At 34.1% G+C, this 288,358-nt stretch overlaps 1 long non-coding RNA gene across 9 annotated transcripts; it reads left to right on the top strand.

Moving 5' to 3' along the window:
• The first annotated feature begins 73,340 nt into the window (after positions 1–73,340).
• Positions 73,341–263,464, top strand: LOC145661996 (uncharacterized). Of its 9 annotated transcripts, none has more exons than XR_014126935.1 (3): positions 73,348–73,456; positions 206,584–206,779; positions 235,226–235,417. It is a non-coding gene; the product is annotated as an uncharacterized LOC145661996 (long non-coding RNA). The 9 variants fall into 9 exon arrangements; XR_014126934.1 differs by lacking the exon at positions 235,226–235,417 and adding an exon at positions 213,480–213,615; XR_014126931.1 differs by lacking the exons at positions 206,584–206,779; positions 235,226–235,417 and adding an exon at positions 263,233–263,464 and having other exon boundaries at positions 73,341–73,456.
• The last annotated feature ends 24,894 nt before the right edge of the window (positions 263,465–288,358 follow it).

Raw genomic sequence — 288,358 nt, 5'->3', positions numbered from 1 at the left:
ACCGAAGCGAAAGAAAGATATTGGATATGTAAAATATGGCCTTTCGTGTTTGACAAGTGTCGTGCCTCCATCCGATTTCTTCAAATTTGACAGATCAAGTAACAGCAAACACAAAGAGTGTAGCTTCCTCTATGGTATTTCAGGAGGCATCTTTAACCCTTGGAATGTTTTTTTTCGCATAAAGAAAAACACGTGTCGATTTATATCCAGTTTGCTATTGAAATGCCAAATTTGAAGGAAAACCGATAGGAACACTTGAGAAACACGAGAGTCCTTATTTTACATATAATATCTACACACAATTTGATTTGCTTGGGTCCACTCCTTCCTGAGCTATATTTCCTTTCTTTCGGATGGCTCCAACACTGTTTTTCCGCAAAAATTAAAACATTTTTCATATATTGTTTTGCAAATAGTCCCTTTACGAAATTTTGTTGCAATTCTCCATATTCTTTAAGAACTTTTGCGTATTCTTATTTGAACTTTTGATATTCCGTAATGAACAGTTTAGAAGGTCCGTGTCTCACTCAACCGCTTTTTCCAGGGAAATACGAAACCCAATTATCTCATTTTTCGTCTACAATATCTGCGCACAATTTCTTTCAATTCGGTGCACTTCTTCTTGCATTTTGGGCCACAAATTTCAAAATTTGGGATGAGGGTTTCGCCCCCTAAAATCGTATTTTCACAGAAAACTAAAGAAAAACCGTATTCGTTTCTTTTATGCGTATTGTCCCTACACAATGCGTCGTTCCAATTCTTCATGTCCTTCAAGCACTTCCGTTATTAGCAGTTTTGATATTTCACGATCAAAGTTCTGGATGGGGTGTCTGTCCCACCTAAAGGGTGTTCTTTTTATAAGGGAAAAAAGAAAAGGTATTCCGTCATTTTATGCCGACAATATCTACGCACAATTTCATTCACTTCGATTTACTTCCTCTGGCCATCCGGGCCTTAACTTTCAAAATTTTGGGTGATAGCTTTTGCCTTCTGAAACCGTTTTTCAGCACAAAATAAAAAACCCGTGTCCTTTTTTTTTTTTTTTGGTATATTGTTCATACACAAAGTTTCCTTGCAATTCTTTGTGTCCTTTACACATATTTGTCATATTGTTACTATCACTTTCAATATTTCGTGATGAAAGTTTTAGAGGGGTCCGTTCCCCTCCTAGCCGTTTTTCCAGGAAAACACGAAACACGTGTTCCCTCATTTTATGTCTGCAATATGTGTGTAAAATTTCGTTTACTTCGGTTTACTTGGTTTTACGAATAAGTAAATAAGCCGAATCGTTTAATTCGGTTTACTTACGAATAAGAAACACGTATACGTTTATTTCATATATAGTATCTACCTCCCAAATTTTATCAAAATCGGAGTGTTACACTTCAGAAGTGTTGCTTGCTAATAATAACATTTCTTTAAAATTTTATGAACAAATAGAGGGAATTAAAGCGAAAAATTGGGATCAATTGGAACTTCGGCTCCTACCAACATTGAAAGAAATGACAGCACAAGTATTTAGATGCAAGCTAGACATAAAATTTAGAACTGAGATTTAACTATATTTCTGTCATGATTTTAATGCACACTGCGAAGTTCTTAAATGCTAATTAAGTCAGGATTTTACATCTATATTAAGTTGCAACATAATAATTCTTCCAATGCGAATTTAAGATTAGCCTATACTATAGATAGCATGGGAGAAAGGTGAAGAGTCTAACCTAAATGTGTGGCCTAGTGGTTTCGAGGCGATATAATAAATTGCTTATCTTGTACTCGGCAGAGTCCACCTCAACCGTTTCATTTTGTTTTAAAACAAAACATTTTTGTCATGAGTTACATTTAGGGATGCGCACGAGACGAATCGAGACAGGGTTTTCCTGACAAAATTCGAGTCATCACGGCACTTCCAATAGAGAAATATACATTTTTCGAGTCGAGGCATCGCTTTTTAGCACATTTTTGAGACGAGACAGCCACAAATTTTTTCTTGTGCGCATCCCAAGTTACAGTAGCACACACTACATGAGTGACAACTTATATTATTATGAATATATTATAAGCTTTAATAGAAAAAGTGTAGACATTCGATAATTATTACGTAGTAAGATTTCAATAGATTCAGTGCTTGATCGTCCCGTGTATGAATTAATGAAATATGAATTGGTTTCAAAACGAACGATCCAAGGGGAATTTTATAGGGACTACAGCCCCCCCATGACGCTCAGGTATACAGTGGATAGAGTGTGTTTCAACCCTACTTTAATTACACTGGGTAAAGTTGGAAACTATGGTTAAGTCCATCCCTTCATCATATCCTGGTTCTGCGGTGTTAATATGTGGTCAGAACCTGCTGTTCTAGAAGCCTCAAGTTCATACGCGATAAAATAGTATTTCTGCATTGTGCACCTTTTTAAACTATTTTCAATATTTGTATGTATCTTCAGACAAAACCTCCTCGAAAAGTTTGATTTATTGGATACTGTATTTCTAACGATACTTCCATTATCAAATAATATATGTAGTTTTATTTAACATAGAATTGCATACGCCAAAACAGTACAAAGCATTCTCATCGTTTTAACTTTTATTGTGTTGATTTTGAGCTTAACGTCCCTTTCAGCAGCGAAGCTATATGAGACGAGAACCTACTAATTAACGTCGATTCCGAATCACATGATCTCCCACAGGGAATCGAACCTGGGTCTTCCATGCGTTAACTTTACTTAAATTTGGACTCGAACGCTCTCAAGCGGATTTAAGACGGTGGACTTGCCACCCGTAAGTTTTTCAATGAATGTATTTCTTAGTAATTATTTTAATTTAGTTTTGAAAAGGTGTAAGCATTTCGCTTTTTCTTTAAAAAAATCCTAGAATTATACGTAGTCAGTGTTGAATACAGGTTTCATTTTTGTACGTGGCAATAGTAACTTCCATGGTCCCCTCTCTTCTACCTCTAGACACAGAAATGTTTTTAATAACTGCCAAATTACGATTTTTATCAATAAAGAGTATCTGTCCTACTAATTCTTGTATCGATTTGTATCGATTTCCTGCTAAGGAAAGATAAAGTGAATCGGAAAAGGTAGGGAAACGGTAGGTAGCGGCATGACGTCACGCCGTCCCCCATGCCTATCTTTGATCATTGTAATTTCTTAGCACTTGGGGTGACGCCGTACACACTACTACTACTACTACTACTACTACTACTACTAATAATAATAATAATAATAATAATAATAATAATAATAATAATAATTATTATTATTATTATTATTATTATTATTATTATTATTATTATTATTATTATTATTTTATTATTATTATTATAAAGGATCTGAGTGATGAAGATTTTTTTTTAACTTTCTATTGCACTCCCTGTGAACTTCCGTGAATCTGGATATATTGTTTTTATAAGAGGCTTCAAACAACAACGATTTGTATAAAATTCTTATTAGCTGTTTTAGGAAGAACTAAGCAACTGACAACTGACTTAGTGTTTGTTTTTCTTTTTAACACAATGTTACGAGGCAAAGAAGCCTGCGGGCATTTTACTTTTTTTGCCTGAGTGTAGCTTCAGTACTAAAATCAAGACTTTCATTCTGTCGTTGGCACGTGTCGAATCAGCTTGTTTGTTGTGCAATGTTTTGCCTTCCGGCGATCCACTAGATAGATAGATAGAAGAGTCAAGAGAGAAAGAAACAAACAAAACGATATGCTTATTTCGTGAAGATAGACTTGCTTCTTGGCATTAAATGTTTGAGAACCAAAACTATTCTGAATATCCATTTTGTTATTTCCATAATAAGTATAAAAGGAAATGTTAATTCTCATATACAGTAGGGGTAAAACTGAGAGGGAACGCGAGGGGAACGTTATATATATATATATATATATATATATATATATATATATATATATATATATATATATAATAACATAGCATATTTCTTTCTAAATTTTTATAAAAAAATATTTATTTTATAGAGTTCTAAATTCGGCCAAATGTTTATTAGTATTAATATTGCATGTTCACTATTACTTTTTCCTGCTAGGGTAATATTATAGCGCGCTAATTAAAAATTAATTTTCTTTCATTTAACCCTTTGGGGATCTTACGTACATTTTGTACGATACGCATTTTTCATCGTACATTGCGTTATTTCTATTCTATTTGAGCTTTTTCGTCCGGGTTTTTTGTTTTTCAAGTACAGATACATTGTAGAAGACATTACGTATGGTTTCAGACCGTCCTGCGTCCAGACATGGGAGGTGATGACGTCAAATTTTGAAATAGAAATGTTCCCTTACGAACCCTATGTTCATTATTTTTTGGCGGGCTTCTTTTTTCACGTAGAAGATTGAAATTTTGCACAAACATTCACTCCACAGAGTAGTATTTACCAGATTTTTTTCCGATGTCAGTTCTAAAACAGGGGGGAACCAGAGGGGCAAAGGGTTGAAAAAAGGGATATCTTTAACCAAAAAATCCCGTTTTTCAGGATTTTCCCGCCTCACATACATGATGGGGACACGTGAGACATATCGTCTGAAAGGCAGTTCCATTCTGAAGAGAATGACGATCGAATCATTATCTTAGGGTAATTAGGGGCGTCTCAGGGAGTTTTTGAAAAATATACTTCTATATAGGGAAAAATGGGGCATTGTCGGTATATATATTTTTGGCGGGCTTATTTTTGAACGTAGAAGATTGAAATTTTGCATAAACATTCAGTTCACCGATTAGTATTTACCACATTTTTTGTTCCGATGTCAGTGTTAAAACAGGGGGAACCAGATGGGCAAAGTGTTAGAAAAGGGATATTTTTACCCAAAAAATCCCGTTTTTCGTCATTTTCCTGCCTCGCATACATGATAGGACCACATGAGTCATACCGTCTGAAAGGCAGTTCCATTCTGAAGAGAATGACGGTCGAATTATTATTCTAGGATAATTAGGGCCATCTCAGTGAATTTTTATCCAAATATACTTCTGTATAGGGTAAAAGTGGGGCATGGTAGGGATTTTTTTTCTGGCGGGCCTATTTTTTCACGTAGAACATTAAAATTTTGCACAAACATTCAGTCCACCGAGTAGTATTTACCAGAAGTTTTTTTTATTTCTGCGTAAAAACAAGAGGGGTCCAGAGGGGCAAAATTTGCAAAAAGGGATTTTTAGATCCAAAAATGCCTTTCTTCCGGATTTTCCTTTTTTACATACATGATAGAGGCACATGAGTCATACCGTCTGAAAGGCAGTTCTGTTCTGAAAGGAATGATGGGCGAAACATGACCCTAGGATAATTAGGGATGTCTCAGGAATTTTTTCCCTGAGATCATAGTGTTTTGTGGTAATTTGGGGCATTGTGCGAATTTTTGATAAAATTTCTCCCGCCCTTAGTATTCAAGATAGAAACTTCAAATTTGGAACCCACATTTGTTTTACCAAATACTATTTATCAGATCTTTTGGAGGTCTCTACGTTCATACAGGAAGGGGGCAGGGGGGCCCAAAGTTGGGCAAAAAAATTTCCCCTCAAAATTTTTTCTTCGACATCAACTTTCCCTCTTCTGGTATATAGTATGGGTATGCAAGTAGTACCATAAAGCCAGCTCTATTCTGAAGAGAATGAGGTATGAACCATGATCCTAGGATAAATAGTGACGATGCAGTAGCTGCTTGACTGAAAGTCTAAAAAATAGCCCAAAATGCCAGGATCCCCAAAGGGTTAAAAGCTGTGTAAGATATTGGCTGCATTTTGCAACAGTGCAGAACAGCAGATAGGAATCTAACCAGGTAGATTTATTTCTCTTTCTGCCTTCGCTAGGTCAAGTGCGTCAATTTAGGGTTGTCCGCGGAGAAAAAGAAACCGATGGAATGCAGATTGACAGCAAATAAGAGCAAAGTCTCTTTTCTCTTACTTCATAGATCGTAAAGATTTCCTTGATTCTGTGTAAGCATCTCCCCGAATAATTACCTGTAAAGGAATATTGCAGCTAACAACGTACGTAGAACAAACTCACTTAATTTTTTGCATCAACTGACAAAAGTTTACATACAGATCAAAGAAAAGTCTTAGTGCGTTTCCACACGGCAACGTTAATATCGGTGGAAGCATCGATAATGCCGGAGGTGAAATCGACTTCAATGTACTCAAATCGTAGCTTACACACGCCACCGATATTATTGGCCGATCCTCCGACACGTAGATGCTGTCGGCCAAGCCCCCGATAATGTCGGTGGCAATGTTTTCTTATGATTGGATGCACATCTGGCCGATAATGTCGGCCGGCCATAGGGTTAGATGAAGAGAGTGAGTGACAAGGCGCTGTTTATTTTTGTTTTGTTTCTTGTCTGGAATTGTGTTGTTTTCATTGTTTTTCTATTATAATTGTATAATAATATTATTATTATCTTGTCCTATAAACAACTTCGGAATAGCTTATTATTGTTTTTACAGTCTCTGTTTTGGAGTAGCTAATTCCCTTTATTAAATAAGTATAAAATGTGGGAAATTTGAAGAGTACTGGTTTCCCTCTAAATAGCTATTACCAAATGGAGTATAGGAAATTTAGATAACCAATTTCTTGATTATTTTCCACTAATTTTTAATTTTTGTTCTTTCTCTCTCTGTCTCTCTCTCTCTCTCACACACACACACACTCCTTGATGGTATATTTTTTTAATCTATTAATGCATTTAAATTTCAATACCTTTTAGAAATTAATTTAAGCGTAATTTTCAAATTTTGATACACTGTGAATATAAGCATATGGAAAAAATCCTGATTATTATTACTTCCTTTTATTTTCATTAGAATTTTGTGCAGATCACTTTTCCCGGTTCCACTCAATAAGCAATGATTGAATACAATATTTTTTGACAAGTCAAAGTAGAATTATTATTTTGAAACGAAACCAACACAATCAAACACTTTTTCCCAAGCTCCAAGGACAAGTTACTCACTTCGCGTTTTCTTGATTGTGATCTCAACAATAGGGATGTGACTTCATGCTTCACTTGTTAGAGATTTTTTCCAAAACTATCCCAAATCTCCCATTTAAAAAAATCATGTGTAGAATGGCAATTGAAAACAAAGGCCAAAGCTATGTATCCAAGTTTTCCCTCTCCCTTTGTACCGGGATCAACCCACTGATAGAGTTCTGCAGTTTAGCTACAGTGACTGGATGAAAAGGTTGTGTATTATTGCATTCTTATTTTTCTAGCTTTCCTTAGATTTTCAGAGATGGCAGGAATTTTTCCATTCGATATTTTAACCATTATTGAACTTGTGGAATGTAGACTTTGCATATGGGATAAGATAACAGACTCTTTCAAGGACAGAATTGAAAAGCAAAAAGCATGGCGAGAAATTTATGCAAGCCTTGTCCAGGATTTTGAGTTCATGGACAAAAAGAAACGAGAAACGACAGGTATGTATGCAACAGCGCAAATCTGTCTTCAACTTTGGGGGCGGGCGGGTACGATCGTTCCCATATTATATATATACAAATATAGCGATGTTCAAAATATTTCTGTAGCCGAGAAACAATGCTGTAGAGGATCAGGGGAGCAGAATTGTCTTCAACATTGGGAGGCGGGCAGATTTGAGGCTTATTCTGAATGGGCGTTAATTTCATCTCACTTTCCTTTCTAGCGATCGGACACAAATAATCAAATTTCTCTCCCAAAAACACATTTCAAATCGGATTATTGGGGAGGACAATCTTCCCAGTTCCAAGATTGGAGGGGACATGTCCCCTTCATCCCTCCGGGATTTGCTACAGTGTATGTATGGAGCAATGTAAAACAGAATTACTAATTTGAATTTTATCATTTAATCTACTATGACATTGTTAACTACATGGAAAACAAAATAATATATATACATGTGTTTTCATTGGGAAGGCCGATGGGGGTTGAATTTGAACGTAAACACTATCGGGTTTGTCAATGTGCATCTGAGCAATCCCGATAATAATGGATTCGACACAAATATTGGTCATTTTCTACTACTTTTACATGTCCCGGTAAACGCTCCCTGAGACCCCCTTGGTTCGAATTGTGAAAAAATCGTTTCTGGCCTCCAGCCGATACCGCGAAAACTATGAATGTAACACTAAAATCTGCCATTTTCTACTACTTTTACATATTCCGATAAAACCCCTATGATCCCCTGGTTCCAATTTTGAAAAAATAACACGCCTCTGGCCAGCAGTCGATGGGGGCAGTATTTGGAAGTCAACGTCTGTGTGAGTATCACCATTCATCCCAGCGACAGTGAAAACTATTGATTTGAGACTAATATCGGTCATTTTCCATTATTTTTACATGGCTCGCAATTCTCCACCGCGGTGACTCTCGGCCCGCATACAATGGTGGCTGAATTAGAAAATCATCGCTAATAAAAGTATCACCATTGATCTCAGCGGCCGCGAAAACTATGAAATCGACACTAATATCGGTCATTTTCTCGGTTAACGCCCTCCTGAGACCCCCTGGTTCGAATTTAGTCAAAAACGCTTCGCCTTGGTCTGGTACCTGAACCAAGGTATCCGTGTCCAAAATGTGATAACTCTCGGCCAACTGGTCTGGTTCCCAGGCCGCTCCAGGTTGAAAAAAAAAAACTCTTCGTATTGATCTGTGTCCTAGACCAAGCTATCCGCGACCAAATTTTGAAAACTTTCTTCCACTCGTCTGGTCCACGGGCCGCACACAGATAGAGAGACAGACAATCAAGCAAACTCTATTTTATTTATATTAGAAAAGTCAGATCCACCGTTATTGTAATAGAAGGGTGGTTGAGTGATTGATCGAAGAAATTGAAAATCCAATGAGTGATAATTTCATAGCCTTGTTTTATTACAAGTTTAAACTCTTTAGTCAGTAGAGAAGAGGGCATGATTCATGGGTCAGAGTTGATGACAATGGATTTCGGTGGGTCTTGGTTCACAGTGTGTGACAGTGGTTCATGGTGGGTGGTGGGACGGAGTGGGTCACGGTGGGTCATGGGTCACGATGGGTGGTGGGTCAGTTGGTCGTGGTTAAAGTTTTCATTGTCCCACACTCTCTCTGAACTACAGTGTTGAAAATTAATCAGTGAAAATCAATTGCAATTGATCAATCAATTGAAAGTAATTGCTGTGGAAATCAAAAATTGCAATTGAATTAATTGCTAATTAATTTCAATTGCAATTGAATGACTGAATTCAATTCGATGATTGAGAGCCAAAGGGGCGTAATTGATGAATTTTGATATTTTGAGTTAACGCTATTGAGGACAGGTATCATGGATTGAATTTTGTTCTGACAGGACTAAACTTGAATTATAACTTAAATATCTTTTTTCAGAGGATAACACATTGAGAAGATATTGTGAAAATCTCCACATTTTAAAACTGGATTTTCTCGAAAGTAATAAAAGAGCAATTACGCCCTATTGGCGCTCAACCATCGAATTGCAATTACTTTCCACTGCAATTACTTTCAATCGATTGATTAATTGCAATTGATTCTCCTTTATTAATGGCCAACTGCAATTAACAATTAACCATTACTTACTTCCGTTGTCAATTGCAATTAACAATTAAATTTACAGATTAATTGTTAATTGTCAATTCAATTGAAACTTGCCGAACACTGCCACTCTTCTCTTCACTTTCCCGATCCGGCCCCTCAAACTTTTTTTTCTATCGAAGTCAGTTCTGCCTATTTGGGAAAAGTCTCAATGTAGAGGATTGCTAGTGGTAAAAACGATCCATTCGCCGATCTGTTGGAAGGGGGCTGGTGGAATGTGCCGTAAAATTTTACGTTGCCCCCATAGGAAGGAATATTCGACACTACTGATATATATATATATATATATATATATATATATATATATATATATATATATATATATATATATATATATATATATATATATATATAAATAATTGAGAAACAATATGTTTGTGACTCTAAATCTCCCAAACCGCCCCACTGATCTTAATCAAATTTGAAATATGGATGAAGTTTACGGCTGGGCTGGTTTTAGGCTATTCACTTTGATGGTAGAACTTAGGGGGGTGTAAAAATAAATAAAATTTAATAATTTCTGAACCACTAGACCGATCTTGATCAAATTTTCAACATAGATGAGGCTTAGGCCTGGGATCATGTTATTTAAATTTGACGAAGCAACGTGGGGGCGGAGAAGGAGGAGAGATATATGAGGCGTATAGTTTCTAAATCCGCCATCCCCAATTTTCAAAAAAAATGAGGTAACTAGATTTACTGGTATTTCTTTCCATGCCCTACATGATGGTGAAAAGAGTTGTTTGAAATGTCGCCACCTCCACCCTCAATTACTGCTTTAAAGTTCAGGGTATTCTTCAAAAGCCGCCATCTCCACTCAGCAGTGTGTTTGTAAACCCCATCATCTCGATTCTATTCTATTCTATGCTATGAAATGAAGACCGACGTTAATGAAAAAAAGTTGCAAGATGTTGTTCAACTCCTAACGAAACATTTCGAAGAGAATTGGCGTGCTAATTCAAACTTAGCCATTTATGTTGATCCTGAAAAGAGACTGACTGCGTCAACAGAAGAAAGTGTAGATGAGGATTAGGCTGAATGCCAGTGTTTCGAACATGATTCTGATGAGAACTATATCTGAAAACAGTGTAAAGATCACTTTCAATTTTTTTCTTGTTGGTAAAGGTGGAATTTATTCCGAAGTTCCCATCCTATGATGTCAGGCTATGTTAGGTTAGGTTAGGTCCCAATGGGTTAGATTAGGTTAGCGAGGTGAGGTTAAGTTAGCTTATGTTATGTTAGGAGACGATATTTCTAAACGGGCTGGGAACTTCGGAACTTGACCCGTAAATGTAGCTAACGTGCTATGATTAGATTTCATTTTTTTTCTTGATTGTGCACATTATAATGTCACCCAATAAGTTAATATCGTTGTTTAGATTCAGTTTACCTCCATCTACTGTTCTGTTCTGAAATAGTTATCAGAAATTATAATAGTAATGACTTGGAAGCAAATAAACCCGAAAAAACTTAAGTACCGGTACGTTTGTTTCAAAGTCCTCCATCTCCAAAAGTTGTTTTCAAAATCCGCCATCTCCAAACTGATTTCTGCAATAACCGAGAAATGGAATGAGAGTGATTTTTATCATTTGGTAGTTATAATGAATGTCCAGAAAGCAATAAAGTATTTATAAAAAGAAAATTTTATCTCACATAATCTCTGAGTTATCAGTTTTTCCTGTTTATCTCGAAACCGTTTATGAAGGAGATGGCGGATTTAGAAGCTATACGCCTCATATATAAAAATCAATTAATATAAGACTGAAAGCCACTATTTTTGTAACTTAATAACTCTTGAACTATATCTTGGAAATCCGACCGATCGCAATCAAATTTTCAACATAGATGAGGTTTGGGTCTGGAAACATTTCTCTAATATCACTTTAACGGTACATCCTAGGGTTGAGGGGAGGGGGACGTATAAATAGAAACTAATAAAACCTAATAACTTTTGAACCACCCAACCAATCTCGATCTAATTTTCAACAAATATGAGGGTCGGGCCTTGGGTGTTTTTTTATCGTTTCACTTTGACGAGCCAACGTAGGGGAGGGAGAGGGCGCAGATATATGTAAAAAAAAATAAAAATAAAAATATCTGGCTCTGTGACTTCATCATTCTTGAACCATCCGACCGATCTAAATCAAATTTTCAATATACATGAGTTTAGGGGCAGGGATTACTTTAGGCTATTCACTTTGACGAAGCAACGTAGGGGAGGGCGAGAGGGAGAGAAATTTAAAAATGATCAAAAATGACCGATATTAATGTTGAATCCATAGTTTTCGGGAACGATGAGACAAACAGTGACACTTCTGATGCTGTTTCAATCCAAGTTCAGACCTAATAGTTGGGATGGGGGAGGGTACAATAGAGGAGAGGGGGATAAACGTTTAAAAATAATCGAAACTTGAGTAATATTAGTGTCGAATCAATAGTTTTAGGTGTAGCAGAGATTAACAGTGACAATTCTGATTTCGTGTGCCGCAGCACGGGGGAGGGGGAGCTATATATAATAATAATAATAATCGAAAATCACCAATATTAGTGCCTAGTCCATAGTTTTCGGGATCATTCTGATGAACTGTGACATTTTCGATTCGGTTTAAATGCAAAATCAGCTCCGCCACTTGCGGAAAGGGGAGAAAGTGATATATAAAATGATCAATAATGGCCACTATCAGTGTCAAATTTATAGTTTTCTGGGTCGCTTAGATGAACATTGGTACTTTTGATCATGTTTAAATTCAAATGCAACCCCACAACTTGGGGGAAAGGGAGGAAGAGACATTTAAAGATAGTGGAAAATGACCGTTAATTGTGGGGGTCGCTGAGATGAATAGTGACACTTTCGTTGCCATGGCCCGCAACATAGGGGAGGAGGAAATATATATATATATATATATACCGAAAATGACCATTATTGGTGTCGAATCCATGAATTCTGGGGTCGCAGAGATGATCAATGATCATTCCGATGCTGTTTAAATCGATGCCATTAAAAACGAAAACAGCATACTTCACTGGTACTAAACACATGAAATACGGAGTTGTGCTTTTAAAATTTCATTTTAACTTAGCAAAGCGGGTAATATATGCTAGTAATACTAATAAAGCTCAGGTACTGTCCTTTCTCTATTTCAAAACCACCTATTTTTTAAATCTCTTTGCTATAATATCTATTACTGGAGTTATCAGTATATTTTTGTTTTTCGTCCTTATACAACACCAAGGTTATAAAGGAAGGTCTTTTTATTGTGAGTTCCAAACTTGAATCTGATAGGTCGTTCCCAACCATACTATCTCGCCTCCAGAAAAACTGGATTACAGGGCAGAGTCTAAAGCAAGAAATTTCTCTCTCTTTTGCTAAAAAAAAAATTAGTTCGCATACTAGTCACAGGACATGTTTAAAGGTTTTTCAACGAATCTGTATGAGACGAGACCTGCAAATGATACAGGACTGAAAGTTGAGGTTACACCAGGAGTCGAATCTGGTATCATCCTAAAACAAAAAAAATATCCTAATGGCTGACTACTTTAATGCTCATAAATCATTCTAATGTAAAAATTTTGGATGAGCCCGGCCCCCTAGACTGCCCGTGAATACGAGCCTGTGTGACCCCCACCCCGAACACAATTTTTTGAAAGCCTCTATTCTTCCTTTTGTCTGTCTAGTTTACTGAAAACATGAAAAGCAAACTAGGACACAGAGCATAGAGTTGGAAATGATGGACATGTTGCATTACAGACATATTTCGTACCGTTGATGATTTTGGGAGGTTTTCCAGGGACAAAATTCACGTCGGAGTTATATCTCCTATGGTGCTCAATATGAGTTGAGTTGAATTTGCCATCCCTTTCAGCAGCGAGGCTATATAAGATGGGACGTACTGATTAATCGAGAAACCCGAACTACATGAGCTCTCACCGGAATCGAACTCGGGTCTCTCACGCCAAAGGAACGTACGCTATCCACTTAGCCACGAAGAAGCTCGGAGCTCATATTAGAAAAGAAGAATGCACATTATGGGAATTTCAGAGAATACAACTAAGTACGACGACTGTTAAAAACTATTTTTCATCTTGAATATATTGTAATAATGGTCAATCTTATTCGATAATGTCATTTTTTTTAAAATAGCATTCTCTTTTCTGTAACTTACTACAGTATACAAGTTAAATTTCACACAGGTTGCAAAAGAGGGGATGGGATTACAGCGTACGATGGGCTTCGTTCGCTTCTTATCCGATGGACAAAACCTTCCTTGTAAAATTCAGCGTTTCAAAGAACCTGTGTGGTTGACTGATAGCTACACATAAATTGACAGAATTTTAGTACTGCCTGCCTGAAGCAAAGACTGAAGCTGCCTGAGACAAAAGAGCAAGCACGCCGCAGGCGTGGTGGCTTCTGTGCCTCGTAACACTGTGTTTAAAAAAACGACATAAGGTCACTTGTCAGTGCTTAGTTCTTTCTAAAGCAACTAATAAGGCTTTTTTTTTCTTTTATACAATCATATTGTTGTTTGAAGCCTCTTTATTCCTTACAAAAACAATATAACCAGATTCATGGGAACCCACAGCAATTGTAATAAAAGTTCAAAAAATATTTGTATCATTCAGATACTTTATTATTATTATTATTATTATTATTATTATTATCACATAATATTTTTCGTTAGTCCTCACAGCAATTAATACTTAGCAACAGGGGATAAAAAGCGTGGGAACGCGGGGTACCCTATTACCACCTCCAAAAAACTGTGTGCGGCGTCCTCCCACTTCCTAAGCAATTACAATGGGCAAAGATAGGCATGGGGGACGGCGTGACGTCATGCCACTACCTACCGCACCCCTAGCTTTTCAGATGATTCCATCCCATCTAGCCTAATCCCACCTCGCCTAACGATTTATCAGCCACTTATATCTCCAAAATAAGAATGTCTACCATTTTAGGCAAGATGGGAATTCCCATCTTACTTAATCCCATCTCGCCTAAAATGGTGGTAGGATGCAAAGAGGGAATTTCTGTACTGAAGAGGGAATTCCTTTAATAAAATTTTAACCAGATATTTCAATAAATATTGGCAATCTCTGTCAATTACAATATAAATATATAATAAGTACTATACAAGAAGAAAGCATAGGGGGAAGGCGATTTAGTGAATTTAGTTCAGTTTTGGTTTGTTTTGGGGATACTGGAAATTGATTGGCAAAGAGAAGCTAATCAGAAACAGGATAGAAATATAGAGGGTGTTTCAAAACAACACTTACAACGTTTGAGAGCTCATTCCTGGCACCATGATAAGAGAACCTGGGTGCACAATGCTTCCTTTTGGCGCTATGACCAGCCAAAAACCAGTCGGAAAAATGCCCAAAACAGCCGTAACTCGAGAACAAAATGTCGTATCGAAGTCGGGGGAAAGGAAATGTATATTATTTTTAGCCATGGCTTTTATTAATGCACAACCCGATATGGTTCAGAGGCAGCACAAAGGTCACCTCAAATAAATTGAAGAATTAAGGGGATATTTTATGAAACGTAGACCGAGGCAAGTTAACTACAATTAAATACGATATTTCAACCAACAGGAATCTTAGAACACGGTCAAAGTTACAAGAACATCATTAAGATTATAAAAAAAACTAAGATGGACACATTTGATTGATCTACTTTGTCTCAGTATAGAATTGGCTATCGAGGAAGAACTGAAATTATTTGAAATCCATAAAGTTTAAATATTATGCCTTATAGGGTAATGAAGACAGGGAGATCACGCATGGCTATGGGGTAGCGTCTGCGACTTTCACATAGGAGACCCGGCTCCGATTCGCGGCGAGAGCGCAAGCAGTTCGTATCTCACGTTAATCCCTAGCTCCATATCTCATGTAATTTTGGTACCGAAGGTATGCTAAACTGAAGTCCGATCCAATAATAGAGGTAATAGATGGAAGCTAATTGTTGGGAAATAATTTGTGAAATGAGAATGTAGGAGAAAACAGGATAATTCCAAGAAACCTCACGGGTACGATGGTATCCACTACAAAATTTTATAGTCTGGGATCGAACGAGGTCCATCCCACACCAGAAGTAAGCGCTCTATCACTAAGTCACCCTGGCCCTACTTTGGAGGAAACACTATGATTCTGACAGATGTATCGATATACTAAATAATGTGTGTGATAAACCAACATACAAGAAGTACAAACGGTCAGAATGTGGGATTCGTGGAGTTTCCTTTGTGCGAAAATGGTAAGTACGTTTTTCTATGTCAGTTATTATTAACTTAATGCCCGCGTCTCTTAGGGATTGGGGGAAGACAAGGTGACTCAGTGGTAAACACTTGCCTCTGGTACGTGGGGCCTCTGGTTCGATCCTCAGCCAAGAAACTTTGTGGTGGACACCATCGTATCATGTGTGGATTTTCTTAGGAAGTTCAATTTCCTTCCACATTCTCATTCCATCATATCCTCCATCAACATTCACTTGCCTTAATCATTGTCTCCCTTAGCCTAAAGAGGATAATCATGGTTCGTTAAAATGTAATACTTCATTTCATTTTACAGGGGTTGCTTACAGTTTGTCGGTGGGTTACCGTTAAGATAATTTTTAATTGGTTGTATTATTGATATTAATATTTGTAAGAAAGAAGGAATATATAAGGCTCATAATTTTCGAAAGGCTAAAACTACAAGTGTACGTTGATTGTAAGAAATGCTAAAGGTACGAACTAAATTTGATTTGTGAGTCTTTTAGCATTATTAGTCGTATTATAGACAAGAAATAACTCACATATCTACAAACCAAGAAACCTAACAGTGAAACTTGATATTCGACAGTGAAATATAATAATATACAACTTGGATATCAAAGTTCGAGGTTAGTTTTCTTGGCTTTGGACATGTTAAACTTACATGTGTTTTCGTGATAGTCCAAACTTTCAACATACGATTATCAGTCTCCTAGATTTTCGTAAATAACTATGAAGATTATCCTAAATCTAACAAATAAGTACAGATAACGATCACTAAAGTTCATAATTGACTTTTGAGAGCATGCTAGCCCTAATTGATATATCACGTCACTACCTTTCCATTTCCAAAATTATCACAGATTTCAAAATGACGGATTTCAAGGTGCCGCCAGAGGTTCGTGAACGTCTATGCTCATTCTTCTTTGTCAATATGTGAAACTATCACCGTTTGAATTGTCTATCTCTCACTATTTACGTGATTCAACAGTTTATTTGATGTATTTCAGTAACATAGCATAGCTTTCCTACCCATCAATTTTGACCCCCTCCGTTTCTTATGAAGTTCAGCCCTTATAATTTTGCAAATATACATATTTCCATATCCTCTATCAGTCGCACTACGTCTCATCCCGCAACTCGATTCATCCATTTAGACCCTTTATTTGTCAGACAATTTTTATTAATGGAGAAACAATGAAACTAGCTCTACAATGACTGACAAGTAACAGTTCCCCAGTGTAAAACTCCGATTTTGATAAAATTTGGTAGGTCGATACTACACATAAAATAAACGAATACGTGTAATTTTATTTTCTGCGGTAAAGCTGTTTTAGGGAGCGAAAACCCAGACCCAAAATTTTGAAAGTTGACGCCCGAAAGGTAATAACAAGTGGACCGAAGTGAAATTGTGCACAGATATTGTAGACATAAAATGAGGGAATACGGGTTTCGTACTTTCCTGGAAAAAACGGTTAGTTGGGCCACGGACTCCTCCAAATCTTTTGTCACGAAATATCAAGTGCTAATAACAGTATACCAGAAGTGCCTAAAGAACATGAAGAATTGCAACGAAATTTTGTGTAGTGAAAATATGCAAAAAAAATCTAATGCGTTTTCTATTTTCTATGGAAAACGGTAAAGGGCAAAAGGCCTCCACCCAAAATTTTGAAAATTAATGCCCAAAAGGCAAAAACAAGTGAACCGAAGTGAATGCAATTGTGCACAAATATTGTAGAGGCAAGGTGAACGAATACGTGTTTCGTATTTTCCTGCAAAGAAGAAACTTTTGGGTGGACCGAGGCGTCTGGTGGCGGTAGAAGTGGACAGAAGCGAAAGATTTGAGTGCAGATATTGGATAAGTAAAATAAGACCTTCCGTGTTTCACAAGTGTATCCATCCGATTTTTCAAATTTGGAAGATCAACAGTAAGCACAAACAATATATGTACTATTTTATAATATTTCAGGAGGCAGCTTTAACGCTTACAATGTTTTCGTGATCAAATGTTTGGAGGGCTCCGTGCCCCACCCAACCGTATTTTTCCAGGAAAATACGAAATCCATATTCCCTTATTTTGTGTGTAAAAAATCTGTGCACAATTTCATTCTCCTCGGTTCACTTCTTGTCTTTCGGGCGTAATCTTTCAAAATTTTGGATGATAGCTTTTGCCCTCGAAAACCGCTTTTAACAGAAAATAAAAACCCGCATTCATTTATTTTTGCGTATTATCAGCACGTAAAGTTTAGCAGCAATTCTCCATGTCCTTTACACACATTTGACCTAGTGTTACTAACACTTTTCATATTTCGTGATCAAAGGTCCGGAGAGGTCCCTGCACCACCCAATCGTTTTTTCCATGAAAATACGAAACCCGTACCCTCATTTTACGTCTGCGATATCTGTTCACAATTCCATTCAGTTCGGTTAACTTCTATTTGCATTTCGGGCTTCAACTTTCAAAATTTCCGATGCGAGCTTTTGAACCCTAAAACCGCTTTTCGCAGAAAATTAAAACTCGTATTCGTCTATTTTTCGCGTATTGTCCATACACAAACTTTCGCTGCAATTCGTCATGTCATTTACACACATCTGACATACTGATACTAGCACTTTTGATATTTCTTGTTCAAAGGTTTGGAGGGGTCCGTGCACCACCTAACCGTCTTTCCCAGGTAAATACGAAACCCGCATAAGCACATTTTATGTCTACAATATGTGCAAAATTTCATTAACTTTGGTTCACTTCTTATCTTTCTGGAGTAAATTTTCAAAAGTTTGGGTTGGGTACATTTGCCTCCTGAAACCGCTTTTCCGTAGAAAGCTAAAAAACGATATTCCTTTGTTTTTGCGTATGGTCCATACACGAAGTTATGTTGCAATTCTTGATGTCGTTACACACATCTGACATACTGTTACTAGAAGTTTTGGTATTCGGTGATCAAATGTTTGGGGGGTCCGTGCCCCACCTAACCGTGTTTTTCAGGTAAATACGAAACCCGTATACTCTCATTTTATGCCTAGAATATCTGTGGAAAATTTCATTCATTTTGATTCACTTTTTCTTATCTTTCGGGCGTCAACTTTCAAAAGTTCGGGGTGGGTACATTTGCCCCCTGATACCGCTTTCCCGTAGAAAATAAAAACAAAACGGTATTCCTTTCTTTTGTGTGTATTGTCTATACCTGAAGTTTCGTTGCAATTTTTTATGTCCTTTACACACATTTGACATAGTGTTACTAGCACCTTTCATATTTTGTGATCAAAGGTTTGGAGGGGTCCGTATCCCACAGAACCTTTTTTTTTTCAGGTAAATACGAAACACGCATGAGCACATTTTATGTCTACAATATGTGCAAAATTTCATTCACTTTGGTTCACTTCTTATCTTTCGGGCATAAATTTTCAAAAGTTTGGCGTGGGTACTTTTGCCTCCTGAAACCGCTTTTTCGTATTAAGTTAAAAAACAATATTCCTTTGATTTTTGCGTATGGTCCATACACGAAGTTATGTTGCAATTCTTATATCGTTACACACATCTGACATACTGTTACTACAACTTTCGATATTTCGTGATCAAATGTTTATGGGCTCCGTGCTCCACCTAATCGTCTTTTCAGGTAAATACGAAACCCGTATACCAATATTTTATGTCTACAATATGTGTGCAAAATTTCTTTCACTTCGGTTCACTTCTTTTTATCTTTCAGGCGTGAACATTCAAAAGTTTGGGGTGGGTACTTTTGCCTCCTGAAACCGCTTTTCCGTAGAAAGTAAAAAAACAATATTCCTTTGTTTTTTGCGTATAATCCATACACGAAGTTATGTTGCAATTCTTGATGTCGTTACACACATCTGAAATACTGTTACTAGAACTTTTGATATTTCGTGATTAAATATTTGGAGTCCCTGCCCCACCTAACCCTGTTTTCCAGATAAATACGAAGCCCGCAATATCTGTGCAAAATTTCATTCATTTTGATTCACTTCTTCTTATCTTTCGAGCCTAAGCTTTCAAAAGTTTGGGCTGGGTTCTTTTGCCCCTGAAACCATTTTTACGCAGAAAATAACAAAAAACGTATTCTTTGCTTTTGCGCACTGAAGTTTCGTTGCAATTCTTCATGTCTTTTACACACATTTGACATAGAGTTACTAGCAATTTTCATATTCCGTGATCAACTTGGAGGGGTCCATGCCCCACCCAACATTTTTTTTTCAAGAAAATACGAAACCCAATCCTCATTTTACGTCTGCAATCTTTGTTCACAATTTCATTTTTGGTATTTCATGATCAAATGATTGGAGGGGCCGTGCCCCACCTAACCGTCTTTTCCAGGTAAATACGGAACCCGTATATCCACATTTTATGTATACAATATGTGTTCAAAATTTCATTCACTTCGGTTCACTTTTTATCTTTCGGGCGTTAAGTTTGAACAGATTGGGGTGGGTTCTTTAGCCCCCTGAAAACGTTTTTCCGCAGAAAATCAGAAACCGTATTCCTATCTTTTTTGCGTATTGTCTATACCTAAAGTTTCGTTGCTATTCTTCATGTCCTTTACACACATTTGACATAGTATTACTAGCACTTTTCGTATTTCGTGATCAAAGGTTTGGAGGAGGCCAAGCCCCTACCCAACTCTTTTTTTTAGAAAAATACGAAAATCGTATCCTCATTTTACGTCTGCAATATCTGTGCACAATTCATTCACATGCACTTCGGTTCAGTTGTTGTTGCCTTTCCGTCGTCAACTTTCAAAATATTTGGTGAAGCTTTTACATTAAACCTTCACATTATGTAACTATTTTCCTTTTTATGAGATTACTTTTTGCTGCGGGGGGAGGAGATAAATGCTTTTTTGTGACATGTGTTTCTTGCCATTCATCTTGTTTGAACTGCTTAAGTAAGATCATGTTGTAACTTTTGATGTCATCCAACTCCGCCACGGTAATAAAATTGTCATTTTTAATAATTCGTTTTATTCTGTTATTTGCAGTTTGCCACACTGACATATTTGTTACAAAATTGAGGTTTGGTCCAACGCCTTTCGAATTCTCAACCAACCCAATCGCCGAGATTTTTGGGTTGCCTGCCATTGCAGGAAAAGTAGAATCGCAGGTGGTAATGCACTTTTGGAGTAGTGTATACATCAGTTTTAGGTAAAGGATTATCGTTTTGTCAACTAACTACTCAAACTAATAGATATGGTATAAAAATCATTTTATTATGTTTACCTTGAAATTTTACTACTTCTATCCCTAGTTGCAACCTACAAAATACAGTGAAACTATCATATACTTTGTACACACAGCCTCAAAAGTAATTCCCCCTAAGAGTTCTAATTCCATTACTTGGTGTCCAGGTAATTTACAGTTGTGAGAACGCCTAGACAGATGCAACCCAGCTTACACGTAATGGAGTAAGAACTTACACGCTTGGGCACTGACAGCAGTTGGTAGCCCTGATCCAGGTGTTTATGCGAGTAAAAGTGTAAAGTAGCTAACTAACGAAAATGTTCTCCATTCTAAGATCAATCTCTCTGGTTCAGAGCGTGTTGTCTAATGAACATCATATGTTAATCTCAATATAGATGTGTATGTAAACTAATTTTCATTATATACTGTATAATCAAAGAAATAAAAATACTGATCACATATGAATCAGAAAATGCATGAAAGTAGTTGAAAATATCAAATTTTGAAGAACTGGTGAAACAACTTTGTAAATGATTACTTCCATTGAAAGACCTTCTACAATTCTCCTCACTCCAACGTCTTTTTCTTTCTGGAGGGAAAAGTTCTTGCATATCACAGAGAGTATGCATTGAAATTGAAACAAAAAAAAATTGAAAAATCTTCAGCCGTTTGTATAATAATAATAATAATAATAATAATAATAATAATAATAATAATAATAATAATAATAATAATAATAATAATAATAATAATAATAATAATAATAACTTTATAAGAATATAATATAGTATTTGGTATATGTTAAACAGAATTTGCTAACTTCTCTATGGCATCCAATAAATGCGAATTAAAGCAAAATTTCTGTAATCTAAGTATGGTAAGAACAGGTTTTACTTCTGTCCTTATATTTACAGAGAAAAGACTGAAAACTATATAACTTCTCTCTATGTCATCCGGTGAATGCGAATTAAAGCAAAATTTATGTAGACTAAGTATAGTAAGAACAGGTTCTCCTTCTGTCCTTATATTTACAAAGAAAAGACTGAAAACTATATAACTTCTCATTTCAAATTTTTTTTCTTGAATGGAAAATTGATATAGATAGAGAAAATTTTTTCGTGTGGGTTCAGCGTTAGAAGAAGGGTTCCATCTTATCCCTCTGTTGCAACCGGATACTTCAATCCCTGGATTTTCTGTTTTAATATTCAAACCCAAAGAGTTCAAATCTGACTTTTTTCACACTACTAAGGGTAGTCAACTTTTTTATTAAAAGGGAAAATATGTAACAAAACAGTAAATATGTTGTCAGTTAACATTACTAATAGCACTTGAAAATAGTTTATTTTATACCTATAACGAACAAAGAGAACTTGAAAAGGCCGATCGCTTCAAGTGTTTTGGAACTATTTTGTCTAGAGGCCCTTACTGTACCAAAAAGTCAGGTTAAAAATTGCCACAGCCAAAGGAGTATTAAACAAGAAATAGTTACTCTTAACTAATAGGTTTAGTATTGTACAGTCAGCGAAAGTAGAAAATGGAGGTTGGATACATAAGAAATGATAGCTTTTTCCAGTAGCAGAATAGTTTCACTCGATGTCTGATAGTTGGACAACTAACATGACAGCAAATACATGCCCGAAAACATAACATGCCAGGATATTCCTCCATTTGGAGGAAAAGGTATTACTATCTGAGAGCATCATTTAGAGTTAGAAAAACAACCACGAGATAAATCTGCAGAAATTCCATTCACATTAAATTCAAAGAGATAGGAATTAATGCAAAGAAAACGAAAAGAATAAAATTTTCTTTTATTTTATTTACCTCACTTAGCCATCTATGGGTAGCAGTCCCCTTGCTTTCATAAAAAGCATTTGTTCTGTAGACTAAAATCAAGAATGAATTAATCTGTATTCTTGGGAGCATACTGGTGCACCAACATATCTATCTATCTATCTATCTATCTATCTATCTATCTATCTATCTATATATATATATATATATATATATATATATATATATATGTGTGTGTGTGTGTGTGTGTGTGTGTGTGTGTGTGTCGAAAAGACGACTTCGTAAATTTACGGAACGCGTGTAAACACAACAGTAAGGACATCTCGTAACGTTGTTACGTAACACACGCTGTGTAAATAAATTTGCAAAACCAGAAGTCGGAAGGTATGCCGTGGGTAAGTCGGTAAGACATCTGCTTGCTGAGTGGAGAAATCCGGGCTCAAATCTGGGCTGTTACGTTTTTTTCTGTTCCGTTGAAAATGCATTTCTATATTTTTGTGTTTGAAATTGCTTTCTTTCATTTTTTGTAGATTATCTTAAATTAGTGAAGGCCAAGTAAGGTCAGATTACCTATATATATCTGGTTTATCTGTGTGTACAGTCCAGACATGGAGTGGGTCAATTGGGTCAAGATTTGTGAGTAGGTCAGTGGATCGTGGGTCAACAGGACGTGACTCACTGTGACACACGACCCACCGTGACCTCTCTGACTCACACTGACTCTACGTTTTAAATTTTAAGGTCTCCCTCTTTATTCGGCCTCCCTCCTTCAAGGTCTCCCTCCTTATTATTAAATTCAATATATAGATAATTATTGAGTTGAGTTGGTTTTGAGTTTAGGGCCCTTTTCAGCAGCGAGGCTATATGAGACGGGACCTACTGATTAACTTGGAATCCGAAACACATGAGCTCCCGTTGGAATCAAACAAGCGTCTCCCACGTCACAGGTATATAATTGTGTCTAGTTAGCAGTTAATATTCTTGCTATAAAGTTTAAAGTTAAAGAGAACTTGTAGTTTCACGAAAGGCATTTGTTGGTCCTTCAAGGTCAACGCAAGAACAAAAAAACTAATACTAGGTGTGCCTTTACAAGTGACTACTATGATAACAACAGACTGCTGCCTACGTTTAACATATTATGCCTCCGTGGGTTAGTAAAACGCTTAACTGTGTGGAAATCGTTACACACAACAGGTCTTAGGAACACTCACAAATACGTAAAATTGAAAGAACAGAAAATAGTGCATTTTTGAAATGAGCATACAATTCACACTTCACGCAAAGTTCCAATATAGGAAATCAGTCAATTTCTTCAGTTGGAATTACTGAAAAAGAGAGAAACTGGCTATTTAAAACTCCAAGTGTAAACCTGAGCTTGGAGCGATTCTATTAGCTATATCACAACGCATTTTCGTGAGTTATCTCTGTGGTCAAGCGTGCTTATTAGCGCTGTTAGAGTTCTAGAACCGGAGGGCGGCGGTTCGAGCCTGAGTACAGTAAAGTTCTTTCTTCAAAATAGGGATGGCTTTTTAAAAGTATATATAAAGTTGTATTTTGAAGTGATTGTAAAACAAATTCAGATGAACTTTCACATTTCCAAGCTCACTCGTATTTATTCGCCATGTCCCAAATTTCACAGAAATAAATCCCTACGTTAAGCAGGTTTACATATCCAGACTCCTAACAAGGAATGGTCACGCAGTGGCTCCGCTGAGATCCGAACGAGACAAATGTGTTTTCATTTGATATGTTATAACTAGATGGATCCCAAAGTTATACGTGCCACCGAGCGGAATATCGTGAGTTACAACATATTTTGTAATGTAAGAACTACAAAGCTGGCAGAATATTTTGACTGAATCAATTGTTCGGAAACGGTTGGGTAAATGGAAAACTCGGACAATATGTATCCCGTCACTTTCAAGAACACACTTTTCGGATAAAAAACTTCCAGGATCCTCGCAGGGTCCCGCATGGGGTCCAACTCAAAATTTTCAAATGACAAGAGGGATTAAGTAGCACATCGTTTGAAAGCTGTTGCAAAATGAAAGAAGATGCAGCAAGTCTCGACTCTCTACGACAAACCTGTGCAAAATGGCGGAGGGTCAAAATGTAAACAAAAACTTAATTGAAAAGTCAATGGTCACCCCTATAAATCGGAAACGGTGAGAAATGTGAAAATAGGAAAGGAAGTGTGGCATTATTTTCAAAGTACAACAATTTAAGGTAAAACGTCTTGTCCCATTGTCCCCACATGGTCCCAGGTGGGGTCCACCTAAAAAGTTTCAAATGGCAAGAGGGGTTAAGTAGATCATCGTTTGCAAGATCTTGTTAAATGAAAGTAGATGGATCAAGTCTCTACTCTCTACGACAACTCTGTCCAAAATTGCGGCGGGTCAAAAAGTAATCAAAAGCTTATTTGATAAACTATGGCCACTTCGAATCCAAGATGGCCGGTTAAAACTTATGTCGTTCATAACAGTAGAAATTTAAATCTCTATGTTTCTCTATTATATATTTAGAAACAATAGGAAGATTAAAGAACAATTGAATTTCGATTCACCTCAACTATAATTTCATTCGGTAACAACACATATATGTTTTGTTTGGTTCCCTCCCCATCATTTACTTTAATATAACGAATATGCGATGAACACACAACTCTGACTTCCTCTAATTTTGTCATACGTAGTTGATCCATAAAGGACTTGCTGCACCAGTAGGTGGGTCACTCTATTGTAATTCGTAACTGCGTATTCGTGGCGGTTACATTTGTATGTCATTCATTGGTTTGATCGCAATACTCCAAGCAATACCAAATATACAAAAAAAATCATTTGCAAGATTGGCGAGTAGTACCAAACCATGTGTAAGTCATTTCAGTACTTCGAGTTGCGCCAAACTTTGTTGGTTTAATTACAGTGTCCCAAGAAATAACATATTTATATACAAACTCATTTTTCACGCTGGCAGCTATATTGGATTACCTCCAACACCAGTGGTTTGAGCTGGACATGCGTTCGATACATACTACGGCATTTTGAACTCAAGACATTTTGTTTCTGAACATTTCGCATCTTTTCGTCATCCACTGATCAACATTCATGCCAAATTTGGTTTTCCTAGCTTCAGCAGTTTGGTATGCCTATCCTTTCGATATAGGTTTTAAGCTGTCTCTTGGATTCAAGGTGGCCATAGATTTTCAATTAAGCTTTTGCTTATATTTTGACCCGCCACAATTTTGGACAGGGTTGTCGTTGAAAGTCGAGACGTGCTCCATCTTTTTTCACTTAACAAGAGCTTTCAAACGATGTCCTACCTCTCTTGCCATTTGAAACTTCTTAGTTGGACTCCAGCTGGGACCATGTGGAGACTCTGGAACAAGACATTTTCACGTTGTGCTTTGAAAATAATGCCACGCTTTCTTTCCTGTTTCCGCATTTGTGTTACCGTTTCCGATTTATAAAGGTAGTCATGGACTTTCCAATTAAGTTTTTGTTTACACTTTGACCCGTCGCCTTTTTGCACACGGTTGTTGTATAGAGTCGAGACTTGCTGCATTTTTTTTATTTTACAACAGATTTCAAATGATGTGCCACTTAACCCCCTTACAATTTGAAAATTTTGAGTTGGACCCCATCTGGGACCCCGCGGGGGACCCTGGGGCATTTTTTCTTACCACAAAAAGTTTCTCGTTGAAAATGATGGGATAATTGTTGGCAGAGTTTTTCACTTACTCAACCATCTCCGAACAAATGACGGTTCAAACTATTCTGCATGGTAATTTTTTGTAGTTCTTACATTACAAAATATGTTGTAACTCACGATATTCCGCCCGGTGGCACGTATAACTTTGGGATCCATCTAGATATAACATATAAAATGCAAACACAATGGTCTCGTTCCGATCTCAGCGGAGCCACTGCGTGACCCTTCCTTGTAATTATGAAAACATGTACGCTCACTCCAACCTCAATCATTTCATGAATTCAACCTGATTTAGTATGTTATTAGGACGTACAATTGAATGTGATTTATTCTACAAACACTTTTATACATTGCAAGAGCTGTGATGTCTAAATATTCACTGAGAACTCATAGTCGTATCGCAATAAACAAAAGCGAGTATGGAACAGTAAACTGCTTTCACAAAAGTTAAAAGAAAGCCTGCAAAAGCATGCAAAATGGTCGAGTGGTTTAGGTCGATACTCTGTCAATCATATGTTTGTGTGTTAAAACCCGATAATAAGTTTTTCTAAGTGTCATCCTATTTTCATTTGGAGGCGGAAAACATTTCTTTGTGTAACTTATTGGAAACGTCTTTTGTTTCAAATTCGGCTAAGACGGAACAATATATCAATTGCAAATCTAAAATCCATAGACGAAAACAAAAAAATAAAGTATGTTTTGCCATTATTATCCTCCGATTTCTAACGAGACCCGGGTTCGATTCCCGGAGGGAGTTCACGTGGTTCGGATTCCACGTGGTCCACATCTCATATAGCCTCGCTGCTGAATGGGACGTAAAATCAATCAATCAATCTCCAAGAGAGAGAAATAAAAAGACTTTGTTATGGTAAATTCTACTTCAAAGTTCGAAGCACTTGCTTTTGCATGTTATTTTTTGTTTCTTTTTTCAGGGAACAGAAAAGTTCTGGCGCCTAAGGAATTATACCATATAATATTGCAAATTTGCAAGTTTATGTATTTACATTGCAATTTGTGGTAATAAAGATATTATGATTAGAAAACAATCTTGTAATAAGTAAGTTTAATTTCTTCATCCATCGCAAGTCTTAGGGGCCCCTTATACCTCGCCGCCCCCCGAATATCGATATAGAAAATTTCGAATGATATATTCATGTCAATATATTCGCGATATCGAATGTTGATATATGATAAGATATATATCGACGATAGCGATCCATCGACATATCAGAGGCCCAGGTCCAAGAAATGGTGCTTGAAATATACTGGAATCAACAATCAAATTCTAAATAAGTTCTCCATTTCCGTATTCAATGTTGAGGGGGAAGGGTGTGAACCCGAAGAGAAAATTTAAGAAAAACAAATGTTAAGATAAAAGTAGGTTTTCCGTCTCCCCGTCTCCCCTTGAATATAAAAATTAACAGAAAACTATTACTGCAATTTACCTTTTACTTCTGTTTCTGATTGTTATCACAAATCAACGACAGTACACATACTTTACATAGTACACCAATACACTCTATAACTTTTCACAACCAAGCAAGCCGGAAGATGAATTTCCTGTGATATTAAAGTGGAATGTTCTACAAAATAGTCATAATTCATTGGACATATTTCTATCAGTATTTTTTTTACGGACTAAGAGCTACAAGACTAACAGAACTAGAAATTAGAGATTTAATTTCTTTTTTCTCTCAGACTAAAAGACTTCTGCATTTTCCTGAGATTTTCATTTTCTTAATATACGTCCCCTATCCTTGACTAATTCTGGCTACCGCGGTTTCGAGGTAATCGGTAAACGAAAGAGCAAAGTTTGTCGACTGTCAACTCTCGACAGTTTGTGAGAAGATATTTCACAGTTCATGTTGTTATTTCTTCGTTACAAAAACACTTCTAGTTGGCTCTATTCATGGTGAATTACTGAACTTATAAACATTGCAATTATTGAAAAATAATTAATTATTTTTAAACATAAAAGGCATTACAGTTCAGTAGAATGCAGTAGTAGAATGCAGAAGTGAAAGAAAATATTGTTTATTTGTTGAGATGCGCAAACTGAATGTGAATAATAAGTGTTTCCCATTCTCTTGTCCAGAGGTGGATCTACGATGGACTTCTGGGAGCACGGTGGTTGGTAATACTCCTATTTGGAGCTACTTTGAAGAACTCCAAACTCTGGAATGGGTTTTATTTATATATAAAATAACAAATATTAAATTTCTGGGAGGCAATCGCCATGATCGCCCACTGGATCCGCCCCCGCTGTTCTGTGGCAAACTTTGAAGATATTTAGCTCGTATACGTTACTGTGATGGTGATTAAGGATTGTAACATCTGGATAATTTTTATACTGATACCGGATATAAACTTATCTGGATTTGCAATATCCGGTTGACGGACAACAAAACGGATGACGGATAACGGATAATATCAGGATAATGAATGACGGGTAATATCCGGATAGCGAATGGCGGATAATATAGAGATAACGGATACTATCCGCATGATGGATAACGGATGACGGATAAGATCCGGATAACGGATGTTATCCGGATGTCGGGTGATGTCCGGATAATGGATTTATCCGGATAATTTATAAAATTAAGATAACGGATAATATCTGGATAATAGAACATTCGGATAACTGATTACATCCGGATGACGAATAAAGGATTGTATCCTGATAAAGTATGTGGTTTGAAAAAGACAATATAGGAGAGGGACTTATCAATGCTTTCTCCTCATGAAGTTATTAAAAGACGATCATCGGGCAGTGGTCTTTACCATTGAAAGATATTTCTTCTTAAAATATTTCCAAGTAACTTCCGATTTTCTCGTTCTTGTTGTTTGGCTCAATGGTAAACCGCTTACTCTGGTGCGTGTGGTCTCTATTGTTTCGATCCCCGGCCAGGTAAGTTTGGGTTGGACAAGATCGTATCCGTAACTTCTCTCAGGGTACTCCCGCTTCTTGTCACTTTTCACTGCATCAATTCTTCTATATTCATTGACTTGCTTGAATCATTCGGCACGGCAGCTCAGTGGTAGAGCGCTTCCTCTTTTGCGTGGGGTCCTCATTGTTTCGATCACCACCCAAGGAAATTTGTAGTGGACTATATCATATCCGTGGTTTTTCTCAGGGTACTCCTACTACTTCCCACTTTTCATTCCATAAATTCCTCTATTATTATTGACTGGCTTTAATCATTGGGCACAGTGGCTCAGTGGTAGAGTGCTTCCTCTGGTGGGCCAATTAACTTTGTAGTGGACAAGATCATTTCCATGGGTTTTTCAGGGTACTCCCGCTTCCTGCCACATTTCATTCCACCAATTCTTCTATTATCATTGACTTGCTTCAATCATTGGGCGCAGTGGCTCAGTGGCAGAGAGCTTCGTGTGGTGTGCCAAGTAAGTTTGTGGTGTACAAGATCGTATCCGTGGGTTTACTCAGGGTACTCCAGTTCCTTCCCACTTTTCATTCCACCAATTTTTCTACCATCATTGATTTGATTTAATCATTGGGCGCGATTTCTCAGTGGTAGAGCGCTTCCTCTTGTGGTGAAGGTAAGTTTGTGGTTTACAAGATTGCATTCGTGGGTTTCTCGAGGGTACTCTCGCTTCCTCCTATATTTAATTCCATCAATTATTTTATTATCATTGATTTACTTTAATCATTGGACGCTGTGGCTCAGTGGTTGAGCGCCTCGTGTGGTGTGCCAAGTAAGTTTGTAATGCACAAGATCGTATCCGTCGGCTTTGTGAGGTTACTCCCGATAATGCCCACTTTTCAATTCACCAATCCCTCTATCATATCCGTGGTTTTTCTCAGGGTACTCCTACTACTTCCCACTTTTCATTCCATAAATTCCTCTATTATTATTGACTGGCTTTAATCATTGGACACGGTGGCTTAGTGGTAGAACGCTTCCTCTGGTGGGCCAATTAAGTTTGTAGTAGACAAGATCATATCCATGGGATCTTAAGGGTACTCCCGCCTCCTTCCACATTTCATTCCACCAATTCTTCTATTATCAGTTACTTGCTTCAATCATTGAGCGCAGTTGCTCAGTGACAGAGCGCTTCCTCTGGTTGGCAAAGTAAGTTTGTGGTGGAGAAGATCGTATCCGTGGGTTTTCTCAGGGTACTCCAGCTTCTTCCCACGTTTCATTCAAACAGTTTTCTATCATCATTCACTGGCTGGAATCATTGGGCACGGTGGCTCAGTGGTAGAGCGCTACCTCTTGTGCGTGGGGTCCTTATTGTTTGGATCCCCGTCTAAGAAGTTTGTGGTGGACGAGATCGTATCTGTGGGTTTTGTCAGAGTACTCCCGCTTCCTCCTACATTTCATTCCACTAATTCTTCTATTATCATAGACTTGGTTCAATCATTGAGCGCAGTGGCTCAGTGGTAGAGCGCTTCCTCTGGTGGGCCAAGTAAGTTTGTAATGGACAAGATCGTATCCGTGGGTTTTCTCAGGGTACTCCCGATTCTTCCTACTCTTCATTCCACCAATTCCTCTATTATCATTTATTTTCTTTAATCATTTGGAGCGGTGGCTCAGTGGTAGCGCGCTTCCTCTGGTGGGTCAAGTAAATTTGTGGTGGACAAGATCGAATCCGTGGGTTTTCTCAGTGTTCTCGTGCTTCTTCCCACTTTTCATTCCACTAATTCCTGTTTTATCATTTACTTGCTTTAATCACTGGGAGCAGTGGCTAAGCGGTAGAGCGCTTCCTCTGGTGCGTGGGGTCCCTTATTGTTTCGATCCCCAGTCAAGTAAGTTTGTCTTGGACAAGATCGTCTTCGTGGTCTTTCTCAAGGTACTCCCGCTTCTTCACACTTTCCGTTCCACCAATTTCTCTATTATCATTGACGCTTTAATCGTTGGGCGCGATAGCTCAGTGGTAGAGCCCTATCTCTGGTGCATGGGGTCCTTATTGTTTCGATTCCCGCCTAGTAAGTTTGTGGTGGACAAGGTCGTATTCCTGGGTTTTCCCAGGTACTCTCGCTTCCTCCCACATTTCATTCAACAAATTCTTCTATCATCATTGACTTGCTTTAGACATTGGATATGCCTTGGTCCCTTGAGGATTGCGGTGATGTCAGAAATCAGATTCTATCCCAAGCATTTGGGTTGTGATGTAAACCTTTGCTCTGGCTCAGTCTCAGTATTTTATTACGCGAGGTAAAACCATCCATACAGCTATAAATGTTGTTCTATCTTACGCAAGCAGGTATTGATTTTGAGCCAATTCGGAACCACATTTTTGGCGCTTTGAGGCCAGAAACCGATTTCGGACATTACGCTGTCGTCAAACGACTAGGATCTTTCCAATGTTACCATCCGCGTCCAACAACCCCATGTTTAAAAGGAAAATAGACAGGACTCGTGTCTAAAACTTCCGGACCCAGTTTCTTGAGGTTTAAGAGTAGGGATCGATTTCTGATATCACCATTGTGCTCAACGGATCAAAACCTTTGAAATGTCGCCACCGCCGTCCAATAACTTCATCTTTAATAGGTGAATAGAAGGGACCTGAGCCCATAACGTCAGGACCCCATTCCTTGAGCTTCGTGGCCTGAGCCTGATTTCTGACATTTCTACTGCACTCAGCCGCAGTGGTTAGGGATGGGCACGAGCGCGTTCGAGCGAGTTTTTTAAACTTGATTCGACTCGAAACAGACATCTTTTAGCTCGACTCGGGAACTCGACTCGAAAAATTTCTTCCGACTCGACTCGAAACTCGACTCGAATTTGGATCGAGTTTCTAGTCGAGTCGAGCCAAATCGAGCCAAATCTTGTGTGTAGTTTCAAGTTCCTTTTTCACTTATTCTGCATAAACAATATAATTATTATCAATGTTGCTACTTCCATTACAACTTATTATTATTATTATTATTATTATTATTATTATTATTATTATTATTATTATTATTATTATTATTATTAAATTCTGTAATTAAGCTTGAAAGATAGGCGGTTTGCATCTAAATACTAAAAACTAGTTGACTGCCGATTTCGGTAGTCGTGAAATCTAGGACACAAGGACATCGTTCACGAGGTTCTGTTTTGGAGTTCCGGAGGATCAAGTATTCGTGCTTGGGACAAAATTTGTTAAAAGTTATAGCGTCCCAGGCAAACGTGTTTAAAACTGTTCTGCCTGGGTCTACGGTTGTCAACGACTTGTGCGGCTTGGCTCACAGCTTATTCAATATCGAACCGAACCGAGAAGTAGGGATGCGCACGAGTCGAGACGCAATTTGTAAAATTCGAGTCGAATCGAGTCTGCTCGTTAAAATCTTGATTCTACAGAAATGTCTCAAAACTCTTCACATATTTTTAAAAATAGTTTTGAAGAAACTAATCACTCAGAAACAGTTTTATATATATATATATATATATATATATATATATATATATATATATATATATATATATATATATATATATATATATATATTATACATGTGCGGATCCAAGGGGAGCTACAGCTCTCGTGACACTCAGGTATACACTGGATAAAATAGGCTTCAATCCTGCTTTACACTGGATAAAGCGACAAACTGGGATTTAGTCTCTCCCTTGATCATATCCTGCATCATTGGCTTTAAGGGTTCATAGCTGTAAAACTATGGGACGTATTGTTAGGGATGCACACGAGACGAGTCGAGACAGAATTTTCCTGACAAATTTCGAGTCGAGACACAGCTCTTGCAATAAAAAAGAATACAGTTTTCGAGTCGAGACATCACTTTTACAGCAAATTTTCGAGACGAGAAAGCCTCAAATCTTGTCTCGTGCGCATCCCTACCTATCATAGTCGGGTTAACACTTCACTTAGAAACTAATATGTGCGCTATCCAAAAATACAATGTTTCAGAATCTAGAGTACACATGCGACATTTTTTGGAGAGGAACTTTGGCTATGTGCATATAATTTGAAGTACTCACCAAATACCTGTATAAAAATTGTTGCAGAAGTATGGCAGAATTCTGAAACATGGATATTTGGATAGCGCACTTACTAGTTTCTAAATAAGGTCTTGACCCTACTACGGTAGGTCGCCTAGTTTTGGAGCTATGGATCTTTAAATTTCATTTCTTCATGTTTTTGGCACCCTATAACTCCAAAATTAAGCATTTGTGTGCCCAGGTTTGTTATTACCTTTTGTCTTATCTTGGTGTCAGGAACAGTATTTCTTCCAGATATGTTTTTGGGGCACTGCCCCCTCCCGGATGTCTGAGAGTGCCCCCTGGAGGAGACCAAAATATTACGTCTATAATACAATAATAAATAGAATAGTACCAGCAGTACCCCCCTCACCCTGAACATTTTTTTTTCTGAAAGAACAACTGGTAAGGAATCTCCTTGCATCGCAGTTTGCACTGCAAATTGAAAAATGTATTGCAAATTGCGATACATCTTTGTGTCTTAAATTACTAAGTAAGCTAAAATAAGGAGCAAGTTAAAAATATATTACTATTATTTCAAGAAACTTCCCCCGACTTAAAGGGTCGGTTATTGCAAGAGAAAAATGCCTCGACTTTGGATTACAATTATTTCCACTTTTGTATTTCCTTCCCTTTGTCAGTTTATTGTTACTGGGTCATTCTCCAGATCTTCTCAGGTTTCGGGTGATTATCCTTGTTTCTGAGCGTGTAATAATAAAAAAATGTTCCTTGAAGAAAAGGCGCATTGCCAGCAGATTGGACCTAGCCGATATATGGTATATATAGCAAGATTGTGGCTTGGTTAGTAAAACGCAGAAGTGCGTACAGTAGATCAATAAAACAGTAACGGTATTCTTCAATGCCAAAAATACAGTATAGGAAATTACACTCATCTTTGTCTCGCTTTTCTTTTTGCTTTTCATTTGAAGTACTGATATACCTGATACCCATTTACATTCCTTGTTAAAAGCAACATATGTTTTAGCAAGATTTCTTCTTGGGAGACGCCGTAAACCTCAGAAAACATCCCGAACAAATGGACTCTCTCTTTCTGTGTGTGTTTGAACCAATGAGTTGTTTTTCCTAAACATAATTGTTGAATTTGCAGCTGTGGTAAAACTATTTCGCTCAATTTGACAAATAATATAATGAAATATCATACTTATCCAGCAATAAGCGTGGATTGCAAGGAAAAGCAGTGAACCCTAAAGTACCCCTGTAGCAGGGGCGGATCCAGAACGGACTTCTGGGGGGTGGATGGTAATACTGCTACTTAGCTAGTTTTAAGAGCTCCAAATTTTGGGATGGGTTTTATTTATATATAAAATAAGAAAGCTTCCTCTTCCGTGGGAGGGGGAGATTGCTCCGATTGCTCCCTGGATCCGTGTCTGCCCTATAGCTTCTCCCCGAAATTAAAGGCACTGATCTATTATTTCCAATTGGAAGTCATTTTCGCTTCCATATTAATGGTGACGGAGTTCTTGTTCTTTGTATCTCTGTACTCAAGAAAATAATAATAATAATAATAATAATAATAATAATAATAATAATAATAATAATAATAATAATAATAATAATAATAATAATAATAATAATAATAATAATAATAAAGCCTCTGAATAATAAAGATATTTTTAACACTTCTTTAAACTTTCTGTGTATTTCTCTGAATCTGGATATGTTGTTTTATAGTGTATAATGCAAAAAGGCTACAAACAGCAATCTGGCAAAAATTATTTGTGTAAAAGACACAAACGCCTTTTCAGTTGCTCTGTAAAGAACTACTAAACAACTAACGTTGTTTCTGTTTGCCTTTAAACACAATGTTACGATTTACAAGGCACAGACAAAAGTAGAGAGCAACGTGAAATTTCGCCTAAGGGCACCTTCGTTGCTAAACTGAAGACTAGCACTCTGTCAACATATTGCATAGCTATCAATAAGTCACACTCAAAGGTTCTTTCCAAACGTTTTGGTATAACAGGTTAATCATACTACGCTGTTGTAGGTAAGGGATGAGACTCTGAATGACCGATAAGTGTTGGAGCTCAGAGCCGTAGCTAGAAATTTCGTTGCCCGGGGCGAAGTAGAATTCGGCGTCCCCCGACACTCACCTTACCAAACTTTGACTTTTCTTTCTGTGCTTTTATTTTTAACATATAAGAGAAACACCTTTTTGTTGTTATGCTACGCTGATTTTTTTTTTACCAAGCCGCTTAGACAGACCATTTCAACAGCCAAAAGCGATCGTTATGTATTCTTTAACAAATAAGAGCCACTCTCAAGAGGCTTATTTTAGACCTGCTGCTAAACTTGCCAAACTACCTTGTATACAAATCCATTTGGAGAATAATTATGAAAAAAGCATGGAGTCGATTCTCCTACGTCAGGACGACAATGTTAGACATGCAGTTGCTGGATGCGAGTGGTAGCGTTGAAAAGGTCCGGGTCCCCTGAGTGCAGCAGTAATGTCAGAAGTCTGGCCCAGGCCACGCAACTCAAGGAATGGGGTCCTGACGTTATGTATTCGGGTCCCTTCTATTCACCTATTAAAAATGAAGTTGTTGGACGGCGTTTGCGGCATTTGAAGGGTTTTGATCCGTTGAGCACAATTGTGATGTCAGAAATCGATCCCTAAACTTAAACGTCAAGAAACTGGGTCCGGAAGCTTTAGACACGGGTTCTTTCTATTCCCCTTTTAAACATGGGGTCGTTGGACGCGGATGGTAACATTTTAAAGATCCTAGTCGTTTGAAAACAACGTAATGTCCGAAGTCAGTTCCTGGCCTCAAAGCGCCAAATATGAGGTTCCGCATTGGCTCAATATCAATATCTGGTTGCGTAAGATAGAACAACATTTATAGCTGTATGGATGGTTTTACCTCGCGTAATAAAATACTGAGATTGAACCACAGCAAAGGTTTACATCACAACCCAAATTCTTGGGACCGAATCTGATTTCTTACATCAGCGCAATGCTCAAGGGACTAAGACCTCTCCTATGTTTAAAGCAAGTCAATGATGATAGAAGAATTGGTTGAATGAAATGTGAGAGGAAGCGGGAGTACCCTGAGAAAAATCATGAATACCATCTTGTCCACAACAAAATTTCTTGATTGACCGGGGATCGAAACAGTAAGGACCCCATGCACGAGAGGAAGCGCTCTACCACTGAGTAACCTAGTCCAATGATTAAAGTAAGTGAATGATAATATAGGAATTGGTGGAATGAGAAGTGGGAAGAAGCGGGAGTACCCTCAGAAAATCCACTAATACGATCTTGTCCACCACAAACTTACTTGACCAGGAATCAAAACAATAAGGACTTCACGCATAAGAGGAAGAAATTTATCACTGTGCCACCATGCTCATTAAATAAAGTAAGTCAGTGATTAATAGAGGGACTGGTGGAATGAAAAGTGGGAAGAAGCGGGAGTACCGTGCGGAAACAAACGGATACGATCCTGTCCACTACACAAATTACTTGGCTGGGGTTCGAAAAAAGTAGGACCCCACACGAGAGGAAGCGCTCTGCCACTGAACCACCGTGCCCAATGATTACAAGTCAAAGATAATAGAAGAATTGTTGGAATGAAAAGTGGCAAAAAGCGGGAGTACCCTGAGAAAACCTAGGAATACGATCTTGTCCAACGCAAACTTACTTGGCCGGGGATCGAAACAATAAAGACCACACTCACCAGAGTAAGCGGTTTACCATTGAGCCCCACAACAAGAACGAGAAAATTGGAAGTTACTTGGAAATATTTTAAGAAGCAATATCTGTCAATGGTAAAGACCACTGCCCGATGATCGTGTTTTAATAACTCCATGAGCAGAAAGGACTGATATGTCCCTCTCCTATATGGTATTTTTCAAACCATATACTTTATCGGGAATATTATCCTTTATTCGTCACTTCATGAAATGTTTGAGGTTGGAGTGAGCGTAAATGTTTTTATACTTAGGAGTCTGGATATGCAAACCTGCTTACCGTGGGGATTTACTTCTGTGAAATTTGGTCCATGAAGTTATACAAAAACGGTAAAATAAGGAACATTAACATTCTTACAATGAAAACAGATTTCAATTCCCGGTGGGAGTTAGCGTACGCGCGACTTTATCGTGGGAGACCCGGGTTCGATTACCGGTGGGAACTCATGTGTTTCGTATTCCATGTTAATCATTAGGTCCACGTCTCCTATAGCCACGCTACTGACCGGGCAGTTAAACTCAAAATCACAATCACCACCACACGGCGGGAGTTTACATGGTTCGGGTTTTACGTTAATCAGTAGGTTCACGTCATATATGGTCTTGCTGTTGAAAGAGACGTTAAACTCCAAATCAACTCAACTCATTAAGATCAGAGTTCTGAGTTTAATACCAACTTGAAACCATGCGTTCAAAATAAGAATTGAAATAAAATGAAATGTTTAAGTTTAAAGTCCCAATGGTTATGTCGGTTAGGCTAAAAGAGACGGTGATAATGAGAAAGGAGTGAAATGGTGGAATCAAGAAAGTGGGAGGAAACGGGAGAACCTCGAGAAGACCCACCAGCACGGCGTTTGTCCACCACAAGTCCAAACAGCGCGAGCTGCTATCGAATTAGGGACACAAAGCACCGGAGGCGAACGCTCTACCACCGAGCCACCGCGTCCCCCAAAAATGAAAATTATTCATGCTTCTGATAACTATTTATATGGAGAGAGAGAGAGAGAGAGCGAGAGAAAGAGAGAGAGAGAATAAATATGGTTGTATTTTTATTAGGGCCGAAGTGGCCTAGTGGCAGTGCATTCACCTCTGGTGCATGGGGTTCTTGGTTCGATACCAACATGCACAAAATCAGATTTGTGGTGAAGAAACACCGTCTGCGTTCGTTTCTTCATGATTCTACCGTTTCCTCCTACCTACATCGTTGCACATTTTTTGTTCACTTCTCATCATCACCGTCTCCTTTACCTAGCCGACATAACCATGAGACGTCATATTTAATTTAAGTTAATTTTATTGAAAAAATACTATAATTCATAATCTGCATCTTTATAAAGCAACTTTAACAATCCTATGGATGTATAATGCTTAAAATTGAATTAAATCGCAATTGCAGTTATCTGCAATATTTTAGGTTTCTCATTTATTTACATCAAATGTTTAGTTATTTGATACTTTAAAGCAAGAATATTAACTGCTATATAAGACACAATAATATACCTGTGGCGTGAAAGACCCTGGTTTGATTCCCAACGGGAGCTCATGTTTTTCGGTTTCTATGTTAATCAGTATGTTAATCTTATAGCCTCGCTGCTGAAAAGGACGATAAACTCAAAATCAACTCAACAAAATAATTATCAATACATTGAATTTTATAATAACGAGGGGGCCGAAAAAAGAGGGAGACCTTAAAATTTAAAACGTAGGGTCAGTGTGAGTCAGAGAGGTCACGGTGGGTCGTGTGTCACAGTGAGTCACGTCCTGTTGACCCACGACCCACTGACCTACTTACAAATCTTGACCCAATTGACTCCTTTAATCTCTGGACTGTACACACAGATAAAGCAGACATATATGTAATCTGACCTTACTTGGCCTTCACTAATTTAAGATAATCTACAAAAAATGAAAGAAAGCAATTTCAAACACAAAAATATAGAAATGTATTTTCAACGGAACAGAAAAAAACGTAATAGACCAGATTTGAACCCGGATTTCTCCACTCAGCAAGCAGACGTCTTACCGACCTACCCACGGCATATCTTCCGACTTCTGGTTTTGAAACTTTATTTACATTGCATGTGTTACGTACCAACGTTACGAGATGTCCTTACTGTTGTGTTAACACGCGTTCCGTAAATTTACGAAGTCGCTCTTTTAATCCTCAATCAATCCGACACACACACACACACATATATACATACATACATATATATATATATATATATATATATATATATATATATATATATATATATAGATAGATAGATAGATAGATAGATAGATAGGTAGCTGCAATGGGTCTATTCCGGACGTTTTCGTTCAGTTTAGACCCATTTTGGAATGCACGAAAATACACAAGGGGTCTATACGGGACGAATGGGTCTATTGAGGACCAAAAATGGGTCTAAGCCGGACGATAAGGGTTTAAATGGGACGGAGGGGTCTAAGCAGGACGATCAGTGCTACCAACATACTTTTCTTAAAGTGTTTACTGAAACTTAAATTATGCTCATCTGATAGTGATTTGAAGTTTAGTGTTTCTTTTCAGCAGTAAGGCTATTAGACACTTGAATCTAAAGTTCGAGGTGGAATCCGAACTACATTTGTGCGTTCCAATTTCTGTTCTTTTTCAACCGGGAATCAAACTCGGGACCCCACGTACCAAAGTCGTGAGTGCTAGTCACTATAGCAACGAGAATAGCAATAATCATGACATAAGAGCTTGTGGTAGCATTATAGTATCAAACTACATATACCCATTATATTTCTTCCATCTCATTTGGGATTTTTTTAAAATGAGGAATATTATACTAGTTTCCAACTCTACCATTATACCAAGATCACTAAAAGTACAGTCATCCAAGTAAACAAAACACATCTTAATTCCAAGTAATTCGGAATACTTAATAAATAAAAAGATAAATACACAAAAACATTAAAATAGAAACGTAAAACATTAAACACTTGATGTAGCACTTACAATTTGGGACATCTTTTCGGTATAGTTTATAAATATCTTATTGATAAAGTGGTAGACCGTTTATGGTGGCGTTTCCTGGTTCGATGGTTGGCTACTGTCAAGTCAGATTTGGAATAGAAAAACACCGTGTGCATCGGTTTTCTCTGGGTTCTCCCATTTCAACCATTATCAAGTGTGGGAGGATTCAGTAGCCTCCGTAGAAAAAATCATTTTGGAAGCTCCACTATTTTCACGAAATATGGTCAAAGTCCTTTTTCAAGAATGATGTTGCAAACTAAATGTGTTTCAACTTTCATAAGACTCAAACCGGTTACAAGTATGTGGGGAAAGACTATGATGATTATTGAAGTTTAGCATCTCTTTTATGCACCAAGGCTATATAAGACGTAGATCTACAGTGAAATATGGAATGTGAACGACCATAATACTTTAAAATTTAGGTACTCTTTCATCACGAATCGAACCCATGATCTAATGAACCAAGGACTCGTGTTAATTACTAGACCAGTGAAAAGTTTGGGGGAAAACTGAAAGTGTATATATTACATCTTGAAAATTGATCTATCAGCTTTCACAAGAACTAAAAAAAAAAGGAAAAAATAAAAAGTCGGGATACACGGAAACGAATTAGATTAGTCTTGACTTATGAAACAGTAAAGAGATACCTGTAGTACGCATTCAAAGTTCACTACTCTTACGCTTTTGGTAAGGAAAATATTTAACTTGGGAAAACGTATTTTAAATCCATCTAGTGGCAAACAGTTTCTAGTCACCGCGCTCCAATCACCGCAGGCTTCTTAGAGGTACGCATAATGATTTATTTATACTTTGTCATTTACCCCACACTTCCCTGGCTACAACCCAATTAAGAATTAGATATTTGGAAGCTTCCAGTTGGATGGATGGTAAGTTAGGCATAAAGCCTAAATGTATATCAAATAACGAAGGGGCACTAGTATGTTTGGTTTAAGTTAAACATGAAAGATAGATCTATATGTCATCTCATTGAACCCGTGCCCTTACATGTGGAAGCCATACCATGAATGCGCACTTACAAAATGGGCCAACCTGTTCCAAAATGAGTGTTTCTTTAATTGACAATTTTGTAATACGAATTTTGATTACTCCCTCAGTAATCACCATAGCTAATAGGATCGTTAATAACAACTAGCTTTTTATTTGTGTTAACATTCTCGGATTTACAGATTCTATAATTCAAAGAGAGAAGGATTACAATCATTAGATTGAATGAGTGGAGAATTGCAATATGTGTTATCAGTGGCAAATTTAAGATTTCGTTTCGGGAGGGGCTTTGCTAACTTTCGGGGGGGATTTGCCTCTAAATGTGAAAATTTTGCAAGATATTTCATTTACTTTACTATAGTAAGTAAGATTTCCGAGGGCTTAAGCCCGGAAGACCCTCCTAAATACGCCACTGTGTGTTATTGTTTATATTATTTAAAAAATATGATCATTCTAGAGACCTGCACGGACCAGGCCTGGCCCGAGGCCCGCGGGCCGGGCTTGGGCAGGCCGACTCTGTTATTTCTTTGGGCCGGGCCGGGCTTGGGCGGGCCGACACTGTTATTTCTTTGGGCCGGGCCGGGCTTGGGCTGGCCGACACTGATTTCTCTTCAGGTCGGGCCGGGCTGGGGCCGATCAATTGCAATTCTTTAATAATTATTGACTCTCGTTAAACGATAATTGGAATAAAACCAAACGTTGAAGAAGTGTGTCCGTGAAAAATGTTACAAAGAATGCAATAGCTATTTACAGTTTGTGTTGCTCCACATTCACTATAGAGGATTGCAGGCATTATGCGGTAAATTGAGCTCTGACCTTGACCTTCACTGAACTCAAAATATAACAAGAAGGGGTGGGAATGTTTTGCCTGTCGCTAAACAATATTGCCATCTTCACTTTATGCTAAAAATCAATTAAGTTAGATTTTTGTTACAGGGAGTGGAGTTTTTGTTCTCTCGATGACAGGCAAAGTTCTAGGAGGCAATGGTACCAGGTTGCAAGCGTCAGGTTGTAAACCAGAGTTTAGTAAATGTTTCTGAGGTTAGGTCAAATTTAGTATTACTACAAGTAGGAATGGGTACGAGTCGAGTTTTCAGCCGAGACAGAGAAATTTTCTGTATTCTAGTCACAGTTTTTAGGTCGATTTTCGAGTCGAATCAAGTTTGATACTTCGTTTACACGTGCGGCTCCTTTTAGCTCATTTAGAGATCATAGATTTCTTTGTTTCGAAAACGAAAGCTATGAAAAGTAAGTAGTAATGTGGAATAATTTTAGTGTTGCTCCCGAGAAAGGGCAATTCTCACATCTCGTCACATCCCGAAAACGAGACAAGATTACATTACCCTGAGACAATCTCAAATATCGTCTCATGAACATCGCTGCGTGTAGCAAAATCAAGCTAAAATTTTGTAAATAGGATTCTTTCCCAGTAATTCGAGAAAAAGCTAGCACAGTGCTTACTAACTTGCGGATGAACTCGGAAGAATACTGTGAAAATCTATTACCGTAGAACCCTGATAATCCGCCGCAAGGAGCCCTGACCAGGACACCGAAGAACCAAGCGTAGGTATAGGCCCTCATATTCCATGTTTCTACGCATGTGGGTTTCGTCCCCAAAGCTCCTCTCGAGGCTTCTCCCTCAGACTCCGAAGTAACTTTTTTAACTTCGAGAATTAGAAAACACTACTTTTTGTAACAGTTATCACTTAAAATGTTCAAGTTGACCTCAGAAACACTATGACAGGGTTCTTTGGAGCATTTTTACAGAATTGAAACTTTTGAAACTGTTACACTTTATTCTCATCCATTTCCCTCACATGCATATAGTTATTTTTTTAGGCTGGTCTTTTGATTCAGGGGTTACTAATACGAGTACCTTGAGAGCACTTCTTATATAGAATTTAAAACTAAGTTTGAAATTATATAAAACTTATTTTCATTCATTTTAAACCTAATAGCACCAATTGAATGCATGTGCGCCCCAACTACAATTTTTCATTTACTGTTCCCGTTTGTTTGGTGGAGAAATTTACTTATTCAAAGCATTGTTTTCTGAACACTACGTTTCTTGAAGAAAATATTCAGATCATTTCAACAAAATGGACAAGGAATAAGTATTTTTTTCTGTTGCAGTGTAGCTGCACCCAACATTCTGCAACGATTCAATTTCTCAGGGATTTCTATCAATGTGTTACAGGTTTTGTGAAAGATTTGTTTTCAATATTATTAAAAACATCTGAAGTATGATTACTTTCATGAACAACAAACGTCCATCTGCACACATTATCCCCGTATATACAGTATATTATATAGGATGTGAGTGTACTGTATAAATAAACTGTGTCCCATAAGTCTGGTTGCATAGGCCATCTAGATAGCGATTAAAGATATGAAAAAAAGATTAGACATAAGAAAGCAATGTTACTGGAAAGTATAGGCTTTCGGTCTAAAATGTTTCTATATTTCAAATTGGACCAAGCACGAAAGATGAAAGATGGAAGAGACGGGCATATGAAGGATGAAGGATCATATCCCACTTCAATGTTTACGGCACTGGCGCCACCACCAACCTTAGTAATACATACGTTGATTCAACGTTAAAATTTCATTTATTGTGAAACGAATAAACCGTTTAATAGGCAGACATTTTCCCTTTATTCAACGCTGGAAAACACTACGAGTTAACAATTAACTACCAGTTGTTGTTTTGAAGACAAATTCTTTAATCTATTAGGTCACCTCTATTTAGATAGTAATGCTCATTGCTCAGTAGACAGATATTTCTTTTTCTATATTTTCTGTTATTAATCATAACTAACTATCAACGTTTTAATAAACATATGTATAGTAAAATTCACCCTGTTTTAATTTAATTTTGTTTTGTATTTGCCCCTTCCTCTTGTTTGTGAGTAGTAACGGTACTGCTATGAATATTGAAGTCGTGTGTAATCACTCAGCCAGTGGAGTAGAGATCACTATGCCTGCCACGCGTTATTTAGTAGGTCGAGGTTGGCAAGAACCCATGCTCCGGTAGGACATCCTGACTGAGGGGTTTCCTGATTTATTCAGTCCCTCCAGGTGAATGCTGGGATGATAGTTACTCTTTTAGACTAGAGCCGCTTTCTTTCTTAATCCTAGCCCAACCTAAAGGGCAAATGTGACCTCGGTGTTGAAGGTCCGAACTCCTCCTTGTATCCTTCCCTTGAACAAAGAAAATGCTGGCATATGATCCTTTCCCCTTCATATATCCGCCCATTCAGTGTACTTCAAACTACACTGGATTTGATTCGAGTCGAGTTGGATAAAATTTCCAAGCCGAGCTCCCGAGTGGAATTGAAAGAAAACTCGCTTCGGACTCGTCATGTCCATCCCTAACTACAAGCCATCATGGCAGTAGATTCTGTCTTTTGGGAGAGTTTTGTTCCGATTCTTTGATTTCCATATTACTTTGTTTTTGCCACTTCCAAATTTAATAATCGATTAAAAAGATAGAATTATGACGTCGTTCTATTAACATCTAGCACTCCAGAATTTTCCGTTCCTTCGCAGTAGAGACTGAGATGAAATGTTTTGAATCTGTGGAAGTTTATTTTCCGCGATTTCCAATTACACAGAAGTATTATTAGCGAGGAAAAGGGGGATTAGAAGGTCAATAGCCAGCCGGAAAAATGAAATGAAATCTTACGTCCCAAGGTTATTTCGGCTAGGCTAAAGAGAGGGTGATGCTGAGAAATAAATGAAATGGCAGAATGAGGAAAGTGGGAGGAAACGGGAGATTCACGAGGAAACCCACGCACACGGTGTTTGTCCACCACGAAGTTCACTTGGTGGGAGCAGGGCTTGAACCCGGGTCCGCATACACCAGAAGTGAACACTCTAGCACTGAGCCACCGCGGCCTCGAATAGCCAGACGGATTTCTTACGTGAGGGAGATATGAATACCGAGGGTGCAATGGCAAAGTCACCAAAGATTACAAGAAAGAGTTTATTTATTGCATACGGAATCTAGGAAGAATTGAAGCTCCTTTTAGAAAACTTATGATTTAAAATCACTTGGCTCATGAATATTTATGCTATAACAGACATGCCATTTGTGTACTGTAATAGAAATGCATATTACAGCACACAAATCCAAGATTAGAATGTTTTATCAGCAATACAAGAAAACTAGAAAATACAACGGTACATAATTTAATTCAGTTACATACTTTATGTTTACAGAAAAATACAAAGTATTGATTTTAGAAATTCTTGAAATAGCAATATCCCTGAGGAACATATTTGCTATATCTACTAAGAAGCATATCAAGTATCACGCTTTATGCAAAAATAAGTAAAATGTGCTTTATTGTTCAAGATCAGTAATAAAGACATTAAAAGATACATTAAACGAATGTATTAATTACATGGTCTCATCAACTACAGAATTATAATCCCAGTTTTCCAGCTCTGTGATATATGAATGCTACGTCGTGAAAAAAGAATGACATAAAATAATAATATTAATAATAATATACAGTGAAACCTCATAATGACACCGATAAGATAAAAGGTTGATTCAAAATTGTGTATACACCTTTGTAAGTTGGAAAGTATTGTACTGATTGCAATGGAATTTGCGCTATAGCTATTCTGGTTGATGCTTTTATCGGTAATATATTTTAAAACCTATAAAATATACCCATATTTTTAGAACGTAGTAGGGAGAGAGAAGCTGTTGAATATTCGACACACCAAGGAATTTGCTACATGCATCTAAATATTGCCTTTAGGAGTGTTAATAAGAATAATATCATAATTCATGTTATACAGACATTAATAATGACTTATACCAAACATACACACATCATGCCCCAGAAGAGTTAATAAAAAGATGAAAATAACGGAATGTAACACTCATAGGCGCCGACTTGGAGAAAATATTGGGGGGACCACTGGCACAAATCCCGGGAGGATGAGAGGGGCATGTCCCCCAATCTTGTACCTGGGGAACAGTCCCCCCAATAATCTGACGTGAAAAGTGCTTTTTGGGATAAGTGTTATGATTTGTGTCCGTCTGCCATAAAGGAATGTATGATGGAATTTATTTCTCTTAGCTTTTACCAGTATATATATATATATATATATATATATATATATATATATATATATATTTGGTCTAGGAATTAATTCGTGCGGGTGGACAAGAGATGGCGCAACGAACGGAGCGTCCCACAGTTCCGTGTATCCACACATGTGTTGCAAACCCCTGTCATCGCGTATCGTTCGTAGTATAGGGCAGTGGATTAAAGCGTCAACAACACCAGTTTGTAGTTAAGTGAACATGCCGCAATTTGTGCCTGATAAAGTGTTTTTGCGGGGTGTCCTGCTGCATTACTTTAACATGCAGAAAAGTGCGACTGAAAGTCATCGTATTTTGGTGGAAGTGTATGGTGACCATGCTCTAGCTGAGCGAACGTGTCAGAAGTGGTTTGCACGGTTTAGAAGTGGTGATTTCGGCTTGGCAGACCAAGAGCGAGCTGGACAGCCAAAAAAATTTCAAGACGAAGAATTGACAGCATTGCTCGAGCAGGATTCTGTCAAACGCAGGAACAACTTCCAGCAGCATTAGGCGTTGATCAAACAACAGTCTCCAAACGCTTGAAAGCCATGGGAATGATTCAAAAGATGTCACATTGGGTTCCACATGAATTGAAAGACAGAGACGTTGAAAGACGAAAAACCATTTGCGAATTGCTGCTTCAACGACAAGCAGAAAGGGGTTTCTGCATCGAATTATTACGGATGATGAGAAGTGGATCCATTACGAGAACCCTAAACGAAAAAAGGCCTGGGTGAAACCAGGTGAACCAGGTCCATTACAACCAAAACGAGATATTCACTGTGCAAAGGTTATGCTGTGCATATGGTGGGATATGAAAGGTGTGGTGTACTATGAGCTGCTGCAACCGGATGAAACTATGAATGGAGAACGTTATCGACGACAATTAATGCGTTTGAAGCAAGCTCTGGCCAGAACACGACCAGAATGGGAGAACAGACATGATAAACTTATTGTTCAACATGATAACGCTCGCCCACATGTCGCAAAACCGGTCAAAACCTATTTAGAAAATGTCGGATGGGAAGTTTTACCCCACCCGCCGTATTCACCAGACGTTGCTCCTTCGGACTACTACTTGTTCGATTGCATGAACAACGATTTGATTGGACAGCGGTTTACTTCTTCAGAAGATATCGAAACATGGGTCTCTGACTGGATTGCTTCCAAGGATGAGGACTTCTTTCGCCACGGAATCCGTACATTGCCTGACAGATGGGCGAAAGTGGTGGCTAGCGATGGACAATATTTTTCTTAAGGTATTTATGTATTTTGTGTTTGTACTACAGCTTCAATGTGTGCGTACCAACGGCACGAATTAATTCCTAGACCAAATATATATATATATATATATATATATATATATTATTATTATTATTATTATTATTATTATTATTATTATTATTATTATTATTATTATTATTATTATTATTATTATTATTATTATATATTAGAAAGAATCGTGTTCTGTAGTAGTTCAAACTGAACTTCGTGCTGTAGTGCGTTTAGTAGTTTCATCAATATGTATTAATTCCACATCCGCTACTTGGGCACAAATTGCAATAAATGCCAGAGGAGAATATGTTCCTCTCCTCATCCTGGAAAATTGTCTCAGCTGTAGGTACGGGCAAAATTCCGGGGAAATTGGGAGACATGTCCCCCAACATTGGAACTGGAGGCTGAGGCTCTTCCAATAATCCGATTTGAAAAGTGCTTTTTGCAGATAAGTGTGATGATTTGTGTCCGAGGAAAGTGAGATGAAATTGATTTCTTTTGGCTTTTCTATTTTTAATGAAAATGAAGGTGTGCGACTGTGCGTGACGTAACCTGATGTGAAATCTTATCTCCTCCTCTCCCATAGGCCCTAGCATACGAAGAGTATATAGACTACCCTACGTCAGTACAACCCATCTTTTCAGTAAACGCGCATTTCATCTATTTGTAGTATCAGACTAGGCATCTACTCATGCTTCGTAAGTAAAGAAAAGAATTTAATTGCTGGAATATTTTTCTCCGTAATCTTAAGGTTACATCTGTTAACTGCAGTGTCAAATTTCTGTAACGATTCCTGTAATGCTATTGAGATTATCATAATTTTGCTCAAATAAGAGTATTGTTGCGTCATACATAATTTTCTTTCTTCATAGTTTTGGAGAAGTCATTATTTATATTATTATAAAACAAGTGTCCGAAATTTTAACGTGGATCATTGTTGATGCCTAATTGGAAACATACCAATTATAAATATTCATGTATTAAGATTTCAGAATGCGTTCACGGCAGTGATTTGTAATATGGTTATGTACTACTACTACTTCATCTACATCGCCTAATATATAATATACTCTACAACATGTTTACCTCAGAAATCAGATTCATCTACCGTAATATGAAAATCTTTGAGTTTTATGTCCCATGGTTATGCTGGCTGTGCTAAAGGAGACTGTGATAATGAGAAATGAATGAAATGGTGGAACGAAGAAAGTGGGAGGAAACGGGAGAACCCCGAATAAACCCACGCACATGGTGTTTGTCCACTACAAAGTGCACGTCGCGGGAGCAGGGTTTGAACCCGGGACCCGATGCACCAGATGTGAACGGTCTACCACTGAGCCACTGCGACCCTTTACCGTAATATGGATTTCATCTCCCTTTCCTAGAATAAGTCTCAAGTCTGCTCACCTCGCAATGTTGCAGACAACCAGTGGGGCCTTTAGGATTGTGTTTCGAGGGGCTACGCCCAACACAGGAAAGGAAGTGGCAATTGCCCACCTGAGTTTGAGAATTAAATGTATTTTAATTTATGCATGAATTGAAATTTCAATGGCAAGAATTGCAGACCGATAAATCCTATATGGTATAATACAAAAACTTAGGAGTGAATCTCAACTTTTATTATATCCATAGAAGAAAAAGGAAGTATACTCTTGGCCTACCTAATTTTCCAGGTTAATTATTCCCCCCTTTTGATTTTCTTTAATTCAAACATTTCCTTCCTTTTAAAATAACAAAACGATATAATTTTTCCTTTGTTATAATAACTAAAGTTCCGTCATGTTGATATCCGCTCAAGTTGGTGTGGAACACCAGTTTCGCTTATCGACTCCTGTTAGATTAGGTGTTACTGATGACGGCCGACTTGAATCACAACTAACAACGGTCGATAAAGTATGATAGGCGAAACCAAAGATAGTAACATCAAGAAAAAGAAACAGAAAATTAGAAAGGACAAAAGAAAGAAAAAGAGGACGCAATTCTTACATTATATGAAATTTGGCAAATACAGTATTATTTCTGAACAAAGAGCATAAGAAAATGAAAAGTCAATGAAATTCTTAGAAATGCTAAGAAGGATCATTGATTATTGTTCTAAGTGGAATGCGAAAAACTAACAGATTTATTACGAGGCGATCTTGAGCTCGATAGCACCCTATACGCCACTGAAGACAACTCTGCTCCCCTGATCCTCCACAACATTGTTTTTGAATTTCATAAATATTTTGAACATTGCTTATATATATATATATATATATATAAATATATATATATATATATATATATATATATATATATATATATATATATATATATATATATATATATATATATATATATACCCCTCTCGCTCAATATTGAAGACGGATTTGCGCCGATCGGGGGGGGGGCAAACAATGAATAAATATATCACCATATTCAGACGTTTTCTATCAGGTGCTGGATGAAAGCCCCTTCCCCACAGGATCTCGGTCCGCTCCATCCGTTCCGCTGCGAATTTCAAGACCTAAATCAAATTCGCCTAAAACAAATTCAAGTTCAAAATTTGGGAACTTCACTGCAAGTTTGCGCACCACATTGATCGTCCCTTGTCATATCAGTGCTGCGATAGTGTTGGTTGAAGCTTCAGTGCTCTATTAAACATAACTTTAAAAGTGGCGTTTTGTATCGAATAAGAAGGCTGTTCCTAATATTGAATTGAAGGTACGACAAAGTTTACGACAGAAATTCTTTCTCCTCTTTGTTACTTTTTCCTAAACTGGATTATATTCGGGGAGCAAGGACACCACCTTTAAATATTGGGGGGCCAAAAGTGTCCTGCCTCCCCCCCCCCCCGAAGTCGGCACCTATGATGCCCGCTATTCCAACAGGTAGAATAAGTTTTATGGAAAATATTTCAAAACATTGCAACAATGAAAAACTCGATCGACGGATTTTAGACATAGAACTTACTCGTTGCTCGTAAATTGTGTTTAAAACTACGGGTTTAGTACACTACTTTTAAAAATAAAACTCATAATTGAAGAAAACTCGACATGAAATGAAAGCTTAACCTATTTTGGTTTTTGCTTTGTTTGAGTTTAACGTCCCACTCTTACGCCGTGGTGGCTGAAGGAGACGTGAACCTACTTATTATTGTGGAATCAGAACCACTTTTTTCGTATCACAGTGGGAATCGAACCTAGGGCTACGCACGCCGAAGGCAAGCGTTCTAACCTCTAAATCAAGCATGAGTCCTCAACATCTTCGTTTTACTCCCATTGAGATGAAGAACAACAATGATGTACAGTGAATTATAATGGAGGAACCCATGTAACGCCAAAGAAAGGTAGAATAAAGCTCAAACACCGCTTTGTACACTATAAAATTCACATGAAACTTCCTGCCATTGAGCAAAGAACGAATATCACCAGATGTTATACCTTTAGCACTTAGTCACTGCACTACCCTTTAGGGATCATTAACCCGATGACCCTTTCCCACTTTTTCACAGGTGTCTCTTTCGAAAGTGCTTGTGATCCATGTGACCTCTGTAAACTGCATCTCAAGTATCCAGTTGTGTAAAGAAATCGGTAGTGGATAGTCGGGAAACGGAAAAAGCTAAATCACAGCAAAAGGTTTCATAATGCGGAAGGGGGGGAACTCCTTCCATGTGGCAAATTGTTGGTTCAATAATGAAAATAGAACAAAAATTTTACACGCCTGCATTTTTGTTACTGACGGGAGTGAAATAGATGTACTATCATCAAGTTAAATTTTTTCCTTTGTGTTCTAAAATCCTTTGAATTTCCCTTTACAATGAATGTTTCAAGAAAACTGTCAGTTGTTTTTTCATTCTTTTTCTTTTCTTTTTTCTTATTATAAAAAAGCAACGCTCTCTTGTCACTTGCTCAAGTGTAACGACTGAGCTAGTGCATTTAGAGTAGATAATATTTGCTTTGTTTGTAGGCGCTACTGTCTGGTACCCTAAAAAAACTTCAAAGACATGGTTGTCTTTCCTTTTTATCTGGCACATAGAGATAAGCTTAATAAAATATGGTACCATTCTTATCATTCATGGCATCAGCCATTCAAATTTTACATATAGTTGTATCTGACACCGCCTGTGTGAACAACAGTCCTGGTGATGATTTAAGGTGATTTATTGATTACTCTCAATACCTATATGAATGATTCGCTAATAATGATCGCAAATTGATATAAAATTGATCATAAAAAACATTAAAACTTTCTAAATTAAATTATAGATTTTTTTTGAGACTGAAGCTCTTTTAAAGAATCGTCAAATTTGAAGGAGTTCGGGTAGGGATGGTATATAAACGAGGCTGCAGTTCCGGTTTCGTCTCGTTTGACAAAAGTGGTCTCAGTCCCGATCTCGTCTCAAAGTAAATAGTATAAAATAAAAATAAAATGTGTAAGTAGTATATTTTTTTTGTTTTTATTATTCAATTTGAATTGTTGTGTGGCATATCCATTCGTAGGTAGGTGGCCAACACTCGTGCTTTTTATGCGTGTTCGCGGGTTCAATCATTAGGGTGTATATCAAGCATTGGATAAAACTCGAATAGTGATCCACATTTCACTTTACACAACATATCTTATCATATAACCTCAGTACTTGCTATGCAGAGAAACTCTTCACAGTCAACTTCAATACTATAGTTAATTTCCTTCCTGCTGAATCAGAGTTATTCAATATCCTACCAGATAACACAGTAGCTAGCAGCAAGAATGTATTTGAATGATAGGAAATTTAAATTTTACAATTTCTCATTTATTGTTCGCTACCAGAATGCCCGTTTTTTGCACGGGGAGAATAAGTTTCATTTTGGACATGGCAAAAATACTGTCACCCATCAACTATGAATTCGACACTAATATCGATCATTTTCAATTATTTTTAAGTCACCATCCCCTTTAAGAGCACTAATGGGAGCTGGACTTAGAAGATTTAAACAGCATCGGAAGTGTCACTGTTCGTCTCAGCGACCCCGAAAATTATGGATTCGACACTACTATCGGTTATTTATATATATATATATATATATATATATATATATATATATATATATATATATATATATATATATATATATATATATCGGGTGTCCTAAAAATAGCGCCCACAAACTACAGAACACTATTCTGCAGGTCAAAATAAAGGGAAAATCTTACATGATGGAATGCTTCCCAGGGCCTCTCTCAGCTGGCATGGGGAATTAAAATTTCACTATGTGACAGAATCGCATATTAATTTTGAGCATTAGCATCGCTCTACAAATCCATCAAACAGTTATATCGATTGTTAAGATAATAATTGGTGCTAGTGTCAACTCTATTGACTTCACGGGCGTCTCTGGCGGTCTAAAGGGGGACGCGTCCCCCAAATATTCTGAATACGAGGTAAATGGATCAATGCTGAAAGTATTTAGATCTATGTGGAAGAAGTAAAAATATAGGCAGAACAAATTAAAATTATGCCTGTTCTTAAACATTAGGTTAGCGTGAATAGAATGTCTGCCTGACGTATGTCACTTTGAAAGAAGGATTTTGTTTATTTATTTATTTTTAAAGTTACGCTTTTTAGTTAGTCAAAGTAGTATCTGCTACAGGCACATAAGTTTTTCATTGCCTAACCAGCAACAATTGGTTTCCATGACGAAGGGAGACTGGATAAGGGGAGGAAAGGAAGTGGCAATTGCCCACCTGAGTTTGAGAATTAAGAAGGGAAATCGACAAGGACGGAAATATACAATAGAAGTGAAGGTGACCAAAAAGAATTTAAAAAGATAGAGAAATTTGAATATTATATATGAGAGTAAATTTCATGCGAATACTGTAGAAGGGCAGCAAGGGACAACTACTATGACAATATAGAAATTAAAGATAGAAATGAGTGTTTAATGAGTGAATTGAGCTTGAAGAAGATGGAAAGAATACATTGAGGAGTCGGATGACAGCAAGAATAAACAATATATTTTATACATTAAAACGGAAAATGAAGTAAACGAGGATAGTTCATTGAACAAATTCAAAAACATACAGCGAAATTAAGAACAAAAAGGTAGATAATATACATTTTGAGTTCATTAAGAATGCAGAAGAAAATTTTTTTAAAAAAAATCGAAATTCACAATCAAATCAAGCATCAGCGTATGACTTCTTTCAGAGAGTTAAGATTTTGTTAGCTAAAGAATCGAAATATATGAGGACTATGAAACTATACTGCTTCAAATGCGTTTAAGAAAACTGAGCAGGGATTCAACGGTAGGAATATCAAGGTGAAGAAATTATCTAATAATCATATTATACAAACATAGTTTTTTTCGGTAAGTAGTCTAAAAGTGATGGAAGAAAATTATGAAGAACTGTGTTGCTAAGGCTAGAAAGAGCGGATGTCATTAGTAAAGTAGATTTCAGTTTACTCATAATTTTCACATAACTTTAGTTGAGGTTTACTAGCATTCTAGTCGTCTCCGCCCTCCCAATTTTAACATGCTAGAGACGCAAATGATTGAATTTAACTGCCATCAGGCAAGAATCGATGTAATTATTTGATGCATTGGTAGATGTAATCGATGGTTCTTCATCTGCGACGTTGCCACAAAGTGCAATTCGCTTTTGAAGACAAGGTCCCGAAAGGTATACGTACCCATTCCTTCCTCCAATTTGCAGAGCTGAATTTGGGTTTAAACGGCGTCGGAAGTGTCACTGTTCATTTCAACGACACTAAAACTATGGATTCGACATTAATATCGGTAATTTTCGATCATTTTTAAACGAATCCCCCTCCCCCTTCCTTACATTGTACCGTTAAAATGAAATAATAAAAACCATCCCAGGCTGGAACTCATCTATGTTGAAAATTTGATTGTGATCGATTGGGTGGTTCAAGAGTTATTAAGTCACAAAAGTAATTACTTTTATTTTGTATATAGCCTATAGATTACATTCTGCTTTGACTGCCATATTAAACAAAGAAAATCACGTTCATTATCTAAACAAATAGATATTTTACTACTACAATAATTGTTTCAAATATATGAAATGCTTTAATACCTTTCACAAGACCAACTTTAATTGACACTTTATAACACGGCCTTCTTACAATCTCATGATGAGCTTATTCTCCATAATACTATAGCTGCACATTAAGTTGTAGGACCACTTCTCAAATACTCTCGGTGCAGAAGGGAATGCTAAACTTAAATCAAACAATCACCTTTCATTATCTATAATCTCGGTTGCATCTTCAATCGAGTTAGGTTTAGGTTTGAACTCAGGTGTCTCTCCTAGTTCGAATTGCACTTTCTGTTTCTTATACAAGCTCATAAGATCCTGATGCATTATATAGGCATGTTTTTTTTTTCTGTTGTAAAGAATGAAAATTACAAATTGTTGTATACTTTCGTGTTTATAGTGGAGCAAAACGAAACTGCTAGAATTTTTGATATAATTACGAAAAAAGTACAGTTGCGTAACGATAACAGAAAATTTAAATCTCAATATGCTGAATACTATTAGTGATGAGCGCAAGAGTCTTGGTCTTGCAGTTTTTGCAAGAGTCTTGCATGCAAGACCAAGACCAGGAATCCCGATGCAAGGCCAAGACCAAGACCAAGGTGTGCAAGACCATACCTGCAAGACCAAGACCAATACCAAGACTCTTGCGCAAGAGTCTTGCAAAAGTACCGGCACTACTTGATTTTTTTATATAATGTAAAAAAGGAGGAGATGAATTTCTTGGCTTCAGTAAAAATGCTGCTGAAGTGAATGTATTCCAGTAGTTTATGCAATCCGTGTGAGTCAATCTGCCCCTGTAGCTTATAGCAACAGTATGTCGTTTTCTGAATTGCTTGTTCACGTGTTCTGTAGATACTACTCGTTTTCAAGCGACACAGGTGTTATTTCGCACCATGTGAACTTTTTTGGTGGACAAACACCGTGTGCGTGGTTTTTCTCGTTATTTTTTCGTTTCCTCCTACTTTCTTCATTCCACCTCTTCAGCCATTTCTCATCATTACCGTCTACCTTAGCCTTGGTGCACAATCATGGGACGGTAAACTAGATACTTCATTTCATTTCAAAGCATATTAGTGGTGTTCTTCCAAAACTAAAGAGAAATGTAGATCGAACATCAGTAATACCGTACACCATAGGTGTCGACTACATGGGTATGACCTTGGCTTCGAGACTCAAGCATCCGTTGGAAATTTTCAATGCGTACTTTTAAAACTAATATCGAAATAACATTTTCATGACATTGACAAACACTTAGTGCATGTGATCGCAAGTTTGATTTCATGAGCGGATGCTAATACATTGAATAATTGTTTATTAATATTTAGCCTTGTTAGGTATACGACACATCGAGGATTAAACAATATAACATTATACAACAACAATAAATTTATATTATAAAATTGAAAATGACTATTTTTGGGACTCCTAATCTCTTGAACCAACAGACCGATCTCAATCAAATTTTCAACATAGATGAGGTTTGGGCTGGGAGTGTTTTCATCATTTCACTTTAACAGTAAAACTTAGGGGAGGGGAAGGGGGAGTTATAAAATAATAAATAAAACTTAAACCAAACGACCAATCTCGATCAAATTTTTAACATAGATGAGGTTCTGATTTGGGGTGTTTTTTCAAGGGGGTGTTGGGGTGTTCTGACTTGGGGAATGATATCTGTCAGTTCACTTTGACGGAGCAATGTAGGGGAGCAGGAAGAGGGGAATATGTACAAAAATCAATATAAATAAAAATAAAAATGACTAAGTTTGTGACTCAATAACTCTTGAACCGATCTCAATCAAATTTTTAACATGTATGAGGTTCGGTCCTGAAAAGGTTTTTAGAGTTTGTTTCACTTTCATGGTAAAACCTAAGGGAGGAGGAAAGGAGGTGTATATATACATATATAATAAAACTTAATAACTTCTGAAACACCCGACCGATCTTGGTCAAATTTTCAACATAGATGAGGATCGGACCTGAGATGGTTTCTTTCTATCACTTTGACGGTGCAGTTTAGGGGAGGGGAATGAAAGATATTTTAAAATGATCGAAGATGACTCATATTAAAATGGAGTCTATAGTTTTTGCGGTTCCTAAGATAAACAGTGACACTTCCGATGCTATTTAAATCCAAGTTCAGCCCCGTAACTTGGCGGAGGGAAGAGAACATATATAAAAATGATCGAAAATGACAAATATTATTGTCGAATCCATAGTTTTCCAGTTCGCTGGGTTGATTACTTTCACTTCCGATACCGTTTACGAGCAAATTCAGCATCGTAACTTGGGGAGAGGGAGATACATAATAATGATCAAAAATGACCAAATATTAGTGTCGAATCCATAGTTTTCGGCGTCGCTAAGATGAACAGTGATACTTCCGATCCCGTTTAAATGCAAATTCAGCACCGCAACTTGAGGGAGGTACAAGATATATAAAATTATCAAAAATTACCATTATCAATGTCGAACTCATGGTTTTCGAAGTCATTGAGATGAACAATGACACTTCCGATGCCGTACCTCGCAACATGGGGGTGAAGGAGATATATAAGTTTACTGAAAATGACCTATATTAGTGCCGAATCCTTAGTTTTGGGGGTCTCTGAGACGAACAGCGACACTTTGATGCCAGTTAAATTCAAATTCAGCTCCGGAACTTGGGGAGAAGGAGAGAGAAATATAAAAAATAATCAAAAATGATCTATGTCAGAGAGCGCTTTACTAATAGTAAAAAGTGACTAACGAAATATATTATTATTATTATTATTATTATTATTATTATTATTATTATTATTATTATTATTATTATTATTATTATTATTATTTAAGTTTAACCCAACGAAGTGGGTAATTGATGTTAGTAATCCATATTCACAAGTGAGACTTCAAATAACTTGGCGTTTGATGCCGTTATTTTGTATTTCCAATACAGGTCAAAAGTATTTATATAGATTGAATTTACACAAAAGGCATAGACAGTTGAATCGTTTTCAGTTTTCACTCAAATTATTCTACAATATTAAGAGGTTTGATTTATCTTTTTTAGTCAATATTGCTAAATATATCATGATCTTCATAATAGCTATTCTGCCATTATTGGCAGGTTACTTGTTTGCAACTGAGAAGCTTCGATGTTCGGTGGTCCTCAGCTAGTCTCTTCGTCTTGATGTAGCAATTTTCTGTTTTAATACCTTCCTTCAACTAGTCTCCTTCGCTCCGTCCCTCTCTTTCCTTCCACACTACCTTACAGCACGTCCCTCATAATACAGTTCCTCCTCAGCCAATATCCTAACCAGTTCCTCTTCCTTCTCTTAACAATATCTAAAGTTCTTCTTTTTTCCCTACTGCTAATTTTTTAACACCTTCTCATTCGTTGTCCGTTCAACACAGCTAATTCTCTGCTTTTTTCTCCATGCCCATGTATCGAAATCCTGCATTTTTTCACCACTTTTGCGTAATGTCAATGTTTCTGACCCATAGAGTACATATTGGAATCAGTAAAACAAAATCTCAATATTTAATTGGAAGTTTGATTAATACAAGGATTAGCTAATCGTGGTTGAAAAAAAATCTGGCGCCTTTAGAGTGTAAAAATAATTTTGCAATTGGTATTTCAATAATCTGTGCCGTCTTGATTTATCTTTCATGCGTTTCAGGGGTAGCCTCTCCAGTTTGGGAATCAGTGGAGTGTTGGATCTGTTAAAAATATAAACAGATTACGAAACGTTGTGATTTAGGCATATCTTACAGGTAGTGAAGCGTGGGCACCCATCAAAAAGGAAAGGTCATCACCTATGTTGTACACTACCATGATACTTACACAAAGTTAAAACTATATTACATTTAGAAACATGCATTGCATTTCCGTTACTATTGGCGCATTGTAGAGTTTATTATCCCTTATATCCTTAAAATTTACCTATGAAAAGCTTGAGATATCTTAAATGCAAGACTTGAAGGCTCTTGCATGCAAGACCAAGACCAAGACTGGGTGTGCAAGACCAAGACCAAGACCAAGACCAAGACCAAGGGCTGCAGTACAAGACCAAGACCAAGACCACCGCGGTCTTTATCTTGGTCTTGCATTTACTCATCACTAAATACTATGATTGAATTACAGTTGACCGAAAAATCCCCTTTCGGGTATCATGGCTTAAAATTCTGTTTGTGGCACTCATGCCTGTGGGGGTGACGAGTGCTCAGTACTCGACTCCCCTCGCCGTTAATGCTGGCTTTCTCAACCGGAGTTCGCTATTACTTTCTTTTAAGTAGCTTCCTAAATATCCTTATGACGCTGGGTGCATGCCATAATGCCAATACTATCTAGTGAGTATGCATGGTCGACAATCGTTCCTCGAGCCAGACCTGACACTCCTTAACTTCGCTGATCTCACTAGGGCATTGCCGAGTTATATAAACATTTACAACTTCGCTTTCCACTACATTAATTAGTTTTACATCGTTATCTACGTAAAATAGAAATTTATTTTTATTCCATACATACAAGCTGTTGTAATAAAATAACAGGGAATTTTAAACGTATATTTCTGTGGATAATTCCTTAACTGTGTAACCAGGGACGGATCCAGGCTGAGTATTGCCAGGCGAGCAATCGTTCGAGCTCAGAACAAGTAATAATATATTACCAAAAAAAAAAAAAAAAAAAAAAAAAAGTCAAACAATTTATAAAAGGGAATGGACTCTTCTGTACAATTAACTTGTTTAAACGTTGATACTGATAGATTACTACTACTACTTCTGCTACTGCTACTACTACTACTACTACTACTACTACTACTACTACTACTAATAATAATAATAATAATAATAATAATAATAATAATAATAATAAGTAAAAAAAATCCTCTGGATCTACCGCTATGTGTAACAAAATAATATTGGAAGGTAGAAATCTTATGTGCTTGTTTTACAAAATTAGGTTTCGGAATTTGTTGGAAACATGCTCTTTGACTAAAAATGACTTCAAAGGGAATAGATCTACAGTATATTGAAAACAAAAATGAAATCTTTGAGTTTTACGTCCCACGGTTATGCCGGTTAGGCTAAAGGAGACGGTGATAATGAGAAATGAGTGAAATGGTGGAATGAAGAAAGTGGGAGGAAACGGGAGTACCCCGAGAAAACCCACGAGCACGGTGTTTGTCCACCACAAAGTTCACTTGGCGGGGGCTGGGTACAGTATATTGAGTCACAACTCAAAATTTGAGTTGTTTTAAACACTTTCGATATACCTTGTGATCAGAGGTGGAATTCCTCTTTCTCCCGTGTATACCCCTCTGAACACGGTCACCCAAGGGTAATTGTTTACTATCAGAAATGTAACTTAACAATGCGTGCATTTTGAGTAAAGACAATGGTATATATATGTATTTTTTTGTCGATATTCGAAACGAGAGACCGAGACTTTCGAGAGTGAGCTTGATTTTTTTTTTTTTTTTTTTTTTTTTGTGACGAGCTAGTTTCAGGAAGTTACTCCCTCACGAAGTTAATCCCCAGTATTTTCAGGTAGCGTGTTGTTTGCCACGACTTGATTTTCATGTTGATTGCCACCATTTTGCCACGATTTGCATTCCAATCTTACCATATCACATTATCGCGAAAATTCACACACACCTGGAGTAAAAGGAAGGATTGCAAAGCACGTCTCTTTTTGATTCTCTGGAACAAGTGGTAAATGTTCTCGCCTTTGAACACAAAACATAATTAATTTCACAATAGCTTAGTAAATTGATATAATTGCATTTTCTCTTTTACCTGAGTTTTTAATATGGGCTGTTACAAAATGTTACTTTTTCCGTTATGCTACGCGACTAAAGAACTGGGTTTTATATACTTTAGAAAAATGAAATGAAATATTTCAGTTTTACTTCCCATGGTTATGACGTGTAAGCTAAAGGATATGGTAATGATCAGAATGAATGAAAAATAGTGTAATGAAGAAAGTGGTAGGAAACAGAAGAACCCACTGCATCGCTGTCATCTAAAGTGTTTACTCTGAGACTTGCTTGAAAAATTAAGCAAATTTTTCTCATTTCTGCACCCCTAGAATCCATCTGAGATACGATCTTGTGTACGATTACACCACAAAAACAATATTTTAAATTGTTCTTTTTTTTCTGGGGGTGGTTCAGTATCGAATGATTTATCTTTCAATTGCGGAATTCAACTTCTTACATTTATATGGTCTAAATTTTACCTTCAAACGTCCGAGAGAATTAATGGTTCAAACTTAGAGAAATGTAATCTGCTAGTTTACTTCTGCCATAGGTTTCATTGTATCAAATCGTACACAGTGCTCCCTTGTGGTTATGTGGATAGCCACGCGCCTTTGGGTTAGGAGACCTGGGTTAGATTACCGGCGAAAACTTATTTGGATCGGATTCCATGTTAAGATGTAGGTTCATGTCTCAGTCTGCTGCTGAATGGGATTTTTAACTCAAATCTACTCCAATTCATGTACATTCCATCTTGTTTCAAAAAAGCTATGAAGGGATTGCCGACCTATGTATTTTAATAATCTCTGTTGAATTGATTTGATTTAATTTTTAGTGGCCCGCTCAGCATCGAGGCTATGAGATGTGGACCTACAGTTTAACGTGGAATCCGATCCACATGAGCTCCCGCTGGAATCGAACCCGGGTCTTCCACGTCAAAGGCGCGTACACTGACCGCTTAGCCACAAAGGAGCTCTCTGAGTGGGCTTGAAATTAGCCAACTAACAATACAAAATTCACTAAATTTTTGTATTACCAAGAGAAGTTTCCTTCCTCTCACCAAAGATGTTTAAAAGATTGCTAAATCCATATATTTAAATCTAATTTTGTTTAATTTAATCTCTAGGAAAGCTATGAAAGATTAAAAGAAAAAAAACATGCCCCTCCTGAAGGTCCGGGTTCTCATTTTTCGAGATGGTTACCTCCTACTTATGGGTGGTCCTGATGAAATACCTACATTCAACATTGGCTACACATTCGAACACACACAAATTGTACGTCATATAAATTTTGAAACTGCATTTGGGGAGATTTTAAGCACACAAATGATTGCATCGAGTGCTTGAACTCAACTTGAATAAATTTAACAACGGCGTTAGCAGCTGATAGCGTAGTAACCCAATAACGTGCTTCGGACAGTTTGTATTGTATGTATTATGTTTATAAATATAATAGATTTGATTTTTATGATATGGTCATCTGGCAACACTCAGCTTATGAGTCGATTATGTATAAATCTTCACGATTGTGATATAAGATAAGCCAGAGATAATACCGTGGCAAACAACACCAAAATGAGGTCGTGGCAAACAACACGTAAACTATTTCCAGCCGTTTATCTTAAAAAAAAAAAAGAAAAAGAAAAAGAAAAGATAACTCCTGAAGTTTGGGACTTCACTCCTAAGTTTTCGCAAACAACTCCTAAACTATTGATATTCACGAAGAGTTTGACTAATGGGAGACCCCACTATTTTGTTGCACTGTATATCCAGAACTTTTAACTCATAAACTTAACAATTTCACCCATAAATCATTCGAAACAAATCCAAAACAATTAAGGTAGTTTTAATTATTCGTGACAAATGGGGGCCCTCCTTTATTTTACTGGCTGTATCTTGAGAAGTGTAAACTTCTAAACTTTAGGATTTCAGCCTTAAATCCTCTCAAAAATTTTTAAAGCAATTGATGTAGGTTTTAAAATTATATGTGACGTATGGGATGCTAACTTCACGAAGTTGGCCCCCAATTTTGCGGTAATGTATCTTAGCATAGAAAACACTTCCTATTTCTAAAGTGGGTTGTTGCATGTCTCCAGCCGCGGCCTCAAATTTATTGTTGCTTTAACTTGAGAAATGTGAGCACGGAACTGGGGATATAACCTGACATAGAAAAGACTTTCAATTTCTAAAGTGAGAGGTTCATCCCGCACCTCCAAATTTATTATTGTTATAACTTGAGAACGACAAGAGCACAAAACTTGGGGTTTTCAGAGTAAAAGGGTTAAAAACAACTTTGGTATAGAAAAGATTTTCAATTTATAAAATAGTGGCTGGAGAGATGGGTACCCCATATTTAATAGAGAGAGAACTCGAAAATGGCAAGAGAACAAAACTAGGAGTTTTCAGCACAAAACTAGTACAAAACTTTTGCACAGAATGAACTTTCAATTTCCGAAGTCTCCAGTCCTCCCAAATTATTCTTGCTATAACTTCAGAACTGCAGAGCACAAAAGTTGGGGTTTTCGGTACAAAAAGTAAAAACATACCACAAGACTTTGCCGTACAAAAGACTTTGAATTTCAAAATTGTGTGTTTGTAGGGGGAGGGAGGCTTGACACATGGACTCCTAACTACGGGACCGCGGTGGATCAGTGGTATAGTATTCACCTCTGGTACTGAATCCCTGATTCAATCCATCTCATGCTTATTGCACTTTTGTGCTGCGCAAAAACAATGTGTGTAGGTTTCCTTGTGGTTCTGCCCTTTCCTCCTATTTTCTTAATTCCACTTATTTCTTTAATATCATTCGTTTTTCTCATCCCTTACCATCCCCTTTGCTTGTTGTTTATTGAAGTTAACGTCTCTTTTTAACAGTTAGACCATATGACACATGGGTATACAGTTTAAGGGCTTCACTCACATCCTCCTCGTTTAAATCTATTCATGTTTATTATAATACTGACAACCCGAAATATTTCATCGTGAGTTTGAAATGAAAACTAAAAAGAAACGGAACGCTGTGGTAGGTTCCAAGCCAACTGGTATCGAAAATAACTTTCAGATTAATTATTTAACTTGCACTTATGAGAAATACATCAGGGAAGCAGTGACTGGGATAACAGGTCCGCAGTCGCTGCAGTGCAAGACGGCCGTGACATTTAGTACCCCTTCCTCAAAGTTGTAAAACCAGATTCGTACAGGGTTAACTTTTTTTTTCCTCTCGGGGTTATACTGACACTGCATAGAAAAACTTAATATCAAACTAAAGTGAAAAAAATACATTTCATAGTCGTTGTTAAATTTATTCAAGTTGAGTTCAAGCACTCGATGCAATCATTTGTGTGCTTAAAATCTCCCCAAATGCAGTTTCAAAATTTATATGACGTACAATTTGTGTGTGTTCGAATGTGTAGCCAATGTTGAATGTAGGTATTTCATCAGGACCACCCATAAGTAGGAGGTAACCATCTCGAAAAATGAGAACCCGGACCTTCAGGAGGGGCATGTTTTTTTTCTTTTAATCTTTCATAGCTTTCCTAGAGATTAAATTAAACAAAATTAGATTTAAATATATGGATTTAGCAATCTTTTAAACATCTTTGGTGAGAGGAAGGAAACTTCTCTTGGTAATACAAAAATTTAGTGAATTTTGTATTGTTAGTTGGCTAATTTCAAGCCCACTCAGAGAGCTCCTTTTTCTAGGACACAATAACACATTTTTAGTTCAAAGAGTGATTCGTCTTACCACCTTCCTACAGTTGTTCGTCCAACGTCCAATGAATCATATTCACGCTCCTCTGGAGCTTATGGTGACCGTCCAAAAGAACTAGGGAGAGAAGTATTCACAATTAAAATATATCTGTATTAAGTACAATTAAGTACCACACATTTTGATTAGAATCTGCTAGGCTTGTCACACAGATTGGATCGGTCGGGAAAAGACCATATTAGTATTTCCCAATAATAAATGCTGAAAGTTCAAAAAACTCTTTGGAGGGGGCAGTCGCCCCCTCCGCCCTCCCCGTGGATCAACCAGTGTGCATACTGCACTAAAACAGTTTGCATTTAATTAAAAATTTACACTTTTAATGGTGATGCTTGATGTCAAGCGTATACTATCTATACCGTAATTGTGCTTATACTGATCTTTGGTGCTTTGTTTAATTTTATTTTATGAATTATGTAAACTCTCGTTGAATTTGTGACTTCATTTTATATTTTCTGTAATGCTTGTAACTTCACGTAATATTTTCATATCTTGGTGTCAAACATATAATATCTAGTCATATAGTGTAATTGCGCTTATACTGTTTTGATGTGTACTTTTTATTTTTATTTTTATTTTAATTTAGAAACTACAAATTTCTTAAATTTTGTCATTTCTTGTCAGTACTACCAACATAATTTCACATTAGGCAATCTTGAATTCAAGATTCGCTTACACTTTTTCTTGAGGTAACATCTGCAAATTTCATTGCCTGAGGTTATTAGACGAATCTTGAATAGCCGAAAGTTGAAGTCACCGAGTTCAATACTTTCTTTCAAGTAGTTCCCCAATTGTCCTCACGACGCTGGGTGGATACCGAAATGCCGATACCATGTAATGAGTACGCATGGTCACTCGGGCCAGATCCGGTACTATTTAACTTCGCTGATCTCACTAGAACATTCCGACTAAATTAAACATTAACAACTTTGCTTTCCAGTTAACATTAATTAGCTTTACATTGGTATCTACGTAAAATAGAAATTTCGTTTTATTCCACGCATGCAAGCGCTTGTAATAAACAACAAAAAATTTTAAATGAATCTTTCTGTGAATAATTCCTTAATTGTGTAACTAGAGGCGGATCCAAGTTGAATATTGGGGAGGGCAGTCTTTCGAGCTCAAAACAAGGTAATAATATATTGCAAAAAAGAAAGAAGAAAGAAAAAAACGAAAAGCAAAAACAATTTTAGAAAAGGGAATGGACTCTTCTGTAGAATTAATATGAACAAAAACACCAGAGGTACAAAAAGTGCAGCCAAGTTCGTCAGCCTCAAAAAGTGTTGAGATGAGGATGGATGAGCCAAGCTCCTTACCACTGCATCTGCGAGATGTCTAACATATATTCGAATACATTAAGATGTCTGTTCCTAGTTTCACGGCGGGACATTTTAGCCATAAGGCTAATGGTGACCCCCAAATCCACCACCCTCACAAACACCATCCCTAAGGCTCGTTAACATCATTTACCTTGACACTTCGTGAAGGAATATAAGTTTTCCCTGTCTGGGTTTCGAACCACCAATCTTACTGCAGTATACTGTATATGTGCCTTAGCGCCTTAGCGAAGTTGATATTCCTAAGGTTGATGGTGGTCCCAAACCCACCACGCCCACCACCATTATCCCTAAGGTTCCTTAACATCATTTTCCTTGACACCTCGCGCCAAGTTCCAGTGTTCGTTTCAGATGCAGGGCCAAGGAACTTGGTTCATCCATCCTCATCTCAACACTTTTTGAGGCTGATGAACTTGGCTGCACTTTTTGTACCTCTGGTATTTTTGCTCATATTTCACTTCTTTTTGTAGTTCACCATGTCAATATCGTATATCTTAATTGTAGCATATTGGATCATTGGGAAGTACCATATCAATTTGATGAGTGAGTGAGTGAAACGATTTCTTGCTTAGCTAAGGACAGTTTTTTGCCCATGAAAAATTTCCCATAGCACATTCATCAGATTTTGGACTTTTTCTATACTCAAGTCATTATAAGGTACCTTTGTGCTAAGTTTCACGACTCTGTCTCATTGGGAAGTACCTAATCAATTTGATGAGTGAGTCAGTGAGTCAGTGAGCCTGAAAACTACATATTTTAGGGGTCCAGTACTCAAATATGGTTGAAGGTAGGAATGTGAGATTTGGTATATGAGCACATCTCTCGGATATCTCCTTAAATTCTAAATTTCATGTTTCTTCCCGTCACTAGAATCGGTTTTACAGAGCCTTGAAATCGGTGATTTTACCCAAAACTCTTGTTCGTGTATAATATGCTTACGGCAGTGCAGGCCAGTTTTCATTTTCTTCGCGGAACTTGGCTGCCATGCAGTGCCGTACATGTTGACTTGTTTAAACGTTGATACTGATGGATTATAAATAATAATAATAATAATAATAATAATAATAATAATAATAATAATAATAATAATAATAATAATAATAATAATAAATAACAGTAGTAGCAGTAGAATAATTATAATAATAAGAATACGAATTCTTCTTGAATCATTAACTTTAATTTCTATTCATACGCTAGTTATATTACTTCCTTCTTTGTATTTTCAATTGCACTTGCATCTAAAATGCCAGAACCATTACGTTTATTGACTTTCTGTACTGTCAAACTGGACTTTCTAAAACGGGAATATTGGCAAACACTTGTGGACAAATGGGTTTATAGCTTACTGTTTACCAATTGTTAACAAGAAGCAGAAATCAGTTTTGAGAAGGAGCGGATAGCTCAAAATATTGCATCTTGAAAAGAAAGAGGAGAAGCAGCCACCTACATTTTCGGAAGTGGGCATTTTCTGAGCAAGAACTCCAATGCAAGTAATTTATTGAGATGTATTGATTCAACTCCTGCAATTGAAGACTTACTTATTTTAGTTTTTATTCTACAATTATAATACAAAGTTTTAAAAAAAATCAAGAGCTACAACTTTGTAATGGGTTTTATTTGTTTTTAATCCTATTCCTGGGGTTGCGATCGCCCCCGATCGCTATCCTGGATTCAGCTCCTGTGTTTGTTTTACAAAATTAGATTTCGAGATTTTTAGGGAACATGCTGTTTGAGTACTAAAAATGACTTAAAAGGAATAAAGTATAATATTTGTAATACATATTTGTGATGAGAGGGGAGCTAACTTCAGGAAGTTACAATTAATAGGGATCAGGTCCCTGTATTTCACCCCCTACAGTCCCCGCTCTGTTCTAGTGGTTAGCGAGCATGATGTAAGAGGCTTCGAGTTCGATTCTTGATCAGCTTTAAAATTTGAACTCATTAGCGTAGATCTGATTCGATCTTAAGGTATGGATTCACTTATACGAAAACCTCGGTGGCTCAGTGATAGAGCACCAACCTACTTCTTAGGATATGTGGCTCCAGCTTCGGTCCTGGTTCTCGCCAAGCCGGTTTCATTGAGAATGAAAACTATGTGCACGGGTTTTCTCGAAGATCTTCCATTACCTCCCGCTTTTTATATCGCCAAGATTTTACCATCATTTGTTTGTTTCATTCGCTACCATATCCTTCAGCCTTGGAGCATAATTTTGTGGCACTAAACTCAGAGATTTCATTTTCAAGCAGTGATTAATTCAGAGAGAGACAGGGAGCCCCTTGGAGCTATTGAATTCCTCCTGAGCATGTTAAATGTGGATTTCCTACCATTTCAACAATATTACTTTTCACACATAGTGTATTAAAATCCTCACCCCTGAGGGAAAATCTAAAACCATTACTGTTTTCAAGCAACGTATAGCTTCGGTACTAGAAAGAGGTTATAAATAAACTCATTTATTCATTGGTAAATCCTTTAGTAAAGATGATGCTGAAATTATAACAAAGCAAAGTTTTTATAAAATGCATTACAAAGAAGAAACTATTTTTGAGAAGGTAAAACGAAGAAATTAAAAACATTGAGTGCGGTTTTCTCGAATATCAGGGAAGTAGTTTAGTTTATAAAAACATTTAATCTCGCAAATGCTTTTAGTGTTAATTTCATTTCTTCAATTTACCACCACAAAAACTATTTTCTCCCAAAATTATTGTTTTCAAAATTTCTTGATGTTATTAACTATATTATTTGAATACCACTCATTCTAGCATTGTAGCTTCTTGTATAAATTAAAACACAAATTCTGACCAAAGCATATATATACTAATAAATAATAGCGTTACAGTTTCGGCAAATTAATTTGCCGAAACTGTAATGCTATTATTTATTAGTTAATATATGCTTTGGTCAGAGTTGAGTTGATTTTTGTTTAGCGTCCCTTTCAGCAGCGTGGCTATATGAGACGTGGACCTACTGATTAACGTGGAATCCGAACCACATGAGCTCCCGCCGGGAATCGAACCCGGGTCTCCCACGCCAAAGGCGCGTACGCTAACCGCTTAACCACGGAGGAGCTCATGCTTTGTTCAGAATTTGTCTTTTAATTTAAACTTTATTATTATTATTATTATTATTATTATTATTATTATTATTATTATTATTATTATTATTATTATTATTATTATGAGTATCTACATAGATAAGCGATTAGCGTACGCGTCTTTGATGTAGGGTACCTGGGTTCGATTCCCAGTAGGAGCTCATGTGTTTCGGATTCCACGTTAATCAGTACGTCCACTTCTCATACAGCGTAGCTGCTGAAACGGACGTTAAACTCAAAATCAACTCAACTCACTAATAATGTAATAATAATAATAATAATAATAATAATAATAATAATAATAATAATAATAATAATAATAATAATAATAATAATAATAATAATAATAATAAACGACACAATGTAAGGAGTGAAAGGCAAGAAACCATATAAAAAACTGCATGAGATCAGATGAAGTCGGAACCTCTCTTTTCAGTGTAATTACCAGTGAGACACTAAACCATAAATAAAACAATATAACGGTCTTATTGATGGTGTTCCTGAAAATATGGGATATATTGTAGAGTGGTGTTACATTGGATTATTTAATTATCATTGAGTAACATGTATTTCTTATTCTATATACATGTATTGTAGTTATATATTATAATATTTCAAATGGTGTGTGTCTTTTAGTCTAGGGCTTCTACATATTTTCTCAGCTTTAAATATGTTTGTGTAGAGCACAGCCTATACAATTGTTATTGAAATCTGTAACCACTCTTTCTTGTTCGCTTTACTGCTTTATAACCAGCGGAAGAAAACAGCTATAAAGGAACTTCAGGTGTCAATCAACTATTCAGCTGCTGCGTGACGCACGTGGGTAGGGCTCCTCCTCTACATATTTCTCCCCTTCTCAATACTGTTTGTTATGAGCGAACGGTGATGCGACTTTCTCCGAAGCAATTGTGTATGGCGAGATGTTCCATCTGAAATGTTGGTAGACACTGTTTTTGTCAATTTTCCATCCTAATTTCTGTGAACTGTTTAAACAGAATAGTTTATGAAATGAAAAATGCTTGAGAAGAGACGTTTTAAAGAATACGCTCACAGTTGCCGACATTTTCTTACACATTCTGTTGAGAGTTGGATACCTGGAAATAACCAAAAATCGTCCCGAAAAGACCCCTTGACCATAAAAAATATCGTCATATCAATCAACGTTATTTCTATCTAATTACTGACACATCTCGGGAAAACGTTTCTTATGCTACTTAGATTGAATTATGTCAGATTCATTGCAATAAGATGTAAAATATTGTTGTTATTTTTAAAAAATCCAAATTATTGGAAACATTTCGTCCCGTTTAAACCCCTCAAAGTTATAGATATGTATAAATATGTTATTTATTAAAATTAATTAACAAAACTTTCTATAACGATGTTTCTCACAGTCCTTTACCACTCTCGACAAAATTTATTGGAAAATATAAACTTTTTTGTCCTTCGACTTTTTCGCCTCACAGAAAGATGCCTTGGTGGTATGTAACGAACAAAATATATTTTGTTTCTTAAAAAACAACAAAATATTTATTTGTGAATAGATAATAGGGTCGATAAAGCTTTTTATACTTATTTCTTTGTAAAACGGTGACATCAAAAGTCATTTCTACAAAAATAGTGATATTTTAGGAAAAATATCATGACATTCCGAAAACTAAATTAGAACAAAATGTGTTGATGGCAATAGCATATTCATAGTTTTATTGCTTCACGCATTTCTTCAGATCAAGATTTAGTCAATATAGTATAGAGAGGAGCAAATAAATCAAAGTTAGAAAATTTAGAATATATCTATTGTTTCGTCCTTTTTAGACCCCTAGCAGCTAAAGATAGATAGATAGATAGATAGATAGATAGATAGATAGATAGATATGTTGGTGCACCAGTATGCTCCCAAAAGTACAGATTAATTCATTCCTGATTTTAGTCTACAGAACAAATGCTTTTTATGAAAGCAAAGAGACTGCTACCCCTTGATGGCTAAGTGAGGTAAATAAAATTTAAACTTCAAATGGAACTGGGGTGGCTCACCGACAATGGCTGATTTAACACGTTTGGTAATAGCTTATTTATAGATAGAGCCTGTGTAGGTAAGTGGATACCGCGCGAGGCTGTCATTCTAAGGGTCTGGGGTTCGAGTCTCGGCCTAGACTGAGTTAAAAATTTTTCAAGGAATTCAACACTATAAATGATGTTCGCGTTTGACACTGAAAGAGATTTATCCTATGAAGGGAGAAAAACCAAGACGGGGGCAGGGGGAAAGACGGACACTGTTTATTTTTAAGTGTTAATATTTAATTTATTCACATGTCTTTTGCTTTTTCCTTTCCTTCTTTTCTCATTTTGTTTAGCTTTCGGTACTTTTTCGGTTTCTGCATGAAACGTATTATTCTTTTCGTTTTCTTTGCATTAATTCCTATCTCTTTGAATTTAATGTGAATGGAATTTCTGCAGATTTATCTCGTGGTTGTTTTTCTAACTCTAAATGATGCTCTCAGATAGTAATACGTTTTTCCTCCAAATGGAGGAATATCCTGGCATGTTATGTTTTCGGGCACGTATTTGTTGTCATGTTGGTTGTCCAACTATCAGACATCGAGTGAAACTATTCTGCTACTGGAAAAAGCTATCATTTCTTATGTATCCAACCTCCATTTTCTACTGTCGCTGACTGTACAAAGGAATAAGTTTGTCAAGTGCTATATATGGAGCATTGGACAGTATGGTTCAGAGACCTCTACACTAAGGAGGTTAGAGAAGAAATAGATTGCTTTCAAATGTAGTGTTGTAGAAAGGTGGAGAAGACAAAATGAACGGAGAGAGTAACAAATGACTATCATTCGAAACAGATAGGACAGAACACGACGCTTCTAGCCAGCATCCTTCGTAGGTATTCCAATTGGATTAAATAGATTTGCGAGCAAATAGTCTTCTTTATAGAACCATAAAGGGAAAAATGGAAGGAAAGCAAGGGATGGGAAGAAGAACACAACTGATTGATGGTTTGAGCACTGGAAGAAGATATCGGGAGCTAAAAGATGAAGCTGAAGATCAGGTAATGTACAAGAAACATTTCCACACACAAACCTAAAAATCAAACAAAAAAGAAAATCCGTTTTACTTCCAAGACCTGAAGAAAAGCCGAATACTTAATAATATTAATAATAATAATAATAATAATAATAATAATAATAATAATAATAATAATAATAATAATAATAATAATAACAATAATAATAATAATAATAATAATAATAATAATAATAATAATAATAATAGATTGATTCTATTTTGATTATCTATGCTGTATTAGCCGTGCTGATGTAGTTTAAAATGCACTCAAATTTTAATTGTCTATTGCCTTGAATTGCACCAGTAATTTTGACTTCAAAGTGACTAATGCTTCTGCTAATTTCATAATTTATATGAGAATTTCTGACTCTAAAGCATTCCAAAGTGTAAATTTTAAATCATATTTTCATATTCTTATAGATATTTTTAGAACATAGTGAAAGAAGGACACATTCCGTTATATGGAACGATTTGGGAACTGGTTACTCAAACTCATCTTAAACTGAATTAGGAAAAGTAAAGTGTATATCAGTAAAACTGAAGACAGCTAACGAATGGGTTTGCTTTGTTTGTTTAAAGTTTGTTTGGTGACCTTCTTCATTAACTTGTATTATTCGCAGTGATAAGGTACAAACCTTAATTGAATTACATTCGTTTTACAGCTATTTGTAGTGAGTCTATTGTTTTTGTAAGGACATTTGCAACAAGTAACTAAATATCTGCCTTACGGAGCCTAAATGCTTTACGCATGAAGAACCACACATAATTGTTAATATACATTTTAAATTATCAGCCACAGTTTCTCATTCAATTCGAAGAAATATTAAAAATGTAATTATTTAAATACCAGAATCATGAATAATTTATAATGACTGTTCAATAATTAGATACCAATAAATCATTGAAAGTCGTAATTGTTATTCCTATTCCAGTAATTAGGAAAATTTCCATGCACTCCGATTTTTTTTTTACATGAATTGCTTGGTTCTAATCCTTGATTCACCTTTCGTTCCAAATGAAGTGGAAAGGACGTGGCTCTTGAAAAGACATCATGAACTGCTCAAATAGAACGAATTGATGTGATTCACCTGAATAAGTTATAATAAAGACAATAGTAGTACTAATTCCGTTAATCTTACATTTGCTATAGTTCTATGTTATTAGTTTACCAAATTAGTTTTTCAGTCTAATAGTTTGTTACTGGACACATTTTGATAGAATAACATTCATGGACATTACGATTTTCCAAATCCTAAAACAATGATCTGTAATAACCCGAAACCTGTTTAAGCATGTCACTTCGTAACCTGTAAGTTGGAATGAAGACATAGAGAAAATCAGTAACTTGTTTTAGAAAGATTTTTTTTTAAAGTGCTTAGATTTATATTTTTGTCTATTACACCTCTCATAAAAATTGAACGAACCTGATGTCATATGCGGTGTTTCTGTTATAGGCATTAGGAATAATTATTCACGGCGACGAAGGAAAACAGAATATCATACATTTAACAATATAATCCATAAATAAACCGTGAAGATCTAAAAATCTAAAGATTTTACTCTCGTTTACGAAACGAAAGTGGTTCACATTAAATCAGAAAACAAAAGAACAATGCATACTTGATACAATGTTATGACAAAGCAAATTAAGGAAAAATATAGCAATGATAATAGCAGCTACGATTAAATTAGAAATTTTCTCCCTTTAAGATATAAAAACGTTGTACCAGCACAATACATTTTACTTTGTTTCGAATAGCCGTTAAGGAAACATAAGTGCGACTTTTAGTAGCACCTTCCCAGCATCGAAATGGTTGCCAAAGTTCTTCTAATGTTCCTTCTTTTTGCTGTGTGCTTCGAGGTAAGTTGTTTTATATTTCATAAATAGGAACAAATTACTTATCATTCTCAGAAATAACATTCCCATATAAAGTGAAGCCAATTTCCTAAATTCATTAGTAAAATTAATATGAAAATGCTATGATGAAATCACAGTACTGAAATAAGGCAATATTTCTCTTTTTGAAGAGATATATTACTAAAAATAACATAAAATATAATTTGAATAACAACCATATTCAGTATATTTATTCAATCTTGTCAGTGTACTCGACTAAGTTATAAATTATTTAGTAAATGTTTTGTTCCGCACATAAACTAGTTTGCAAGTATCACACTCCAAATGTACATAAGAAATGTCCACCTAATACGAATTTTCTTTTACAGTAATGAGATGCAACTTCCTCCATTTCTATGGATATATTGACTGTAAATACACATTAAATCTGCTGTACTTTTACCGCTTCTTCGTTCCATTACGCTTTTAAAGCTTACTTTCGAACTTGCTAGACACTGCATAAACAAGTTTTTTGATTGGAATTTCTAAGTAGAATAAAGTTCACACATACGTACACACACACACACACACACACACACACATATATATATATATATATATATATATATATATATATATGTGTGTGTGTGTGTGTGTGTGTGTGTGCCATTTTCTTCTGGATACCTTATTCTTTTTAAATGATTAAACTATTTGGAATGATAAACTATGTAAAATGGAATTAATCTTAACTGTATGATCTAATAATTTTCCATACAAGTATCATATAACTCGTATGAATATTTCGATAACAAATAAATGCACTTATTTTTAAAGTGAGATCTAAATCAATGCGAAACCTAAATATAGTTTTACAATCATACTTTCTAAAGGTGAACTTGGATGTTAAGAACGTTGCCATGTATATTAAAACTCTTTATTTATCTGTGTACAGTGAACATAAAAAATAGTACAATAAGAATGTGTTTTATGGAAAGAGGTTCAAAATTATCAATTATCATCCTTTAAACACAGTATTCTATTTCCAATATTCTCAATGTCCGAGAGACATTATATCCAGATCGGTATATTCATAAAAAAGCGATTGATATTTATAGAAATATTAATGATAACATTAGTGTTTAAAAAGTAAAGCTTGGATTCAAATACCTTTAAAACTTATTACCGAATTAATGAGATAAATAATTAGTTTTTAACAATATTTAGTACATCAAATAATTTGTATGGAATCTGAAATTAAATTTGTAAGAAAAATAACAAGTTATTTCAAAATTATATTGTGTCCACCACAAAATTCATTTTGAATATTTCTTCCCAAATTATGTGAATTATCATAACAAAAAATTGAAGTCAGTACTACTTAAAGTACCAAGGGTAGGCAGCAATTCTAGTTTAAATTTACAAAATCACAAGTACCGTCGTAAATGTGCAATATCTGTATTTAAGAATGTTCAATATTTATACTGCCATATCTTCGTTCTACTAATGTTTTAGGTTTAACGTTTTTTACAATATTTGTAAATTCGTACATTTGAATTAAGTCACAGAAATTACCTGAAATTATTACATTTGTACTGAATGAAGTGAAGCGTTTGTGTAATATATCGACTGTGTATGTACTTTAAGTAAGACAAAAGCCTTTGACTACAATGTATAATTACAATTACCAGTACTATCCATAAATATATCTTTAATTACGTGAATAATATTCGTATTTTAGTTACACTCACCAGAATGTGTAACATTGTGAAAACCGACTATCCTCTGGCACGAGTAATTTACATTAATTTAATTCTCGTCCTATCTAATGTTGCATTATTGTCATAATGATGACAAGTTTTTAATGCTTGTACATTAAATGCTTTTAATGATCGAATGCTTTTAATGTTGCTTTACGGGGATAGTGCGTTCTTCTACTACTCACATTTCCAAACACTGTTTTCGTTCATTACATTACGTAAATCTAACTTAATATTGTTGACTGATTCATGGAATTACGCAAGTAGATAAAGCAGTAGCAAAACATTTCAGAATTTTTAATACCTTTTCGAAATTTTGTGAGATAAATCATTTTTCCACTAAGCTCTTCAATTTCATAATAGTCATCTATTAAATGAGAACTCAATACAAACTTAATAATTTCAAATTAAATCTTATCTATGAAAATTTTCAAATTAATGTTTTTCTTCTAGTAATTGCAACTAAATAATGTGGTGCGGAATTCTAGCTTTGACTTTGGTAATATAATAAGATGTTGAGTTTTCAAGATTCTACAAAGAGTTAAATATTCCTTCCATAAGATTCTTACTACAGAGTTGATCATTTTTCATATTTACTGTTACATACAAAATTCAATTTATGCATATTATTACGTGCACCTTGAAAAGTGGAATTTGCTGTTCTATTTTTTACAATAGTAAATATTACGTTTAAAGGTTTAAAATTAATTTAGCTGAAAGTAAAGAGACATTGGTTTCTATCATTTATTTCTTTAGGTCCCTTATTTTATTTTAATATTAAATTATATCAAATGATTGGGTCGTAATGTTTGGTTTAAGTGATATTTCAAATTAATATTGTAGCAACGTTTGAAATAATTAACTATGCTGCTTACTAATAATAAATTTTCTTTAATCCTTAGTAAATTATATATAACATGATATGAAGGTAGATGTTTGAGTGAAATGGAGATATATTAATCTAATATTTAACTTGCGTTTATTTAGTCATCATAAAATTTTAAATAACTTATATACTTTCATCTAAGTTTCAAATAAAACTACATCCAGTAATTTATTTCTTTTTAAAAGTAGATCTTCTTATCAATAACTAGTTAATATTATTTAAATGGTGAATATCATTTACTCTTTTAACGTAAAACTAAGATTAATCTTTCTCTTAAACAAGTGATCCTAAAAACATTAAATATAATAATATACCGTATTCTGATTAAGATTTAAAATAAATTTGCAGAAAATTGTAGTGCGTTACACGGATCCCGTGTGCGCCAGAATACACACTACTAATACTAAAGTATCTTTAACACTGATGTGGTTTCGCAAATATTGTAGCAACAATTGTCTCCAAATAAAAGGAACAAATTTTGTCTAAAGTTAATTATTAGTATAAAATTAGTATATCATAATTAATTTAATAATAAAAGGTTCGACAATAGGAAACCTTCTACTCCTATTTTTGACTATATTTATCTACTCCTGTAACATAATTTGAAAGTTTATTATTTATTTGCTTCCATGTTACAAATGTTTATATAAAAATTACTGATGCATCAGTTGAAGTACTTTTAGAAGCAAAGGTGGAATTAAATGTCCCATAAGTAAAATGCTTCATAAAACTATTTTTTGTAAAGGATAAACGATTTGAGATGACTTTAATGGCATACAAAATTCAATATAAGTTAGGTTAGATAAAATATTTTGTTGCTATAATAAAGATATGTAACAGAAAATATTTAATAAAAATAAACAAAATTAAAATTTGTGATAAACCTATTAATAAAGCTAACATTTTTAATTTCAAAAAATGTTAATTTCAAGACCATTGAAAAGTCATTACACATTGAATGGAGAGAATAATTAAAAATAAGATAAAACACTCATTAAGTAATCATCTTAAAGGCCTTGTGATATGTCCTGCATATTGTCGTTTTGCAAAAGTACAACCATAAACATCCTTTCAGATCCGGTATACGGACAAAATCTCGCGGCCGAAACATCGCCGCCCAAAATCTCGCCGGCCAAAACCTCGCAGGACAAAATCTCGCCGGGCCAAAACCTCGCGTGGCCAAAACCTCGCCGCCCAAAACCTCGCGGGACAAAATCTCGCCAGGCCAAAACCTCGCGTGGCCAAAACCTCGCCGCCCAAAACCTCGCGGGACAAAATCTCGCCGGGCCAAAACCTCGCGTGGCCAAAACCTCGCCGCCCAAAACCTCGCGTGGCCAAAACCTCGCCGCCCAAAACCTTGCGGGACAAAATCTCGCCGTGCCAAAACCTCGCCGCCCAAAATCTCGCCGTGCCAAAACCTCGCCGCGAATGAAACTTTTCTTTAAAATTTACCCAATGTGTTTCCTAATATGCAATTCCACATTACAAATAATAATAATAATAATAATAATAATAATAATAATAATAATAATAATAATAATAATAATAATAATAATAAAAATAATATACAAAACATCGTGTACGTGGGCTTTCTCGGGTTATTCCCGTTTCCTCCCACTTTCTTTATTCGATCATTTCCTTCATCCTGGTCATCTACGTCTCCTTTAACCTATAGGACATAATCAAGGGACGTCGTAAAAACTCATATATTGTTTCATATTTTCATAAATATTATTAGATTTTTGTTAAAATTTTAAGTTTTTGGATGTTCCAAAGTTCACGAAACTAACCTCGTTAGTTGTCATTACTTTCCTTATGCAGACTTTCTTTCCCTATAACCAGTTTAAAAACATCCTGTCGCCCTACCTTCTCATTGAAATCCTCTAATACAGAAATATAATTTTCATATGGTATCGCGGGACTTGGTCAAATACCCGTGATACTTCTTCTGAAACAACGTCTTTTATACCGTCATCCTTATCATCTGTTGGAACATTTACATTTTGGTCACGCGAGATTTTGGGTATGGCGATATTTTGGGGCGCGAGGTTTTGGCCCGGCGAGATTTTGGCCCGCGAGGTTTTGGGTGGCGAGGTTTTGGCCAGGCGAGGTTTTGGCCCCGCGAGATTTTGGCCCGCGACGTTTTGGGAGGCGAGGTTTTGGCCAGGCGGGGTTTTGGCCCGGCGAGATTTTGGCCCGCGAGGTTTTGGGCGGCGAGGTTTTGGCCAGGCGAGGTTTCGGTCTGGCGAGATTTTGGGCCGCGAGGTTTTGGGAGGCGAGGTTTTGGCCAGGCGAGGTTTTGGTCCGCGAGGTTGTCGCCGCGAGGTTCTGGCCGCGAGGTTTTGTACCCAAACCTTCAGATCCAGTACGGTCGTTGTTTGATCACATTATGCAGAACACCAACAGCACTCATACTACTTCTGGCAAACTGTTTCACTATGCCATTGTACACCGATTTTTATTTTTGAGACATATTTCCCAGGAATGATATCTGATTCATATGACTCCTTATGTGAATCAACAAGAAATTCTTTATTAATGTTTCGTTTCTTTTACATAAAGCTTTCTCAGTACCCTGTTGACCTTTTTCTCACTTTCGTTGACACACTTCTTTTTCCTTGTTTTATAACAAAAGTTTAAGGGCTCATATCTCAAGCTATTATTAGGCCTTAAATATTATAACTCTGGCTATATTCAAACCGGAGCACTCGGAATTAATATTTGTAACCTGTTTAATTAGATAAGCGTATTATCTACTCAAAACAATGTCTCGAGCATGCATTATTCATTCCAATAACTTACTTAAACGGATTTAATAGGTTTAACGTTGTAAATAAATACAAATCTCCAACCTTACAAAGTTTATCATTTCGGAAAACGAAAACTAATGTCTTCATTTTCAAACTACATACAGCAATTCATAAAATAATGTTCTAGCTTCAATAGTAATTAGTTAAGTAACACTTCAAGTCGTCATTGCTAATTTCAGAGGGTTGTATGAAAATATGCATTTTCGATTTTCCTGTGTAATGAATAAATCATATTATCTCTTTTGCCTCTCTGTAAATCATAAACGGTAGAAAATGGAAAAGGAGGAAAACAAGGTGGCAAAATATCAGGGGAGGCATGGAATTGACCTGTTTGTTTGAACCTATGGTCTTTATCACGGCATTCTGGGGCTACGCTAAATACTGAAAGATCAACATGTATAATTTTGTTTTCATAATTGCACATAAAACAAAAGAAGCCCAAGTTTCATATAGAGTCAGTTTTGTTGTATGGCACCTTACCACGTAATAATGATTTACTACAGTGTTTTTAGAAAATCCCACACAAAGGCAATGCTTAAGGATTATATACAACTGTAGGCAAATGAGTGAGATAAGGAAATCATAAAATGCTCAACAAGTTGAGTCTTCTTTTAGCCGTACAGGAAACAGAATTACGTGAATGCAGGGTGTTAATCGAATATTTTACTTACAATACTATATGTATTAATAGCTTTCATCATTTGAGCACGCAACTGCATGACACGCATGTCGTGAATCAGCAAAGTAATATAATAAATAAAAATTTTCGTATGACTTAATTTTACAATTTATTTACGTTTTATTTGTGAGTTCCTACTTGATCAGATAACACCGACAGCTACATATTAGCTATAGGTTAGTGAGAAACTACGTCATACACGATAATGTTTTACATTAAAATCATGTTTTAATATCCTTTTATTTGTTAAATGCCTTGAAGGAACATATAAAATTTTCGGTTTCTCCGATCATGATCCTTCAATAGATGGCTTTACGAAAAAACTTTTCACTCCATTAGATGAACTTATGAACATTTTTCTGTGAAATTTAGTTTCATATTATATTTCTATCTACTGGTGTGTATACTGTTTGGGTATTGTATCACACTGCGTAAAATGTTCATAATTAAATTGTCGCCTTTTAGTAAATAATATGCTACAAAGAATTGGTTTTACTACACGAAATGTTGCTTTTGATTCCTTTACAACTAGGTAATATTACGTTGATAATTATAATTATCACCTGAGCTTCGAGAATACGTAATAGGTGCCTCAAAATCAACCCATTTGATAATATTCCTTGTTAAGTTTCTCTCCTCCGTCTTTACTTTCGTCCCTTTGTCTCAAGAGCTTTCTCATTTATAGAGACTCAATCTTCACTAATATGTCTCGTATATTTAGGTTTCTTTCAACTTTCGTATAAGTGGTTATAACATAAATATTTATTAAAATGAATTATAAATTTAGTAATAAATATTATAATGAACTTTTTTAAACGTATATCCCCTTAGTAACAAAACATTCTAAACTGTATAATAGCTACTTCGTTTAAATGTGGAGTTTTTCGTAGTTTCGAAATGCAGAAAAGTCTTCAATACTAAATAAAAATTATAATAATATTATTACTATCTTTTTACATGGAGCACTTTTATGTCTAAGTCGTCCCTGTACGTGCCTTTGGGGTTCTAATAGTGACAGGAGATCATGTGGATCGGATTTTACGTTAAGTGTTAACTCAAAATTTAAAAAGCAATCACTGCTGGAAGAGCGCTCAACTAAAAGTCAAATCAAATCACTGCTTTCAAGAAAGTGTAATAGTATGGACTTGTATATGAAATTACAGAGACTTGTATATGAACGAGCACCTAAAATTTTATACCATAACTTCGACAATATCACTATTAGTATGGTTTCCTTTTCTCTTTAATTTTTTATCAGGGATTACCTTAATATGAAAGTTCTGACTGAGGAATCTATTTACTCATAGCTTAAAACCTTTAAGCAAAATATATTTCATCGATTCTTAACCCTTTTACGTAATAGTTATACATTTAATTGCCAATCGAATCTTGTAACGTAAATTGATGTATACCGTATATTTGTAATTCATATGCAAACTATATATAACCGTACGTAAATAATTTCGTTGACAGGATTATTAAACCGTTATTGGTGGGTATGATCTTCAGGAAGCATGTTCTGTTTCAGAGGACTAAAATTAATTGTAAAATAATCAAACATGAAGTTAATTCTTATCTATTAAGTACCGGGTTGGGATGGAATAAAGTTCTTTCGAAACACTGGTAATTAAAATTTCAATACAAGTTAACGCAAAACAAATGTTCACATTTTATGCAATGACAACGACTATAGTCATATATTTTCATTGCTCTTTACTACAAGCAAACAAACTGTCCTTTTTTGTCTATCTGCAGTAAAATAAACGAGGAATGAATGACAATTAAATTACTACCAGCATTATTTCGTTCACCCAATAAAATTACGATGTATATATGAAGCACCTAAATGCTAATAAATAAATATTTTCTTGAATTTAAGTGCATAAACTAGAAATACTAATCTCTACTAATGTTATAATATGGTAATTAATTCTTATAAATTTATAGCAAACATGTACAGTGTAAACGACATTTTATATTTGATGGTACGATTATCACCACTACATACAAATGCATGAGCTTGCTTAAATACATTATTATATTTTAACGTTTTATAGACTTGTAAACCTATTAAATATTCTGGGTTTCAATTATATCGGTTAAAGTCCTCCTTAAAATGATCGTCATTAACTGATTCAAGGTACAAAGATTGGAGTACATGTTTTATCAACAAACTTAACTATTTAATCTTCAAAGTTGTTTAAAAATCTTATAATGTCTTATTAATACATAGGGATAAATTTAAATATTTACGGTGTATACATATTTCGCGCATTTATACTAAACATTATAAACGAGAAAATTTCCTTGAACAAAATGAATTTTTGTTTTACCATCTCAAGAAAATTAACATATTTCCCATTACCATAATGGCTGAATTGAATTCTTTAAACAATTTCTTTTCACTCTACTGAAGAGCATTCCCTTGTCTCAGTAAACTAACAATAGAATGCTACTATAACAATTATGAGATTATTTTATATATATTAACTATAGGCACGCAGAGGCATGCAACACATACGTATTTACACACATTTCGTATTTGATGCACGTGTGCAATTACATACGTACTTGATGCACACTATTTACACACATTTCACATTATTATATATACGCATTACATTGTACTAATTTTTAGGAAATTGACTTCATCAAATATCTAATGTTTATTATATACTAAACATTTACATTTCTCAATTATTACCTTGAACACACACACAGAGATGAGTGTATTTTCACATATATACTATTTATACATTCACTTAGAAAATATTATATATCGTTAATAAAATTGTCATTATAAAGTGGAAATCGTAATCCATATCTACAGTGTACAATAAAAATAATTTACTTTTCGAGCTCATAGAAGGAAATTGCAATCTTGGTAAAAAATTTCTTGGAGTTCGTAAAATTTATTGATAGTTGGTTTGGCATCTTTTCCCATGAAATTAGTTTATTTGGAAAGACCTTAATACTTTCGTAATAAATTGAGTACATTATTTTTATTAAAATTGAATCAATTTGTTTTGAATCACCAGATACATTAAGAAACAGGTACTGCAATGTAATAACGAACTTGCGACTATCAACTATTTTGCGAATATCCTTCCTCTTATGTAAGCTATGTTACTAAGTATTCTACTACAATTTTACTCATTCTATCCTAGTCCCAATCAATTGTTCACAATGAAATCACCCCAACTAATCATTTTTCAAAGATAATAACATACAAGGTGCTTATCTGATGTGCTATGTTTTAGATTTTTCTAATTATGTCAATTAACCATATATCAATGGTTCATTTCGAAAATAATTTCTATCCATTTAGCTGATATTATCACGTTATGATGTATACAAAGTTTCTAGATCTATATATGTACACAGATTTATGCTTATTGGTGGTGGCACTTTGAAGACGTTCTTCGCGACGTTACGTAAGAAATTTTGCATATTATCTGAGGTAGTTAAACCAATATCACAATTACGTTTAATTACTACAATTTGTTTTGGGTTATATGATTCTATATGCTATCCGAGTGTAGGAGTCAAATATAGGAGACTAAACTAGTAAAATTGGAATTACAAAACAGAACTGATGTTTTAAGTTCTTTCCTTGATAATGTATTTTTCAACAATAAAAGAAAAGAATATATTTCACTGCCAGTCAAGACAATCTAGGAATATGTATACTTTTCAGAGTGACTTTTTCCTTTTTGCAATTTGAAATAAAATGTAGCTCTTAATTACATAATGCAGGGAAATAAGTCTTGATATATGTTGAATTAGAAATAGGGTAACATGTACCTGTGTCGGCAATGAAACCCGAAACTATAACGAAAAACACTAACAAATTAAAACAGTTGGTCTTAATGTAATGCACTGCTATAGCACTTAACAAGTGAGGGAGAACAGACGTAAATCAAAATGGAAATAAATATGTAGGAAAGCAAAAGAAGAAATACTGATAGAGTAGCAAATGCAAAGAAAAATTTGAAATTAAAATCATACAAGAGAGAAGCACTTTGCACTTCAGCATGATTTTACAAATATGATACATTTCAGAGCTGATTCATTGGAATAGCAAGTGTAAGATAAGCAGTCAGGCTGAAAGTTCGATTCAAATTTCCATAATTATTATGCTTAATAGAATACTGATAAATTCCATTATATTTCATCGTTCAAAACTTAGGGTAAAAATTTAAAGTTATATTAAGTATTGTTTATGATATCTAATCATTGTTCTAATAACAATAGTTATTATATATGTGGTAGTAAAATAATATTAACTCACATTTGAAATTGAAGATAATATTGCTATTTAAAATATTTTAAATATTAAATTCCAACAAATTTTGAAGACATCACGATTAGTATTTTGATCATCTTAAGTGTCTAGTTGGACATGTAATACCCCATTTAGATAATAAACGCTTTTGGAAATTAATTTATTTGCGCACAACATCAATCAGAAAAACAACGTAACAAAAAGTGTAATATTGAGTTGAGTTGAGATGATTTGGAGTTTAGCGTGCCTTCAGCACCTAGGCTTTTTGAGACAGGACTTACAAATTAACGTGGAATCCCTTCCATATGACATCCCGCCGGGAATCGAACCAAGAATACTGTAATTATAAATTTGTTTTCAAACATTAATCTGATAAGAATTATATCCGCTATCAAAACTTTCTTATTCATAGATTTTTAAATAATGTCATTTATGAAGAAGTACATAATATATCATATGGGATTCTCTAACGAGGTTTCGAAGTTGGCTTAATAGTAATCTGTAATTGGAGAAGCGAACAATGTGTTTCAGATAAAATGTGTTGTACAGAGATAACATAGAAACGACATTTTTATACAATATTTAGTAACAAGTATACAAAAAATAGAATATATTTGTAACCAATGTTTAGTCACATATCGACACCTTTGACGTATCGACATTCTTTAGATATAGTGAGCATTAAAGTCTTTACTTACGATAGAGCTAGTGTATTTAAGTGTTATGTATATATAGACAAAAATACATATTCAAGTATATAGACACAAATATTTAGTAATAATAGGAGTACAGTTCTGTATTGCACTGTCTCCTTAATTGAATTAACGTAATACCCGCAGATAATAGAAGTTTGTGTATATTGTTTTTAAATACTATGGTGAACGAACTCAGGACAATTAGAAGAACTAAGAAACTTTACCTACGTAAGAGATCTCGGAGCAATGCTTCTTTTATTTTTGTTATGTGCTGTTTGAAACCAACCGATTGGGGTCAGCTATTCAAGAAGCAAAAAGGAAAACGCACGAAGATGTGTAGGTAAGTGTACTTTCTTCATGTAAGTTTAAAGATCATCGTGGTAAGTAAAACACTTCGTAAACTCTTGAGATCTGTGGTTAGCAGTAAAATCGCGAATAAATAGATATAATAGCGAATATCAAAAAATATTAGCCCTAAGGGTCATATCGGATTCCTTCCTATAGTGTATAAATTTACGCGAACATAATGAAGTGATGATTTCAGAATATCGGATGGTAACATTGACTGATATTTCGTGTAATTCGCGAATAATGCATTGAGATATAATCCAAACAATGTCTACGATTATAGCTACGTTACTTGCAATAGCCTTTTAGCCTTTTTACACATATTTCTTGAACAAGTGAAGCTTCAATTAGTGTGTGGAAGATATTTCTATAACTCTAAACACTGAGAAACATATCTTAAAATTTAGAGTATCTTTTATGAAGCTCGATTAAATCCCAATATCCATAATGAGATATAAGGTACTATAAAATCGATAAACTTATCTGATTATATAATATGAAGATATTTAAAATTTAGACTTATAAAACTTCATTCTGTTTTATGTAGCTTTATAAAGTCGGACACATATTGAAAATATTTCTCAAGGCAGCAAATCCAGCATTTAGGCACTACAATCCCATAGGACAGTATTATGAAACAACTTCGTTTTACCTTAGTGGCTAGCCCCAACCAACATACCCCGCTAATGCAAAAATTAGAGAAAATGAAAGCATAAGATAAATAAGCATATTTTCAAGACCAAAAACAAATACCAAATGTATAATTTTAGGTATTTGGCACTATCTAATTCCTACGGTTAGTAATGCAAACTATTTTCTTGTGATTTATGATGATTTTTTCTTTTACTGAAATTTGTTTTTGCAAAGAACGATGAAAAATCTAAAACACGATAGATATGACACGAGTTAACCTATCACCTCCTTTCGTAGGTATATAATATTCCCTAGAGCATGGTTATTTCTATTTCTAGGTTATTTGGCCTACACATATAGCTTCTGCTTCAATTTCTTGGAGTTCGAGTATAGGCCTACACCAAATGCTTTTTTCTAAGATATACATATGACATATATTTTCATCGTGTAATCTCCCATAAGTCGTTAAGAGTACAATAATGTTATAATCCCCTGGGGTCATAGTTTCCAATTTAATACTCTTATCTCCGTGTTTAGACTCAAAATATATTTGCGAATTATTATTTGTCTCCAAGCAAAAAAATCACAGAGAATTGCTCATTTAACAAATATTGTAGATATGTCCTCTGAGAAATATGTGAATAACATTTAGGACCTGCAATCCAGGGATCCTGAGTAAAATGGAACAAGAGGAATAATAAAAGAAAGATTACGCTACATGTCTCTCCTGGCAGTAAATTGGAATAAGAATATCTGTAATACCCAATCTGGAGTTGGTTGCTATTAGTAATGTCTCCTTAGTTTCTGAACTCCACCCTTGGTACAAGTATGAATCCGCCTATCAATACAGAAAGGTTCGTTAAATGAAGAAATTTGTTGTCTCGTGTGATCCAAAATATGTAGCTAGATTTGAGAGAATACATCCTGATTCATAAAATCTCATTAATTTATTAATACAAATCATAGGATAACAAACTGATGAACAAAAGCTGAAAAAAATCTTAAAAGTAAAAAGAAGTGGCGTGAGATATTTCAATTGAACGTCCCACGATTATAACATTTAGGCTAACGGAGACGTTAACTAAGGTAAATGAATGAGAATGGTAGCATTGGTGGGAGGAGAAAGGTTGTGGAAACGGTAGTATCACGAGGAAACTTGCAAACATGATGTTGTCCAGTACTAACTTACGTGCCCGGGGGCCAAACCAGAGACATCTCACAACAGAGGTAAGCGCTCTACCACTGAGTCGCCGTACCTCTCAAATAAGGAAAGATTTATTATAGAACACTGCAAGAATGTTTTTATAAGAGTCGTGTAATACACCAACAAGAGACATATTCCCAAACACCAAATACATAAAGGATAATTATGTTTGCGTTTCTACAAGAAAACGAACCCAAAACAACGTGCTTTTGTTTACCACTCACTGGAGAAAAAGAAATGTTTCACAATTAGTATCTAGTTCTTAAGTAAATAAAATATTTTGTATGCGCCTAAATAAATAATACTGTTAACGAAGATGTATGTGGGTTAATTGAGTAAACTATGTTGAGTTTAATATGTTATAAGAGTTTCAAAATTATTAGATAAGAAAATATTGAAAACGGATTTTGTGTTTTTGCAATTTGTAAAATGAAACATTGTGAACTACTTCTCAGCTGAAACTAGAAGAAAATTTTGGTAAGTACAATTCATGTTTTAGTATTAGCAGACAATCAATTTTCCATTCTAATTTATTTATAATAATTTAAACCTTAAAGAAATTACATTTTCATATAAACTAGGATTACAAAAATTGCAATTTTAAATACTGCATATGAGTTCTGGGCATTAATTATTGATCAGTTTAAGAATTACACTTTATTATAAGTGTTATAGATTATCTGAAGAGCTTACTGAGAAATTGATTTGCCGCTCTTGCTTACTTCTTGAAAAAAGAATTTTTTTTTCTTATGGCCACATTTTCAAGACAATAAATCAAAATTATTTTTCAGCTTGAAAAATCACTCATCACTCATAAAATCATCGAAGACAAACACGATACGCAAATTTTGAACATCGGTAATATGAACTGCATTGAATCTCTGGATGTGTTTTAATAACAGAACAGAACATAATCAAAAATAATGTATCTTAGAATATATTAAAAACGAATAACTCATTCGCAAGACCCATTCACATTTTTATATATCAATACTGTATAACATTCAGGTTATTTTAATGATCTTTAATCTCACAATCAACTTATTTCCTTAAATTCTCTCATGATTATTATCGATCCTTATTATTATATATACCTTTAGATGTATATCCTAGACTTCAACATGTTTTACTTTGATCTTACATGAAGTGTCATGTGTACCGAAATCTGATTTCACTACACATGAACTTCGAGAATACAGTCAATCAGGTTCTTGTGAGAAAATATTAGAATCTGATATCCTCAACTCTGAAAATTGAAACTGATGCAATGAGTAGGTAAGCTGAAGAATGATATTTATTTAATGCATGTTTAATTTTGTTATTCAAAACAATATGTAAATAGATATTTTCGGATTTGGTATTCTACTTGAAATAGTATTGAAAATCACCTAAAAAGATAAAAGCGACGCTGGTTAATTTCAGTTTCATCAAACTGTCCTTGTTAGAGATTTTATAGCATCAACATTGAAACGCAGAGCATTTCTACTTGATATTAATTCAACAATTTTCAGAAAATACTTTTACGCAACTAATAGTGTGCCATTACGTTATAGATATTATAATGTTCTACGACTAAAGTAGATAAAGCTTTGTTCTATCTGAGAAATAGTGCAACTATTTTGACTTTCCCAAAAGTTTTTGTGATCTCCTACGTATTTTAAATTTGTAACATTGTACCTGAAAATATTTATATTATATGGTTTTAAAAATTGTAATTATAGCTTCTAAACCTAAACATAATATTTTGCATCTTCTTATCTTGTCAGTTATGTATAACATCCAAATAACTTGATGATATTTTAAAGCTCAACAACATATCTTCAGACCAACCATCAATACAATTTCGTTTAATTTAGATTTACGTGAAAATACAAAAATAGCAATGTCAAATACTAACAAAGAATAAAATAGAATATCGTGTAACTAATATACTACTAAAATGTTTCATACTTTTATGATCGCTGTTACATAAGTTAATGACAAATTAAATAATAACATTTTAATATATTTCAGAACACAGTAAAATTCCATTTGTAATACTTACTTAAGCTTAAGTCAACAAAAAATACATTAGCAAAAAATATATTTAGACAAAGATATTTAGACAAAGAATATATTTAGATATAGGAACCATAAAAATTGACATGAAAATACTAATTGAGTATGAATTTACCAGATATTATTTGAAGTATCTAGGATGTTGTGTTGTATATACTTAAAAAATAATTTTAAGTAAAGTGCATAATTTGCACCCGTGTTATACAGTAAATAGGGCGCTTGTGTTTTTCATTAATTTGTATTAATATGTTAAAATAAAAAGGATAAAAATATCTATATTACTTAAAATATATTAAATATAATATAAATAACGTACGTAAAATTCATTATTGTAATTTAACATTAAAGGTACAAACCTAAAACAAGGAGTAATACAAACGTCTAAAATATAATAATGTGTTAACTAAATTGTTCACATTAGTTATTATTAGAAATAAGGTTATCGTTTCGTTAGCATTGTAATATTATCAGGCATAGTGAACTTGATAAACGTTTCAAAACGAAATCTTGATATGAAATTAGCCAAAGACTATAGAAAGGTTACAAAAAAATTACAATAAATATGACCCAATCATTTGAAATAGACGATCATTGCGATACCATTTATACACCTGATAATCAATAAGCATACTAATCATTTATTTTTATTCACCTAGTTATGAAGAATTAAAAACGAAAATTATTGTCTTATGTTAAGGATTTAAACAAACTATTCCAAAACTGAGCACAGAATCAAATAAGAAGTTTAATTTACACAAATCCAATCTATGTAATCTATCTAATACTTACTTTGTTATGAATTTTAAACAAACTACTAAGTAAGAAATAGCAAAGAATAATGATTGAACTAATACCTTATGAAATTATCATTTTAATTGTCATAGTTAACAGAATAATAATTTGAATTAATATTGTGGTAAATAAAATCAAATTAAAAGCTTAAAATAAAATAAGTATTTTGATGCAGAAGAATATTTTACTCACATATTTTATAATGAGAAAATCTGATTAATAATAAAACACACGACACAAAAAATTACATCAGTGGAAAAGATACAACTCTGTTTGATCTTTCTTTATGAATTCAAACTAGGACATTATACAAAGCAAGGCAGAAAATGTATTGAGAGTGTGTTTTTTGAATTTTTAAGTTGTTGGTCTCAATTTGTTCCAAAAAATACATTGAAATTTATCTCTGTAGGCACTGCTAAACAACCTGTTCAATTATCTCCCAAATAATATATCGTAATTGATTCTTAGGAAAGGTGGTTCATTTCATTGTAATTGTGGTAGACTGATATATCATTGTCGATAGGCAAATCCATACACTTACAAAGTGAAATTTTGATATTAACAGTCCTACATGAGTTGACGTCCGGCAACACGAACCACATATAGAGTTCCCTAGTTGTGTATATGAAACGGGTAATATAGGATTTTTATATTGATTTCAATTTATAATGAAATGCAGCTTTACTAAGACATTTGTTTCTGCACAAGACAGTATGATGGTTGTTGAAGGAAGCTGTGTGGCAATCATTCATAGGGTTGAGCTACTCTTCTATATGATCTTCTGTATAGAAGTAATCATTACTACACGTAGTTTAAGTACTGAAATTATGAAATAGCCCACAACTTTTCCAAAAAGCGCCTAAACTATTTTAGAATATACGGTGTCTTCGTGTTACATTTCAATGCAAATTTAATTCTCGTTCAATCGACGTGGCAGGATATTTCGTACTTACAGCATGAAACAATTTCTCATTCAGAGTGGGTTAGTTGCATTCCTCCCTCTTCTTCTGGTATTCGAAACACTATTGTGATGGCTTTCTTCCATGTTCGGATGGTTTAGGATGATGGTTCGAGGTTTATTTTCATCAGATACTGGAAACATTTTTCTCCATGGAATTTAATCGGTTGCTCAGTGACTATAAATTCATGTGGTGTCAGATGGCGACACTTTTAATTAATCACTTAATGTAGTATCCCTCATTTTTTTGTCTTTACATATGACTCACTTGAGCTAGACACTTAATTGGCACCAACTTATGAGACGTGCTACTTTTTTATTTGAACTTTATCAAAAGAAATCATTTAACATTACGGATAATTAAGAACTGCTGCAGAGAACATGAGTTTAGGATTGTAAGTACTTTGTCAACACATAATAAGAGAAGTCTTATTTTATGTGTGGTTTATTTTCAAAGTTTAACTTTCGTTTCCACATCCTTGAAGTGAACACAAAATTTTCAATAGAAAACGAAATGTGCTGCTCTTATTTTAATTTTTACAATTTTCACTTTCACTCTTAACTATGGTTTTCTACTGCAAACCAGCAAACTAAATATATATTGGCAACAAAACGGTTGACAAAAAAATTAACACTTAGGATTAAAGTTGACTCTTGATTAACTCTCAATTTCTTTAAATCTCTTGATTAACACTCAGTTAGATGTTAATTCATTTGTATTAAAATATATATAAACATTTACATGAAATCTTACCTACAACGAATTCTTATCCTTTAGTAATAAAATATCTGAAATATGGCAGAAAGTGATATATTTTCTACAGTAAAAAAAAAAAAAACAGGAAGCGCTATATTCCATACATTATTCACACCCGCCCGCTTCTTCATTAACAATATATATTTAGGGATTACCTAGATAGTTTATTAGAGTTGTCAGAAATGGACATAAAGAGTTTGGCTTGTTTAGATATTTCATTTGACATATCTCGAGATCTTTACAACATACAAAAGAAAGTTTGGAGAGTAAGTTCCATACTTCCAAAAGGGAGAACACAATTCCGTAAAAAAATCACGTGTGTGTCCTCTTGAAAGGAAGGTGGAAAGTAACGTTTAACTACAGTAAGAACACTTTCTATTGAATACAAATTCGCTTTCCTTGCAACAAAATACTGTTGTTTGTCTAAAACATTTTGGAGTACAATACATACATTTGGCTCTAATGAATAGACGCAAGTACCCATTCATTTTTACCAGTAACATCTATATATATTTCTGAATATGATTTGATTCGAAAAAGAAGCAAGTTTTATGTGAAGTCTTCTGATAATGCAGTTTCTGCAAGTTAGAAACGCTTGAATTTAACAGTGGTTGTCTGCACGGTGCGTTTTCTATGTGAGACTCTCGTATCTTGCATAGCAACAAAATAGGCAAAATATGTCGCACATTTTTATTAAAAGGCATATTCATTTCCCTGAATATATCCTCTTGCAGTTTTCTATACAATTCCGTGGAATTTGTGCCGAAGCCTGTCAAATTTGCTCTTTCAGATATTCTCTAGTTATTGGCTCGCGCTTTTATAAAACATTTCATCAAATATACCAATATATATTTGAGGTTTAATGTGACAGCTGTACAAGTCACAATAGAAGTCTCTTTCTTCCACACCATTCCCCATTGTAATGCACGTTCAAATACTGAAATACGGTTAACACAATGTGTGTTCCGCTGTATCTAACTTATCTCAGTTTTATTTGGTAAGAAACTCTACACTTTCAAGCAGAAATACAATTTGTGTCTGAGGAATTTTAGAACGTTTCCCGTAATCATATTTACATCAAAAAGTGTGTACTAACTATAAATATAAATAAATTTCCACATTACACATTAATAATCCAACAATGTTGAGCGTGTACTGTCAAATTCTAACAAGAAATGCCATCTGACCAGCAGTGACAATTATGCCTCTCGAGCTTGATAAATATCGAAATGTAGCTTCTACAGGAAATATAAAAAGTTTAAAACTAGAAATATGTGTACAACTTACCTAGCTCCCCCAACATATTTCCAAGCATCCTAACATGTCGTTTGCAGTAAGAGGTTTAGTTAGAGGTATGAAGCCTTATTTCACTATATTTTTCATGAATAATATGTTCTACATATTTTCGTTACCTCTCTATCAGTCTGTTCCTAACATTAAAAAAAAATCGAAGTACTACAAAACATATTATCAGATGAACATTTACGTAATTGGCTATTTACTTCCCAATCTTCGGGTGACCCCACGGTCTCTGAATTTAATATTTCGAATGAATGAATAGCTCAGCGGCCATTGATATCGAGCTTGACACAAAATAGCAGATTGACGAGAAGTATTTCGATATTCGTCCAAAATAAACAGAACACCAAGAAATGTTTTTTTCGGAATAAATTGAGCAATAATTATACATATTAAAGACAATATTAGAACGATGCAATTAAAGTAAGTATAACATTAATAATAGCAGGTAGCAGTTAATAAAGCAAAAGTAAGTTTAAACTCTCTTCAGAAATTTACATTTCTACATAATGCAAACATGTATCTTTGTTTTACATATACATTATATTAATGCCATCATTTAAGTTAATGTATACAATTAGTCTGTAGCATTTCTGCTTGAAGAGTGGAAGCATCATGTATTTGTGTGCCTGTCTTGCTTCACAAATATGTGCTGAAACCTTCGGAATGAATGAACGAAAGTTCGTTTGTTACTTTGTGGTTTCCTCATTGCGAATTGCGAGTAACACTAATTGCAACAGCTACAACGAACATTTTTATAATATACCATTAGTACATGTTATTGAATAATTCATAGAATACCATTTTTTAACTCAATGTAAGTATTCAAATACTGGCAAGTGTGAAATACTTCCTTGCAGATTATTGTTCGTGCACAAAGAACAGAAAATCTATTTGAGTTGAACGACAGTTTTTTATTACATTTATGTAATTAATACTCAGACCAGGGTATTTACATGTGGAATAGAAAATATGTAGAATATCAGCGGTTCTTCTCTAACCGAGAACACCAACACGACTTTCGTTCGTCTAGGTGATACAGGGAAGCTATGACCAGGGTTCATTACAACCTTTGCAATATCCAGTTCAGCTTGGCAGGCAGATGCGATAATGGAAGGGATAAAGGATCTTCATTGCATTAACCCAAACATTGTTCCTATAAATATTCAAATTATCTTTAAGAAGCCATTTCAGTTAAAAGCTTCAGCGAGAAATAGCATTGCCAAAGACGTCTACCGAACATCTATCAAGCATTGTTTTAACTGCTTCTCAATAAGCTAGGATATTCACACTTTTGAAACTTTCAAGAACTTCATTCTTCCCTAACTTCTCATAACACTTATTTTTTCCTCACTAGCAGGTGGAAATAAATATGGGTGTTATTACAAATTGTCTTATATATTTATTCATTACAGGTCATCCAGTAGTTGCACAACATAATATTTAACACAAACCGTATATTTTCTTACGTAGAATCCGATTTTGCAATAAAAGTAGTCGTTCTTGTTTGAAATTTCAAGCACCTTCACTCTACTCCATTAATTGGGACCGACAGGGGTATTTTTGTGGAACTAAATTTTCCTCATCGACATGTGACACAATTTTGCTGAACAATCTTTATAGTTTGCATCGTTCTCGAAATATTTCAATGGAACAATTAAAATGGACCCCTATGTAAATTCTACTGATTTAATCCTACTAAATCCATGTAAATACTACTAATAAATCGGAATCCTACAGATTTAATAAACCATAATTTGTAACGGTTAATTTTTACAAGGTTTTGAATAACATAAATGCTTTCAGGAATGCCTTCAAGCATTGTGCTTCTTCAACGTATGTCCGCCAGACAATAACGATCGCTCTGATTCAAGTCTGAACGCAGAACTTGCAGGTCCAGATGTAATTGAAGTAGGAAGAAGAGAATTCGAAGGAAAGCAATACAAAGGCACAGTAACTGCGGTATTGAGAGCCCCTGAGAATAGGAATAATACTAGCAAATAAAGTTACCTATTAACTTAAAATGAAATAAATGTGTAAGTTGCTTCTTTAAATCAACTAAAATTCTAAAATATACATATATTAAAATAATTAATAATTGATGCTTAAGTAACGTATGATCATGTTAAAAATAACAAAATTATAATTTCATATTAACCTAACCATCTTCATATAAATACGAAAGTTTAATACTGATTTTATAATACTTATATAAAAATATAATTTATTACCAAGCAATAACCCTTATTAATAAGAAAAGCAGAAAGTAGCATTAAATTACAGTTATAAAATAAATATTTAATAGGTTTCGTATCCCATAATACGTATCATCTCATGATTAACATTCCTTGATTAATAAAGGTAGGAAGTAAAATTAAATTTCATTTAGAAAATAAATATTCAATAGTTCCATAACGTTTAATTAAATTATCTGAAGTATCACTTCGTAAATAACATTCGGTAATTCATTCTAAAATTTCCCGATCAAGTGTAAGCTAAAGATAACAAATTCATTAAATATGTTAATTATATTCTAAAAATATATATTAAAAAATGACTAAATTATACTAAATAACACAAAATAGTGCTAAACTAAAACAAAATTAATACTTTAATATTAACCTAACCATCTTCAAATAAATTCGATAGTTTAATACTATATTTACCATCATTATCTCAATATAACACTACCAAATTTTAGCCCTTGTTAAATTCATGAATGCAGGAAGTAACATTACCTTATATTTATAAAATAAATATGCAATCGGTTTCACAACTAGTAATTAAATTGTCTTAACTATCATCTCATTATTAACATTAACTAAGTAGTTCTAAGATCCCTTGAACAAATGCAAGCTGAAAATTAAATAGTAAATATTTCATATTTTAATAACAGTAACCTAACTTATATATCGAAAAATCAATTCGAATTTGCAAAATAACGTACATTGTTTTCTTCGCTGAATGATCAGAATGGACATATTGACTAATATTCTTATAGTTCTAATTCACGTTATATCCATAATTTTGTTAATAGTGTTACACCTCTAAATGTCCTCTGGTAAAAGTAAGATATTTGGGACTTAGATATATTCACTAAACAACAGTTAAGTAATCATACGATTTAATTACAAAACGTTAAAAAAATACCTGTTTAATTTTTCAAACGAGTGTCCGTATCAGGTCAGGGAACATAAGTTTCACTAAATATTCGGCTTTAATATTTCTCGAATGCAATGCAACATCCAGGGAGCAGCCTAATATTAGACTAGCAATCCTTAGAAGGCCTTTTCTCCCATCACGTTTAAATTGTTGTCGTGTGAATTTACCATATGTATAGCAGGAAAATATTAGAATTCTTATCAAGATCTTCCAGTTCTTATCTCAGTGTGTCCAGTTGTTTTATCTCCTATATACGTATATATTCATTATGCCTAGATATACAAAGAAAACGAAATTCATATCAAGCATTCATTCATTAAGCTTTTGTTCTTTTACTCTAATTGTTTTCACACACACATATTCACAGTGATTTGCTTTAGGATGAAATGAGCAACTAATCATTTTCCCTCCTACGTTCTTGTTTGGAGGCTAAGTTAAAAATATAAAGCCAGCAAGGGCGTGACTATGTACTGAAGGTGAAGTAGTTTTTGACAAGATGAAAAGATAAAAGAAGTTTTTTGCCGAGAGCGAAGTACGAATGACAAAACACGAACAGGGTCACCAGGATCGGTAAGACGAAGATCTGCAACAGTCTTTGAAAATGATATACATTGAGTTTTCATGGGGATTTTAATCTCACTTTGTATTGCAGGAATGCCTACTTTTTCTCTACTCGTATATTATTGTCACAAGTATGATCGTTACAAGTTAGCATCATTTATAAGCGTAGGGTGACTGCAAGGGTTCACTGAAGCCCCGAAATTCTACATTATTATTTAATATTTTAGAACTTTTACTTCTTCTTTTTTCCTCCAGAAACAAGACTGGAATTTCAGAAATGTTACCTCATTTCAACCTGTATTTCATAGGAATTCAAAACGATATATAAGTATGGTTTTGCAAAAATTAGAAGGGTCACCAAGGCTGTCAACGCGACTGTCTGCAACAGCCTTTACAAAATGATATACAGGGCGTTTTCTAGGTTCTTTTCCTATTTTTTAACTCGCTTTGTATTGCAGCAATGGCTAACATTTCTGTATATTATTCTCATTATTCTCATAAGTATGTTCCCTACACATTAGCATCAGGAAATCATCGATATCAAGATTATTAAAACAAAACACATTCCATAATCATACATAGTATATATTAATGTGGAAACTACAATAATAGAAAATTTCATGGTTTTATTTACACGTTTCTGTTTCAAAATTTTTATTGCTTCACAGGAATCTTAAGACACAGTTTTAGAATTAAATATTCCCTAATATCGCAACAAAGATTATATTTAAATATATTGTGCTTTAAAAAAAGAACCTAATAAATTTAAAGTCTGAATCTTAGATGATTGCATATCGTGCATCGTGCATCCCTTATATCCCTGTTGCCAATTTCTAAGAACTCACCCCACGGAAACTATTCTATATGGAGTTGAGAATCATGGTGGTAATGATATTGTTTTTAGTAAGACCAGAATGAATCTCATCTATAGAATGAACGGAAGTCTTTGACAAATACATACAAATGGAGGGAAATCCATACAAAGAATTTTAATGTTATTTTTACATCTTGTGTTTCATCTTCTACAATGAAATTATTATTATTATTATTATTATTATTATTATTATTATTATTATTATTATTATTATTATTAATGTTGGTAGTAGTACTATTTAGTATGCAAATTATTCATTACAGTTTTAAACCTTTTAGCTATAATCATTAACTTCACATCACAAATGTAGCAGTATTAGCTTAAATCCGGAATGAAATGTAGCTACTTCTGTTATTACAGCTACTTTGATAGATAGACTTCGGGTTTCTAACCTTGGTGGAAGACCACTGAGTGCGTTAGAGTTTTCTTTCTTTAACTATAATTTCATTAGTATGCGGAGGTAGAAATAGGCCTAATTTGTTTTTAAATAAAAGAATCTGAAAGTTCAGACAACGACACGAAAAGTGTGAAAAATAATCCACGTAATTCCACGAAAGGAGTGAAAAGTAGTCCACGAAACTCCACGAAACTCATGATCCGGAAAACAGTCAACACTGAATTTGCTAAGAACTTGTTGCATGGACAAGGGGTAGTACAGAAGAAGTGTTGGAAGAGATGCGTTTTTAAATTGAAGTGAGTATATTACTTTCTTTCATATTTTTAGGGATGATAAATGTGTTAGAAATCGTTGGTTAGTGTGCTCATTGAAGCTAAGAGTGATGTAATCCATTATCGTTCAATATAGATATTTCTTTATTAATATTAATAAGTATCGAAAGGACGCAAAACTTAATTACTTTTTCCAAAATTATGATTATGATCTTAAAGGAAACTTATGACCTACCTTTTTCTATTGTGAATTCAATTTTTACCAACGTTTCGCTCAGAATTCCAGTTCACTATAACCTTGTTAGAAAGGAAATTATCAAATTAATTGAGGAAATATATACATTAAATTTCTTGTGTAGAGAAGATCAAAGATGTTACCTATTTACATTCAAAACATATAACCATATCCACAAGCATTTATTTTTTTTATAATTCGCCTTGATTGATAGAACCATACAAATATATATATATATATATATATATATATATATATATATATATATATATATATATATATATATATATATACACATTGAATATAAGACTATTTATGAGATTTTAAAATCTTGATATTTAAGGAAACGATATCCAAGGAAATTTTTATTCGTTTGTGAAATCAATAATTCTTTACAATAAAAGAATCTAACACTTTTAGCAACGTAACCAAGTAACTAATAAAGACACTAACATTTCCAAAAGAATTGCAAGACACCTTAGAATAAAACTTAAAAATAATATATAAATACCGATTTTAAAGATACCGATATTATATTTAAATACTTGATTCTATTATACTAACTCATGTTTCTCTGTTTTTATCGTAGGTATCCTGATCATTATATCCATACATTTAACAACATGTCACATTGTTAAAGAGACATGGAAGAAGATATTTGCTCAGTAAAGAAATTATAAATGAAAGAAAAAATATATAACACGGATTTACCAAATTTACCATCATCATTATAATATTGTTACTGGAATTCTGCCAGTTGAAAATTTTGAACCTTTTATACATTTCTTAAACGTTATACAAGAATTGTCCTATTCCATGCATTATGCCAATTGCAAATTTCATTTCTATTCCTGTACCATATCCTTCTTTAAGCATTTTTCTTTATTAGTAATGTCCTAAACACTTTCCTACTTCTTAACGACGTAAATTATTGATATCGTTTTATCATTACCAATCAATTTTATAAAGGTGACCAACAAAGCTTTTTCGCTTTTTCAACCACCCCCTAAGAGCAGATATGTCACTTAAGACGCACCTAAAAGATCGAAAATATTCCCCATCAGCATCGACAACCGTATGTCAACGTTCGGGAATGAAATGGATTTCATCACGGTAGAACTTTGTGGGCAGTGAAGTTAAGAAGGTATGAAGAGCAGTTTTCACCTCTACTAGGGATTTGAACTGGCTTCTACTAAGCTGATTGCTCAAGGAATTGCGCAAGTGATACTCGGACGCTACAATGTCCGGTGAATATGGCGGATGCAATACTGGTTCTCATCCAAGATGTAGAATGGTGTTCGGGGTCATCCTGGCCACATGGGGGCTTAGCGTTTCCTGTAACAGTATTGTCCCTTTGCGATACGGAAATGCTGGCTCCAAAGCTTTCAGTTTTCTCTTGAACACGGGTCCACTCCTGACAGTACACAGTTGAAGCGTTGCTCTGACCAGCCGGTAAAAGTTCCCGATGCTCTATGCCACGAGCATTACACCAAACACTCCAGCTGTTTCGGAACCGGTTCATGGGTTGTTAAGCAATGGAGTCTAGGATCTTCGTACAAAACCCACTTATCATCACATGTCAACACCCTGTCCAAAAATTGCTCCTTTCTCAGACGGGACAAAAAGAAACGCAGCTGTCTGCTTGCGTTGCTTTTTGCTCGGAATCAAATGATGTGCAACCCATCGACCCAACTTGTAGCCCGTCCGAAATTGATGGAGGTGATGCTAAATGATTTCCCTACTCACACTGAACTCCAAGTTCATCACATGTCTGGCCACTGTTGGCCTTAATTGCTGGCTATAGATCTTCATTTTGCACATGTGTTAGCCTTGCGGTACGTGGTGCAGCTTCGAGTGTTTCGTTACCGTCTTTAAACTTGTTAAACCATCGCTTCACTCTCAGTGTATTCACGTCAGCCTCACCAAAGGTCCGGCATATCTTCTTCCTCGCTGCAGCGGCCTTTGATCCCAGTTTTAATTCGTACAGCATACACTCTCTTATGGAGGGTCTGTGGAGGTCTCATGTTCACTGCGTCCTTCCCCAAGTTTACGGTGTAACTGAACTAACACAAAGAGGTAGTATGTTGGATACACCCATACGAGAAACTGAAATTCGCCTTATTTCCATTCGCATTCAACTCACGGTGTGTGGGCAGTGTAAGACAGACCTTCACAAATAGCGCCATAAATTTTTTGGTTACCTTTATAATAAGTTAATTATTCAATACAGCTTTTCTTTGTTTCCCGTACATTGATATCGAATATCTAGTTTATAAACTCTTCATAAATTTGTTTGTATATTTCTCTCTCGAACAGTATTACACATCACTCGATACGTACTTCTGAGATCTAATATTTAACATGAACATATTAAAATATATGTAGCGCTTTTGAAGATAAGAAAAAAATAAAAGAGAATATATTTGGATTTGAAATGTTTGTATGTCTTGTATAGTTTTACCCATTTGTGTCACATTTACCAGTGAAACAACAGTCATGAATTTGATTTGATAATATGAGCGATAATAATATTGGATTGTGGAGAAGGAGAATAAATATAATGTGTAAGATTGAAGAGATCCTTCTATACGAGAACAACTCAGTAATTTAAATACTATTGTTTAAACATAACAATGGATATTACTTTAGGCAATGGGTATATTTCATTAAAGACTTATTGCATTATGTTGTTGAGCACTTTTCTTATGTTTTACGTACACCACCGTGTAACAAATTTAGCCTTGTTGAGAAATTTAGTTTTTCCTATATTATTTTCACTGTGAATGAGAAAAGCTATTATATTACTATTATTATTATTATTATTATTATTATTATTATTATTATTATTATTATTATTATTATTATTATTATTATTATTATTAGAGAGTGGAACTAAAAGTCTTTTTTTCTTGCTTTTTTTTATTTATATGAAAGTATTAACTCGATCCAAGTACAGCATTCCTTATTCAAAGAAACATCCACTTATGCCAGCGGTACAGTGCTCCAATGATTTCTATACAAGGATGCAATGGTGCTTTCCTGTTTGTTTACTTGCTTATTGAGAAGTGTGCGTACCTTTAATAAACAGCGTTACAGGTTCAATTTCAAGTGGGGTATAGTCAAACCATTACGATAATGCTAGTTCTGTTTTTGTGTGCGATTCACCTTCCATATAGCCTTAGTGCTTGAAAGGTATTTAGAACTTCAAACAATAAGAATTTGATGTAATTTAAGACTTTTCATCAGAATACTAGTGTAAGCATTACTGGGCCACAAATACGGAAACATGTATGTTAAATTATTCAGATTCTGTGTTAGCATTTTGAATAAGATATAAGAGAGATCGAGTAGCAAGATATAGCCGTAAACAGTAGAGAGTACATAACATTGTCTTTGATTAGTTGTGATGATTCTGGGCTGTTGAATTCGTATAACGGAAAATGTAGTTATTACACGTAAATTTCAATTGTTGTAGTGCGATGTTTCCATTTATCAAGAGAATGAGACAAACAATAATTTACTTCAACATTCTCATTAAAATTTCAATAATAAATTATGTGTATATTTTTCAGATGTGCGACAATTTTGAGAAAGGACCAAAAATTGATCACTTTCTTGTTTCAAAAATAATTATCAACATTAAAATGTGCCAAGATATTTCACACGTTACCACTGTTTCACGTATACATGAAATAATAAAAGCTTTTTGTATATCACAGAAAAAGGTTTATTATGTAAAGGCCAGTACCGAAAAATATTACCAACTATAAAATCAACAATATCGTGGTCTGTGTTTGTGTGTTTAAAATATTTATTGCGTGGAGTAGAATTCTATGAATCATTCCATTAAGATCAAAACCTTAAACACAGTCAAGATAAAAGTAATTGACATTATGACTTTCATAAACTAAGCATTTATACTTTATGAAAAAAAAAAAACAGTTACTTATTCCTGCACGAATTCTCATTTTCAAGTAGCAATCTACCAAAATAATTTTCACTTTCAGTTTTCTTCATTTCTAATGCTACATAAACCACACACTACTGTCGAAACTTTTAGAAATAAAATTTCGTTGCAAAAACAATATTTGGATTGTGAAAACTAGACGTGTCAAAAGTTAAACAAAAACTTAATTGAAAAGTGAATGGTCATCCCTATAACTAAATCGGAAACGGTGAGACAAATCTGAAAACAGGAAAGGAAGTGTGGCATTAGTTTCAAAGTACAACGATTTAAGTGAAAACGTCTTGTCCCGGGGTCCCCACATGGTCCCAGGTGGGGTCCAACTAAAAAGTTTCAAATGGTAAGATAGGTAGGACATCGTTTGAAAGCTCTTGTTAAGTGAAAGAAGATGGAACACGCCTCGACTTTCTACGACAACACTGTCCAAAATTTTGGTGGGTCAAAATGTAAGCAAAAGCTAAATTGTCGTGATTCAATTTTGAACACGATTGTCGTAGAAAGTCAAGATTTGCTCTATATACTTTCATTTAACAAGATCTTGCAAATGATGCGCTTCTTAACCTCTCTTGCCATTTGAAACTTTTTAGTTGGACCTCACCTGGAAACCTGTGGGCACCCTGGGACAAAACCCTTTAACTTAAATTGTTGTACTTTGAAAATAATGCCACACTCCATTTTTCATTTTTCATATTTGTCTCACCGTTTCCGATTTATAGTAGTGACCATGGAGTTTTCAATTAAGTTTTTGTTTACATTTTGACCCGTCGCCATTTTGCATAGGGTTGCACTAGAGAGTCGAGATTTGCTGCATGTTCTTTCATTTTACTACAGCTTTCAAACGATGTGCTATTTAACCCCCTTGCCATTTAAAAAAATAAGTTGGACCCCTTCTGGGACCCTGCGTGGACCCTGGGGCAAACTTTTTTATCCGAATAAGTGTGTCCTTTAAAGTGATGGGATACGTATTGTCCGAGTTTTCCATTTACCCAACCGTTTCCGAACATATGATTCGGTTCAAACTATTCTGTCAGTTTTGTATCTTTTATATTACAAAATGTTTCGTAACTCAAGACATTCCGCCTGGTGACAAGCATAACTTTCGGATTCGTCTACTTATATCAAATGCAAACACAATTGTCTCATTCGGGTCTCAAATGAGGCACTGCGTGACCCTTTCTTGTCAGTATTTTTTCGCACAAAGAAATGTTCAGTATCAAACAACATACACTGTATTTCCTTTGAGTATTGCCTAAATTGTAAACCTTTAAAATTAGCTCAAAACAAGTGGCTTTTATAGTATTTTTCCTCATTTCCGTCATCGCTTTCAATCAGAAAAAAGACGTATTTCTTTCTGAGATTTTCTATCATGACAAATTTCCTTATGATAATAAAATCAAGATCAACGACTTAATTTGTACCAACATCACATATTCCAAAATCGTACGTTACTAACTCGCATATACGATTGTAATTTAATTATCGTGGAACATCTCGTCATTCTTACACATTTGAAATGAAATTCTACAATTGACTGAATTTTAAATCTCAACTACAAAAAACATTTTGTGAAATTTCTCATCTTTTCATCTTTTACATTACATTACGTGGGTAATATTTTTGAGTTTATAGACGTACATTCTGTGTACTCTTACCCTTGAGATTTGTGATCTTTGCAAATCCTAAAATTGCTAGAACAATGAATGTACTATTCTTTTCCGATTACACCATATTGTAATCCAATTCAGTTCATTATTACATTGTGTACATGTCTACTCTATCCACTCTACTCAATCACGTTTACTATGTTCACCGCCTTTGAATCTTGCGAACCATTTATTTTGCCACACTTGTTTGTTAGAATATGTTGTTAGAGTCAACGTACAGAATAATCAACAGTAACACAATAACCTATCGTACTCAGCGGCTTCACACAAAGTTATAGAGTAGTGTGTGTGGAATGTCTGCCCACATCTTGACTATTTGATGTTTCTGACACTTATGTATGAATATCTCGCGTCCGATAGCATTTTTCTGGTAATCTCATGTCAAACGAATTTCAATGACAATAACCTTTTGTGCAACATGATCATGCTTCTTTAGTATGGCTTTCAACTCTACCAGTATACGGTGACATGTTTACGTTGGACACCAAGCAGCAATAAACGACAAGCTCGCTACTTGATAGACCAATTCTCACATTTTAATGTGCCACATGGCTGTTTAAAATATGCGGGTTTTGTCTGTAGCTTGATCGTGTCACAAAGACGAGAACAACTAAAATCTTCCCACGACATGCCTTCTATCTCTATCGAAATGGCATCGATCTCGAATATGATGTGTGGTCTCACTGGTTAGAAGCTGGAAGTAAGCAAAGAGAATAAGATCCACTGTTAAGAACTTTTATGGTAGTAAAAGAGATATTCCACATTGGAAAATTTTATCTCACCCATTTTTAATAATGTACCATAAAATTTGTATTGAAGTTTGTGTGATTCTGATCGGTGTTACGCATATTTTATTAGATTGTGCGTAATTCGTAATCTTAAGAAACCTGCCAGCCTGTCGTGCATTATTACCCCTGTTTCGAAGGATACTTCTCTTTTTGTGTAGTTATGCTGATTCTTTTGTTCCTCAGATAGGAAATTTTAACGTATTCTAAAGAAATGTTTTAGCGTTTATCTATTTTTATTTAACATTAATATTAAAGTCTCTACTTATATTTCCGTAGTCTATGTATCCTTTTTGTTTATATATTCATTGACGCATTTATTTTTATTGAAAGTTTTGTTCTATCGTTACATTATTCTTATAATTCCTTTCATAGAAATTATGTTTTTGAGGTTATTTCATTTTGTAAGTAAATTTGTAAGAAGTACGCTGTCTAGCTGTTGTATTTGTTACAGGGATGATCTTCCTCGAAAATGGCATTTCCAACATAAACCTCAATAAATTAACTTTCTCAATATCTTATTTCATTTTCTATAAAAATAATTTCAGGTATCGTGGGTGTGCTTCGAGCATAAAGTAGACTGTGATGACAAGAATTTAAAAATTCAATAAAATAGTTGAAGAAAATGAGAAAACCCAAAATAAATATTCTCACAAGTTTTGGTTCACTACAAAATGAGTTCCCATGTTCCAAATCAGAGATCCTCTACAGCAGAAGTTAACTCTATATAACTGAAACAACGCAGACTGGAAATATTCAACTCATGTGAACTTACTGTGAACTATCTATAAATTATACGTATTTATACAAGTGTGACAAGAATGATTATATGTGTCGCTAAAAGGACAAATGATTTAAGTTCAATTACCAATGTTTCTGAGAACAAAATCGTATTCTCCGTAAATATATGGAAAATTTAACCATGCTTCTACTTATCCCAAAAGTTAGAAATTATATATATATATATATATATATATATATATATATATATATATATATATATATATATATATATATATATATATATATATATATAATCCCAATAACACATAGCAATCTAATTTCTAATTTATTTAGCAAAAACTAACAAGTCTTGATTTGCAAGCAAAAATAAAATACATGCATTTTCAAACTCAGCCCTGCATAGAGTAAAAACTTTGGTCCAGAAATATATATTACCAAATAATAGTAAAAACAGTTATATTACGATAGTCCGGAGTTCTAAATGTGATTTCTTCGAATTTAATGCTTTTTAAAAATACAGTTGCACACATCTCGTCTCCATGCTAAATATAATTTTATTCTTGTTATAGATGTTAGTATACTTTAAATACCAAGTTCTATAATAATTATTGTGTTTATTAAAATATTTACAGTTATTTAAAATTAATTTAATGGTTATATGAAATGTAACCCGATTAATCCCGAATTCAATTAGGGTACTACACACGGTTCAGCGCCAAAACACAAATTATCGAAAAGTCAAATTGACATATTCTAAATCTAGTGCAATATTTTAAACTATTAGAAAAAAATAAGCAAAAATCACTAAGTTTCTTGCAATATACTATTCCACAAGCGTGATCAAAGAGAATACGATTTACAAAAATACTACTACTTAGTTGATTCGACACATGAAAAGCAATTCACTCAAGGAATATCAAGAAAACAACCAGACAACGAATAATCCACAAGGACAAATAGTTTAGATTATAAAGGAGACTACATTTTCTGGTGCCATTTGTTTTGGAACTGGAATTTCAACTGGAATGCTCAATAATTGCTTTAACTCTAAACTTTGGTTTAACAATCAAGGAAATTAGTGGAATTTGTATATTACCAGAAGCACAATTCACTAAATCAAAGAAGAAAATTGATCCAAATTAAGCTCAATATCATTCGTGTTTACCTTCTCCTTCTGCTTATTGTCCTCCTTGTTCCATGAGTTTTTCTTCCAGACATTTTTGATCAGCATTGACGGATGGTACAAATAATAGCATAACTTAGGATGAAGTGAATTTTAGATCCTACCTGTTTCGAAACACTTCTCAATTTCAGACAGAAGAGAGCGATTGAAGGATTATTGCCTTGTTTTCTCATCTGACACCAATATCGTATTTGGAGTTAAAACCCTCTTTAATACGAATGCATCGAATTGATTGCTCGAGGACTTAATTATTTTATCCACAAGTGAAGGCTTGACATGAGCTTTTACAAAAATCAATACTTATTTTAAAGAGTCTCTGTCTCGCAAAAGTTACCTCCCTCGCTCCGGACCAGGATTTCTTCATATTTTCTATAACAATTTTCCATATTTCATAAACCTTAGAGTATTCAATTCTTAACTATTAATCATCCAGCGTAACTCCACTGGAACTGATTTCAGCCATGAAGTACGAAAATATTTGGAAGTATGAAAAAGTAGTATCTTACAGTTAGGAGTAATTTCAGATGAATAAAATGTCCGTAAAATACACTATTTTAATTAACAAAATTAGATGAATTGTGCGAGAAAATAGAAATGTTTTAATAATACTATTTTTCTTATTGATCGAACAGGGATTTAGCTCTGGCAATTCCCGGATCTGATATCAATTGTCGAAACTGACTGTTTAGTCGAGAAGTTTCAGAAATGGGAAATGTTGTCTAAAGTTGTATTTTCGCATCCCCACACACACACTGTTATTCATAATTAATCGGAACTCTCCCGAATTACATGATATAGTTTGAAGTCATAATTTTCCTGCGATCAGCAAATACGAACTTTAGATACATAAATATTAATACCTGTTAGCTAAACATCGTAAAGAAAGAGGAAAAGGATAATGTATCAACATGTAGGATAAAGGGAATTGTTGATCAGTGAAGAAAGAAAGTATAAAAAGCATGATATAATGAACTATAAAATGATCTTGCTTATTATTATTTTTAAGGATGAAACCCAATTCGATTATTAAAGATGCAACAAACATTTAAAAATAAAGTGACAGGTCTTTGATCCTCCAATTTCGATTTAGATTTTAAAATGCAGTCACTGCTTTGGGAAAATGCACCTCGCACATAACTGATTTCCATCAAACAGTCATTGAAACGACAGAAAGCAACAGTTTAGTGTACTTGAGTGATATATGTGTTGTACATATACGGGATTTAAGATTATATGTGTTGGATTTTAAAAATATTATAGGGTTAAAAAAGAAGATACGGTTCAATGTCCAAATAAACTATTTTTCAGAATGAAATTCAATTGTAAAAGAAGAGTTAGCCAGAGGGAAAGTGACTATAAGAAACACACACAAACACACACGCAAATACATATATATATATATATATATATATATATATATATATATATATATATATATATATATATTAAAAATTAAGCACACTTTTTTCAATAGTGTGTATATTTTTAAGAAGAAGAGGCGAAACTGGTACGTTACACCCTTAGCAGTAAATATTGTCGAAAAATTTGTATTATACGTTAACTGCATGCAATGGATTTACGAATTTTACATATTTTACTCTTGTCAGATTTTTATCGCAGTTAGTAAATATAGACTATCTTCGATCATTCTTACCTAGCATCAATATACAACTATATCTCATCGTTCCAATATTTCAATTCCTAAATGGCATTTCTTTATAATAGATTTAAAATATTTCATTTGAATATCATTATACTGTATTTTGTATTGGTCCTCCGTATGCTTGCACTCTGTACGAATATTTACATTATTTATATTTTAGTTTTTAATTCATAATATAATGTACATAGTTACGGCAGTCCGCTTGAACTCATTCTTTACAAATCTTTGGATAATTTCAATCTTTTTCCAAACACATTCTTGTTTATATGAAAGTATGTTTATCATTTAAATATGTTTTATAACTCAGAACCTTATTGGAGATTTACGTGTTGTTTATAATCAAGAAAATCTTCGAAAATTGTATGATGTGAAAATACACCTCATCTTTTTTAAACATTCATACTTTAACGTGGCAAGTTAAGAATTTATTCTAATAAAAATACTTACAACAACTTCTCCAATCTGTACATAAATAAATAAATCAAGTATGTAAAAATTAATACATTACTTTATCAGTCATCACATGATATGTTTTAATGTATTATTTTCAAATTTGGTTTGATGAATCAATAATAACACCTGAAATTACTTTACAAGGAAACCTCCATTTTATACAATTCGAAAATGCATGAAGCTTCGGGAAAATCAGTAAAATCATTATCCAAATAATAATAGTTTCCCAAACCAAATTGTTTTTATCTACTTCCTTCATAATTTAATTTTATATATAATTATAGTTATTAAAAACAAGTATCTCCTACTCTTTACTGTATTACTTAGTTCATATGTTGCATCTTACTAAAAGAACTGACCAATATTTTATAAATAGTTGCTCAGAAGTATATTCAATAGAAGTAATATTTATCATTTTATATCTACTAACTTCTACTGAACAACTTTAGTTCAAACATTTCCTTTAAAACATAGTAAATTACAATGCATTTTATTCAACCATTACATCCTTTCAGTTGAAATCACGAGTTAAAATCACGAACATAAAGCTGTAAGTCCCGAATGCTAATCCTTGTAGTGTGCAACTAATAAACTTGACAACGTTATATATATATATATATATATATATATATATATAGAGAGAGAGAGAGAGAGAGTTTTGCATGATTGCTCATCACAGACTGGGCTCATTAAATACATATTTGTATTCTCGTTCTCCTTAGTGTATCTAAAAGTACAGTCTAATGTATATTTACTTTATTCTAAACAATAATTTCACAAATATTCTCCTAACATAAACGTTGAAGAAATACGTTTTCTCGTACCTAAGAATTACATTTACAGCTTAGTATTTTTTATAAACGAACACTGCTTGATACAACAGCAGATTCATTCTGAACTTAATAATTAGGTTACTACTAACATCTTATTTGAACCAATACATTGATGGTTTCTCCAAGTATTTGCAGTCCTTCAAATATTTCTCTGTCTTACATTATATATTTGATCTATCTTAGATTACATATAAACATTTTCCTGTAGATTCACCTTTAATGTTTGTCAGTACCAAAAGACGCGTTTATTTTAGTGTAGTGCATATATGCACTACACTTCCAATAATGTTTAAGAATAAAAACGTATAGTAGTGTTGTCAATGCTCACACATACTTAAGACAATTATTATCTCATGTACGCCACATATAAGAATAACTGAATATGTCGTTATTGTAGAAAAATTTCAAATGGTGCTGTCTTCCAAAAATTATACTGATGCTAATAGATCTTAAACATTTTTCGACTTTTAGATTTCGCTCAACTCGGTGATTTGGTCATTTTTTAGTCAACCGAAGGTAAACTTCAAGTCTGGAGTTTTTGTTGATTAGGGTATCCTTTTCTTTACATACGTGACAATGAACCACACATGCTTTGATTATAGCAACATTAATCATAACCCAAGAAATAATTGGATAGTATGTCGTTTGGTTTTTATGGTTCACACTAATACAGACCTGCTGATTAACTTTTGTGGTATTAAGACAAAGTAAAAATTTCTGAAAATAAATTATTTCTATACAGCAGCTATGAAAGCAGACGTCATGTACTATATATACGAATATCGAAAAATATTGGCACAAAGTACTTGTCAAATAAGCGAACAAGAATTTAGTATAACTATACTGATCGTCAGTTTGACTATTGTATTAAATCAACCCTACAGTAGTAGAAGCGCTAGGTGTGAAAGAAGCACTTTGGCACCTAGGCTCTATTAATGAGAGATCAATATAAATTAAGGGAATAAGAAGCAGAACTAAAATATGATATTTTACGTGAAATTTTGAACGCTATCCTTCTAGAGTTAGAGTGATAACTTCTAAATGACTCATCATAAACGTTCCTCTCTTATTAAGTCGGGAACTGAAAGTTCTCTGATTATTATTATTATTATTATTATTATTATTATTATTATTATTATTATTATTATTATTATTATTATTATTATTATTATTATTATTATTATTATTAGCGATGATAATAGTAACAGTAATGCTGGTAGAAGTAGTAGTAGTCATTAGTAATTGTTTACTAAGTAATTGAGTAAGTAAAGTATTTGTTTCGGGCTAACACATCTTTATGAAATACAAAGTCCATTGCTATGGTGCCTTGTCTGCATTTACCAACTTCCACCCCCGTATATTTTAATACACACACAATACTGCACTGTAAATCTCCAAGGATATATGTAGTTTGTATGCAAATACTCGCAATTCCATTTTAAAAAATAACAATTTCATTTATTCCAAATTTCAATTAACCTTGAGCACCATCGGTGAAACAAACATAGTTAAATTGAATTTGAATATTATAAACTATTTTTTTAGAATTTACTAACCTAAAACACCTGCATACCAGTTTACGGTGGAATGGAAGTTTTACGGGTAATACAGTTTATTACCACTTTTGTGATTATATGTAACTTTTATTATCCTAGTCAGCATAAGTATTCTATTTTTTAACTTCAACTCTCAATAAAACATTTTAAGTACTAACGAAACTTCAAAACAATTCAAGTACATTACAATGGATTCAGGTCAACTGCTACATCTGTATCTCCTACACAGATTTCATTTCCATTCATGTGTATTCTAAGCAAACGAATTTATAAGCGTGTCTAAGATGTTTAACGATAATATCTTTGATAGAAACATGGAAGGCATATTTTAGCGACATTGAACCAAATTCATGCAATTTAATCACTAATCAATTGAATAAACATTCACTTCTTAACAGGCACTACTCCAAAATCTTGTAGAAACACGACTTATTATTGTTACATTATCATTATATTAACAGTAATAATAGTACCACTAGTAGTCAATGCTCATCTACATTAGGATTTAATGTTCAACATTCAAACTAAAATACATTAATTTTTCCTTGGCTGTTTAAATATTAGGTGGTTCATTATACTTACACTGAAATAAAATACACTTCATAAAACATTTACGTAGTATAACATTTACAATACACAAAACATAACACACCATTTTTGAATTTCAGATGAATGCAACTTCACCACTTTGTCTTGATCTATTAAACGGTTGCAGACCCAATGTAACCGCAGGCAATAAATTAGCTCAGACTGGAAACAACAAAGCAAGTCAAGAAATAAAAGCATAGCCATTTCATATTTGAGACTAATTCTTTATGTACAGCCATATTAAAAACTTAATTCTGACTTGTATTATATAATACATATCAAATAAATATAGTTTATCCTAATATTGTAATAATTAGAAATATCCTTATTTCATAGCGTCCAATGTATTTTCAAAATATACTTATCTTTTTGGTTTCTTGATATGTCTCATACACATCTTTATATATTATAACTTTTCACACAAAAAATTAAAACTGCAGAGTTAACTTGGTTTTTCCCTTTCATGATTTCGAAAAATATGTTCTATTAGTTTTCCTACTGTTCAAGTTTTGGTCTTTTCTTCATTTAAACATAACATTCATTCTATCTGCATAATTCATTATATCACCCGTTCTGAAGACATTCTCTTATATAATATATAACATGCCTTTAAATGAAGCATTAATGCTTTCTTACCTACTACCAAATTGTTCATTTATCATTGATTGTGAAACGAAAGACTGCTGTACTTTTAAATTTTCACTGATTTAACCTGAGACATTTAAAACTATTGGTTTACTTCTAAAACTCTGGTGCTGGATAATAATAAGATATGTCGTGATTTCGATCCCTTCTATAGTGTCGATTATACCCTACGTAAGTTAGATACATAATTAAATACAAAGTATAATGATTTTGCTCACAGTTTTGACCTAGAAAATCATTACTGCATTGAAAGCATCTAACGGTTCATGTAATTATAAACAATATGTATGTATGATGATATTGCACAATTTAAATTTCCTTTCTCCCCTTCTTACTGATTGAGCATTTGTGATAAGAACCAGGTGCAATTTACGAAGATGAGAATTATTCATTTCGTTCTCACAATGTGAAGGTATTTCCGAATGGAACAGCCTCAAAAAGGGCACCCTAATTGCTTCAAAGTGAAAGTAAGTGAATGCTTTTTATTAGAGTATTTCGAAGATAAATGTCTAAAGAAAAATAAAAGAGGTTTGGAAGGCACGTTCCGAAGGTTCATTCTGAATACTTAATTCCGCAGGTTTGAAACCCCTTGATTTCTTGACATTTTCTACCAACGTCTGATGCTGGCGGGTCCTGTGCACTTGATTTTCTTCCATATGGAGCTGTAAATTCTGTATTCTTTCTTCCGTGTTCTGTTGGCATGACTAAAACTCGGCTACAACACTGCGGAGGATCATAATCAGAAAACAGATCCAAGTTACGTTCATTGGAGCTACGGGTAGTTTGGTCTCCTTTCCCTTCCCCAGACAATTCACGTTCATTGTTTCTTTAGGCACTGAACTAAATAGCAAAACTTCCTCAATGTAATTTCGACATGAAGCACATCGTTTTCTGTATACTTGAGTAGTAATACTAGACTCCGGCAACTTTGAAATACAAATAAAATTGAACATTTTCCTCGCAAATATTATACAGGAAGTACACTTTCAGTTTAAGAGAATTCATTTCTTTCAAAAATATGTGTATGGAAACATCCAGTGAGTTATCCAAATTGAAATAGAATAACAATGCAAAGATAGTGCTGCCATCTTCTGACAATTTTTAAAACAACACAACTTACTTGTCACAAGAATAAATATTTGCTTTTATTTAGGTTGTCATTGTTAGGAACTACCAATTAGCAAGCTTTATTTATCTGTCTGCGCATATGGAAGCTAGGAAACCCATGGCGTCCGTACGGACCCCAGTTGTGCTAAATACGTTTCGGTTCTTAAATAGAATTATAATTTCTAAATACATATGTATGCAACAAGTAAATTGTTATAAGTGAATTGTAAACACTTTAAAAAGAGATGTCCTGAGTCATGGATAAGAATACGAAACAAACGGAGAAAATATATGAATAGAAAGAAGCCTGGGGTCCGCACAGACCCCAGGTTGGCGTCATAAGGGTAAATAAAGATAGCATTGTGGGCATCAGAGGCCCCCTTCGTAGTACTAAGGAGCTATTTCCCCCATACATTAACTTTTACATTCCATTATTTTGCCTATATATTTTATCATCCTTTGAAACAATTTTGGTATGACAATATCCAGGAAGAATAAGAACTATTATTGTAATGCAGTTTTGCCAACTACACATTATACATATTTAATTCATATATATTGAATTCTTTCCCTGGTACCTGAGTATTTTCTACGTCTTGAAACCTGTTAGCACCTAAATATGTCACTTTATATTATAATCGCACACATATTATATATATATATATAGATAGATAGATAGATAGGTAGATAGATAGATAGATAAAAGGAATTAAGATTTCAATAGTGATGGGAAAAACTGCTGCTGCAACTCTGGTGTTACCAAGTATCTTTAATCGTATTATCATTTACAAGCAGCAGCCGGCAACACTGACTGAAGACGCATATTTGATAGGAAATTGTGAGTTTGTTATTCCGTGACTGTATGTTGGAATCTGTAGCAGTATTGCCACAACGGCAAATCATGCTATTCGCCAAAATTCAATTGAGAAAGCACTTAAAGAAGTTTTAAAAGAATTTGATATATACTGTAATGAGCTTAGAGATAGCGAAGTTGAAAGAAGCTGTCCAATTTTGATGCAGAAGACAGTGATTTGAACTTTGTATTTGATATACAAACGGAAAAAATTGAATCAGTGGCACGTTCTTTCCAGTAAATACCTTGTAATATTCATGGTCCAGTAGTGGTGTTAGTTTGCTCAACTGATAGCAAGTGGTAGCTTGTTTGCTTATGTTTCACTAGTGGATTTACAGGTGAAAATCTTGAGGTTGCTCTAATAGAAAATTGTAACTTTATATGTTCTTGTAACACTGCTTCACTGGTGGCATCCCGTATAATGTTCAATGAAGGTCCATCACACTGCCAATCTTTTCGCGGAAACAAAATTCAAAAGAATTTCGCCATTCTAAGGATAAGTGAGAGGGAAATTATAAAATGTTAACTTTTAATTCACTGGAATACTGAAGTATACCCCACTCTTCCCCATTCCACACCATTCCACACCACTCTTCCCATCATATCATCACCGGAATGCGATTAGAATTAGCCTTTGCAGATGTACTACATTGTGGTAGCTTGCAATTGATCTGTATGATAGTTTCTGTATAGAAACAAATAAAATAAATAGGTCATAGTTACTTATATAAATGAAATTGGTAACTTAAATAATTACACACACACAGTTGGTATCACAGTACTTAGAAACCTAGTAATAATAAATAAAAATGTATGATAACTTAGATATCCCGAATTATATCAGATAATATAAATTATTTTCCGTGAAAAATAATGATCATAAATTATGGCCCTGAGAGTTTCCGTTGATGTTTCAGTAACTTAGGGTTAACATTGAAGTGCGTAAATTATTTCTTTTGGGCTAATAGTTACTTATCGAATGCTAAGTTCAATGATATGAGTCGCTTACTGCATCTGCCAGATTTCCATCCACGTCTATTATTAACACATGCCATATACTATACTATAAAAATGAAAGGACATCTGTAGTTTAGTTTTGTATGTAAACACTAAGTACACCATTTCAATAATAATAATAATAATAATAATAATAATAATAATAATAATAATTCCAATGTAACCTAGTCTTCTTTGAACCTAAACTTACCATCGGTGAGCCTAAATTAGTTACATTGGACTTTAATGTTACATACAACTTTTCGAATTCACAAACCCAAAATATCTGCATACCAGCTTTGTGTGGGATGGAAGTATTATGACTGATAACATTTTATTAGCATTTTGTGATTATTTATGTGATAGTGATTATAACCCTTACTAGTCAGTGCAAGTATCCTATTATCACTTCAACTCCCTATACACTTTGAAATAATGAAACATTAAACAATACAAACAATTTCAATAATATCGGTTCATCTGTTACATTATTACCCTCGGCAATAATGCTATGGAAATATCTAACTTCCATTGATGTGTACTTTTCAAACAAAATAATTTATAAGTGTGTGGAAGTTGTTCAAGAATAACATATTTGATAGAAATATGAAAGACACATCTTAACGACGTCGAATAAGAGTGATTCAATTTAATCACTATTCAATTGAATAAACATTCAACTTCTGCGAGTCACCCTTCCATTGCCTTGTAGAAACATAACATATTAAAAATATTTAAAGTAGCACTACTAGTGATCAATGCATATCTACATTGTGGACATGTAATATTCAACCCCGAGCCAAAGTATATTATTTTTTCCTTGCCTATTCATACATTAGCTAGTTCATTTTACTTACACTAAAAGAAATACACTTCACATAACATTTACATTACACAAAACATAACACAAATCATCTTTGAATTTCAGATGAATGCAACTTCACCACTTTGCGTTGATCTATTACACGGATGCAAGTCAAATGTAAAGGCAGAAAATGAATTAAATCAGATTGGAAGCAACCAAGCTAATCAAGCAATAGCAGCAAATGGATAGTCATTTCATAGTTGGAAAAATTATGTATGTATCCTCAGAAACACGGCATAATTCTGCTGTGTATTATATAATGGATATTAAATATATAATTTTATCATAATATTGTAATAATTCTTAATAACCTTACCTGTTAGCGCCAGTGTTCATTCAAATGTACAATTATGTTGTTGTTTTGTTGAGAATGTATCATACAAGTCTATATATTATAATTTTGCACACAAGAATTTTAAAACTTCATAGTTAACTTGGCATTTCCTTTCTTTGATTTTGAAAATCATCTTTTATTGATTTCTTCTTTAAACTAAGTTTAGGTCTTTTCTTCATTAATCATAACGTCTTTGTATTAAACTAATTGATTCTAACACCCGTTCGGAAGATTTTCTCTTATATAATGTATAGCATGCCTTTGAATTAAACATTGATGGTTTTTTACCTATTACCAAATGGTTGATTTCTAATTGATTGTGAAAAGAAAGAATACTGCAGTACCTCTAAATTTACACTGTTTACTAAGCTGAGACTTTTAAAAATATTGGCGTACCTCTAAAGATCAGCTGTTTGATAGAAAGACGAGATTTTGTGATTTACATCCCTTTTCTCCTATAATGTTGTGTATATACAATAGATAAGCTAGGCGCATAGTTTAATCCGTCATAATTATTTTGCTCATTGTTTTAAGCTAGAATACCTGTAATGCAATCATTATAGTTATTAATCTTGACAAGATTAATACTGCATATTTTCAGAAAAAATCTATTTTTGCTAATAATTTCTATGCGTCTTTAACTGTTTGGTTCTATGCGTCTTTAACTGTTTGGACCGCGTTTAATTGAAGGACATTAGATAGTCCGAACAGAAAAAAAAACATCTGTTTACCATTTCAAAAGTCAAAGAAGTAGCTGGACACTTTAACTTGAGTTAGCTGTATAATATACAACTAGTAACATAAATTACATAACGCAAAGTACTGGATATATTCACATCTTAATGTATCATCTGATGGTAATGTAGGAGAGGGCCGCATTCAGAATGTAGTAAAGATTGTCTTTGTTTTCAAACTTACATTAGATTCTGATCATATTACATTTTCTTTAAAAAGAAGTAAATTTAGAATTTTCTGATAAAATTGTGCCTTTCTTGATACATGAAAATTTGAGTTTTGTGACATAATATGAAACAATATTACAGACACTGTGGAAATAAATTCAATTTAATGTTTGTGAGTATAATGCAGTAGCGTATTAGTACATTCAGGTCCTAATTTTGGATAGCATTTGAAATTGTATGGTGAAGAGATCAATTACACCTCTGTAAGTATATATATATCCAGGGTGTTTCAAAACAATATCTACAAGGTTTGATAAGTGATTCCTAACATCAAGAGAGGACAGAAAGTATAGACCAACTTGTGTGCACAAATGCTCCCTTTCAGAGTTATAAAATACCGATATCTTAAGAAAAGTAACCTTAAAAATCCATAGCTCCAAAACTATTGGATCTACCGTAGTATATTCAAGGCTTTATTTAGGAAATAATATGTTCTCTATCCAAAAATCTATGTTTCAGAATCCTAATGTACTCACGCAAGAATTCTTAAAGAGGTAATTTGCTACAGGCATATATTATCAACTGCTATGTCCATACACACACACACACACACACACATATATATATATATATATATATATATATATATATATATATATATATATATATATATATATATATATATATATATATATATATATATATATATATATATATATATATATATATACAGATGGTGATCAGAAAAATGGAAACACCTGTAGTTGGCATCACGTCAGATGTATGGGTTGGCAGTGGTGTCGTAGCGCCCGCAGCGCCGGACCGCTGGTGGTGGTGTGTTAGATCGGTCTCCATACTACGTCAGGCACAGCGGAACAGCAGTGTCCAGTGGCTGCAGCAGACAGAGGTAGTGTGAAATGGGAGTCCTTTCAGATTTTCAAAGAGGGTAAATTGTTGGTGCGCGGTTATGTGGAGTGAATGTGACGGCAGTGGCTATTATGTTAGGCGTGTCGCGTGGGGCAGTGTCGGAGGTGATGAGGGCCTACACAACACACAGGAAAACCACATCGGGGAAGCGGAACAGTGGGCGGAAGAAAACCATGAGTGACAGGTCACGCCGGGTATTAAAGCTGATATTCACGCAGAACCGTCCTGCCGCTGCGGAGCAATTGACGGAGGAACTCAATCAGAATCTCCCTCACCCTGTTTCGACAATCACAGTTCGCCGCGGCGGAATAGCGGAAACATGGAAAATATGGGGGATTTAAATTTGCTTAAGACGTCTTTGAGTATAGGTTTGCAGACGCAGATAGCTCTGCAGGATATAGTAGAAGTGATAAGAAACCGCAAATCAAGGAGGTAGCAATCAACGAAGTTGCAACTGCAGATTGTTAGACGAAGTTAAATTAACGCTTTCTACATTTTCCGCTGAAGAATCATAGAACACCTTTGATTTCCTTGAAAATGTAATGGACTATGAGAAAAGTAAAAATATTTAATTAGAGGAAAAGTTAGAGGTCATTCCTACGCGATTGCAGGCAGACGCAAATAAATAGTTTAATTTCAAGAAGAAGTCCTCTAGGTTTGTAGAATTTAGAACCAGTCCTCTACAAGAATATTTCAGTTTCAATTTTGAGAGTAAGATTGGAACTCAATTAGCGGATAAAATCCAGCAACCAGACGAATACCTATCGAGATTTTAAGCGAATGGTGTTAGTTTTTCCTATCTAAGAAGGTTAAATTTCCGGACGCTGAACAAATTCAAAAGATAGTAAATAAAGAAGTTCCGAAATTAAAGCAGTACTTGCATGAAAATGTATTTAGAAACCTCAGAGAACTTGTAGAATACGCTCTGAAGATGCAAGCATTTTTCCTAGAAATTACAATTACACCACACAGCAGCATGCTGGAAACAGAGATAGGATTCAGATTGCCACCATTAATAGATGTTCTTTAGAAGTAGAAACCGAACCTGAGATTAAAGCCCAGGCATTAAATCCAACGTATTTTAGTAGGGCAATTGAACGGAGTGAAATTAAACAGGAAAAGAAAGAGAAACCACTAATTAAATGTCATGCCTGTGCAAAGTTAGGTTCCAAACTTTTTGAGTGCCCAAGCAGGACAAGAGTTGAAAATCACGAAAATAAGCACCACATCATAACGTCATTAATGAAATTTCCTAGCAAAATTGCGAAGGGAAGGAACTTTCCGCCTTAATCTTTTTGCGTTTCTATGGGCAGTTAAAGGGCTGTTTTCTTAACAATGGCTTGTTTATATCGCTTGTGAACCAACAGACTTGTAAACTGGGAATTCAGAAAGGAACGAAATCAAAGCGAGTAAATGACACTGTATTATTAGCGTCGAGACAGGCAAGATTAGGCAGATAATGTATCCTACATTTTGTTATCAAACTAATGAAGTTTTCCCATACGTTCTACGTTTTGGAACACCAATCTATTGAATATGTATTAGGTTAAGATTTTATTGCTAAGGCTGGAATTGATATTTTCCTCTCAAGGAATTCTTGGTGTTTTCAAAACAATTCTAGTCTGATTAGGTTTATAGAACCAGAAACAGAAGCAGTGGATGCTCAAGTTGAGAAATTTTAAGGACACGTTGTCCCAAAAATTCTAACGGTGTTGGCTGTAAACGGAAGGACAATGCAGCTGCTGTTGCAAAATAGAAAAATGGAAGGAAACACAAAGATAGAAATCCTTTTCTAGCGCTACGAAAAAAGGCATTTCATGGAAGGGACACCGAAACCCTCATAAAAGCCTCAATTCTTGGGAGGGCCATTCTTCTCTATTGTGACACTAGCAGTCAGTTCTCTCTTATTGACGAGACAGAGACGAAAATATGGAAAAATAAAGGTGCCAAATTAAGAAAGAAACTTTTATCGCTTTGTTTAGCAAAAGGTACTACAAAGGCGAAAGAAAGTGTGATTGTAAATATAAAATATTATGGACATATATTCAGTCAGAAGTTTTACGTTTTTGAGAGGTCTACCAAAAAAAATTCTGGTTGGTAGGGATTTCCTATTTTAAAAAAATTGCATTGTTCATTTTCCTGAACTGCTGATGTATTGATGACGGGAAGATGTCCATTTGTGAGTGCGAAAACCCAAACAAGCGGAGAGGGGAATACTCCGGTTATGCAGTTGTTGAGAACTCCTCAAAACAGATTTTTGATTTAATGTTAAGTAACTTATCTTGGAACGGGTAAAGGAAAAGTAGGGCAGAGAGTATGGTTAAGAATAACACGGTTATCTTCATCTACCAACAATGTTAGTGCTTTATTATTTCCAAAGTACGGAGGTCCTTGGATAATTCAGAAGCAGATTGCTGGTAATACATTTTTAGTAAATAATCAGAAAAGCGGGAGAATAGTAAAGACTAATGCAGTTATGCTCAAGCTTATTTTTATGGCACCCAAAATTTTGTAAGCATGTAAAGCAATTACAACCTGAGTTTACGAGGACACTTTTTTTCAGATGAAAAATGCAAGGACAGGGGGAAAATAAAGAATCCTACAAATGAAGTTGTTTAAAGTAACGTCATCGATGTTTTGTTATATATACATTTTTCTTTTCTTATTTTTCTTTGAAATTAGTTACATGTTAGGGATTTAGCCTGGTAGTCCACCAGTTGATCAGTCGCTTTTTTGGAGTCGAAACCGAAAGATTCTTTTCTGTGAAAAAAACTGGCTGAAGTATTCAAAAAACTTAGATCTTCGAGAAATGTTTATGTGGCAGCTCGCCATAAAGCTGGTTAAAGTTTTGAGTTAGAACTTTTGTGTGACGTTGATGCACCAAAGAACAGTAAACGACGATTACCTTTAAGTAATAAAACTGGTGAAGTGCCAGACAAAAGAATTAGGAAAAACGATCACGAATATATCTTAAAGGAAATAAGAGCTGTTCAGTTTCAAAAATCGGTTCGGATATACTACTAAAACTTCTTGCGAGGAAAGGATAACAAGGCTGCAGATAGAGAAACGTCTAGACGTAGCAAGTGACGAGGAGGAGTACGTTATAGATGTCCTTACTGGTGGGGAAGTATTAGACTGCAAGTCAATCCCCGACACCCCGGGTAAGAATCTGTTTCTTCCAATCCCCGTGAACGTGTGGAAAAGTTATGAAGAAGTTGAACTTCTAAAACATCGAGTGATACTTATGGTGATGCTTATGTGAAATTCAAGAGAACAGTGAAGTGTAACGTGCGTCAATATTTCAAAATTATATAAATTGTTTTTAATTTATAAAATTTGGCTTTTAATCCTGAAGCGTAAAATATGAAAACTTTTAAGAAATGTACGAGGAAACAAACAGTGAAGGTATATTATCAATCAAGTGAATTAAAGTAGTTTTTAAAAGTTTAAGTAAGTTTTAATTGATTTGATTTTTCAGTGTAATTGTATTTTTTCGATTAGTGAGAATATCATAATGACAGTTCGAGACTATAAACTCAAATGCGCGCAAGAATCAAGGAATTTTTCTTCTTCTTTTTCTTTTTTATTGGAATGGATATATGCGAGGGCCATTTACCTTGTTTAATTATGCACGATATATTTTAATATTTAATATATATAAAATTATTTGTATATTAATTAGTAAGTAATGTCTCACCCATTTATCTGACGCCTTTATTTAATATAAGTATAGCGCAATATATATATAATTTTACTATGTTTGCGATATGTAAATATATGTAAATTGCAATTAAAGAATTATCCCAATATATATATATATATATATATATATATATATATATATATATATATATACTAATATTTTAAGACTAAGTTTCAGTTAGTTAGATCGAATATTACTCTCGCGTCCCACTTTGATAGTAGACCTTGTAGAGAGGCTACTTTTTTTGAAGATTTCCGTTTGTTCCTTGCTTTTCCAGTAATTATCCATTGCTGTAGAAGTTTCTAGAACCGTTGCTCAGTTAAGTTTTTTCTTCATTTTTTCTATCCCTGGCAAAACATATGAAAAGGCGAATTTTTTAATGGCTTTTGCTGTTTCAGCTAGGGAGGCCTATAGGGTAGAGGTCTATACTAGTGGCTGTTCAGTCCGAAGGGAATTAGCATGTAAGCGTTTTTTTCGGGAGTTGCATTTTAGTTTAGTTACTGGATGTCCACAGGAGAAGTAAGTCGTTGGCTTCCAGTTCCGGTAGAGAAACTGGTCACTGGTCACTGGTCATAACATAGGTGAATTCCCGAGATAATAGTAGAAATTAAAAAAATAAGTAGGATTTTTAAGCTCTACGTCCGAATAATGGGTTGAATGAATAGCTTAATAGTTAGAGAAATTGGAAAGTAATTTGCTCTTTGGGTGATCCTAGGGAGAGAGTGAACCCAGAACACTTATGTTTTGAAATTTCCAGGTGCTGGAGGTTTTCCCATGACATTTTTGAATCCAGGTTGAGATTTGGGTTCGATCGCCGTACAGACAGGCGGTACTGAAGCCTGGCTGGTGTTTCTATTTTCACACTGCAACTTTCGTGTACGAAAGTATTAGAGTATGGGTTTTATCTTTCTAACCTATATTCTTAAATGATACTCCTAATATAATAGCTGAGCCATGAGTGACGACTGCTACTTATAATTCCCTAAATCTTCCTAACCTTTAAAATTTTAGTTAGTTTCCTACCTGAATTTCTCTGCATGTTGAGAGTCCAAACCAGGTGTAGGACATACTGTTACTGTAATAAAGTTTAACAGTCTTTGAAAGCAAGGAATATAGACCTGGAGTAGAGAGAGTACTACTTTCCGTATTACCGCAGTTCCCTACAGAAATTTTAGAGAAGTTTTATTGTTTAAGTACAGAGATATTGAAATTAAAGTCTTTCGTTGGTTTCTTTGGGAAGCCGAGCAAGATATTAAAGTTCTTTCACAAACGCAAAGTAACGTGCCTTGAATCAAAAATTCCTAATCACTCACCTTATCTAAATTAGAGGAATTTTAGTTATAATAAACTATTTCTCCATCACAAATTCTAGAAATTTCATATTAACTCAATCGTATTTAAAACCTGTTAGACGACAGAGAAAAGATTATTTGTTTTCTTGAGGAATTTATTTATTTTTTTGTAAGTTTGGAATGGAAGATGCATTTGTTTGAGTGGTAATAAAGAATTTCGATTAGATTTATAATTTCATATAGATATAAAGAGTTCCCAAACGGAGAGAAAGATAAATTCCAAATTAATTTTGTATTTTTTAATTTGTTTTTACTTTTTTAATAACAGACTAAAATTTTAAAAAGGAGTTAGATTACATAAGTGTGAACTAAATGTTTAATATCGTAATGATTACTGTTAAGTACTCCAATTTAAGTCTGAGGTTTTGATGTTAGATTTTCCCGACAAATATATTACAAACCCTATATATGATATTGTTAGTCAGACTAAGTATTTAAAATAATAAGCTATTTTTTCGAAGAATAGTAACAAATGTCTTTACAATTTAACCTGTAATTTGGGATCATATTTCTGTAAGATTCTCAAACATAAATTAATGCAAAATTATTTTATGAGACAACTACACTTCAAAATGAATTTGAACTATTATTCTCATAATTATGATCACTGTATTAATTACTGAAGTTTAGAGAGCTCTTAGTATAAAAACAAAAGTGGGCATAGTAAAGAAGTTGAATTTAAGACATTTCGTTGATACTAAATTTGAATATTCCCCAAAAGTAATAAATATGATATTTTCAGTTTATGTTCACGAGGAATAAGAATTTGTAAGAACACTAATTGATTATTCAAACGGAAAGAATTTATTTAATTTAACATTATTAGACAAGTATATTTTAATGTTTCTTCTTTGAAATCATAATTCTAGGAACCATCTAGTTAATGTAATATAATCATGTATTTTCATCCGTCATTTAGATCGTGTGTTTGTTTTAGATAAGACGAAATTAGAAAGCTAAAATACATTAAATCGTAATTAATTTCTCTGTTTAATTTATTTTAATTGTTAGTATTTTTGATTCATATGTTATTAATCACATTATATGTTACTGATTGGATTATTACAACCACATCGTACGAAGTCTCCTATTCCTAACTGAAAGACTTACAGCGCTAGAACCAAAAATGTAATGAAATATTTAAGTTTATCTACCCAATTTACAGCTTTAAGCTAAATGTGCCGAATGATTAAATCAAGTGAATGAAAAAGTGGTCAAATGGAAAACTGGAAGAAAAGTAGAGCATCTTGAGATAACCTTTGGATACATGTTTAACACGGAAAACTTACTGGGTCGGGGATCACACCCCAGAAGTCCACTCATCATAACACAGTGCTGTACCACTGAGTATCCATGCATCGTAGCAACGCTAAAATAAAAAGAATATATTATTGTTATGGTTGTGACAGTGTAGTGCGTCAGGTGTTTTTGTTCAAATTATGCAACGTTGTTAAGTACATAACTGCTATGGTCGTATATTGGAGACGGTATTCGAAACATAAATTTTAAATATTCTGTTGAATGTTATCATATCGATTTCCTATGCACATTCGCAAAATGACTAACTTAGTGTTTTGGTCCAGCTCGTTCTCATCTGACCTAAAATACTGTAGGGAAAAAACAATTCTAGAGATTACTCCTTAAATCTTTCAAAACCTTGAACATTTTAGTACTATTTTAACATTTCGTTAATAGCATTTTTCAAGTTCAACTTACTCAGTTAGTCTTACCTCTGAACCCTATAGAATATGTGTGAGAATCTCATCTACTAAAATTCATGGAATTAATTTCCTTGATAGATAGCTAATATTGTTTACATAAGTTAAAATTCATGTTTTCCTTTATACATAACAATACTTGCCTTCGTAGAAGTAGGACCCAACACTTCTATTAAGTTTTACAGAGTGAAAGAACTTCCAGTAACACTAAAAACAAAATATTATCACAAAATGTAAATTTTACATGTTTATTATATTTTGTTTTCTTTCCTTTTTTTAAAAAAAATCACATTATCACTTGACTTCGTGCTTTTGTTCATATTTCCTTTTCCAAGTATGGCTCCATGAATAAAATCTGTACGCACACAAAATACATAGTGTAGAAGTTTATGAAGCACGAGGAAGAGTGCGTGCATAATAATGTTCTAGCAGGTCAAAAAATTCAATTTGAACACGTTTGGTTCTTTTGGAAGTATCACCAATATTCACATATAGTTTCACGTTACAAACTTCATGTAACTTGGCCAAACCAATGCGGTTTCCTTTGTTTCGTTGATTGTTGGCTAAAGACATTAGTTTTCCACATGCACTTGCAAAGTGATATCCGTGTCTTGCTGAACATATAATTCCTAAAAAATATATTCTTTTAAAGGTTGTTAATTTTTGTCAATTTTCACTGTGATGTTTATATTTGGTTTAACATCACAAATGCACCTTTTAATAACGCTATACTGAAACACATTCTTGATGACCCTCCGACACAGCAAAGCAACAGAGTACACTTATGTGTCCGTAGGTGACTAGCGAGTAGATGACAAAATTGTGGATAATTTCACACATAAATATAGACTGATATTGGAAAATCATACGAAAGTCTGGAATATTTACGCTTGAGGTAATTTGCTAAAAAATCAGCAGCGAGGATTTAAAAAATATGGCCAGTATATTATATTCTTCTATTTTAATTAAAGTATAAGCATTGTAAAATTCTAGTAATTCAAGTCATACAATGTTCTTAACTATCATAAATAACGAGGTAACTCGTTGAGTCTTTCTCCAAAAATAAAATAATATTTTAGCAAAATATACTCACAACGTCTTTATTGAATTAGACATAAGATTTAAGGGTCATAAGAGCAAATAAGAGAACATGATTCATAGAAAATATACGTTTGAAGATTCAGCAAAAAATACATCCATCTGTATAAATGTGATTCATTGTTTGCATTAAATACAGTATTGTACTTTCAGAGCAGTCCAAATCTTTAATTTGTATAAACCCGTGTTACATATTTACCATTCTCTTCTAATTGCTTAAGATAATTCACACTGTGTGAGAGAATTTTATCTTGTGAGATTTTTCACAGTTTTCAACTACGATTCAGAAAGTATAAATACACCACCTTTGAATTCCAGATGTATGGATCATCACCGCATTATTATCCTTATTCAGTACTTTACAGCTATTATAACATACTAAAACTCATTAATCAACAGCAGATTGGAAACAACATTGGTAAACAAGAAATAGAAATAAAGTGGCCGTATTACTATTGAAACAGAGCATGTACTCACGTCATACAGCGAAAATTGTAATTATCTGTACCACGTAATAGATAGTAATAAAGATATTGTAATTGCTTAACGGTTAAACGTTCCTCTTAATTAAACCTTATGAAACTCCTTTCAACGAAATTAAGAACTTTAAATTTGATTATAATCGGGATTTAAGAATTTACTTCCTAGCGAAGATCCTTATAGATATGGTTAAATTTAGTTTGCTTTATAAAACAGCGCCCCACGTCGTCTTCTCGTCTTAAAGTAGCATTGAGGGTCTTGGTAATATTTCTTCATAATTTGGTGTTACTATATTCCGGAAAGATAAACCCATCTTGCTAAGGTGTGTCACCGACTTAAAAAAATGTAATAAATATATGTCATCATAATCTGAACAGTTCAATATCAATGAGAAGAGTACCGATTCAGACTTAGAGTCATCTCAGAAGCAGGTTTCATAAAGTAACACATCAAATCAAACAACAAAGTCACCCAGGATTTAGTTGACAATAGATCAAAGAAGAATTCAGCAAAACGGAAAAAGAAATAAACAAGAAAATGCAAATTATGTATTAGGTTTATTAAGATTAGGATCGCTGGAATCCAAACAGTTACTTTCGGAGGTAAATGAATGCTATAGTGTATCCATCCCTTGAGGGAAACCTATATATAGTTGGCATTGAAGCCGTTGTAATCGTAGTTCTTAAATTAACATATGAAAAGAAATTTAAAGAACATAAATTAGAAACGATACCATATACCATTGTTACGGATGATAATAGGAAATTTCCAATTGTCGGGCAAAGTTCTGGTGAGTTCAAGGGTAGACTTTAAAGACTTACCAATTATTGAGACTAACACAAACGGAACTGACAATATTGTAGGACTGACTGGACTTACCTGATATACCCAGAAAGAAGAGAAGAATTCAAAGTCTCTTTCTACAATCCAACGACTGCACGCAAAATGTTATATATTCCAAGACGATTTGCAACGAAGGAAGTCTAGAAGAAACAAATGAGAAAAGAAAAGAAACTGTTCGAAGAAATAGGAGAAGAACAAAAGATGAGATGCAGGGCATCGATGAATAAGTTTGGAGAATGTGGGAGAATATTAAAGGAAAGAGAAAACGAAGAAAAGGTGAACGAAGTAAAAGCTTGGAAAATGTGGATGGATAGTAATCCAAGAAGAGAGAAAAGTGGAAAGAAAGACGTGAACGATTCGTTGAGGAAATGGTTGAGCTGAAAACAAGTTGCAAATATTGTTGGAAGTAAACTTTAAGGATATGGGTAACTAGACATAGAGTCCGTACCATATCATAAGCAAGTAGGAAAACGTGGCTATGCAGTGTTAATTTGCGTAGAGATTATCCAATTTGAATCTTTCTACATTACGTTCTGTAGATTGTCAGTATTGTTTCATTAATACATCCAATAAATCAACTTATTTTAGATCTGCTAGATTGTCCTTATTGTTTCACTGATAAATCTAATAAATCAGCTTCTTTTAAATATGTTACCTTGTTTGGTGATACCAGTTGTCAAGTTGTTGTATAAACTTCCAAATCTATTACCGAGATTAAGACGCATACTCTTTTTATCTAGAATATCATTTTACATAGTACAATAGTTTTCAAACCTTTATATAAGCTACATATCACCGTGTCCTTTAACGTAGGGTTAAAAAAAATGTTGTCTTCCTCATGCGTGTGATTCAGCCATTCTTTCACTTTCAGCGAAATTTCAAAGTCACCACTGTGAAACTATAAACAATAATATGACATTTTCGCTCCACAGAATCAAAATACATACCAACGCCTTCCTCTTTCCTTATCATATTGTTCGGAATCACTGTCCATTTACCCATATACTTGAAGTTTGTTTCGCAACATATATGTTGCTGTTATGAGGGGTTATATAACTTGTGAGACATACAAGGAAACACAACATTATGCAGTACTGTGATTAGCTAATACCTGATTCATTTTTATATTCATTCATAAAACCTATACTTGTAGACGATCTTATAATTCATTAGATTTCTTTGCACATTCATATCTTTAAATTTTAGACACAAAAGTGCCACGATAAAAAATCTCTCTTCACTTTGTGATCTATGTTGCTGACCCACAATCAAGATAGCGAAGCAATATAACAATCACGTAGCAATATGTTGACTTCAACACACATTGTTTGATACACTACTATCGACACATCTTCAGTTCAAAGTTCGACATCTATATATAGGTGGCTGAAACGTCAGTACGTCCAAAGGTTGAGTTAACTTTATTAAAAGTTTCTTACTGCTTAATAGTTTCTCCATGTAAAGATTGAGTAACACAATAAAAGTTTTAAAACTTGGTTTTGTTGACAAGGTCTTATTTCGTAATGACGATTACTTCAAGTAAGGTGAAAGAAGTTGTTGTCGACGTCGCATTATTTCCTTCTAAGAAACAGAGGGTCAATACTGAAATTGAGTATCTTCCGAGTATTGTTAACCGTAACTAAATATTTTGAAATAATGACCCAACTTTCGGAAAATAGGGTAACATGCATTTTATATGTACCATTTACTTCGTTTGTGAAATAATTTTGTGTTTGATTTTACATATGAAATTTGAACGAACATACTGACGAGAATAAGTTTGACAAAAATAAATTATTTCAAATTTATTTTATTAGACAGCCATATTTTAAAATGAATGAAAGTAACAATTCAAACTACTGTGATCAGTGTATTAGTTACTGAAATTAAGAGAGCTTTTAGCATACGATCAAAAGTTATCATAGCAAACAAATTGCAATTAACCAATTAGTGCGTGGAGTTTCCTAGAGGTAATATTTGCGTACAAGTTGTTATTTTGGGGTATGTTTAGAGCACTTTAAAGAGCTGTAGCGAAGTCTGCCTCAAAGTTTATTGTAGTGGGCGGCAAGCGCCAAAGAAAGTATCGCATACACGGGTAATACTTGACTAATAGGTCTATATTTTACCAACGTTTTTATAATAAATAATAGTTTAGTCTTCATGTAACATTAACACTTGGCTACTGTTGTTAACGGTTTTAGTTATTGACACCGAATTCACATTTCTTTAACAGTCATGTACTTGAAACGTTAGTGATATTTCAATAACAATGGCCGGCTTTGAAGAATTTGCCCTGAAAAATCAAACTGCAAGTTTTTCGACAATAATAACACCCTCTCATGACTGTTAGAAGATCAAGAACTAAGGTTTTGTTCTCAAAACTTCTGGATATGAGGTTATAATGATTTAAAACGTAATTAACACATTCGATTTTTCGAATCAAATGCACTAATTGGTTAAGAAAATTCGTTTATACTAAATTAGTGTGGACGTCGTACACCATAATGCCTAAGTATAATAAAGATAATATTTTCAGTTTCTGTTAACGAAAAATATTCAATTTAATGAAATATGTTTATTAGGTAAAGAAAATTAGAGATGTTTAAAATATACTTGTTTAATTAAAAAAAGATTTTTATTTGAATAATAATAATAGTTATCTATTTAATTATATAAGTAAATTTTAAAGATCTTCGACCTTTCTTTATATAATAATTTCAGCAATTGTCTGCTTAGTGTAAAATGATTTGTTAATTTTATCCAACATTTGGATTGTTTGTTTTCTTTTTTATACAAAATGAAACTAGAGAAACCTTGAATACTTCTTAATCGTACTAAGAATTGGCACGCTTAATTTATTTTAAATTTTAGTAGGTGTATTGGAATTCAATTGCTGCTTTTAATTACAATTTATGTTATTGATTAGAGTAATCAGTTCCAATAATTCTTAGTTTCTTTTCCGACGTTTAAAAAGGTATCATAAACGATACTTTCAGTTATTGTTTCATTTCATTACCTACTATTTAAGGAATAGTCTATTTAGTCACTCCGTATCATTAGTAAGTCTCTAGTTACACAGTCTCTTTATGACATTGAATGACTTACGAAATACAAAATACGGCAAGAGAATCAGACGTAGGTCAGACCAACCAACTTTATCTACTTCACAGGTCAGAAAAGTCATTGTACCTTTGTACTGCAGCGCGAGGAAAATACTTTCAAGACATCATAACAACACATTACGGTCGGGAAATCGTGCCACGCATTGAAGTTCTTTTAACACTAAAATCAATGTAGATTATATCCAAATCAACGTCATAAAATTTCTGTGTTTAATATTGCAACTTTCACCTTAACATAAATACAAGTGTACTTACTAACATTGCACTAATATCCTAGGTGTTGTAAAAAAGAATAGCCAGAGAGAGAAAAATTTAGTCAGCTTACTTTCGTAAATGCCTATTATTAGTATGGTCTCTCACAAGAATCATTCCAGTGCCTTACATTATTTTAAATAAGTTGCCGAAGAGGTAGAATGAAATATTTCAGAAACTGGACTGTCTGGTGGCCTTCACACTGACACAATCAGTAATATAAAGAGATATTTATTAACTAAGTTGTACACAATCATCATGCTCTTGCCGAATACTTTTTTCTGTATTCAATGTACATACATATGTTCTGTGAAATGGGAAAATAATCGCTCAGAACATTAATAGCACATCGACAGAATGGTGAAGACCTAATAAAATTAACTCAATATCACTAATTTAATGATTATCTAACTGAATATACGTTCCTCTTACTATTTAGGTAAACCATATTGAACTTTTGTGAACGTAGCTCACTTTTATTGTGACTAATATTAGAAGTACCCGTAGTAATAAGAATAGTACTCAATAAAATATAATATTTAATATCAATAGTAAATAATAATATTAAACCTAGTATCGATTCTCAAAACAAAACATATTCTACTTCACTTATTTCTGAAATCATTATTTAACACTTGTTAGTCATGAGAAGTAAATCCTAGCTTTTTTCCACATTTGCGATAGAGAAAGCATAACTCACACCATCTTTCAATTTCAGATGTATGGTTCATCCCCGCAATATTTTCCTTATCTTATAAGTAGCAGGGGTGGTGGCATAAAAGCAGAGAATACGCAACACCAGAAGGGATCAAACACGGGTGAACAGAAAATAAATATTCAACCCCGTTACTATTAAAACAGAATTTTATTCACGTCATATAGGTTGCACTATACTTATCTGTACGACGTAATGGCTAGTAATAAAGATATTGAAGTAGTGTGATATTTTAAAATTTATTTTAATAAGACCTTAAGAAACTCCTTTCAACGAAATTAGCACTTACTATTTGAATACAACGAACACTTAAAAAGAAACTTCTTAGCGAAAATCGTTATACATAAGATTGAATTTAACATGTTATAAGGAACACCACGTCATGTCATCCTCTCGCCTTAAAGTAACCTTTTGTATCTTGGTAATATTTCCTTTATAAGTTGATATCAATATATTTTATAATGTATAACAATTTTGCTAAAGTGTGTCACCAACAAAAAAGTGTAATAAATATTTGTCATCAGAATCTCAGCAGTTATATGTCAATGAAAATAGTAGCGATCCAGATACTGGGTCATCTGCGAAAACAATTTTCGTAAAGGAACACACCAAATCAAGCAACAATGTAACACAGCATCTGGTTGACAATAGTTCAAAGAGAAATTCAACAAACGGAAGAAAGGAATACACGATGAAAATGTAAATTAGACGTTAGGTTTATTAAGATTAAATTCACTGACATACAAAAACTTATTTTCGGCCATAAGTAAAAGCTGTAGGGTATCCATTCCTTCTGGGAAAGGAAATTTAAGTTGGACACTGGAGTCGCTGTTATTGTTGTTCCTAAATAAACATATATCAAGATATTTATGAAAAATAAATTAGAAGCAAGCCCATATACCATTATTACGGCTGATAAAAGGATGATTCCGTTTATGGGGCAAAGTTCGGGTGAGTTCAAGGGTAGGTTTTAAAGAGTCAGCAATTATTGCGACTAATGCAGATGGAATTAACAATATTGTAGGACTTATTTGATTAACCTGAATTATCTCGAATGGAGAGAAGAATTCAAAAATTCATTCCAAAATCTAACGATTGTATACAAAATTATATCGATGCCAATTCGATTTGAAATGAAGTAGGTCTAGAAAAAACAAAATGAGAAAAAGAGAATAGACTGGGCGAACAAATATGGAGAGAACAAGAGATGTGATTCAGGACAGCGATGATGTTTCGTCATGTGAGTGGATAATAAACCATGGGGAAAGAAAATGAAGAAAAGGTGAACGAGGAAAAATTTTGAAAATGTGAGTAGATAATAAACCACGAAAAGAGAAAAGTGGGAAGAAAGTGGTGGACGATGATGATAAGTGGAGGATATGGTTAATCTGAAAGCAATGGGGGCAAATATTATTGGGAAATACATTTCAAGGATATGGGTAATTGGACAATGATAAGGAAGTAGGAAAGAGTCACTATACAGTGTTATTCTGTGCAGCGATTATTAAATTTGAAAATTTCTACAGCATAATTTGTACATTATTAGTATTGTTGAGTAATACGTCTATTAAGTTAGCATGTTTTAGATCTGCTGCCTTCCTTGATGACACCAGTTGTGTGATTGCTGTATATACTGTCTGACGTATTACCGAGATTAAAACACATACTCTCTTTTATCTAGAATATAATTTCCAATGCAATATTTTGAAATATTTTCAAATGAAATTCTATCACCGTTCTCTGGATTATAGGGTTCAAACAATTGTTTGCCGTTTGTGTAGGAATCGGCCATTCATTTATTTTTAACGAAATTTTCTCATCACCACTGTTAGATATTTAAACAAAGTCACACACACATGTATCACCAACTTGCGATAATTAAATACCGACTTAAATTTATTAAAAAAACTACAGAATATTACTTAAAATACGTAATCTATTACGTAACTACCAACAATAATACGTCTTATTCGCTACACATAATAAAAGTACATAGAAACGTCTTCGTACTTCCTTATCATATAGAGCGGACCCACTGTTCACTTACCCATATACTTGAAGTTTATTTGTCAGCATATTAGTACAAGAAAAATTGTTTGGTTCTGAAAAAAATATATTCCCAACATGAAATTTTGGTCAGGGGTCACATTTGGTATTGGATTTAAGAATCTAATGAGTCCATAAAAATTCGAGGAGGGGAAGTCGTTTTAATTGGGGGAGGGGAACTCGTGAAAAAATGAAAAAAAATATTCCCAACATGGAAGTTTGGTCAAGGGTCACCTTTGGTATTGGATTTAAGAATCTAATGAGTCCATAAACATTCAAGGGGATTCGTTTTTGGGGGGAAATTCGTTATTTGGTAAAGCGGGAACTCGAGGAATAGTAAAAACTTAAAATGTATGTCATATAGGGTGTCTGCTAATAGGTTTTGAGGTACGCTGAATCGATTAAAGCTAGTATCAAATTGATAAAACAAGTTGTTTTTAATATAAAAATGATATTTCTACTGAAATAATATGAACGGACAAGTAAGGGAAATGTATATAATAAGTAATTAGAAAAAGTGAAAATGTGCTACAATTAGACTCTGATGAATTAATTTGTATGAAGCATATTATATCATAGGTAACAATAGTATTAACATAGTAAATAATGCTCATCGTCATCATCAACAATAGCTTCATCAACTCCACACACAAGTTCGACCTCATCTTTCATATTGGTAGTTGCAGTATCCTCTTAAGTTTCCATGTTGAGACATGCTCCTCCTTCGCAGACTTTACATAGCGGTGAACACTTGACACCACTTTTCAAGCAAGTACACTGCGAAGTCGAGCAAGTTCCTTTGCAAGAGCAAAATACAAATTTGAGTACAGCTTCTGGAGCAGGCTCGAGTGTGGTCCTGGTGGCTTGCAAATTTTCATTTTTTTGTCGAGTCCAACCCCAGTTTTCCGGATTCAACTTATTTTCCATCCAAAGTCGTACTTGATAGTATGTACGATAGGAATGTTGTGCTGCACTTGAGGACGTTGGTGGAAGTGATTCTAGCTTTGCTGTAATTTTCCTTAAAGACTTCTGGAACATAATATATTTAAAAGCATCCAGTGTGTGTGCTCTATCATTAGAACCATACAGGCACAGAAAAATAGTTTCTCCAGCGTTCATGACCTCCTCTTGCGTTGAATGCCTTTTATTAAATATATGGATACTGGTTTTTAAACGGTTGTCTGTCTCAAGCAACTTTAGGATCTGCGCCTTGCCTTTATCATAAATAGCGCTGGTGGTATCACTGCCGCTGAACGCGTGACCCAGGAGAATATAGTCTCTCATACCGACATGTTGCTCTTGGAGGCTTGGAGAAGAATGTAATTTCCGTTTGCGTCCCCGAATCTTTGGCTTAAGCACATAAGTTTCCTGATCGACTGGAGCAAGAGCTGTTGTTATGACTAGAATATATGTATCTTGAGTGAAAATGGCATAGAAGGTACTTCAATGGAAGTCTGCACGATTAGTCTGTCAGCATCTCCAGTCGACTGTCGAACTTCAATCCCACTGCTTTGGAAAGCTTTTGTCAGTAATTTTCCTCATTAGAGAAGAACCTTATCTGGTTTCCAAACACAGGCAAGTGCTCTTCGACATTAACACGGGGACAGGACAATTTGTACCTGCGCGCATGTTAATCTGATTTTGTGCTGTTTGGATCATTGTATCCATCAAACACTACTACAACATGTTTTAGTGCCTGACTGACATTTTGAGAATTTGTGATTGATGGCGTGACGAAGTTCTTTTGAACATAATTAACGTAGGAGCTGCACAAGTCCTTGTATGTTTGATTTTTCTCTTTGGTGTACCACTTCAGTGCATATAGCAAGTGGCCGCTATCAATGACGTACCTTGCCACATTTTGCAACAAAATATCCTCACTGTCTGGTTCACAACTTACAAACTCATCGTACAAAGCAGAGTTTACATTTTCCGTATGCCTGAGCTCACAAATAGCGATAAGGGATAAGGAGCTATTTCATACTTGAAGAAAGTTGACAGATCTTCGTCTCTTTTGAGGAGCATTCGTTGATACAAAATTAATGGATCAACATTGATGACTCGATCATGCACTTTTAGCGACGAGTGAACTGCTGTTAGGGGCCTGATATTATCACATCTCCTTAACTTTACGTCCTGGAGTTGCTGTCCTAGTAGTTCCTTCATCCTTCGAGTTCCAACTTCTTTTGATAAATGGCAATTGATCAAATCATTCCCTGTCACGCCAGTCCCAAGGGATACAAGAACGGAAGTAGAATTTGAAAAAGGATCATGAAACTCTAACCATGAATACAATTTGTGTACATCTAATTCGTCTCTTTGTACGCGAATTTCTCGAGCATCAACATGCTGCTCAGACGTACAAAAGCTAACTCCAGATAAATCTTCCAGTGCATTAACAATATCAGAAAAAGCTGGTTTCGTCACAACATATGCATTTAACACGTTATCTGTGTTACCTCTTCTAATTAATCCTCCCATCACTTTGAACCCCCGATTGGCAGTTTGCTCTACCACCATGTCTGGAATGTTGCTGAACAGTATTTGTTCGTGCGTCTGATGGTAGAATAACCTGCAGCAAATTTACGGTATTAATCTGGGTTCATTTTTGTAGGTAACGTGGATATAAGCTGCAAGTATATACAGCATGCTTTTGCATAGTGTATATGTCCACTTGCGATGAAATAAGGTACCATCAACTTTCCTGTGTACAAGTGGAGTTCCCAGTTCCCTGTTCTTTCCGCTTCGATAAACCGCTTTACTAAAGTAACCATTTTAAAGTATTGCAACCAAAGCTTTGCGTGGGTCCCCGATCTTCTATTTCTGTGATATGTTTTTTCAGTTGTTCACATACACTTTTTACTCACATGTCCTCCTCAATGCGGGTTTTGGTTGTCGGTAGGTCTTTTAAATCCTTAAGTAAATATTTCATTTGTATCTCTTCTTCAGGAGAAACAGTTACGTCTTGTAGTATGTGTTTTCCAAGAGCTGTACACAGCAACATGTGAGCACGGATAGCACGTGCGTAAGCATGCATACTGAGTATGTGCTTAACCGTGTTCTCAGCGTACACAATACTTAGTAACTCTTGTAACCCACTATCTGCCATGATAAATCCAATCGTGCCCTCACAAAGAACATAAGATGATGTAACCCACCCAGTCTTACTACAACTCTGTTTAATGGAGAATCAGGAGGCGCTGAGAGCACAATGTCTACTGCTTTCATAAACAGAGGTAAATTAAAAGTGACAAAAACGGTTTTCAGATATATTTTGTTTCCCTCTTCGATCGCCATCATAAGAGCCGTATAAACAGTATCAGGGTCAAATGGTGGAGCCATGATGAACGACAACTGTATTATTTTGGAAACATCACTATATTCAATTGATGTCACTTTTTCCAAAAAGCCCTGCTAGCCAGGTGTCCCATGTTTGTTCCACATTTTACCAAACATCCATAAAACATCTACAGGTGTTGGGAAATCATCATACTTATTAATCTCAGGCATTAATTTATCTAGATCTGCAAAAGTGAATTTACTCAGTGCAACTCCATTTGTGATTGGGCATTTCATGACTGCAACTAGACCTTTCTTTCCAGCTATACAAGAGTGTGTTAATTTTTTTGCTTGGTTATTTGATCGAAAGAGTGTTGAACATCTTTTGTTGGGGTGACGCACATAATACCAGCCATATTGTGAAATGTACCAGAACCATCTATGGTATTCACATTTACGTCAAAGTTATCGAAAACAAATTGAGCGAATGTGCCAGGATCAACTGTCAGAGATGGAGCTTGGATAATAGTTGATTCCAGTACCTTTAAATCATGGTAACTTGCACAGACACACAAGTTTGGGAGCACTTGAATGAGTAACCTACATCCAACTTTTCGATGTATGAAAGATGCTATACCAAGCAGAACAGGAGACAAAAACAAGTTTGGTTTCACAAGTGAAATCAAGCAGTGGCTTAAAACAGCAGTTTTTTCGGTGATTCTGACTTACGTGATCTTTTTTGTGGGTAACAGTGTCAAAAAAAGCTTGTAGTTGCTTTGGAACATTCTCAAATATATCTTTTACGTAATTACGTGTGTTGCTGCATGATCTTTGTTCATATATTGTGTTCTCAATATATTTTCTAGCTATTTCCCCTGCCTTCATCATGATTCTCATTTCTTCATCCTCCTGGTTTTTCTTTCTCTCTTCATACCAGCGATCACTTATGATTTGTTCACCTGTATTAAGGAAACATACAACTGTTCGTTTTCTTTCATCGCTCGTTATTACTATTTCATCCCCATAGCGCTCACGCAACTTCATCTTTATTGTTGGTATGCTGATCGAGCAATCTGAAGCTACTTCGCTCAGTTCATTCATTGAGAATTGGCAATCATCACTTTCTTCAAGAAATGAGTATATAACCTGCATACCTTGGGTGATTTCATCACTTTGAGGACGTCCTGGCGTTGATGTAGAAGCACCTATATTTTGGAAGTTTTTCCAACAACTATAGTGATATTTCGGTTGCACGACCTCAATCTTCACTGTGCAGATTCTTCTATAAACTTCCCGTCTCCATTTGTCTCTCCGTTTAAGAGCAATTGTTTCCACTGATTTCTTGAAACTATCAGATCTAGCAACACGAATTTTTCTGTTCACATTTTTCTTACTTAGATCAGCAGCAACTTTCTCACAGCAGAAAAAACAGACACCAACAAAATCAAAACTACCTGTTGATCTTAACCGTTTCTGTGGTGAGTAGGCAAGTTCATCTTCCGTTTCTCCTGACTCTCTTTTAGTCTTATGGGCATAAAATGACTTTGTATACTTCTTCCTGCAGGATCGATGGACTACTATCCTGCTATCTTCCTTTACCAACTTGTACTTCCCATCTGCTCTTTCTTTGCTACACTTTAGTTCGCAAGTTATTAGATTTTTGCCCAGCTTCTTCGGTATCCAAAAGCTTCCTTTACGGTGTGGATTCATCATCCAGCTCATACATACCCTGAAAGTAAAAAAGAAAACAACGCATTTAGTAGTCAATGCAGTGGTTATTTATATTGCATACTTTATTAAATATCGATTCGTGATTTTCAAAAACTCTAGCAAACAAAAAAATAACATATAATGTATTAACGCCTTCCGTAAATAAAGTTACTAATGCTGTATTAAACTATTCTTTAATAATCTCAGAAAGAAATTCAAATTAAGAACCAAGTCATGCTGATGACATCATTAGTAAAATATTTATTCACAAAAGTGCTACTACCATTAAAGGAAGACCCAACTACATAAATCAGGGAACGTAAAATCACGCATGAAACGAGTACCAGCAGAAGTTACAAGATGACTACACATTTAAAAAATATGAAACACACAATTTCTTCACAACAAACGTTCCGTAAACACGAAATCTTAATATTTCTTTAATGATCGACATTCGTTAACTTTTCTTAAACAGATATCGACTCCAACAATGTAAACAAAACAGTTTCACATCTTTTGGTCTCTCATTCTGGTGATCTTCATGCCAACTTCCAGTTAAATGTAATCTAAACCTATATCTTGAATTACATTACAGTTTCATCTACAGACAGCAACTAAGAATGATTTTCTCAAAATGTTAAAAGAACAGGTCGCAGTTTTCATTAGAATTGCAAGATTGACCAAAAAGCGTTATTCTGATATTAAACTATTCCCCACCACAAACAACAACTGCACAAAAAAACAACTGCACAACTACTTGTTTTATGAATTTGATACTAGCTTTAATCGATTCAGCGTACCTCAAAATCTATTAGCAGACACCCTATATGACATACTTTTTAAGTTTTTACTATTCCTCGAGTTTTCACTCTCTCCCCAAAAAACGAATTTGCCCCCAAAAAATGAATCCCCCCCTCGAATTTTTATGGACTTATTAGATTCTTAAGCCCAATACCCAATGTGACCCTTGACCAAACTTCCATGTTCGGAATATTTTTTTCATTTTTTCACGAGTTACCCCTCCCCCCAATAAAACGACTTTCCCCCTCGAATTTTTATGGACTCACTAGATTCTTAAATCTCATACCAACTGTGACCCCTGACCAAAATTTCATATTGGGAATATTTTTTTCAGAATAACACTTTTTTAGTCAATTTTTCCTTTACTATGTATGTTGCTGTTATGAGGGGGTTTATAACTTGTGAGACATACAAAAGGATAGATCACTACGCAACCACTTTCCGTACTGTGACTAATTAACAACCGATTTATTTTTATATTGATTAATAAACCCTTTTCTTTTAAACGATTTTATAATTAATTAAATATCTTTGCACTTTCATATCTTTAACTCTTAGACACAAGATATATCCTTTTTCTTCAGTTTCTGATACATGTTGTTGACCCACAATCTAGATAGCACAAAAGTATAGTAATCACGTAGCAATATCTTGAGTTTTACAAGCATTGATACATTACTATCAACATATTTGAAATTGAAAGTTCGACATCATACGCGACTCACCCTGCAGCATGAGTATTTTCAATGTCAAAGGTTGAGCTAACTTTATTAATATTCCTTACTGGATAGTACTTTCTCCAAGTAAAGATTGAATAAAACACTAAAATTTTAAAAATTGGTTTTGATGACAAGGTTTTTTCTTCGTAATAACGATTATTCTAAGTTACGGTCCGAGAGGTTGCTGTTGATGTCGCGTTGTTTCCTTGTAAGAAACTGAGTACCTTGCAATATTGACACTAAATATTATAATTTTGTCAGTCATAATTACATATTTCAAAATAATGATCTAATGTTTGAAAAAAAATATCAAACCTGTCTGTACAATTTACTTCCAAATTTTCTGTTTGAATTTAAATATGAAATTTTAACTACCACTTAAGTAAAATAGACAAACATAAAATAGTGTTAATTTATTTTATAAGACAACTACATTTAAAAATGAATTTGATATACAATTCTCAAAATTGTGATCACCGTATTAGTTACTGAAATTCGTAGAGCGCTTACCATAAAAAAAGTTGTCATAGCAAAGAAAAGGGTAATATATTTTTTTAAAAAAAATAGCTGCTTATTATCTAAAGAATGTCTGAGATCTTTAAAATACACTTGTTTAACTATATAAATACGGATTTCTATTTCAATCCGTTAATTAAACGAGTATTATTTAAAGATCTTTTAACTTCTTTGATTTATTAATTCTAGCAATTATCTCCTTAGTGTAAAATGACTTCCAAATTTCATCCAACATTTTGGTAGGCTGTTCTTATATATAACAAGGAACTAGAGAAATCTTGAATACTTTATATTCAAACTAAAAATTGTTCCGCTTAATTTATGTTAATTGTTAATATGTTGATTTATTTCCTTGCTTTTCCTTACATTTTAATATACTTATGAGATCAACACACTAAAGTCAGAGAAGGACCTACTCGTAAGTAAAAGATTTATTACACAAACCTCGAATGCTACAAGCACCATTCGGACAGCAATTGCAAACAGCAATCCTGCAATACTCAAAACTTTGACTATCAACATGATATTCAAAAATCGTACTTTTAAAAATACAAGGGAGAACTCTACATTCGAATGGAATTAGAAACTGCGTGAACACTACCTTCTTCCAGAAAAGAATAAGAATTAGCTCTAAACTTTATGAAACATACCCCGCTGAAAATGGAAATGAGTTTGTATATACAATAGAAGGGAAAATAATTTAAGTAAATGAGCTAACATAGCTGCATACACGACATATAATGAAATCGCCGTTTTTACTTTGTACTGCAGTGCTACGAAAAGTTTCCAGCACATCTTGGCAGGATATTACAGTCAGGAGGTACTTTCGCTCACTGAAGTTCTTTCAACTCTGAAATCAATGTATATTATTTCCAAGACATGTCATAGAATATCTATGATAAACATTACCTTAGCGCCTTTATAGGACCATGAGTGTATGTTCCAACATCGCCCGATTATGCAAGATATTCTACACTAGAATGCCTGGAGAGAAAAGACTTCTACTTATTTCAGTTTCGGCTATCCCAATGAAAATCTCAGGAGTCTCACCAATGAATGTTGTTAGTTTAGACTCTTCTAAAAGCCAATGTCGTGCTTTATGTGGTGTTTCAGTAAGTAGCCAAAGCGTTAGAATGAAAGATTTCAGAGACTTGGCTGGCTGGTGTTAACCCCTTGTCATATTTTGACGCGCTGGACGCGTTGCTTTTCACTTTTCACTTCCGTATTTTAACGCGTGTCACGCGTTCCGATATTTGAGCGGCTGTTTTCGCTTACTGTCGATAGATGGTAGAAGCTTACAGGTTTAATGTGTTTTGTGAATCTGTTAGTTTAAGTAAGCGCCAGATGAGGCACAAATGTTTGTTTTTGTTATTTACAAAATAAATTAAACAAGTGAATGTGTCAAGTGGAATTTAAAGATGGCTACGCGCAAGAGACCGGTGTATCTAGGAGCCGAGGAAAGAGACAATTATTTGGCTGCAAGTGATACTGATTCAGAAATTACTAGTGAAAATGATGGAGAAAACTCCTGTGAATCTGCCAGTGATACAGGCAGTGAAAGTGATGTCAAAAGTGAGACTTCAATTGATGCTAATATCGCACCGAGTATCAGAAGAGGGAGAAAGGACAAAGAAAAAGAATGGGAATGGGAAGAAAAGGACAATGAACCCTTGTCATTTCAATTTACGGGTAACCCTGGTATTAGACCAAGTGTTTGTAGACTCCTAGAAGGCAATCAGTCGGTATTAGACGTTTTTTCAAGTATTTGTTTATTTCCTCGGCTCCTAGATACACCGGTCTCTTGCGCCTAGCAATCTTGAAATTTCCCTTGACACATTGACTTGTTTAATTCGTCTTGTAAATAACAAAAACGAACATCCGTGCCTCTTCTGGCCCTTACTTAAACCCGATAATTGAAATGACAATGGTTCATTGTCCAATTCTTCCCATTTCCATTCTTTTTCTTTGTTCTTTCTCCCTCTTTTGATACTCAGTGCGATATTAGCATCAACTGAAGTGTCACTTTGGACATCACTTTTACCATCACTTTCACTGCCTGTATCATTGTGTAAACCAAGTAAAGGTAAGGATATAATAAACATTATTATTTCAAATCATGTAGTTTCATTAATTTCACATAGTAATTAATACATAATGATCATGTTGTAACTATTAACACTTGGGGTATACTGCATTCAAGGACCATACAATAAAGCATACAGCATTGCAAAAAAAAATCCGAAAGAAGTCCTATGTGAAGGGGTTAATCATATCCAAACAGTCAGTGACATAGAAAAGGGATTTACTAGCAGTTAAGTTGTTCAGAACTGCTTCTTTCTTCTTATCGAGGATAACCTTGTCTATATGTAACGTACATTTTTGTGTACTACACGAAGGGAGAAGGTTTTGAGAGTTTTAGATGTTCATGTAAGAACCATAACTCATCGACATAATGGAGATGACCATTTGAAATGTATCCAATGTCACGGAATTGAGTATATATTTTAATAAATTAATAACGTACTTTATTATTAATATTAGTATTTTTAGCACTTGTAGCAATAAATATAATAGTTATACCCTTAACTAAGAAAAACTAATATCAAATCTCCGAACTAAAACGTACTGATCTTCTCTTATCTGTGTAACCATTATTCGTTACATTCTACTCATGGCAAATGAATAGAATGAATATGGCTTTTCTTATCACATTTACATTACAAAAAATATAACACAAATAATCTTTAAATTTCAGATGTAAGGGGTATCACCTCATCTTTACCCTTATTCAGTACATGGCAGCCATGGATACATACAGGAAGAAAATCATTTAAATCAAAAGAGAACTAACGATGCTAACCAAAATATTATTATTCAGGAAAAGTATTAAGTTTAAAAGGGAATATGTATTCACATCATACAGAGAACGTTGTTATGTTCTGTACGACTTAATAGATTGTAATAAATATACCTTACTATATAATGAGATAGTTTAAAATTAATTTTAATTAGACCTTTAGAATCACCTTTCTATGAAATTAACACACATAATTTGAATAAAGCGAGATTCTACAAGCTACTTCAAAGCGAACTTCCTTCTAGAAAATGTTGAGTTAGATATATGCGTCAAAGTTTGTAGTTGAATACTTTACAGCACGTTAAGAAACAGCAAACAAACTCATTTTCTTGCTTGAATGTAACATCGTGACCCTTGAAAATGTTTTCTTTATACGTTGATCTCAATATAAGTTGCTGATATTACGGATTTTATAATAGATTTGGATAACTTATGAAACGCAAGCAGTTACGGTCAATACTATATAATTGACGAACTAATGTCCAATTGTTTTTCATTTTTAAATGTTTTATTTCTTTCATTTTTATATTGCTTAAAAATTCCCTGGAAGAGGACGACTTTATCATTGATTCAATTTCCTTGAACATACTTATCTTTAAATTTTAGACACAAAAATTACCACGGTATATCCTTCTCGTTCACTTTGCGATCCATGACCATGACGCTACAATTTAAGATAGCGAAATAGTAGAGCAGTCTCGTCGCTTACGTTGAGTTCAACAAACATGGTACGAGGTTCAACTAAAAAAAAACAATAGTTTTGACAACCTTAAGGATGATTTTATTTCGTAAGGAAGATTAGTCCAATTTAAGGTCCGAGACGGTGGTTTTCGTAGCATTGTTTCCCGTTAAAAACTACTCTATGTACGAATATCACCCAATTTTCCAAAGTGTTCTACCCAAGAATGCTCTTAGAGAGAAGAAATCGAGTTATTCTACTTTCCTTCACCCCATAGCAAACTTCAGGAGCTTCCTCAGTGTCTATTGTTAGTTTGGGATCTTTCTGATACCCATTCCCGTTCCTCACATGATTTTCGACAACTTGCCAAAGCGGTAAAATAAAATATTTCAGAATATACGCTGCCTGGTTGCCATCACGCTGAGTTAATCGGTTATAAAGAAAAGGGATTTAATGGCAGCTAAGTGTTTCAGAATCATTTCTCTTATCTTATCGAGGGAAAGTTCATGTAACATATATTCCTGTGTACTCATCAATGGGAAAAAAGTTTTAAGGGTATAAGCTGCATTAGAACAATAGCAACTCATCCACAGAATACTGAATACCATATGAAATTATCTCAAAGTTTCGGAGTTTAATGAGAATCTGAGTGAAGCCCTTCTATACAAGTTATAACTACACCTTAACTATCAATTTAATCCTTCCCTGAGGAATAAAAATAATTGATAATTACCTTGGCAGATAAGTGCATTAAATATAGGATCTAATAGAGTTTAATGAGGATCTAAGTTAATAATCATTTATTATCCTAGTTAGACAATGAACTTTAAGAACGTAGATTATTATTATTATTATTATTATTATTATTATTATTATTATTATTACTATTATTATTATTATTATTCAGGACAGATATCGGAATAGCTCAAAGAACTTAAGTCCCTTTCCGGGGCTGATATGTTCTATGATCATAACCTTGTGCTTGGTATTCAACTGAAAAACGTAGCAGAAGTAAAGTAGGCAACAAGATTTTGAATACCAAAAAGTTGAAAAACGAGGAAGTAAGAATCTTTTTTTCAAAGAAATTCAAAAAAATACTCAAACGAGGAGAGGATGGTTGCAGATAGAAACAGACTTTGAGAAAAAATTAGACTTTGCATACAGCAGTCTGTAGAAGAAGTAATGGATTACCGAGAACCAAAAACGGCTAACAAACCATGAGTTGCAGAACAGGTGTTGCGAAAAATGAGTTAAAGAAATACGTTCAAAGAAATTGGCATGGAAAATGGCAAAAAGATATACAGGAAACCAAACGAGTTACGAAGGGAAACAGGCAGAGCTTTACAAATGAAAATGCGAGGATAAGCGAGGTGAGAATACATCTTAGAAGGACAAAAACCATGGTAATTGGAACGAAGGTGTCGGTGCCAAATATAGAAGTAATGGAACAGGTGACTAGTTTTCGATATCTCTGTAGTATTATTAGTATTGATACGAAATGTGAATGTGAAATAAAAGCAGGGAAGGGAAAGTCGAAAGAAGCATTTAGAGGAAAACATATCTATTTTGTGCGACCTTGTATAAAGAATTGAGAAAGGGACAGATAAAATCCTTCGTGTGGAGTACTGTACTTTACTAGGAGGAAGAAAAACTGTTTGGGTGATTGGCTAAGTAGGGACTTATCGTGAGTGACGTTTTAGAGGTACGGTGACAGAAGATAGGAGGAGGTGCGAATGAGACTACAATTAATAGATAAAATTAAAACTGAGAAACTCTAAGTGAAGTTGAAAGGTCAACAGAAGCTTCTTATTTGTAGCAATTGACTTGCCAATAATTACACAATACTACGAATGAAAGATTTATTAATACTTTTAATGGTAGGAACTGTAGTATAAGTAATTAGAAGAAAATAGTAATAACAAAAGCTAAACTCCAAACCGAAATATGTTGATTTTCTTCTATTTATGTAATCATTATTTATCAAATTTTATAGATACCAAATAAATCCTACCACCTTTACAATAGAGAAAACATAACTTTCATAATATTTGAATTTCAGATGTATGGTGCATCATTTCATCCTTTATCACCATATGGCAGCCATGATGAAATAAAGGCACATAATGAAGCATATCAAGAAGGACGTAACGAGGGAAAGCAAGAAATAAATATTTCAGGAAAGTAAGAGGTTTTAAACTGAATGCGTATTCACATCAAACAGAGAACATTGTTATGAGCTGTATGGCGTAATGAATAGTAATAAAGATATATTATTGTAATTGTATGACAGTTTAAAATTTATTTCAATTACATCTTTAGAGATTCCTTTCAATAAAATTAACACACATTATTTCAATACAATCGAGACTCTACAAGTAACTTCCTAACCAATTTCCTCATAAAAAACAACTTAAGTTTGATATATGGGTCGAAGTGTGTAGTTGATACTACCTTAAGAAACAGTACGCAATCTCATCTTCACGCCACAATGTAATTCTGTGTCTTGTTCATATTTTCTTTACAGGTTGATGTAAATATAACTTGCTGTTATTGCTTAATTTTATAATTATTTTTTTCTAAATTTTAAGGCAAGTTACTGATTATTCAAGTATAAATGTTGACTTATTTAATTAAACAAATATATTTTTATGATTGCTACCTATCGTTTCCCTTGGGTGCCGGCTCCCGAAGAACTCCCTAAGAAAACAGCTGATAACAATTCTGGTCCTGGCTCATACTCTGTTTGGGCGCAGATTGATAACATGGAAATATGACGAGTGATTTGACATGAGCCACGTTAGTGCTTTTGAGACTTAGGTTGTATAACACTTACTTTCACGTATGCACACGCATACATATAAGCAACTGGCAAGCCGTCTGCTCGCAGGAATTCGCACACACACGAATGAAGACTATAATATTTATTTAGGTAAATTCCTATTTATTGAGTATGAATATGTGTGGGTACGGAACGGAATAAGGAATATATAAATATATAAAGACACACAAAATTCTCACTCTATAGAGCTAAATGCTCAAAAAGAAGGAATTGCACTGAGGCCATCGAATAAACGAAATGAAGAATAAATTCTTAACACTGCATGGCAAATGTAGATATGGGCACACCGTTTACGAACACTAGAAACATAGCTCTTGCTTAATTATCACTTGCACTATAAATTGACTCTTCGCACTGAGTCAAGACTTTCACTTTGCAGTAATGACAAGGGGAAAGGGGAAATGTTGGATAAACGCTGGTCAACGAAGTATCTTGACTCCAAAAGGACACTATATATCTGGAAGTATTTGTCCTTTTACTTCACATCCTATATATTAATGTCGCACCACGAAGTTTTTCGTACAATGACTTCTTGCTATCACTTCTTCTTATATCTAACTCTTTAGGTAACTCCTTGCTTCTACTCACTCTTGGGAACAACCCGTTTCGACACTTAGGGTTGACAATGCACTCTATCAAATAATAAAAAAAATGTTAATGTTTTCTGCATTCATACGCAGTGCCAATGAGTCGATGTTATAATAGAGAACACTGCCAACATTTGATTTGATCCCGTGAGAAAGAAGCTTGTAAAGAACAGTCAAAAAAAAGTGTAGCAGTCTAAATCGATAAATTCTTTCCATGGTTATAGGATTTTTATGTACTACTGTTATAAGTGAAACAGCTCAGTGGAAAGGAGCGAACGATGGTAAGTGTGTGTATGAGTCATTCCACCTACGACTCCTGCAGGATATGAACACTTGTTCTCACGGCAGGAAGGATGACGTAACAAGAGTGCGTGAGAACATGACAAACTCAATATCATTCCCACACAATATCAACCTTCGTATCCAAAAATATTCCCAATCTTAATAAATGTTGTTAAGAAAAAAGTATATGCGGAACAGTCATGGTCACGAAGACTATAAGTTGGAAACTATTTTAGGGAAAGAAAAAAGTTTGCTGCGACGAAACACACTGTCTAGACTATAAAAGTTGCATTGAAAAACAACAAGTTCTTTGTTCTATCGTGAGAAATGATAAGAACGGCCGAAGAGCACCTGCATACACAAAAGAATTGAAGTTCTCACCAAAAGGAAAAAAAGCTGTTCGTTTCTATGAATAAAGTAATAATTTCGTTGCATGAATAAAAGTTAAAAAGAAATACACTGGTCGTCCAAAAACATAGTTTTGTAGCCGGGCAGACGGTCACAACTTGGCGAGCAGCAAGTTTACCACACATTGCGAGTCAACGAAGTAATGTGTTGAGAATCCTGAGTAAACACACATGGCAAAACAAGTTTTAAGGTTTATGGCTTCTTTTCCAAAGTACGGAGTTGGCAACACTGTTCTTGGTTCACTGGGTATGGTGGATTATGGGGAAAACACTAGCAAGACTGTTTTCGATGAACACTATTCGTAGTGGATAATTAAAATAATATAGATTTCTCACTATAAATCACTAGGGCTATTTATTTTGTTTAGAACACTGTTGATCCAGATGGATGACTATCAGCTGATTCCAGATTCCATGAGATGTTCCTGAAAATTCCATATCCAGATGGCTTCTTTCTTCTCTCTTCTTTCTTCTGCGATGAAAGTTCCAATTGGTGAAATCCAGTCTTCTTGACAATTGGGGTTATGGGGTGCGAAGACGATCGTAGCACATAAATGAAAGCCTCTATTATTTTTTTTTCAAAACAGAGAATAAATATTCTCGCTTCACTGTGAACATTCACTTTAAGCAAGCTTTAATATATTCACTATTTGTTTGTGATGTGTATAATACTTTGGGCTAAACTGATTACGTGAAAACGAAAACGTGGTTTCACCTGAATGTGTGAAAATGTTAATAGGGCTATATAGTTTTGTTTCTATTTATTTATTTATTTTCATATATATTCTTAGTTCGTTAGTTCTTTTTTCTTTTAAAAATATTTATGATTGAATGGTTAAAATATTTAAATAAAAATTGACAAGTATAGATAAAATGTAATAATACAAAACGCTAAATATTTTCAAAATACAGGAGTATATCGAGTAATTATGTTAACTTCAAAGAGAATATATTAATCGATTTATTACTCTGATAATGAATAATCGTAAAAATATAGGTTAATTCACCTGTAAGCGGATGTTAAATCGTAACAATACTGAAGGTTTAGACAAATAAACATTCGTGAGATAATTTTGTGTGAACTGTAAGAACGAAAAATTTTGCATACTAATAAACAAAAGAAAATTAAATTCACAAATATGGGTAAGACACACATATATACCTGCAACAAAGAAGAATTCTTTTGAAAAACATTTACTTATTTCCTCATCCAGGTGTGTCCGAAACGCTCCACGAATTCGCATGCCAACACACATATATCTCGTTGAATCATTTTAACTAATCAGATGCATTAACTGAGAAAGATGCCAGGTTCCATCTAAACATTTATTTGTCTTATTAAAGTGAAACTAGTTAAAAAATATCGAAAATGTATGTAAAAGAATATTCATTAGTCTTTATGAGGTAGTGGGATGTTACACAAGACGTCTGTAGAACATAATCATGTTCAAAACAAAATATAAGAATGTAAAAGAATACTGATGTTGAGTACTTAGTTCTTAAAATTGTATGCGTTCTTGTTCCACTAAATAGAAAAAATTACGATTACTGAAATACAATAAAAAGAATACTTGAAATATATCACAATACATGCTAACATAGTCTTAAGATACATGATGCAAAATATTAGTACACAAATATTTCACAAGATCAAAATATCAGTTATACGGAAATACTTCAGATTCTTCGTGGAAATCTGTTGAAATATGCAAATGGCATTAATACATATCATAAATTCACAAATGGTGACATATTCATCAAACATAAAATACATTATAATAGTAATACAATGAAACATCATTAAATTTTAATATTCAATATACACAGAGGCATATGTCTAAAATACAGGATACGAATACACAGGTTACAACGAAATTTCAATCTCTGCATAAAGAAGGAAAAAAATTCCAATAATTACCGAATGATGGGTTAATTACTGGGGTGTCCAAGTATTTCATGGTTCACCACGCCATGTCTACCTAGAATGTAGCTTGGAAAATAAATTTAATCATCCCTTATTAATATACCCTAAAATCCCTACCCGAAGAATCGGTCGTATCAAGATGCTAAAGAAGCAAAAAGAAATGTTAATAAGAAAATCAAATAGATTGGATAGATTCCAAAAGAAATGTTTAGTTACTGTGAATACCGCAACCGAAGGATACGACCGTACGTCTTGAATACAAATCTTCTTGTGTTTCCTATGACAAGGAAAAAACTACGTAAAATCTTAATGTAAAACATCTTAAGACATAACAGGCTACATTGTTTGACAGATCTCGATATAAAATATCAATGTACCATATACTGCAAACACACTTAATCATATTAAAGGTCGAAAACTTTAATAAAAAGTCTGCTGAATCTTGCTTCTGCCTCAAAATAGGGCTCTTCTCAATAGAAGTCCGCCAGTCAAGTTCGGAACGATCAGTTTGATGAATGAAGGTTGGCAGTAAGAAGTGTTTAAATAATATTTCAACAAAGGATCTCCTAGATATAAAGATAACAAACGGGTAGATTTTAAATTATTGGTTTGAACTTGCTTTACCGGGGAATCATCTTTCGGATTACCATTCACACATTCCTCTCCTGCTTCCTCATTGACTTTGGATAAATGAAATTTCCCGCTAGGAGTAAGAGAAGTAAGATTATTCGGAGTGTTAGGTGTTACTAAATTTAAATCTTGTAAAATGTGTTCTGGGAGTTGCCTTTGGGCCAAAGTTAACCAGATTTTGCGAGTTTCAGGCGTCGAATTCCAAAGTTTTGTCCTGCCCATGGAGTGCAAACCTATATATTCAAGTGTCGAGGGATCGATAAATTCAACAACACGGTTATCAAGGGCTTTTACGCAAAGAAAGGGTCCCCTGTAAATGTCAGAAAACTTGGAGATTTCCTTTTTCAATAGGTCACTAATATTCCGTTGTCTTAAAAAGACTAAGTCACCTTGTACCACTAGACGAAGTCGTTGTTGGGTTTGATTCCATCGCTTGTTCCTCTTCTCGATACTAGACTTTCTACGGTGGTCTGCCATGAGGAGTTTGTTTGACCAATCAATACCATCTTCCTAGTCAAAGTCTTCAGAAATCTGTATTCTGAAATTTTTGAAAATAGGAAGAGAAAAATGAATATTAAGATGTACACACGCAGGAGAAACTCCGAGGCTCTCTGTTATAGAGTAATTATGGAACAAAACTGCCTGGGTTAAATTCTCAGCCCATTGCTGGTGTGACTGACTCCACAACAACCTAAGAGTACAAAGAATTTCTTTATTACACCGTTCTGTAATATTAGCTTGGGCGCGATAAGGTATGGTGTGGTGTACTCCTGCATATTGTATTCCTGCATCTTCGATAAAAATTTCATACTGTGAAATACTGGTGCGTTGTCAGTGAGGACAGCTTCCACTAGACCTAAGTGATGCATGTAGATATCAAATAGCATTTAAAAACTGAAGTAGCTGTAGCAGAGTTCAAAGGATATGCTGTACAGTATTAAGTGAATACGTCTACTGTAACTAATGCAAAACGAGCTCCACCTTTTCCTGTGGGGTAAGGCCCTAGTAAATCTAAAGCTAACAATGCCCTAGGATGTAAATAAGCATTAGTAGACAATAAATGTGCGGGTGGATGTTGATCCGGTTTGAACTGCATGCACTTGATGCAATCCCTGACATGTTTCTTCACATCAGACCTCATCTTTCTCCAGTAAAATGACTTCGAAATAATTCTCACTGTTTCGTCAGTACCTGGGTGATGAAATTGATCATGATAAGCAACTATTGCTTTCTCCACTAAAGATCTACGAATACACATTTTCCATGAATCGGGGAAATGAAAATCTCTGTACAATAAAATGTCATTATCTAACTTAAAGAATGTTGACCAGTTTCTGGAATTTCGAGGTAACTCCTCCATTACTTCATCTTCTAGAAAAGAAATAATAGGTAAATATTCAAAATCTTCACGTTGTAAACGGCGAAGTTCTTCAGGTGATACCTTAAGGATTTCATCTTGAATGACCTGTAAAGAATGAACACGTTTAGTGGGTAGATCTGTAGAAGGAAATAAACGTGAAAGTGCTTCTGCACACAAATTGTCGGAGCCTTTCTGGTAACGAATCTCATAGTCCAACTGCTGTAATTCAATACTCCACCGTAGAAGACGGGTGTTCCAAGGTTAGCTTTGTCCAGCCAGCTGAGGTTTTTGTGGTGTGTAATGAAAATGACATGATGACCAATTAACAGTTGACGCGATTTTCGAACGGCGAAGATGATCGCCAAACTTTCTAACTGGCTCATGCTGTACCGGGATTCTGGTGACGTCAAAGTCCTACTAATAAATTGGATTACCTTTTTCTTATCACCTACATACTGATAGAGGACTGCGATGATCCCGAGCCGAGAGGCTTCTGACTCAATATAGTAGGGTAGGTCAAGATCTGGATGTGACAAAAGAACATCTTCACATATATCGGATTTGATTTGCTGGAAGGCATTTTCGTGGACATCCTCCCTACGCCATTTCTTACCATTTTTAAAGAGTTCGAAGAGTGGTTTCATTTTCTCCGAAAAATGAGGAACGAAAGAACGAGACCAATTGAAAAATCCTATAACAGATTGTAAAGATTTTATGTTAGTAGGTCGGGGTAAGTTGCGTACAGCTTCCACACTTTTGGGATCCTTTTTAATGCCTTCAGAGGTGATGAGAAAGCCTAAGAAAGGAATAGAGTCTGTACAAAATAAACATTTTTTAATGTTGAGAGTAAGATTAAATTCTCAAAATTTCTGAAAAATTTGTTTTAACAGCTGGAGATGTTCTTCGAAAGTGTCCGTAAAACATGCGAGGTCGTCGATGTACCTTAATATTTTAGCGTATAGTTCGGGTCCTAATACTCTCTGTAACATACTATTCAATACACTTACCATTTTTATATCCAAAACAAGTAACACGATACTGATAATGTTGGCCTTCAAAATTGAATGCGCTGTATTCCTGTGATTTTGGAGTGAGGAACGCTTGATTATAACTGCTCACTAAATAAAGAGAGCTTAAGAATGGTTTACATCTTACTTTCAACAACAGGTCCTGTATACCTTCTGATTTAGTTTGTCGTAATTCGATATACTTATTCGGCAAACGCAGGTCGATGCATACTCTTGGTTTGCCATTTTTCTTAGGTACAACTAAGATGGGGTTGCAGTGGATAGAATTGGAGAGGCAAATTAACCCTAGTTCTAATAATTTATTAATCTCTTCTCGAACATCGGGTAAATACTTATGTGGGATAGCGTACTGTTTTCGAACCAGTGGTTTGTCAGTCTTGAATTCCATTTCATAAACAAAATCCTTACAAAGTCCAGGATAGTTGGTAAAGATATCCCTGTATTCAGATAAAAAGAAAACATAATTGTTTCTTTTGCTGTGGTGTAAGGTTGTGGGTTCGATTCACAGCATCTCGGATTTGTTCATCCGTAGCATCTTGCCTGACGAATGTGGACGCAGAGATCGAAAAGTTTTTATCGGCAATACCACCTTCTTCGTCGTCTGAAATTTCCTCTAATTCATGCTGGTCAGGTAAAAGATCGACAAGAGTTTTTAGGTTGTTGTACTCCATAGAAATAGTACCCTGAGATAAATCTATCCTACTACTTAGAGCTGTGAGAGCATCTAATCCTAAATAAGGTCTTGGTTTAGTGATTCGGTGACTTAGACTTTTAAATAAATTGAGATGTTATCAATTTGTACTGTAATTAACGTATAGCCTCTTACTTTTCTTTTAACAGACCCACTAAAATCGACAAGGAAAATGTCATCGGCTGGAATTAGCTTTGGTGTCGTGACGTCAGCACTTGTGCGTTTCCAAAGAGCCAAAGGTAAAAGAGAGAGATCCGAACCTGTATCGCATAAGCATTCTACATCTGTATTACAAACTTTTACTTTAATTTTTGAAGAAATCTGAGTTGGCTTAGAATTTACGTAGTTGTCTATACTATCGGTGTCCGATTCACAATCACTTCTGGCTAAATTTGGGTCTTTACAATTACATATGTGCGTATGTGTTACATAAAAATATTTATTTGGACCTTCAGTAAAATGATTAACATTGGCTGATACTCGACCCATAGTACAGCCTTTTAGCGGTTTTCCTAAGAATCAGAGTCTCGTTCGTTACAATGATTTGACCTTTTATAATCATGTTCGTTATTCCTATTTTGATTGTCATTATTACGAGCATAGAATGGTTTATTGCCTCTACTTTTCTTATTTCGGTTGTCATTTCTTCTATCTTTAGAATTACCGTTACGTGGTTTTGGTCGTTTATTGTAATTATGAGGGTTACAATTCCGATTTTGATCGTGGTTAGTGTTCTGTTTACGAGAACGTAGTTGTCGATCGTTGTTGTCACGGTCATTTGCACTTCTCCTGTTCCAATTACCGTTTCTTTGAGCCTTGGTATGATTAACTTTCTGATTGTAATACCTATTCTGATCATTATTACCATAACCGAAAGATTTCTGATAATTTTGAGGAATTTGATTCTACCTATTCTTAGAACTATTACCCTGCGTATGTTTTTCCTCTCTAGTTTGTTGAAAATACAATGTTTCTAATTTCTGAATAGACACTAAAAATTCCCTAATATTAGTGCAAGAATATAAATAAAGTTCCGTACGAAATCTCTGAGGTAGCATATGTATGACATCTGTTAAAATCAAATTCTCGTGTAATTGCGGTGTCAGTTCTCTAAGTTTGTTAAACTGATCTAAAGCAAAAGCATGTACTGAATCATAAGTCTTAGTATTGAATCGAGTTGCTTTACAAGCTGACAGCCTGTGCTGTATCGTCGCGTCTCCAGCGAAAGATTCGACTAACGCTTTTTAACCCCTTCTAAAGTTTTAAATTCCTCATTACGTGTGTAATACCAGCTTAAGGCTACACCCTCCAATAGATGAGGTTTGGCTTGTACTAAGGCTTTTTCTGACAATTTAGCAACTTCCGCGGCTAATGCTAACTTGCGCAAATATGTATGTACTGACTCAGTAGCGGGATCATCTTTAAACTTAGGTAAATACTCGATAATTTTCCGTGTAAGGTGGTCTTTTAATTTAATTGTTTCTACTTCCCTATGTCTAGTTTCACGATTATTATGTCTAAAATTTCTGTTGGTAATGAGCTTAACGTGAGTTTCGTCGCTACTGCTAACTTTACTATGTTCAGTATAAGCTGATTCACTGTTAGGTTGGTATCCAGTTCTAACATGAATGTCACGATCGATATTAGGTTCCGATTCCCGTGATTTGTTTTCGATTCTTTCTACCTTTTGGTATACTAACGCCAAATCGTGTCCAATTTCTCCTATTTCACGCTGTTCTAATTTAATTTCGGCGTTGTTCTCGAAAGCCTGTCCATTTTTAACTTTAACGTGATAATCTAACTGTCTAATCTCTTGGTAACACATCTGAAGTGACCCTTCGTTCTTTCGAACCTGTTCTTTTAAATCTACGACTTCGTCGTGTATTTCGTATAAGTGACTTTCAGTTTCTCTGTGCGCTACGGGACAACGTTCTTTATTAGCGTTACAAATGGTGTGATTAGTCTCTACCTGTCCAAGTGTTAATTCTAATCTTTCGGATATACCCATTAAATCATTTGTGTTTTGGTTACTTTCATTCCCAGGGAATGTACATCGCGGACTATAAGTTCTATGTTATCTCTATTCTGCTGAATAGCTACTGTATTACGTTCAATTCCCCTCTGAACTCTTTCAATATTTTGATCTACTTTAGTCTCTAACGCTTGTATTCTATCGGCTATTTTTGTAGTTCCCTCATCGCATTTAATTTCGACTGTTTCTATTTGTACATGTAACTTAGCAAGATTTTCTTCCTGACTATCTAATTTTTCTCATTTTTCTACAAAGTTTTCCTTGTTCTCAATCTGTGCCTGTTCTTGCCTATCTAATTTTTCTTCGGTTCTCTGAAAATGTTCTCTATTATCAACTTGTATTTGTTCAAGCATCTTAAGTATGTCAACTTGTTGGTGAGCCATGATGAAAATACAATTACTAATCGCAAATAATAAATGTACCTAGAACTCAAATAAAATACATATATTACAGAACACTATATGGGTAGGAAAATGCTAAGTTTCACTATTATTATTTATATTGGGCCAACCTGTAAAATGAAAATATGATTTAAAAAATTTCATATTCCAATATTATTAGTACTTATTCATATATAACTACTGTATCCATGCACAAATCACTGGCGGTCTTGGCTCGTGTCCCCATTCGGACGCCATTAAAATGACTACCTACCGTTTCCCTTGGGTGCCGTTCCCCGAAGAACTCCCTAAGAAAACAGCTGATAACAATTCTGGTCCTGGCTCATACTCTGTTTGGGCGCAGATTGATAACATGGAAATATGACAAGTGATTTGACATGAGCCACGTTGGTACTTTTGAGACTCAGGTTGTATAATACTTACTTTCACGTATGCACACGCATACATATACGCAACTGGCAAGCCGTTTGCTCGCAGGAATTCACACACACATGAATGAAGACAATAATATTTATTTAGATAAATTCCTATTTATTGAGTATGAATATGTGTGGGTACGGAACGGAATAAGGAATATATAAATATATAAAGACACACAAAATTTTCACTCTATAAAGCTAAATGCTCAAAAAGAAGGAATTGCACTGAGGCAATCGAATAAACGAAATGAAGAATAAATTCTTAACACTGCATGGCAAATGTAGATATGCGCACACTTTTACGAACACTAGAAACATAGCCCTTGCTTAAATATCATTTGCACTATAAATTGACACTTCGCACTGAGTCAAGACTTTCACTTTGCAGTAATGGCAAGGGGAAAGGGGAAATGTTGGATAAACGCTGGTCAACGAAGTATTTTGACTCCAAAAGACACTACATATCTCGAAGGTATCTATTTGTCCTTTTACTTCACATTCTATATATTAATGTCGCACCAAGAAGTTTTTCGTACAATGACTTCTTGCTATCACTTCTTCTTATATCTAACACTTTAGGTAACTCCTTGCTTCTACTCACTCTTGGGAACAACCCGTTTCGACACTTAGGGTTGACAATGCACTCTATCAAATAATAAAAAAAATGTTAATGTTTTCTGCATTCATACGCAGTGCCAATGGGTCGATGTTATAATAGAGAACATTGGCAACATTTGATTTGGTCCCGTGAGAAAGAAGCTTGGAAAGAATAGTCAAAAAAGTGTAGTAGTCTAAATCGATAAATTCTTTCCATGGTTCTAGGATTTTTATGTACTACTGTTATACGTGAAACAGTTCAGTGCAAAGGAGCGAACGATGGTTATTGTGTGTATGAGTCATTCCACCTACGACTCCTGCAGGATATGAACACTTGTTCTCACGGCAGGAAGGATGACGTAACAAGAGTGCGTGAGAACATAACAAACTCAATATCATTTCCACACAATATCAACTTCGTATCCAAAAATATTCCCAATCTTAATAAATGTTGTTAAGAAAAAAGTATTTGCGGAACAATCATGGTGACGAAGACTATAAGTTGGAAACTATTTTAGGGAAAGAAAAAAAATAAGTTTGCTGCGACGAAAAACACTGTCTAGACTATAAGAGTTGCATTGAAAAACAACAAGTTCTTTGTTCTATCGTGAGAAATGATAAGAACGGACGAAGAGCACCTGCATACACAGAAAGAATTGAAGTTCTCACGAAAAGGAAAAATAGCTGTTCGCTTCTATGAGTAAAATAATAATTTCGTTGCACGAATAAACGTTAAAAAGAAATAGACTGGTCCTTCAAACACATAGTTTTGTGGCCGGGCAGACAGTCACATGATCTTCCACTCTTCTTTTATATAAGAACTCTAGTAATTTTCTTCTTAAAATAACATGAATATGCATTTTATCCAACACTTTGATTTCCGGTTAGATTTCAGTTTAAGTGAAGCTCGAAACGTTGATTTCCTTCTGCTTTTCTTCTTTTAACATTTAGTATATGAGAAGCGAGTTTCCATCTTGTTCATCCTTATTTTTTTATGTTACTCTTTAGTTAAGCACACCTACGTTATAGAAAATGTCATGTTCCTAATTAAAAGAAAACACTAAAACAATAGACGAAATTTATTTTTTCGAGTTTAACGCTCTATTTATATGATCTTTAGACTAAAGTTGACGAATGATCAAGGCAAGTGAATGATGATAGATGAATTGGTGGTTTGAGAAAGTGGGAAAAAGGGGAGTGCATTGAGAAAATTCCTGGAAGTGATATTGACCCCACTTATTTAGTTGGTAGGGGATCGATCCAGGGACCCCACTCAACAGAAGTGAGTTCTCTACTACCGAGTCTCTATGACAATAGCAACGCTGAAAATAGTATTAATGTTATAGACGTGACCTTGTAGTGTGCAATGATAGTGTTTCTTCTTTCATATCACGCAACCGTGGTAAGCACCGTACAATTATAATTGAAGCGTTTAGAGTATAAAGTGTTATGTTACATTTTTTGGTACGCTGCATTCTGGCTTTTCATGCACATATTATATGTTATTTATACTACATAACACATTATTTAGTGAATCCTCGTCTGAGTAGATATATTTAGAAACGAAGAAGGCGGAATGTTGACAAAAGTGTGAAAGTCAATTTTCCCGTCATATTCACTATTTTAGATAGCACCTCTGTTCTCTGAGAGCTTCGATTTTCATTAAAGGCATTCAAGCAAAAAAAGGAAAAACAAACAAATAAATAGAGAAAGAAAGAAAGAAAATAAACCAGTTGTTCATAATACTGGTTCCATTGTGGCTCCATTTGTGGTGACCACATGTACTATTTTTTTCCCGTTGGCCGCAGTTTGAACGTCGGTGTTCAGAAGCAGATACGAATACCAACTGAGAACACCTGTAATAGTTGGGTAGTGCTGTAAAATCATTTCGCCAATATGTATTTGTTGTATAGTGGTTTAAATAGGAAAATCGTTTCGTAGGAAAATTTTATAAAAATAACTGTATTTACGTATAATTTGTAATTCGCAGAAAAATATTCTTCCAGTTGTATAAACTGTATCATGTTACAGTGTTCATATTTACATCGAAGTTTGTAGGAGCCACTACAATTGGTTGGAAGCGTCAGTCGGATCTTTCTTATACGTGGATGTTTAATAGTATGACTAATGAGTATCATAAATAATAATGATTATATTGATTCAAATGAAAAAGATACTGATGCGAATTGTACTTCAGTGATAAATGGTTAGGATTCTAATACTACAGATTGTTAAAATGGAAATTCACGATCTCTTAAATATTACTCCATTACTAGTTACACGTAAATAATACAATTCTGAAAAGATATCATTTAAGACATTCTGTAAGATCCTATTTAAAATAAGCAGCTTATGGTGTTCTTATTTCATCTTTACACTTACGGATATTATATGATAAATAAATTGTTATATAATTCCAGGAATATAACATTCCTTACTTATCCTTTATTTGACCATATATTTTTTTCTGGAAACTTCAGTCTCCTCGTACATTGGAAGATCTTTGTTCGAGTCCATTTCGAATATACAGAGTGTTTCAAACCAAAACCGACAATTTTTAGGAGATGATTCTTTTCACTAAGATAGACCAACCTGGGTGCACAAATGACTCCTTTTAGAGCTGTAGACTACTGAATGCATGAAACAATGAACTTTAATATCCATAACTCCAAAACCAACTGTTGTCAGCTCAAGACTTCGCTTAAGAAATACTATGTATCCTAAGTTTCAGAATCCGCAACTACTTTATATAGGTAGTTGGTGAGTACCGAAGAACAACTCCCTTGATAAAAATTGGTGCGTGAGAACCACAGAATTCTGAAACATATATTTTTGGGTATCACACATATTAGTTCCTATGTGAAGTCTTGCTCCAACTATAGTAGGTCCCATACTATTGAACTATGAGCATTTACACTTCTATACTTTCATGTTTTCGCAACATATACCTCCGAAATAAAGGATTTATGCACCCAGCCTGATCTATACTTTTGTGTAACCTTGGTGTCAGAAATCACCTCTCAAATCTGTCGATGTGGTTTTGAAACACCCTGTAATACTATTATTAGCATTGTTACAGTCTACAAAGTCTGCCGTTTTTACAATGCAAAGGAAGTTTCTCACTTCTGTTCCCAGTGACAATGCTGAAGTCTAATCATTGGGCAGTAAGTACGTTACAGTATGTAACCTGTGATGCGTACACAGAAGGGAAGCTGACCGAAACATGCATTTCAATTACTTTAATCATGCTGTTCGTATGAGTTTCCTAGGCATAAAATAATTTTCGTCATGGAAGTATCTAATTGGAAAACTAATTTTTGTTCATGAATTGAAACATATATTTTCCTCTGTAGATAAGAAAAAACAATTGCGCACTTTTCTTAATATAAACAGCATTGATTACTTTGATCCATATTTCATGTTCATTGTTTCTATTTTCAAATAATTAATATTTTTTCAGAGTTCTTATAATGCTTCATTGGTTTACTTTCCATGTACATTATACATAAGTTATCTCATTTTTATCAGCATAATTTAACATTCTACTATTTTAAAGTAAATTATTTAATCTAAATTCAGTAATAAATGAAATATCTTTCACAACATAGAGTTACTATATAATACTGATGTTTCATCAAATGTAACACTAAATGTAAATTGGAATGACGAATCACGCATTACAAAGGCTTCATAGTTTTACATCAAATTGAGGAGATGTATATCCATAATTTAGTTTATCCATAATAATATACCTTCAATTACATTATTTTAGACTGATCTCGCACATTATTTTATATAAAGGGTGCTTGGAAACAACACCGTCAACATTTGGGAGGTGATTCCTGACATCATGATGAGACAAAAAGTATAGCTTACCTGAGAGCACCAATGCTTCTTTTCGAAGTTTTAGGCTGCCTAAAACATGAAAAAAATAAATTTTAAAGGTCCATAGTCCATAAGAGTCCATAAAAAACTATGGGACCTACCGTAGTCGGGTCAAGACTTCTCTTAGGAACTAGTATGTGCTCTATCCAAATATACAAGTCTCAGAATCCTCAGGTACGCACACAGCAACTCCTATACAGGGAGTTTGGCTACGTCCATTTAATTTGAGGTACTCACCAACTATCTCTATAAAACTGTTGCGGAACTACCGCAGGATTCTGAAACTCCGAAAGGAAGCATTTTTGCACCCAGGTTGGTCTATATTTTTTGTCTTATTTTTGTGTCAGGAATCACCTCTCAAACGTTTTCGGTGTTGGTTTGAAACACCCTGTATGTATATATTAGGGTGTTCCTTCTTTAGGGTAATTTTGTGTTGCGACACGAACAGTCGCTAAATGTATTTTATGTGACCGTAAGCACGCATTAGTAAAATAACAGCTCCCTACGATAACGTTAATCCGTGCCGACTTGACGACAAAGTCATGAAATGACAATTCCGCATTATAATATAATGTAGAATGTCAAACTGTAATAACGGATGAACTACAAGAGGCAGAGAAAATAAACTTTGCAAGAAGCAACTAGAGAAAGGGCGACGTCTGACATTGTATTGACGAACGTTACCGGATGAACAGTGTTGTCAATCTAAGATGAAATTTTGTTTCTGTAAATGGAATTCCCTAAATGGAGAACATTATTGGAAGCAATAATGAAAAGAAAGACAAAAGGGATGCTACGCGCAGATCAGTGTTGCAAACTTTTCGACAAATGACGCGAAACATGTGTTAAATGCAAACGCCATGTCGCACACAGCTACTAAGGTACTAATGTTTTGTACTTCTTAAATTAAATACTGACAAGAACTGTTTACACTGACTCCAAGTCTAGGAGCGTCTGTTGAACAGTGCTGCCATCAACAGAAGAGAAACGTTGAGTGTGGAAAAGACTACAAAAACTCGTAAGACCATACGTCACTAGTGCAGTATGGAATAAAACCTACAATTAAAGGCGGTAGAGCGTGAGGAGCAGTACCCTGGTTATGTGAGATCGATAAGTCACGTACTGACCGAGATATTCGGTATCTAGTTAAAGCTGAGAAGTAAGGTTTTTAAAGGATGGCAACACTGCATACTCTAACTAAGATTGAAATTTAACGTGTTTCACTTTCCTTATGAAAAAGGCTGCGTTCACTATCTCTTTTGTTTTTATTTTCATTGTTGCTTTCAATGCTGATATCCAATTTAGTTCATTCCATTTACCAAAACAAAACATTTTCTTGGGTTGGCCACACTGTTCATCCGGTGATGCTCATCAATATACGGGTAAGTGTCCTTCTCCCTCTAGTTGCTTCGTGCGAAGTTTCGTTCCTCTGTCTTTTTTTTGGGGGGGGGGTTCATGAAAGACCATTGACATTATTAGCGTAAGAGGTACACTGAATATGTCAGTATTCAGCCTCTAACTGCCAGCGGATAAAGAACATACAGCTTCAGTTTCAAATAGAGAGTAGCTTATTTGCATTACTGTAACTTAACAAGAGCTATTCTTCGGTCCTCCTCAATCGATATTTCTAATCTGCGAACCTTTCAACCATGAAAGCCTACCTGGATGATACCACAATGAAATCGATCATTCGAGGAAGAAAGAACATAACGACGTCATAAGCAAGAACTGGATTTTTATAATACAAGGAAAAAGTCGTTTTGTTAGCGCGGCTATTACTGACCCTATAATCCCGATTGTCTGGTTGAGAACTGTACGCTTTTCTCCGCCTCATCTGGACTACTTCTATTTTACCATTACAGTCACATCCAAGTTAATTATTCCGCGATAACACACACTTGACTTGGATTCGGTTGTTATGTTACGAAATTGAATCTACTCTATTTCCGTTTCTGAGTTTCTAGTGATTGTTGTGCCGTTGAAAAGTGACCATCCATTTAGGTACAAACAAAAGTATTTCGTGTTAACTTTGTAAATGGCAAGCTACGAATCAGTTCAAAATATGCACTAGAACACGCCGTTTGTCATGGACTTAATGTCATGTACTTATTGTATATAAGCCTACGTAATTGCCAGTAATAATAATAGTAATAACAGAATATCCTTTCCAATGAAAGAGGTCTTCATTTCTGCGATTTTTTAATGTTAAGTTATATTTTAGTGATCGAGGAAATTGATGGGAGTGTTCAGGTTGTAGTTCTTCTCTGCTCTAACCACCATCAGTAAATTATTAATGAAAATACTCACAATGATAAAAAGCTTGCCCCTCGGTACAATGGCATTCACTGTAAGTATCTTGATGCGTTTATTTGGAGAGAAAGTCCTCGTTAAATATATATTTTTTACTGCTAGAAAAACCAATTTCATCATCTAATAATCCCTTTTCATGTTCTAAAATTTAAGTTTATTTGTATTGGTTTTAGAATACTTTAAGTGTTAGTCGAAATCAAATCAAACTTTTTCGAAATCCGTAAATACACAAGTCATAGGCATATTTTTATAAAACGTCTGGAAGGAAAAGAGCATACATGTAGATTTGTAGTTCACAAGTTTTGTAAACTTTTAGGAATTGGTGCTATACTAGATGTAACCGACGAACCCCGTCAATGCAAAAAACATTAATTGTTTAGAAACTATAATTTTCAAAGTATCTTCTTTTTTGAATTTATTATTTCATATTTTGACGCGTAAATAACTTGCAGTATTATGATACCAGAGAACTTGTATATATTTAGTTTTCTTTGCGTTTATATATAACGTATGTCTCTGCAAGTGTTTAATAACCCTTTCCTTTTTTCTCTTTTTTTCTTCTGCTATAATCCCTTATATTTTTGCCACCAGTATACGCCATAACCTGGCAAATACCTTTCAGCTCCAGGCTGCGATTGCTGTCTTTAATTTTTCTCTAGCATATTCTCGAAGAAAGTTGAATAATAATGTCGAAAATGTAATACCAATTTTCAGTACCGATTTGACGTAAAAGCTTGTTAGACTTGTTTCGTTACTCACACTTTACTTTTCCCGATGCGAATCGTGGATCTCTCTAAAATCGATCAATCGAACGCTAAATCTCTGGTAGATAGTTGATCGATTTCGCCTACATCTGCACCGTAAGTATCGAATAATTTCATCTCCGCATAGGATCAATCTTGCTAATAGGATGCTTGAGAGGATTTTTAAAATGCTGACAGAAGATAAATGACTCGAAAATTGTTACAATCGCTTTTATAGTCTTTCCTCTGATTTGAAATAATAATTTATTTTTTTCACTCTTGTTACGATTCCTCCTAATTCCAGATAGATAGAATAAGTTTGTATAACTTGTTCCACATTTTTTGTCCTCCATCCGAATTTAACTCAGACGGAATGGAAAGAAAAGGAATGAAGACATGTGTTGAACTGTATGATACGTTTCCAGTGTTTGAAAGGCAGGCTGTTGTAAATGTTGTGTTTAGTTTCAGGTAAGTGGTGTATATGTTTTTTTAAAGTTTGTAATTTGTTTATTGGGAAAACTTTGTTTAAATATTAATTTAGATTTTGAGATGCCGTTCTTAAGAACAAGAACACCTTTACAAAAAATAAAATTTGTTTCGTAACAAAAGATGCTGTAGATAGCATATAACGGTACACAGCAGGTAATTCATTAATAACTTTTTAAACCTTGGCATTAATCACTACCAGATAAGTTACTTTTAACTTTGTATAGATAACAAAATCAAGTCAGTATAAACATATCAACTGGTGTATTCTTTCAAACCACAGAATTCTTTGTTGAGTTCTACATCCAGACATTTTGAAAACGATCATATTGAAATAACAAGAATCTTTTGTGTGCTTTTCAGTTAACAACGCCATGAATGATGATAGCATCTAAGAGACTTGCAGAACGGAAATTACACAAGTGCTCGACAGAGTAAGTAATTTTATTGTTAAGTAACTAATTTAATATTTAAGAGATTTTAGTTGCCATTCCATGTTAGAATTATGTAAATATGATAATACTGTTAAGAACAAAAATTAAACGTAAGTTGAACACTTAAAGGAAACACTGAAAACGAAATGACGAAGCATATTATATTTACGCAGCTTTCATTGACACCGTAAAACTTAAATGTGTTATTGTAAATTGTACTACTACAATGTAAGAAAAGAATTGAAAAGTGATCAAGTACTTGTAAACAGGATGAGAGAAAAAAATAAGTCATAAGTATTAGTAATGGAAAATACGTGAAAATATGACACACGACAAACAGGGTCAAAATCATAATTAACAATATTATAAGCAGATACATCTGAAAATGAAAATTCAGGAATGCGCGAGGGTGAGAACTAGATACCATTCGAAAAATCACTTTTCAGATAGCAGTGAAGTATTCAGTGTTACTTTGATAGCATGTGGTTACTGAAATATAGCAAAAGTATACCAGAATAGAAAAAAGGAGCGCAATCAAAAGAAACAAATGAAATGAAATATCATTAAAAGAGGTTGAAGGGAATTGTATTAATTTAGACTTGAAGAGAATAATATAAAACATTAAAGATTGGACACACACCCTGTTTCAAAAAGAATGTACGTATTTTGAATGCATATGCTTATTAAACTTTAAGACATACGAATATGAAATTTTACACTCATATTTACAAACCCCTCAACATCAAATTACAGATGTTCAATATGTCCTCCATCAGTGACACGAACAATATCATATCCATACTCAAATTCCTCCTATGCTTGGGTAAGCATGTCCTGCGCCACTGGTGTTATGGCAGTACTTATCCGGTTCTTTAACTCTTCGAGGTTCTGTTGGAGTGGTGGTACATAAAAGTTGTCTTTAATGAAACCCCACAGGAAGAACTAAAAGGTTGGCAAATCCGATGACCGTTGAGGCCAGCTAAGACATGCTAAGTCGCCAGGTCCTTGACGACCAATTCAACGGTTCGGTAGAGTTTCATTCAGATATTCAGTCACTTGGCGACTCCGTGTGCACCGTCTTGTTGAAAAATGAAGTGGTCTTCGTACACCCTTTGAAACAAACAGTTTTATAACATAGCGAGATACTGCTGAGTATTAACCGTGTATCCATTAAAGCAGAATGGGCCGTAAACAAATGATCCGGATATCGCAAAAATACACATTGACTTTGAGCGAATCTTGTATATGTTCAATGACTGCATGTGGATTCTGTAGGCCCCAAATTCGAACATTTTGTTTCTTTACCTGACCAATAACACGAAAAGTCTCTTCATCACTGAACACGATGCGTTGTGCAAAAGTGTTATCATTGTCAATAGCATCCAGAATCTCGATACAAAATGCCACACGTTTGCTTTTGTCGTCAGAACGGAGAGCTTGTAACAGCTGTAATTTGTACGGCTTCATAACCAACCTCAAAACGCGCCAAATTGTTGTTGACAGCACTTGTAACTCTCGACTGGCACGACGAGTTGATTTTGAAGGACTACGTTGGAAAGGAGGAAGATCTCGTGCAACATTTTCTTCAGGAACACGACGGCAGCCAGAATTCATTCCTTTACACAAACATCCTGTATCTAGAAACTGACTATCTTTATTCTAAACTTCAATATTGCCTAACCAACTTTCCGTTTATCTCCTCAAATCACATTATCTTTCCTTGTAATTTTTAACCTTTCTTCATTCGCCCATTTTATACTAAGGTGAGTTACTCACTTGTTTGTGTTTCCCAATCACATGAATGTTGAGTAAATGAGGCGCCAAGTATCAAAAGCCGTCAAATCCATTTTTCACCAAAATTGAGTTATAAAGGGTGTTAATGAACTATAAAGGCAAACTGTAAGAGGTGATTCCTCACATCAAAATAAGACAAAAGGTTCAAATGGACCTGTGGTGAAAAGTGTATAGCTTCAGAACTAAGGCTGTCAAAAATTCAACAGCTAAATTTCAACAGACTCTATTTTGATTTCTAGAAACTTTGGATGGTGGCCCTTATCAGCGTAAAGGAAGCTACTAATGCATAATCAGAATATTTTGCCAATTTTCAAATGGCGTACAGGATATCCCCTACAGGGTGTAATTATCAGACATGTTCTTTATATAAATTTCAGATGTACCCTCATTTCAAGGAGAGTCCAAAGGAGGCAGAAGACAGGCCTTGACAACAATGGACATACATTGCTTCGGAGGATAGTGTTAAGAACACGCAGCTCCATGATCTTTTGTGTTCGGAATAACGTGTGATGCTATATATTTCATGTTTTCTTCACTTATAAGCGTGAAAGAAAACATCGCAACATGCGTTCTTTTCAAATACGAGAGACGTTGCTGCTGACGATCCTTAACACTTCCGACATTGCGCCAAATGATTCCATGTTCACTGCTATCAACACTTATCGTTTCCTTACCCATGAACTAATCATAAATCCAGAGCATATCTTAAAATTCGGTTGATTGCATGTCTGGGAATTTTACCCTACAGAGAATACTCTGTACACCAATTGAAAAATATTGAAATATGCGTTTTTGGATTGCGTATGCGTGACTTCCTTTACGCTGATCAGAAACACCATCCACAGTCTCTCGAATTCGAAATAGAGCTTCTGAAATTTGGCTTTTTCGCGTTTTTAGCCAGCCCTAACTCTGAAACTAGGCGCTTTCCCCCATAGTTCCATATGAAGTTTTTCTCATATTTGAATGTAAGGAATTATCACTTACAGTTTGTCGGTATAGTTCATTAACACCCTATACATTGCTTGTTATATTTGATCTAAGTGAATTCCGCGGACACAAAATTTTGTTTAAAAACTTAATATTTCATACTAAAAAACTAGTTCAAATATGGGATTTTGTACGCGTGTATATGGAACTTCACTGCACGCTTTGCGAGATCACTTAAAACTAAGCGAAATGGATGTGGCGGATTTTGATACTATTCCTCTCAAATATCTGATATATTCTAACATGTTTATGTACTATTTTCAAACATAACTTTACACCAACGTTTGCTAAATTTTTGTGTGCAATAAAATAAAAGAATTAAAATATTATCTCACTTTTCCTTCTTGATATTTTGTTACAATCAAATCCCTCCTGGAAGCACTTCCGGAGTACTTCCAATTACTTTTTTGTAGTGCAGATGCCGATAAGGATAAAAACCATCAAAACCATCAAATTGTTCAATGATATCATTGACATAATATTTTGTATTCGCTATATTTTGAATTGTTTCTATACCTTAGTCTTTTTAATGTAATTCAATATAAAAGTTTCACAATTTTGTTTTCGTATCTTACTAATCTTTGCTTTTCTACTCTTTAGCCAAACCTTAATCAAGTATCTTCATCTAATGCAAGAAATTGACACGATTGCAAATACCCTTTATAGCACACCAGTACCGACTATAATTGAGTATCAATAAGCTTATTGGTGATGAGATTATCATTATATATTAGGATAACTAGCACTGAGTGTTGTAAAAATGTGTTAGGCCACTTATACGTATATGATAAAGAAAATTGAAAGCACATCTGTAAGGAAGAACAAGGTAATCATGTTAATTCGCAAAAACGAATTACTTCATCGCACAAAATCTAGAAATTTAGTACATTCTTCATTATAATAGGTTTTTTGGTTTTAATTTGACTATGTAGCTTGGAAAAGTAGGTAGAAAAGCTGTCTTTGAAAAAAAAAACAGACTCATAACATTGTAAACAGATAATATACAAGAATTTTACACCAAAAGAAACTACTGATCCAATCCCGGTTTTTATATGGATTTTGTAGCGGACAACCCCGTACGAGTAGGATTTCGAAATGCGTTTATTCTTTCCATCTCACTTTTCATTTATTTAACCATCTCCTTATACACTTATTGAAATTACTAACTAGAACAACAGTAGACCATTAAATGCTTTTATCCTATCTACAAATTCCAAGATTGTTGTATTGAAAACCATTTTAAAATAGCTTCAATATCTACAGAGATCTAACGGTTTCAGCACTTGATGTCCAAGGCGAACTTAGGTGTTTCTTGCACAAAGCTCTCCCAAAATTTAGAATGCCTCCTACATCAGTCCCCTTTGAAGTAGATCTTTAAAATTTTACAGGTGTGTTCTGTTTGAGTACCACAACACATATACAAATTTTGAGGAAAATCTAAAAAAAATATGAAAAAATTTGGTGATTTCATCTGGAATGGCACCTTTCTTATTCCTTACTTCCGCTACCACGTCAATGAAAGAGAAGAAAGATTCTCTTCAACAGTAGATGTTAAGTTTATGACCACTAATATCCTAATAATCTTCCTACCAGAAAATGGTTTATATCTGCTCATCTGATGTATTCAAATAAACATTTACCAATTTTCTGAAATACTTTTGCATAATCTAAACTTCTGTAAGAGTTCTTTTAATTTGGATGTTATACTGAATTTTAATGATATTAGTATCTTATAAACATTAATTTCATAATTTAATATGTGATTTCTCATCTTTAGATTACCAATTTCTGCATTAAATGTTAAAATGTAATTTATAATGCTACTATTTGATTACAGGATACGGTACACAAGTCAGCTACAAAACATAAAACACATGCTGGAAAGACATGCACACTGACAAGATATAGATGCAATCCTAGCTCAACAGGACACAATTAGCGAAACAGTCATAATGAAAGACACAGCATACATTTTCCAGAAAAATGCGAAGAAATTAAAATTAACAAAAAAACCATGATAGTGATTGTTTTGCTTTCTCACATACAGACATAACTTAAACTGATATATATTGTAATATGATACAAAAATAAATAATAATATTTTTGTTTTAGTGGTTATCAATTAAGCGTTATTTCTTATCAAGCATAAGTTACACTGTTACCTAACACTGAACGTGACATTTTCCTATAAAGTTCCAAACTTAATAGTGCTGCTTTACAGGAATGTTAGTGAATAAGCTGCTTCATACAGAATGCAATATGACAAATCGAATCCGAAATATGTAAAATAAACGAACACTTGCAGGGCTAGAGAGGAAGGAATACAAAATACACAAACAGGTTTATATATATATATATATATATATATATATATATATATATATATATATATATATATATATATACCCTAGCTGAATGGCAAACATAAAGCCACAACCAATCTATAATATAGCTTGCATTATCTTCTGATACTCTGGCCCCTGAGCATTTTCAATGTTGCTCCATGTATTTTGAGATCGAAAACATATATTTGTGTACTTGCTACATGAAATAATACATCTTGTACTTCTTATATACTTCAATATATGTACTTCATATATAAATATAAATGATAAAAAATAACTTTCAATAAAACCGCCTTGGTCACAAGACATATCCCATTAAATGACACCTGTTTGAAACGTAGGACTCTTACTTATTACGCTGTCATTAACTGTAAACATGGATTTATTGCGATATTGTCTTCGAAGACAGAATAAATATTGATTTGATTAATGAAAAATACAAATATATATTTAATTTCAGAAGATCGTAAACCAATTCGTACAAAGGATACAGAATATCAATTAGAAAGAAAGTAAAATAGAGGTGCTACATCGGTTACAAAATACCAGTTCTAATAACAAATATCGCTAAATTAAGGGCAATAATATTTCATAATAATGAAGAATATGAGCCGTAATAGGAAAACTTCCATATGAAGTTTTAACATTTGTGGAAATTCCCTTTATTCAAATAATGAAATTCAAGTGTTGCACATTACTTATAATTTTTGTTAAACACAGAAGTACTTTACAAGAATATAAACCTTTTCAATTAACTATTTTCCTGTAAACACGACAAGCACTAAGAGAAATAATTTCTTACTTCTTTTCTTTTTATAAGAACATTTAGCATCCCTTTTCAGTACCGAGGTGATATGAGAGGTGAACGTACAGTGCAAGATAAAATCTAAATCACTATAAGGCGTTCAAATTTCAATCGTCTCTTAGCAGAAATCTTACTTCACCGTTCACCAATCTGTGCCTACTAACCACTGGGCCTATGAACAGTGTTAGTTATTTTGTAAAAGCACCAAACAGATTACCTTTACTTATGAGGGATTTTTGGATTTTAAAACGTATACCAATTTGGATAGTCTACTTCAACTTAAAGTGACCTCTGGACATTAAATAAGTAACTCCACATATTATTTCCACATATTCTCATAATAAACGTAATGGAAATTGAAACATTTGGACACATATAAGAACCTAAAATAAAATTCCAATGTGTCTTAGAAATATTTGGACACAAATAAGATCCTAAAATAAGACTCCAATAGAAAATACACTGAGAATACTCCATTTTGTATACATATTTATGTACTCTATTTTCTCAAATCTTTTAGCAAATCACGATAAGAAAAATAGTGATGTCCAATCACTATGAATCCTGTATAACATTCAAACTGCACACATTTGTTTGTAGCCGTATATAATCTGTTTTTAAGTATTGTAAGTTATTAAATCTATGTAACTACATCTATGCAATTTTCAGAAACACATTGTTGGAGGTGCAAATGTACTTAAATCAATATCATACTTTGAAAGAGGGTGATGCTCTTGAATGACAATACACATACACACAAAGGAAATTTTTATTCGAAACTTTTTCACAATGTTTACTACGTGATAAAAGTGTGGTTTTCCACAGGGTTCAAAGCGTGAAACTTGAACTATTTCAACGACACAACATTAGAAATCAACGCTATGCCGCTTCAGCTCCTCTTTGATTCCCATCATTACTCCCTACGCTACACTCCTCAAAATTATGACATATTTGAGAGGAGTAAAAATACAAACTGCAAGCCAACACTAGTCTACTCTGAACAATTTACTTTTCTCACCATCCATTCTTCAATCAAAATCGTTACTTTAAGAAGAGGAACCAATTTTTGTCATATGTAAGATCTAACGATGACCTCATATTAATCTCAAAGTTTTAAGTAATTTACGCCTGGATTTGTGAAACCTCCTGTTTTGATAACAAAAATATATTAGAGTAAATATGAAAAATATTCGAAACGACGAGCTGATTACAAAATAGCACTTCTTAAAATATATTGACGTTTCTACTCTCTAACAATCATCGTTAAAATAGAAAGTAATTGATTTCTTCTACTCCCGGTTTGAATCTAGCATTACAAAATAATTGTTATAATGTTCAATCAATGCCAAACAGAAGCAGCTTACCGATATTTCCTATTATATTTGCCTTATGTAGCCTACTAAAACCGGAAATGTTAATGGATTTCTGTCACTTTTGGCTTTATTAGACAAGGGTGGAAAAGAAATGTATTTTAGGACGGTTAAAGGATTACAAAAAACGCTTCTTCACTATTAATATTTTTCCTCTACAGCTATCAGGTTTCAAACGAAAATTACTTATTTCTACCACGTCCGTTAGATAAATTAGCACCATTAACGAAGTTTTTATAACACCTTTGACGCTCTACGTCCCGGCTATAAATAATAGTGATTCGTCAACTGGTACTTAAGATTATGTATCTCCCGGACGAGTATACGGGAAGAGAGAATTCATACGCGCAGGAATTTTTGGTTAACTGGTTTCTTTTAGAAAATGAGAACATAGCAATAAAAAATAAGTTTCAATTGTATTTGTTTTCAAAATACTCGTACTGTGCTCAAAATTGAACTTAAAATATAAAGAGAAATCAGCACAGTATGTATACTACTTTATGCAATAGATTTAGGTCAAGACACGACTTCTTTCATTCTTAGAAACTGCCAGAATTAAAAGAAAACTTAATATTGTTTATGGGTTTTCTTTTGAAATCTATGAAATATATCAGAAGCTTTAGTAAAATTGTAAGATAATTAGTGCAAATTCTAGCAAAAGGTCCTTTCTGTCAATATGCATATATATTGTACTAATATTTATGAACAAAAACTTAAGCACTCAGCTAGTCATTTCGATAGTCGCCAGTATCTACTGAGCTTTGTTATACCATCTTCAGCAATTCCCGGAAATATGGAAATTTACATAACTAGTTAATATTCCTTTTGTTTTAAGTAAAATGTGAAGTTTTCCAATTATGGTACTTCAATTAAACATTTTTCATATTTTGTTACAAACGATAATACTAAAGTATAAGGTTTTCTAGTTACTGTGTATAAACAGTTATTTTAACCAATTTCTACATTTTTCTTTTAGCGAAAAAATAAACAGTATTGGAAATCCTCATATGGGAACTTGAAAAATGAATTAAAACTTGAATTTTAGATTTTTCACTTAATTTCGACGAGAAATACGTAAGTGTCATATATGACACACTTACAACTCACACAGAACATGACAGATGATGCCAAAATCTGTTATTCATATACATCAATATCTCACACAGGAGACAAAACAGTCATTTGATGCCTTTGATAAATCACGAAAAAGCTAAAGTGAAAAAGGGTATGTGTCATATACGGCACGGCATGCGGTAAGGGGTTAACTCTTTTAAGGAATCATTCTAAACCAAACAATACAATTGCTTATTACAATTGTACTCTCATATATATATAGTGAGAGAGAGAGAGAGAGAGAGAGATCCAGTCCACTTTTAAATGTTTTGAGTACTCTGTTACACTTGATATCTGTTTATACTGAACCATCCGAAATAAATGTATTCCGCTAAGCAAATAAGCGTTCCTAATTGCTTAGCTAATAAATTATCACAAACTATAGCTACGTCTTACCCTAATAATATTTAGAGGCTTAACAATTTTTGCATTGTATTAATCTTAACGGCAGCTTAACTCTCTGTAACCATGCATTTGATATAAGGTGATCTTAAACATATACTCGTCTTTATGTGTTTCAATTCAGGTACAAACTTCCATTTTAAATAAGCATTATTTGTGTGTTATCATTAAACTTTTATAGTTTATAATAATAATAATAATATATATATATATGTTTAAAGTATTCTCAATTATAATATACTATCATTTTAATATATACAATAATTTGTACTTTTCAGCTCGCGCTACAAAAGAAGAAATGTACAGGCAATACTAAATGCTATAATGATGGTTCAATTTCTTTGGAAAGTAGTATAAGGAGCAGCGGAGGATCAAATAAGGCAAAAAGTACTATAAACATTAAAGCGAATGGAAAGACAATTGAACTTCACGATTCAATATAATTTCATATCAAAATGTACTCATATAAGTAGAAGTATTTCTTTGTAAATGATATGTATTAATAAACTCATGAAAAGCATTTCTCAAAAAGTCTGTACACACCTCTTCAAGTATTGTAGTTTTTCTTTAGTACAAATTCAGCATTTCAAATGTAGAATGTAGAATACATATCTATCTATGTAAAATGTATAAAGTACACTCTAAATCTATGAAATCCATAATGACAATAACTTCCAACTGGTTTGAATAATCATACTTTTAAAGTATTAACATTCCAAAGCGGGTCATTTAATATCACAGCGAGAATTGATGTTTAATTCTACTGTCCAATTTAATTTACACGAAATTCGAATAGTATACAGAGATTTGGTAGGAACTCCAAACGAAATTACTAGCAAAATAATTGGTTGGCCTAATTCACTTTTGTTCAAATTTAAGTGGTCACATCTTTAGTTTCCATTTGCACTCAAATTCTAAGTTTTATGTTCTATCTCACGAAGTCTCAGTGAGAGTAGCTTACCATCTATATAGCAGGTACATTATACAGGTGATGTTGCACAGATGCTGTCAAATTCAAGACATGCGTCATTGAACAAATGCATAGAAAAACGTGCGTCATGCAACCTAATCTTGATTATCCCCTTCAGTGTGGGTGACGAGTTAACTCGTGTCTTCAAAACTCACCTGCTGTGCGGATGGCGTATATATACGCTTTCACTTTGTTTTGGCTATTTTGTACTGCGTATGGCGAATATAATTGCCCATAGTATGAGTAATGTTATTCCCGACAATATTTAGCGAGTTTTCGCTCACCTAGGAACCCCAAGAGACCACACAGAAAAATTGGGCTTGATCTGAAAATTGGGCCTAACCATATGATGATGATGATGATGATGATGATGATAACCATAAATACGACAATGACCAGTTATAGTAGCTAATTAGAAGCAACAAAGATCATAATGCCGAAAATTTCATTGTGATTGCTTGAGAGCTTCAAAAGTTATTTAAAGGTAACAAATTCCAAAGTTCTAAAAAAAACTAAACTTTTTACGGCGGTTCGCGTCTGAAAATTACGCACTGAAGGGGTTAACATTTTCGTTACTTTTCAGCTGTCATTAAAAATTTTGGCAATATATACTCTCTCATTAGAACAACTTGTAATCACAATACATGTAATTCTTTATGAAGACATCCTATATTCTTAAGATAGATAAAAATTAACTATCTAATAGTTAATAGATAAAATTTAACTACTGCCACAATTTGAAGCAATCCACGTTTCTTTGCAGCTTAGACACGTTCTCAAAACTAACTTATTCACGCTCATAGATTGATGCTATAAGAGAAGCCATATCCCGTTCAACTTAATACTGTTTATTTATCAGTAGTATATTTGCGTTCCTTATAGCCCTGCAGATAAATTGCCACTCATGGTGTATGTGATTACAGTCTCCTCCAAATGAATATAAGATGTGCATTTCTCATTAAATATAAATATGTCATAATCAAAATTATTAGCATAAATCCTTCGGGTTTGTTGGCCATCAAACAACGGAGAACTTAGCTTTAGTCTAAAATCGTAGTAAGTCAAAATAGTATATTATTGATTTCTTATATCTATCCGGGAAAAGTATTGTCTTAGCCTTAGAGTAGTATTTACTTCTCGTTAATTATTATAAACCCTTAATGTTCACCTCCGAGTCTGATCTTCCAAAAGACTTTTATAAAATCCACCTTTACTGTTTTAATAGAACTTTGATACTGAATCCAGAGTCTACACTTTGTGTTGACTATAAAACATAACATATCTATTTAAATGCCTATTAATCAATACGGAATTCCTTGACTTGTGCTTTGCACTGTTCATTTCACCCTATAAACTACTTATTTCCTTTCATTTTCTTTTCCTTTTTCTGTTGTTAAATACATTAATAGTGTATTATTATTATTGTTGTTCTTTGCTACTTCCATTACATTATTATAAGAAAGTCTGATATATATATATATATATATATATATATATATATATATATATATATATATATATATATATATGTCTCTCCTATTATCAAAATTGTCTAAATCTAGTAATTGTTTCGTTTAATGTCTATATTTCTATACGTTGTTATCATTTTTCTACATATTCTTCCTTTTTATGCGATTAATAGTAAGTGAAATTAAATTGTCGATAATTTTATATATTCATCCTACATAACTGAGCATTAACGTTATATAATACAACGTTACACAACGAAGCATTTTTTATGCATTTTGTTATATTAATATAAAAATACATCACTCGAACTATTCAACTTAATGTTTACATTGTAAACATTTACTATTTTCCTAAGGATTTTTTTGGAAATCATTAGAAATTTAATTCTAACCTTTTGTATTCCACAGACGCTTTTATAGGTAAATAGGATTCTACATTAAAAAAATCACTGCTCTACAGGCGAACAAACCAGGCTATTACCCTATCAATATATCGGATGCCTTTGGCTGCGTCTTCTGAAATTGTCGCTGAAGATTAATTTGATTCAAAAAAATATTCTCAATACAGTCAAACCCTATACCTATTTTACTTCCTGAAAATTTGACTTCCTACCTACCTAGGAAACATAGGGAAAAGTTGTTCTAAAATTAATTGTTAAATATACCAATATTTCCAAATTTTAACCTAATCCGACAATTAATTTAACTTTTAATAACTCATTAACTTCCGGAATTTTACGATTTTCAAAAGGAAAGGTCGGTGTTTTGCTCCGCCCAGTTAGAGTCTGGTAGAAATCACCGAGCGGATCGTCTCGCTACGGCCAAATCCACTCGCAAAACTACGGCCATGTACCCTAAAATAACTTAGTTTTAAGCACTTAGTTGTGCCCTATGTACATGTTAAATCAAATCAATTCTTTCATACCCCTCATGTTTATATGGGAGATAGTGTCTATCTAGCTATAACTATATAGTTTTGTTCTATTTGAGTAGCCTATCTTGTCTCTTTCCTTTATACTCTAAAATATTTTGTTGTTATGCATTATCCTTCATAAAATACGTATCACATTTTCTCAGATTTTAACATGAACTTCATTCGTGTTATGCTTATGTAACTTGCATGCCAAAAAAACATGAGTTTGGTTTTTTTTCAAAAATACATGAAAGCAAACCGAACTTTATTTATTTTGCTTCTCTGCCAGTAATGCTCTTTTTGAATTTTTTGTCCTGATCGTATTTATTCTTTATATATTCCGTTCTGTACAGCAGAATTATCTTCATCAGCATGAAGCTGTGTTACCTAATCTAAATATGAAATATCGTACATTAAATTAATTTATATACACCAATATTTTTCCCTTCACCTATCTCATAAAAATAACTATTTAGAAAAGTGTTTCTTCGTCACCTATTACATTATAGTAATTAATTCCTAATTATGTGGTTAGAAACCACAAGATCGAATAATATGGACCCTGCTTTCTTCCTAATTTCGAATATCTGGCTTTCATTCGCTAGTTTAAACATATACAGGACATATATGTAGTTTTCCACGTTTGTGCTTGCGTCGTCAGAAACGGCTTAGACAGGCCAGATTTGTTTATATAAAGATGATTGCTTACATTAGTCATTATAAGTATTTAATAATGTAGTCGTAAGAACGTAATGAAACATACCAATCAAGGATGGGAGTGGGATAGCCACTATCGTAAAATTACTTAAACAACTCAATTTTCATATTTGACATCGTTACAAAACCATGTCATTCGGCACTTGTAAAATATTTGGAGAATTGGGATCGTAACAAATGTCCTACTCTACCTCTAGGATCGTTAGGAAAGGCTTAAGCCTTACAGCATCTACACCATACCATTCGGTACTAGTAAACAATTTTGAGATTTATGGATCGTTATAAAGGCGTAAGCCTTGCAGCATCTCCGCCCTGGGTTGTTACTCCTTTAAAACCAAAGTGGAATAGAGCCTTAATTTTAGTAGAGCGAATTTCAGCGAACCCAGGTTTGTGACATTAGCGTAAGGTAAAACCTAAATTACCTTATCTTCCCAATGCTTTTAAGAACATACCTATAATGTGCTTAGGACATAGACCTTGGTGATTTTCCATCACTGTTTTGAGACGGCAAAACAGAACCGTAGAGGTAAATAAAAGACACTTATTATCCCAAGAGATAATATGTATTCTGATTAAAATTTAGTGTGTAGAATGTGTGTTTGTGTAGCGAAATCCAAGTTATGTAAATTTAAGTTGGTGATAAATTCTCAATGTATAAGTAGGAAAAGGTTAACTGGTTCATGTCTGCAACTTGATAAATTTGACCTCCAATTCACGAAAGATCCACTCTGCGTAATGTTGCAATCTTCGTAGTATTTCAACCATAAATCCTGTTTACTAATTGTCGGCGACACAATTGTTAAGCATTTTGTGGAGTTCCAACATCTTGCTACTTGTTCCACAATAACTATTATCATTGTTCAGTCTCCTGACCGTTGACTGTTTATAAACTCCTGACGTCTTACTCCTTTACTAACTCTTGGCCAAAAAACTGGATGATTTATACAACCACAGATGCTTGCATTACAGCACATGGCTTTCAAAATTCGGGTCAAAATCATACACGTGCGTATCAGATTTTTCTGAAGAAATTTACATTAACAAAAAATGGAGCGTCATGTCAGCACTCTGCATTTACATAACTTCCATAGGGCTGTGCGATGCAATGTGTAATATGTTAAACATAAAATTACAAAAATTCTTACAATCAGATAGACAATTTACATCATTTAGATTCGCAGACTATGTTTTCAGACATCAAACATACCATAACCAAAACATATAATCTTTTTTAGATTTCTTACAATTTTAGATTAAAATGAACAATGTTTTAAATTTACAAAATAAATTTCAAGATCCCTTGATATGCCCTCAGCCAAAAATTCGTTCATTACCCATTTTAAAGAGCCTGACTTATGGGACGCCCTATATATGTAATATACATAAGTAATATTTAATTTTCCAAAAATTGAATAAAATTACTGAAATTATGTATAAAATTGAACTCAAAATACTGAAAATTAACTTTCCCTAATCGTATAATATAAATATTATAATAATGAATCTGCTACAAAAGGATTATTAATAAACACAAAATAATGAAATATTACAATAACTTGGAAAATTAGGGGACTGCGGTTGATCTGTGATAGAGTGTTCACCTCTGGTGCTTGCGGTCCCGGGTTCGATCCCAGCCCCCACGAAGTGACCTTTGTGTTGCGTGGGTTTCCTCGGAGTTCTCCCGTTTCATCCCACATTCCTCATTCCACCATTTGAGTCATTACTCATCATCACCGTCTCCTTTTAGCCTAACAGGCATATTCGTGGGACGTAAAACTCAAAGATTTCATTTCAGATTTCAACTTGGAATATTACTGTTTATAAATCTTCAAAATGTACTCCCAAAAATGGGTTGTATTATATTGTAGTATTTATTCATTAAAAAAACTGAAGTTGAGTTGAATGTCCATATCATTCATAAAGAACATCTTATATATCTGTATGTACTGCACTCAATGCCAATTTTTCAGTTGTTATGAAGAAGTTTGTTTACTGTCTTATCTAGTGAAGTTACGATGAACGTGAACCAAGGGGCGGGCCAGAAGAGGAAACTTTCAAAATTTATATATATAAATAAAACCCATCCTAAAGTTTGGAGCCCTTAAAACTAGCAGTATGACAACTCAACACCCCCCCAGAAATCTGTTCTGGATCCCCCTGCGTGGACTTTGAATCATCAGAATGCTGACATATGAATTTTAAGTTTCTTGGAAGCAAATATCTCAGCTAAGTTTAACACATGATCTCCTCATTTTTAAACCTTGAAACAGGAAATTGGAGAAAAGTTGTTGTTACGAAGTCCCAAAGTTGCTAATTCTCTTAAAAAGTTACCGTCTTAAGTAGAATGTTCCCCATATACATATTAATCATAACTTGTTGAAAATTGAGATACAATATTAATGTACTTACGGTTTGATTTTTCCATCGATTTGTACTAATCAATTTTCACGTCAATCACTAATCAGTTTTCACTGAAATATATTAAATTTGACACTATAGCACTTAAATCACTACACACTGATACAGCACTTGTATAATGAATGTAATATGATGATAGTGAAATAACTGGTATTGAACCATAGGATGATGATTAAGTTCTAATAACGAAACTAGAATTGACTACTATAGTCGGAATCATGACAATAAGTCAATGATCTAGGATCGAACTAATGGTCTAAATCGAACAAGATTTTCCTTATAGTAAAAAGTCTAAATGTATGTGGTTAGGGACCAGGCAGGACTCGAACTGAAGTTCTCCAACTTGACGATGTTTCAGGCACTGTTTGGTGATAATGTTCCAATATTTCAAAAGAAATCTGGGGTTCAACTATCATTATAGCTGGAAATACTTTTTCACTTAGAAATTCTCTGGAGTCATATTCCCACTTCCTGTGAAAGAATAACTTGGTTCATTGGAAGGTGAAAGACTTAGAACCGTCTTGTTGTTCTTTGAAAGTTTGTGTTTTTAGAGTCCGTGTAAATTCCTTCGTAATAGTGATGTTAAACTTATGTGTGTGCAATAATATATTGAACATTGTTAAGGTAAGTGTTAAATAATACATACTTCGAATATTAAAATACACTAAAACATCCTACAGTTCTAAAACTGAATTACGGCACTTGTCCAAGTATAAAAATATTATATTTTTTTAAATCTATAAAGACAAAAATGTAATACTTAAAATAATATATAACTACTGCAATTATGTACAATTAAATATCGTTATAATTTCGATTCCCGCTCATATACACCAACCTGGAGCTCATATATGAATATACAAAATGGTGAATTAGGTCGACCTGACGTAATAATGTTCAATCTTAAAAAGTTAATATATGTCAGTAAAATAAGTTTAGTTTATGTCTATTAACTGAAAGTAAAGTCTAAATCAGATTAAAAATATTAATATCCTGATTACTATATGTGCACTACCCAATATTAATTGTAATTAAAGTCTTGATCATTAAATATAAATATGCAATAACCAAATTTATTACCATAAATCCTTCGTGTATTTTGGCCCTGAAACAACAGAGAACTTAGCTCTAGTCTAAAATCGTAGTAAGTCAAAACAGTATATTATTGATTTCTTATATCTATGCCGGAAAAGTATTGTCTTAGCCTTAGAGAAGTATTTGATTCTTGCTAATTATTATAAACCCCTAATGTAGACCTCCGAGTCTGATCTTTGAAAATATGTTTATAAAATACACCTTTATTGTTTTAATACAACTTAGATACGGAATCCAGAGTCTACACTTTGTGTTGACTATAAAACATAACCGTATCTATTTAAATATATATTAATCAATTAGCGAATTCTTCGACTTGTGCTTTGCACTGTTCGATTCACCCTATAAATATATAACAACTATTATAACTTATGTACTTTCATTTTCTTTTCCTTTCTGTTTTTTTTAATACATTTGTATAATTAAGCAGATATTAAATGTTATCTATCTCTCTCTCTATATATATATATTATTATTATTATTATTCTTTGCTTCTGCCATTACATTATTATAGAAAAGTCTCTAATATATATTTGTCTCTCATATTATCAAAATTGTCTAAATCCAGTAATTGTTTCGTTTAATGTCTATATTTCTATACTTTGTTATCATTTCTTTACATATTCTTCCTGTTTATGCGATTAAGAGTAAGTTAAATTAAATTGTCGAAAATTTTAAATATTCATCGTTCATATTTGAGCATTAACGTTATACAACATAACGTTACATAACGGGAAGTCTTTTATATTAATATACAAATATATCACTCGATTTAAGCCTATTCCGAATTTCTGCGAACTATTCAACTTGATATTTACATTTCAATGTTTACTATTTCCTTAACGATTTTTTCGGAAACCATTAAAAATTTAATTTTGACCTTTTGTATTCCACAAACATTTTTCTAGGTAAATAGGATTCTACATTTAAAAAATCACTGCTTTACAGGTGAACAAACAAGGATATTACCCTATCAATACCTCAGGTGAATTTAGCTGTCTCTTCTGAAATTATCGCTGAAGACTAATGGGATTTTAAAAAAAATAATTCTCAATAAAGTCATACCCTATGTTCATTTTACTTCCTGAAAATTTGACTTCTTCCCTACCTAGTGAACTTAGGGATAATTTCTGCTAAACTTAATTGATAAATATAACAATATTTCCAAATTTTAACCTAATTCGACAATTAATTTAACTTTTAATAAGTTACTAAATTCCGCAATTTTACGATTTTCAAAAGGAAAGGTCGGTATTTTGCTTGGCCTAGTTGGACCTTTGGTAGTAATCACCGAGCGGCTCGAATCGCTACTGCCAAACCGACTCGCAAAACTACAGTCATGCACCCTAAAATAACTTAGTTTTAAGCACTTAGTTGTGTCCTATGTAGATGTTAAATCAATAGTAATTCTTTCATACTCTTAATGTTTATATGGGAGATAGTGTATATCTAGCTGTAACTATATACTTTTGTTCTATTTGAGTAGCCTATTTCGTCTTCTTTCTTTATACTGTGAAAAATTTTGTTGCTATTCGTTATCTTCTCAGATTTTAACATGAACTTCATTCGTTTTATGCTTATGTCTACTTGCGTGCCAAAAAGATATGAATTGTCGTTCTTTTATTTTTTCAGGAATACATGACATAGCATATCTCACTTTATTCATTATGCTTCTCTGCCAGTAATGCTCTGTCTGTATTTTTTCTCTTGATCGTATTTATTCTTTACATATTCCGTTCTACACAGCAGAATTATTTTCATCACCTGAAGCTGTGTTACCTAATCTAAATACGAAATATCGTACATTAAATTAATTTATATACACCAATATTTTTCCCTTAACCTATATCATAATAATAACTATTTAGAAAAGCTTTTCTTCGTCACCAATTACATTATAGTGATTAATTCCTAATTATGGGCTTAGAAACTACAAGGACAAATAATATCTACCCTACTTTCTTCCTAATTTCGAATATCTGGTTTTCATTCGCTAGTTTAAAACTAAATAAATTTAGTTTTCTACGTTTGTGCTTGTGTCGTCAGAAACAGCTTAGAAAAGCCAAACGCTTGTTTATATAAAGTTGATCCCTTACATTAGTCATTATAGATATTTAATAATTTACGCGTAAGAACGTAATGAAACACACTAATCAACTTTGGGGGTGGGTAAGCCACTATCGTAAAATTACTTAAACTATTTGATTTTGTTATTTGAGATCGTCACAAAATCATGTCATTCGGCACTTGTAAAATATTAGGAGAATTGAGATCCTAACAAATGTCCTACTCTACCTAATTTGTCTCTAGGATCGTTAGGAATGGCGTAAGGCTTACAGCATCTACACCATGCCATTCGGAACTAGTAAACTATTTTGAGAATTTTGGATCATTACAAAGGCGTAAGCCTTGCAGCATCTTCGCCATGTCAACTTCGGCTGTTATTCCTTTAAAACCTAAGTGGAGTGTAGCCTCAATTTTGGTTGAGCGAATTGGAGTGAACTACGATTGGTGACGTTATCCTAAGGTACATCCTAAATTACCTTATCTTCCCAAAGCTTTTAAGAACACACTTATAATGTGCATAGACTTTGGAGTTTCTCCACCACTGTTTTGAGACTGCAAATCAGAACCGTAGAGGTAAATAAAAGATACTTCTTATGACAACAGATAACATGTATTCTGATTAAAATTTAGTGTGTAGAATTTGTGTTTGTTTAGCGAAATCCAAGTTATGTAAATTTTAGTAGGTGATCTACTCTTAATGTATAAGTAGGAAAAGGTTAACAGGTCCATATCTGCAACTTGATAAATTTGACCTCCAATTCACGAAAGATCCACTCTGCGTAATGCTGCAATTTTTACAGTATTTCAGCACTAAGTCCTGTTTACTAATTCTCGGCGACACAATTGTTAAGCATTTCGTGGAGTTCCGATATCTTCCTCTTGTTCGACAACAACTGTTATCGCTGTTCAATCTCCTGACTATTGACTGTCTACGAATTACTCACGTCTCACTCCTTCACTGATCTTTGACCAAAAAACTGGATGATTTATACAACCACAGATGCTTGCATTACAGCACATGGCTTTCAAAATTCGGGTCAAAATCATACACGTCTATATGAGATTTTTCTGAAGACATTTGCGTTAAAAAATTCCTGTTAAAATGGAGCGCCATCTCAGCACTGTGCATTTACATAACTTACATAACGCAATGTTTAATGGTAGATATAAAATTACAAGAATGCTTAAAATCAAATAGAGTATTTACAGACTATGTTTTCGCAGACTATGTTTTCAAACATCACACATGCCTTAACAAAACATATAATCTTTTAGATTTCTTACCATTTTAAATTAAAATGAACAATGTTTTAAATTAATAAAATAAATTATCAACATCTCTTGACAAGTACATTCACAACATGATACTTCTAACATATATGTGTGATCCGATCTTGTGGAAGCAAGTATGGCTTTACATATTTTCAAAGAACATGTTATTATAAGCATTTTCAAAATATATTCTAAAATAAACATATTCTAAATTCTAATATAATAGACAGTGATTTTCAAGAGAATTTTCCAGATAAAAGGTAAATGCTTGAAAGATATCGCTACTTAAAATATTTGTACTTATAATGGGTGTTCGTACTCTCATATTTCGTCACATTTCTAAGATACAAAGAATAATTTAATAAATAAAATATCATTTAAATATTTTTATGGAGATTTTTAGTACAAACTAGTGCCTGTAGTTTAAGAGAAATTTCCCTAATAAAGAGGAATATCGTAGGTAATTCTAGCAAAAAGGTGAAGGTAATTTGTCGATAATAGCAATAGTTTGTTTGTATGTGAGTGTGTGTTTGTGTATGTATGTATGTGTGTGTGTGTGTGTGTGTTTATGTTTATCAATTCAAAGGTAGTATAATTTACACAAATTTTCAGCTTAGTGTATTTGTGTATATATTTTTTAAAACAAAAAGTGAAGGTAAAGTATAAATATAGAAGAAAAATCCAACGAACACAAGTGTAGTAGGCACTTCGCTTAAACTAGCTAAATTAATCCTAATTAAGAAACCATAGATTGATTGTTACACAGGGCTTGAAAAGGTATAAACTACTTCTGTTCCTTAAACAGTAAAAATAACGTTAAAAATGTGGTAATAATAAAAAACATTTTTACCTAAGAAATAAATATTAAGATAGCTTCATGACTACAACTAGACAAGTATTGTTACACAATTAAATACAGACAGTTTTTATTATATTTTTTTCGAGAATGACTAAGTTCGACTAATTTATCATTATAGCAATACAAAACAATTTTAATTAAAACGGTACGAAATTAGTTTCAATTGTAACAGGCAATAACTTAGTTTATCATCATGGCTCTAACGTTTGATGTTTAAAATATGCATAATAATTTGAAATTTCAATATGACTAATTATAATAATCGGTTTGGAAAAATCTTGTTAGATACATGAAGCGTCAATTCATACTAGCCAGAAATATTTCTCATATATTTTTGTGACTTTCACCAGTCTCTGATTTTGTTTTTTACATATAGTAGCAAATTTTTGATAACTTGCAAACTTCCCGTTATCTTGACAACGAGTGAGTGTTCGAACTAAAATTATACATATTTACATGCAATTGTAAGAAGATTTAATCTATATTACTACATAAAAGAGCAGAAATCGCCTGAGATATATTACTACACAGGTAGAACAGTACAAATTGATCTATGTTTGTCTTTTGTCACGAATTCAAAAGCTCGCTCCTATATTTCACCTACTAAAAGCAAAAACTGATTTAATTCTATAACGCTGAAATTTCTTCTTATTTAATCAGTCATTATTGAATGTACAAATTCGCTTAAGATAGATATCTGAAATATGCCTATAGACTTCTAATTAAAGTAATGAAATGCGTATTTCTTCATTTCTGATACTTCCTCTCCTAAGGATAAAAGAAAACAATTTCAACTACTTTGACATTTTTCCTCATATACCACATAAGTGTTCAATGCAGGAATTTGCTAAAGTTAAAGATACAACATTCTAAACTTTTCAAAAGATGGAGAAAGCGTGTTTCAGCCTTTTTAAAAATTTAGCTCCTAAACTGGAAAGTAGAATAAATCTTTAATATGCAAACCTATCTTTACTCGATCATTTGCTTCAATTGCAGATTTGAAAATCTATATACAAAAAGAAGATCACGTATATTTCACTGTTTGCGATAATTCCGATTCTGATCAGAAAAACTAAGATACTCTTAAAATACTACGATCCCTCACTACTATGTCAGAACATGTTAAAGGATTTGCTTGAATTGAAGATTTAAAATTCATTTTATAATCACTTAATTAAATATAAGGTATTGTAATAAAGTTAAAAATAAGATATCGTTTTGGTAGTAAAGTTATTTATGTTCCCATAAACAAAGGAACGTGAAACAAAGGCAACTCCTATTAAACAAAGTCATAATATTATATTATGTTGATCAAAAGGTATTAGGCCTCTGGAAGTCTAAATTGGTAATACATTTATTATGATTTGAAGATATCATTATGATACTACATATGGACGTGACGAAAGACGTGACGAAACAATGATGATGCGGAGAAAAGACAGAAAATCTGATCGGGTTTTGGCGAAGGAGGAACACATTGTTCTTTTACAGGAGCCAGGGTCCAACTGCATCGGTCATTTAGCAATATCATTCTATATTCGATAAGAGAACAGCATTGCTGCAGCCATCTTAAAATTTCTTTTAGAGAATGATATTGATACGTCGAAACTCGTCGTGCTAGGTAATGATGAAACGCCCATTAATACGCAAAGACGAATGGTATAATAACCCTACTGGAATACTGTCTCAAAAAGCCTCTTCAACGATATATTTGTCTTTCACACACAAATGATCTTCCCTTGCGGCACATCATTGTAGAAATTCATAGAAAAAGTGCTGGATCTGCTACGTTTGGCAGGGCTAATTGGAGCGGTTCTGCAAAACTGCGAGGACATGCAGGTGTAACGGTTTCAGACAGTGAGTGTCTTGGACTGCCGACTTAACAGAGGAGTAACTAACCTCCGACCAATAGTATCTTCTGTGCTTTTGTAAAGCTGCTTTAACGACGATTGCGACACTGGGCTGGCTGAGAGGCATCCTGGCAATTTACACCATCCTATGTGACTGACAACTGCTAACATAATCATACGGTTGTATATTGCAATGAAGAATCTGTCTGAAACGTTGCAGGCATTCGCCCAGTACATTATGAACGTATATACTCCTACTTATCTTTTCATCAGGAAAAGAACCACCGTGGTTGAAGGTGGCCGGTACCTGTGGATTATTTTATCTGCTTCCCGTTAAATGGACGACATAACAGAAAAATAATCGATCCTGTCTTGAAAAGAAACACCTGGTTTCCGCGCTCCGAAAACCTTCTGACAGTAATTTATGATAACGATCCAAAAGCGAGGATACTTGTTTGAAGGAAAATTCTAAAAAGACAATAATTTTAAGTTCCTTATCTCCTAATGTCACCAAAGTATACGTATTTAAGGAAATTGCTGTCGACACAGTCAACTATGTCTATATGATTGATTGCCTAAGTGCCCATTGTCTGAATCATCATTGATGCGACACTTAAGTGTGGAATAAGTACATGATCACACTAACTCAACATATTATCCGAGGAAACATATTTGTTTCCCCTGTTCGTACACTATAAGTTGGAAGATATGTGAAAATTGCGAAAGAGGCACTAGCGACAATGCGTGACAAAGAAGACTACCATAGATTTGTTATAGAAGCCCATTCATTTTGTCTGCAGCTCTCTGCCTATTTAAAAATGTTCTTTCGAGAATATCCCAGACCTCACCACAAGGAAGTGGCATCAGGTCGATTTCAGTTCGATATATATACATTGGGCCGGATGCATAGTCGTTTTGAAGTATGATTAGCGTCATACTGCAGGGAACGTTAGTCAAACTCTTTAGTATGGCACTAATCACCCCCTCAAAACGACTCTGCCTAAGGACCATTCTTTTATATTAAGCAAATTTCGGCAAAACCTTTGAGATAAGATATTATTATAGAGACCCTACAATGCCCATTAATTTTGTGTGTTGCATTCTTTACAAGTAATCGTATCGTTTAGAGAAAACCAACAAGCAAAATGCAATCACCAGGAAAAAAAAACATTCCATTTTTGAAAATTTTCGCCAAAACTACCACTTTCTCAATGTTTGTCAAGTGTTAGACCCATGTGATACCTCAAGACTTTCAACAATCGAGTTCAAATTTTGCACACTTGTATTTATCGTGTTTTGCCTAAAGTTAACACTAACCGTAAGGCATTTTTTTAAAAGTGTTTTTTGAATCCCCAAATGCCTACCTGATCAACTTTGATGTTATTAGAGTGCAGGCAATTTATCAATTTAAAACTATTAATTTAACCAAAAAACTCCTACCGCTTTTTTCCGAACTCTGTCTTCCATTGAACCTCACATCGTAAGTTAAATGAGAATAGGGAAAAGACGGAGGTCAGTTGTTGGTTTGTTTGCGGCAGTTCAGTTTCATCGTGATATTGCGTCATAAGGGCGGGTATGCAGTACGATCTCAAACAAAGTTCATATAACGCTCAGCGCGGCGGAAGAGAAGCCAAGCCTTTGATGACGATGTGTTGAATACGCGGTCAGTGCAGCGGTGGTTAAAGAGGTTTAAGGACGGTAACGAAACACTCGAAAACACAACACGTGCCGGAAGAACAACACATGTGTAAAATTAAGATCTTGGGGCAGAAATTGAGGCGAACAGTAGTAGACATGTGAGGAACTTGGACTACAAATCAGTGTGAGTGGAGAAACCATTCAGAAACATCTCCATCAACTTGGGAAGCTTTACAAGTTGGGTCGATGGGTCCCACATGACTTGTCTTCGGGCCGGAAGGCAATGTGAGAAGCCACATGTGTTTCTTTGTTGTATCGACTGAGGAAAGAGTCATTTCTGGACAGGGTGTTAACATATGTTGAGAAGTGAGTCTTGTACGAAGATTCACGAAGACGCCATCGTTGGTTCCAACTCAGCGGAAACCAGCACTGCATCAGAAGGTCCTCTTGAGTGTTTTATGAACTGTTCGGGGCATTGTGCATCGGGGACACCTGCAGCTGGTCAGAGTATCAATTCAACTGTGCACTCTTAGCAGTTGAACTATGTTCAAGAAAAATTCAAAACTATGAAGCCAGGACTTCTGAATCTGTAAAAGGAGTCCTCCTGTTACAAGGCAACGCTTAGCTCCACGTGGCTAGGATGACGCGAGGCACCATTCTATGTTTTGGAAGGGAAACACTGTTGCTTACACCATTTCCCAGGACATTGTCTGATTACCACCTGTTCCATTCCTTGGACAATTACTTTAGAAGATCCAATTAAAATTCCTAATAGAGTTGCAAAATACTCTTGATACCTTATTCGCTTTACGGCTCACCAGGTTCTGCTGCAATTTAATCAATCGTTTCCTGAACGTTGGCAGAAAGTCGTTGATGCTGATTGGGACTATTTATGTATTCCATGTGTGTCTTAGGTGGCATATCGATGTTCAAAGGTGGTGCATGAAGAAGCGGCATAACTTTTTGGTTACCTTTACATTATGATAATTTCCTTTCAATTTTAATTTTTTAATGTAACATTATCAAATTAGAACTAGACCCAGGAAGAATACTTAGATTTCAACATTAATAATTGTGTACATCTACCGTAATATATTTTACTGTTTAATTGGAATTTAAACGGTACTCTTTCTGTTCAATTCTTTTAAAATACATAGTGGTGATGGAGAAGAATAATGTCGTATATTCCTGTATACCTGTTTCCTGTAGTCCTGTATTAGAACAATGCCCGTAAGATGTTTTCATTTAATGATTAATATTTAAATATATCCTTTGACATAAAAATTTTAATTAGCACCATTCAAACTTGTATCGTAAAGCAGGTTGACAATTTGAGGTACACAACTTATGTCACTTATACAAATGATACTATTATGTTGTATTTGTAACATTGTCAAAAAAGACATAATTATACATTTCCAAAAAATAAGTTTATTTCGACAAAAGGGGATATTATTATCACGAGCCTACATTATACTAATAAGCTACAAGACAACATTACAACATTCTAATAAGAAACAATAGATTTACCAATTTCAGTAACATGGAAGAATGGCGCGCAGGTGACACTTATCCTTAGGACATTAATTATATATCAAGATTCTAAATCTAGCGTTGTTTGACATTTTTTTATGTTAACGAAGCAGCATTAAAGGAGAACTTGTAATAAACTCTAACATTTCTGGAAGTCAGAAATGAATGTTTTTATTTTAGTGCTAACTCCATATCTTAAAATCGTTTCCCGATATACATTACCATGTTTCTTCTATCGAGAAAATATTGAAGATGGGACTTCAAGAATGGCATAAAATCATTTGCAACGTAATTGGAGTCACTAAGGTATATAACAAAAATCGTTTATCATTATCTTTCACAGTTTGTATTCTATGATTATCTCTTTCGAAACTGCAAATGTCAAATTTCGGTTACGTAGACAAAGAAATACAGAAAAGGATCCTGGTCTTTGGGAAGCTGAATCTGTACAAGAAAGCTTCACTTTATCTTAATTTTTAATGTTGTTTTTTTTTACATGGTGATGAAAACACGGAGGGTCAAAATTAGACATTTTATTCTACATCCTACAGTTGTGCATAACATAAATTGTAACTCCAAAACTTAGGACTCATTACAGGTAAAAATAAACCCTGTAATAAAATTCTTAATAAATGTTTTTACTGCAGTTTTATATAATCTTATTTTTTCATTACTACGAACTTGGGCTTGAACATAAGGAAAACTTTGCAAAACTTAAAACAAATAGTAGAAGTAATGAACGTGCAGCAATATTTCTCTCTTCAGAAAACCTTAAGGTAATAATATGTTCCAGTGTATATTTTATAACTATTCCAATAATATACTTATGCTTCAGCTACCGTACATACAGAGTTTCACAAGTACGGACAATACATTGATTAGAGACAATGATTTATAAATGAATACTGTAACTATTAACAAAATTTCTCTCTACACACTATAAAAGAATCTTTATTGTATTAAGCTAAATACAATATTCTAGAGATGTTATCATTTGTAGTTACAATTATATCTATATTTAAAAACTTTGACTAAGATTCGTAACATGTAAATTGTACTTTGACATAATTGTTAAAGAGTGCTATTACGTAATAGTAATAACCACAATTTCCTTCAAATGTTACTCATTGTAATCTCATTCAAACACCAACAACAAAAATTGTAATAATGATATTCATAAGTTTTGAAATTTATCAATAGCATCATTATTAAGCAGAATTAAAGAATGACGAGAAGAAGAAGAAATGCATTTCCAAAAGAAATTAAAGCTATGGAAATATTTTTAACTTTTTTAAAATTATACTCACCACACTACTTGATTGTTCTATTAAATTATTGACTAAGTCCCAGTTATCAAACATAAACGAGTGTGCGTTCTGTTTCTAATTACTTGTAATAGATTTTCCCAAGATTATTGGATAAAAGTAGAAAACATTGAAACTTTTATCCTGCCTTTGTTGAGAAATTTTTCAATTAACTTTACAATATAGATTACAGTCTTCAATAATGAAGACAGACTTACATATTAATAGTTGCAGTTAATTGTAGCAAAATAGCTTTGAAGCACATTGAGCTAATACAACTAACCTTCACGTCGATATTGCCTGAAATATAGTTGGTTGTATACAGTTAATAATAATAACTTGCAACAGGTCATTACTGCTATTAAACTAATGTCATCTTTCTTATCAACACGTACTTATTCACGATTTAATTTTCTATAATATTATGACTGTATGAAGTACTTCATGTAATGTTATTTTATTGCAGTTATGGAACACAGATATGTAAGAATTTTGGAAGTCTTACATAAACTGAAACAAACTACTTCTTTCGCTTTGAACTACAAATAAGTTTTTTCCATCAAGATGATTCATAGACCATTATGAGGAAAAAGAAAAATTATAACTTTGAAAAAATTGAATTATCCCTTATTTATGTAGTATCATTTTGGTAAGTTAAGAATCTTATTTGCTACATAGTTCACTTTGTCGCATATAGGAAAAGATTGTCTGTGGGCATTTACTATGTGCAAAAGAAACTGTGCTCCTCATTTTTCGAAAGACGTTGTTGTAATCTTCTATTAGTTACACTACCCTTTTTGCACACCGTCTGTTACGTGGATGAATTAAACTATTGTCTTTCCTTGAAGATAGTCATTGTTATTTGGCCATGAAGTCGGATCACAGTCAAGAAACCCTTTGGGTATTTTAAATATCTCGAGAAAAATTTGTTTGTTGTAACAAAATCACTGATTTCTCTTTTCACAAGATTTTTTATCACTTGCGTCAAGCCTCTTTGTTGCTTCATGGTTTCCCCTTATAGTTTTAATTCTTTCAACCATTTTTTGCTTTTCCATTATGGTAACTCCATCATCAAAAAACCCCAATGCTACGTGTTCCTCCGTCAAGTATCACAGTCGGGGTGAAAATTTAGAAAGATGCACTTCAGATAATTCAGCATCTATTAGTCTTTAACTGTACAAATCTTTCAAAAATTGTAGATCTTGTAGTGGTGAATGGGATGTTTGATCACATTTAAGCCAAGTGTGAACATATAGTCGGATCAGAAAGTGCATACTCTCCGAAAACCCGTTTCTATTTGCTTCGTTAAACGAAATTGTTGGCGAAAGAAAAATATTTTATATAGTAGCTTGCTTTTCCCATCCACCTTACATGGTGAATTGCTCCAGGCAAACGAAAGAAAACTCCTCAAGGAGGTATGCCACCCAAGAATATGATGGTCAGTTCTAAATATTCCCTGTAATCTTCTCTGCAGTGTCCTGCTTCTACAAGTTTTATAGCAAACTTCAACACTTCATTTCTTACATCGGAAATATTTTTGTTACATCATCATCAATTCCTGGAATAAAGTTAGTGCAATCTATTCTAGACCACTAGTTCTGAAAACACTTCAATAGAACATCCGGTCCAGATGCAAACGAAAAACAAATATTATCAAATACACATTTTAAAACTCATTCATAAATATGGTGTCTACAAGGAAGGTATAGGAGGTTATTTTGGAGCTACTGCTGTAGCAGAATGCAAGCACCCTTGACAAGATCCATATTGCAAGGAGTTGTGTCTCAATAAACTGCCTGCACGAACTTTACCAAGTTCCATTCTTCAAGCGAATGTACTACAGTAGAATCAATGTGTTCTTCTCTTGATGACGACAAAATGGGAACCCCAATTAGCCTCTCATGACCATCTCCTGTAGCAATTATTTTCAGAAGTGCATTTTCTTTCGCGTTCCTCTTTCATTTGAAGCCGTGCATATCCCTTTCGTTCTTTTCGCGCCAAACTCATGTCTTTACTTTTAGTCGTGTAAGAATCATTAATCTGAAAAAGAGAAAGCTTTGCACAGGTAATAATTATTACATGACTAAAGTTGTCTTTAAAATAGTGCTAGATTTGTGCTTCTGGTAAAACGCTACCTCAAAACGATATGTCACATGACCCTCTTTCAATTTAAAAATTTTCAACTGAATCCAAGATGGCGGATTTCAAGATAGCCGCAATGACAGTACTATACAAAATTAGATATATATTTCTTCCTCTATTTCTATTATCCAGGGTATTTTTGCATTACCTTTAGCCGTTTCTAAATTACATGAGTTTATTCCAGATTTTTCCCATATACTATGTACTGTAAACGGATTCAAAATTTTAGGTCGCTTGGGGCACCATTTAATATTATTCAATGAAGCTAATTTTACTCCTGGCTTAATTTAGTCCCATATGGAACCATTTTAGGGGGTGAGACCAGCCCGATCTGTAAACTAATATTTATGGACCACCCTAATATATATATAATGTGATCAAAAGTATCCGGACACCACATAAAACATATGCTTTTCATATTAGGTGCATTACGCTGTCACCTACTGCTAGGTACTCATTATTAGTGACCTCAGTAGTCATAATAAAATTGTAAGAAAACCGAATGGAGCGCTCCGCGGAATTCACGGACTTCGAGCGTGGTTATGTGATTGGGTGTCACTTGTGTTAGTAGTCTGTACGCGAGATTTCCACACTCGTAAACATCCCTAGGTCCACTGTGTCTGATGTGATAGAGAAGTGGATTCGTGAAGGGACACGTACAGCACAAAATCGTACAGGCCGACCTCTTGTATTGGCTGACAGAGACTGCCGACAGTTGAAGAGGGTCGTAAAGTGTAATAGTCCTATATCTACCCAGACCATCACGCAGGAATTCCAAACTGCATCAGGATCCACTCCAAGTACTATGACAGTTAGGCGTGAAGTAAAAATACTTGGATTTCATGGTCGAGCGGCTGCTCATAAGCCACACATCACGCAGGTAAATGCCAAACGACGCTTCACTTGGTGTAAGGAGCTTAAACATTGGACAATTGAACAGTGGAAAAACGTTGTGTGGAGTGACGAATCATGGTACATAACATGGCGATCCGATGACACGGTGCGGATATAGCGTATGCCAATTGAACGTCATCTGTTAGCGTGTGTAGTGCCAACAGTAAAATTCGGAGGTGGCGGTGTCATGGTGTGATCGTTTTTTTTTCTTGGTTGTTTTGCGTGGCACTCTCACAGCGCAGGCCTATATTAATATTTTAAGCACTTTGCTTCCCACAGTTGAAGAGCAATTCGGCGATGGCGATTGCATCTTTCAACACGATAGAACACCAGTTCATACTGCATGGTCTGTGGCGTATAGGTTACACGACCATAACATCCCTGTAACGGTCTGACCTGCACAGTCCTGCCTTGTATCCTACAGAACATCTTTGGGATGTTTTGAAACGCCTCACCGAACTACATCGATACCTCTCCTCAGTTCAGCACTCCGTGAAGAATGGGCTGCCATTCAACCAAGAAACCTTCCACCAATTGATTGAAAGTATGCCTACGAGAACGGAGGCTGTCGTCAAAGATAAGGGTGGGCCAACACCATAATGAATTCCAGCAGTACCGATGGAAGGCGCCACGAAATTGTAAGTCATTTTCAGCCAGGTGTCCGGTTACTTTTGATCACATATTACGTTATTGAATTAAATGCGCATGATATACTACGATCAACGAATTTATTAAAATTATAGTTTTTCAATATAAAAATTTTCAACATATAAATATTAAGAAAATCTTATTTTCAGTATGTGAAGTGAACCAGATGGCATTGGCTGAGTAAGCATTCAGTGTTTTGTAACAGAAAACGTTTCGAACACAATGATATTTTAATTTACAATGCTTCGGGGTACTATACCCTCAAGCCACCGAAACCTTCGTACATGAGTTAATTTTCATATGTATATTTTTTTGTCAAAATGATCAGGTTTAGATATGTAACAAGATGTGATAAAATTTCGTACTGTGATAAAGTATTGTAGTATGCATCTTGAATTGATTATACTAGTTTCTGATTACTTCTGAATACTCCTTTTATTGACATAGATCTATTACGGTGCAGATCAATTCAAGAAATAATTTATGTATTGTGGTGATGTATATATTAAATGAAAATCACGAGAATTCATGAGTATCGAAGCGAGTACGTATATATTGAGGAATTACGTAGCTATTTTCCAGATTATCTTGACGTTCATTAAAGCCATCTAGAAAAAGAAACGCAATTGTGTGCTCTTCAAATTTGAAGAAGATGTTATAATGAATATAGCAAGTAAAGCTTAATTGTTCATAGTAAATATCAAGTATGAATGAATTACTTGGATATGTCCGTAGAGGTATATAACATCATACGTGAATAATGGATATTTATTATTGTTTCGTGGAAAACAGTCTTGCTTATTAGCTCGTCGCGAATAGGAGCTGATTAACTAATTATCTGTAGGTTATTGTTCTAGCATTGTATTTTCATTCGCTATCAACTTTAACAGCTCACTTGCATCACTAATGATAAACTTATCATCACTCATCATCACATTTCTGTTATTAACAATATCTAACATCCTACTTCAACTACTGCTAATGCTTTTGTTACTTATCAATTTAGAAAAGCTTATTATCAAGAACTTACCTAACTTAATCTACTACGAACCTATGTAATACTAGTATTCTTAAATTAAACTACAGTTATGAAAATTTAGTAAAAAATTAGACTATCATAGAAGATATTTACCGAAGACTTTTTAGTCAAGAATTACGTCGGAAATCCTTAATAATTTTCATTTTTCTTTCCCGTGTGTCTGTTATTTGAATTCATATTGGTTTGTTATCATATAATGTCAATTCTATTCTAAATTTTGATTATTATTAAGATTGTATGTTAACAATTCATCAATAAGGTATCATGCTGTCCTCTGGAACATGGCTCTAGGATATCGTCTTTATCTAAGTTTCAATCCATGTTACACTCGATATTAACGAATGAGGAGTGAAATAATATACAGATGTGTGTCCTTTCTATCTCTGTCAAACTGAAATTTTTCGTTGCCTGATAATAAATAATTGAGAAACAGGAGATATATTGTCAAAGCAAGGGACCATTCTTTACAGTATATAGGCGACGTCCATCTGAGGATTTTGATAACGGGTAGAAAAATAGAAAGATTGGGAAGATCACAATAAATAATATGAGACGTATGAAAAGAAAACCTGGAAAAAAGATTTAACCCTTAAGTACTATGGACGAAAATAATCACGTAACTACTATGAAACGGTCTGTCAGACCGCATTGTTGTTTCACATTTTCTGAATAGTAGTTTCATTGCATAATTTTCAAAATGCTATTCTACATATCTTAGTTGCTTATAGAAAAATAAAACATAGTAATTTCACGATGTGAAAAAAGCTTTATATTTTTAAAACAATGAGAAAGAGAACATAGTCAAAATTTGCAACAATGCTTTCATTGTTATTCTAAAATTGTAATTGTTGAAATATTCATTGTTTTACCGTTTCTGTGTAGTCAAAGTAACACTAATTTAAAATACACTGTTTTTTATAGATGCATTGAGAATAAAAATACAGTAAAAACGGAGAAAAACATGGAATTTTAATTTGTTTAAACTTACAAGAAAGTACTGTTATAGTTGTACTGTTAGGTAATGAATAAAACTTATTTTTAGTTCTTATATGATGGCGAAAGTAAAGAAAACACGTTTAGCCGGTAAAGAAAGTATCGCACTAACTTTTCTGACAACATGCACTTTCTTCAGGTAGACACATTTTTTTTCTGCACTGCAAGGAAATTGGTACCCCAGACGGCTGACACGAATATATTTGCGTTCCGCTTACAACTCAGTGGACAGAAGACTGTTTTTTCCTTCACCTCCTTGTGCGCGATGGTGGGAAGCTCACTTTCTAGCAGTAGTATGCTCTTGATTGAAAAACTGAGTTGTCGTGGCAGATGTCCGATGAACAATCTACGTTCTATGTGAGGCCTTTTGCCAACATTTTCATGAAATCAAGTCTTGTCATCATTGCGGACTTAGCCCAGACTTGATGCAAGACATACGCATTGACACTACACGCAACATCCACCACGATAAAGAAAATTGTCAATGGCTATCGTTTTGTTCCACGACTTGATGTGTAATCTGTACATTTTTTGTCTAGAGTATCCACTCCGCATTTACTCATGTTATAAAATATGATTATTTCAAGTTTTCCAGTCTCTGGTTCAATATTTGATGTGTGGTGCAAGACGTGCCATACGATAAGACAAAAACTGCTAATAATAAATAGATAACGAAAGACAACTAAACAGCAAAATACTCACGTAACTACTATAGTACGTCTGTGAGACCGCTCGACCCCTCCAGCGCCGCGCACAGGGGATCAATTATAACACGAACTTCACAATAAGTAACCATTTGCTAGACAGGAAGGTAGACGAAAAGATCCACTTGTATTAGTAAGACTGTGGAAAATATAACGACACGAAAAGTCGCAGTGGTCTGAGAGACGGTCCATAGTACTTACGGGTTAAGGTAGTGAACGGATGTGTGAACATCAAGTTAGTTATTAGTATATTAATGGAAACTCGACATAAAGGTTACTGAAAATACGTTGACCAGGAGAAAACGAAAAACATTAGTAGTAATTTTAAAAATACGGATATTGTTATGATATAGTTATAACTTTCGACGGAAATGTCGCAATGAATGTTAAATCCTTTGAATGTTGAATGTGTAAATTATCCTTTCATTTTAGGTGTTTGAAAATGCAGGAAAATTAACATTAGTCTTTAAATAAGAGAGTATTATCCTGGAAGTGTGATTCGCCCGAGAAGAAAACAATCAACAATGACAAAGTTCTACAGGATGAAACCAGTTCTAAGAAAGCTTCTAAAGAAAAAGAAAAGAAGCATTTAGAAGAAGAGAAAAGGAGCGGAGGAATAAAGAAGAGGAAACAGATATAAATAAATCTAATTATTAATAAATATAATTAAAGGTTAATACTCACTGAAATGAAATGCGTGAAGAATGAGATTAAATACGTCCCTCAGCAAGTACCGAGAACTGATAATGCGATAACAGAATTTAAACTTCTTCTGAAGAAAGAGTCTCATACGGTCAGTTGTGAAATACAACATCTATGTACACAATTTAGAGAGGAATGTCGAATTTAAACAGAGACAATTGTTGAATTTAAGAGAGAAAAATGTTAAAAGACTGAAGAAAAACAGAAAATCAAGAGAAACGCGTATATATATTGAGAGAAAATGTAACACCTTTCAAGAAGGAAAATTATAAAATAAAATATAGTGAAGCTAATGTACAGGATGAAATCACATTATGCAAACGCAATATGGGAGTAATACCTCGTACATCCCAAAGTTAGAAGATGAAATAACAAGTCGAATAACGCTCTTACAGGAGAAGTTATAAGAATTACATCAGACAACTATTAATGCTAAACCATTGATAAACATAACCTATTGCGAAGAAGGAAATAATGATTCACTAAATCTAACACGGGTCGGAAACTCGGAGCGCCGACACAAAATATAAATGTACATACCAAACTATCAGACCGACCAACAGTAAATAGTGCAAACAAAATCCCTAATAATACTAGCCTCAGAGATTTACACGATTTCCCAAGATCTAATGGCCAGAATAATAATGGCCATTCCAAAACTTTCCTAGATAAATTGTTACAGACTTTAGAATTATTCTCTCTAACGGGCAAGGAAAAACTTGTTGTATCTCAGCGTTGTCTAACAAAGAAAACGATTGCTTGGTTTAAAAATCTGAAATCCGAAATTAGAAATTTTGAAGATTTTGTAACCGTTTTCACAAAGAAATATCTGAGTTTGGAAAGAGCACAGAAGCGTCCGTTACAGTACATGCGGTGTGACAGGATTGAAAATGATAACCCTGTAGATTCTGTTTGGATGATCGTTAACAAGTATAAAAATATTGTAGACGAGAAGGACGACACGGAGTTGATGGAAATTATCCTGAACGCGATTCCTATCAAGATATTAAAATACTTAGTGCTACTCCTAGTCCGAACTCAGAGGATTTATGACTAAAATCACTAATATGCAAGAGGGCAATAGGCAAGCAATGAATAAATAGTTTGATTGAAATGACATAAACATGTGAACAGCGCAAAATCCGAGAGTGAATTTTGTGAGACGTTTCAGAACAAATTTCGCAATGCAATGATGGAAATAAATGTAATCGTTTGGTCCTAATAAAATAAATTATAATTACTTAAGAATATGATGTGGAAACGCTATAGGAACTAGCAAATTTCGAATTTAAAATTTATAATCTTGCGGAGAAACATGAAACCGATTGATGACTAAATACAAGTCACCCAAAGATATGTCTTCCAATAATTAACAGTAATAAATTATCAGTGTTATATATTATTGAAACTTAAATATTTCTTCCATTTTCATAAGTTGTTTGAGTTCATTGTTATTATTTGAATCTAAAATTTAAACGAAGTTTAAAATTTTAAATGAAACCAACGCCGGCTTTAGTAACTTACTAAGAGCACAGTAACGTTACAATCGTTAACTCTACGGCCTGATGTAGGATTTGTAGTTCATTTTACTCTCATAATAATTTGTTTTAAATAGTTCGGAAAGTTCTATGGAGTTTAATTAATTTTATAATTGCACCAGTATTATAAACATGAACATAAATTCATCTTAAAGCATCATTATACATAGGCCATGAACGCTCCTTTAAAAACCTGTTCTTGGAAATAATTTTAAAAAAAGGAAAACTTTCTGAAATAAACGCATTTATTCTGTTAATGAATTAATTAGGAACAATATTCTGCTATCAGCGAATGCAATAAAATTTGTAGAGTTTCTGTATAAAGGATTGCAATGAAACAAAATATCGAGGGAATCTTATTTTCATTGTGTTAAGTGAAGCAGATAAAATTGCTTGAGTAAGCATTGAGTGTTTTGTAACGGAAAATATGTCAAACACAATGATAACTTCATATATTAGGTCTGAGGATCCCATTCTTTCAGCACCAAGGAAACCTTCGTACATGAGTTTACTTTCATATGCATAATTTTGTCAAAATTATCAGTATTAGATATGCAACAAGATGTAACAAAATTCCTTACTCTGATAAAGTTTGTAGTATGCATCTTGAATTGATTATCTTTCTCATTATTTCTGAATACGTCGTACATTAAAATAGATGTATTACAGTGTAGGTCAGATCAAGAATAATGGAGTTCTGTAGTGGCATAAGCGTTAAAGAGAAATGCCGAAGGTTCTTGGGTATCGAAGCGGGAATATATATATATATATATATATTTGCTATCAACACAACAGGCATAAACAGAATTATAGTGTTGGTGTATTACATAATACATTTATAACATTATTCTTAAACATAGAGTTCATATTGCAGATGTCAATTTCTTTGTGTTTGATACATATTTTGTTATAAGTAGATCAAATTGTCCAAATTGGTGATTTCAATAATACGTTGGTCCTTGCTTTTTTGCAATAAAGCAGACCAGAGTTATTAGCAGGGGTTTTAAGTGTCGGGACATGAAAATTTAATGTTGATATGAGATCCGTACAATTAAATTCGTTTTGTACTATTTTATAGAGCAAAATCAAATCTGTCACCTTTGTTCAAGTGTAGGGATACAGAAGTTGTCTATTAACGTTAGATAATTTTCATAATGTGGATAGATTCCAGTTGTCTTGTACGTCAAGTTTTTGATAAATTTAGATTCGTCCTTTTCCAGTTGATGTCTGTATTGCTGTTGTTATGGGTTAGAAATCACAGCAGCATATTCCAGTTTTGATCGGACATAGGCATTATACATTTTCGTTAGTGTAGTATTATTGTTAAACTCCTTTCCAGTTCTAATTATGAATCCTAACATCTTGAGAGATTCGTTAAATATGTTCTCTATATGGTTATTAAATGTCAGTTTTGTATCAAATAGTAAGATCTCATCTATTGAGTAATCAAACTCTATTTGACTTTTGTTTCTAATAAACGATAAAATGTTACATTTGTTTGTGTTTACATTAAGTTTGTTAAGAGAACACCTATTAGCAATATTTTCCATGCCACGTTGTAAATCGAGACAGTCATGGATTGCCTTTATCCTACCGTATATTTTGTGGTCATCAGCAAAAAGCAATTTGTTACTTAATAATATATGATCAGGGACATCGTTAATGAATAAAAGGAACAATAACGGACCTAGATTAGAGCCTTGGGGAATTTCAGAATATGCAATATAATCAGATGATTTATATTCCTTGTAGATAACAGTTTGTTTTCGATTATTTAAATATGATGAAAAGAACTTGATCAAGGGAAAAGAGAAATTATATTCGCCTAGCTTATGTAATAGTACCTTGTGATTGACGCTGTCAAATGTCTTTTCAAAATCTATGTATATTACATCAATCTGACATCCTACATCTAACGAATTTGCAATAAAGTCTGTGATAAGTTCAAGGTTTGTTGTTGTTGATTTGCGTGGGATAAAGCCATGTTGATATGGTGAGATTACGGCTTTTATGTGGTCAATTATCCGTCTGTATAGGGTTTGTTCAAATATCTTTGCAAAAGTAGGTAAAATTGATATAAGCCGGTAGTTATTTATTTCGTGTTTATCATTGGTTTTTGGTATTGGACAAACTACAGATGATGATTTCCATTTATCCGGAAAATCGCATGCTTTTAAAGCGAGGTTGAATGCAATCCTTAGCGGATATGTAAACGCATCTACACAACCCTTTATGATATATGGAGGTATTCCATCAGGGCCAACAGCAGTTCTGGGCTTTAATTTTTTGATTGCCATTTATACTTCAGATTGATTTATTTCCTCAATGGTAAGTGACTCTAGTTTGTTACTTACATAAGTTAATAAATTGTTCGTAGGAATGTCAGTGAAACCTGTATCTGGCACATATATTGAAGAGAAATACTGTGCAAAAGCATTGGCTATTTCATCATTATGATAAAGTTCGCGTTCTTCGTAATTTAATTTCCCCCAAGAAGATGCTTAGTCTTATTTTTTATAAAGTTCCACAATTCATTAACATTGTTATTAATGTCATTTTCAGAATCTTGTATAAACGCTCTGTATGCCAGCCTAACTTCTTTCTTTATTTTCCTATGCAATTCATTGAATTTATTGAGATAATTCACTTCTTTATTACATTTGTATTTTTATGATACGTTGCTTCAGTTTTGACTTTTTTGATAATTTCATTTGTACACCAGCACAGATAAGCTTTTCTTGAGTTATTTTTAAGTGGCACGCACTTATCAAATACACTATAAATAATATAATAGAGATTATCAACTAGGTCATTGGCGTTTTCATATTTCTTTAGGCAGTTCCAGTCAATAGACGAGAATTCAAGATACAACTGTAAGAAGTTAGCTTTCCTAAAGTTATATCCTGATATATTAGTATTATATCCTTATATATATATATATATAGGAATTACGTCTCTATTCTCCAGAATTTATTGACGTTCTTTAAGGCTGCGAAAAAAAGAAAGACAATTGTCTCTTCTTCGAATTTTAAAAATATATTAAAATGAATAGAGCAAGTAAAGTTAATTGTTTCATAGTGAATATGAAGCATGAATGAATTACTTGGAAATGACCGTAAAGCTATATCACATCACGTTTTAATAATGCATATTCATTTCTGTTTAGTGGGAAACAGTCTTGTTTATCAACTTAGGGAGAAAAGGAGCTGATTAAGTAACGATCAATGTGTTATTATTCTAGCATCGTATTTTCATTCGCTATCACCTTTAAAACCTCACGTGCATCAGTAAAGATACACTTTTCATCACACATCATTGTATTTCTGTTATTAACAATATCTAACATTATACTTCAAATACTGCTAATGCTTTTGTTATGTGTCAATTAACGAAAACTTATGTAGAACAACGTACCTTACTTAATCTACTTTTTACCTCTCTAACTAGTGCTCCTAAGTTAAATAATAGTTATGCAAATTTGGTACAAAACTGAGACTTACCGCTTCCACATTTGCTCTCGTTTCTCCACGTTTATTTCAGTTGTTATATTTTTCTCTTTTACTTTTCACTTTTAATAGTTTTCAGGATAATTGATTATCATTGTTGTTATCATACACGAATAAAAGACGGATAATCTTAGCAATTGCACATTTTAGAAATAATTCCTTTATTCCAGATAAAATCAGTAATACAATTTTCAAACAATATTATACATGTTATTGTTTCCATGTTTCCTTCGTATTTGAGCATCATATACTTTACATTATAATGTGTCTGATGTTACATATCACCATCAGCGAATAAAATATCTAAACACAATTAAATCTGCTGTGCAAAATCTGATTATTACTTATTCTAGGATTGCATTGATGTTTATATTATAGTGTAGTGAGAAACATTACTTTGTGCATGAATATTTAATGTATTGTTTATTATTAATAGCCAATTTTTGTATAATGTAATTCCAATACTCTACTTTTTAATCATTAATGAATTATTTACAATTTTAACATTGAGCAAAATTATTGAGTGTTTCAAACAAACACCGAAACCTTTGGAAGGTGAATTCTAACACCAAGATAAGACAGAAAGTACAGACTATCCTGGGAGTAGGTAAATATGCCTCCTTATGATGCTATGACTGGCCGAAAAGTGGTCGAAAAATGCAAACATAGTCGTTACTTGAGAATAAAATGTATTACTCAAGTCAGGTAAACGATAATATTTATTATTTGTAGTCGTAGGGTCTACTAATGCACAATCGAAAGAGGTGTGGGGTGGTGCAAGGGCGAGTTCAAAGAAACTTAACAATTCCTAAGGTATTGTATAAAAACTTGACAGACGTAAATAAAAAAGAATGAAGAACAACACATTAAATAATGAAAATCAAAGCACATTGTTCGAGTTACTGTAAAATTCGAATGAAAGAGCGAGACAAAATGAAGCAACTCAACATTTTACTGTTGTTTACGTAGGTCTTTTGAAGTCGAACTATTACCAACTTCTTTGATAGCACATTTTCTCTTACGAAGTTATATTATTCTTACAAGTTTCTCTTACAAGTTATATTATTAAAACCCACCTTAACGTCACTCTAACGATAATCCCTCCGCAAGCCCAGTAGATACATGTCTCACCAGCTGAGTATAACTGGCCTTGAGAAATGTATTTACCTTTTCCAGAGAAGACAACTCTAAAATTTTGACATTTTTGAGCATTAAACCTTTTTGTACTTTAGTTTATTAAACATGTCATTTACCCAACAGATACATTTACCAGAATCGAAGTTTTTCTTCCAAAGTGAGGCACAGCCATAAATGGAAAGGTCTCTTCTGATTCGATGGATCTGTAGTTCAATTACAGACTACGAACGTTGGCGAATAACATCGTATTTCTTATTTTTCTTCAAATTTACCCTTGACTGCTGCACTTTCATTCTACAAATTCTTTGCAATAAACTTTCATTTATCATTCGTCTCCATAAGCCTCAAACTTTTAAACAAAAAGTATCAAGTTGTAAAAATCAGAGATTACCTCTCACAGTATGCGACCACAGGAGACTTCGCAGAGAACTTCTCACAGTCTTCGGGGTAGAAAATACCATTCAACCTTAACAAGCGTTTGGCATCCCGCCACAGAAAATTTTGAAAATTAGCCCTCCTGAAGTGGTTTTAGGTTTCACTTTTCAGATCTCTTATTTTATTTTTTTACAGTAGATGTTATGTATTCTTGAATTGGAGAATATCTATGAAAATATCAACGCTGCCACCAGTTCAGAAATGTAGTAAAGTATTAGAATGTTCTCTGTTTTATTCTTTCTTGTAATTATTTTTTATGATTTTTCTTCTCTTTTTTTGTGTGTGAGTGCGAGCCCCGGAGCACATACTTCTGAATTAAAAACGTTATTACACGTCTTTTTCCTAGAGTATATACTGTTCTGAAACAAAGTAAGGCAATCAAACTTGGGTACCTATCCTTTCAAATACTGTGTTCTTCAAACCTGAACCATGTACCTTTGTTCGATGAAATATTGTATTCGTTGTTTTTTTTTTCGTCTTTCAACTTTTGGAACTAATACTAAAATGTCTTAAGTTTTTAAAAAGTTTGCACGTACGGTACTTCCACGAACTTCTAATTGTGCATTACTAAAATGTAGTACTACAAATAACTCCCATTTAAGTGACTTCAATCAAACAGTTTGCTCTGAAGTTACAGTTGTTTTTCTACTTTCCCTAAAAATATTCGGCTGGTCATAGCGCCAAAAAGAGACATTATTATGCTCATGTTGGTCTATATTTCTTGTCTTATCTTGTTGTCAGGAACCAACTCCCAGACGTTGCCAGTGCTGTTTTGAGACATCCTATGTATGCACATATATATGTGGTATCAGACTTCTCTCAGTTTCAGAATTCCTGTGGGGAAGCTACGTCAAATTTTAGAGATCCACATCCTCATCATCCACGGCACGACATTAATATTACCAGCAAAGTAAAAGAACATGGTAAAAACATTAATACTAATGTAATCACCAATCTGAATGTAAATCGTAGACGAGAACATAAAATGAACAACTCTTGAGAACACTTTCCTGACACAGGTATTCAATCATAAAATTTAGTTAATAATTTCTAATAGCATCAAGAACTATTTGTTTACTTTATTTTAATCTCATGTACTATAACAAAATACTTATTTGATAGATAAAATATAAAATATGGACATAACATATAAACAATGAAACTGTGATACAGAAATTAATAATCAAGATTACTGAATTTCATTTAATTGTTAAATAAGTTACACTTCCGAGGAAACGAGTTAAACTTTTTAAGTGTGAAAATACGCATTCTAAAATAGGAATGTCTTTACTATACTTTAGCCTCATGTATCTATAAATTCAGTGTTTAAAATAGTCTCCGTGCTCCAGCCAATCACTCCACGATGACAATAGTAAAGTTTGTCATGTGAGAAGCTAATACACTGTTCTACACATATTTTGTTTACAGTACCCACTTTTAATTAATTTAGAGGTGTTGAATCAGTGAAAGGTATTTAAGAAGGTTCGATTGGCTTAGGTTTAGGCGTAACAAAGAGGGTTGATATCCAAGCCACCCCACAAGTTCTTATTTATGTTGCTACATTGTCGATGGTCTGGCAACGTCGCATTCTATAATAATACGTTAGCATTGGTGACGAAATATACCCATAGGCTCATAGCCAGAATGTCAATGAGATCATAGCCCCGTAAACTATCCATGAACCTACCTAAAATTGCTGTTATTTGGGGAAAATCTCAGTAATTGCGTTGAGTTTGTTAATTTCTATTGTCCTCCCCCTCCTTATACGTTGCTGCAGGCAAAAATATACTATAGTTACTGACTCCATACTTGGATTGTTATATAGGAGAAATTAGCTTTATCTTACTGAGATGAAACTCTTAAACGTTAAAAACAGACACTACAAGAATTCAATTACTAGAATTACCTTTTTAACGAATAGATCTTTTAGCTTACCGTTTGAAAATAACTTATATTCCTTCATTCCTAATGCTCCAACAGAAATCAGCTAATATCGCTACAAAACACTCATCTTTCCAATGTTGTAATTTTGCTGATGAAACCGTTTCTAATGCTCGTAGGTGACAGCATCAAATTGCCAGTAGAGAAATTCAAATGGCAATGGGGAAGATGGAATTTCATCCAATGTTTTCGTAAGATCACAGAAGATTCTCCACAAGTTCTTTATAGTTTTCTGCTCTCCTGTTCTCGAGAAAACCTTGACACACTTGCCGAAATGCATTCCATGGTGCTTGGTCCTCAACACTAAGTGTATGTTCAAATTGAGAATCACTGTACCAGACGATGCACCAGTGAATCTCAATACTACTGTCCCACTCACATGAAAAGCAGGTAAACTTTGTGTAACCCGTTTCGTAAGTTCCGCAAAAAAGCAATAAACTTGAAATCACCTCAAATTTTCCACCCAAATCTATCATATTACAGGTACCTAAGAATTTAATGTTTTCACAAGTTTCTCTAACATCATTTGCGTATAAAACAGGAATTGAAGGAAGAACATTACTATTGTGCGGTAAAACTGCTTTAAGTGAAAATTTGAAGAAATCAGTGAAAACGTTTCAACCCGCGGTATTATATGGTATATTAATAGCTCCAAAGATTCCTTCAATATCATGGTACACAGTCACATGCCTTTTGTGTTTGAGAAACGAAACAAATTCTTTATGTCAGTTGCGAAAATTTTTAACTTCACATCATCCGCGAGGTGATTCCTTGTTTGCAGCCCTGAGGCCAAAAATTCGGTTTTGGTTTTGGGAAGTTCTAGGATTCTGATTAGTTTATATAATTCGACCTGTGTTACGTTATTATGCTCCCAGGCAGGGGAAGTTGTGGAAAAGTCAGAATCTTGAGATGTTGAGAGCTGTTCTCTATCCTGTTCGGTATTATCTTCATTAACTATATCCATGCTGAAATTTTCTGATGGATCTAGTATTGGCACTTAGAGATTATGTGAAATTGGACTTCTGGCTGAACTTAGATCCAGGTACACACTTATTCTCCTTTTTCGTTTTGATATAGCCTTTCCGAATAGATAGCGCCAAATAGAAATAGTCAGTGATATGATCAGTAGGTTCTGGCCACACCGCGGTCACTCCAAACTTCATTTGGCTACCTATCACATTCGCAAATGCATTGAGAGTAGATAATCACGTAGTACAACAAATTTGAGTGACCCATTTTTATTCTAATATCCTCCTTTGCATTCGAAGTACAAGAAGTAGACTTTCCTTCTTTCAGGCGTTAAGGCACGTTTTGTCGACTTATAAGTTATTCCCAACATGGAAATGTCTGGTCCCTTTACACATGTACCAAGCTTGATTAGCATCTTGCACATACATACATCTAACTTGGAACACGCGAGCACGATTCTAGAAACTGGTACACAATTAAGGAAAACAACTGTACGCAGACTTCCGTGGATACCTTGGCATGTCTCAAGTGAGTGAAACATGCTACATTGTGAAACAACAAAGAATGTTACAAAGTTGCTGCACAGGCAACATATATGAAATATTCCCAAAGGCAGTGAATGTATACTGCATAGCTGAACGCATACTAAATTTTTCAATGAGGAACATAGCAGGACATTTCTTTTCGGGTAGGAGAAGCACAAAGCCTTATTTATGAAAGGTACAAGTGTTCGAAAACGTTACATTTTAATATTTGGGATTCCCGACCAACCCAGATTATTAAGATTTTTCGCCAATAACAGTAATTTTAGATAGGACCAACAATAATTAAGGGGAACAAGGCTAGCTTGACTATTCCAGTTATCGGCGTATTGAGGTATATCTCACCACAAATGCTGACGCAATACATTAGAATGGTTCGTTTGCCAGACTTTCATCAGTGTTGCAACATAAATAAAAACGTGTGGGGACGCTTAGATTCACCCCATGTGTTACGCCGAAACGAGAGCCAATCGACATTTGTTAATTCATTTTCTTATTCAGCACATCCAAATTTGTTACGCAACAGAAGAAAAGTTAAAATTAGTAGAAGAGTGATATTGAAGTGATAAGATGTAGTGTCAGCGCAAACATACTTAATGAGTATCACGTAAAGGTGAAGACAAATACTACAGAATTCAACATATAAATAAAAATTCTGAAGTGCATCCTATTATTTCTTAAGATAATAAGTAGAATACATATAATTCCCAGCTTGTGTTAGAATATTTCATAGATAAAAATAGTGTCCATTAGTCATCTTTCAGTAATCTAAATACAATTACAACGTACACTATCACAGATCATACTATTTCTCTTAGTTTCATGTTACGTTTCTTCAACTTTAATTCTTGGTACCCAATTTCAGTATTACATCACTGTTGAAGTAGGTTTACTTTCTAATACGTATTTATGATAATAAAGGGGTGACATATATTGTTCTGGCATATATATTCCTTAGTATTTACATCAAATACGCATCCAATCATATTCCGAAGATACTGAGGATGAAAACATTATGAAAATCATATTTTTTATTTACAATCTCGGAAACGGTATCCTTCTATTATTAAGCAAATGAATATTTCAGTTATGACAGGTATTAGCCTTCGGTGGTCAAAATTGATAATAACTTTTACTCTCAGTTTAACAAAACAATACACACCATTTTATTCGATGACTTCTTGTCATTTTCTTCCGCAACACAATAATTCGGTCTCAATATAACTTCTATACTTTCTGTTCAAAAATTTGTGACCCGTAGTTAAGAAAAAAATAACGCCATTCAGGAAGTTTTACTGGATTCGAAAGAATCAATGTCTTACGGTGCAAGATTTTGAAAATATTTTAGATGCATTAGAATCTTCCAGGCAATTTCTCTGAACTTGAGATGGGTCTTTACAAGATCTATGTGGTTTGAGTTCGTCAGTGTTATATAAGGAGTGATAGAAGTTGAACAGTGAGGGAATTTATCTCCACTTCCTAGGTGAATTTTCGTTAATTGTGATTAGCATATTTCCGAGTCAATAGCTCTGCTCGGCGGCAACAGATAGTTAACGTAAGGCCCTTTCAAACCCACCGAACGGGCAGCATAAGACATTTTGTCTTCAGTGATGGCTTTGCCATAGACTATGGAGTTTTTTCTCTCTTCAAACAGCATTTCCTTCATTCATTGTTTCCGTATCACAACTTTTCGCACTTTTCACAACTTGCTATCAAGGGTTCCAACTTTTCGAATTTATTCAGAAATTTGTAGATTTTGTTATTTTCAACAGAAATTCGTAGATAGGAATTTCATTCAGTAAATTCCTTTAAGCTTTCTTTCGTAGCCAACTTTGTCCAAATTGTTAAGTGAGAATATTTAATCCATTAGCTATGTCATGATCGCTTACATGCCGATCTCGCTCGAATTAGCTATAATGTCATCCAGTTTTGTTATTATTGATCGCACACTGGAAGTTATATTACGTGCATCGAAATTTCCGGAACTAAAACAACCGAACTTTCTCTTGGTTACCTTTTGATATCCTGTCATGGCCAAAAATAGCACAAATTTATTTAAGAGTCTCTGCCGCTGTTGTTCCTTTATGCAGTTTACCGAACCTTTGCCAAAACTTTAATCATTTTCAGAAAGTAATCATAAGTAATATTAAAAGAATTCCAATATCAATTTCCAAAAACAAAGTTGAGCATGACACGCTTCGACCCATAAATTCTCAAATTGCAGAGAGTAATGTTTCCTCATGTGGAAAAGGCTGATAATTTTGAAAATCCTGAAATACTACTCTATTTTTACTATATTATATTAAAGGAGTTTAAATACGTATTGTTTTAGAACATTAGTTACATAGTTAACTTGTCCGCTAGTTAATTCCTTATTTTTTGTGAATATTTGTTGGTGGATGTGCTTGTTTGTGTTTGTGTTCGTATTTCTTTATACGTTGTATGCTGTTAGTATATCAGTTTTGATAATATTTGTTCGTTCATTTGAATTTATCAAACGTATTCATTAGAATGGATATCTGAAATATTTATTCACAATTTTATGTGGTCTCAGCAATCATAATCTGGATAATTCTAAACTCATCAAATAGTCTCTTGATCCTTTTAGCAGTGAGTGCACATTTACCACCATAAAAGGAAAAGTTTCTCAAAGTATAAGCGTAATCATATCCATTCAAAAAATCATTAATTATCCGTTTGCTTTAGAATATTTATTAACTATGCATTTGATTTAGAACATAAAAAGAATAGAATGACCCATAGAAAATTTTGTTCATTAAAAAACTAGAAGATAATACAAGGAACCATGTACAACATCAAGGTATCACAACTATAGTCGAGAATTGTATTTATATGCAATAGCGTTCACTAATAAACATATATTAGAGATATTTTTTTACTTGAAAATACATTGTTTTAATAACTTTGAGAAAGCCGTCATCAGCATATTACCATACCTACCCTTCTGGTTCTCTTGGAACGAAGATTTTAAACGAATCCAAGTAAATCTGTGATAGAATGCTTTCTTCTAATAAGTTAGAACCCTGGTTCCATCCCAGCTCTCTCAAATATGTTTGTAGTGGAAAATATATTCCAAGGTTTTCTCAAGGCTCAAACATTTTCTCCTACTTCCTTAATCAACTATTTCATCCAATATCATCATCGTCATTTTGTTAGGCTCGGAGCATTATATACAAAAGTTAAACTTATAAACTTAGATCAAGAAGGAGACTAAGAATAAAACAAAAGTAATTTGCATAACACATACTAGAATTAACACCTACAAAGATGCAGAGATGATTGAAGAAATAGAGTATTTAATTTAATCAGGTAAATGTTACACGTAATTCCAACTACTTACATAGATGTATTGATACAAAACATTCATCATCACTTCCAGTCAAAAATATAAGAATATTATATTATTGTACCAATACTAATATAAAATTATGGAAACCATTTTATTAACGCCTTTAAAATATAAGTGTACTCTTAAACTTTCTAACACAATTAGAAATATTTAATCTTTATAAATCATTCGTAATACATTCTGACTAACAAAAGCAGATCATACTAGGGGAAGCTTAGGCAATTCTGAAAGAAACCATTAGCTTGCTGCAGTTGGGGAGAATTTCATTCCCAGTTGCGTTCGGTAATACTGAATGAATATGGCACAAAATGTTGCTTTCATGTTACTATGATTGAGTGCAACGTAACTGTGCAAATTTATAGCAAACCTTAAACAATTTGTGCATTATTTCATTGTACGGGAATATTTACAAATAACCAATATTATTTCTTAAACACGACAATTAAATTGTTAATAGAAGACCTTGTAAATTATATTCCTTTTCAATAATAATCATAATTTATATTTCTAGATACTCAAGAGTAACAAAGTATATACATATTTTCTCAAGGTTATAATTTACATAATTAAGTTATTGTAATTGTCTCCCTTAAATATGATATTCACAATTTTTGAGCACGAAATACGTTAGTTTTATGATCGCACGGAATATACATGTACATGTCTGTCTTTATTCACTGTCTACACCTACCGTTCAGTATAATTCAATGCTATAAGTTAAATTAAGAAGATATTATAAGTGGTCCCCTAAAATATGTTCTGGAATTCATTATTTGTTTACAAATAGATGATAAGATATGTTTTGCACTTTACAGACTTTTACGTAAACGGATTGGTTATTGAAATAGATTATTAATGTGTTTTGTTGATATTTATATCAAATATCATATATTTCAGGACTATATGTTGAGACTCAGTACAACCTATTGTAACACAGACACTCGAGAATGAAGCTATGCCTCAACAAATATATTTTCGAGTGAAATTGGAAACCACGTCTGGGAAAAAATACCATAAGTATTAACACACAACAAATACCACTTCTACTACATATTACTATAACAATGTTACAAATTTGAATTTCTCAACTTTGTAGCACAATAGAAAATAAAATAAACATTTAAAAATTAATATTTGTGTTACATTAATTTTCAGTAATAGTACTAGGAGTGTTCTAGTTGTTCAAAGTTCACTGGCATCATAATTCATCTCTGTAAAAGAGTTTTGAATAGCTACAGTATTTGATTGGAAACTATAAGTTCTTTCTCATCCCCTGTTAATAAAATTCACAATACTATGTATATGAGGAAACTATACTTATTATATTTTAATGAAACAACATTAATTTTAATTTTCCATTAGAGTTCGTTGATAAATGTATTGTTATTACAAGAATATGAACATAGAAGGTTTAAACAATATTATTATATATAACAACATACACCATAATGATAGTATATATATATAAATGATCGCCAATACTTAGTGTAAAGAAAATGAACTATTTGTTTGACATAATTAATTTGCAAGCTTAACATGTGTGAAACAGTTTATCAAAGATCTTCCAGTTCCTCCAAATACATGAATTAGCACTGCAACATTGTGATTCAAGATATGTAAAAATAGTAATATCTAAGGAATGTTCACTGACTCTTATATTATAATATTTCTCGTAGGCAACTATCGTAAAAACAGCTATGTTTCTTTCTCTCTGTACTACTTTTGACCAATACGTAAGAAAGTTTCAACTTCAACAGTATATATATATATTTCTCTTGTCCTTTTGATATTTTTTAATATAAAACTTTTGTAGTATTTTCTTCTTTTATTCATACGCATTTCATTGCTTTCTTAAGATCCTAATACTTTTCTATTGACTAGGGTTTACTGGTTCAACGATAAAGGTCTATGTGGTAAATGCATCTAACAAAGAACATTATTGATTTATATAAGAAAATAACAAAATAACTTTCTACACTAACTTCGATCATTAAACTTGGATTAAATTTTCCATTGATTTTCTGTGATAATTCACATTCATACCCATCTTTTGTGTATTAAATTCAAGCTCAAATGGATACATTCAATGAACATTTAGGGAACGTTTGGATTTGATATTTTTATATGTTTGTCTAATACTAATTTTAAAAAAAACTCAAATATACCTGGACCAAAAGATTAAATGTATCAATTGACTGTGCGTTTTTAGACAAAACAAGCTTTCTACGTATAAAAGAACTGACCAATTACAATTGTAACGATCTTAGCTGATTATGTTATATGAGTAAAAAATAAAACATGTTCCCAGTAATTGTGTATAGTAGTGAGTACCTTACTTTTACGACACAGTTAAATGTGTACTACGCTAGAAGTAGATTAACGACATACAATATTGCAGTTGTGAGCAACGTTGTTAATCGTCACCTGCACATATAGCCTCGTTGCTGACGTTCTCATTAATCCCTCTACACATATATGACATACAACATACCAAGCTAAATATAAAAACTTAAATAGTTATATGCATTCATCTTCTAATATACTAATAGAACATCTTCATCTACATATATAAACAAATTGCTGTAGATATATATATATATATATATATATATATATATATATATATATATATATGTAAAGTCATTGAGCAAGTATTTCCTGAATTACAGGATCTTAATACTATAAAATGGCAATACTAATAGCACTATAAAATAGTTATGATAAAAGTAAGATATCTTAATTTTATATTATATTTCATGTTGCCAGAAACCTAATCATCATATATTTAATTTATCTAAGCATGTATGCATGTTAATAATACTTCAATTTAATCAAGATTAATACTTTTTGATTTAATCAAGATCACCAATCGTTATTACACAAGGTGTGGTTAGAATCAAAGTGCCTATGTTCACACCCTTGTGAACCTGGCTCTCCACCTTCTCCAAACGATTTCTGCGTATGAACAAAAAGTACTTCGTTTATACCGGTTTGTACCGTAAATAGTTTGTACTGTACTGTAGTATGAGAAATAAAGAAAGAAACTGGAAACCAGGTTCACACAACCCCTTTACTTTGAGCTAGGATGAATTTAATTGGCTCATGTGAAAGACTTTTGTTTGTAAAGAATTATTCCGTAATTTGTTTCGTTTGTACCGTATTGTATTGTGAAAAATGAACGGAACAAAATGGGGCCTAGATCAAAAAATTCGCCAAATCAGGATGTAATACAATGGGTACACATGACTTTTGTATGTCATATGAAAGTACTTGGGAGCGGATTTTACCACAATGAGATTTAGATTAACCATAATAAATTATAAGAAATTAAGGAAACAAATTTGGGGGTGCCTGAACCTGCCTCACACAACTTCCGGTGCAAACGATTCAATCGGCTCATTTGAAATAATTTCATTTGGACCGGATTGTACCGAACTGTGTTTTGTTTGTGCCATCCTAGATTATACTAAGTTAACGGAACAAAATGGGGCTCACTTCAAACAGGTCGTCAATCAGAACTTTATACAAGGGTTACACATGACTTTAGTATGTCATAGGGTACAGCGGGGTAATTCGAATAGGCGGGGAATTTGAATAATGTTAAGCATTTTGCCAGCTGGAGTGGAAACGCGGCTCGCCATGTTAGTGAGCCTGTGGTGGGTTTGTAGGTGGTGGTTTGTAGAAGTCGCTCTCAGAAATAGAAAATATTCTTTCGGTTCTGAAGGCTTATACGATTTTTTGTTTGCTGCAAGGCGAGTACGAATGTGTGTATTTTTAGGTTGTTATAATTTTCAACGTTGTTTTCTTAAGCTTTCCTTATTATTAACTGGATAAAATGAAACCGTTCTGGATTATAATCGTATCAGTAGCATGTGGGGCATTGATATACTGTACGCTGACGTCAACTAATCAGCAGTTTTCATACCACGTTCTGAATGGAATATTCGTCGACTGCGGGGCAATTTGGATAATTCAAAATGGGGCAATTTGAATAGCAGTGAAATTAGAACTATACGCCTACTATTTTATATTTGTTTGTCAAAAGCGAATGCTTCTAGTATTAACAAGGAAACTGCGAATTCTTATTTTGACTTACTGGGAAAATTAATGCACGAGTATGATCTCCATAAACCATCGTAACCGTATTTATAATATGGACGAAAGTAATCGTCCTCTAAATAACAGACCCCTAAAATTTTTGCAGAAAAGGGTAGAAAAGAGGTGGTAAGTTTAACACGTATTGAGCGAGGGGAAAATGTAACGGTGATAGCATGCTGCAATGCCAGAAGGTCTTTTATACCTCCTGTAGTAATATTCAAAGGCGTACGCCTGAATCCGGACTTTAAAACCCAAAATCTCACTCACAACTTTTGACCTTCGAGTTCTACCAGTCATGACATCGAAATGCTTTACCTACCTCCACACACAACACATGTATTATAACCACTCTATCGCTCTGTTTTTAAGACCCTTAAAGCCAATTACCACCAAGAGGCAACTATCTGGATTCACTAAAACCTGAGGTCAGTGATTAGTAAATCTCAGTTCTGCATTTTGTTCACTGAAGCCTAGAAGTGGACAGCTTCTGTTGAACTGGCAGTTAATGGGTTTTCATGTACTGGTATCTACCCGTTTAGTCCACAAGCTATTGACGAATTTCGATTCGCCCCTTTGGAAACGTATGGCCTTATTATACATTTTGAGGAGCAGTCTTCTCGGGAAGAAGATCTTAACAACGCGCTTTCTTCTTCCGGTCATGGCTCTCAAAACTTTGTCCCAACGAAGCCTACATATGAACCCATACAACAAGTGCTTCTCAGCCCAGAAAAAGTTTGTGTGCTGAAGAGACGTCGTGTCGCAGGAAAATCATTCCACTCAACTTCTGAAAATATTCGGGCAATGAGAATAAAACACCTCCGAGGAAAGACGTAAGCATCGGGTGCAACAAAATTCAAAGACACTACAAGAAAGAAGAGTGCTAATATAGAACCTACCAAGAAACAAAAACAAATGAATGTTCGAAAGAAACTGATATCCTATACCCCTTCTAGTGACGAAAATGTAGGCCTAAGTCTAAAAATGGCTGCAGGCAATGAAAGTCAAACAAGGAATTGCTGTTTTTGCCTTCTTAATTACTATTCAGAACGTTCTGCTAGAAAGGGAGACTGGATTCGTTGCCAGCGTTGCAAGACATAGTTCTACGAACTCTGTGTCATTGGAGAAGGTGAAAAACAGTTTATCTGTTGTCGTTGTCGTTAAATACGAATGATGGAAGATGAATTAACCAATTACGGTTCTTTGCCTTAGACAGTGTTCTGAACAATTTTTTTTTTAGTGTAGGCCTACATTCAAAATGATAGCTATAGGCGAACCATATTTACAATTTATGTAGGCCTACTTCTTTTCATTCAAAACTAGCATATTTCAACTACCTTAGAAATCGCAATCTAACTATTAAATAGTTTATATATTATTTCTATAAGACTTGTTTATTTTGTTGGTTATTCATATTACCCCACTCGTTATTCAAATTGCCCCTCACATTTACGTTTTTCAAAATTTCGGCGGGGAAATTGAATACCCAAATTTCACAACGATGTATCTCAGATACTATCTTAAGAAAAATTGTTAAGTAATAGTAAGGTTCAAAGTTTTTGTTCACAATTTTATATTTGAATACCAATTACAGTTTCCGAGATATATGAGAAGATGTCTGAAATTATTCAAATTACCCCGCTGTACCCTATGAAAATACTTCGTTAATACCGAATTTTACTGCAATGAGTTTTACTTTAACCATAATAGATTATGAGAAATTAAGATAACAAAATTGGGGTTGCTGCGTGAGCATGCCATACCACCTCCTGGTACATATGATTTAATCGGTTACTTTGAAAGATTTTCGTTTGTTCCAGATTGTACAGTAATTTGTTTCGTCTGTACCGTCCTACATTATGATAAATTAACGGAACAAAACTGGGGCTCAGTTTAAACTGGTCGTCAAATCAGGACTTAATACGCAGAGCACACATGAATTTTGTAAGTCATATGAAAGCACTTATGTAGTACTGGATTCTAACACAATGACTTTTAGTTTAACCAAAATAATGATAAATTAAGAAAATAAAATTGGGGTCTGCGTGAATCTGGACCCTTCTCCACGTTGTACAAACGATTAAGTAGCCTCATTAGAAAGATATTCATTTATACCGGATTGTACCGTAATTTGATCTTTTTTACCGTCCTAAATTTTGGGAAATCAACATAACAAATTCAAGCACAATTCAAGCAGACACTCTAATCAAATTTTAAAGAAAACCGGGAACACATGAATTTCGAACATCATATGAAAGCACTTGGTTAGTATCAGATTGTTATACAATCCAATTTTGTTAATACATATTAAATTATGAGAAAATAAGAAATCAAAATTGGGATCTGCTTAAACCTGACTTCCTCATTACGTTTTACAAATGGTTAATTGTCTCACTTGAAAGACTTTTGTTTCTACGGATTGTACTATAATTTCTTTGCTTTTTACTATCTTAGATTATGAAAAATTGTCGAAAGAAACTGGGTCCGTAATTCAAGCACGCCCTCAAATTAGATATTGTTGCATGGGATACATTGCTTTTTATTGTTTTTTTATATAACATGAAAGTAGTTGTTTTTTATTTGATTGTACTGCAATTAGTCTTGTTGAACAACACTAGATTATGAGAAATAAATAAAAAAAACATTGCATACTGCGTTCACCTGCAAACCCACTACGTCATACAAACGATTTAATTGATTCATTTGAAAGGGATTATTTTATATCAGACTTTACATTAACTTGTTTCGTTTGTACCATTTTGACTATGAGAAATTAACAGGGGACAGTAGGGGAACAGTTCAAACCAAGTTACAAATCGGGTATTAAAAACGAGATACCGACTATTTCTGTATATTATATGAAAGTAATTAATTTTTATCAATTTAGTCTGCAACGAGTTTTGTTTGAACCACACCAGAATACGAGAAATTGAAACACGCAAGATAGAGAATGAGTGAACCTGCCTCCTCCCCAAACCGCAGGTACGTGATACAAACGATTTAATTGATTCATTGAACGACTTTAGATTTAATCTGATTGTACCGTAGTTTGGTTTCCTTGTACCTTGTTACATTTTGAGGAATTAACGTATAAGCTTATGGGAAACTAATAAAACAAAACTCAGGCCGTTATTTTTAAAGTAATGTACGCCAATTTGGCCCGTACACATTTTAAATTCGAATCAATACGCGACCAAACACTGGTTCCAAATATGTTCCAATTTATACCACCAAACTTAGAATTTGTAGCCTAACTAATTTTCAGAAAATTGGATTTTTGATAGTGGCCAAGCTCGGCGTCAAGCTGTCGCGCACAACACTTATTTTCTGTCCAATTCGAATCGAAACGGTACCAAGAAATGTTGGTATCCCATATGCACCAATTTGTACCACCAAAATTAGCATTTGTACTCTCACCAATTACAGGAAATATAAATTTCTGGTGCGGTTTCAAACTAGCCTGCACATTTTGTTTTCAACTCGAATAAAATGGTACGAAAAAATATACCCAATATGTAGCAATTTGTACCACCAACATTAGAATTTTTAGCCCCCGCCATTCACTAGAAATTTGAATTTTTATTTCGGTTAAAACTGGCCTGCACAACATATTTTTCTTTCCAATTCGAATGAAAATGATACCGTTAATTTATATCCAATGTGTACTAATTTGTACCACCAAAATTAGAATTTGTACCGCCACCAACTTCGAAAAAGTTGATTTTCTGTTGGCTTCCTAGCTGGAACGCACAACACTTCTTTTATTCCAACTTGAATCAAAGCGGTACCAACAATTTGTACTCTATATGTACCAATTTGTACCACCAACATTAGAATTTTTTCCCCACCTATTTCGAGAAATATGCATTTTTAATGACGTGTCTAACTGGCCCTCGCAACTGTGTTTTTATTCGAATTCGAATCAAAACGGCTAAAAAAGCTTTTACCCTACACGTACTAATTTGTTTCACAAAATTACAATTTGTACCAGCCCCAACTTTAAGAAGTTTGAATTTTTGATGGTGGGTCAGGTTTGCCCGCACAACGTATTTTTATTTCTAATTCGAATCAAAACGGTACCAAAAATTTGTACCCAATTTGCACCACCAAAATTAGAATTTTGTACTCCCACAAATTTCAAGAAACATGGATTTTTGATGGCAGGTCAATCTTTCTCGCACAACTCTTTTATCTTTGCGATTAAGACCAAAACGAAAAAAAAACATTATACACAATATGTACCAATCTGTATTGCCCCAATTAGAACTTTCACCCCACCAATTTTGAGAAGTTTGAATTTTTGTTGGCGGGACAAATTGGCTCATACAACAAGATTTTTTTTGTTTCCAATTCGAATCAGTAGAGTATCTAGTATTTGTACCCAATATCCACAAATTTGTGCCGCAAAAATTAGAATTTGTACCCCTCACTAATTTCGAGAAATTATAAATTTTCATGGCTCGAGAAACTGGCCCGGGTAACTTATCTTTCTTTCAAAATCAAAAAAGCTACCAAAATTGGATCCAATATATACTAATTTCTACATTCAATATTAGAACTTCTATCCCAACGAATTTCGACAAATTTGAATTTTTATATTTGGCCGGCATAACTAAGTTTTCATATCAGTTCGAATTGAAACTTTACTAAAAATATGTACACGATATGTATCAATTTGTACCGCCGTTTTGTTTTGAATTGGAAAGAAAAATAAGCAATCTGGGACAGTTTCACCCAAGACCAAACATAGTGATTTCTCTAAACTTATGGGGGGACAAATTGTAATTGTGCCGGTAGAAGTTGGTACATTTTGGGTTCAAATTTTGGTCTGGCTTTGATTCGAATTGGAAACAAAAATAACTATGCGGAAAGTTTGACTTGAATCAAAAATTCGTATTACTCGTAATTAGTGGGTGTACAAATTCTAATTTTGGTGGCACAAGTTAGTACATAACGGATAGAAATTTTCGGTTCCTTTGATTCTAATTGGAAACAAAAATGAGTTGTGCGTGCAAGCTTGACGCACCAACTAAAATTCAAATTTCCCAATATTGGTTTGATACAAATTATAATTTGTCTGATACAAATTGGTACATATTTAGTACAAATTTTTGGAACCGTTTTGATTCGAATTGAGAAGAAAAATTAGTTGTACAGGCCACATTGATCCACCACCATAAATTCAGATTTTTCGAAATTTTTTGGGGAATATATTCTAATTTTGGTGGTACAAATTCGTACATATTAAGTACAAATATTTGGTAACGTTTTCCGATTCGAATTGGAAAGTAAAATAAGTTATGCGGGACAGATTCCCCCTCAATGAAAAATTATAATTACTCGAAATTAGTGGGATACAAATTTTTAATTTGGTGATATAAACTGGTACAAGTTAGGTATAAAGTTTGATTAAAGTTTTGATTCGAGTTCAAAGGATTAAAGTTTGTGCGGCCAGACTAATCTGCTATTAGAAATTCAATTTTCTCGGAATTGGAGGCGTTCTAATTCTAATGTTGGTGGTACAAATTGGTACATATCGTGTTTAAGTTTTTGGTACCGTTTTCATTTTATTTGGAAAGAAAAATGAGTTATGTTGGCCAGTTTCATCTGCCATAAAAAAGTTGTAATTTATCGAAATTAGTGAAGGTACAAATTCTAATTTTGGTGGTACAAATTGATACAAATTCGGTACCAATATTGTGAACCGTTTTCATTCGAATTTGAAATCTGTGCGAGCAGCTTGTCGGACATAACTATAAAGATAACTGCCTGAGTTTTGTTTAAATATTTTCCAGTTAATTCCTTATAATGTAGAAATGTACAAGCAAAACAAATACAATCAGACACAATCTAAAATCGTTCAATGAGTCAATTAAATCGTTTGTACGACGTGCCTGCGGTGGGAAAAGTGGGCTGGTTCACTTATTCTCTACTTTGTTTGCTTTAATTTCTCATGATCTAGTATGGTTCAAACAAAACTCATTGCAGTTCAATTTGGTAAAAATTAATTACTTTCATGTGATATACAGAAACCATCAGAATTGCGTGTTTTAACACCGGATTTGAAAGATGGTTTGAACTGTACACCTACTGTCCTCTCTCAATTTCTCAGCCGATTAAATTGTTAGTACAGGGAGGTGAAAGGAGGGCAGGTTTACGCAGCCTAAATTTTGATGAACGAATTATCACAATCTATAATAGTTAAACTAAAATTCATTATGGTACAATACGGTATTAACCAACTACTATCAAACAATATATAAAAGTCATATGTACCTGGTATATTAAGGCAAGATTTGACGGTCTGTTTGAACTTGGCCCCGTTAATTTATCATGATGTATAAATGTACAAATGAAACAAGATACCGTACAATCTGGTACAAACTATTTTTTTAAAATGAGCCGAATAAATTGTTTGTACCGTTAGGTAAAGGGGGGCATTTTCACGCAGAGACCCCAAATTTTGCTTGTTGATTTATCATAACCTATTACGGTTAACCCTTTAGGACCCAGGTGACCAAAACGGCACACGGGTGTGTCACTTTTTTAATCCGCTCCTGTAGGGACACTAATTACGATATCGGGATAATTTCTTTCTGGCTAAATACGGTTGATTTTTTCCCCATTTATCCCTGTACCTTCTTCCGAAGAAGAGAGATCTCCTTAAGACTTTTCAAAGAAGTACCTCGGATAGACACCTAATCATTAACATCAATTGGACCGGCCCGCAAGCAGTGTTGCCAACTAGGGAAATTAAGTTTTTTCCTAAATTTGGGTAAAAATTCGAAATTTTGAAAATGTTTTTTTATAAATCCGTAGCTATACGTCGGAACGCAAGTCAAGTTACGAAAGTCAAACATTCGTCCATACTGAACAAAAGTGGTACAGATCGTTACAATATGATAGAGTGGCACGAAATATTCGTATTTAAGTTCTAACCCTTGATTTTTCTAGTTTTGCCAACTTTTCTGTTTACCATATTCTATATTTTGTAATTAAAAGCTTTGTTTCTTTAATATCGCTATGAAACTTGTAGCATATTTTAGTGGTGTACCAGTGTTTATTTCAAGAGAGTTTACGTCTTTCGGTGGCAGTGTTTCCGAAAACAGAAAATTTTAATTCCCTATCTTAGGGTTAAAATTCGGAAATATCAATTCTTCTCTTGTTAGCTACAACTCTCTGCTGTTCGCCACACGGGAACAACTTTGAGAGTATCTGAAAGCTGCGTCTTTGCCCTAGACAATGCACCACAGAAAATCTCACTTCAGTAATCAGAGAAACTAGAGTTAAAGTTTACAGTAGACATTGTCTTTAAGTGGAAACTTAATTTTGATTCTTTTCAGGTGGAATGAGATATATGTTTTGATGACCTGCTTACTCTATTAGATATCGTTACGATACTCGTAAGATATATTAGCAGGTACTAAGGTTTATTTTAAGACAGTTTGTGTCTGTCTGGTAGAAATGTTTCCAGTTACAGAAAATTTTAATTCCCTATTTTAGGTTTTAAAAATTGGAAAATTTCCCTCTTTCCATCTATTATTTCCCTCTTGCTGACTACATTGGAAACCCATACCACTATCTGAAAGCCTTCTTCTTCTACAGAACGCACTATAAAAATTTTCAATAGTTTAATTAGGGAAGCTGTAGCTCCTGGATATCTGTTGATTTTTGCTTGCGAGGTGTAAAAAGTGCCAAAATTTCATGTGTATGATGAGAGAGAATTTTATCTTTGTCTCTTTTTATGGCACCTAGCGACTTCAAGTTTTCATTTTACGTTGCAAACGCACCCGAGATTTTTAAAGGTGTCTTCGACTCATGAGGCAACAGCCATGGCTGGATCATCTCATGTGGCTACAAAGGATCTTGACATTCGGTTAGGGAATTATTTGTAAATTGTTGCTCTACATTTTCCTCAATAACTTACCTTCCCTTGGCAACACTGCAATGTACCTTACACCACAAAACAGCCACATATCTCATCTAAAACACACAGCATTAACCATATCAATCGGGTAAAGAGTTTTTGAGCAATAAGTAATTAATTGAAAATGTAGAAGAACGCCAAAGATTTCTTGTGTCTCAAAGGGTTAAACTAAAACTGATTGTGCTACAATCCGATACTAAGTACTTTCATCTGTTATACAAACCTCATGTGTACCCTGTGTACTAAATACTGATTTTACTGTCTGCTTGAACTTTGCCCCATTTTGTTTCGTTAATTTATCATAATCTAGGACGGTACAAACGACAAAAAGTGTGGTACGATCAGGTACTAACGACAATCTTTCAAATTAGCCGATTAAATCGTTTGTGCCGGGAGGTGAAGAGGAGAGGTTCACACAGCCCCAATTTTGTTTTCTAAATTTATCATAAACTACTATGGTTAAATTAAAACTCATTGAGGTACAATCCAGTACTAACAAAGTACTTTATAATGGTATACAAGCCATATGCACCCGGTGCATTAAGTCCTTATTTGGCTATCTGTTTGAACTGGGCACCCATTTTGTTCCGCTAATTTATCATAACCTATGACGGTAAAAATAAAACAAACTACAGTACAATCTGGTACAAACGAAAATCTTTCAAATGAACCGATTAAATTGTGTGTAACGGTACGTGAGGCCTTCAGGTTCACAAAAGATGTGGCGTGGGTCAATTAAAACTTGATCAACGACCCACTGACTCACCACTCACTGTGACCCACTCTGAACAACCACCCACCACGAAACACTATGACCCATCACCCACCATGAACCACTCTTACCTGCTGTGACCTACTCTAATACACCAAAGTCCATCGTCAGAAACTCTCACAAATGATACGTGGAATCTTCTCTACCAACTAAAGAGTTTACACCTGTAATAAAACAAGGCTGTGAAGTAATCACTAATCGGAGTTTGAATTTCTACGGTCAATCGCTCTGTTACAATAACGATGGATCTGGTCTTTACGATGTAAAATGGTAAAGTGTTTGTCATAAGCCAAACTACGGTGAATTTCAATTAAATTATCATAGTATAATTATTTTGTTGTTGAATTATCGATATTTTTAGTGTAAAAAATAATGAGATTTGAAACTTAAATCAAGGTACGTAGACCAATGTAAAGGAAAAAATGTGTACAATTTTCCATGTAAACATGAGTACAATCCAAACTTAAGATGTCCGTGTATTTAAGCTTACAGTACAAATTAGGGTATGTGCTATAATGAAAGTGATATGATAACCTCCCAGTTTGGATTAAGAACAAATTATATTTTTTTTAAAATCAATTCATTTGACTTTCCTATTTGGTCGTGTTGATCACGCACATATAGTTACATTCAACTTTTTATGTAATAATTTGTTTCAGTGATTCATAAACGTATTTTTCCAGTAGTTAGCACCTCTAAAAATTTACATACTGTGTGCTTAGAAAGCCTAGTAGTAGTATAATTCCTATTGCTATTATTACAGTTACAAATATCAATATTCTAAAGTGCCTGGAGTTCTTTTTTCACTTAGATATAATCATTTCAGGCAAGTAGACAGAAACAAATGGAAAAGGAAGGGAAATGAAATCTTTGAAAGTAAAACGTAGACAAATTCACCGGTGTTCAGAATATACTGTCTACAATGCAGTGAGTAGAGTGGGTCGATAGGTGAGAGTGAGTCGGTGGGTCGCAGTGGGTCATGGTGGATGGTGGGCCACAGTGGGTCACATGTTGTTGACCCACGACTTACTGACCCACTCCAACTCTAGTTCACGCAACCCCTCATTTTTTTATCCTTATTTATCACAATCTATTATGGTTAAACAAAAACTCTTTGCGGTAAAATTGGGTACTAGCCAAGTACTTTCATCTGACATACAGAAGTCGTGTATATCCGGTGTATTAAGTCCTGGTTTTACGACCGTTTTGAACTGGGATCCATTTTGTTCCGTTAATTTATCATAATTTAGGACGGCACAAACAAAACAAACTGCGGTGCAATCCGGTACAAGCGAAAGTCTTTCAAATGAGCTTATTGAATCGGTTGGATGCCAGATTCACTTAGCTCCAATTTTGTTTTCTTAATTTTGCCATAATCTGTTATGGTTAAACTAAAACTCAGTGTTGTACAATCTGGTACTAAACAAGAACTTTCATATGATACACAAAAGTAATATGTACCTGGTGTATTTAGCCCTGATTTGACGACCTGTTTGATCTGAGCCCCCATTCTGTTCCGTTAATTTTTCATAATATAATACAGTACAAATGAAACAAATTACTGTACAATCCGGTACAAACCAAAGTATTTCAGATGAGCCAATGAAATCGACCCTAGGATATTGTGGGGGCTGCGTGAACCTGCCCCCACTTTGTTTTGTTAATTTCTGATATTGCAGTAGCCTACAGTACAAACAAAAATAATTGCAGTACGAACTGGTACACACGAAGTACTTTTTGTTGATATGCGGAAATCGTTTGTATCAAGAGGTGGCGGGGCCAGGTTTACAAGGGTGCTATTCACGGTGATCTAGCGTGAGCTACAATCAACACATCGTGAGCTATAGTCATTGAAATTCGGTAAATATGCTAATGAGACCATGGAAAAGCGAGTTATGCTGTGAAAAGATATTGGTTCTATATTACGCCACCAAATGAAATGTGGCCCTGTTTAGGGTGTAACACACGCGAGCTCGGACCTAGTCTCAATCTCGTGAACAGTATAGCTATCGATAAGAGAGACAGTGCACTGTTAGTAAAATTGATCTATCAGAATTGTAGCAATTACAATGCAGTATTGAGGAGATATCGGAGTCTGAATGGAATGAAAACAGGACCGCTATCAATATTTAAAGAAGATTTTACTGAAATTCTAGACGAGTGTATGTTGTTTGTGGCGCCAGGAAGATCAAGACGACCCATTGAGACGAGGTTGTTGGCGAGATTGCTGCAGCTGTTGTGAATCACACAGCTCGAGCTCCATATTTTGCTACCATTCCTCGGGCAGTGCCACGAGAATCGGCCATCCCATGGATAAGATGTAACCGTAAGGTATCCTGTGGACTGATGAGACTTATCTCACCAGAAAGGGCAGTGAACACGCCAAACTGCCGGGTATGCTGTTCTGATAATTCCCATGTGGTACGGGAACATCCATTACCCTCTGCTTTCGTGACTGTGTGGTGTGGGTTCACAGGAACTTTCATTATTGGTCCGGTTTTCTTTGAGCAGATGACACACCGAGGAGTTTTTACATGTACCGTGGCATCAGTACATTATAGGATCCTTTCAGTACGACATGTGTTTCCTGCGTTACAGGTACAAAACTTTGGAGACGATTTTTCATGCAAGACGGGCAACACAACACATCGATCACTAAGTGAAAGATCTGTTTCGTGTTACCTTCACTTCTGATCGCATCATTTCCCGTTGTTTTCTAGCGTGACCAGCAATGTTCCCTGATCTACATTCGTAGTCTTCTGGCTGTGAGGATATTTAAAAACTTGGGACTACCAGGAAAATCGGAAACTCGGGACTCGGGACTACCCAGCATAAACCGACATGTCGTAACAATTCCGCCGGAACTGCTGCGAGTAACTGCGGCGCACGCAATTTTGCGGATAGAACATGTCGTTCATGTGTTTGGGGCCATGTGAAGCATTTTATGTAAATTGATCACTCTCACCACAAATGTTATTAAAGTTATTATCATGATATCTTTTCTTACCACTGAATGGAAATAAAGTTTTACATTTTATTACCCTCACGTTATTCCTAAATTTGTTACCTTTGCATAATGTGTTGCAATCACCTGCCCTTGACTTTGTTTGCATTACATTTATCTCACACGTTTGACCTCTTTGACCTAGACAATAGTCTTAGTCATACATTCAAGACAATTTCCATGTACTTATTAACTGTACAGTGCCACATTTTCATCTGGTGGTGCAAAGGAAAACTGATATTTTTTTAGCATAACTCGCTTACTCATGGTCTCATTAGTATATATATTCCAAATTTCAATGTAATACGTTGATTACAGCTTCCGTTGCACCGCCGGGAAAAGCGGCACTTATATTATAATTACCCTGTACAAGGTATCTTTTAAAACTTTAAAAATACTTCCATCTCCTTTAGCCTAACCAGCATAAACGTGGGACGTAAATCTCAAAGATTTCATTTGAAAAAAATACTGAATTGTAATCTTAGTAACATCAACTTGCACCCTCAATAACTACTGTTAAATAACACTATCAAAAATTTAGAATTTAAAATACTGTTTCCTTGAAACGTAACTTATTTTTAGTTCAATTGTTGCAGATAAATAGGCTTACAATGAATTTGTGGGCACATATTACATTATAGGATCCTTTCAGTACGACATGTGTTTCCTGCGTTATTAAAGTTATTATCATGATATCTTTTCTTACCACTGAATGGAAATACAGTTATGTATTGATGTTTGATATTGTTAATATTACACTTAGTGTTTAACATGGATTATTTAATTTCAGAAAGCCTTTACAGAAAAGGATATTCATCGTTACAAAGGACACCATGTAAAGATTATATAAAGTGTACTAGAAATTGGATAAGGCATTAAAACAAATATCAACTTTACACTTAATCTACCTCGTAGAAGACAACGAAATTGAACACCGTACTAAACCTTTTTCCTGGTACAATAATTTTAAATATTACTTTTCACTACTACTTATAAAGCACAATATATTTCACATTATTATAATGGTATTTTGAACACATTAACACAAGAAACTTACATCTAATATCAAAAGTATATTTTCCTGTAAACATCGGAAGTAAATTTAATGTCAGCTGAATTACAAGATTATGTTTTTTTCACAAAGATATGCACCAGCAAAAAATGTCATACAATCATAAATAGCACCAAAAGCGCAAATGTCTTTGGTTTGAGATGGACAAAATCCTATCTGTCCGATATGCACTTTTACTTAGGATCTTCAGTTCGTTTTATTATTCCGTTGTCAATTTTATATGTTTGTCACTAATCCTGTTTTAGCAAAATGTCCTAAATGTAGTAGTATAAGTTATAGACTTATTTCGATTTCGTGCTGAGAAAATATTTTCTCATCTTTCAAGTAAGTTTCTCGCAACTACAAGGAGCGACAAATTTATTGCAGGAATTAGTATATCTTTATCTTTTATGCACAAATATGTTAATATTTTTAAGTCTCCCAGTCTAGCAATATGATCCTTAATGCTTAAGCTTCATTTGGATTTATTTTCAGAGATTCTCTGCACTCCGATTTCCAAATTTAACCATTTGCATTTTCAACTTGGCTAAAAGGGAATATAACATTCGCTTTGGATCGTTCTAAGATATCAAACCTCTTAGAACTAAAAAGAATAAACAGAAAAGTAACATCCTCAATCAAAGACACCTTTAAGAAAATAGGTGCCTAATACAAATTATCATGTTTATGCATACTTTCTTTAATGAGACAAAATACTTGACATCAATACAAATAGAAACTAAAATGCTTCAACAAATAGAAACATAGTTTGCCACGAAGGCGGTGTGTTAGAAAATTTATAACGTAATTTAAGATTTGTAAGCTTAGTAGTAGAATCGAAAACAAATACCATATTTTGTTTGCCTTTAACAGACAAACAATGATTGCTGAATACTTTTCCATGTGGTGCACAATGAATAAATTGTACTTCCAGATAACAAAAAATGTTGCATCTGCAAGAAGTGATCCGGCCCTTTGCCACAAATCTTTGAAAGATAGAGGAATATTCTTGTAATTTTCGCATGAAATTTAAAACAAATCCGCGCCTAAGAATGGAATATTTTCCCACCTTGTGTGTACGTGGTACTGCACTAATAGGTTGGTTTAATCCCTACTGATTGTAGTTATTCCAGGCCTTAAGACAGTACAAAATTCATGAAACTTTTTTATTAAACATTTACAAAAATTAGAGAAATGCAATGATTTCTGGAAACTGTTGGTGCTTTATATTGAACCAGTGATTTATTTGAAGAGTACAGTGAGTAATTATACGAGGGATACAGAACATCTCCGTGTTCGGTAAACATATACATAGTTGACTTGTTAAGTTGAATTCGTTTTGTGCTATGTCAGCACTTTGTTTTTCAGAACGAAATATCAACTAATTTCGTATCCCGAAAAGGTGATACTGTCATGATATCTTCAGCTTCTGAAGAAGATTCTTTGCAAATGTATATTTCATCAAGAGAAGGCACCATACTTTATATCCTAGTTCAAATCAATAGAAAAATATCAATTCGTTGGTTGGACAGCGGACGGTAGACCTCAGTCTCGTCTTTGGTTTCCATGATCGCTGGGTAATATCGTACTTTTTTTTTACCTCAGGAAATAAATTCTCTTTAAACCAGACACTTAAATAATGATCCAGCGTAGCCCACAAACTGGAGAGCTGCAAACTGTAAGGGACCCAAAATCTTAAAATGTAAATTAAGTTCAATACGTTTTTAACAAAACATTTTGTATACAATGCAGTAATATACAGTATCTATTATTGTCAATATTGCTAACATTATGAATTAAATTCATGGGCTATTCCAGCAGCTGCTTTATTTTATAACGCTTATGAGTGCAGACGTTAAAAGAAAGGAACATGTCTCAGAAGAACACCTGCTCAGAAATTACTCTGTCTGACTTATGCATTTCTCTTTAGCTGAACTTAATTTTACCGGTAATATCAGTAACTGAAAAGAGTTAATTTTTGAAACTAGAAATTATCCGAAACATTTTTTTAAGAAATGCAATGACTCAGTGAAGGTGCAGTGCGTTAGCATTTCTAACTAGGGATGATTCCATACCGGGACTAACTACCTGGGTAAAGCCTATATATCGTGTGAAAGTTCTTGCCATGAGAACTACGATACCGTTTTCAAATCACGGGCAAACCACAACCTAACCCTATAAGGGGTCAGTCTGTTGATGTTTGTGACCCTATGTACGGCATATTCGACAGAAGTAAAAATGAATGTTACGATGCGCAATGCGTATGCGCCTGAGCCCATCATGCTCTTTCTTACCTCATTGCTAGAACGTGACTCGGACAAGAGTTTGATAATATCATTTGCACCCGACATGCTCATTTGATCAGTGTTGACAATGAGTTGTATATACAATGTGGCAGATAGTTCTGTACCACTGAATGTATATTCATTCAACGTGCCATAGACATCATTCGTCACTAGAGAAAATAGACTGTGGACTTATTCCTCTCTATTCCTCTCTCAAGTACCCCAGTTTGTCAGGGTTGCCAACTAATGATGAAAATGAGAATGTATAAATCAGGTTCCGTACTATAAGATGTTTATACACCCACCTCGGCAGAAACATCATTATAGCAATAGAGCGTTGATTGTGACCGTCTTTCAACCATTCTAGGCTGTCTATGTTGCCAACGAAGAGTAAACATCACAATGTTGCAAGTGGCGTGCGTGCCACTGAAGGAATATATAACAAATATGACATAACCCACATTTGACAATAAAAAATGTAGTATGAGTGTCTCAGTCTCACAAGCACCCCAGTTAAGCAGTATTGCCAACCAATGCGAAAATTCAAGAAAAAGAAGTCTACAGCATTGGCTAATATAATTACACTGTGACACATGCGCGGTTTTCTATTGTTTAACGTTGCTTATGTCACATTTGTTATATATTCGTTCAATTGCAAGCACGTCATTTGCAACATTGTGGTGTTTGCACTTCATTTGCAACACTGACAATCTAGAATGGTTGGGAGATGATCAATGGTCATGCTATGGTCTTGTGTGATGTTTCTGCAAGCTTGATATATGAACATCTCATCGTAGGAACCTGTTTTACAACTTCTCATTTTTACAATTGGTTGGCAACACTGACCAACTGGGGTACTTGATAGAGGAATATGCCCAAAGTATGTTTTCTCTAGTGATGAATGATGTTTATAGCACGTTACATGGATATACATTAAGTGGTAGAGAAACCATCTGCATCATTGTATTTACAATTCGTTGGCAACACTGACCAAAGGGAACGTCTGGGTGCAAAGTGACATTATCAAACTCTTGCCCGAATCACGTTCTATCAATAACCCGAAAAGGGACATAATAGGGTAAGGCACTTACTGGGGTAAGGCACTTACTAATGCGTCTTAATATTTATTTTTAATTCTGTCGAATATGTCATACATATTGTCACAAGCACTAACAAACGCCCCTTATAGGGGCAAGTTGTGGGTTTGCTCGTGATTTGAAAACGGTTTCGTACTTAACATGGCAATACCTTTCAGACGATATATAGATTTTACCCTGGTACTAGGAATCATCCCTAGTAAGTACTGTAAATGCACACTGGATCTAGACTGCGTGTTAAAGATATCTAACCATGAAAGAAAGGCGATCAGGAAAATGTCGAAGTATGACAGATGTAGTGGATTGGCATTTTTCTGCTGCAAAGAAGTGTCGAACAATGAAAAATCATGAAAAATCATATGTTAGAAACAATGAAAAATCATGTATTTTCAAGAATTTGTTTTAAATCTGTTAATACTTCTAGCATATTTGAAATTCTGTTTTGCGTATGGTTCATCTATGTTTCTTACTATCTCCCATGAAATAATATGTAAGATATTTGACATCCTACTATCAGATACAGTATGGAACCATATAAAGTTTAGTCCAGTACTAAGAAGCAGGTTATAACCAGAAATTATTCAAAACTGTGGATGCATGAGTGAAACGCCATAAGCCTTCATATTTTTCAGCTAGTGGTATTTTCTTAAATTTATTATTTATCTATTTCCTATTTCCTATTTGTATAACCAAAAAATGGACGTTTTCAGAGTTCAAGTTGTAGAGTGCTAATTAACTTTTATACAAATCCCGGAAAACTGGGAAAACTGCTGAATCGATATGTTAGGTATACCTAAAAATATTTGAAGTTGTTAAAGTGATTAAAATGAACACTCTCAAGTATTTACAGCTTCATAAAATGTTATTCAGTTTCCCACAATTAGCTATAAATGGACAAAGCCGTATAGGTTAGAACAGAATAACTCATATAGGTAGGAGCATAGAGTAGATCATGTTTTAAATCGGTGTACAGTGGTGGTTTCCAATCTATAGTGATAAATTTCACAAGTCATTGTAGAATTGATATGTCCTTCTTGGCAGTTGCGACAATCGTCCAGTGCTCCGTATGTTCTTGTCGGTAATAAAATAATATAAGATATAATGGAGTCTTCGCTAAAGTTCGCGCCTTTGGTCCGAACTGTTATGGGTTCGAATACCGGTAGTAACACTTAAAAATGTAATAGATTGCATGCTATCCGTACTGACATCGCTTTTATTGATCTTTTCTCTTCCACACCAAGCAAATAACGGGTAGTACCTAACATAATGATCTCTTTTTCCATTCTCCGTACCTATATCTTTTTCCATTCATTTCTTATTCATATTCCACAGGTAGTACCATCGCCAAGGTACAACATTCTGGCTTTATTACGCTCCAACAGGGCCAAAGCTACTATAAGACTAGAAATCTAATTCTTAACCTAATCTAATAGTAACATGAAGAAGAAGTCTCCACTTCGCGCGGTCTACGAGTTACCCCAAGTCTTTAGTTACGCTATTGCCATAAAATAACCTTACTTAGACAATGCAATAAATGCAAGTGCATCAAGCTCAGTCAATCGCAATTGGCCTAAACGAATATGGCATTAATTTGATTATAGACTCGAGTTTATCTTACGCAAACTAAGTTCATAATGAACACCACTGATGAAGAACATATTTGATATGAAACCAAATTTATTAATCTTATCTTGCCAGGTATCGAAATATTCATTTACTTGAGCCGTAAATGTATGCAAATGGAATGATAATGTGTAACAAGCATATAACTCTCTGCCTCACACAGGCATGTCTTTAAATGACCAGCACGCCGCCATGCCTACATTCGGCACAATAGTTTTAAAAAATATATAATGTACCTTACAAAAATTGGGTTTTATAAAGTATGTATGACTAGTTTATATTATCATGGACTAAGTACTTCATTATTATTTTAATGGAAAGTTTCTTTAATTTAAAATATTTATACTAAAAATAAAACAAGATACATTAAGCTGAGTGATCTAGCCTTGGGTTTAAACCACAAATTAAAATGCAGATTTCTGCCCAAGCACCACATACTGAAACATAAATTATATAAAGTTTATCAACTAAGATTCTCCCCTTTTTCACTAACTATTTCTATGTTTGATGCAAAAAAAGAAGATCACCGCCGGCAAAAATGTTTCGGAATGACAACATCAACTTCCAGAATGCTACCCTTCATTGTATTTTACACTATAACACACAAAGTAATTAGAGGTAGAATTTTATAACTTAATAGGCGATAAACTGAACTTAAAGAAAGGAAATTTGGAAAATATTGTATAAGTACTCTTACATTAACTTAAATATTAGCATTTCAAGTGAATGAATTGATATTTTTTTAAAAATACTTTCCTGTTTAATATTTGTAACGTCATTTATTTTCAGGACTTCTTCCTGAAGCCATATACAACTTATTGTAATGCAGAAGAACATCCTCACGGACACATTGAAGTACATCAGTATTTAGACCAAAAAGGATATAATAATAAAGCAAACCAAGTTACCAATGTTAATATTAAAAATTAATTTCAGTGAAATTGTATGTGAAGACGTGAACATTTGATTTTAATTACTACTTTGTAGCCTAATAGAAAATAAAATAAATTCAGTGAGAATTCACAACATTTTGAATTCTAATATTTTTAGTCTAGAATATATATATATTTATTTTTCTGTAACCCTGCTAAATAATTCAACAATACCAAAAAAATCATACCTCTGACGCGTATGCCAAATGCGATTTTTAGACATAAGTTATGAACTATAATAAATCATCTGTTTTAGCACCAAATTTTTGTACACTCTTTTAAAGGAAACTAATATTTCTGATTAGTCCATAGGAATTCATAATTACTTATGTATAAGATAGAATGAAGTAATTCATAATTTTCTCCCCTCCTAATGCCCGTATTTAAATTTGTCCAATTAATGAAATCTCTTACATTGATTCTGTATACAGCAAAAATTTATGGTAATAATAAAATGCTGTGTTAATACAAGCCAGAAGTTCCAAGGTGAACTTAACCATGCTATTTCAACATCAAGGGCGTAGTTTACAAAGCCAAAGCTTAGCAGTACGAAACTAACACTATTATGATATTACAAAATGAGGTGAGAAAACGGAGGATCATTGAAATTAAAACAGTGTCACGGAGCACTTTCAATACCTTCACTGTTTTGTTTTTGACATCACAGGTCGCATGCTAAATGAAAGGCAAAAAAGGATACACTTTTTCTTTCAGGTTTAAGAGCTAATCATGTTTCTTGGTGTTGCACGCACCAAGGATAGAATATGTAACAAAAATATCTTCAATATTTATCACCACTCTTCTCTATATATTAATTATGAAAGTTGTTAAACAATAAGACAAATATCAGTAAATACCAGAATTTACCAACCTGGTTCAACACCGTCTTACACATACAACGAACAGTGAACAGTTTATCGACATCGTTTTAAGAACAAGTGCTATCAGAATCCATTTATTTTAAACCACTTGATGTGTGCATTAGTGAACAACATATTAGAGGAAGACTTGTTATATTCTTTTCTAGAGAAAACAATTCCTAAGCAAGTATTTACAGAATGATGAAAGGGAATACAGAATAATGTGATACATCTTTGACTAATCTTTTTCTACGAGTATTGGAATCTTAAAAAATAAGAAACTAATTATTTTCAGACAAATGTAAAACATCATTATGGCAAAATTGTATGAGTTTTGTGATAAAGAATTCCTATATTTAACTTTTATCCAAACCTCACATGTTGCAAGGAAGCACCTATAGTTTTTGATTAGAAGAATATAACGTCGAATGTTACATGAGATAATTCAAACTTACATGTGCGTATAACTTGTAAAGAATAAAGATTGCTTCAGAGTTATAAATTAAGATCGGTTGTAGAGGGCAAGCGTTTTCAGCAAGAAATCTTTGGTACGATTTTTTGCCATGTGTGTTATACGAAGACAACGTAATTTTCGTGAGTTCCTTCGTGGCTAAAGCCACGGCTCGATTCCCAGTCGGATCTCATGTGGTATATAGTGTGTGTGAGTGTGTGTGTATGTGTGTGTGTGTGTGTGTGTGTGTGTGTGTGTGTGTGTGTGTGTGTGTGTGTGTGTGTGTGTGTGTGTGTGTGTCATAGAGGAATAACGTATGAGATTATTAGTATTAATGGTGGAAGTTGAGAATTTATTTAAGAAATGCTGTAGTGAATAACCAGACGCACAACATACTAAATATAGAAAAAGTAATGCCCACAAAATTGAGATAAATCTAATTGAATACGTCTATTGTTACATGTATAAAATAAAAAATTGCGTTTTAGAAACCTTGTATGATATGATGTATACGGTGGAAGGCCGTAACTATCCAAATATTCATCAACCCCTGAGTTTGAAATATAAATGGCAACCCAATGTTCACCAGATTTATCACTAGAATCAGAGTTTATAATTATCTCTACATTAAATGTGAATAAGTGTCGTAATTGATTTGGAGCGTATACACCGATATAATGATCAATGGATAGATTTTGTTGTAATGGTTCATAACGTAGATGTGTATTTAAGATGCTTAATCAATATATAGTATTCTTTGGATATCAATTTCTAGTTCTGAAGATAACTCACTGTAAATAATGGCAGATACAAGAGATGCCAGCGCCTGGTTAAAATGAACCTCTAAACGTACACTTCCTTCACTTTGTGGGCTAGTTTGGAATGCTGCACTAACAATAGAATCGGAAGATAAATCAAATGCTTTGAAAGTATAAACCATTAGGATATTTGGCAGCAAAATATCATTATCTTGATTAGAATAATAAATACCAGACGCTGTATATACCGTAGAATATGTTTCCAGATACAGGTTATTATCCAAATCTGATTGTATTGGTTTGGACGGAACAGGCGTTTTGTCAACATATTATGTAAAGAAGCTCATACTGAAGTGCTTAAAATTAAAAGGATTTGGCCTTAAACTACCATTGAAATCAGCATTAGTAACGAAACCAATAATAATACGTTTAGGCACTATTCCAGAAAACAGATCTGGAAGTGTCGTACCCATAACACCCTGCGGTAAACTCTATGTTTTTACCAGCATCTTTGTTATAGGATATTTTACACTAAATTTAGGCTGATTCCCTAATATCTTAATTTGTGCTATTTTTACAACAAGCGATACGTCAAAACTTTTCAACATCAATATTGCATCTGTAATTCTAACAGCAACAGTTTCGCCCTTAGACAGATAGCCACATTGTCGGGAATCATCTTAATACGTAATTGTACACTATTCAATAGATTTATCTTGATTGAATATATCATCGTGAGTATATTGCAGTAATTCAAATGGTTGACTTAACTTTGTAAGAAGTTAATGTTGTTAAAACCCTAAATTACTATCGGATATACTATCAATATGACGTGCAGTCTGATTGAATCTTTAAACCACATTGCAGTCTGAAGATGTCTTGTTTTTGCATTATTGTTTATTAAATTTTCAAACAGGTACGAAAATAATTTCTGTGACACCAATTTCGGTGGCATTTTGTAACCAAATTTTGTAACATCTTGTTCTCTTTTACGTCCTTGCAGTGAATAGAAATCAGTTGAAGCTCAATTTTAGACTGATTAAAAATCAAAGAAATAACCGTAAATATTTAATTCTTTATAGCACAATATACCATTAGCTTGGGATTATGTTAAAAAGGCGCAAAAAACATAAGACAGTAATTGCAACATATCTTGCTTTAGATAAGTATAGCCTAAATAATTCATTTTAGAATACATACAAATTAAACAATTATTACTTTCGCCAAATTTAAATAAAATTTCGCTTGTTTTGTTAAAGTTATATTGAGCACAGAACGAACCACAAAGTATGCACCAAGAAATATTAAGTTGGTTATTGGAAACCACTTACGGTTATTTCAGCAGGAATTTCTAATTCCTATTTATGAGTTTCCCCATTATTATCATTAAAACTTAAATATCCTTAACAAACCAGATCTCAATAAATCAATCCTAGCCACACCAGTTTATTAAATTGTAGCCTAGTTTATTAAATTGTAGCCACCCCATGGGATTCTAAATTAATAATGTCTTTTTTGAACTTACATACTATTGGATGTGTTCGTGCTAATACGATAAATCTACGAAATTCTTACTTATCGAAATATACTGCGTCATTTTAATATATTATTTGGCAAATTGAAAACGCATAACGCAATGACTTAAAAATTTCACAGATTTACTTCGGTTAAGATGGTAAGCAGATGGTACCTATAAAACTTAAGTAACGTTACAACGTGAACTTTCGACGTTGGAAACTAATTGCTAATCTCTGTTTAAATATTTTATTGTGGACCTACCAAATGCACAACTAAACAACTTGAGCAGTACAATGAGAGATAGGAGACGGCAATAAGCAATTTTTAGAATAAAACTCAGGAAATACACACTTAATGAAAATGAAATGAGAGACGAGAAAAATAGATTACTTTATGTGAAAATCAGCTGGAAATGCGAAAACAACAATTTTTCCTTATATACTGTATTAACTAACGGCGGTTTTATACGATTTTAATCTTAGAATGAATGGTTTTCTTCCTTTCATTTTCCTGTCATCTGTGGAACTTTAGTATTCAAAATATATTTTTTTAAATAATTCTTAAGTGTTTGAAACAACTACGTTAGTGAAGACGGAGGCTTATTTCGTCATCAAATATAACAACTCTAATAGTACAAATTAAAATTATTGTGTGTCGAATTATGACAATTATCCTTATCTAGATAGCATCACACAGCATCACACTTTCATTTCCAGAATAGCATAAGACATATAGGCTTATAATGAATATTTACGCCATGAAGATTGCAAAATAACGAGAGGATGTATGCCTTCATTAAAAGTTTAGTAATACGGAGGAAATTTTGAAACTAAGCTTAGAACGACAATTTCTCTGAACGAAAGTGTGAATACTTAGTTCGGTAAATATCAAAAGGTTTACTGTAACTTCAAACTAAGACAGTAATGCTAAATATACATCTTTGAATATATTTTGACAACATATTTAGATTACTTGGTCAAAAATATATACAATCCTGTTCTTCTGGTAGCCAGAAGCTGCAAACACAAACTAATCTGTACACCACTACTTAACAAATCAAATGAAATTGCTCGTGATACCCAGATGTGACTTTGAGGTTCATTTTCAGCGAGAAGCCAATTCAAATAGAACTCAAATACTAAATATATTTATCAATTACTATCAATTATGGGACCTTAAACTAAACACCATTTACAACACACACATTAACCACTGGGAATGTTTATTATTTTTCTAATTTAATATATTTTCACACAATTAACAGAATATAAGAATTCCTACAATAATGTGGTAACAGTTTCAATATTCTGAAAATCTAAATCGAAAGTATAAACACGTTTAAATACCGCATTCCAATATTAACTACAAAACAGATTTAAATAGAGTTTCTATCGTGGCTGACTGTATAATTGGAACTCAAAAATTATACATTAATTACTTAGCAAATTAAAACTACTTTCTAGACTAACATGCACATTTTCCCCCGAGATATCTCACAAACACTCTAGTCATTGAATTACAGCTAATAAATATAAATAGATGTAATTTTATATTTTACTTCAGAGATTTGTAACCGATATGTGTTTAATATATCATATAACAAAGAAAGGTTTGTTTATAGACACTATCGAAAATGCTAACCTCAAACGGGTATAGTTAGGCACTCCTAAAGTTAGAAAAGTACAAGTATACATTCTTCAAACTTTCAATTCCAAACTTTGAGCTAATGAAACATAAAACCCAAAGCTATACATTACCATAGCTCAACACACCATTCCCAAAATTAGATAAGAATATCTATATACGTAAAATAAAAGCATTTAGGAATTCCAAAACTAAAGGGTTCAAAGGAACAAATGGCTGTATGCCAAAATATAAATCAAACAATTAAAGTAACACACGTCAACGACACTATATTTAGCTTTGACCTTTCACCTTCAGAATAGAGAGCTAAGGTAAACAGAATATTCTTGGAAATACACCTCTTCTGAAATTTAACCTTGAACTTGTTTTGAAAATACATACCTCTTGTGCTTATAAGTGGTACATTGCACGGATATTTGCTGTTAATTAAAAACGACTTCTCCAAGTAGTACTTTTATATTGTAAAACATAAACGACATTCTGGGAAATCAAATAACACGTTAAATACGGATTACAACAGTGGCACATTTTCGTTACTACATTAAGTTCGGGCGTATGTTGTATTTTTTATCTTGAATATTATCCTTCAAGGTCTATACGAAGCTAGTTTTCTTCGGATTCATTTGGTGTATTCTAATGATATGGAGGCTTACCTTATAAAAGTATTATGTTCGTTAGCAAGATAACCAATCATATTCAGAGCAACTTTATTTCTCTAACTGAAACTAGTTGTAAAACTGCCCTTTGGCATACAGTATATTGCCTTGTCACAAATTCCTCAATCTAAGAAAAAATAAGCAAAAAGAAGATTGCCAGCTGCGGAGAATAAAACAGTTATTGAAACTTATACATACCATTATATTGATGATATTCCAAACAGCTAATTCTTTACAAAAAATAATATATACGTTTTGTTTCGTATTGCACCAGAAAATAGAGTGGAATTGAAATTCTCAATTTAATGAATAATCGGTGGTGCAAATGATTTGATTTCATGAGCAGTGGAGAAATTTAAAATACACTAATATCTAATGGACAAAAATGACACGAACTCTTTAATTCAGCGAACCAGGTGTGTATCCTGTAGGCTAAGAATGGTAGTTGATAATTGATAAAATAAAACAAATGAAGAACATCTTAAAATTACTAAGAAATCTTACGTACACAGGGTTGCCCACTACCGACATCGTAGTATCCACATTTCTTACAATTTCGAATATATAACTGTATGAGGGAGAAGGTGTTCAGTAATATATAAAAAGAGCAAAGCGTTGATTCGAACAATAAAACATACTTGTCTAATGCATGAAAGAATACTCGATTAACAACGATTAGCATAGTATGATATATATATATATATATATATATATATATATATATATATATATATATATATATATATATATATATATATATATATATATATATATATATATATATATATATATATATATATATATATTAATATATATATATATATATATAAATTAACATTTCATACAGTGATTTAATGTTATAGTTTAAAGTAATTAAGTGCCTCATATTTGATTGTCGATGACATGTACTGACTCTTTGATAAAGGAGCGTGTACAGTATCGTTATTTGGCACGTAGGGAATAACTTTCAACTCTTAACTGCACGTATGTCATTTAATATACTTTACTACATTGTTCACATGTGAATTTGTTGATATAATTAAAATATATCTCATAAGAATTTGTTAGAGATGAAATTTGAATGTTTTACCAAGTGAGCTTAGATAGTTGTTACCATCTTTGTCTCTATAGCGATCTTCTGAGATTGAATTTGGTGGCTTGTTATCCTGTATACCATTTCAAAGAATTTATGATGTCACTAAGGAGCATCGAGGTGGTACCCTTATAGATATATATTACTGAGTTACTTCATTGTCTATCATTATCATTGTAGTTTATGATTGTTAATATTACTAATGTAGATAAGCTTTGAAGCTGCGTATAGATTTCAGGTAATAAGTATAGAAATAATTATATGTAAACTGATGGAATAGCTTCCGATAAGTTTAATTTTGTATCACTATTATGGATTTCCTGTATACCATATTAGAAAATAATCAATTAATTTCTTTCAATTAAATTATTCTTATTTCTAAATTCGATATAAATCGTTCTTCCGTATGTATTGCATAAGTTGAATTTCGTGTTTCTTATTGCTTAATTTACAAGTATGAGAATACAAACTGCTGCAAAATTAAAAATTGTCTTGATTGTCTGCTGTTCGTAAAAACAACAACACTAAGGAAAACACGAGGAACGAAGGTAAATTGTCTGACAGATTGTGACTTTACGCTATTATGCACAAATGGGAATAATTGAAGGCATGTGCATCTCTAACTTTGATAAATCCGTGTGGTATGAATGTTATATGTTTTAAAGGAAGAAGCACTATAGCTGAACTGTTAAATCTAATGCTTTGGAAATATTACAGAGCAAATCTCTGTCCCGTTATTGGTTATTAACCAACATAATGACACTAACTACTGCCATTCTGTATCAAATTAGATAGCAGTTGTTTGTTACCATTGGATTAACGAATGATTGAATGATACCATAGCAACTCAGTATTTCAGTAAAGCAACTTTGTTTTCCTATTCTTGATACATGTTGCATAGTAGTTTTCCTTGAAAAATAGCGCTTAGGTTGTTTGAAGGAAGAAAATTAGATTTGCATCTAGACATCAGACATTTCTGAGACAGTGTTTGTTGTGTAGCCTTCATCACTGCATAAAACCACAGTTGTGTATTGTTACCAATTGTGACTATATCTATCATATCAGCCGTTTAGTTTCCATTATATTCAACGATGAACATTGGAAGAGTGTGCTTCTGCAGTTATCGTTGGATATGTTGGGACGAACCCAACTGAGCTACTAGCATAATACGATGGAATTCAGGCTCCAATTATAGTCTAATAACTTGCGGATTCTGTTAAAAATCAATTCTGGGATGTAGCAAAGATACCGATGAATCCATGTTGTTGTTCAGAATATGTAATAGTATATTAGATATGGAAACGTTTGTACCCGTTACTGAGCTCCGGTATCAACATGAATGCCATGGATAAAGTTTGAGATAAATTCAAAGTCGTGGCCAAATCATCGCAGCATGCGGTACTCGACTGACAGTTGGTTATATACGCGCATCACTAATATGATTAAATGTCTTGTGTATATATCATATTCGAGGAACGATTTGTCGCCATCAAGTACACTAACAACGCACATTTATTAGGAAGCACTTGTGTACACTTGCATATAATGAGCATATCGATATTATTGATACATAATGATCTTTTGCATTTGTTTCCACCTTCATCAGTGTGCAAGCAGTGTAAACTTTTCTAAGGTAATACTAATCCAATGACGCTGTTGAGAACATCCATGCACACATTATGCTAAGAATATTATTTCATTGTGCCGTAGCGTGCAAATGTTACGACTTCATTGAGCAAATCGCTAAATTGAATTTTATATTTCTAGGATAGTTATATAAAACCCAGTCCTTGAGTTGACTTCAAATCATCTACGAATCTTAACAACTATAATGGGTTTAACTACATTGATCAACGTGGTAGCGGTAGCAGAGCAGAACAGACATGCATGATTGGCAGCAGATCCGAAGACAGCGAGACCGAAGAAATAGAAAACAATCATAAAATATTTTCACATTTCTGTAATCAACAAAAGGAGTTCAAATAAAACTAGTTTTTGATCTTTCAGCTGTGTTTTCTTTAGTATTAGTTCAGACATATAAATATTGCCAATAATGGCAAATGTATTTGCCTCAATTAGAAAACTATTTCTTGATTAATATTTGAATTTATTTGTATTTATACATACGTAAATAAACATACTTTAAAATAGTGTAAACATACTTTAACATTAGTTTAATAATATGGCATTTGCTAGTTTAAGCATCCAACCTCCTACGAGTAATTAATCCACGTTTGGAACACTGTAGCAGAATATGAGTAAAGATTTCCAATCAGAAAATATAATGGGAATTTACGTAACCTAAATCATATGATCACGAGCGATATCTGTGTTAAACTCGAAGTAATTAAGGGGGCGCGGTGGCTCAGTGGTAGAGCGTTCACCTCTGGTGCTTGGGGTCCCGGGTTCGATCCCAGCCTCCGCCAAGTGAACTTTGTGGTGGACAAACACCGTGCTCGTGGGTTTTCTCGGGGTTCTCCCGTTTCCTCCCACTTTCTTCATTCCACCATTTCACTCATCTCTCATAATCACCGTCTCCTTTAGCCTAACCGGCATAATCGTGGGACGTAAAACTTAAAGATTTCGAAGTAATTAATAATATGATCTACATACTACACAATTTAAAGCTCTGTGAGATAAATTACCAGTTAAATACTGGTAAATGCAGTTTCAAGCAGTCCGCAAGAGTCTGCAGCTGCCTTTGATTCATGTCATATCTTGTTGTGTGCAAGAAAACAAATTAAACATATTCAGGATTAAGATTTAAAGAAACATTTTAAAAACTTCTTTTTTGTGATGTTGGTGTCGTTAAAAGAATAAAATCATTGCTTCTGTTGTAAATGGCCATGTGATCTTGAAAGAATGATGCTACCCAATGAAGCAAAAGGCAAACTCAGTTATTTAGAAAGCAATTTCGAGTTTCTGCAAAATTAATTCATACCTAATATTTTAAAATACTGAGAACTATAAATGCTCAATTCTTTGCAGTTATGATGAATACAATGCTGTGTAAAACTTAAAGACGAAAGCAAGTTTTGCATGGTGTGTTACTCTCAAGTGATACAGAATAGGGAAACGTAAACCGTACTGAGAAGAACTAAAGTCTAGTACAGAAAAAAACAGGAAGATACACGCAAATAGGAGTACAAAAAATGAAAGAAACAATAACGTTCATTGAAACTAATCATGGCTTCTAATATTACAGAACTGTAATATTTCCTTAAAGTTGTATGAAATCACCACGAACACCGAAACATGCTTTGTAACATATGACAATAACGGTAAGGAGTTGGGGTTAGATTTGACGTCGACAATCACACAATTTGTGATAATTTTATTAAGAAAACAGTTCTAAAAATATTGCGCGTCTTTTGTGGTTAGAAATATAAAATCATATTCAACAAAATACTCAGGAACCTAATCAACAAATGCTCACGAAATAAGCACCAAACATTAAGTATCCATTTGTTGTCCATTCATATTTTACTGTAGTTTGTTTGAGGACTTTCTCGTTTCCCCAAGTTCTAAGTTGATTTATTGTTTTCTTACATTACCTACAACAACAGTCGTAATTTATCAGACTAGAAAGTAGTTCTGAAACAAGAGAACATTTTAGAAGTTTGAAATGCAACTAATGAGATGCAGTTGGCATTGAGACCTAATTATGCTCTGTATCTGCAGACGTTGACATCTTGGAGTATAAAGTACTCACATAAAACCAAGAACGTATGAAATTTTGAAGGATTGGGATAATAAATTTTGTCAAATTCAATTTCATTTTCTTTCATCATTCCATGGCTTGAAATGCAAACGACCATAGACCAAATTATAATACTTACACTGTTTGATGTTCAACTAAAACATACTCCACTAGAGACCAGAATTTGATATTTGTAGAATTTGATATGGAAATATTAAAATTCTCATTGTGCTGTTAGTAGAATTACTAACCAGGAAAATATTCATTGTAATAAAATTCTATTCTCTTCCACATTTTCTCCCATTGTCTTCAGCAGTTTTTCACCAATAATTTTAGCCATAGTGATGAGATGTAGTATGGAGCTCAATTTCTACACCAGCGCTGCCGACAAGCGCTAGATCTGTACCTGGCAAAAGAAGCAAACATAAGAAAGGAGTATAGTATCAGAAGAAACACTCACCGGTGAAATGTACCATGTTTAAAGATTTGAAGGTCGACATACCCATGAATCATTTTGCTCCCCCATACAAAACATTTATATCACCAACAAAATTAAATTCAACAAGTTTGTAGTGATGAAAAGCTTTGGTATTCATCAGAGTAATTAAGAGCTATAGCTAAATGTACCTACTAGTAATAACAAGGATTATTAGTAGAACACATCTTCACTAATTTTTCTGATGTTACTCTTCTTCTAAATATTCTAACGACAAGGGTTACCACAAAGATTGCATTTTAAGAAAGCAATGTAGCAGTATTCAAGAGATGGGGAAGTTTATTATACCTACTAATAATACTGTGATATTGTTTTTGAGACAACAAAACATAACTAAATTTATTAATTATACTCTATTGTACCATTGGGAAATTTTGTTATTACTTAATATAATTTTCTGAAAAAAGAAATAAGTTTCATTAACTTAGAAGGATAAATAAAATGTCACACTCTCTATTTGCTATTCTGTTTAGACGATATACAGAGCAGAGAATGAGAATCAAAGTGTGTACCATAAGAAACCAGTTTAATTGAAGAATTAGAAATTTTGAGAAAATTGTAATTTTAAGATTCAAGATATTACAGAATTTAGAGATTTAGTAACAAATCTGTTAGCAACGTCTTAAGAGAAGACATTCACAAAAGTATATGTTTTACTCATTATGAAAAATGTTCATCTTAAACTAAAAATCTTAAAAGTAATAGTTTATCGCTACGTAAACAATGAGGTAATGCTTCCACCTATAAACTATCTTTTGGAAAAGAAAGCATTGTATAAAAGTAAAAACTTTAAAATCACTAATTATATCAAATAATAGATGGGAATTTGGGAGGGAATTTTTCCAACCCATTCTATGAATTTCATGTAATTAAAAACTAGTTTAAAGATTTAACTAAACTATTTTCTTATGAAATAAATTCTAAAAAGGAAGAAAAATTAAATACATTAATTCCAGTAAATATATATGTAAAACAAAAACGCTTTAACAGTTTTACTAATGACTAACCACTACAACTAAAGAAACAAGTCAATAAAACTTATTTACAAAATAAAGTACACTGCAAACGATTTTGACTTCGGAAGATATTCTGCGTCTATAAAACTTTGCAATAAAAATTATTATATAGAAACTGTTAAAAAGTTTTGTGAAAGTTAACAGCTAGCTATAAGTATGTTGTAGGATACGTAATGGACGAAACTGTCTCACTATTAGTATGAAACATATATATAAAAAAACAAATCAATTGATATGCTTCTGAGCACAATCAGATACAGTATCTTCATTTAACGTATGATCCTCTAAATATAATTAGGGCAGATTATTAAACAATCTTAGTTCATACTAAACAAACGTTTCTTTCAATGATATATTTATTATCAGGCTTAATGTCACACAAACACCCAGAGTTCGGAACTCTAACACACCAACAAAACAAGTAAGGTGATCGAGTCAGTACCCATCCAATGTAGCTTAATTTTGAAGAAAATGGTCACGATATGGGGAATTCCAAATAAATAGGAACTGCTTACACTACATGTACTTCTCTGCAAAGGATATATTTCGAAAATATTTTATGAAATTATTACATCTAACGACTTATACGACTGTGCCATCAACTGCAATATGATATACCAAACCCATCCCAAAATATGAAAAAGTTAAATGATAATTATGCTGCAATAAATGAAGTATTTATAGTAAATGCGTTTTCTTTGATTTTATTAACTTATAAGAAAAACAATTTGTTATAATTTCTAGAACCCGAAACTACATACATTATTTTAAACCGTATTGCATATTTTAACATTATTTATCATATCTCTAGAATGGTCTGGGATATCAAGTTTTTGTTAACAGCATTAAGTAATCGACGAAATCCTGATAGCTATGAAGCGCTGGTAATACATTCCTGAACCAAGCTCTAGCTCCTTTGCTCAGACATCGTTGTGTGATAAATAATTTATCTCTGTCGCTCAAACTATGCGTTATTATGCTGACCGCCAAACTTCGGAAAATGACTTACGTCATTGAGGGTTATTCGTCCTATCGTGACAAACCTTTCTCTTGAGGTACGGTAGTTGTTAGTATTGCTCACCAAAGCAAGACTAATAGCAGAACTTTCATTTGTCGCACATATGGATTGATTTATTGCTGTTGATCCCAAGCTTGATCTATGGGTAGTTGGTAAGTTATCATTACTGTATATGTTACATTGATTACTCGAAACTGTCGTAATAGTCGCACTACATACAGTAGTTGAGCTTAGTAATACCGGTACCACTAATGGATGACCACTCCCAAAATCTTTTATAGTCTGGTCCAATATTTCATTAGACAAATTCTGTGTTATAGATTCTCGTCCAATTTTATCAAGGCGCACTTTCATTTCGTCTTCGAATATTTCGATTCGCGTAGTATTAGCCGCAAATTTCTTACTACTATCTTCTAGTTGACTTTGTACAGTTGATACACTTATATTAACATCATTGCAGACTACTATTAATGTACCAATCGAATTCTCCGCCTTATCTACACTCTTTCTTCCGTTTCTTCTTCTTTCTTCTTTATTTCCACTAGCTCTTTCTTCAAATCACTAATGGCTGAATTCAGATCGTCAAGTATTTATTTATTTTCTCAAAGTATCCATATTAATTGCCAAACTTGACATATTATTAGCAACTTCCATCCTGAATTGCGTTTGTTGCTGCATAATGAGCTACAACATATCATTATTATTAGCTTCTAATAATGGCTTCGCTTGATCTCTGTTCCTGATTTATTACCGATTCCATCATAATATACAGAACATTAGTCTTATTCTTATCAAAATTTTCTTGTATCCCTCCATTTTGGTTATCTTCCCCTTTCTTTTGCGTTTCTTTCTTTTCACTCTCTTCTTTGTTATCTCTCTGATTTCCAGCATTTGCTTCTATTTCAGTATCTTCGGATTTATGTTCTATCACGTCTTGATTATTATCTTTATCTGGTAACTGACATCCTTTACATCTCCACATAGGAATATCGTAGCTTTCATCTTCAGGAATGTCCACACATAGATGATGGAAGAGATTACTACATTTCTCACAGGTGACTACATTCTCACGTACATTTAATTTCTTTTTAGTCTCTCTTTTTCAAGAAACGATCTCCCAACAGCATTTAAATAAGTCACAAAAACTGAGATGCACCAGGAGCAACTGTAAATTAACGCACTATTTGTATATGTACATTTACCGTAACGCATCTATTAAAAGTCGCCACTACATTTACTAGCAAGGTGAAAAGAGGTTCGATTCAGATTATTCTATGTCTTCCTGACAGTGATAACAGAAGCACCTCGAAGATCCTTATTCACATTGCACGGTACCAGGGTAGCAAGAAAACCGTGACTCACTGTAGTTTTGGAATATGATATTAAAGTATCTTACTGAATTAACTGATTTACATTTCCCAATAAAATTAATAATTCAATATAGAAGAAGCTACTATTCTATATTATATAAGTACTGAACTGATACATGACATTAAACACATTGTAAACATCATATATAAATAAATGGAATAGTACAAGTACATATATATTTATAATTGTTTATTTCCTTGTTCAAATCAAATTTCACATCTTCCGCTCTTGAACAATTATACTGCAGACGGTGTATATTTTCAAAACAATCAAAGTTGTAGCTAAATTGGGTTCTAGAGATTATCTGAACTTGCTACCATATTATAGTTTTGATTCGACTAGAACACCGAATGACATAGAATGACAAATTTCAGTTGTGCAATATTATTTTTCATTATCGTAACTAATATTGAGTAACATCTACCATAGGAAACAAACTTGTAAAGCAGTAACATATCTAGGTATGTATTTTATTATGTCTTATAGTATTATTTATTAAATATGTAATATTCACTTACTTTATTTCATCATGTTACCTAATTTGTATTTATCTCTTTTTTAATTATTCCTATTAAATTCATGTTGAACTTCGACTGAAACTCATTAACCCAGATAAGCCTACCATCCTTTTAAAAGGACACTCTGCAATACTGACTTTAAGGCGTCCTCGTCTATGCTCTATCAATCCAATGTGCTTTCTACTGGCCCTTTTTAAAGCACACCCCTTCCCGGTGAAACTGGAAGTGGGGCATCATCTTTTTTGCCTTTTTTTCCGTCATAAGGCAATAATATGAGCTAAATAAAAAAGATTAAAACAATTAATAGAATTTTTTTCAGGAATAACTAGGTTAACTTGGCCAGTTACTAGACGATATGTTGATACCCAATTAGAGTACGAAGTAAATTAGATAAAACAAGCTTCCAAAGTAATCATATTATCTTCGATGTATCGTGAACATAATTCCTTTAAGATTTCCATCATTTATATGGTTACATAAGGTAGCATTATTAATCGGACGAATCTTCTAATCAAAAAATTGTAATTTAATTTACAGTAAATAGGTTTCCAAGAAGCTTCCTTTCCATCCCAATTTGATGGCAAACGACAAAAAAAATATGATAGTTATATTTTAGGTTTGCACAGAATAAACTTAGATAAAGATCCTAATTGTACGGCGCATTAATATCGAGGAGGAAGGGCCGTAGCCCTAGAATTTACTTGTTTAGCTCCTTATTTCCGTTTTATGTTGCCACAAGTTTAAACTATTTTATTAGTACGATTAAAGTTTATATAATTAATAATTATATTTAATTATTACCAAATTTTAGTATAAGCCGTCCTCGTTTTCAAACGATAAATGTTATTTTTCCATTAATTTTATATAGAGCAGCCAATATTCTTTCTTCTGTTATTTAAATCACACTATCTATTTTTCTCTGTTTATTTCATCATTCTTTTATTGTTGTCCTTTTTTGTAATACAAAATAAAATATGAAATTAAATGAGAATTAAATGTTATGCAATCAAATGACAATAAGATTCTAGGTGCAGATGTAGAATACGTTAACATTCCCATAGAATAACATAACTTCATTTTCCTAATAAAACATAAACAAGCAATGCTGAAACTGTTACCAGTGGAGCATAACATCTTATTTTGGATTTTGAGTAATAAATATGATGTTCTAAGTTTTCTTCATAATATACATGCCAAAGATCTTACGTGGTGCAATTCAGAAAAGAATAAAACTTTTCGTTCAGTTGGCAGCAACTTATTTCATTGTACTGTACTACGAAGAATGTCGAACTATTTATCTTTGCCATTATCGCTTCAGGAAAAGAATTCGGTATCTTCTGTTTAAATTAGGTCAGAGAGAACGAAATGTCTGGTTTGTTCTATAATGGAAAACTCGTCTCAACAACACAACACAAGAACGGACTAAAAGACATGCATTTGAAAGCACAAAATTGTTATATGCCCACCGAACTGACTTGTGTACCCAGATAGCAAGAAATTGGTGCTATAACAAGATCCTATAAAATTTCATCATTATAAACAGAATTGTAAGTGATACTTTCAGAATAAATTCAAACGAGGAAATTCAGTACAGAAGAATCTTTACTATAATTACGGCTAGGAACGCCGAATGAAAGCACTATATCAGATTCTCCAGGGAGGAGAATTCTAATTGTATTCTACCTTAAAAATTATCCGATCTCTCTCAAAGATGAATTAAAAACTTATGATTTTCTGGAAAATTGCTATACTAAGAACTCTAAAATAAGATGTTATACGTTCCTCTGGGAAAATCCAAAAGGCACGATTTACTTTCGGGATAAATTTGTACGAGCATTTATCTAAGAAATGACAACAGAAATTTATGTTATCCTTCTACACAAGGATTTCATTCACAATAATATAAAATAATACAGTCAAAATTTCTCCTAAGAGTGAGTTTTAGTTTTGAGGTTTCTTTAAAAACTTTTAAAATTCATTATATTGCTATTTAATTCATGAACATTTCATTAACGGTAATTTTTTAATGCTTAAACCATTTGTCAAGAAAATTCCGCAAGTGGTAACTTTCTTGAGTATTTTTTTCTACAAATTTTCTGAAAAACTGTGCAATTGTTTTTATTGTTATTCCGAAAATAGTATTTCCACTAAGAACACTACAATACTTTATAATTTGCCTTGTCCCAACGAGGATTAGTTTACTTTTGGAATTAGTTTATTTCTCTTCGTTTATTTTTTCACTGTTCAGTTCATTTTAATCCTATTTTATAAACAATAATTCTTCTACAAATGCTACTATATATAACACATACCTGATCATTAGATGGGAATTCACAGAAAGTGCTTTCTCTAAGATCAGTTTTCTTTGAATAAAATTTTTAAAAATGCAGGTTATAATTAAGACCACTTTTGTAAGTGAAGACCTAAATGTTTCCGCAATAACAGTGAAATAATTTATTCAATTTAAGGAATGAAGATAGAGCTTCGTGTTGTACATTTTATTTAACTCAACCCACAGCAAAAGAAATTACAAATTAATTTAATGAAAAATATTTAGCTTTTATATTATAAACTAAAAGGTTAGGACAAGTAAATACAGAATACGTAATAATAAAGATGAGATTTTGAAACACGAAAATTATGTTGTACGTAACACAATAACAAAAATATATTGTATGGAAAGTAATGCAAGTAATGCATTATTATTGTGCAACTATGTACAGAAAGTCATTTTTTAAGGTAAGAAATAAATGACTACTTCACATGACATGAACAAAAAGGAAGCAATGTGACGATATAAAATCAATCAGAATTATCAATATTATGATTTAGAAAACTTAAATGTCAACACTGAAATAATCATGAAATTAAATCACAACATTACCATGAAGTCTCCGTACTCTCGAATACTCTTGCTTTAAACGATGATACTCCAGCCTAATAACATAAACATATCCATGATAGTTTTATGACCTTCGGTTGCAAATGTACAGTCTGATCTATTTCATAATGCAGTTAGTAGATAGTATATTAAAGGTTATGCGTCAGAAAGAAACAGATGGAGAGATCAGAGAAAGTGGAATATCTAGAAAGAACACAGATTTTTGAAAATGAAATTTGCTAAAGATAGGAAATTACTTGGAGCGAATCAATAATTAATCAATTAGTAGTGAACAGTTATCAAACATGAATAAACGTTGCGTTTGGAAGAAAGTACTATTGTAAAACTGCTTGCTAAAACTGTACGTAATAATGTGATTTGTGTTATCCTCAGAACTCGTTCAATTGTATCAAAAGTAGATACGGCGTTTCCTGGACCTAAGTACAAGTTTGAGTAAAACGTTTCATTGTTAAACTATTGTAATTTTCATCATGTTGTAATCGAGTAAATTTTAAACTGTAAATCAAATGTAACTGCAAAATGTCAGTACTGTCAGTAAATTATGTAAACAATTTGATATGTCACTTGAATCATAACAAAAGGTGTAAGGAGAGAGAAAAATGTACACAACGATTCGATTTAAACTCACAAAATAAATACTGAGACTCTACCATATATTAACCTTTTACTCTTTAGTAAAAATATATCATATTAAAAAATTCTAAGACATTCTTATCTAATTGTATTCACCATCTGTTAACGACGGTAGTAGCAACTCTAAAATTGAAGTTTCCGAAGGAGCTCATACAACTCCTATTATGTTACAAATGATATTGTAAGAAAAAATCACCACGTAGATTTCTAAAATTAACCTAAACCTATATCAAACAGTGGCAGAACTAAGATAAAGTTAAAAGTTCTAATATGGATTAAATGCGACACACCAACTCTAAATTCAACGCATTGCTTTAAAATTGAATTTAAATTATTATGAGAAGTACAATACCTAATTTATTCTACCAGACAGGTGTACGAAACCCTCTCAGAAAGAAATATTAAAATCACACTAAACTTACTCCAACATTTACTTTTAAAGGCTTCTCTGGGTTTAGCCCTGCACCATTTTCATTCTTTTCCAAACACCACAGATTTCAGACTTACACAATCGCAAACCTTAGGGCAGTTCCGTCACAGAACATCTACGACAGCTTAAATAAATGTGCAATATAAGTATTTTTCGATAATGTATTTTCAAAATATTTAAGAATATTCTTATATTTTGTCTCAACCAAAGCATTTAAGCTATTAAATTCTGAATAGTTAATTACATTAAAATATCTCCCGAATTTAATATATAGATACGCATTCTTCTCATTACATTTCCTATTAATCTCTAAAACTATTTTCAGATATTCATCACTGTTTCAGGTGTATATTTAGTTAATATTTTTTACGTTTTTACCATAACCTTCTGGGACAGGCATTCGTGTAAAAAATTACACCTATGACATTCTTTTATGTTGTAACTTACACACGTCGAAAGGACGCAAACTTTGTCCTATTCCATAACGTAATAATACTCGAATCACTACTACACCGTTGTGAATGTACTTCCTAAGTCAAAGTGTAGTTTCATATGAGGCGTCGACAAGCCAAACAGATTAACTCCATTTTTGTTGTTTTGTAGTTCTACACATTTTTTATTTAGAAAAGATACGTTCTTTTCACAGGCAAAATCAATTAACTTCGTAATTTAACAATTTGCTACTAGAATGCGTAACTGCCTGTCATTAAAGTTCTGATCATTCTCATTTAAACACATTGTATCTAAGTTACTAAAATGGTCGCTATGAAAAACCTCATTTGGTGGAATTAATCGATTTACTATCTGAATGGCTCATATATGAAACATGTTTTAATCACTGAATGCGTTCGCGTCAGACACAGTAATAAAATTTGCCAGATATAGAAGTTCACATTGGTGCAAAAAAATTCATCGTTTCCGCGTTTTATACTATGTCGTCTATATTCTTTTCTGCTTTAGTTGCTTTGTATAGTGTAATAATAAAGGGGAAGTATATACATTATATAGACCAATTCACAAATAGTGGTCAATAAAGGTAAAATAACAATTTTAGTATACAAAACAAAATCAAATTAAATCACTATTGAAAACATTTTCTTGAGGTGTAAATAATTCACAGCACCCACTTTTGTGTTACAAGCTACTGCAATTCTTTAAGTAGGAAAACTAGATGCAAACTTATTATTTGCTGAGCAAAGCAATAAATTTAAAAAAGTATATATTATTTACACAAGTATTGTTTTTAAGGTAAATATATTGTTTTGCTCAGAAATGAATAAGTTTGTATTTAATTATATACAAAGCAAAGCTTCTACTTAAGGATAACTAGGTATAATAGGTATTCGCAAAATTAATAAAGTATTTTACAACACTTTAGGTAGGTTGTTTGTTCATGAAAGATCAAAATCGGTCCACCCGATTATATATGTCGTCTCAAATCGGCCATCCTTATTTCTCGTTTACAGAAGGGCCTCTCATTACAGTCGAAAACCTGGACAATATGAGGATTCACAATCTCTATCGGTTTGGGTATCAATTGTTCCAAACCAGACTTCATGCCTCAAATTTAAAGAGCTTATCGTAGATGCGTCAGCAAATATTTCAGGCTTTTGCTAAGGACTTAGTGCACATGAACACCATCTTCTGTGAGATTTCAGAACATTAAAATATTCATGATTCATTTCTAACTGTAATATGAAGAATGCAACATATCAGATAAAAACACTGTTCGACCACCTTTCACCCTCAGAATCTGGTACCACGTATAAGGGACGCATAGAGGTCATAAATGCTATCGAGTTTAATGTTGTAGTATTTTGCGTGCAAAGCATCACAGTTCCATTACAGAAGATGCAGGCGAATACCGTGAACTATTACGTCTGGAAGAGGGACCTCTGATAGTCAATTATGTTCAGGTCTGGGAATTGAACAGACCATGTTAACTGTTCATCGTCATCCCAATGTTTGTCAAACCCAGCTGTAACAGCTCCAACTGTTTGAATACATGGAATGTCATCCAAGGAATGTGCTTGATTGCCCAGAAACAATATCTATATCATAGGATACCTAATCTCCTAAAATAGCGACCTAATTCTGAGCATTAATGTGACTGTTAAGTGTAAGAAGAGCGCTCACTGAAATATAAGGCATTGCGGTCCACAGCATCAGAGAGCCTTTGACTTGTTTCACAGTTTCCCAGAGACACTGTATGTCATACCATTCTTTGTCCATATGCCACACATAAACACGACAAATGTTTTAAAATAACTTGAGTGATGACTCATTCGACTGTATCAGACATTATCTATTGTGAGCGGTCAATCTTGGATAATCGCGTCATTATTGGTGTACTGGTTCCAAAAGCGAAGTGGTTCCATATCAGTGGTATCTCCGGTGCAATCCGGATCATTATATTAATAACATTTAGCACCTGGTAGACTGTGATTAGTACACAAACTGTCAAAGGTACTGCTATAGTTCCTCTGTCACTTTCACTGGAGAGAGTGAAAATCTGCTTGAAAGTTCTGAGTGAAAATCAGCTTTAAAGTTTTGAGAAACTTGTTACCATGGACTCTCTTCCGACCACTATTACTATTCGCCAATGAAGTTTTGTCCTCAGGTTAGTAGACCGTTATCACCTTGGAATGCCCTTCGCGACACACAGACCATACTCGCCTCTTCGGTCATGCTCGTACAACACAATTGATTATTAAGAATTTACCCTCATGAGTAATCAGGAAGGTTGTCTATATTTGTCTGGATAGTTCATGACATACTGCCGTTCCAATGTCCCTCACATTGTGCGTAATTCGCCTTAGCACATCACTAATAACAGATTTTTGCTTCGGTCTCCACCTGATTGTTGCTAACCCATGCATATGACATATTTCGGACTCTGGGGTTTCCATTCGAGTGATAAGTTCCTGTTTATAAATATATGTCAAGAAAGGATCTACAAAGAGTTTTAAACATTTATCTTCCCTGTAAATTCGATTCGAAGTGCATTCCAATAGCAACAGAAAATTGGAGATCTCAAGATATAATATACCAAGTTAATTCGTAGTTTATATTTTATTTACAGCAACGCTGAAAGACCCATTAACTTGGAAAGAACAAGATACTCATTTAATTTATAATAAATGACCAAATATTTCCAAGAAGGATTCTATTAGATAGTCTGCTACTCCCCTATCCCCTCCACTATTAATTTACCTTTTTAATGCAAAGAAAAGTCAGCTATGGTTTGTCTACATTGTCTCCGGTTTCAAAGATTTCGAAATTTTCAAATTTTGGACAGGCAGAAGCAAACGATAATGTCAGGATAATAAGTTGGATAAGGGAAAACTTCATTACTTAAGTCTACTTGTTTCCGTTTTGTCTGATTTCCACAATTACCCCATCATTGTCTTGTTGATTTGCGAGACGTTTTTGGTAATATTGTAAACGTCTTATTCCTTCCTTAATTTGCATTCAGCGATCCAGTGTAGATCTCACATTACATATCACCGCTGAAAATCTTCCATATGACAGTTGATCATAAAATCGATATCATTGCTTATCCCAGTAGATTCATATCATACGATTATCTGATGCTTAATTGGGGTAGGAATAATTAGAGGCTTTTAGTAAGCATACATTTGTTACTATACGACCACAAAATTACTAAACATCTGGACATGCCAACAGAGAAAAATGTATGATCACTCAGTTGGTTATGTTTGCTTTTGTGAGTAGATGTGGTTTTTATCTTCCCAAATTTTTAACGTATTAATAGATATTGAGTAATACGATAATATGATCAAACCCATTTTTATTAAATATATCTAGCTGTGAAAACAGATTTTCGTTTCAAAGAGCTGTGAATATATAACAATTAAAATGAGAATGTCTTCCTATATGCGGTTCATGTTTCACCCTGAATTCTTCACTACAATTCTGCGAATCATTTCCGAAACTTGAAATTTCAATAGTATTTCATTCCAATGCCTCTCCGATAACCAAACTTTTACGAAGACAATTCGGGTGGAGAGAATTGCGTGTTATAATGAAATTTAGAGTTTTGTCGGCGGTAGTTTACTACCAGACGTACTACCCATACCAAATTGGTCTAAATGGAGTAGTTAGACGATGCGTGTTCTGGGAGAAGGCAGCAGTTCTCTAGTAGCCAAGTTGGCTAAAAACATAGTCATTGGCACGGCAACTTTGACATTAGTTCCAGTCGTGGACAGAGTAACTTTAATGCCTGGAAAACTGCGGGGCAGAAGGCATCGGGAAACCACCATTTGTTTCTCTAGTTTGCGTGCAGCAGAACGAAAATAAATATGGAATTATCTTTCGCAGGTCAAGTTATAGTTCCGGAGGTAAACTATCCCCCCATTCGGATCTGCGGGAGGCTTGTGGCTTCTGAAGAACTATTTTAAGAGTAGATAACAATTTGCGACAGATAAATTGGGAAAGGAGAACATGCAATAGCAAAAGGAAGACGGAACGTACGTAACATGTTACAGGGAGGGAAATTTAAAAAAATCTTAATGTAGAAGTGAAACAAGATAATCTGGATTTGGTACGAGTTCGTGAAGTTAGATAGGAAGATAATGGAATGTTGAACAAAGAAGAATATGGAATATTTTATTCAGGTAATGGAAAGGGCTGTCAGAATGGCGTAGAAATAATACTTCTTAAGCTCTTGAAAGAGAATGTAGAGATAGAAGTGTATGTTGATGATAGAGTTATGATGGTGAGACTTAAATGAAGAAAGAAGAATCGAATAGTAATACAGACATATGCACTGACGACTTCGCATACAATTGAAGAGATAGTGGGAAATTATGAGAATATAAAACAAAATATGAACAACGAGAACAGGGGTGTATTTGTAATTGTAATGGGAGATTTCATTTCATAGTGGTAGAAGTACAGGAACGTAGTGTCATAGGCAAATATGGTTTAGGCGAATTAAATGAAAGGGAAGAGAGACTGGTCAATTTCCGTAGACAAAATTCACTAGTAATTGGGAACACGTGGTTCCATCAGCACAATAGAGGAAGCTACACATGGGATAGACGCGGAAGATATCAGATATACTATGCAATAATTCAGGACATATATCGGAATAGCTTGAGGAGCGCGAAGACCATTAACGGAGTTGACTTTTCCTCTGATCATAACTTTATGCTGGCCGAAGTGGATATTCAACTGAAAAATGTAAGCAGAAGAAAAGTAGGCAACAAGCTGTTGTCTACTGAAAAGTTGAAAAACGAGGAATCTTTTCGCTGAGAAATTCCAAGAAAAATACTCAAAGAAGGGAAGGATAGGTGCTGGTAGTAACAGTGAGAGCTAATAAAAATTTTCATGCCACAGCCTGCAGAAGAAGTAGTAAGTTACCGCGAACACAAAACGGCTAAAAACCGTGGATTACGAAAGAGATGTTGCAGAAAAAAAATTGAGAGAAAGGACGGCGTGGAAACTGGTTGATAGGTTAGAGGGCAGAAAGAAATACAGAAAGTTAAACAGCGAGTTGCATAATTAAACAGACAGAGCAAGAGAAGAATTCTGGAGGAGAAAATACGAGGAAGAAGAAGAAGTAGAAAGAGTTGGAAAAAATGAGGAAATGTACAAGGATGTGAAATATATGGAACTTCGAAGAAAGCAGGTTATATCGCGATGGCAGTAGAAAGTAAGATTAGGAAGGTAGTCAGCGAGAGAAGTGAAGAAAGGTGGAAAGAATATGTGGTGGACTTACATGAAAGTATGGCCTAGATGTTGAACTAGAAAAGGAAGAAGGCGATGATGATAAAGGGTTTAATATATTTGGGAATGAGTTTGAGAAAGCTATATTCGAGATTAGCAATAGAAAGGCAACTGGGATAGATAACATACAAGTCGAACTCACTAAGAATGAGAGACTCGGGAAATAAAGAATTGTCCTGAATGTGCAACGAAATATATGAAACAGGAGAATTTCTCGCTTTCTCTCTGAAGTAGCTACAGATGTTGAGATGAGATGAGTTTTTCTACACTATTTCTGGTCCAATGTTAGTATTTTTGGGATGAACCTTGCAGTGATTTTACGGAAGTGCATGTAATCGTGAATGATAGTTTCCACACTTCCTACCCTGATGTTTGTCTTCACGTTCAAATCTCTTACACTGATTTGCCGATTACTCAGAATGAGCTGCTGCACCAGATCAATTTTGGTTTCGTTATTGAAGTATTTCGTTGGTTATAAATTGAATATCCCTCGTTTATTGTTCACGTTTATAGTAAAATGTTAACTTTAAAAAAATCAATTGTCTAAATCAATTTCAAACAATACACAAACATTATCATTCTAACATTATTATCTTGAGACTATACCTCAAATGAAATCATGGATCTCTGGCATTATTTAATTACAGATAATAGATAATTCTCATACTTTTAAATTAACTATTAAATGTTATAATATTAAAATACATTAAATGTAAAAATATTTTAACATTAACATAATAAAAAATTTTTAATACTGGAACTTTTAAATATTCAATTATATCATTCAAGGTTATTTACCTTTATTTCTCTTCAACTAATTTTGAATAAGAGTAAAGTTAACCTAAAATTATATTTAAACGGATTGCAAATTAGTGTTTTTTACTGTTTGGAAACACAAATCGACTACAGACTATCTTCTATATGAATGAAGAGCTTTTACATTATAATCTTTTCAAGAAATTGCGCTTGTTCATTTTATACAAGAGTCGTAATTTATGCATGATCTAAGGAAACTTACTGTTTTCCTTGTGCTTCCCTATCCAATATTTATCTCCATGACGAGAGATGTGTTTCACAACTGGCTAAAACACAACATAAAAAACGTAAACACTAATTTCTTTCTTTTTTGTATATTTCCCGAAGGCTAAACAGAGTTATAGCTGTAAAATCTGACATGAAAACGCATATCGTTTGAAAAGTATCAATGTTACTTGATAAATAAAAGTATAGCACAATAAATCACATGTTTCTTAATGCGCACTCTTTGACAGAACCTGATTTGGTGCAATTTTTAGAGCCGTGGTAGCCACCTAGTTAGCTAGTGGAGTGAATTTGCCCTATCTTAAGCCTCCTAAACAGGTGGAAGAAGCACGTAATGTTAACCTCTCTTCGTTATGATAGAATGTTTTTAACATAAGAAAAATGTATAATGCATGGGAACACATAAATCATTAGTTATCGCCTTAATAATGATCTTGTCCCTAATATAAATGAATAAAACAGTGATATTTTCTATAAGTAGAAGCTTTGCTTTGTTATAATTAAATATAAACTAATTATTTGCTGAGCAAAACTATAAATTTTCGTTAAAATTTAACACGTGTTACAGTTTCGACAACTAACTCTTTGCCTTCATCAGACACTATGTGATACCTTGTACATACAAAATTTAACAAAATCGTAAATACGCCACTGCACTGACATATGCGTTTTTGGCACCGGGTACTTAGTTTGATTAATGGCAGGAGTTCACGTAGTTCGTATTCCAAGTTCAGCTGTAGGTACACGTCCCATATAGCCTCTTTAATGAAAAAGACGCTAAAACCTAGTGTAATCTGAGCTTCTTAACAAATTATACGTAAAAGAATTTAAACCTTAAGTTATATAAATGCTTATACAAAGCATTACGTACGTAAGTAGAGGGTAACTCCATTCCTCCTTGTTCTCCTGTTAGGCATAGTGCGGAAGTTGCTTACACTAAAGTTATTGTTCTGAGGTTTCCTAAGGAACATACTCAATACTAAAACTCAACTAAAAGATTTCTGAGATTTCATTTTACTTAAAGTCATTTTACGAATTTTTAATAATACTAATAAAGACACTTTGTATAGAAAAGTAACCAGTACTGTATTCAAGACATGTTAGAAAAAGAAGCTTTTACAAATTTTATCTTTCTTGTATAGCAATATTACTTGATACTTAGTTTCCATTTAGATAAGGCCGCCGTTTTCTTCAAGAGCCAAAGCGGGACAATTTTCATAATCTTCTGTTTCAGACATTAATACAGTATTCGTTTCACTACATCTGCATAATATATTTAGGCCTTGTAACTTAGTTACTCATGAAAAATACGAATACTCTTGAAACGAAATTATTTTCCATTATAATATCACGCCGGTGAGGGGAACACCAATCTGAAATCAAGGACCAGCCTCGCACCCAGATTTGTTTCGTTGTTCTTGTTGTTGGGAAGGCCTAAATGTGTGAGGGCCCAATAGCACAAGACTAAATCTACGTAGTGTTAAACCAATCTTACTCTACACTGGAATAGAGGAAATATAATTGTTAAATTCATACTTAGAGAAAAAGTACAAAGCTAGATTATAAGAAAAGAAAGAATACATATGAAGTGTAAGATCAACTCCTTATGCTCTATCAATCATTTCTTTGCACATAGTTTTATTAAGAAAATCAACCTTGATTTACAAGTTATTTTTGGGGTCTGAAGGGTCCACATTGGGTGGGCGCTCGCGTGACTGCCCCTTCTGATGCGCAACGTACGGCTACATTACACGTAGACGATTAAACTTTGATTAAAAAGTAGTGGTAGCAAATATTTGTAGAAATTAACATATTAAACTAGAAAGGATGTCTATTTCTACTTTAAATTCGATTTATCAGCGGGTTAAAACCATTAAGTAAGTTATACTTTTCCTTTAACATTGATTGATATTACTACTTATAAAAGATACAGATTTCCTAAGAAAGTAATTTATACGTTGTAATCAATTATATCATTATAATTTGCAATTTCCTCTTGTCGTTTCAGGAGAGCTATCAGTTTTGTATAGGACTTCTGGGATGCAAACAAAAGGCAATAGCCCGAATTGATGTGTCTGATGTCATCAAAGAAGCTGAAAAACAAGGTCCAGTTCACGGTGTTCGCAGTTTCAGCTACGTGAATTCATCAGGTTATAATGTTAATTCCGTGACAAAGATCTAGATAAAGAAGACTACTACATTCTAATTACTTCGTGGCTCTTTGATGATGGTACAGGTGACGGACAAAATATTCAATTCCTTTTTTTTGTAATACTTATTGTATATTAACAATGAATTTCAATAAATAGTTGCATATTCTATTATTTAACATTATTTCCAAGATTACTTATCTGGGGCAATATACTGCTATGCCTGTTTTCATGGATTTTACCTAAACCTTTAACCAAAAATGTACCTAAATTATGTGTAATGGTGTAATTTTACTTTTCAACCCTATTGTGGTTCAGATGATTTTAACTGAATCATTATGAAAAATTATTAATCATGAGTAGCTATCTGTGTTAAGCGCGATAAAATCTCCTTAAATAGCAATTTCAATTTTAAGATAGAAATAACCAGGTTTCATTTATAGTATACTTCCAAACTATGGATATTTTATTTAATGTAAAAATCGTAATCTATAACTTCCGATTTCAGCAGAAGTATAAGGTTGGAGGTCAAATCTGTTCTACGGCGTAAATTCGTATCAGAAAACCACTTCCCGCTAACCCCCATGATTTTAGACTAAGGTAGACATTCTAGCTACGTAGATTCTATATGGGTTAATCCACGTGAAATCACTTAATGAGATTGGTGACAAGAATACAAAGCTATCTATATTTTTTTTAAAGAATTGGAAACAAATATTTATTTATTTACTAAATATTCACTTACAGTTTGAGCGGTCAATCACTCTATTTTTTGTGATTTTCAATCGTTTGCGGTAAACGCTGTAGCTAAGTTATTTACAAGATATTGATTTAAAAAAAACTATATTTGAAATAAAGGAGACTATACAAAAAGCATTGAATTTCCTCATCTGTCTGATTTGGGTGTTTTTTGGATATGTTGTAACTTCGGACTTCCCGGTCAATTGTTTATAAGAGGCCAATTCCCTATGATCAGCATTGTAACCTCCAGACGACATCAAAGGCCATGCCATACAAGCAGCGTTGCATTTTTTATCTTCTGTCCGCTTTGGGATATTTTTGGATATGTTGTAGCTGCGGTTCTCCCGGGAAATTGTTCATATGGGGTTAACTCCCTATGATCAGCCTTGTGTCCTCCAGAGGTCACCAAAGGTTACACAACGGGTGTTGGTAGAACTGGTTCAAATTTGGCATACAAACAATAGTTGTGTGCTATACGGTGCTACGGCAAATGAGGATAGTCCACGTTACGATGTGACTTTTGGTGATCCCTGGAGGTCAGAGGGTTGGTCATAGGGAGTTGACACCATATAAACAATTGATCGAAGGATGAATCAGCTACAACATACCGATAAATCACCCAAATAGGACCCAGTATAAAATGTATTGCTTTTGTACGATATGAATTCTGGTGTTCTCCAGAGGTCACAGGGTTGGTCATAGGGAGTTGGCCCCAGAAGATCCAAAGCTACAACATATCCAAAAATTGACCAGGAGATCCTCAGCTACAACATATCCAAAAATCACCCAAATCAGACAGAGGAAGAAATGCAATGCATTTTGTACGGTGTCCTTTAATGTGCAACATTGTACGTATAGTGCACATTTAAGCCTACAACGCTAACAATACCTTAATAAATGCTTGATTAGTGAAGCTTGAGAAACAAAAACTGTCACTTTCGAAATAACAAATTTTAGAAAAAAATGCAAAACTGATCATTCGTATACTACTTCCTAAAAAGTTTGGTACTGAAAGTTTCATTCTTTCCTTTATATAACTCTCCCATTACTGGCTGTTCTCGAAATTTGGCTACTTTCAACATTATATATATATATCATGTGCGAAGGATGTTGAGCATTAGAGCATCCTTCGTTGGTCGAAGTTCGTCTTGATTTTTGTGAGCGACCATATTAACATGGACTGCATTGACCAATGATTATTGTGAGTCCGTGGAAAGATTCGGAAGAAATTCATCTGCATGTGCTATCGTCTCATCATCCACATTATCCGATCATAAGTTACTAAGCAAGTATTATATATATATATATATATATATATATATATATATATATATATATATATATATATATAGTATATATATATACTATGATTTCTTTCGTCCAATTCATGCGAACTGACTGCTGGTGTCGCTTCTAGTAAGTGCGTGGAATGCTGGCAACAAAAGGCATATTTCACCGTTGAGCTCATTCACAATTGTGTCGATTAGAGCAAATTGTAATTTTATTGCTGCTCAAGCAGACACCCATTTTTCTTCTGCCTTAATAAATTTTAAAATTGTCAACAAAAACACGCTGTCTTTGCAGTCAATGAGCAGCTGCTTAAAACCGCAGCTGGAAGCTTTGTATGCGTGAAGTATAATCCTCGTATCAGCCTTTTTATGATTAGATTTCAGAAATGGTAGGCCTTCTCCCTGTGATGACGTGACGTAAGTCTGTAAATCAACCTGTTGTGATACCTAGCTGTTCGTCTTTCAAGGTTGGTCTACAGAATCTAATCAGCTCCGAGGAAGGAAAAGCTGCGAAATCAGATTTGTTTTCAGGCAAATTCATAAAAAATTTCCAGTGCTGAGGAAGTGGACAATCTCGATCTTCACTACTTCTCCAAATCAGTCAGTAAATACTTGCTGTTCGCCTAAATCTTGTCTCTACTTTAATACAACATGGACTGTAATGGTCGAATAAAACATCAATTCTTGAGCACGCCTTCTTTAGAAACTTCAGCACACCTTTTAAAGCAACATCCGCCAAATCACCAACAGTCAGTTCGCAGAAATTAGATAAACGTAAGCATGGAATGAATATTTTAAAAAGTATTGGTCAAGTAACTTATTATCTGGTAATGTGCAGGGTGAGACGATAGCAGGTACCGAAGAATTTGTGGTAAATCACTACAACGACTCATGAAAATCTTCGAGCAATCCTGTCCATGTTGATTTGTTCGATCACAAAAAACAGACATCTTCCACCAATGAAGGATGCTGCAATGCTCAACATCAAACGACCACGCCTTCAAACGTATATTTGGCGGCACGTCAGCGACTAGAATATTGATTTCCTTCAACCCAAAAATTTTGGTTGGCAAACTACGAATGGAAAATTGGTGCCCAAATGGACACTCAGGAATCTATGCCTAAAAGTTGACCAGAGTTAAAGCATTGTACATGTGGGACACAAACAATTGCAAGTGTGTGAGGCTGGAGTGCATGATAACCTGTAGCTGTAATGGTAACAAGTGTTATAACTCACTTTCAACACTTATGTACCAAAAAATGATTTATCTGTTGGGCATTGAAAAGACTACAGACATATGTAAGTTTTAAAATATTTTGCGAAGATTTGTTACGATAATGTAGAATATTATTACAATTCTGCTTGTTTATAAATTAATACATAAATTATATATAAATATAGTTATTGAGATTCCTGCAACAACATTTTTTTAAAGTCGCCATTGAGAAAATACAGACACATTCTTGATTTTAGAAATACCCTTCAGGTGTTCAACGGTCTTATCGATTACCTGTAAATAGTGTATGCACTCACTTAAGCCATCTTAACATATGTTCTTACATTACTTATATTTTCTGCTTTTATATTATGTTAAGATTTTTGTTGAAGAAATAAGGAACTATTTTCAGCGACCTGTGGAAACACTACACACAAATAAAGTTGAAGATCGGAAACTTGAATATCAACTGTAAATTGATTTTAACACTATAGAAGACATCTCTACTTATTTCAAAATTTTGTGATTCTTAACGCTCGATCGCAAAAAGGTGAGCGGAGATCTTGAAACGATCATGACAGTGCTGGAGAGTTCAAGGGAGAAGGGTGAGAACTGTTTTTCAAATATTAGGAAAAAATCAACCTTTATCTCGGAAACAAAAACTGTATTGACTGAAGTGAGCTGAAATTCAGTAGTGCCATTTGGAGCATCAACATTCCAGTAAAGCGCACTTCCTTTCAAACTTACCTCGCAACATGTCTACTTCTGGAACAATATTGGTACCATTGGAAACATAATTTTATGCTCCACAAATTTAATTCGGCATGTTCTTTTCATATCTCAACTTATTGGGGAGATACACAGCAAAAAGGAAAATATTAAGGACAAAATATGATAACTTTCAATGTTTATGTTAAATTTTGCAGAAAACCGTTGGGTCTATCCCATCCATGAATATATATCGTAAAGCAATCGTTACAGATAAAACCGAAAAAGAAATTCGTTAATATCTTGATTAGTTTCGGAGTTATATATGGCCTTTTATTATAAACACTATTTTTTTTAGATTCAGTAGAGGGAAGAGGAGGTATACAGGGTGAACTTCCGCTCGTATCAAGCGACCGGCAGTCTAGAAATGATCACGATTTAGGACCACCGGTTGCTTTTACTCTCTCTGGTTGAACGAAACCTAATAACTATGTGTTATGCTTCCAGACTAATTATTTTGTTACAAAAATGACAAAATAAAAAGTATGGCAGTCACTTAATTGGGTATTTTTAAACGAATTGACCTTTATTAAAACCGGAAACAGTTATGGTACATAACAGAGTTATAAAGTTGGACGTAAAATCTGTTCAATGGACGTTGAATCAAACTGACAGATGGACGTATATGGACTATATTATATTCTCCACCTGTATGAGATCTTGGTCACCTATATTTTGTTCCTACCTTCATACTGAAAATACACGTATATTCGTAACACTATATGGAAAGTACATATTAAACAAACGTTTCCAGTTGTAGGTAAGATGTAGGATGTTACATATGCTTGTGAGTTAAGTACAAGATCTACATGATTTACACATGTATCCTACGTACTTATGCACGCAACGTACGATTCCTTCTCATTGCAGAACATCAAAAAATACAAATCTTTCCAACAAGTGTTGAATGAACTTATGACAAGTAATCTTTGTTTTATATCTATTAGCACTCCACTAAATTTCAAATATTGTCACAATTTCTAAGTTAGAAGCACTGGCGTTAAGTTTCAGGCTTGCTCCTAACAACTTGTGGCTGGATGTATGAAAACAGATTTGTGAAAGTGAGTACTTAGGTATTTTATGATTATATCACTTGCAATAAAGGCAGAAAAAAAGAAGAGACGATTCTTTCAATTTTTATCATGTCATACTGTTGTGTCTTACAGGTTAAATGATACGATATCTGAGAAGTCTAGTGGAAAGAAATTTATAAAGGAATTCGTGGAATGACAATGTGTGATGAAATGGAAAAACCTTGAGAAAACCCATGAAAATGATATTGTTCATTACAAACTTTATGGTGTGCGATTAAACCAGGAACCCTTTCCACCAAAGGAATACTCTTTGAGTACTGTATTGGACAAACGCCGTGGGTCATCTCGAGGTTCTCCCGTTTCCTCCCTCTTACTTCATTAATTTCTCATCATCACCGTCTCCTTTAGCCTTGCTGACAAACCATATGACGTAAAACGTATTTCTGTATGACGATGATTTTTATTTAATTTCATTTTCTTTCTCTACTGCACCTTGCATTAAATCTAGACTTCAAGGATATGATTAATGGAGTTAGTAATGCATGCATATTAAAGTAAAAATGTGCCAAGTTTAGTTTTTTTCTAAATGCAGAAACAGAAAAGTATTTGAAGTAATTAAATTTACAATAGTTTTAGTAATGATTTCCTAATTGAACTATTGGAAAGACTTTTTTAAAATGTAAGTAAATAAATTATTACTATTTAGAAGGCCTTTAAACTTAAGAATAACATTACATTTTTACCATAAAGCTTTAAATATTAATAATTAAGAGTCAAATACGAGACACATTATACTAGTCAATGGCTCCAATGGATACCAGTCAATATTGGCTCCAACAGAAATATTATCCCATTTAGCTTATTTTCTTATGTGAGTTTTGTTTTCTTTCGAGTTATGATTTCTCACTTTTTTAATACCTCGACTACGTTATTAATAAGAGGCCGCGGTGACTCACTGGGGATTCGAGTGCTAGCCCTCTTACTACGCGGACGTGTAGAAAGTGCTCTGCGAGTGTGTTTCTATATGGTGTTGTTTAGCGAGCTATTTGCTCGAGGACGTATCGTTCTCTGTTGGTGTTTTTTTTTTTATTCGTGAATCATGAATACCATATGTCAAATTTGAGTTTGATAAGGGTTTACGCCATTTACGACCGACGCCACTTGAGACTCATCCCTGGTTTGCCGAGAAAGTAAAGCTCAGCTTGGACTAAGTTGAAGCCATTCAATCAGCCACAACAAACATTATTATCTTTATGTTAAGTTGGTACTCCTAGTAGTTATGATAAATTTTTTCGTAGTATACTTGAAAAGCTGATTTTTTCTCATTCCGATGGGACAGAAAGTTTCGTCTATATTTGCAGCCCAAGTGAAGATGTCACACGAGTGCGGGTTTTAGAGTTGCCCATTGAACTCATCCCGAAGTGATTCACTCAATATTAAGTCCTTATAGATCTATTTCTAAAGTAATCAATGAACAATGGTCTGATAAATTACATTTTCCAGTGTCTAATGGAGTTCGTGTTATGTATATGACTTAAAAAGCATATTCCGCCTAAAGTGACATTTCAAGGTCATCGTGCTACAGTTATGTATTCTGTTCAAACTTCTACATGCTTCTATTGTAGCAGTAGTTCGCATGTTTATGGCCATTGCCATAAACGGCAGCCTCGAAATCTACTTGTCCGACATTCGTCTGGTACTTTACAGATCACTGAGTTGTTCGTCGAACCTTTACCCCAAACTCGTCAGTACTCAAGGTCTACTTCGTTTCGTCCCACGTGGATATGTGCAAACTTGAATCAGGTGTTCCTAACATACAAGATGTGCAACTTTTCCCCTCCTTACGACAACCAGATTCACAAGCATGATCCTCTGTTATTACCAGTGCTATCATCCCACGTTCAGATATTCATACCAGTGTCACTCCTACGGAAGTTTCTTAGAGTTTCCTGCATGCTCCTGTGCATCCCCTGCCTGTTAATTCATCAAGTCTACCCCTCAATAGTAGTGATGTGTCTGCTAACTCATATGCTTTCCTTGACAACTCTAAGTGAACATTGTGCTCATACGCTATTGCTGCCTACCGCCGAAGACACACGTGGTCTAAACAAGAAACGAAAAGTATCGACAGCCAAGCAATAGTCACGTGATCCTTGTGTGCTTATTTAGACGGTGTTATGTCTTATTCAGAAGCATCAAGTGAAGACCAATTGCTTCCCACGGTTACTTCAGCAGCTCCTACTCAACCATAGTGTTGAGCTCCCTCGTGGCTAAGCGGTCAGCGTACGCGCCTTTGGCGTGGGAGACTCGGGTTCGATTCCACGTTAATCAGTAGGTCCACGTCTCATATCGCCTCGCTGCTGAACGGGACGCTAAACTAAAATCAATCAACTCAACCATAGTGTTGATGTGTTTTTGGTGTTTTGTTTTCGTCTTGATACGAGTGACTTCCTCGTTTCCCAAGATGTTGTTTACATATTGGTGCTTGTGCATTCCCGTACTTTTTTGCTCCGTATCTTATCTTTCCCTTTCATTCTGCAACACTTAACTTTAACAAATCTATCAGCGTTCTTAAATTAACTGCTTTACAGGACTTTTTAAGTTGTCATTCAATTGTTATTTGCTTTTTACAAGAAGTTGGTACTGCATCCTTTGTTAATGTTCACGGCTATAATGTTTATAATAATTTCAGTTACAATGTTACAGGTAAAGCCATTCTTGTTCGTCAGGGTATACAGTTTGACAACGTTTTTAACCATCCATCTGGACGCTTTATTAATGGCATGATAGGAAATGTCAAAATTTTGGACTTGTAGTTACATTCGGGGAAAAATCAATCCGCTGTCCGCAACGAATTTTTCGAAACAATGGTTGCCCAGGAAAGTGCCGGAAATTATGCTGGTCTTATTATCGGGGATGATTTTAATTGTATCATTCATCAATCACAGAAATTCCGGCTAGAATTATTGTGCTACTCTGCCCAGGTTGGTAACAGGCCTTGGTTTATAAGATTCTTGGCTTACGTTACAGCCAGCTTCCCCAGGTTTTACCTTTTTCACGCATACAAGCTTGTCCAGGATAGATTGTTTTTTGTTTCTCAACCTCTGCTTCGGGGGCTACTTCATATGCAAATTTCCCCCAAGTGTGCCTCTGATCACTTTGTACCACATTTGAGTATTCTGCTAAACGTTAACAAAATACCAAAAAGTAGAGGTCTCTGATATCTCAATATATCTATCCTAGTGGAACAATTATACGTACAAGAGTTTACCGACACTTGGCATCGCCTCGTTCAGCGCCGTTCTCTTTGTAAAACTATTGCTGACTACTTGGAATACAATGTTAAACTCACGCTTCGTTATATGTCTATTTCCTATTGCAAAGCTAAAGTGCAGAGTTTCAATCAAACGTATAATTTTTATTATGGTATGCCACATAACGTATATACTCTGGCTCTTCAAGGGGACAAACAAGTAGCATCCATTAAAGAGGTGGAGGCAAAACCATTACAAATCCATCGCCGTCAGCGAGCGGGAATTCGCATGTGTAGTAAAACTCTATCAATGGATTCCGATGAGTGTTTCTGTATATCAATTTTTGCGTGAGCGTCAGTGCTCTAGGTCTAAACTTATTGAAGTATCACTGATGAACATAGATAACCCGTCACTAAGTTTTCTGATATACAAGTAATTATCCTTCGTTACTACCAAAAATTATTCAATTTGCAGAATGTTGTTGCAGGACCCCCCTCCCATTGATTATTTTGCCCATCTGCTGAATAGATTAACGGCGGAACAACGACAAGCGCCCACTCAACCATTTTCTCAAAAGGAAGTGAAGCAAGCTATCTTCACAGCTCCGAATTCTAAAACGCTTGGCACAGATGGACTAGTGGTAGAGTTATATAAGACCCTTTTTGTTTAATGAGATCCATGCTTACTGAATGGGTTAATTATGTACTGCAAGTAGGCATTTTCTAAGAAGTCTCTCGGACTGCTGTCATTGTGTTAATTCCGAAGAAGACTCATCCTCGTACAGTGACGGAGTATAGACCTATTAATATATCTTTACTGACCTGCGATAATAAAATTATTAGTCGATGTATTAGTGCCCGATTACAATTTGTTATTGCCCAGCTTGTTTGGCCTATCCAATATGGGGCCTACCACATAAACGTGCCCAAGATATTATTTCTCCTATATGCGACGTCATCAACTACTATCAAGATATTGGCCAATGTGATGCAGCTTAGTTGCCTTGGACTATTGTATTGCTTTTGATCGAGTAAGCTATACATAAGTATTTTCTTGTCTTCATGCCTATTGATTTGGCGCTGATTTCTGTAATTGGATTAAGCTGTTACGATCTAATTGGACAATTAAACTCAAAATTAATGGATACCTCAGTTCTGCCTTTCGCATTAGTAATAGCATCCAATAGGGCGCTCCCTTGAGCAGTCAGCTTTTTATTCTAAGTTTAGGGCCATTTCTACATAATGTTCGACATGCCCTTCATGGTGTCATTAAATGTAATATTTCTGTGCGAGTTTACTCATTTATGGACAATATTACTTGTTTCACAACTGGCCACGACGACTTCAACATTTTGCTACAGCACGTACGGCTCTACGAATCAATAATCGGAGCCAAGCTTAACCCTAATAAAATATACTTAATGCCTCTGGGTAAGGCAACCAATATTACTACTACTTCCATTGGATAGCTACAACAGTCAGCTAAAATCTTGGGTGTGACTTTCAGTTCTAGTGTGGTGGACATTATTACTAATAATGTTGACCTTACAGTCAATTAGCTCACTTATGTTCTTGACTAACATCGATTTCGGAACCTTAGCCTCTTATCTCGCTTAGAATTTGTGCGTTTGTATCTGTTATCTAAATTATACTAAATTGCCTAAGTCCAGCCTTTTTCTACCATTTCCAGAACGGTGGGTTAAATTTGAAAGATGTCGAATTGCAGACTAAAGTCCTATTGCTCCAACGATGTTTACGTTTACTCCATGAGCATCCTGATCATTCTACCACTCAGCTTCTCATGAACTTATTACACCTTGTTCCATTAGAGGCCCCCTTCTATCTTGGACATCTCCCACCTCAATATACGTATACAATCATTGGTTTTGTATGAGGTTTATTATCGATTGTTAAATCATGATTTAAACGAAGTGCCCTCTGTCAGAAAACTGTATTCGGCACTTCGCAAATCTTGAACTCTTCCTCCTACTATCGTTACTAAGCATCTCCATCATAATTGGCAATGTATCTGGCATGTTTTACATGTTCCTTATTTAACTTAGCGTGAAAGACCCGTTTGGTTTATTGTGTTGCATCAAATTGTTGATACTGTAGCCCGAGAACATTCACTTGGATTTAGTGACTCTCATGTTTGTGCTTCTTCCTGCCATGTAAAGGACAATATTCAATATTGTCTTATAGAATGTGGTGAAGCAACAGTGGTGTGGCCCCAGTTCTGTCGCTACATGGCCCGCATGTGCCGCACTATTTCAATAGACTTAATACTTTTCCCGAATTTACTTTTTCCGAGAACAAAATATCAAGCTGTTAATTGGTTAATTGGCAACACTGTTTTATATTTGTTAACAGAATCTCAGAAACTTGTCCATACTTCCTATATTGTGTTTTTATATGCCTAGCTAAACCAAATTCCTTTTGCCATGCGCAGTAGATTATTTCCATTTTTTTAGAGTTCTATCTGCATAATGTACCTTTTCCTGTACCTACCCATTTGTATCACTTTCCTTATTTCGCTCATTGACTTGTACTGTCATTAAGTTGCAATAAAAAAGTGGTAGAGCATTCATCTCTGGTGCCTGAGGTTCATGGTTCGAACTCAGCTCGCGCCAAGTAAACTTTGTGGTGAACAAACACCTTGTACGTTGGTTTTCTCGGGTTTTTCCCGTTTCCTCCTATTTTCTTCATCCACTATTTTATTTATTTCTTATCATTATCATCTACTTTTTACCTAGCCGGTGTAATCGTGGGACGTGAAATTTAAATATTGTATTTAATTTCATTTTGGATCATTAAGATAACATGGATTAAGAACAAAGAACTGGATCTCAAGTTAACACTACCATTGGAAAAATTAAGGTAGGTTGTATTAGAAAAAATGCTTTAAAATAATATATGTACTCTAATATGACTAAATTGGAGCAACTGATTTTCTCCCAAGCGTCGAATAAAATAATTAGGCAAAGTAATAGATACTAATTCAAATATTAAAAGGTTGAGAGAAATTGAAATTGAGCAAAATGATGATGGTTGTATAAGTAAATTGACGTTTATATTTGTTAGTATTATACCTAGGTATATGTAAATATTCATTAACCGAATGCTTTGGAAACCCTTATGCCAAAGCTGAAGATAAAGTACGTTATTATAATTACTAATCTATCTGTGCCCCAAGAAAGTCGTTTCGTGGAAGCAAGAGTGGAATTTCTCATTCATGAGAAAAGAAAGAAACTGAGAGAGGTTGTATAAACCGGAACTTAAACCTATACTGATGTTTTCCTTAAGGATAATAATTGCTAAATTTCGTTCTTAAATATTTTGTCTTAGGACTTCTAAGAAAATGATTTTCAAATCTTAAAGAAGTATATTTAATAGTGTAATAGATTAGTCATTAGTGTTACAATCATATGGGTGAACTAAGATATAAACTTACGTAAGCTTGATATCCAGTCGAAAACTCTGGATCACAGTTCCCTTACCGATTTAGTCGAAAATAGCATTACATTGTAAGTAAATAGAACTTCCTTGTGGCTAAGTTGTTAGCGTTTGGCATAAGAGACCCCGCTTCGGTTCCTGGTGGGAGCTCATGAGGTACAGATTCCACATTAGGCTGTAGGCTCACGTCTCATATAGCCTCGCTGCTGAAGGGGACGCTAAAATCAAATCAAATGAAACCAAGCAAATGGATCGGACTTTAAACCAAGTTTAATTGTACGTATCAAAGTATATAGAGAATGTTGAATATATATTTAGTAAGATATTATTAATATTAATAAGCATTATATATATATATATATATATATATATATATATATATATATATATATATATATATATATATATGGGGGAAGGCGTTGTACCTTTGAAACAATGTACCTTTGAACACCTGTGCTTTTCTCGAATTCAGAGCTATCTAGGTGCAGCGATTAAAATTCGGTTGAAAGATTAAATGATAAAAACACTACAAACGCGTTTGGCTGTTGTTTACTGATTGTTGTGCCGAGTAATGTTCCTTTTAATTTTTCCACACCCAAAAGGAAGATTTTTTTGTAGTTACCTTTTGAGTTTTGTGCTCCTCGGTTTTCGCAACTTGTGATATTTATTTTTCCAAACTTGGGGTAGAATCATTGGTGAATACAGTACTATTTTCAGTTTTAAAATCTCTTCAATATTTATGCTAGTGGAGAACTTTTTTTTTCGTAATGGTGACCCTCTTGTGCAGCGGTGGACACTTCTAAATGGTACACCTTAGCCGTAAATCTCCATATGGCTGTACCATTTAGAAGTGTCCACCGCTGTACCTATGAACATTAATGCATCGTATACCTCTGAACGATAAATAATACTGTTTAAAGCTACACAATGTAAGTAGTTAAAACAATTGATATATTTTATATAGGTTAGGTTAGGATATGAAGTTATTAATCATGATTTTAAGTAGTTTTTAAATATTCGCTTATTGTATAACATATAAGGTTATGTTGTATATGCTCAACATTATTGTTCACAAGTTTATGTTAGAACTTCTCTTCAATTTTTAATTTAATTTATAAAATTTCAATTCTGGGGAACTTTTCAGAGCTAATCCTTTTATTTCAATTTATAACTAGTAAAATTATTGCTAGTATAACTAGTATTATTGCCACGGAAATGGTTGTAATTAACACTTTGTTCAAAGGTACAAGAGGGTCTCTTCATTGCTACATGACCATAATGTACCTGTGAACAAAACGGTACATTATATCCTATAAAAGCTACTGTAATTATGTAACACCTTTAAAAAACCATCCTATCTGGCAGCAAAGATATGGCATTTCAAATATACGACAAAAATTCGGAGAAAAGTGCTGAATATTAGCACCAAAAATTTGAAAACTCTAAAAGTGGTCACAAGTACAACACCTTACCCTTTATATATATATATATATATATATATATATATATATATATATATATATATATATATATATATATATATATATATATATATATGGCAGCCATTCCACTGGACCACAGCTCCCAATTCACTTCCCTGGAAGTTGTGACTAAAAATTCACGCACAGGAACTCCGTGGTGTGGAGAAGATTTATCGTGCTGAAAATAAGATGCGAAGCTTCCGTCTGTGTTCAGTGCGGGAAACATAAGATTCGGCAGCAGCAGCAGTTTTTGTTGCTACATTTAGGTGTTGGTAAGGAAAAATGCCCAAATGATGTTGGTGTTCCTTTGTCACACCACACCAATTCATTTTCTTGAATATATTCTCAATTCGGCTCCACCCAGTGCTTATTTATGTCACACCAGTATCGACAATTATGTCGATTGATCTCCCGTTCAATTGAAGTACGCCTCATTGCTGAACAGTGTGTCCTTGGAAAACAATCTACAATCGCGTATCTTTTGTTCGGTATCCTATATGCAAAACTTCAACCGTCGGTCAGGGTAATCCCTGCCTGTTAAGTTTATGTAGCATGTGAACTTTGCAAGGATGCCGCTGATAGGTGTGCAACATACTGATAACGGAGGATTGGCTTACTACACATTCAAATGATATACGACGGGTATTACGTTTAGGCCATTGCACAAACGACGCTATCTCCACCGTTGTTGTTTCCTACGTGGTGATAGTCTTTAGTCGCTCATTACTGGCATACCTTCAACAAACTCGGAATTTGGTGTTCACGTGTGCGACCGTACTTTGCAAAACCGGTTCTCTGACTGGGTGCCGTCTGTTCTAGTCATCTACAGTTCCTCGGTAGCTGCGTTCTCCGTATATACGGATAATTCCCACCTTCCGTGTCTCTGTCACACTCATTTTAGATCACCTGCAACAAGGAAAGAGAAATTCTGTCAGTGTCAATGAACCCATTTAAGATCATCAGCATTCGTGAGCTCGAGCTAGTGTTATTTAATATGCTACATGACCCCTTCGCCTTTAAAAAAATAGACTTAGATTCAAGATTGTGGTTTTCAAGATGGCGGCCATGATCAAGATAAACCTCAACAGTTGTTGCTTCTCACCTATTATCAGTTATCTTTCTCATTTATTACCTTCCGGTTTCAAATTATAAGGGTGTCCAAGGACTTTCGACTCACCCTGTATATATGTATTAGATATTCGACTAAAAACAACATTCTATGCATGTATCAGGAGGAATTTGTCAAATACTAATTTACCATCGTTGTATTTGAAAAGTGGAATAGAAATAAATTGATATGTACTTCCAAGTTCTTTTTTTTTTTTTTTTTTTGTCTTTTACTTACAAATCGTTTATATTGAGATGTATATCACAAATCATATATTGAGTGACTTAGTTTAACGAATATTAAATATTCAATTAAATATATTTTACGGCATTCTTAATTATATCTACAAGTGCAAGCAAATGATTGTAACTGAACCATTCGTACTATTACGAGGAAAAAGGCGTCAGTTTCCTGAACCTTATTGATACTGGTAACTCCATTACATCCCGAAGTCAAAACTGCAGAGTATAGTGTAGAATCATCCTGGCTCGCAAATGAGAAATAAGTTCTGAACAGTACCATCAACTGGTAAACTGATGACCACAGTGTTTCAAGACCACCGAGAACCACTTCTACGAGATTTCCTGCCAAGAAGTGAGACGATCAACTCGTCCGTCCATATGCTAACATCGTAATGTAAGCGGAGTTTGTCTTCCTAAAATGACCAAACAAAACCGCTTGGTGTGAGGGAATGCCAGCCTTCAGTCTTTGGGTGGAAAATTATGGAGCACCCCACGTACAATCCCAACATAACCCTTATAATTACAATCTTGTCCAGAAAGAAGTTCATGGCGGAAAAAAAGTTCATGGTAGGAAAGAAATTGGCAACGATTCCAAAGTGTATAAAGTTGTTTGTCATTGGTTTCGTGATCAGCAGGCAGCCTTCTAGCCAATGGACATCGACAAACCGTGGTATCGTAGGACAAATGACTGAACATGCATGTGATTCCATGACACAATAGACAAAGGTACGTAGAATATTATATAATTTCGTTTTTTTTTCAATTTTCGTTTGTAATCTTTAAAGGTCGAATCGAAAAACTGATCACATTTTAAAATATTGCAGTATAAAATCTGTATGAGTTCTATATTTGATAAATACTTAAGAATTTTTTGAAATAGTTATCAATATAACCCTGTCAAACATTTTATATTGCAAAAAATTAAATACATATTTCAGGTATTCCCTTTTGGCGTTTACGCTACTTGCCAACTATAATATAGTTGTTTTTACTATAAAGGTAGTAAATTTAACCCATATATGGTTGAATGCGTAGCACAACTTTCAGTCCAATATTATGGTTAACAATACTATATGGCTTCATTCATATAATCATTTTTACCATATATAGGTTATTTTTACTATATGGTAAATTCAACCATATTTTTCAACTATATTAGCATTGACTGAAATGGTTGAAGTTACTCACTTATGGTAGGTTGGTAGGTTGATTTTATAACTACATAGTTGTTTCAACCGTATTTTTCAACTATATTTTATGGTAGATTTAACCCTTAATATATTAACTATATTTTTTGATAAATTTAACTTTTTTGCTGATTCAACCATAACGTTTTTCTGTGGCTGTACTCTCGCGTTTCTGACTAGCGAGAACAATAGGTAAGATCAATTGATGTTTTTTTTAACTTTGAACTTCGTATTACATGTTTTATCATATTATTACTGTTTATTTCTCCGTTCAAATAAATGTATATGCTAAGATCATTCTTGAGAGACGTCAGCTAAAAAAGAAACAAATAAAAAAATCACATATTGTAATGTTACGAGATGTTTCCAATTAAGATGCCCAGAGATTGGGCATTCCTTTGATAAAATTGAATTATCAGCACTACGGAAAATTTTAAACCAGTTATGCTGGCCAAGAAATTTTAGCTCTCAACGCATCGAATACGACAAATTCAAATTAATCACTACACTACACCAAACGAAGAGAAATTTTATAACAATTTGAAAACCCAGTAGAGTAATTACATGCTGAATCACTTGATAAACAGTCCTCAAAAAATAAAGTAAATCAGATCATACGAAATCAGCTATGAACTCTTAAATGAAAAACAGATTTCTATAGCAATAGAAAAAGCGTGCTATCATTAGCGGAAAAAGAAACTGACCCGTTAATATGAGTATCCCTAATATTTGCGTTACTAATACACATACTGCTGTATTTAGTGACATTTGTACTATTCAAGACTTTCCGTATTTTTCGCAGCATTTGTTTGGACCTTGTCAGTCTTTTGCAATTGTTGTGTTCACGAAGAAAATCATCGCGCTTTGTGTAACCTTATGACAATTCTTTAGTTATCTGTTCTTTCAAATAAACAGAAAATACCCTCACACATATTGTTTCCTTGTATCGTTCGTCTCCTATATGCTTAATAAATTGATTTCTTATATTGTCCACTCAAATCAGTTTTCCATTTCTCAATATTTTCATACCTTCAATGCTCATTTTTATCCTTTTACTTCAACTTTATTTTGAAACGTGTGACTTCCTTAAGAGTTTTATCAGCATCTGTAGAATTTATGAATTTTGTAAAATTAATTTCGGGAAATAATATGAAAGAAATTCATGCTTTTAATTCACTTAAATATATTAATCAACAGAAAAATTAATTTAATCAAAGCGGAAATTATCATTTGCAGTTAGAACAAATCGGTTATGTAGTTAGAATAGTATGTCGTAAAAATATATCTTTACATTCTTACTATTCATTACTTTTCATGAGAAGAGTGTAAATAATTATATATCAAGCGTATATAGGCATACTAGAAACCTGCACGGGCCGGGCTTGGACGGGTCGACTCAGTTTTTTTCTTTGGGTCGGTCCGGGCTTGGGCGGGCCGACACTGATTTCTCTTCAGGTCGGGCCGGGCTGGGGCCGATTAATTGCAATTCTTTAATAATTGTTTACTTTCGTTAAACGATAATTAGAATAAAAGCAAACGTTGAAGAAGTGTGCCCGTGAAAAATGTTACAAAATGAAAGTTTTAAAATTTATCGGGCACGGGCCGGGTTTGGGCCAAGAATTTCAAAAAACTTATCGGGCCAGGCTGTGCTCGGGTCGAAAATCTACAAAATGTTTAGAGCCAGGGCTGGGAAGGGCCTAGGTACATTCGGGCTGGATTGATCTCGGGGCGAAAGATTCGGCCCTCTCTAAGGCATACAATTTCTCTCTTTTGGCTACTTATTACTAGTTGTTTGATTTCCCTCTTTGCTAAATATTCTTCTTCTTCTTTTTCTTCTTCTTCTAAGTCTTTTTTTTTCAGTTAGTTGGGGTTGGCATTTGGAATCGCTGTTCTCTACCTCCTTCTATCTGGTATCACATACTCAGTTCATATCATGATAATAAAATCTAACCAATTCTTCTTTGCCCGTTTCTCGTGCTTGTTTCTAGTTCAGTTCAATAGCCTGAACTAGAAACTGAACTAGAGTTCACTCTGTGAGCTATGTATTCCAAATATAATTTTCTTATATGTCCAAATCATCTCGGTTGACTATCTTGCAGTTTTTTCTGCTACTGGTCTCATCTTTACTGTTCCCCAGATCACTTCATCCTTAATGTTGTTCTTTTGCATCACTCCACCCATCCATCTCAGCATCTTCGTCTCCGCAAAATGCAAATTCTGTTCCTCTCTTTTCTTATTTGTCCTACATTCTGCTAAGTATATTATGGCTGGTCTCGCTGTTATTTTGTAAACTTTTCCTTTAAGTAATATTGGTACCATAGAGTCAAAAACTACTCCTGCCGCTTCTCTTTATTTTCCCCAACCACTACTAATTCTGGTGTTTACATCATTTTTCATTCCTGCGTTTTCCTGCTGTGTTGATATCAATTATTTGAATTTCCTCTTCATTACCATCTCTCCTCACTCGTCAAGTCGTAATCTTGTGTTCTCGACTATATTTTTCCTGAAATTTTCATTTAAATATTCCCTCTTGGATTTACTAACTTTAAGTCCTTTACTCCGCTGTCTCCCTCTCCACGCATTTTTTTTTTTTTTTTTTTTTTTTTTTTTTTTTTTTTTTTTGTTCTGCCTTGGCGTTACTCAACAGCACGATGTCACCCGTAAATAATATATTATAAGGGGCTAAATCTTGGATATCTTTGCAACTTCGTACATCACAATTGCAAAAACGTATGGGCTAAAACTAGATGTCTGAGAAAGTCCCACTTTAACTGAGAACTCGTCCCTAAGTCAGCACACTCCAGTCCTACATCCATTATACATATCTTGAAATATACAGATGTATGTGTTCAGTACGCACATTACCTTTGGTACCCTCCAAATAAGATCCCGTGGCACCCTATCACACCCATTCTCTGGATCTTGAAAATCATATAAAACTCTTTCTGATACTCTCTGTACTTTTCGATTAGCATCCATATTACCAAGTGCAAATATTGCATCTGTTGTCGACGGTCCTCTCATGACACTAAATTGGTTCTCTGTTATTTCGGTCTTTTCTCTGAATGTGGCTTCTATTCCTCTCCCCAATATATTTTATTTTTCTGTAGCTGCCATATTCTTGCACATCTTTGCTTTTAGAAACCGTTACAATGTAGCTGCTTCTCTATTCTTTTGACATATTTTCGGTATCGAATATCCTATTAAAAATTCGAGTAAATCACTGCGCCACTTCTTTACCTAAATTTTTCCATGCTTTTTTGTTACGATTATCCTATCCTAAAGCATTACTAGTTTTCATATTTTTCATGGAATTGTTTACCCTACAATGGTTATAGGCCAAACCAATTCCTGATTCTGGTAGATTTTTACAAGTTTACCTCAGGTTTTCATTAATGAATAGTTTCAGGAGATACTGCTTCCACCTCTTCTTTATTTTCTCTTGATTAAACCTCTTTATTTTGCTCGTTGGTACAGCATACATGCGAAATATGGTTCTTTTGACTCTCTCTTATCTTCGAAAGCTTGTATATATTTTTCTCCCTGTTTTGTTTCTAGATTGCAGTACCTTTTCTTTTGCTGCAACTGCCTTCCTGGTCTTATTATTCACTTCCTTGTAATTCATCAGATCTCGTGGATCACCAGAATTCTACCATTTTTCTATCGTTTCTTATTTCCCTTCACAACTGTTTGAACTTCTGCACCCCACCACCATTTTCCTTATCAATGAGCCATCTTCCTTTTGTTTGTCCCACAAATTTTCTTTCTTTTTTTTCCTGAGTGCTACTCCTCTTCCACGAACAACTCTTATCCCTTAATTTACAGTACTTGGGATAGAGTCAATTTCTTTCGAATCTTTTGAGCAACTGTTTTATTTGATTTCCACATCCCATCGAACATAAACATTTTATCGTTTTCTAGTTACTTTTTATTTGATTAGAGTATTGACTACTACAGTATAAGGCAGTGTTCGTCTGTTTGACAGTACTTTTTAGTCCTTTGCCTTAAGTAGGCTTTTTTCTCTTCCATTAGTTGAAATTGATCTGAAATCTTTCGGTGCTAATGTTATGTGTGAGAAGGTGTTCTTTCTGCTTGTAAAATATATTTAAGGTAGTCAGATTGTATGTTTCTGGCAGTTGTAGTATATTCTAGCCTTCCTTATTACTGTTTTCAAATCCATACCCTTCATGTGCTCTTTCATACCCTAATCTTGTTCGTCCTACACGCCCATTCAGATCCCCTGCTAGGTCAAGCTTCTCATGTACTGAACAATTCTACAAGATGTTGTCTAGTTGGATTGAAAATTCTTGCTTTACCTTTTCATTACACTCAACTTACGGGTGTGAATATGTTCAAGTTTTCCCTTTCTCTTAACACAAGTTTGAGTATAATAATTCTGTCGCTTACTTTCTCACACCCACCCACTTCTATTTCATGTTATTATCCAATACAATTCCAACGCCATTCTTTCTTTTGTTGTTCTGGGTATATAAAAGATTTAATCATTTTCCTATTTCCTTTAATTTTGAACCTTTCTATTTAGCCTCCTCGATGCATGCTGTGATTACTCTTCTTCTTGTCAGCGTCTCCGATAACTCGTTGATCCTACCTGTCAAGGTTCCAACGTTCCACTTACTACTTTAATCTTATCCTGTTTATGAACTCGCTTCTTTAGCCACCTTTGTCCATCGTAAGGAGAAACATTTGACGGTCTTAAGGATCGACCCGCACGTCGCTTCTGGGTGACACCTTAGCCTTTATCTCATTCATATTAATTTCTTGATCAATATAATTTGAGTTCGCAATTGTTTTTACAAATGACTACCTATATGTCGTCAATCAACCTGGAGACCAATATTTCCTGTTCGGATTTTCTCCCCTAATTTCAAAGTATTACTACTACTAAAATATGTCTCTCACATTCTTTAATGATTAGAGTAATTACTTTCATGCACGTTAAGAGGTAGATTTACAGCTTCACTAACATAAGCACCGCTAAACTCGAATTCACTACACATTTGAGTTCATATTAACAAACAAGATTTAATCATGTTAATGTTTGATTATATAATTATTATTTGTTATCACTAGACGAATGATTAGTCTTTTGGTATCTGATTCAAGAAATATTAAGTAGAACACATGTACCCTATTATATGTCCAACTATATACTAATAACATAGATCCTACTGACTCTACCACTTCTAAAAATAAACTAGCATTATTTGTTTTTAATTACTCTGGTACGTCAGGACATACAAGATAACCTAATGTTATAAGGGTTGGTGAATTATTTTTATAAAGTAAAAATAAATAACATTAAGTATAATGTATATCACTTGCTGTGGATGAGAAACGTTAAACAACCTTGTTTCTTAAAGTTAAACAACCTTGTTAACGAGAAAAAGAAAATACTATTTTAGAGTTAATACCAATATTATTTATGTAATAAATTTGTCAAAATTGTACTTAACAACCAAATGTTTTATTCATTGTAATTTGTCACTTGTGCTGTGAAATGGTTTGTTGAATTCAGCTTCTCTAAAGTTGTCTTCAAGTTCAGCTGTGTACGGGGCCTTATGCAGAGTCATTAAGACATATAATTAGCGTCATACTAAAGGCCTGATTACTGCAAGAAACATATGTTATTCGAATTCTGTAGTAAGGCACTAATCACTCGTCAGAACGAGGCTGTATAAGGGCCGCGGAGTTTGTATGCACGCAGTCTGTCTCGCTAACTTAAGATGTCTTCAATATGACAACTCAACAGGAAACCACTCTCTACACTTTATATAGCTACTACAGCAGGAATCGTATCAGCGCATTCCCCTTCACTCCACCTCCGCCCATAGCATACGAACGGGCTGAAAGGTAACAATTGTATCCTCTAGAGAAACCGGTTTCTTGGACGTGAGCGAAGAGTAAAGGGGACTTATACGAGTAATGACGGTGCATTTTGAGTGTGTGTAGGAATTGTCTCCCACATCTTGAATCTCACTCCGTAGTGGTTTGCGTCAACACAACGAAAATTTCGTTGTTTTTTTTTAACAGTATTTTGCGATAGTTGGCATTGTTGTTATAATTATTTGATTATTTGCATTTCCTTCCAAAGTCTCTTTCAGACTGAGGCTCCTTCATTGGCTAATAGCCTATTTCAACGTTCTTTATTATTGGGACAATTTCCAGTAACTCTGGTGAGTAGAGTTACCAGCCATCCAAAACAAAATATAGGAATACTTCTTGGAACAAATGAAGGTAGAAATGAATGATCGTTTTTCCGTGATACTAATAAGATAATATGTCTTGCTATTGAAGAGAAAATCATATTTATCTAACTGATAAAAGGAAAGTGTGTTGCAAGATTTTTCTTATTTTGAAGAGTGTATAATTACGTGGAAACTAAACTCCAATATAATAATAATAATAATAATAATAATAATAATAATAATAATAATAATAATAATAATAATAATAATAATAATAATAATAATAATAATAATAATGTGCAGATGTTATAAAGATTAGTTTAAGCCCAAGCCATCAAACCAGTATTTGAAACTATGTAAAAAGAAATTAAGCGAGGCGAAAGAGACTACTACTCATAAACATTATTAAACAAAAAATTACTTCGTTCATGATAGTTGAGAACACTCATGTATTGAAGCTTTGAAGGTTTTAAGCAAGTACTTGGCCAGCAATTGCTGAGTATCAATGAAAATAATAAAGATTTAAGGTTCCTTTAAAACACCATGGAATGAAATTCCGTTGTAGCCTTTTTTTTCTTTTTTCTTTTTTTTTCTTTTGTATTTTTATAGAAAAATGTATTCTCAACAGCGGAGCGATTGATCTCATTCACCTAAGTAGGTCACCTAAATTGGCCATTTTTGCCAATATCTGGAGAACGTTAAGAGTGACACGGAAAATTCCATTACTTTCTCAGACAGTTTTTGGTGCTCTATCGAATGGAAGGCACAAAATTGAAAAGATATTTCAAATAACAGACTGACAGACAGGCAGACCGACAGCAAAAATAAGCCCGCAAAAAATAATACCGAGAATGTCCAAAATTCCCCTATACAGAAGTATATTTTGATAAAAATTCTCTGACACTTCCCTAATTACCCTAGGTCCATGTGTCGCACATCATTCTCTTCAGAATAGAACCGCCTTTCAGGCGGTGCCATTCACTTGTCTCCATCATGTATCTAAGGCGGGAAAATGAGGAAAAACGGGATTTTGGGGTAAAAATATCCCTTTTTTCAACTTTTTGACCCTCTGGATGCCCCCTGTTTTAACGTAGAAATTTGAAAGAAAACGTCTGGTAAATACTACTCGGTGGACTGCATGTTTGTGCAAAATTTCAATCTTCTACGTGCAAAAATAAGCCCGCCAAAAATACTTTACACAAAACCCCCCAAAAAGTATTACAGGAAAATACAAATTTTTAGACTTATGACGTCATCACCTCCTATGTATCGACGCAGGAAGGTCTGAAACCATACGTAATGTCTTCTACAATGCCTCTGGACTTGAAAAAAACCGGACGAAAAAGCTCAAATAGAAGAGAAATAACGCAATGTACTATGAAAAACGCATATGGTACAAATTGTACCAAAAGTTCCTCAAAGGGTTAAAGGGCCATAGTTCCAAAACTTTGGGGCATACCATAGTCGAGTCAAGACTTCACTTAGGAATCACTATGTTCCCTATCCAAATATCCGTGTTTCAGAATCCTGTGGTACTTCCACAACAATTATTACAGAGGTTGTTGATGAGTACTTCAAATTATATGCCTGTAGCCAAACTCCCTCTTTAAAACTTGTTGCGTGAGTACCTTCGGATTGTGGAACATGGATTGACAGTTGACAAACAAATCATTTTGCCTTTACAGCACTTCGATATCTTAAACCATTCCGGAGATATGATAAATATTGTTAAAGTTCTCAACACTGCTGAAAATGGCATATTTCTGGAGAATATTTAAACCAATTATTGTTTTCCTTTTCTTTTACATCAATGCAAGAATAACTTTTAGTAAGTGTACTTACAAAAAATCCTCGCAATTACATGATTCATTCAAAATAAGTTATACCATAACTATGATATCCAACGCCAAGGTACTTCCGATGTACATCGTCTTGTCTATCTCCGTTGTGCTGTATGTGTAATAGTGGCTTCCAAACTTTGGATGTTTGTGATATTATAACATCCTTAGCTTGCAACACTGGATAATAATTATGATATATTAAGTTTTCGTTTAACATGTAGATTTGAAATATATAACAAACTGACGTAGTGTCATTTGAAAAAAATATAACTTTATTCTGGGATGGTAAGACTGTTCACTGGGTGCTGTTGTTTAATACGCAAAACGATGTCCCCCTCCTCACAGTTGCTTCATGCAAATTGTCGCTTTTCTCCTTCTCCTCTAGCTGTTTCATCCAAATTTAGTACACATATTACGATGTAGAAAAGAGTAGTGTCATGGTTAGTAGTGGAGAGTGGGTGGAGGATACATATAAAAAATAATCGATAATGATCCATATTTGTTTCCAATCTATAGTTTTCGGTATTCATGAGATGAGTGGTAACAGTTAACATACAATTTATAATTCAAATTCAAACCCCAACTTGGGGTAAGACCTATCTAAATTCAGCCCTCATTAGAACTCCAGAAAGAGAAGATGGTGACATGTAAAAATAATTGAAAATGACTTATATTTTGTGTCAATGGATTGTTTACGGTGTCCCTAACTTAATTAGGGACAGAGTTGTTGTGATATGTAAGTACGAGGTCAAATCCCAGTTCTAGTTTCAGGCCCCTAGCATTCCTAGAAAGAGGAGGGGAGAGACAAATTAAAATTATCCAAAACGATCGATATGAGTGTGCAATTCTTAGTTGTTAGTGTCACTAAAATGAATAGTAACGTTTCCAATACCGTTTAGTTTCAAGTTCAGCCCCATCGTTAAAGAGTAGGGTAAATGGAACTTAAACTGCCAGAAGCGACTGAGATTTATGTCGCTTTGGGATCAGGAAAACATCTGTTCGTTTGAAACCACTTTTCGGAGATAGGTAGTATCCACTGCAAGCTGGTTTTAGACATACAACCTATTCTATGCATACGTACAGGAAGTATAATACAAAGTTTTTGTCTGACAGTTTATCTATCTGTCTGTCGACAGGAATCACAACAAAAATTTCACTAAAAAT

This window comes from Thermobia domestica, chromosome 10 (genome assembly GCF_964235325.1).
Source record: "Thermobia domestica chromosome 10, izTheDome1.hap1.1, whole genome shotgun sequence".
NCBI classification, from domain to species: Eukaryota; Metazoa; Arthropoda; class Insecta; order Zygentoma; family Lepismatidae; genus Thermobia; species Thermobia domestica.
Note: the sequence above shows the minus strand (reverse complement) of the source record. Positions and strands in the feature narration are given on the sequence as shown.